The 288,358-nt window shown below is 40.7% G+C and overlaps 4 protein-coding genes across 5 annotated transcripts; all 4 read left to right on the top strand.

Annotated features, from left to right (window-relative positions):
- Nucleotides 1–86,476: 86,476 nt before the first annotated feature.
- LOC124289541 (A disintegrin and metalloproteinase with thrombospondin motifs 7-like) lies at nt 86,477–221,810 on the top strand. The gene is given in 27 exon segments (XM_046726123.1): nt 86,477–86,935; nt 108,678–109,051; nt 174,623–174,809; nt 187,714–187,913; nt 197,133–197,216; nt 198,624–198,748; nt 199,274–199,423; nt 199,838–199,981; nt 201,925–202,081; nt 203,347–203,439; nt 204,459–204,604; nt 205,357–205,420; nt 206,192–206,297; nt 207,012–207,030; nt 207,032–207,140; nt 207,608–207,728; nt 209,395–209,405; nt 209,408–209,635; nt 210,375–210,510; nt 211,269–211,395; nt 212,180–212,399; nt 213,198–213,350; nt 213,744–214,523; nt 215,316–215,486; nt 217,057–217,203; nt 217,819–217,969; nt 218,730–221,810. Coding segments are annotated over 27 exon segments (4,497 nt in total). The 5' UTR covers nt 86,477–86,814; the 3' UTR covers nt 218,903–221,810.
- Nucleotides 221,811–224,636: 2,826 nt separating this feature from the next.
- On the top strand, nt 224,637–250,945 carry LOC124289499 (epoxide hydrolase 4-like). 2 transcript variants are annotated; one of them, XM_046726121.1, is made up of 6 exons: nt 224,637–224,951; nt 245,883–246,007; nt 246,424–246,536; nt 247,640–247,808; nt 249,446–249,609; nt 250,216–250,945. In XM_046726121.1, exons 1-6 carry the CDS (start codon nt 224,763–224,765, stop codon nt 250,470–250,472), a joined length of 1,017 nt encoding a protein of 338 aa, XP_046582077.1. In that variant the 5' UTR covers nt 224,637–224,762; the 3' UTR covers nt 250,473–250,945. The 2 variants fall into 2 exon arrangements, with proteins under 2 accessions (XP_046582077.1, XP_046582076.1); XM_046726120.1 differs by lacking the exons at nt 245,883–246,007; nt 246,424–246,536; nt 247,640–247,808; nt 249,446–249,609; nt 250,216–250,945 and adding exons at nt 226,194–226,318; nt 226,914–227,026; nt 227,524–227,692; nt 231,481–231,644; nt 232,038–232,761 and having other exon boundaries at nt 224,676–224,951.
- Nucleotides 250,946–262,187: 11,242 nt separating this feature from the next.
- On the top strand, nt 262,188–268,767 carry LOC124289525 (epoxide hydrolase 4-like). Its single transcript, XM_046726122.1, has 6 exons — nt 262,188–262,467; nt 263,929–264,053; nt 264,320–264,432; nt 266,232–266,400; nt 266,885–267,047; nt 268,294–268,767. The coding sequence occupies exons 1-6, from the start codon at nt 262,279–262,281 to the stop codon at nt 268,363–268,365; spliced, it is 831 nt and encodes a 276-aa protein (XP_046582078.1). The 5' UTR covers nt 262,188–262,278; the 3' UTR covers nt 268,366–268,767.
- A 2,429-nt stretch (nt 268,768–271,196) lies between these two features.
- On the top strand, nt 271,197–281,201 carry LOC124289923 (epoxide hydrolase 4-like). Its single transcript, XM_046726596.1, has 6 exons — nt 271,197–271,331; nt 273,360–273,484; nt 274,700–274,812; nt 275,706–275,874; nt 277,665–277,828; nt 280,951–281,201. The coding sequence occupies exons 1-6, from the start codon at nt 271,197–271,199 to the stop codon at nt 281,199–281,201; spliced, it is 957 nt and encodes a 318-aa protein (XP_046582552.1).
- The last annotated feature ends 7,157 nt before the right edge of the window (nt 281,202–288,358 follow it).

The following is a 288,358-nucleotide window of genomic DNA, read 5'->3' as shown; positions in this document are numbered from 1 at the left end:
CCTATCTCAAGCAGCTACATATTGCATGGTATTCCTATTCTGAAGGAAAATGTTATCTACAGATTTTGATGGACAAATTCTGATCAAGATTCGAAAATTTCTGACAGAAGATTACATTTCGTGCCCGAAGGAACAAAGTGTCTTTAATTTCCTTTCATTTGCCAGTGACAAGAAGTGTATAAAGGACACCGTTAAATCACCAGGCGTTAGTGGGTTTGATAGTCTCAAGTCGGGCTCTAGTTAAATTCAATTACCATTTTTGTTCAACAAATTAGCATATTTATGGTTTCAGCAGCAGTGGATGTGTTGATTGCCCGCGGAAATGGTGTTGTCGATTTAATTTGCATGTTCAAGTACAACCTCAGATGCTACCAGGATAAGGGGCTGTGCTAAAAATGTCAGTTGTTTTTGTCACTGCCGCCGTTTAGTGAGCGTACATAAATGTCTTTCATGCTCGTCTCAAACGTCGGCCGTCAATCGTCTCTCGTAGACTAACGCTTAGTCTCTGAATATATATAATTTTGACTGTAACAAATATACCCATTTAGATTGAAAAGGAGCCCTACTGAGACCCGAGATTCCTGAGCCTGGAGAAATCAAGACTTGCTTCATTTAGGGCTTTAGCATTGCAGGGAGGGCAAGGCTGTAGGGAAAATAATATGGTTCAGGGACTGTGAGACAGACTACGTCTCTTGGCGGGCCTATCATACCGATTCCGGAATATATAGTACTGATGCGTTCCTAGTTATTGATTAAACCCTGACTGTTAATGTGGAGGAGATCATTAGGATGCGTTCCCCCATCCTTGTTCCCATTCGTAACTACTCGCCTCTTTCCGTGACCTACAAGAAGACTCGTACTCCTATCGTATGCCATTATTGCCAAGAATCGTGGCAAACCAATCAAATCGCGCGCCTATCGTATGCCATTATTGCCAAGAATCGTGGCAAACCAATCAAATCGCGCGTCGTAAAACGCATTTCGAAGCATGAAAATGGCGGCACCATCGAACTTTGAAACTTCGCTGAACTATGCAAATCACAATTTAAACATTAACTTTGAGCTAAAGGATCAGGAACTGTCAACAGTGAAACATTTACAAAGTGAATGACTGTATTACTGTTTTGCCCACGGGATATAGGATATTCAGAGAGCACCCATGTTTGGTTTAGAGTTATCTTTCCTTGGTAATAGTGCTAGTCTATTTTCATCTCCATGCCCGTTTGCACTAAGATAGGGGCCCAGTCGTAAACATGGCCACGAGAGGGGTACGAAATGCCATCCGGCTTGCCGGAATGACACGAGTAGTTACGAACGCCTTGTTCCCAGAGTACAAAGGGACGTAATTTTCCTTAAAAGTATGACACATTTGCAAATTAGTATATGGTCTTTTAACGCCGCTTCGAACTATATTTCAGTTATATCACAGCATGTCATGGTGTAAAGTCCGAATGAGTTTAGGATCTTTACCACTTTGTAGAACCAAAGAGTATGGGTATGATGCAGAGATAAAAACAGTTATAATTGGGTATCAGTTTTGTATTTGCAGATGCTGGCGTTGCAAGGGGACATAACTGAAAAGCTTAGGCCACCAATGTCTCTGTTAGCCTACGGAGTTGTCACTTACGTACTGTCAAACATCGTTGAGTCGAATTTCCATTAGTCGAATGTACCATTGTCTCACTGTAAAGGGGGCGGTGGGGTAGCCTAGTTGTTAAATTGTTAGCTCGCCACGCTGAAGACCCGGTTTCGATTCCCCACAACGGTACAATGTGTGAAACCATAGGCGTAGGAAAACCATGCCCCCACCCATCTTTTTGAAGTGGGGTGACATTGCCCCCAAACCCCCAAACCAAAACCAAAACAACAACCCAAACAAACCAAAACAACAACAAAAACAAAACAAAAACAAACATAAAACAAAAAAAAAGGGAAAAACCCCACCAAATTTAAAAAACCAAAAACCCACAAAAAATAAACACCCAAAATCAAATACACTTTGGAAGCACGATGAAATAATTTCCTGCATTTGCAAATGCAATGACATATAACTATTTTGCGAAGCAGGATGAAATAATTTCGTATGTCCTGCAATTTGACAAACGGTGTATATGAGACACAGATATTAGCTCAGTACATTATGGCGATACATCCTGTTGTGGCGTAAAGGGTTAAGTCGTAAAAGGTGGGTTCGGCAAAGTAAGAAAGACTGTTGATGTGGGGTGATGATGATGATTTTAACGGGGTCACCTATTTTGTTCTGGGGAGGTAGGGGGTCATCAACTTTGTACACATGTACTAGGGGATCATCCATTTTGTACATGAAAATATTTTTTAAAATATGCTTAGAAATTAATGGAAGGGGAAGGGCGGGGCTTATTGAATTTGTACATGACATGGGGGATGGGGTGTGTTGTCACATACTTTATACATAAATGTTAGGGGAAAGTCATTCACATTATACAAAAAAAAAAAGAAAATCACCACACCCCCTAGCCATAAATTATGAACGGTCCCTTATTTCCCTTCCGCCCAGCCCTTTCAGCAGTGCTAAAGTCTTATTGAAGCAAGTCTAGACTTCCTCAGGTTCTGAATCTCGTATCTCACTGGAGCTCATCTTCAATTAAAAAGGAATTATATGTTGATGCCAAAACTATGTATTTTCAGAGACTAAGCGTTAGTCTTGGGGTGACGAACCGAAAGCGTTGTTCTCAAAGCTACCCACTGCCCTAACAAACAGTGAAGTAATGTCTCACCTCAGCCGACACCTACAGGGATGTGAGGGCGATTCAGTGTAGGAGATTACTGCCGCCTCACAACACAGGTAACCGGCGTCTGTACCGTGATCTAATGACGCTTAATGTACCTTTACTTGGCTCTTCTCGTTACTGAAGGAAAACAATTGAAATTCCACACACTGAAAAACATTCAAGTCCGCATTTTACTTCCTGAAAGTCCCTCATTCAAAGGGGCGGTGGGGTAGCCTAGTGGTTAAAGCGTTCGCTCGTCACGCCGAATGCCCGGATTCGATTCCCCACATGGGTACAACTTGTGAAGCCCATTTCTGGAGTCCCCCGCCGTGATATTGCCGGAATATTGCTAAAAACGGCGCAAAACCATACTCAGTCAGTCAGCCCTCATTCAAAAACAAACCCCAAAGCAACACAATCGTTTACCGTATTTCCCGTATTCTGTAAAGGGAGATAACAATCACGGTGATCTTGTTTACCATGTCCACAGTCTAGTACAGCCTGTCTAAGCTTCAGTGAGTGAATGTAAACAACCTTAAACCACACAAGTTGTCTTGCTCATAAATACTGATGAGGTGAAGAAGAGAAAAATATAATGCCAAAGTGCCAAGCGTTAAAAGTAAAATATGGATTTTGTAATCACTAAAATGTCATAAGATGACATTGTTTTACTAGACTAGGTGTCAGTATAAGTCTTTGATGATGAACTTATAAGAGCTGTTAAATTTCAAAATGTGTTTTCGTTTGAAATAACCAGCGGATCTGGTTGACCATGCGGTTAATCCGTTTTTCTTAGTTGTGATGTATCACCCGAATGTACCTTGAATTGTTGCTCTCATTTCAGGTTTCAATCACGAATAGTTCGAATTAACCTTCACTATACAAATTGTGTTTAGGTATTAGGCAGATGCTAATGTTGAGCTAGACTAATCTCGGGATTATTTTCACATACGCCCAGCCTTTTCTGCAATGCTAAAGCCCTAAATGAAGCAAGTCAAGATTCCCCAGGTTCTGAATCTAACATCTCGCTGGGTCTCCTTTACAATTCAATAGAATGTATTTGTTTCTTCAACATTAAACACATTCATCGACTAAGCATCAGTCTAATGTTTAGTTTTAATCGTATTTACAACTGTGTTTAAATTCTAAACGGGATGGAGGGTTTGAGTTTCATATAAAGGCCTGTAGGTTGTAAACACATGGAAGACAACCGCGTCTCGCTACAAACAAAAGATCATAACTTAAACGATTTTAGTATTTAAACATGGTTACACAAAGTGACGTAACGTTGGCATTCACATACAGCAAGTCTAGGTCGTATAATCAGGACGTAAACTGTCGGGAGAAAGGAACGACATTCTTGGAAATGTTTATACCACTTAAATTCGACCGAAACATTACAAACGTTACTAGAATTCAAGCGGCGGAATTGTAACTACCTGAATTACTTTGTTATATTATCTAATGTTCACATTCCAGCCCACTTGTCATTTATCAACAGAATGGTATCTTGTGTTTTGTCCTCCTTCTCGGTTAAGCATGTACACATCATGTTTGTTGTGACAACCAAAGTGGAATTGTTGATACTTATGTAACATGGTCAAATCTCACCTATGTTGACAGTACTGTGACAGATGTTGCCGAGAGTGTCTTGACAGGTATGCTGGGAGATCCATGTGATAAGGTAGTATATGTAACATGCTTACTGGTTCAACAACTAAACCTGATCAAAGCCTGTTGTACATTACAAACAAGTGGAAGGAGGCACGTAGGGGTGGTGAAGGAGGCACGTCGGGGGTAGGGTGGTGGAATTAGTGGATGTAGGGGGTAGAGGTGGGGGTATGCAGGGGTGATGGAGGGAGAGGAGGAAGTTGACGTGGAGGTGGTAGCTGGAGGTGGTGGTCGTTACAGTGGAGGTAGTGGTGGGTGGATGTGGTGGAGGTACGAGAAGAAGTAGAAGGATTTTTGTGGTGGAGGTACGAGAAGAAGTAGAAGGATTTATGTCAGTGGTAATTGATTGTATGTATGGCTGGTGGGCAAGGTAAGGTTGGTGTTGGTAGATATGTTAAGGTGGTAGATGGGGTCGAGATAGTAAGGTGGTAAGGTGTGGGTGGAGGTTGAGATGGTAAGCACGGGGGAAGGGGTGAGCTGGTATGGAGGCGGTGGAAGTGGAACTGGTAGGAAGGTAAGGTGTGCATCGAGGCGGAGGTGTGTGTGTGTAGGGGGTGGGGGTGGGGGTCGGAGAGAGGTGCGGGTGCGGGAACGGGTGTAAGTCGCGTAGTCTAGGGACGGGAACCGTAAAAGTGGAATGATAAGTGTACGTTTGCTTCGAAATTCATGGGGGCGGTGGGGTAGCCTAGTGGTTAAAGCGTTCGCTCGTCACGCCGAAGACCTGGGTTCGATTCCCCACGTGGGTACAACTGTCTGGTGGTCCCCGCCGTGATATTATTGGAATATTGCTAAAACCTCACTCACTCGAAATTCATGATCAACATATCAGGATGATGTCGTTTAGCTAACAGCCGCATCACTTGAACCATCGATGTAAGGGTACAAGGAAGACAACTGACCCCGAGCAGAGGTTAAGTCGAAAATCCCCCCACAGAACAACGGGCGGTTGTTATCATTATATATACCTACAAGCAACTTGTCGCCGACAGTTACAACGGTTAGTCTTTATTGCGATGTAAGCTCATCTGGAGTAGAAGATGTATCTGTTGTCTAATACACAATCAAGTCATTGTTCACAGCGGGTATAACAGTGACCAACAGACTCCGGTCTGTCCAACGTGAACAAAATGTTCTTTTAGAAGGTACAAGTTATGCTACAGCTCTATACTACCAGGTATATCTAACACAGGCTCTATACACTACTACAGCTCTATACTACCAGGTATATCTAACACAGGCTCTATACTACTACAGCTCTATACTACCAGGTATATCTAACACAAGCTCTATACTACTACAGCTCTATACTACCAGGTATATCTAACACAAGCTCTATACTACTACAGCTCTATACTACCAGGTATATCTAACACAGGCTCTATACTACTACAGCTCTATACTACCAGGTATATCTAACACAGGCTCTATACTACTACAGCTCTATACTACCAGGTATATCTAACACAGACTCTATACTACTACAGCTCTATACTACCAGGTATATCTAACACAGGCTCTATACTACTACAGCTCTATACTACCAGGTATATCTAACACAAGCTCTATACTACTACAGCTCTATACTACCAGGTATATCTAACACAAGCTCTCTATACTACTACTGGCTCTATACTACCAGGTGTACCAGGTATATCTAACACAGGCTCTATACTACTACAGCTCTATACTACCAGGTATATCTAACACAGGCTCTATACTACTACAGCTCTATACTACCAGGTATATCTAACACAAGCTCTATACTATTACAGCTCTATACTACAAGGTATATCTAACACAGGATCTATACTACTACAGCTCTATACTACCAGGCATATCTAACACAGGCTCTATACTACTACGGCTCTATACTACCAGGTATATCTAACACAAGCTCTATACTACTACAGCTCTACTACTTCGGTCCCGGCAAAATCCTTCACAATTTATCATTGTTCAGCTCCTAATAACTGGACATAGGACAACAGGGCATTCTCCATACAGAGACTTTACATCATAATTTACTCCTCATAACTATGAAATACACAATTCTGTTTGTTTTAGAGACTAGTATCTGCGCATGATTTCTATTCAATTTATTTTACGGTTAGAATTGGTCTTCAGCAACCCATGCTTGTCGTAAGAGGCGACTAAGAGGATCGGGTGGTCAGGCTCGCTGACTTTGTTGACACATGTCATCGTATCCCAATTGCGTAGATCGGTGCTCATGCTGTTGATCACTGGATTGTCTGTTCCAGACTCGATTATTTAAGACCGCCGCTGGAATATTGCTGGATGTGGCGTAAAACTAAAACCCCATTACTCACTGTTTTACAGACTGATTACTGGGCGGGCAAATGGACCCTTGACCCGGTCCCACCAATGTCCGGTTGCCTCGAGTAATAGATTGTAAATGCTTCTCGATTTGACTTAACTACAAACAAAAGCCCAGTGTATTAATTCTGTAAAGGAGGCAGCTAAATTATATATGTGTATCGGAAGCCATTCGTATAATACTTTCTCTCTTAGATGTTGATATTATGGCTTGCAAGAATGGTGAATCAAGATTCCTAATTATACAACGATGAGAACCCATTAATGCACTTATAGAGACTCTTGATCTCAGAATAACTGTGTAGAAAAACAAAGACGATCCCACTGATTCGAGAGGAAAGGCCTCCAGACGCTTGCCAGGCCTAGACGTACAGGATAGCAGTGGAATCATAACTTGAGGCTCTCATTGGGTAATATTTCAGTTTGAAGTTGCTTTGAACGTTTTTATTTATTATGTACTCCCTGACAGGGCCCCTTCCGTCTTCGTCAGATCCGTTGGTTGACCTTGTTAATCTTGCCGCTAGTCGGATTAATTCCTCCTACAAACATGGGTAATGTCTAACTCTTGAAATCCCTTCCACATGGTGTTTATACAGTTCACACGACTCATGAACTTTCTGTAGACAATATATCATCAGCTATTAGCTGACCAACCTTCACATCAGGTCTCGTGAGGTCACGCACCTGCGCGAGATTAAGGCTTTGTTTTGACGCCATATTCCGACAAGGGTTGCGTCTGTTCACATGGTCAGTTTTAAGTGTCATATGTGAAAGATTCAACCGTCTGATTATTTTAAGATAAGCACGATAATCTCTTATATCAAGTGTTAAGCTTAACTTAAATTCCAGATTTTGTAAACGTGTCAGTAAGATATCATTGTATATTTATATTGTATGTCTCTAGTATGAGTTGGGTGCGCCAATCCATGATAATGGTGGGTTGGTCTGGCAAATTGTTATGCTAAATGTCAACAGGGCCTGAATATCACCCTTTCTATAATATGCATGACGGCAGTATTTGATACTGGATCTTTGGTGTTGGACCAACACATACACAATGTCACAATCATTCTAAAATATTTAAATATAAAATATTTTTTAAATATAATCCCCCCAAAACTAGATGTATACTTTTTTATGTACGTCAGTTTATATTTTATTACTTTGCTCTAGATTTTGTCATTGAATAGCATATATATATATATATATTGGAACATGGAACATGGAACATTTGTGCTTTGTCATGAAATGGCGTTCTCGCATTATTCCGAGCGGCAGCACCAGAAATGGGATTCGTTGCCTTCACATATTGAACCCATTTTGGTAATTGAACCCGTACCTCCTACTGTATGACGATAGTTCACAAGCCTACCCCATCACCCCCAAGAAATAATGGGCATGTTCAGAAATTAAATAAGGCATAAATTATAAGAATTACAATACCAATTCAATAAATCTTATTAAATGAATTAAAATATGCATCATGGCATTTTGTCCACAGAATCTCTAACCTTATCTGACCGCCAATCGTTGCCCGTTTTTCTTGGTAATGTTTTCAACTTAGCCTCAGTTGGCACGTCAGTCAAACATGTTGGTGAATGTCAAAATGTGGCCATCTGATAATCCACATGCTTGGATTTCCACGGGATCTTTTGTCAGGGGATTAAGAAGACCAAAAGTTCAACAGAAGCCATTGATCTGGTGTTTACCGAGTTATTGTGCTGTGTTTTGTATCGCCACTTTCTCAGTCCATGTAATTTGCTTGTGTCCAGCTACAGGGTTATAGTGTTACCAACTGCCACTGACTGACAAGCTATGCAGGGACGTATTGGCTGGCAGACAGGTCGGCCAGGTAGCATGGGACATCAACAAGGATCGTCCCCCACAGCCACACAACAAGACTAACGCTTAGTCCCTGAATATATATATGAGTGTGGGTGAGTGCGTGCGTGCGTGTGTGTGTGTGTGTAAGTTTGATAGTAACAAATGATCTCATTTAAATTGAAAAGGAGTCCCAGTGAGTTGAACCTGGGGAAATTTAGACTTGTTTCATTTTGGGCTTTAGCATTGCAGGGATGGCTAGGCAGTTGGGACAATAATGTGGTTCAGAGAGACAGACTACAACTGGTATCGTCCGCCACAGCCGTATAAATAATCCCTGGATGAAGTGTATTATGTTCCCTTCTGCAATGCTGAAGCATTAAATGGAGTCTGGGTTTCCTCAGGTTCTGAACTTCCTGTCTCACTTCGTCTCCTGTTCAGTTTAAATGGAATTATTTGTTTCTGTCAAAATATATTCAGAGACTAAGGATAAGTCCACCGTATAAACAACGGAAGGTCAGGGCAATTGTGGGTTCAGATCTTTTTTTCAAACGTGAGGGGAAGAGCGAGGGGTGGGAGTCGGGGAGGTGAGAGGGAGAAGGATTCATGTTGTGATTTGGTTTATCCTGCCCAATTTAACTACCGGACAAACGAAAGGATAAATATCACATTCTCGGGACAATGAACGCTTCCTGGGCCGCATATGCAAAATTTGGAAGACTAAAAGACAAATTCTTATGCGGCGCCTTGTACTATGTCCTTTCACTGACTGACAGGTGGCTTTTCAGTTCGAAACTTTATTACGATATTTTAGGACGGTTATAATGAGTAAACCTAAAGTGTGCCTCTTCGATAGATTATCACTTTTTGCTCCCCCGACTGTGCTTCAACAAAACAAAATACTTCCCTTGTTTTGATCATGTTTGTCCAAAACATCGCGAGTAAACAAGTCACGTGACGTAAGCAGGAAATGTCGGTCACTCAGTGCACAGATCGCGCGGGTAAGTCAATGACGTCACACAGCGATAAGATATCGGGATGATGCGTCTGCATATGTAGGGTCGAGCGTGGAAAACGCATCAGCAGATAAACCGTGTGAGTTGTGAGGTTGGTAGTATCTGTCGGAATGACGGGTACAGTTTCTTCCAAACTCTTACAGTGCAGATAACCCGCAAGTTAATGTCTGGGGCAGGGTTAGGCTCACACCTAGTCTCTGAATCTATATCATTTTGACAGAAACAAACTATTCCATTTAAATTGAAATTCAGACCAAACATGAATGGAGATTTCCTGAACTTGAGGGAAATCTAGAATTGCTTCATTTTTGGCTTTCGCATTGCAGAAAGGATAATGTCGAGGCGAAAATAATGTGGAGATGAGATGTGCCACAATCTATGTCAATGTGAGAACAACTGTATGTATTTAGTGTTGTCAGTGTCAGAATCAGAATAGTAACCATCCTAGCATTATTCTCAAGACGAGAATGTTTGATAGTAACTTGATATCTTTCTCAAGACGAGAATGTTTGATAGTAACTTGATATCTTTCTCAAGACGAGAATGTTTGATAGTAACCTGATATCTTTCTCAAGACCAGCATGTTTGATAGTAACTTGATATCTTTCTCAAGACGAGAATATTGAATAGTGACTTGATATCTTTCTCAAGAAGAGAATGTTTGATATTAACTTGATATCTTTCTCAAGACCAGCATGTTTGATAGTAACTTGATATCTTTCTCAAGACCAGCATGTTTGATAGTAACTTGATACCTTTCTCAAGACCAGCATGTTTGATATTAACTTGATACCTTTCTCAAGACCAGCATGTTTGATATTAACTTGATATCTTTCTCAAGAAGAGAATGTTTGATATTAACTTGATATCTTTCTCAAGACGAGAATATTGAATAGTAACTTGATATCTTTCTCAAGAAGGGAATGTTTGATATTAACTTGATATCTTTCTCAAGACGAGAATGTTTGATATTAACTTCATGTCTTTCTCAAGACGAGAATTTTGAATAGTAACTTGATATCTTTCTCAAGAAGAGAATGTTTGATATTAACTTGATATCTTTCTCAAGACGAGAATGTTTGATATTAACTTGATATCTTTCTCAAGACGAGAATATTGAATAGTAACTTGATATCTTTCTCGAGACCAGCATGTTTGATAGTAACTTGATATCTTTCTCAAGAAGAGAATATTGAATAGTAACTTGATATCTTTCTCAAGAAGAGAATGTTTGATATTAACTTGATATCTTTCTCAAGACGAGAATATTGAATAGTAACTTGATATCTTTCTCAAGACGAGAATATTGAATAGTGACTTGATATCTTTCTCAAGAAGAGAATGTTTGATATTAACTTGATATCTTTCTCAAGACCAGCATGTTTGATAGTAACTTGATATCTTTCTCAAGAAGAGAATGTTTGATATTAACTTGATATCTTTCTCAAGAAGAGAATGTTTGATATTAACCTGATATCTTTCTCAAGAGAGAATGTTTGATATTAACCTGATATCTTTCTCAAGACAAGAGAATGTTTGATATTAACTTGATATCTTTCTCAAGACGAGAATATTGAATAGTAACTTGATATCTTTCTCAAGAAGAGAATGTTTGATATTAACTTGATATCTTTCTCAAGAAGAGAATGTTTGATATTAACTTGATATCTTTCTCAAGACGAGAATATTGAATAGTAACTTGATATCTTTCTCAAGAAGAGAATGTTTGATATTAACTTGATATCTTTCTCAAGACGAGAATGTTTGATATTAACTTGATATCTTTCTCAAGAAGAGAAAGTTTGATATTAACTTGATATCTTTCTCAAGAAGAGAATGTTTGATAGTAACCTGATATCTTTCTCAAGAAGAGAATGTTTGATATTAACTTGATATCTTTCTCAAGACGAGAATATTGAATAGTAACTTGATATCTTTCTCAAGAAGAGAATGTTTGATATTAACTTGATATCTTTCTCAAGACGAGAATGTTTGATATTAACTTGATATCTTTCTCAAGAAGAGAAAGTTTGATATTAACTTGATATCTTTCTCAAGAAGAGAATGTTTGATAGTAACTTGATATCTTTCTCAAGACGAGAATGTTTGATATTAACTTGATATCTTTCTCAAGACGAGAATATTGAATAGTGACTTGATATCTTTCTCAAGAAGAGAATGTTTGATATTAACTTGATATCTTTCTCAAGAAGAGAATGTTTGATAGTAACCTGATATCTTTCTCAAGAAGAGAATGTTTGATATTAACTTGATATCTTTCTCAAGACGAGAATATTGAATAGTAACTTGATATCTTTCTCAAGAAGAGAATGTTTGATATTAACTTGATATCTTTCTCAAGACGAGAATATTGAATTATGACTTGATATCTTTCTCAAGAAGAGAATGTTTGATATTAACTTGATATCTTTCTCAAGAAGAGAATGTTTGATATTAACCTGATATCTTTCTCAAGACGAGAATGTTTGATAGTAACCTGATATCTTTCTCAAGAAGAGAATGTTTGATAGTAACCTGATATCTTTCTCAAGAAGAGAATGGCGGCAAGAAGAGAATGACTGATAGTAACTAGACATAGTTCTCAAGAGGAGAATGATTGATAGTGATTGGATATCGCTCGCAAGACGAAAGAAGAGAATGATTGAAAGTAACTAGACATTGTTCTCAACAAGAGAATGATTAGTAGTAACTAGACATCGTTCTCAAGATGAGGATGAGTGATAGTAATTTCACATCGTTCCCAAGACGGAAATCACTGATGGTAACGATGCATCATTGTCAGGTTAAGAAACTGCAGATCGGAAAGTTCCAGAAAGTATGTGAAGGATAACGAGTCTCTTCAGTAAGCGGAACAGCACATTCTAATTTCACACCCCGTGTCTACTAATAACGCCACCAGACGATCTCCTTGTTTTACAATTCTTACGCTAGACAAAATATTTCTTGGCATCATGCATGGCGGGCGGTGTAAGATGATTAATGTCTTCTACAGATAATATATATTGTTATATATACATGCTTAGTTCTTTTCCCACATATTTTAGAAGTCGTTCACACGCGTTTTGTCAAAACGACACACCATAGAGTGCTCTAGTGCTGGCATTCTGTTACTGGTATATTGAAGGGTACCTATTACACCCACTACACCTGTGTAGCCATAGTATCTCTTTACCTTGTGAGCAAATTATGACAACAATATATTCTCTCCAAAAAAAGAAACGCATCATGAAAATAGCAATTTCATGTAGCAATGAATTAAAACGTGATTCATTTTACAAAAGGTTTTGCTCTGTTTATGATTCCTATGATGTTTATGTTTTGAAACATCACAACAAAACGCACCATCCGTAAAATACCGTATTTAACAGCATGATTTTCAATTTCGGCGTGTAGTGTCAGAGAATACACAATTCACATACAATGCACGTGAAAGTTGGGGATCAGATAGTCTCAATGCTGGCTATAAAAGGTTGATCGCTGTCTGTCGATTATTCACTGTATTTGGAATATTGTTGACGAACGCAAAATGCCACGTCTAAGTGAAGCCAACCGTCATATCGCCATTGGTTTGCTTGAAGCTGGCCAGTCTCAACGTGCACTTGCCCGACGCATGAATGTTCACCAAAGCACCATTTCACGGCTCTGGGAGAGATATCGCCGGCAGAATGCGGTAGCAGATGCCCCTCGTAGTGGGCGACCTCGAGCGACCACTGCGGCGCAGGATCGCTACATCCGGGTACATCACCTGCGTCATCGAACAGCTACGGCGACCAGTACCGCTCGACAAATACCCGGAATGAGCAGGCTTTCTGCACAGACAGCCAGGAACAGGTTGAGAGAGGCTGGTTTACGTGCCAGAAGACCTTATTTTGGCCCTGTGCTTCGACAACAACATCGTCGACATCGAGTTCAATGGTGCACCAACGTTCAGGCCTGGAACCTACTGAATTGGCGTAGAATCTGGTTCAGTGATGAATCACGATTTCTATTGGAACGACGCGATGGAAGAATGCGGGTGTACAGACGTCGACGTGAACGTTTCGCCGACGCTTGCGTTCCCCAGGTGGACAGATTCGGTCGGGGCATTGTCATGATGTGGGGAGCTATCACCTGCCGTAGGGGAAGTGATTTGGTGATGATCCAGGGCAACCTGACACCTCAACGGTACTGTGACGAAATCCTACGCCTACACCTCCTTCCAATCATTGATCGCCAGAGGGAGTTGTTTCAACAGGACAATGCCAGGCCCCACACAGCACGTCACACTAGAGACTTCCTCCAGAACGACAACATCAATGTGCTCCCCTGGCCCTCAAGATCACCGGACTTAAACCCGATCAAACATCTGGGGGATGCCCTGGACAGACGGGTGCGACGCCGTAACGTTCAGCCCCAGACTCTTCAGCAACTCGCACAGGCACTACAGGCAGAGTGGGCTGCGATTGGGCAACACGAGATTCTGAGACTTATTCGTTCGATGCCGAGGCGATGCCGTGCAGTTCTGGATGCCCACGGTGGTCACACGAGGAATTGACTTCAGCGCCACCACACGTCTCCATGTGACACTCAAACTGACTTTCCTCGAGTTGGTGCCAAAGACAGATCAGTCTGCATTCCCAGTGTGCAATTTCGCTATATTTCATTACCTCAAAAAGCCTACAAGATGTTTCAAAATAAACATAAAAATACAGTTGAAATTCCTATATGCGTTTCTTTTTTGGAGAGTATATATTAAACGACAGCTGTAGATTACCAATGGCGATGTAGGTTGATAAACAGTCTTTAACATATAATTTTTGGTTCGAATAATACATTATTGCATCAAATACATTTGACATAGCATAGCCATGATTGTAATAATACTTATCCGCTTTCTATACAGACATGTGGCATACCTACATAATATTCTAGTCTTATCAGATATCCGTTAGATAAACAAACCACCAGCGTTATTTTTCATAGTCGGAAATGATTGAGCGTTGTTGGTTACTTAGTGTGGCAATAGGCGGGTAATAACATTTTTAACAAAGGGGCGGTGTGGTAGCCCAGTGGTTAAAGCGTTCGCTAGTCACGCCGGGGTCGATTCCCCACATGGGTACAATGTGTGAAGCCCATTTCTGGTGTCCCCTGCCGTGATATGCTGGAATATTGCTAAAGGCGGCGTAAAACTAAACTCACTCACTCACCTTTCAACTTAGTAATTGCTTACATTCTTCTGAATAGTTGGAAGGTATAAACCGTTGCCTTTCTTGAAGTGAACACGTTTGATCAAATTTGTAGTCCCAGAAAGTTTGATTCTCTTTATGATCAATTACATTCTTTCATGTGTGTCAATGTGATATTTAGTATTTAGCCATATTACATAAAGATAACGCCTCACAAGACATTATACACACGTGATACTCATTAAGTAGAGACTTAAGGTAAGGTGAGGTGAAAGCGGGTTTAACGTCGTGCTTTAGAATATTTTGCTCTTATGACGACGTGCATGCGTGTGTATGTGTATGTGCGGCTGCTTGTACTAGCCCAGACTTAAGCTGGTTTTATAGTGCTAGCCCACTGAGATACCATGCCGCAGTGAAGCAGGAATACCCCACTCAGACACATTATACTGACTCCGAGCCGACCAGTCCTTGTTGTACCCATTAATGCCGACCGCCAGGCAGGGACCAACAAGTACCATATTTTAACGTCTCTTGGTATGACGCGATCGGGGATCGAACCGCGACGTTTTGCTCTCTGGGCGGACGCTCTAACCACTACACCACGGACGCGGTCTATTTATAAGGACGGTGGGGTAGCCGTGTGGTTAGAGCGTTCGCTTGTCACGTCGAAGGTCTGTGTTCGATTTCCACATGGGTGTAATGTGTAAGCCGTCGTGTAAGCCTATTTCAGCTTCAGTGTTCTTCCATGATATTGTGGGGGTATTTCTAAAAGCAGCTTAAAACCTTTCCTACACCCTCACCCAGACTGAAATAGATACCTGAACTTGGGGCACCTCACAAATGGTAAAACCCTGTTCAAATGGTTATACTATAACCACAAAATGCACACCGAAATATCATGTTTACATAACATGGTACGATCAGAACATTCCCATATGAGTACGTTACTTGCTGAATTTATGTTTGAGTGACCTGTATTACATCTTCTGTACCAGAACTGCGATATATATGATCGAAATGTATAATCCTTTCATAATTATATAATTATGTATACAAGTGTTTCAGGACATTATTGTTCACCTCAGAGTCTCTGTTCACCTTCATTTGACTGGTGTGTAAAATCCGACTTACTCATTCGCATCTATAGTACTACGGGTAGTCTGTCTCACAGTCCCTGAACCACATTATTTTCCCAACTGCCAAGCTCTGTCTGCAGGGCTAAAGCCCTAAATTAAGCAAGTCTAGATTTCCTCAGGTTCTGAATCTCTGGTCTCCCTAGGGCTCCTTTTCAATTTAAATGGGCTTGTTTGTTACTATCAGAATTATATATATTCAGAGACTAAGCATTAGTCTATACTACTGGATAAATATATTACTACGCATTAAAGACAACCAATTTGTATTTCGAGGTCACTGGAAACGTTGATAGTGACAGTCCAGAACAGGTGCCCGTTGTGAGACCTGATACAGTGCCGCAACAGCATCCGTGTGTTCAGCATCCAGGGCGTTTAGGAATGAGTTAACCCTGAGGATGATAGCCTCAGAGGAGCGTTACTCAGTGATACACCTGTTCCGCGCCATGTTCCACTCGCAGCGATAACTAATTGCACCACGACCGTCGAGTCTTCCTCGGTCCACAGATAATTCTTGACCCCCGCCATTCCCCTTTAAACACACGTGGCAGGCGTAAACAGTGTTGTCTACCAGACACCTAGCATAAATATTATAGCACTTCTCTGTCAGTCGGAATTCCCAGTAATGGCCGTCTGCCCTTTGCGGCCATCTTGAAACACTGTTACTGTATCTACAAGGAGCGGGACGGCTGCACTTCAACTGACCAATGGACCAAGAGAATGGGATGTTTTAATCATTCTGGGACTGAACACACCTGTGTTACAGATACGGGATCCACTTGGGTGTCTTAACAATATACCCCGGAGTCTGTTAGCTCTTGACCAGGGCGGACCACACTGATGATTGTACTCTTTGACCTGGTATTGCTGTATTTCTACACACTGGTCAGGCTTCCACAGGGTCTGTAGCTCACCCTTTGACCTGACACGTTCTACATGCAGCTTGAAGATATTCATTTGTTTGTGTAATCATTTGTTGATGACTGTGTTTTTGTAGATGCTTGTTGTGTTTATTTTTACATGCCTGAATCCTTAAACACAAACAGGAAAGTGTAGGTCTGTGATGAAGTCTAAACATATAGTTTATGTTATAAATGCGGCGATCCCCATTGAGTAGTGCATCGAGCTAAGAGACCCTCTTTAACAATAAACTCCTGTCAGATGTCACAATATTACAGGTATATTCAGGTCTGTAAACAATCGAATCTTGGCCAGGCCCAAGTTAATTAAGCTTTCACCCACATCGACATGCAGCAATTAACGTCAAGAAAATTATCTGTTTTGTTTTCCGACCGAGGAATGAAGTCCGGAGATTGCTGTCCTGTGATCTCTTGTCTGGTCTAATTACTGGTCAAAGGATCGACAAGGTGTCGGTTTCATCACGGTTCTTGTTTCCAAGCGGAACATGGACACTAATAAGCATTCAGTTGATAACTGGTGACATAGGGCATATCTACATTTCTGTCCAAGAGGCGTGGGAATGATACGACTCCATAGATGTTCTCATGAACGCGATCACCAAATTGGCGTTGTCCATTTAATCAAAACGCAATACAGGAATTTATGTCTACAAGGGGTCGTAATCCCTAAGCAATTATTATCGTGAGTGGATTTAAGCCAGGCTCATCTCGAAGGTGGCAGGTTTACACAGGCTTCAACAAGCGCAAGGGGTTTCGTGGTATGTTTCAAGGGGCGTGTGACGTCATCGATATCTGTGTGTTACGTTACCCTATCTGATGAAGTGATTGTTCGTCTAGACGTCGAGACCCCTAGGGATTCGTCAGTCACGACTGGCTGTTGGGTTTCGTTGTGGTGGATTAGTTTACAATGGGGAGGGGGGACCCGGTCTGGTTGTTGTTGTTTTGCGTTTTGAAAATTAGCCGCTTTGAACAATATTTAACGATGTGTCACCTTTGTGTGGGATGGAGGACAGAACGTTGTGACGTATGGGGATGAAGCTGACACACAGGTTGTGACACACTACCGGTGCAAATGTATCGTATCCACGCAAGGTAAGGGAAATAACTCTGTACATGCTCCAACATCCAACTGGAATCGTGATACAGTTTGATTAAAACAATGCGTAATATTACTAACCCGTGAACATCCGGGTTACAATTGGTCTTCAGTAACTCATGGCCGTGCTTGAGGCGACTAACGAGATCGGGTGGTCAGGCTCGCTGACTTGGATGACACACGTCATTGTATCCCTATTGCGTAGATCAATGCTCATGCTGTTGATCAGTGGATTGTCTGGACCAGACTCGATTATTTTCAGACCACCGCCACATAGCTCAATTGACCAGCAGTACACTATGTGCAGTTTCGTCCCTTAACACAATTCCCACACAATACACACAAGCACAGACACACACGCATGCACACATGCACTCACTCGCCCACAGATGTTTGCCTTTAGAACAGATTGTCGTGCTCTCCTTAACACCTGGACATACGTAAACACACCATCGTCTATCAAACCCCGTCTTACATCAGCTAGTCAAGTTCCTTGTTGACAGAATACAGTTCACACTGCCATCACGCCCTAAACACCATAAGACTACAACCCTTTATGCAGACCGATAAACTGGTTCAATCTACTTTTCGATGACAATGTTTGCTTTAGGAAACAAGTGGCAAACATGGCGACAGTCTTCACGGTGCTATCTTCAAGATGTTAGCAATCAGAAACAATTGGTTGTTGGGCGCCTTGAACTCGACCGTCCCGCGGCGGTGAAGTGCACAGGCAGAGGTACATATCTCCGGTCTAGTATGAATGTCAATTGTAAAGCAACTGGAATTATGTGTGTGGGAATTTTGAATAAAGGTAACACTATTACCATATACCTTGGCAAAATTAAAAAAACCACACCCCAAAAAGCAAAACCGTACGACATTTTTAAATTAGTCTAAAAAGTGAGTGAGTATGGTTTTACGCCGCTTTTCGCAATATTCCAGCAATATCACGGCGGGGGACACCAGAAATGGGCTTCACACATAGGCGTAGGAACGACCTGGAGTCTGCGGGTGGGGGTGGGGAAATCAAACATTTCAATCCGTGAGGGGTGGGGGTCAAGGGTACACAAAAAGTAATGACATACATCTATACTTTGAATGCAGACAGGCTTAATGTCATATCCAGTGTCATTTCTTTGAGAGACATTTTAGAAGTTGTATAGATGAAGGAAAACCAAGTTTTATGGATAGTCAACTTCTTTGTTGCAATGAGCGCAACGTTTCGGTGTAGGTACTAACACCGTTATCAGGGGTGGATACAGCTTCTTGTGAAAGGGGTGGGGATGGGGGTGGGGGTGCACACGTCATTTTCACGGGTCATGTAACACGCTTTGAGGACAAAAGGGTGTGTGCGCACCCCCCTCTTGATCCGCCTATGAACATAATAAATGATCACGTTCTAAGTTATATGCAATGACCAAATGCATGTCGAAGAGCATGTTCAAATCCACTGATCGTGGCAATATTATTCCTTACATCATAGTTTTGTATCATATCAATATGATACCTTTTCATTCAGAATTTTCTTTTTAAAATGTTGTTCCAAAGGTTTTTTGTATCTTTATGTCAATGGTTTCAAACAAGTGTGTTCTACTGCATACACCTGGTTGCCATGCTTAAATGTGGCATAAGTAAAATATCGACATTTTGCAATCCGATCCAATCAAACTCACGAATAAATAGAGATTATTAACCGAGTATTAATTGTATTGTGCGAGCCTTTGGCGATGTGTGTTGATGTGTGTTGAAAAGACGTATGTTATTATATTGACACTGATACATTATACCATCATGCAGGATTGAAGGAGAATTTACCGCTTCAAAGTCACATCTTTTGTCTTGAAGGACTCCGCGCTTCCAGGCAGTGTTAAAAATCATAGCATTGGAAACAAACAAACTGGTGATGCATGTATTATTGATGATTCTCTTAATACATCCCTTTTTTCTGATATGTATAAAATTGCAAATGCAGGTAATTATTTCGTCGTGCTTCCAAAGTTTGGTGTGTGTGTGTGGGGGGGGGATGTATCCACTTCTAAAGATGGGGGTGGGGTGGGGTGCGGATGGTTTTCCTATGCCTATGGCTTCACATATTGTACAAATGTCGAGAATCGAACCCGGGTCTTCGGTGTGACGAAACGAACGCTTTAACCATTAGGCTACCCCACCGCCCCTCAATAAATTATTCCAAGTGCAATTCATTCAGCAACTGATAAATAATGACACACGATGTGGAAACTGATGTGGAAATGTCGTAAACGTTATGATTGGTTGACAAGCTGTCGTGTTCACTGTTTCATTTTATTAAGATTAGGTAGTGCTTGGTCAAAAACAAAAATATTTTCTTTGGTGTGAGGCAAAAGAAAACAATTCCATGTTTATTTCTCTTTAACACAATGGCTGGAACTATACATTCGTGCCGGGGATGGTGCAGTCTACCTTTGTTACCTTTGTTCCAAAACATTGTTTTACAGAATCTGGTCCCCAGATTGTCAGCTGTTTGGAGAATTCCAACCTCGCAAGGCACGAAAAGGTTACCAAAACTCGGAAATAACCAGACGTCTGTCTGCGTCTGATGTTTGACCCATAAACAACGCTTTACCTACATCAGTGTCCCTTTAACGACATGTGTTACGACTTACCGTAAAGTGACCTCACGGGAGCCGGGCAGCATAATGTTTCCTCACGACTAGTTTTTGGGTCACGATCAGACTGTCTACATGTACTTTGAAAGGCACGATTTGCAACAGGTTTACAATTCCGGTGCTATTTGACCTAGACGGTTGCGAATAAAGTCCCTCATTTTATGTTCTGTATTTAATTCTAATTTATCCTGTAATCTGACAAGGTTGTCGATGAATACAGAAAGTCAAAACATGGGTTACCAGATACCGAATTCCAATATGGATGGGTTTTCTATTGAAAGAGGAAAAGTAGCTCTTTATACATTTGGGGAAGAAAAGGCAAATTCCTTCAGCTGTGACATGGTCCAACTATTTGGAAGGCTTTTCTAAGAAGCGGATATATATATATTTTGTGTATCCTTATGCAAAGCGTCACCTTGTAGTATTTATAACTTACTGTCACATTTAAAACAACAAAGATTAAATACAGAATAAATACCACAAGAACCAACATATGCAGGTATTACTTTTAGTTACTGTCAGGAAGATAGTTTGGTTGGTTGGTCGTTAAACGCCACACTCAGCAATATTCCAGCTATATGGCGGTGGTCTGTAATTAATCGAAACTGGATCAGACAAGCCACTGATCACCAGCATGAGCATCGATCTACGCAATTGGGAACCGATGACATGTCTCAACCAAGTCAGCGAGCCTGACCACCCGATCTGGTTAGTCGCCTCTTACGACAAGCATGGGTTGCTGAAGACAAATTCTAACCAGTATGTTCACGGGTATTGACGAGTGGTTAGCAAAACTGGTTATAATGTAGTCGGAGAGCCCGTTCGAAAATACCCTGCAGCAGTCGTAAGGCAAATATGGTTAATCTGTGTTGATATTGTCATCACTGAAAACCGATGATCCATTCGTGTAGTTTTTACGGGTATTTTTCCTTTCCTGCCAAATGAAACCAGTTTCCACAGACTTAACATTCCCTGGCATCGACATTTTGAATATTATATTGATTTTAATTAATTTTAAATTACTAATCAGTATATTGAGTAATCAGTTATCACAGCCGTTTTGGTATTTTTGCAATTGCTATATGATACTATATGGTAATTTTACTGGCAAATCGTCTTCTAATTTCCTCCAGATAAACTGCACATTTCATACACCGACTCTAACTAGATGGCTAAGGAAATATTGACAGATATTGAGGTTGATATTTATTTTCTTTTTATAATTTTGTCTGCTGAAAAAATGTGGTTCACCTAATTAGCGATAGACTGTCGGTATTAGCTTAAAAACTGCAACTGCAACGACACATGTCCCCACTTCAGCTGCGACGTCGTCATCCGGGTCAGATGCTTATCTGTACAATGTACACTGGTGTTTCACACAGACGGATACATGAAACACAATCTGGTGTATAGTTCAGGCAGACCTCGAAACATACGTCGCTTTGAAATGTCTACCCACAACATTTCTTATAGGGCCACCGAACATGGGCAGTGGAGAAATATTATCTGGACGATAATGATTCCTGTACGAAATATTCCCCAACACCCTCCACTGCTACCGCTGCCAGGCCAAAACACCTACTGCCGCAAATACTACCTCTGCAACATCTACTACAATGACCACCACAACAACTACTTCTACTGCCACCGATACTACAACTACTACCAGTACCACAACAACTACTACCATCACCACTACCACTACCGTAACTACTACAAACTCCAACACTATTACAAGTATTCACAACACAACAGGACTGCTGCAACAACGACAACGAGAGAGCAACTCACCCTAATCTTTGGACTTTATGATTTATGTGCAAGCAGCAATCAAATACCCGGCGGTTTCATCCATCAGAACCTATTTCAGAATCACTGCCTCCGTCACCAACTTCCGTGGCCCTCCAGTAGATAACGAAGCTATTGGAGCTACAGAGCTGGAAAACTTTACATTACGATTCAGTCTACCCTGTGTCCTAATGATTACAACGTATCCGACATTATTCTCTCATAAAAGGTCAGGAAATAAGTGATGTTCGGAAAGTAAAGAGAAACGTCTCTTGTCAGTAACTGCAACTAGGGGATATTTTTGGCAGCCATGGATAATTGGGCAACGATGTGTGCTGTCACGATAAATTGTTATGGCTGGGGTTGATTGAGACAATGATCTCCCACTGTCCGCATGAGAGAAGTTGACAAGTCCGGTCTAGACGAACATGGCTTCCACCCTTCTTGGCTTGATTGTCGTCTGTTCGCGACGTCACGTGACCTACTGTCAGTTGATCTCGCCTGAGCATGTGCAGACGAAACCTATGGGTTCCTTGAAGTTCTGTGTCTTCGAAGCCAGTAGTTTCGCCACTTTCATAACATAATCATCCGAGGTATCCTTTACTGAACGTTGTCTATGATACTATCATATACAGTCTTAGTTCCCCGCAACAGTCAGTATCTCACAGATTTTCACTGCATACATCGAAGTTATCAAAAAGCAAAGGCTAAAACTCTCTTTGTACTGGCAGCCGAAGTACGATAGACATTGTAAGCGACATTTGATTTGTTTGTTTGGTTGGTTGTTGTTTAGCACTCGGTCTGCATACAATCGAGTCTGGACCAGACAATCCAGTGATCAACACCATGAGCATCGATCTATAAAATAGATACACGATGGCATGTGTCAACCAAGTCAGCGATTATGACAACCCAGTTCCGTTAGTCGCATCAATTAAACGACAAGCATGCGTTAGATCAAGTCTAACCCGGATCTACACGGGTAGTAAAGCATGAACAGAAAGGAATAGACACAAGCATATAGTAAATGTTTTAGCATGGTTAAGGTATGCAAAAAGGAATACAAACAATCAGGAAAACCTTTGGTTCACGGTCTTTTTTGTTAAAAACACATCACCATAAGATTTAGTTTCTTTTTAGCTTTCTATTTCTCATAATTTTCATACAAAGACGTACTTTGGAAGGTTATGTTATCAGTTCATGCTCAACAGATATACATTTTGTGGCATTTTGGAACATACAGAAATTTTAGCTGGTCGGAATAACGTACATTCCTACCACAAGATTTAGGCAATCAATACGATCTTTCACTCTGCAGCCATCTTATATGCTAAATAGTTTATAATTATAAACAATTATAGCTTAAGGATATGGTAAGAAATAGACTTATAGGTATATCGTGAAAATATTTTTTAGAAAAATTCAGGCAAGTTTAATATCCTTTCACCTTAGGGTGTTTTGTTCAGGCTAAACAACATTAGTTGTAAAACATGGATCATCAATGCCCGAATCAGTCGACGATCTCCGCTGTCATTCTGGACACGCTGTGGATAATATATCTGAAGGGTTACTGAAGGCGCATCCATAGTCAGTGACATTCTCACAACAGTATTAATCCTCACCACAACTGTCTGGGCTTTGTCTGGCGTGCTACACTGGCGGCGTTAAACCCTGGAGAGGGGGGTAGTTTGTGGACACTGTTGAATGAATTAATGAATGGATTATTCTCATGAAGATCACAATAGTGACATAGAGAAAAATACAAATGTACAAATTTGTTTATGGAGCATACGTAGATAGGTTTTCACATAGTTGCTTACATTTAACAGTAGTGCGTTGTGCATACAAGACATGAGGGATATAAATTTATCTAATGATGGATAATTACAAATTAATAATAATTTGGCAGAAATGAATTTCTTACTTTTCTTAGATATGGACAATATAACATGAAGTGAAGTTCATCTCCTATTGTATTCTTACACAATGTACATAATCTTTCTTCTTTAATAATATCATACCATCTGCCTGTTTCTATTGGGAGTTTATGGTTACAAGTTCTGATATAGGTAAGCCAAATGCGTACATTTAATGGAAGGTGTAATAGATAACTTTCAAGGTATGTAGATAACTTAAACATATTATAATAGTGCCCTTTAGTAGATGTTGATTTACATTCGTTCCAGTGTTGATAAAACCGGTTACATAATATAGACTTAAGGTTACTTTAAGCTAAATCTTACTTGTGCAAGTTTGAGATATCCATATATAGTTTAAGCCAGAACATTCCATAATTCTTTTAACTACATTGATAAGAGGTAAATATATGTTTGGGTCATTCGTTTTCATTGTAAACATGATCCTATATAAAATACTAGACAATGTGCCAGTTGATGACATTAGTTTGCACCAAAATGAAATGATTCTAACCTTTATAAGTATATCTGTTGGATATGTTCCCAATTCACCATATATCATATCATCTGGTGTTGATTGCTTAACCCTTGATATAATTTACAGAATTTTAAATGAACTCTTTCTAAGATAGTACTCTTCTCGAAGCCCCAGACTTCTGAGCCATATAACAATATAATAACATTGGCTGCACACGGTTATCGAAGAGTTTAAGTTGACATTCAATGGAAATGTCATACAAACGTAATTTTCTTAAAACAGCATACATTGCTCTTGAGGCTTGCTCGACGATTCTCTTTTGAACTTTACAAATTCTACCAGTGCGAGTAAATAAAATACCAAGGTATACATATTCTGAGACCAATTCAATATTTTGCTGTTGTAACTTGAACACATGGTGTATTTTATCAGGCCTCCTTCCACAAATTAGTATCTTTGTTTTAGAGATATTTACAGTTAATTTCCATATTTTGCAATACCCATCAAATAAATATAAAGATTTGCATAGATCAGTAGGGCTTTCTGCGAATAACACTATGTCATCTGCATAGAGTAACAAGAGAAGTTTTAAATAGATACCGAGATCATGATGAATGTTACTATTTAAATGTTCAAGGCCATTAAGATTATTAGTTAATAAATACTCTTCCAGATCATTAAGGTACAATGTAAAGAGAAATGGGCAGAGACCTTCGCCTTGTCTAACACCAGAACAACAATGAAAATAATCACTGGTATTACCATTGTATGAGACACATGACTTGATACTTTTGTACATGTTACGTATGACGAGAAAACATTTACCTGAAATATTAATTTAAAATAATATATGTATAACATGAAGCATTACACTACGTGGCTTGTTCTGGGCGGAGGCAGTGGCACTAAGATCGATGTATCGGGTCAACATACAGGCACTTATAAGTCCAGATCCTTTCATTCATTATTGTTACCCGAGAGGATCCAGGTTGGAATTGGTCTTCAGCAACTCATGCTTGTTGTAAGAGGCAACTAACAGGATCGCGTGGTCACACTCACTACCAGATGCCCATGTTATCAGTCACTGGATTGTCTGGTCCAGACTGATATCTGTAGACCACAGTCATGTGGCTGAAAAGTGCGGCGTTAAACAACAAGGTGGTTAAAATCAATTTGGGGTTAGGACGGTACAAGGGATATGGAAACTTAAAAAACATTTACAGTGGCAACGGGACAAAGAAACCTCACGCAGGTCTTAAAGTTAAGCAAAAGATCAGAAATTAAGGATTAAAGCTGACAGCTGAAGAAGGTCTGAACTAAAACCAATATTTCTGGAAGCGGAAACAGGATTCAAGGGCATCTTGAAGGTATTTTCTTCTGGATGAATTTGAGGCGTGGCGTGGCGTTGCGAGGTTGCACGTTTTACCTGAAGTCAATGATTTCATGAGTCGCGAAATAAAGAATTCTTGAATCTGAATTTGTGTTACATGGTGCGGTTTTGTGTGGCTGGATGAACATTGTCATTTGTTATATACGCTAGAAGTCACAATCAATGTACATAAATCAACGCTGATAAAGAGTCACGGACATTTAATGCATGACGTTAATGATTAACCACCTCCAGAGAATTATTAACGTGAAGATACACACGTAGTTGATAACAACAATATACACAATGATTTAGTGTTGATGCTGGTTGATAAACGCTGTTATTCATGGCGCGTGGAGGTTGTTGTGTCTGGCTGCAGACAGAACGCATCACAATGTGTCACTTTCCTGTCGGCTTCTTCATCTCCACAAGGATTGAGTGATGTGGACTTACCACCATCAAACAATCTAACACTCTACCTGATAAACTAATCACACATCAAAGGCGCCGACATGGGGGTTAGTATATGGTCAGTTGGGATTTAGATTGTGGGAGGTGGGTAGATAACGGTAAAGCCATGTGTTGACTTTGAACATACGAATATCAGGTGTTTAGTGATAGGCGGTCAGAGACTCTTCCAAAATTCTTTATATTTGTTGTTTATTCAGGCAAATATCTGTGTTTACAGAATTGGATATTTTAAAAAACCCAAAACTCTGTTGCAATCATAAAGAAAGTTTTGAACGTCTTGGCTCTTTACATGAACTGCCGAGCAAAACGAGTAGGAAACTTTTGAAATTCGGAGTTGACAAAAAATTACAAACGTTAACGTTAGAAGGCTGAAAACAGACGCCGTTGCACTTCAAAATTAAGGCCCAAACCCAGTTATGGCACTCTTATCCTATACATCACCATCGAATAACCATTTGTCTTTTGTTTCATTTAAGCCGCCATCAAAAATTTTGTGCATTTCATTGTCCCCGTCAGTTGAGAGAGCGCAACCATTCAACACCAGCAGCATGTGAAAGTGTATACCGGTTTGCTTCAGATTACACATTTGAAAAAAGTTTTTACAAATCGATGCAGAAAATTGTGATGACGGAAAGAAATGAATTTAAAATAAAGTAGCTTGTTGAGCAGTTCCATTGGTTTCAGTTGTGACCACGAGGAAGATAAAAATCTAAAGCTATCTTCCGCATGAGAGGAATTAGGAGTTATTGACTTTCTGCAAGATATTCATGAATTCTGGTCATTACATTCAGACGTGGAGAGATACACATCTCAAATAAAAGCTAGAGCATAATTTCCATAAACCTGAAAAAAGGTTATTCTGTGTAATGACACCATTAAAACTTTACGTATGTAAAGATACTAATTACTGGTCACGGTAAAACTGTGTCCGAGACTTTACGAGATTTGGGACTAATTTCTCACATCCGCGGTGAAGGAATCTGGGTTAAGAGTCTGACCAAGAGAAAGGTCACGTGACTGTGTCCTGCAGTATCAAGGGGTAGATAATAATATCCAATGACAAACAAACGGGCTGTGATCTTCAACCCTTACTATCCCGTGTGATGTGTTAATGACGTAGTCTCGCCCAACTCTCGTGACAGGAGAAGTGTTGAATGTTGACATATACTAGTAGGTATAAGCTCTTAGCTTAAGATCGGGATTTATTTAACAACAAATATATCAACTATGAGATCTTAGCAAATATGGTTTGATATTTGTAAAGGTCAAGGACGCCGTTTTAGGCTAGCTAGGTCACGGATATGGAACGTGGTGCTTGGTAACCCACAGACATCAGCGCCGCAGAGGAGGTTTTGTAAGTGGATGGCATACTGTCTAATGAAACGAGTAATATGTCCACAATGATCACGACTCAACGCAACATTATCGTGACTGAAATATTGCCAGTGCAATTTAGGTTCAGTAACGCCTGCTGCTCATGGTGGATATCACATCAGAGATTATTTTTAAATCTTAAGATAAATATGACTTAGAATTCAGATATATGCTCATGAAAATATTGGAGTACGTGTGTCTGCATACAGCTGTTCGAAAAGACTTTTCAAGCATATTGAAACATGCGTGGTAATGGCACAGAGTAAGAAGGTGAACACGTTTTACCCTTTTTATTCCAGTTATAATACCGTCATTGTATTATGTATATAGAGTAATGAGGGTTGAGGACGCTGGTCACACTCACAGTGGCGAAATACAACGAAAAAAACCCAACAGTTCCATATTAGTTATGAGTCATCTCTGCTAAAATCCGTTTCCACTGTACGATTTGTACTAAATTATATGCATTGTCCGATTTCTGCTGTATCATGTGCATTCTGAATAACATTGATGACACCAGGTGTTCGCAAAAGATGAGCGTATCCTGCTTAACCGGTGGTACCTGTCACAAACACATGCACAGGCAAGTCAGCTGTTCACCTGGAAGTGGTATTGGTAATCCAACCATCATACTTTAGCGAATCTTGGAGTGAGTGAGTATAGTTTTACGCCGCTTTTAGCAATATTCCAGCAATATCACGGCGGGGGACACCGGAAATGGGCTTCACACATACCCATATAGGGAATCGAACCCGGGTTTTTGGCGTGACGAGCGAACGCTTTAACCACTAGGCTAACCCACCGCCCCCGCGAATCTTGGAACCAACGATCAGGGAATCCTTTCAACAGATCTAACACTAGGCCAAACGCATGTCACTGAAGTGATGTTTGTATCTTCGGTGTTTAACGTTCACTCAGCAGTGTTCCAGCTATAAGATCGCCTCCGTGGTGTAGTGGTTAGAGCGTCCGCCCGGAGAGTGGAAGGCCGCGGGTTCAATCCCCGATCGCGTCATACCAAAAGACGTTAAAATATGGTACTTGTTGGTCCCTGCCTGGCGGTCGGCATTAATGGGTACAACAAGGACTGGTCGGCTCGGAGTCAGTATAATGTGTCTGAGTGGCGTATTCATGCTTCACTGCGGTATGGTATCTCAGTGAGCTAGCACTATAAAACCAGCTTAAGTCTGGGCTAGCACAAGCAGCCGCACATACACACGCATGCACGTCGTCATATGAGCGAAATATTATAAATTGCGACGTTAAACCCCATTTCGCCTGACATCACCTCACCCCCAGCTATAAGACGGTGGTTTGTAAATAAAGGAGCGTAAGTCAGACATTCCAGTGACTGACACCATGAACATCGACCTACGCAATTGATATATCACCACGAGCATGTACTGACCTCCCGGGTCGTCACTGGTAGCCTAGTTCGGTAACCTCTAACGACCAGAAAGGGTTACTAGGGACGTTATTCTAGCCCGGGCCCCCACGGATCTCCGAAAAGATGATGAAGACCTGTTCGTTTTAGGATGTCAAATATTTTCATCAGTAAATCATTAGATTCTTTTCATTCTTATCTATTTAATATATAAGGTATATAATCATGAGCATAATTCCTTCATTCAGACATGGCCGAAACAAGGGCCTTGAACAAACTCAACACATTTTCCTGCCATCAGTAAATATTAACAATAAAGCCATTATTCACCAAAATCCTCCATTGACTTTTAAAGCTACCTCTTCACAAGCCGTGACAATTATTTTAGCCTGTGACATTTTCTCTTGAAGTCCTCAAGCATTCTGTGAGGGGGGGGTTGGACTTGCACAGTCCTCCCCAGACCTATCGACTCCACCAGTACAATAGCTGGGGTCGAGACCCGGGTCTATAATCCGTGACCCCCACACTGAAAGGTTAAGTCGAGTCTATAAACAAGCAAGGCGTTTAGACTAGTCTGCGCAATGCTGAACAAGGGTGTATTCGAAATGACTGTAGGAGGAAATAGTACTGTCATTACTCACATACATACATGCATACTTACATATACATACATATACGTACGTACGTACGTGCACACACACACACACACACACACACACACACACACACACACACACACACACACACACACACACACACACACACACACATACATAAATACTGTGCAGTCATTGCAAAAAATCGCTTTAAAAAAATTTCATTTTAAATTAATTTAATTCATCATTGAATAATTTTTTATCCTCTTTGTTACATTTTAAAAAACTTTAATTCTTTTGTACGTCCATCCTTGTATTCCAGTATTATTTTCCTCCTTCTTTAGGGCGATAGGGTAGCCCAGTGGTGATAGCGTTCGCTCGACACGTCCAGCTCCGGGAAGACCATCCCCGCCATAGGTACATGGCAAGGTATTGTTGGAACATTACTAAAAGTGGAGTAAAACAATACTTCATCCTCATTTATTTTACAAAAAATATTTATTCGTACCTTCTATGTATACCTCGTGGTCTAACAGACCATGTTTCAACGACAAGACGTCATGTCTTCGTCATCTTAACTATGCTGAAGGAACAGGTGGTAAATCCTGCACAGAGGTTACCCCTTGACACGCGGTAACAAACAGTAATATACACCCTTCAAAGATCACGTTCGCAATATATGCAAGATTAATGTAGCTCAATACTCGCAATAACATACAAACAGCGAATAATGGCCCCTTTGTATGGCAAATAATGGAAACAAGAAACGGTAGAAAAAACGAAACGGGTGTTAAGTCTTTGAAATCAGGTCATGTTGAATAGGGCAACATTATATGCCATCAGAGGTATGTGGGTCATAAAAAGGTTACTCCGGTGACATCGTTCCCAGAACTTATGGTATCCAAATTTCATAACCAGTACAACAATTCATATCTTTCTTATTCATGTCTGACACCACTGACCCGCTAAGCCGACCGCCATATTGTTTCAAGACAGCGGATCAAAGGATTAATCCGCGGTTTGAAAATTAGGGACTACTTGCAGGGCTCGGGACGTGCGGAACGTGACATGGCGTTGTCCGTCGAGTTGTCTCTCCGTGTGAGTAGTCGCCGATGCTACAGCGGTGTTTGCTCTCCTCCACGGAGTCGTGTGGTAGGACGGCGAAGTCGGGGATGAGATTGGCGCTGTGTTGTTGCCACGATGTTTCGATCAAGGTTCAGAAGCCTGTGTCACTCTCTGGACTTGTTGGTGTCACGGTTTCTTGGTTTTAAGCACGATGCGGTTTGCAAGGTTCCAGTTTTCCTTTGACAGATGGCATTATCATGAAGATGTTGCTAAACATTGCAAACAAACAAGAAAGTTAAAAATGAAACCATGCCAAATGGTCTAGTTTTGAAACATTATGAAGCTTCAAAAGATACACGAGTATGTTTTCCCATAAGACGGCTCAACATTCGAGGTTATAGCGTCATAACGTGGCCGTGTGTTCACGCTGGGAATAGTTTGGGAGGTGATAGCTGTGCGATTTTTCCTCTCGTTTGATTGATATACAGACACATATCTGAGATGCCCGCTTTTTTAACTCGAGTCATTTGATAAAGGGATGTTTAAAAGATTTCTTTACAGATAGAGGGTACATGTACTAGCTTTTCTCTGACGTATACACAGATCTTCTGGCGTATCTGTATCCCGAAGATATACGTACCTGTACCCTGTCGTTTATGCAGACTGACGTATCTGTACCCTGATGTATATACACACTGACGTATCTGTGCCCTGTCGTTAATACACTGACGTATCTGTACCCTGTCTGTTATACACGCTGACGTATCTGTACTCTGTCGTTTATACACACTGACGTATCTGTACCCTGTCGTTAATACACTGACGTATCTGTACCCTGTCGTTTATACACACTGACGTATCTGTACCCTGTCTTTAATACACACTGACGTATCTGTACCCTGTCGTTAATACACTGACGTATCTGTACCCTGTCGTTTATACACACTGACGTATCTGTACCCTGTCGTTTATTCTCTCAGGCGTATCTGTACCCTGTCTTTTATACACACTGACGTATCTGTACCCTGTCTTTTATACACACTGACGTATCTGTACCCTGTCTTTTATACACACTGACATATCTGTACCCTGTCGTTTATACACTGTCGTATCTGTACCCTGTGGTTTATACACACTGACGTATCTGTACCCTGTGGTTTATACAAACTGACGTATCTGTACCCTGTGGTTTATACACACTGACGTATCTGTACCCTGTGGTTTACACACTGACGTATCTGTACACTGTCGTTTATACACTGACGTATCTGTACCCTGTCGTTTATACCTCTGACGTATCTGCACCCTGTCGTTTATAAACTGACGTATCTGTACCCTGTCGTTTATACACTGATGTATCTGCACCCTGTCGTTTATAAACTGACGTATCTGTACCCTGTCGTTTATACACACTAACGTATCTGTACCCTGTCGTTTATACACTGACGTATCTCTACCCTGTCGTTTATACCTCTGACGTATCTAAACCCTGACACTCCGACGTATCTAAACCCTGACGTATACATACTCAAGTGTATCTGTACATACCTGGACCTAGTCTGTGTCACAGTCCCTGAACCACATTAATTTCCCCTACTGCCAAGCCCTCTCTGCAGTGCTAAAGTCCTAAATAAAGCAAGTCTAGATTTCCTTAGGTTCAGGATCTCTGGTCTCCCTAGGGCTCCTTTTCAATATAAATGGGCTTGTTTGTTACTATCAAAATTATATATATTCAGAGACTAAGCCTTAGTCTAACCTGGACCCTGACGTCCTTCCAACTGGTGACAACTGCTTGGTCGTTCAACTCCACGTTTTAACTTTAGACACGAGAATGCCGTTTTCGTGGCAAAATGATCAGACTGTGCCTGTCCTAGTGGTGTACTATCGTATATATACGAAATCTACTGATACTAAACCAGACAGCTCCCATCTTAACGTTCACATAAGAACTACACATGCCTCAACCCCGTCGTTCTCTGTAGCCTCACACCCTTGAAGGTCCGGGTTAGAATGAACCTTCCGTAACCCATGTTTGTCGTAAGAGGCGACTAATAGGATCGGGTGGTCAGGCTCGCTGGCTTGGTTGACACATGTCCCCGGTTCCCAATTGCGCAGATCGATGCTCATGCTGTTGATCACTGGATGTCTGGTCCAGACTCGATTATTAACAGACAGCCGCCATATAGCTGTCATATTGCTGAGTGTGGCCTAAAACTAAACTCACTCACTCACTCTGTAGCCTCACTATTCCACCGATAAGCCTTTAACCTCACCTGGGTAACTAAAGTAGATAGTGGATGGGGTTATGTTTGTATTTATTACAAACGCTTCGCTCTACCCAATGTATAGTGTAATAAAGTACAGTTTGGTCCTGAACTCTTATAGTTAAAGCACAGGGAGGCTTAGAATTTTCATTCATTCATTTTGAAATTATGTCCATAATGTTTACGACAGTTTGGTTGCATTAATGTTTTTTACGTTAGAATCAACCATTGAACAAAGCAATGAGGTTTCTTGGTACCCGACTATATCCATGGGAAGTCTGGGAGGTCGTAAGGGACGATGGTTGGTGTGTTTGCTCGTCACGAGCAGGAGTTGGGTTTTGTTCCAACTTTGATAAAGTTTTATGCTGTTAGAACCGTTTCGATATTCTCTACTCACACATCATTTGGATACGTTCATATTGTTTCATTAACATGTTCTTGAGCACAATGTTTGGAGATTAGTGTTAGAACTGGTCTCCAGCAACCCATTTTTGTCGTAAGCGGCGCCTAACGGGATCGGATGGTCCGACTCGCTGACTTGGTTGTTGCCCAGTTGTGTAGATTTATAGTCATTATGTCAATCACTGGCTTGTCAGGTCCAGACTCAATCAGTTTGGCACTACCGTCATGCATCTGGTACATAGACCGTATGAGGAAACAAGGGCGGAATAGGTCACCGGAAGCTCACGAACGTTGTCAGAACGGATTAATGACGACTGGGTGATTTGACGTAATGAATCAAATGTGCCGATCGTGCGTTATCTGCTCATGCTATCAACCACTCGTTTGCATGGCTTAGTCTTACAAGACGCCGAGAAACAGGTCACATATTGCTGCCAGCGACGTAGAACAACGTTATATTCTCAGATATTTTGTGATTGCGTGCTACTTGAACTGTCATTTGTTGTAGCTTATCATAGTAATTACTAAGTTTCATTTCACAAAATGCAGGTCATTGAACCGCACTAAAATAAACGCCAGTCCAACTAGTAGCTTGGCTTTCAACTTTGTTCTTTAAGATCATATTTAGTTTCTAATTAAGCCACAAAGTCCTCAGGCTAATATTTTACCTCAGGTAGATGTCATCTCCACACAGGGCAGAAAACCGAATCCTCCAATCTTCGCTGCGCTGGTAATAAAAACAAGCCGAATCTCATCTGGGTAATGGACAAGATTGTGGCTTCATCTTTTGATGTTTTTCAGTAGGCAAAAAAGTTCCGTATGGGGGAAATAAACACCGCGCTGAGTATCACGCTCGCCTTCAACAACTTCCGGGGATTAAGAAGGCGACGTCAGGCAATGGGGGCGCAAAAACAGATTGGAGCGTTAACAGCTACAGACTTACGTCAGAGGTGATCACCATGTACACTGATGCCTCTTGGCCATAACGCTGGTACCTTGAGACGTTGTACACTGTCATCAGCTTCTGATGTGGGTGAGGTGGGGTAGCCTGGTGGTTAAAGCGTTAACTCGTCACGCCGAAGACCCGGGTTCGATTCCCCTCATGGGTACAATGTGTGAAGCCCATTTCTGGTGTCACCCGTCGTGATATTGCTGGAATATTGTTAAAGGCGGCGTAAAACTAAACTCACTCACTCACTCTTCTGATGTGTGTCTTCTATGATTGAAGGAACATGCATAGATATGGTATTTACAAAGTGAAGCTTGAAATTTACATAGGGTTTCTTTGTAAACCCTTTATTTAGGGACATGAGATGCAAAGATTAGGAGTCCAAATTTTATGCCTAAATATTATTTATAAATCTGAGACGATGTCCGATGTCTGGGCGTATTCAGAGATCTGCTGTCGTGACATTATTCTATGATATCAGACACTGAGATTGGGTGTCCTAACATTATTCTGTGATATCAGACACCGAGATTGGGTGCCCTAACGTTATTCTGTGATGTCAGACACTGATATTGGGTGTCCTAACGTTATTCTGTGATATCAGACACTGATATTGGGTGCCCTAACGTTATTCTGTGATGTCAGACACTGAGATTGGGTGTCCTAACATTATTCTGTGATATCAGACTAACGTAATTCTGTAATATCAGACAGATTGGGTGCCCTAACGTTATTCTGTGATGTCAGACACTGAGATTGGGTGTCCTAACATTATTCTGTGATATCAGACACTGAGATTGGGTGTCCTAACGTTATTCTGTGATATCAGACACTGAGATTGGGTGTCCTAACGTTATTCTGATATTGGGTGTCCTGATATCAGACACTGAGATTGGGTGTCCTAACGTTATTCTGTGATATCAGACACTGAGATTGGGTGTCCTAACGGTATTCTGTGATATCAGACACTGGGATTGGGTGTCCTAACGTTATTCTGTGATATCAGACACTGAGATTGGGTGTCCTAACGTTATTCTGTGATATCAGACACTGATGGACTGAGATTGGGTGTCCTAACGGTATTCTGTGATATCAGACACTGGGTTGTCAGACACTGATATTGGGTGTCCTAACGTTATTCTGTGATATCAGACACTGAGATTTGCTGAGTAAGATTATTCTGAGATATAAGATACTGAGATTGAGGGCCTAAACTTATTGAGCCGAAAAAGTCTGGTATTTTACCCAGAGTAACATCATTAACTGCGTCATGAAAGTCTCAGGTCGCCACGAAATATACGAGCACATTTAATTGTTTCAATACATTCCTTCAGTACTTTTTTCCTTACATAAAGTAGAGTATGTTTTGTTAAAAACACGCCATTTATATGGAATAAATAACACCCTTGGTGATTTGTCATGTGACGCTATTCGAGATGTAATTACATCTTTCATGGTGTATACACGCCAATCAAACATTAACACATGAATGTGAACATTTCAACTACTGGACCACCCAAGTAGTTATGTATTGGTCACGCTGGCACTTTTTTGAATGGGCATTTCCATGTTAAAATTTTCAGCTCAGTATCGAGGGGTCCTTTAACAACTATAACCTGTACATGTCATTTAAAGTTTAATTAGGTGAATGTACACGTGTATCTAACACCGACTGGTAAATCTTCGAGTTGACGTTTACTGTTATATTGTGTTCAACATGGCGTCATGGCGTCGGATGATGCTATGATTCACGGCGGTTAGAATAACAAGATGGTTAACTTTGGTACAAATTAAGCTTCCGACACGTGATTAAAGAATGATTGCTTACGATTATTGACTTATAATTCGAATTACTAAGCGTACTCAAATAAAACCTTTCACCAGTGTATGTAAACAAATCACTTGTCTTTGTGCATGTATGCCCCGCTCGCAGCGGTAAAGGTATAGAAGCTGTTCTTGTTGCCCGTTAATCACACAGGTAAAGGACGATATATATGTGTCCTATTCGCTAAATGTTTGTGGACTTATTGATGTATGCTTTTACGCTACAGTAATCATAATCACTGACTGGTCAATGTATGTCCGCGCAATTAGTTAAACCATAATAAGCGCGTTATTGCTGACAATAGGAGGCCATGCTGGTCATTCGAGGTCAGTGTAATGGTCAGCATAAAAATAATATGGGTATAACAATCAGAGCGCGCCTTGTTAGGTGAAGAATTGATTTCCCGGTAGCTGGAGAATCTTTAATAAACGATTTACAGTGGAAGATGTGAAACATTTGTGTAATAGCTGTGAAAACTCCGTCTGGAGCGATATATATGTGAAATATATGCTGATGTTTGGTCCTTCAAGGTGATACCGCTGACACCTTTCTGGCCCACAGATGAATAGGTATGTTCAGTCAGTGTCCGTTACCATTTCACATTTTAACATGTAACTATAACAAAACAGAGGGTCACCCATATACCAGAGGTTCTCTCAGAGGGTCGTTTACGGGTGGTTGAAAGATGGCGAGGCACTATGCGTTTGCGTTGGTGCGGCGTATAAGACGCCACGTGTTTGTGTAGGTGCGGCGTATAAGACGCCACGTGTTTGTGTAGGTGCCGCGTATAAGACGCCACGTGTTTGTGTAGGTGCCGCGTATAAGACGCCACGTGTTTGTGTAGGTGCCGCGTATAAGACGCCACGTGTTTGTGTAGGTGCCGCGTATAAGACGACGCCACGTGTTTGTGTAGGTGCCGCGTATAAGACGCCACGTGTTTGTGTAGGTGCCGCGTATAAGACGCCACGGGTTTGTGTAGGTGCCGCGTATAAGACGCCACGTGTTTGTGTAGGTGCCGCGTATAAGACGCCACGTGTTTGTGTAGGTGCCGCGTATAAGACGCCACGTGTTTGTGTAGGTGCCGCGTATAAGACGCCACGTGTTTGTGTAGGTGCCGCGTATAAGACGCCACGTGTTTGTGTAGGTGCCGCGTATAAGACGCCACGTGTTTGTGTAGGTGCCGCGTAGATGGTCTGTTTGTTGTTTATTGCCTCACTCAGCAATATTCCAGCTATTTGACAGCTGTCTGTAAATATTCGAGTCTGGACCAGACAATCCAGTGTTTAAAAGCATGAGTATCGATTTACGCAAGTGGGATACGATGACATATGTGTCAAACAAGTCAGCGAGGCTCTACCGCCCGATTCCGTTAGTAGCCTTTTACGACAAGCATGGGTTGCTGAAGGCCAATTCTAACACGATCATGCGATTACATGTTGACATTCGTGTTTGAAAACGCCATACATAAGACACTGTTTTGGAGATAATGCTTAAAGACTATGCAATGGACGTTTACATGTCGGACATGTACAGAATGACATATTATTGAAAATGACATTTTGCACAACGAACGCCCAGTGGCTCACAATAAAACAACAATAAAAAATGTTTTGTATAATACGTTTAATAGCAATTGGCAATGACCTCTCAAAGACCTTATTTAAAATAGCCTCAGTAATCACCATGAGACTGTGTTTATCGCCGTTATGTGTCCACCGATACACTGAAAACACTCTCACTTGACAAAGTCAGTTAGCGTCACAGATGCCAACTCGCCATATTCAGTGGCACTGCACAACCTGTACCGGTCCTGCCCTGACCTACTCGGTATGCTTCACAGACATTATGACATTGCCAGCAACGCATCCCGACTTCTCAGAGCTTGTTCTGCCGGAGAGTTCACGTAGGTCAATACTAATGAAGTTATATTAATGACTAATATCTGCTCAAGCAATTAATTTCAAGAGGAGCAGACACTACTGATATATATTTGTGAGTGCGAAACCATTGAACATTCCAGACATACATTGTTTCTTTTTGAACAATTCACTGAACAGTTTCTTTGTCGCCATATTTTGTATGACCATATACTAAACAGATTCCATTTTGAAGGAAAACCAAGTTCTATGGATAGTCAACTTCTTTATTGCAATGAATGCGACGTTTCGGTGGAGACACTATCACCGTTATCAAGCAAGTGATAAAATCATTTCGTTCTAAAAATGCTTCTTAAAGAAGATTCCATTTTCAAACTTATAGACAAGCGCGAAATGTCTTTTGAAAACCCACAACAATATTTGATGTAATTCACCTGCACATATGGACTTAATAAATGTATTCAATAAACAAATATGTCGATAGTGCCAACCATACCGTAAACACAGCATGATTCTCGTTCAGCGTTCGTCAGTTTTCAAAGGCATTTCACGTAAGAGTTATAACGCATATAGATCGTCTCCGGTATGCTAAACTTGTGCGTTTATCGGAAACATTAAAAATGATTAGATGCTAATTAGATTACATCCACGAAAGCAGACACATAAAATACTCAGGGCGAAGAATATATCTTGTAAGTGATGTTTCTATATAAAAGAAAAAGTTAGGTGTATTAAACGTCTACAGTGTCGACCCCCATGCTAGGACACTACGGGGATCCTTTGCCGGGTTGTTAATCGTAATTTTTTTCATAACCTTACCCGCTGTGTGCCTGTACAAAGCGATATTTCTGGACCTGAGGAGCGGATTATTCGGGCTGTATTGCTAAAAGTGAATCAGCGCAGTACATTATTGATGTACAATGTCTCGTCGGTTTCTTTTGAAAATACACAGGAAATGAGCTACCGGAAGACAGAATCTGCCATTTCAGGGAGAACTGTCAAAGAAGTTTTTAAATATCTTTTTTAAGATTGACAACTAACATTTTTCCTTGTATTGTTTTATTACATTTCATGACATTTTCGCTTATAACAACATCCTGCACAATTGTTTGGAGAAACTGCGTGAAAAAGGACATCTTTTCGAATTGTTTTAGAAAAGTTAACAATGAACAAATTCGGGATCCAGATTTTCAACAAATGTCTGCACTCTTTTCTGAACATGTTATGTCTGCGAGGAAATATGTCCGGTTCACGTTCATATCACAAAACCAGGAATATTCTGCCCACAGACATTGTGCATACATTTCAGCCATGCCATGCACTTACTGTTGTTTTAAGTGTAAAAAGCACATGCATTGAAAAACACCGTGTTATTTGTCATCCATATGTCATGCTCTGTTACGATGAGTAATTGGATGACAAAGTTTTCGTTCACTTTGGAATTTTGAAATATGAGTGGGCCAGAAAGGTCGTAGCTTTTCTTTTTCTGATAAATAGGCTTGAACTGTGCCGCGACAATACAAAATGGGAACTGAAACTGTGCCAATAGAACCGAAAATACTCAATAATATGTGATTTGCGAGTGAGTGGGTATGGTTTTACGCCACTTTTAGCACTAGTTCAGTAATATTATGGCGTGGGACACCAAAATGTACACATGTTGGGAAGCGAACCCTGGTCTTCAGTGTGACGAGCGGACGCATTAACTGTTAGGCTACCCCACTGCCCCTAATGAATGAGTAATACACACTAATGCAATAGATGGAAGTCTTGATGAATTACGTGGACATGTTTCTGTCAACATGTCATCAACTGATCTAAGACTTGTATTTGTTTCTAAGACAACCGTCTACACAATCTATTCTGATTCCAAACACATCTTGGCAACAGACATCTGTCTTGACCATTGTGCATCTTCTTTATTCTAGGTGATCACATGCAGCCTCTCGACAGCTGTAGGCGTCTCTGATAGCCGTGTACGACAATCGACTGAAGCCACACAGCATCCAGTAACAAGAGACGCACATAACTCTGATTTATGTAGAATTGGCCTGGGAACAACGACGTATTTATAGGCAGTCTTGATTTCATGGGTGAAGATCACAGCTTCAGGTGCTAATTGATTCCTCGGGGTTCTTATCACAAGTCCTGTGAAAGCAAGACTGAAATAAAGGAAGACTGGGTATCTCCTATACGGGCGCTGTTATCCATAGTCATGAAACTGATATTCTCTGATTTAAGTTGCCATGGAGATAAGTAGGATTTTATTAGTTGTAATCACGTTTTTGCAAATAGGTGTGATGGGCTTGTATCGTCTGTGATAGTACAGACATTACGCACACGTAGGGTCCACAGATCTGTGTTGCCGTTGCTATTTAATTGTTACAAAGAAAATATTAGACTTTTGACAAGGTCCTTGTGCTACGACAGTCATAGATATTTGTTCGAATGTTAGATTCACTGTGTCTTACAGTTATGTACCAAGATCTTGATATGATATTTATTATCCTACACATAACGGAGCACGCGCACTAACATAGTTGACAGGATGTGACTGCTAGCTACGAGACCAAGTCAGCACACAGTCTAAGTAAACTTAGGCTCAGTGTTATTCGTTACACTGCTATACTGAGTCTAACAAAACCTAGTAGAAGGTCGCGTCAGCTAACCTTTTGGACTGATCAATCAGAACACAGCTTACCAAATCGCGAAAGTTAACATTCGCACTTACCGTTTGAACCTTTATCTCAAAACTCGAACGATTCCGAATGCTTTTTCCCGCACGATCGCTTCCGAGTGATACACGCAATGAGTAAACAGTCGCTATAAAATAGCGTTTTTGTCAATAAGCAAATATTTTGTCAATTAGCAAATAGTAACCATGTCATTAGAAACCCATAAGCGTATATACTGCAGGTCAAATATCTGTTTTATGCGGATTTTCGTTTGTTGATAGATCAGTGTCAGCGACTAGGGAAGAGAAAATACAAAAACATCCTGATCCAAAAACCGTTTTGTAAGTCCCGCCGAACCCTAACAAGTAGTCGTTGTCTGATTGGTTAAATCCGTTCGGCCGTCTCGCGTTTGATTGGACGGTCATAGGTCGCTCAAAGGTTAGCTGACGCGACCTACTGCTAGGTTTTGTTAGACGCAGTGTAACGAATAATACTGAGCCTAAGTTTACTTACACTGAGTCTGCACACATAGTTTAAATGAGCTGGGTTTTTAAAAAAACAATTTTATTCATGGCATTATTATTTACAAACAGCAATAGTCATAGCACCAAGTGTAAGCACAAGCAACCCGTCATTCACATTACATACATAGTTACAATTTATGGTACAGATCAACTAAAATCAAGTCGTTAACAATGAGATGCCCGCTCACGCGGGAAAACAGATCTTTCAGAATTATCGCTTCATAATGTGAATCCCTTGCATTTGAAAAGTCCACACAGTTAAGCAGAATATGCTTGAAGGGGAACACTTCATCGCAGGAGATACACATAGGAGGTCCATCTCCATCCGTTTTCAGTAGACAGTCATGAGTAAACCGACCGTGGCCACTACGGCGATTTTAAGATTCTAACTCAAGCCTTGTCTAATGAAGGTTATAGCATTTCAGGCCCCAGCAAAGCTTTCAAAGCGGTATGGTAGACATGTGGAGAGTGGTTTTGGTATGTCTGTTAATGGTACTACTATTGCAGCCTTAGCCCATGCTGATGATCTTATTCTGCTTGCAAAATCATCAGAGGGCTTAAATAATTTGTTGTACATTTTAAACAACTGGTGTGTGGATAATGGTATATACATCAATAATGATTAATCTAAGATTGCTTACATTTTAGACATACCAGTGCGGTTTGTTCTGTTGGTAACTCGGTTTTAGAAATTGTTAATAGTTATAGCTATTTAGGCCTACTGCTCACAGAACATCTCTACTATAATGCTAAGGCAGCAGCAAAGTCTGCTAACAGAGCTTTAGGCCTTCTTATTTGTAAGTATAAGGCACTTTGAGGAATGGAATCCACAACTTATACAAAGTTATATGATACGACGGTGTGGTCAGTTTTAAGTTATGGGGCATCTATATGGGGACATCGGGACGTTTCCGCTGTAAATGCTGTCAACCATCGTGCTTTGAGATGTTTCTTGGGGGTGGGTAAATATGCTCCTAACGTTGCTGTGAATGGAGACATGGCATGGATCCCTCCCTCCAATTGTTAGACAATGGGTGTGTATTGTTAGACAATACTGTCGTTTTAGAAAAATGTCTTTTAGAATAAATAAATATGTATTTATGTGGTCAGAGAGTTGTGCGAGTGGACGTGTGAGAAATAGGAATTTCCGAGTAAAAGCAAGGTTAAATGAATGGGGCCTTAGTGTGGAAGCTGATGTTAGTGTTAAACGGGTATGTGAGAAGGTGCGAGATATTTGTATGTAGAAGTTTGTGAATGATTGGTATAAGTTATTACACAAGCCAAGCGGTAGAACGGGAGGTAACAAAGTACGAACGTATCGAATGTTTAAGGATGTGTATGGCTGTGAAAGTTATGTGAGTATGTGTATGCCCCGTTCTAACCGCTCTGCATTCTCCAAATTCAGATCAGGTACTGCTCCTCTGCATTTGGAAACCGGCAGATGTACAAATGTGAATGTGAATAAGAGGGTATGTTGTCAGTGCAGTGAGAGTGTTGAGGATGAAAGACACGTTCTGTTGTATTGCCCCGTGTATGATGATTTGCATGAACGTTTATATGAAAATGTCTGTTTTAGCTATCCCAACTTCTTAGATCTCTGTGATGATGATTAATTAGTTTTACTTTTTAAACACCATGTATATTTCAGTGCCAAAACCTGCTTTTATATCTTGCAAAGAAGAAAACATATTTTATATGGATAGATTTTATACTGTTTATAACTATACCATTATTTATTTTAGTGTTTATAATGCATTAACATATTAGTCTCCCATAACGTTTAAAGGGTGGCTCACTTATATGTTATATTTTATAAGTATATTTATATATGTATCTTATGTGAGGTGACACTGAAATAAAATATCTGTCTGTCTGTCTGTCTGTGGAGGACAATCTATATTGGACATACTAGTGACCAACGGATGTCCAATTCCTTTGTGTTTTGCTAAGTGATCAATTGACTTAGCTTTGCATGCGTCTGCGACAGGTAGCATCAATGGTGCAGGATACTCTTACTTTCTTTTGAACACCATGTATCACTACTTGATAGTAGTTCATAGATAAGAGCTTAAATACAGTCGGAACTATAAACTGATTTTAACTGAGATTTTGTTCTGTCCTTTTATATATTTCTGGAAAATATTGCAAACTATAAAGGGGCCATTTTTGTAGCACAAGTGACGCTGTCGGGCAGGAAGAAAGGCCAATGTAGATATACATAGATGAATACCCGAAATCACATGTCCCTACGGTCCTTATTCGACCAATGAGTGATTATTGATTTAAGCCGCTTTTTGCAATATTCCAGCACTATAGTGTACGGGCGTAGTCCGCAAACATAGTAATCTAGATGCCGATACTGTCTTCAGCTAAACAGCTGGTTCAGTAAATTTCCCATAAAATCAAAACGACTGGCTCAGCTATTTCATGTTATGGTTGGAATTTCATTAATCAGACGGCCCCGCTGACTTGTCTTGTCGAGTAAACTGCAGTGGTGCTTCTCTCAGGTGGTTATCTAGCGATACTAGGCGATACTACGTACATGAGAGAGGAGCAGACGATAACACAGGAGGAAGCAGACGAGAATTTCAGATACAAACCTCACCCATTTTTACGAGTCAGCGAAAATGTCACAAAAAATGTGAGCTTGTGCAAAAACTCCGACCACAAACGATGATTGTATTTGCAAGTGAATGATGTAGTGAATTATATATCTTCCACAGTCACGGTGGTGATTTAACCACAAGAGCAGCATGAACTAAAAAAATACTCCAACCTGGTATTGCAGGTAAAAAGCACAGCGTTGCTGCTGCTTCATCTACGAAAACATGTTTTGAGGAGAACAGCATCACAACACGCGGCCGATGACGGCATGTGTACGACATCTCTCAATGAGAAAAGTCCTGGGGGGCACCAGAAGAGAAAACCACCCTCGGATCAAGAACCTCCATACATACGAGTCCTACCCTAGGGATGATGGGTTATTTGGTTCGTGTTCCTCGCTCTTATTATGTATAGATGCTAGTGTTTTCCTTACGACTGTGGAACGTGTTTGATGGTATGTCTCAGTGCTTAACCACACTGGGTAGAAATCAGGAGAGACCTATGTTAACTGGTAATAAACAGGTGTAACGGGGAATATGTTCAGGGCGAGTGCGCTTGTGAGCTTGTGTGCAAGTGAGTGAGTTAGATGGTTCGCTGGTGAGCGAGAGAAATGGTCAACTATCATTATTATTACACTTGTATTGTAAGTTCGTTGGCCTGTAGGCCGTTAAACGATAGTTTGATAGTTAGAGCAGAAATCGACGTCGTCTTCGTACAAATATTAATCATGAGAGTATGCTATTTTACACCGCAATAAGAAGTATCAGGACAGCCTGATAAATTTCGTGTCTGTAATATGAATGAGATACGACAAGTCCTTGGCGTAGGATGGCACAGTGTGATATGGTGGAAACATTGTGGCTTCCAGATTATCATTGATGACCGCTCATCAAGGTAGGGGAGGATATGTAGCTTAGTATGGAATCTTTGCAGGGACATTGTCCCTTCTAGGATTCCATAGCTTAGTGATTAAGCGTCAAGTCACAACACAGGCTCGAAGCTTCGATTCCACACGTTTTCAACGTGATATTGAAGGGTGTCCCACGAATATTCCTAAAAATGGTTGCATGGGAGGCTTAGAAAATCTTCTAACCCATTGTTCATGCATTGTAAGCCCCTATCACAACAACCCGATTAAAATTGTTGTTAGGCCCAAATCTCGAGTAACTATATCGTATAGGTATATTCCTATTGGCATTACAATCGCTATATATTGATTACCCGTTGTCAGGTTGTGGTATTATTACTGGCAGCATATTACCAATGGTATTAACTGATCTAGGAGGTCTGCCTGTCAGTTACTCGTGGATTATGTCATCTCCGGCTCCTATCCCTCCACCATAACCTACAGGCTAGCGTTAGTGTAAGGGAGAAGTACACTACAGTATAGATGAGAGAGCAGTCTATTCTCTCACCACCTTCTCAACCATCCATCATAACCTACAGGCTAGCGTTAGTGTAAGGGAGAAGTACACTACAGTATAGATGAGAGAGCAGTCTATTCTCTCACCACCTTCTCAACTATCCACCATAACCTACAGGCTAGCGTTAGTGTAAGGGAGAAGTACACTACAGTATAGATGAGAGAGCAGTCTATTCTCTCTCACCACCTTCTCAACCATCCATCATAACCTACAGGCTAGCGTTAGTGTAAGGGAGAAGTACACTACAGTATAGATGAGAGAGCAGTCTATTCTCTCACCACCTTCTCAACCATCCATCATAACCTACAGGCTAGCGTTAGTGTAAGGGAGAAGTACACTACAGTATAGATGAGAGAGCAGTCTATTCTCTCACCACCTTCTCAACCATCCACCATAACCTACAGGCTAGCGTTAGTGTAAGGGAGAAGTACACTACAGTATAGATGAGAGAGCAGTCTATTCTCTCACCACCTTCTCAACCATCCATCATAACCTACAGGCTAGCGTTAGTGTAAGGGAGAAGTACACTACAGTATAGATGAGAGAGCAGTCTATTCTCTCACCACCTTCTCAACCATCCATCATAACCTATAGGCTACAGGCTAGCGTTAGTGTAAGGGAGAAGTACACTACAGTATAGATGAGAGAGCAGTCTATTCTCTCACCACCTTCTCAACCATCCATCATAACCTACAGGCTAGCGTTAGTGTAAGGGAGAAGTACACTACAGTATAGATGAGAGAGCAGTCTATTCTCTCTCACCACCTTCTCAACCATCCATCATAACCTACAGGCTAGCGTTAGTGTAAGGAGAAGTACACTACAGTATAGATGAGAGAGCAGTCTATTCTCTCACCACCTTCTCAACCATCCATCATAACCTACAGGCTAGCGTTAGTGTAAGGGAGAAGTACACTACAGTATAGATGAGAGAGCAGTCTATTCTCTCACCACCTTCTCAACCATCCATCATAACCTACAGGCTAGCGTTAGTGTAAGGGAGAAGTACACTACAGTATAGATGAGAGAGCAGTCTATTCTCTCACCACCTTCTCAACCATCCATCATAACCTACAGGCTAGCGTTAGTGTAAGGGAGAAGTACACTACAGTATAGATGAGAGAGCAGTCTATTCTCTTAACACCTTCTCAACCATCCATCATAAACTACAGGCTAGCGTTAGTGTAAGGGAGAAGTACACTACAGTATAGATGAGAGAGCAGTCTATTCTCTCACCACCTTCTCAACCATCCATCATAACCTACAGGCTAGCGTTAGTGTAAGGGAGAAGTACACTACAGTATAGATGAGAGAGCAGTCTATTCTCTCACCACCTTCTCAACCATCCATCATAACCTACAGGCTAGCGTTAGTGTAAGGGAGAAGTACACTACAGTATAGATGAGAGAGCAGTCTATTCTCTCACCACCTTCTCAACCATCCATCATAACCTACAGGCTAGCGTTAGTGTAAGGGAGAAGTACACTACAGTATAGATGAGAGAGCAGTCTATTCTCTCACCACCTTCTCAACCATCCATCATAACCTACAGGCTAGCGTTAGTGTAAGGGAGAAGTACACTACAGTATAGATGAGAGAGCAGTCTATTCTCTCACCACCTTCTCAACCATCCATCATAACCTACAGGCTAGCGTTAGTGTAAGGGAGAAGTACACTACAGTATAGATGAGAGAGCAGTCTATTCTCTCACCACCTTCTCAACCATCCATCATAACCTACAGGCTAGCGTTAGTGTAAGGGAGAAGTACACTACAGTATAGATGAGAGAGCAGTCTATTCTCTCACCACCTTCTCAACCATCCATCATAACCTACAGGCTAGCGTTAGTGTAAGGGAGAAGTACACTACAGTATAGATGAGAGAGCAGTCTATTCTCTCACCACCTTCTCAACCATCCATCATAACCTACAGGCTAGCGTTAGTGTAAGGGAGAAGTACACTACAGTATAGATGAGAGAGCAGTCTATTCTCTCACCACCTTCTCAACCATCCATCATAACCTACAGGCTAGCGTTAGTGTAAGGGAGAAGTACACTACAGTATAGATGAGAGAGCAGTCTATTCTCTCACCACCTTCTCAACTATCCACCATAACCTACAGGCTAGCGTTAGTGTAAGGGAGAAGTACACTACAGTATAGATGAGAGAGCAGTCTATTCTCTCACCACCTTCTCAACCATCCATCATAACCTACAGGCTAGCGTTAGTGTAAGGGAGAAGTACACTACAGTATAGATGAGAGAGCAGTCTATTCTCTCCCCACCTTCTTAACCATCCTCAATAACCTATAAGCTAGCATTAATGTACGGAAGCAGTGGGATGTGGTCTAGATAACTGTCCAGCCTCTTCTGTCACTACCCTTCTATAGCATCCCACTGTTACCCATATACGTCATCTGGACCAGCATTGTGATCTGGAGCCATATTGGAACAAGATCCACTCGTGAGACCAGCACGTGACATAACACAATCCAGCTCCGGTTGTGACCACACTGAATGTGTTTCTATTTGCCTTCCCATGTATGTCATAAAACCTGTTTTAACCACCCACCCTTAAATACATTCAAGTACTTTTTATATCGGGGTCTGGAGTTTACAGGTTATAGCGTAAGGACGTTGTGTAGTTCACCATTGCTGCTTGGGTGAGAAGTCCTGTGGATACCAGAGTAAGACGAGTGAATCCGATTGCTTGATGGAAGCCAAATCCTTAGAACAAACTTGGCTTATTGAAGCTGGATATATTGAAAATGTTGAGGTTGGAAAAAAGGATAAAAAAACCCATAACCATTATCCCAAATCTATCATGTATTACTACTGTGAAATTGACATATTTTTTCAGCTGACGTCATACGCAGATGAGTTCACATTATGTGAGCGATGTTGTTTCATATGTACAAAAAGTCAATGACGTCATTGCCCCCTGAAGTTATCTTGGCACTAATGTTGCAGAGCTCCATTTCGGTATCGGCACCACAGAAGACTATCAGGTACTGTTTGTCTACAGTGATGGGTCTGTAATCAGGCTGGAGATGACGTTTCATTTACGTTATCGCCAAAATACAAGTTTTCGAGATGAGAACGAAGGGTACGATTAACGACATACACTGCCTGATGATGATAATGATGATGATGATGATCCGTTTGTACTCTTACAGATTTACGACTGTGTTTACCGGTGAGCGTGCCCCTGTGTCGTAATGAGGGGGATATCGTTGTCTTCGTGATGATGTTTTGTGATGAGGGAACGTTAATGCAGGACCACTTTTACAGAGCAAGCAGAAAAACATACGAAAAATCAATAGAAATATTTGGCATACCTGAAGTACAAAAAGCTTCATAATTATTTTCGTGGTAGGGGAGAGGAATGTAATACTTAATGACTTCAAAACATACGTTATGTCTTCATTACGGGTTGTTACCATGATAGAGAGCAATTATCATTTTGGATGTGTAAGAAATCCACATTGTCTGAAGGGCGAAGTGGCGCAAGTTGACATGCTTCCAAAGTGGTAGGTACTAATCTCAGAGCATGTGTCTCTTCTGGGTAATGAATGTTGTCAGATTTTAAATTGTACATGTCTGAATGAGGATATACATGAATTTCATGTTCTTCGTCCTCGCTAGTCTTGCTCCAAGATTGTACTGGATGGATGTATAGTATCTAGATAGTCTAGATAAGTAGACAGTAGAGAGAGAGAGAGAGAGAGAGAGAGAGAGAGAGAGAGAGAGAGAGAGAGAGAGAGAGAGAGAGAGAGAGAGAGAGAGAGAGAGAGAGAGAGAGAGAGAGAGAGAGAGAGAGAGAGAGAGAGAGAGAGAGAGAGAGAGAGAGAGAGAGAGAGAGAGAGGGAGGGAGGGGGAGGGAGGGAGAGAGGAGAGAGAGATTTTCCTGGGGAGCATTTCACCCTAATCTTTGGACTTTATGATTTATGTGCACTTTATGATTTATGCGCTCCCCCTCCCTACCGCCCCTGCTACCGGCACAACACCACTGCTGCAACCTCAACCGCCAACACCACCGGTGATTCGATGTTTTAGGTAAAATAACAAGATGTCAAGGCAAATAGTTGCATGACGTCTGGGCAATGAACGTCAAAACTGACTCTCGACACCAATTCCTCCATCCGTCTCCGCCACCCCTACGATGTCGTGCAAGCAGCGTGGTCCGACAGTAGTGTCTGTCGTCCGCGAGACGTCCCTGTGGTGGGGCAAGGGGTTACAACAATACATGATTACTCGTCGTCGGGGCGGTAGTCCAGGTTGATATGCCTGATAGTATCGTGTCAGCGGGATAGCCAGTGGATGTCAGACACCGATAAACTCAGACCCAATGAGTCTGGAATCTTTGACAGATACTTTACATTCCATTACTTTACAGTGAGACATAGATGCGGTGTCCGTCACAAAATATTAGAGATATATATTTCGTTTAAGTAAATCGCATGATATATCGATCCGAAGTAAGGATAAATGGTTAGGTTGCAGATCACGTCGAACGGGAACATATATTTTATTGGAATATGTTTTACACTGACAAAGATATTGACGTTGCATACCATGATATGTAGGTTGTATTTGAACCATGACGTATGTCGTACTTTGTTTAACACTGTTGTTGTTTGATCACGTTAACAAAGGCGATGGGTAGCATTGTCAGTGAGTGAGTGAGTTTTATGTTTCGCAATAATCCGACAATATCGCGGCGTGGGAACCAGAAACAGGCTTCACACATTGTACCCATGTGTAGAATTGAACCCGGGTCTTCAGCGTGACGTGCGAACGCTTTAACCACTAGGCTACCCCACCGCCCCCGTGGTAGCAGTGTGGTTAAGGTTCTAGGTAGCTATAGTCACACCCAGCTTTCGAGGCCCAGTAGCACATCACTATAGTCACACCCAGCTTTCGAGGCCCAGTAGCACATCACTAAAGTCACACCCAGCTTTCGAGGCCCAGTAGCACATCACTATAGTCACACCCAGCTTTCGAGGCCCAGTAGCACATCACTTTAGTCACACCCAGCTTTCGAGGCCCAGTAGCACATCACTTTAGTCACACCCAGCTTTCGAGGCCCAGTAGCACATCACTATAGTCACACCCAGCTTTCGTGGCCCAGTAGCACATCACAGCTTTAGTCACACCCAGCTTTCGAGGAGGCCCAGTAGCACATCACTTTAGTCACACCCAGCTTTCGAGGCCCAGTAGCACATCACTATAGTCACTTTACCCAGCTTTCGAGGCCCAGTAGCACATCTCGGGGCCCAGTAGCACATCACTTTAGTCACACCCAGCTTTTGAGGCCCAGTAGCACATCACTTTAGTCACACCCAGCTTTCGAGGCCCAGTAGCACATCACTATAGTAGCTTTCCGAGCTGAGGCCCAGTAGCACATCCAGCTTTTCGAGGCCCAGTAGCACATCACTTTAGTCACACCCAGCTTTCGAGGCCCAGTAGCACATCACTATAGTTATACCCAGCTTTCGAGGCCCAGTAGCACATCACTATAGTCACACCCAGCTTTAGAGGTCCAGTAGCACATCACTTTAGTCACACCCAGCTTTCGAGGCCCAGTAGCACATCACTATAGTCAAACCCAGCTATCGAGGCCCAGTAGCACATCACTAAAGTCACACCCAGCGAGGGCCCTTTCGAGGCCCAGTAGCACATCACTATAGTCATACCCAGCTTTCGAGGCCCCGTAATTAAATGAAAATACAGCCTTCGACAAAGCCAGCCTGACCAACCGATCCCTTCAGGCACCTCTTACGACATGCAACGGTTGCTGAAGATCAATTCCAACCTGGATCTTCACGGTGAGTACGACACTGTGGCTGGAATATTACCGAGAGGGATGTCAACCCACGCACACTACCGCGTACACTAACAACGATATCCCACGTCCATGAATGTAGCTCTATTAGTACTATCAGACACAATCTTGGTGCCGCATATCGTTACAGGGCTGAGTTAGATATCAGTGATTTAGCATTCGTGTACGAACTCATCTGTATCAGCTGTTTCCAATACGGGTCAATGTCAAGGGCGACAGTCCGGCGAGATCGCTCGACCTAATCCATCTCTAAAGACGTTCTATCCGTGATTAATGACCCCGTCCCACGCAATATTACGGCCACTGAAAAGGTGGAGGGTCAAGTGGTTCTGGGCAAAGCACGCGACCTGTGTCATGTGTGATGTTCTACATACCACTGACTTACAACGTGGTGATGACCACCGGTCTGCCACTGGGTCAACTTACTGCTTTAAAATTTGGGTCAAACAGAAAAGAAACAAAAACAAGAAGACTAGATATTTAGATGAGAGGGGTTTTGTCTCATGATGTCTTTCATCATTCATATGTTGATAAGGATAGGGTCTCGCGAGGCTCTACTCCCGGTACAAAGCTGGTTCACGGCTCCCTTTGCGCGCTAACTTGTGATATGCGAGACAGGGCCCAGCTTACTTCCGGTACCACATTTCCGGTGACAAGCGTATGTTCAAGAACCAGTTCTGGTTCCAAATTGCGCGACCGCCAAATATGACTTTACTAGACCGGACCAAGTGTTTGTCACCAGGGCCTAGATTTTCGAAGCTCTCTTAGCGCTAAGATAGTCGTAAGTGCCATACATTAACATTAACACTATCTTAGCGCTGAGAGAGCTTCGAAAATCTAGGTCCAGGAGTACTAGGGTCTCGCGAAGTACCGTGACCTATTTATAGGCCCTATTGTTTTAGCTCGAAATGGAAAGGGACTGTGGGGTAGCCTTGTGGTTAAGGCGGGTTCGATTCCCCACATGGGTGCAATGTGTGAAGCCCATGTTTGTTTCCGGTATGGAATCCGTGTTCAAGGTTCCTTTGGGCTCTACATGTCATGAGCAAGTTGTTTCTGATAAGATTTTAGAAAGCATCGTATAACAACATTCAACACCTTAGTAAAGCTTTGATGTTGGACTCAGTCCACTTTGTAAGTTGTACCATGTGTTCACGTGTTTTCACCTGCTCATAGCAGGATTTGGTTTGAATATTTAAAAGGGTTTTGCCTTTTTTATGTATGGCCCCAGTAAGTAGTGACATTCTCCTAAAAAAGGAAGCTCTAAGTGGCAGACATCGCGATGGAAATACGGAAATTCTACAATAAAGGCTTGTGTCGTATAGAAATATTCATTACAACAGAAACGGTTGTAAAGCTTGAGAGTCGATCTGAAATAAAATGGCCATAGTGGTATATCGAGTACATTCATTACACGCCAAAGAGGAATATGAAAGTTTTCACCTGTATTTGTGTGGTAGAGACCACGTGTATGTGTGTGGTAGAGACTGCGTGCATGTGTGTACTTGAGACCATCTGTATGTGTGTGTACTTGAAGACCACCTGTATGTTGTGTAGTTGAGACCATCTGTATGTTGTGTAGTTGAGACCACGTGTATGTGTGTGGTAGAGACTGCGTGCATGTGTGTACTTGAGAACATCTGTATGTGTGTGTAGTTGAGACCATCTGTATGTTGTGTAGTTGAGACCATCTGTATGTTGTGTAGTTGAGACCACGTGTATGTGTGTGGTAGAGACTGCGTGCATGTGTGTACTTGAGAACATCTGTATGTGTGTATAGTTGAGACCATCTGTATGTTGTGTAGTTGAGACCATCTGTATGTGTGTGTAGTTGAGACCATCTGTATGTGTGTGTAGTTGAGACCACGTGTATGTGTGTGTAGTTGAGACCACGAGATGTGTGTCTGGTGGAGACCACGTGCATGTGTGTACTTGAGAACACGTGTATGTGTGTGTAGTTGAGACCACGTGCATGTGTGTACTTGAGACCATCTGTATGTTGTGTAAGTGAGACCATCTGTATGTGTGTGTAGTTGAGACCATCTGTATGTTGTGTAGTTGAGACCACGGATATGTGTGTGTGGTGGAGACCACGTGCATGTGTGTGTAGTTGAGACCACGTGTATGTTGTATAGTTGAGTCCACGTGTATGTGTGTGTAGCTGAGACCACGTGTATGTGTGTGGTAGAGACTGCGTGCATGTGTGTACTTGAGACCATATGTATGTGTGTGTAGTTGAGACCATCTGTATGTGTTTAGTTGAGACCATCTGTATGTGTGTGTACTTGAGACCATCTGTATGTTGTGTAGTTGAGACAACGTGTATGTGTGTGTAGTTGAGACCATCTGTATGTGTGTAGTTGAGACCACCTGTATGTGTGCGTAGTTGAGACCATCTGTATGCTTATGTAGTTGAGACCACGTATATGTGTGTGTGGTAGAGACCACGTGCATGTGTATGTAGTTGAGACCACGTGTATGTTGTGTAGTTGAGACCACGTGTATGTGTGTGTAGTTGAGACCACGTGTATGTGTGTGGTAGAGACCACGTGCATGTGTGTGTAGTTGAGACCACCTGTATGTTGTGTAGTTGAGACCACGTATATGTGTGTGTGGTAGAGACTACGTGCATGTGTGTGTGTAGTTGAGACCACGTGTATGTGTGTGGTAGAGACCACGTGCATGTGTGTGTGTAGTTGAGACCACCTGTCTGTTGTGTAGTTGAGACCCCGTGTATGTGTGTGTAGTTGAGACCACGTGTATGTATATGTGGTGGAGGCCACGTGTCCCTACACTTTTGTGTAGATGTATCCCACCACGTTTATGGAATCTTTACAGGTGTCATCCGAACTGGAACGCATCATCCCAGATGGGAGCATTTCCACCTGTGTAGCACTAATTCTGTCATGGCGGTGATTCGTAGCTTCCTCCACACACGAAGTTCCAAACACCTGCTAACATCACTGTCGCTGAGGTGATTTGTGGTATTTTATCAATTTGTCACTTAGGCTTTTGTTGGGTCCAGCTATATAGTTGGTAATTGACGTTAATGGCATCAGCGACACCCCATTAAACAAGAGCATTAACCCCAGCAGAGACACTAAACACTCACAATCTCAGTTGGTGTGTAAGGAAGATACTGTGAGTGAGGCACAATGCTCTCGAATGTCAGTTAGTATTTAAGGAAGACACTCTGAGAAAGGAAGTGAATGAGATACAAAACCTCAGTTGGTGTTTAATGAAGATACTCTGAGTGAGTAAGTGTGTGAGTGAGTGAGTGAGTGAGTGACTGAGTGAGTGCAGTAGGGGTATGCTCTGAAGTATTACCATAAACCATGTAGATCAGCTTTATCTGGCTCACTGCCGTTATAGTGTCGGCTCGTCAAAACGTAGACTTATCTTCGATTCCCAACATGGACACACTAGCACTGTAGGAATCCCAGTAATTGTGCCCTCTATGTAACGGAATACTAGTAAGGCAGGTTAATTAAAACCATATTCACTCAATCAACTCTTTGATCCAAAACATGATCGATTGGATTGGTAGGCTCTGAAATCGAAAAAAAAAATATCAGCTATAAAACCATTGATGATGACCAAAACATTCAAACAGCATTGAACTGACAACCTGTTCAGACTAAAACATACATCGATAACGAGAGTTGTACAGTGTTGCTAACAGAATCGACTAAAATGTCAAGTGAATGAAAATGACCATTTAATGGTTATACATCTAATCACAAGAAGAACGGTCCTTTCCACCTTGCGTCGTACAACGTGGTTGCACCAAGAAGCTCCGTACACCGCGAATCCCAAGGCGGCCGCTGAAGAGTGTGTAGAGACCTCCATTGACCACGTGACATTAATTTGTCGTCGTAGTCACGGAAGCGTGTACATACATTACAAAGTTAATGGTCTTTTAAACGATTAATCTATCTCTTTCTCATTTAATAGTCATCAAAAACTTCGACCGTATGAAACACGACAGCGAATGAGTCGTGGTTCCCATTATTACAATTGCTTATAAATACCAAGATGGTCGTTATAGATACACTGGCCATACGTAATCCTGTAAATGTTCTAGAAAGGTAATAAAACTGTGTGAATTTGTAGTCGGTTTGCTGGTATGTTCTCAGTGTGGTGAAAGGTTGAATGTCATACGATCGGCTATAGCTTACACACAGGATTGGAACACTGAGAGGCGCTTGGGTAGCCTTGTGGTCAAAGCGTTCACTCGTCAAGCCTAAGTCCCGGGTAATGATTAAGCTAAATTATGAAAGTAAGCTATATGAAATTGAAGAAATTATTAAACGATGGATGACGAGAACTATAACCCCTCTAGGTAAATTTGCTATTATCACGTCACTGCTCATTTCCAAATTAAATTTCATTTTCCTTACTCTGCCCAATCCACCTGGTGTTTTTCTTAAAAAGTTGAATAGTATGCTATTTGGTTTTCTCTGGGATAATAAACCTGACAAAATTTAACGAACAATACTTCGTAGACCAATTGTTGAAGGTGGGTAACATGGATTAGAAAACTACTACAACAAAACTATGATAGAAAGTGGAAACAACTACTGATAGAAACACTTCCACAATATTTAAACCTTACACTGTTTGGTGGCGACTTTCAACACAAGCTTTCAAAATCTATACAGAATATTTCCTGGAAAGATACTCTGAATGCTTTTGCCAATTATAGCTATAAAAATAAACCAAATACCTATGACGAATTTCTTAGGGAACCCCGTTTGTATAACAGAAACATAATTATAGATGGCAAATCTTTCTACAGAAAAACATTTCAAGAACATGACATTGACTGTTTACTGATTGATGAAGGTAACGCTTGTACGCTTGTACAGTTTTGTCATAAATTTTAATATATAAATTTTACTGAATTTTATGGAATTGTAAAAGCAGTCAGTAAGTACCTCAAAGCTACAGGGATTTAAAAACCCTGAAATGTGATGTTAGATAACCTTATAAACATAAATATGAACAATCTTTTTTCATGTAAAAAAGGATCAAAGAGCTATTATTTTAAAATCACTGAAGGTGAAGAAAATTTGAAGATCATCGAAAAATGGGAAGATGAAACATTGATTAATATCAACTGGAGCGATATCTATATACAACCCTTCTAGACAAGTCCTGATCCCAAATTATGATGGATGCAATAGGTTGCTTCATTGAATATTTCCAGTAAATACATACTTGATTAAAATGAATATTGTTGATACTAATCTTTGCACATTCTGTAAAGTGAGCCTGAATCTATACTTCACCTTTTCTGGAACTGTAGAATAAGTAAACATTCTTGGCAAAAGCTTTCTCAGTGGAGTGTTGAACAAAACTCCTCACACACAGGAATTATTAATTTCCAGGTTGATCTGATCCTTTTTGGTAGTTCATCCACTTTCCAAACTGATGATATCTTTCATCTCATTTTGCTACTTGCCAAGTATCATATATATAGATGCAAGCTGCAAAAGAAATCACCAACCCTCTCCCATTTCAAGAAAGAATTAAGATACTATTATTTGATAGAAAAAGCTAGACATTGTGAAAAAGCTATGCTTAATGACTTTGAAAGGAAATGGGCCATGTATCGAAACTTAATTAATGGAGAAATATGATCTATTCAGTAATTGGGTATGTATGCTTGGGTGTGAATGTGTGAATGAATGAAGTATTATTATTAAGTTAGTTACTCTCTTTTATTTATTTATTCATTACATATGTGTTTGTTTTTTAGTTTTTTATATTTATTTATTTATATATATATATTATTTTTTTCCATATACTTATTTATTAACTAAAAAAACCCATGTTACCATGGTTACCTTGCAATTGTCAGTGAACATAACAGGCTAAGTACATGGTCAATCACTTTGCCAACTGTGAAGAATGAAGACAGAAATTAAGACTGTCCAGTGTAATGCTAATCCATATTGTTGTATTTGTAGATGGAACCATTCATTTGAGCATTAGTTTCTTTTAAAAGTTGTGTTAAATACAGTTTCTGGGGTTTTAATGCGATGGTTATAAAGTTCTTAGGTTACACAATGCTGATCTGGAGTAAACTGTATTTAATTGATGAAGTGAATACAGGTTGTCGTGTACTGAATTTTATACTTTAAGCACCATGTTATTTCACATAGGTAGTTAAATCGTGTCCATTGAATGCCAGAAGAGCGTACCATGTGTTAGTAATGATGTGTTGCTTGGTAGATGTTTGTGTTGCAGGATGATCTTGCTATAAGACTATATACCACATTGTGCTCAAAGGGCAGAGGCTCCTATCACATTCAACAGGACATAGGAAGATTGCCTAAACAAGGCCTCTAAAGTAATGGGGACATTTTGCAAATATGATAGCTGGTAAATATTATCAATTTTACAGGACATTTGACTATCCTTGAAGGACCATTACCAATGCCATCTTTGCACAGTTAGTGTTCATTGAGGTGATCATGGGTATCTCGAATCCGCCACAGCTTGTGTGCCAAGATATCTTATACTGTTGTACAGTTTATAAGTTCATAAGTTCATGTAATCAACAGCAAATAAAGCAAATCTAAAAAAAAAGAAAAAAGTTCCGGGTTCGGTTTCCCACATGGGTACAATCTATGAAGCCCATTTCTGGTGTCCCCCGCAGTGATATTACTGGAATATTGCTAAAAGCGGCGTAAAACACAACTCACTCATTGGTACTGAACGAGGACAAATGAGACCTTATGTCTCAGGTATATCGACTAATTTACATGATGTCATAAATTATTTCCTTCCGATTCCTCCAAAGAGTTGTGAGTGATTAAGGTTGTACGCCGCATTGAGCAATATTCCAGCAATATTTATGACGAAGGACACCAGAAATGGCCTTCGCAGATTGTACTCATTGTACCCGGGTGTGGGGAATCGAACCCGGGTCTTGGGTGACGCGCGAACGCTTTAACCACTGGACTACGCCACCGTCCTTCCATAGATTATGAAACCGGAGCTAAATATTTATGGAGCATATAATACTATATTGTATAACCTTCGGGTTCTTCATATTTTTTGTCAAGCGAACATTTTTGATGTATTAGTACGGGTTAATACACTAAAACCTTGTTTTATCGAGCTGATTGGATTCAAATTCGAGACAAACGAAAAATAGCAACACTAGTCCACACCTTGGGACAATACCGGTAAATTATATTATTATCAATCATTACATACGCACGGGTGCTGCAAACGGGCGTTTCTCTGAAGTAACGAATCTTCGCATCAGTGAACCCTTGCACCCTGGTCTTGGGATGAGCCAAGTACATTGTCTGATTCACCCCAATGTCCTTTAAGATGGCGATAATTACCGCCGTCGAAGTGTCCTCAACAAAGACAACATGTGGAATTCGGTGGCAAACATGCCTGTCACATGTCCCCGTGCATCAAAGTCCTTGTGGTACCACCCTAACTCGGACCTTGGTCACAACACACGCGACTAATCCCGTCTTGACCATCTCCTGTTTGTTCTTGGTCAGCGAAGATGGCCTCAAATGAACTCTTTGTTGAGTCGATATGTCGGTCGGTCCGAGTAATCGAGAGAGGCAGTTAGTGGTAGGAGACAAGATAAAGACTGTCTTCCCTTTCTGTAATTGATTCGACAAATATACTTCCCAGACTCCAGCATCCCAGCTACAAATGGTATCGTTTTCTTGACGGAATATCTGGTTCTCAGTGTTGTCGAAACGTAATGGAACAAAATCCTGATGTGACAAACTGGCCATATCATAAGAAAGGGAGTGTCTCATGCACTGTATATCCCGCAGACCAGTATGGACATGGAGGTTTTTTTCTGTATGGCAAAGGAAAGTGTACACCCATGTATGATGAAGGACAAAATTATACAAACAAGAATAGAAGTGGTTATTGAGTGTCGGTGTACTTGATATAGTATCATGATCGTGTACTGGACCTTATGTAGACTGCCATACAGACCTTTAAACAAATATATCCAAGAAAGCCCATGCAAGTCTAGAATATGTGGGCAAAGCTAGATTTCCACAGTTTCTGAAATAGAGAAAGTCTCTGGGCTCCTTTTCATCATATTTTATGATTATTTTTTATAAACATTTTCTCGGAAAAATATGGTCATTTCAGAGACTAGATGTTAGTCTAGACCTTATGTTTTGGCAATGTTTCGGCGACATTCAGTCTACCAATGTTCTCAACACTTTCCTAACTTTTGGTCACATCCAAGTATTATACTTTCTTTTGGTCACATCCAAGTATTATACTTTCTTTTGGTCACATCCAAGTATTATACTTTCTTTTGGTCACATCCAAGTATTATACTTTCTTTTGGTCACATCCAAGTATTACACTTTCTTTTGGTCACATCCAAGTGTTATACTTTCTTTTGGTCACATCAAGTATTACACTTTCTTTTGGTCACATCCAAGTATTATACTTTCTTTTGGTCACATCCAAGTATTATACTTTCTTTTGGTCACATCCAAGTATTATACTTTCTTTTGGTCACATCCAAGTATTACACTTTCTTTTGGTCACATCCAAGTATTATACTTTCTTTTGGTCACATCCAAGTATTATACTTTCTTTTGGTCACATCCAAGTATTATACTTTCTTTTGGTCACATCCAAGTATTATACATTCTTTTGGTCACATCCAAGTATTATACTTTCTTTTGGTCACATCCAAGTATTATACTTTCTTTTGCATGGCAGTTTATTTCAATTCCTTACTATTCTTTGTAACTGTCAAATACTGTTAGTATTTTATTATTGTCTTCCCCTCTCATTACACGTATCTGTTCCACTAAGAAACCATCGATATGAGGCCTTCATCCAACACGAGGGGGCGTTAATGGAATGTCTCCACATTCACATAGCTATTTCTGACAACAAACATATCTAATCTATTTGCTTTAGGAATACCTTTACCGTCAGTATATTTGGGTGTTCCAATGACTATAGTGACTCCTACTTTGTCCAAGTCAACATATTTACGCGTGTAACTAAGATTATCGGTTAGTTCTCCTGTGTCCTCGTGTATGCATGCATAAGTATAAGTACATGTAGTTAAACTAGTTTAAAAGTTAAAGTTTGTGTCTGGTATTGTATGTATATGCATTTACATTTCAACAGTGCCTCAGTCAGTGTATGCATGCAACTATTGGAATATGTAAGTTCTATTTCGTCTGTACATGCATGAAACTATAAATGCATCGAAGTCCTACTTTAGTTCAGTCTGTGTATGCTTGTAACTATTGGAATATGTAAGTTCTACTTCGTCTGTATATACATGAAACTATAAATGCATTGAAGTCCTTCTTTAGTTCAGTCTGTGTATGCATGTAACTATTGGAATACGTAAACTCTACTTCGTCTGTATCTACATGAAACTATGAAAGCATGGAAGTTCTACTTTGTCTCAGTTTGTGTGTACACGAACCTATGGGAATATGTAAGTTCTACTGACTCAGTCAGTGTATACAATGGGAATATGGAAGTTTTACTTGTCTCAGTCATTGTATGCAGGTAACTATGAGAATATGTAAATTCCACTTTGTCTCAGTCTGTACATGCGTGTAACTATGGGAGCATGGGTATTTTACTTTGTCTCAGTCTGTACATGCGTGTAATTATGGGAGCATGGGTATTTTACTTTGTCTCAATCTGTATAATCATGATTATGTGAAAACACGGAAGTACTATTTTGTCTGACCCGTGAAGATCCGGGTTAGAAATAATCTTCAGTAACCCATGATTGTCGTAAGAGGCGACTAACGGGATCGGGTGGTCAGGCTTGCTGACTTGGTTGACACATGTCATCGGTTCCCAATTACGCAGATCGATGCTCATGCTGTTGATCACTGGATTGTCTGGTCCAGACTCGATAATTTACAGACCGCCGCCATATAGCTGTAATATTGCTGAGTGTGGCGTAAAACTTAACTTACTCACTTTTGTGTCTCAATCAGTGTATGCATATAACTAATAGTATGAAAACGTGAAATTTCTACTTCGTCTCAGTCGCGTATGTATGCAACCATGAGTGTGTGAGTTGTACGTCACTGTCTGTCTGCCTGTGTTTGTTGTAACTGAAAGCCAAGGCGACATTGTGTACTGGGTGACTGTTAGTACAGGTGTCCCTCGTCGACTGTGCGTCTCACTGTATATAACATGCATAAATGTCTTAATGTTTGACGTGAGTGTCAACGAAACTGTGACACGATTATAAAATATAAACTGTCACTGTAGCGAGAACGAGGTGATCTATATTCAGATATATGCTTATTGGCTGTTTCAGCTGCTGATTGGTCAGTGGCAACAGCATGACATCACGATATTGTTAATGACGTCACCAAATGTTAGCATTACCTCATCAGAGCAAGTCGATTTGGCGGGCTGATTGCACACACAAATACATTATCACGGGCTACTCAGGTTTACAACAAAGGTATAAAGGATTTATCTATGCTTAGGATCCAAACCAACAATACTAAACATATTTGCCTTCTACAATCAATTTATTAAACGCAGTACATATTCATATATGTGGAACAAAAAGTTCACAAATTAAAAAAAATTGTTTGTTGTGAGCACACAGTTTCATGAGAAAATATTTCCCCAAATATTCATAGTCCCTCACCGTGTTTATTTAGTACACGAGCCGTGAAGGTCCGGGGTAGAATATGTCTTCAGCAGCCCATGCTTGCCACAAAAGGCGACTATGCTTGTCGTAAGAGGCGACTAACGGGATCGGGTGGTCAGGCTCGCTGGCTTGGTTGACACATGTCATCGGTTCCCAATTGCGCAGATTGATGCCCATGCTGTTGTTCACTGGATTGTCTGGTCCAGACTAGATTATTTACAGACCGCCGCCATATAGCTGGGATATTGCTAAGTGTGGCGTAAAACTAAACTCACTCACTATTTAGTACACATTATTGTTCCAACCATGGTAATTTCGGGTAGCGTAAGCTCCCTGCATCGCACGGTTTGTTGTGATAGGAACAGATTTTGATGAGGAGTTGATGGATGATTGCAAGTGGTGACTTCATCGGATTGGATATCATCAACGGCCACCATGCCAGACTCCAGGAAGAAAATAGCTGGAACTTAAAGCTGTCATGAAGTCGGCGGTGTAATCAGCATTCATTGCTACATAAAGTCTTGTCTGGTAATGTCTGTAATAGAAATCACCCGAACATATACTTAAACTCCAATATTTACTGCGGCGTAAAGCAGCATTCAATCACTTAAGAAAGTCATGTCTTACAATTTTAGGTTAGAAATCACCGGAACATGAAACTGCAATAAATACTGCGCCATAAACCAGCATTCATTCTCTACATGAAATATTATGGTTGTTCACAGTGGAATATGTCCCAAACCCCCAAACAAACAGGAATGGTAACAAAGTCCACTTGAACAAATCCAATAAGCTGCACCAGATCACCGCCCCGGTGACCTCCAACTATGGTCAGCATGCGTCCTAGAGCCCACTTCATGTTCCAGCTATGTCGGACAATCTCACACCAATGTAACACCGCCGAATGTCAGAGAGAGGGCGTGGATAAACTTAACACGTCTTTGTAGTAGGAGAAAAGTCCACAAATATTTGCAGGCGTTATTTCGCTTTGAGGCCGAGAAGATCAGAAGTGGGCTGTGATTGTGAAAATGTTTGGAAGCATACCCCTATTAACCCCTGTCCTGCACATACCCCCGCCATACAAGGAACCCCCAGTAATTAGAAACACTGTCTCGGTGTAGACATATTCACCTTGCCTACGGCTATGGTCGGTTACTGAAGGTTCTGACAATTTCAGTGAATATATGGGCCAGGCTACCTATAAAAGAGCTATTACATTATCAAGAATGAAAGGACTATTCCAATAAATCACACTGCATTTTAGGAATGATTGTTTTATGGCACACTACTGTCTCTCGTCTCCCTCAAGCTAGGGTTTACTTCCTAGACAGAAACTGTGTAAAATTACCAGTACTTGTCTCAAATGCCGCGCATAAAAGCATATATTTGATCAGAATTTACAAAAGTTAACCAAACGGTACTTAGCTAATACAGGCGCCGAAACAGTGCAAGGTTAAAGTCCAAAACCCACTATGATATGTTACAGAATTCAACAACCATTTCTTCTTTGGTTCATGATCACTTCACTATCAGAAGTTCAAATGAATGTATACTTTCTTTTGACCCGCAGTGTATATACGAATATGACTCTGTTAACATCATCATGGGTGTGGATAAAGAATATAAAAAAGTATTTTTGGACATGATTGCACAAAGTAAATGTAATGATTAACTGTTGCTAAACATCCTCCATATGCGAGGGTATTGCCTTTTCCAGTGCCATAAGCAAAGATTTCGTTATCTATATATTATTCAGGTTGCTTCACCACCACCATCATCATGAGTACCACATTCTCATTTTGGCATGTCTTCTGCTATGAGATAACATATGAGGACTCATTCTCTTCCCACAGAGGTTACTCCTGTCATATCTTCCTACGTAACCTCTGTTCTAATACGGCCCTTTCATGGTGTGAGCGTTCAAGACTCGTGATTGGAGGCAATCAGATTTAGTTGTGCAATCAGCGACGTTGTTTCAAAAGTGATCATTCGCAAGGCCTCGGTAATTTCCGTATGCTTCGAGAAAACTAAACTTCTTCCCCTGCGCGATGCGCAAACGTTTCTTCTACACAGAACTCAGTCATGTTATGGCGGATCAGTGGCGTCTCCATCGCCCTCGTTGACAACGGACAAGCTAGCCATTAAACGTCTTGTGTGTAACATCAACACAAGTCCCCGGCAGATGGGGGGATATTTGTGACCCCACATTTGCTTGTGTTAGTCAAGTTGAATCTAAGTCGATGTAACACGTGTTCTGATTGGATAGAAAGAAGGGAGATAATTCGTGTTGCGATCTTTTGCCGCTAGGGGATTTTACGAGAACCGGGAAATATGGCCGTATTAGAACAGAGGTTCGTGGGAAGATATGACAAGTAACCTCTGTGGGAAGAGAATGATGAGGACTGGGTTCTTACTATATGTTACCTGACCCATCGTGCCCCCGTGGAAAGATGCTCAGTCTGTCAACCACTGGTTTAGCTGACGTAGATATGAATATTTACTTTCTACGGAGATGTAACTGGATATTGCCACTAACATTCACTTTTCTTGAAACGTTTTTAATGTCTTCGTGATGTATTACATGGAGGATTTAGAACCTCGGCGTTATGCTAGGCGACCGGTTCCAACCAATCTATAAAGACTAGAAGAAGTTGTGGTAACAAAGCACTTTAGAGGGAGTTGGAATTAACGGTTTTTTTAACGTATTCCAGTTACATCACAGTTTGCTTAACATGGGAAGAAACTCTGAAGTGACGAAGATCTTAGATGTTCACCACCAGTGAGTGAGCGAGTTTAACGCCGCTTTTAGCAATATTCCAGCAATATCCATGGCGGGAGACACCAGAAATAGGCTTCACACATTGCGCCGATTCGGTGGTTTCACATTAATCTTTGACTCGCTGTGCGCATGCACGAGGCACACTTCTCTGAAGCAGTAACCAAAATAGGACATCAATTATTGAAAACCATAGACAAATAGAAGTATGTACTCAGTTATGAACTGTTGTCTTTAGAGAGTGTTTCCATTATCGGTAAACATACGACCAAACCGGAACTAGGCCAGTGGATATTTTTACACGCTCTGCGCATGCACACAGCTGGTCAAAAGGTAATGTGATACTACCGAATGAGTGGAATCGAACCCGGGTCTTCGGGTACCCCACCGCCCCATTTGCGTAAGACCCACAAGTACCGGTGTGGATCGCTCGTTGACCACAAACCTAGAAACATAATGGGGACCGAACCGGGATTCGAATTCACGACCATAGGGTCCTTGCGTGCTCAAGGGACGCAACTCTGCACAGCGAATTGCAGCATGGAATGCACCTAGATTCTCTCGGCAATAAAATTAATTTTGTGGAGAACGTGTGTTGAGAAGTGTATCACCAATCTAACACCTGTCAAGATTGACACGTTATTAGCGATGCATACAACGTATTAACTAATACTTCAAACGTAAACATCATCACAACACGTCAGCCGAGTAATAATTTGAAGCGGATATGTGAGCTATAAGCAATGGTTACGTCAGTTTAATCATAACATAAATATACAGCATCAAAACTCCACGCACCGCTTTACCTTTACACCGAGCAACACTGGCTAATTAACACTCAACTGATTTCCTCAAAGGGTGACACCTTAGTAAGGAGCCTACGTGTTCACGAGGCCCAAGTCGTGCTAATATTCCTGTGGGTTTATAAAAAAACAGTAACGTAAAAAAGCTAACACGGAAACGAATTAAGAGTCTTGGCGTTTTCATTTGTCACAGATCCTGCTTGCCAATGTTTTTCGAGCACGTGCTTTCCAATTCTCTTTTACTAGTTTCTTTTCAAAATCTCAACAACAGATATGTATGTGCTATTTGTTTTCAAATGTCAAGTTAACCATAAAATATAAAAATGAAATAAATTCGAGGTTCTTTAGAGTGTAATGTCACAAAAGATTTATAACACGTAGATAAAATGGCAAAATTACTTTTTTATTGCATGAAGGAAGTTCTCCGATAACAATAATTAAACTTTCGGCTCACTAGTACAAGAAATATCAAAGACATTACCACGCCCACAGAATCGGGTTGAGAGGTAGGATTTCTGTTTGTTTCAAATTGTATCAACCTTTCCGCCTCTCAAACAACTTGTCATTAATTCACCTCAGCAAAGTTGGCTTATCTTCCAATTGTATAACGAACATGCTGCCAAGTTATTACCTTATTGCGCAAGACACCAATCTTAAGGACACTTACTGTATATTCAGAGAGGTGACTAAGTTTAGTATACGCCGCTTTTAGCAATAATCCAGCTATATCTCACGACCGGGGACACCAGAAGTTGGTTTCACACATTGTACCCATGTGGGGAATTGAGCCCGGGTCTTCGGCGTGACGAGTGGCTACCCCGCCGCCCCTGAGAGAGGCCTTTAGCTCTAGATTCAGCAAATAAATCTGTAGCGTTCAATACTCCATCCTCGATAATCTCCAGGGTATACGTTACGATCACTCTCCACTATACCCTGGATGCATCCACTGATTGGCCCGATAAATATATTACCTCCCTTTGCTGGCTACGCATTCTCACAGCAGCCAATCAGCTTAGCCGCCGTTACATCAGAGCTGGCCAGTGTCAACAAAGATAGCGGTCGCAGTCGCGAAGGTTTGTTCGCAGTGCCACTCAGATTTTTGAGGAAATAATACAGACACATTGACAGATCAAAAAATATATAAAAGAACTCCTTCTACCTCTTTCAGAGTACCTCTGCATCAATTGTGTTGCCAAGTTTAAACCGTTAGATAATTTAAGAAGCGAAAGTGAGTTGTGTGATTGGTTCGCTCAACTTCCCAGCGTAGACACCTGATTGGATAAAAATCAAGCCAAGGGAGGTAATATAATTATCGGGCCAAGCCGTGGATGCATCCAGTGGTATAGTGGAGAGTGATCGTAACGTATACCCTGGAGATTATCGAGGATGTCAATACTCTTGCTACTGTCTTGACATATCTATGATGGAACCAAACTAGCTTCATGAAGGATAACATGATTAAAATAAATGTCATTAAAACTTCACTTGGCTGAAATAACAAGCAAGTCCAATAACTAACATTTCGAACACAACCGTTGTAACAGCCTTGCGAGTCTCGCGCGGTTCAATCATTCAGCAAGACTAATATGGGTAACGCGACTCACCAAACCAATATTAGAAACACCACCTGTGAGGCTCCCTTATATTAGTCTAACTAATATGGCTAACACAATTTACCTGACTGACATTAACAGGACTTGTGAAACTCACTTGACTCACTAACCCAGCAAGACTAATATGGCTAACACAATTTACCTGACTGACATTAACAGGACTTGTGAAACTCACTTGACTCACTAACCCAGCAAGGCTAATATGGCTAACACAATTTACCTGACTGACATTAACAGGACTTGTGAAACTCACTTGACTCACTAACCCAGCAAGACTAATATGGCTAACACAATTTACCTGACTGACATTAACAGGACTTGTGAAACTCACTTGACTCACTAACCCAGCAAGGCTAATATGGCTAACACAATTTACCTGACTCACATTAACAGGACTTGTGAAACTCACTTGACTCACTAACCCAGCAAGACTAATATGGCTAACACAATTTACCTGACTGACATTAACAGGACTTGTGAAACTCACTTGACTCACTAACCCAGCAAGGCTAATATGGCTAACACAATTTACCTGACTGACATTAACAGGACTTGTGAAACTCACTTGACTCACTAACCCAGCAAGACTAATACGGCTAACACAGTTTACCTGACTGACATTATTAACACAACATTTGTGAAACTCACTTGACTCACTAACCCAGCAAGACTAATACGGCTAACACAGTTTACCTGACTGACATTATTAACACAACATTTGTGAAACTCACTTGACTCACTAACCCAGCAAGACTAATACGGCTAACACAGTTTACCTGACTGACATTATTAACACAACATTTGTGAAACTCACTTGACTCACTAACCCAGCAAGACTAATATGGTTAACACAATTTACCTGACTGACATTAACAGGACTTGTGAAACTCACTTGACTCACTAACCCAGCAAGACTAATATGGCTAACACAATTTACCTGACTGACATTAACAGGACTTTTGTGAAACTCACTTGACTCACTAACCCAGCAAGACTAATACGGCTAACACAGTTTACCTGACTGACATTATTAACACAACATTTGTGAAACTCACTTGACTCACTAACCCAGCAAGACTAATATGGCTAACACAATTTACCTGACTGACATTATTAACACGACTTTTGTGAAACTCACTTGACTCACTAACCCAGCAAGACTAATATGGCTAACACAATTTACCTGACTGACATTAACAGGACTTTTGTGAAACTCACTTGACTCACTAACCCAGCAAGGCTAATATGGCTAACACAATTTACCTGACTGACATTATTAACACGACTTTTGTGAAACTCACTTGACTCACTAACCCAGCAAGGCTAATATGGCTAACACAATTTACCTGACTGACATTATTAACACGACTTTTGTGAAACTCACTTGACTCACTAACCCAGCAAGACTAACACAATTTATGACTGACTAACACAGAAACTCACTTGACTCACTAACCCAGCAAGGCTAATATGGCTAACACACTTACCTGACTGACATTATTAACACGACTTTTGTGAAACTCACTAACCCAGCAAGACTAATATGGCTAACACAGTTTTCCTGCAGCTGACTGACATTATTAACATGACTTGTGAAACTCACTTGACTCACTAACCCAGCAAGACCAAATAATGTGGCTGACTTAATTTGCGAGTCTCAGGCGCCGTAATTCGCCGTTGAGTTGCATATCTTGGGCCCGCCAGTTTCTCCAACATTGTACCGACATTTACTGATGTAACAGGAACTCTGTGGCGTTAAACACAACTCACTCACTCACTCAAAGTCCATACTTTGCTGATTCAGATCATGTTGATAATCACCTGTATTTATGTAAGATCACACATTGTTGTAAATATGTTTTAAATGACATTTAGGTTTGTTAGTGTTGTTTAACTTCACATGCTGTATCGATTCTCAATGTGTTCTTGGTGTTGCCAGTGGTCAATGTGTTCAATGGTCAGCGTATGTGGGATTGGGTGGGTGAGTGAGTGTCTGACTGTTTGAGTGAGTGAGTCAAATCTGTTTTCCTGTTTCGGTTAGATCACATGATGCCTGGAAGAAATAATGCATGGAAGAAAGCCCGTGTGAATGTTGACGGACCTTTACCAAGTTAATTGAACCAATCACGATCGGGGCGAATCTGGGATTGTAATGTAGGATTTCAAGCAGTATCATATTTAGATACATTGAATTTCTACACCCCTCGCCTCTCCCATCATATAGAAAGTTAATAAGGGCATCATTTGTTGTATGTGTTTCACGTAGCCACCAAATTCTGAACACTGGTCGGTCGGTCGGTCGGAAAAAAAAGGAAGAAACAAACTTAACAAAGACAAAATTATCTGAATAATGTTCGTGATTCTCATTTACTGTAATTCTTATTACAATTTCTCGCATTCTTTGGACTTGTGGCAGCGACTGATTATGACGCCATATAGCTGGAATATTGCTGAGTGCGGCGTAAAACTAAACTCACTGATTATGAGATAAACATTTTATATGACGAGGCGGTACGTTTTAGGTTCGAGTCGGCGGAGTTGGAATGAAAAATACCACAGTTTGGGGGGAGGTCGGCAATAAAATTAGAATGGTCGGTCGAGCGATGAGAAACATAAAAAATAAAAATGCTGCCCTAAACACAGTCCGTGACCAGAACCGACAGGTCCAAGGAACAGCCACCAATAACATGTCACCGCCAGAATGGTACAGAAATGCGATTTTGAAACCAGTAAAAACTGCTATCCGACATGTGACATATATAGAACATGCTGTATTTTATGTGTCTAACCTCAAAGCCTGAAAGAGGTTTACGTTTTGCCCCGTGTGGCGATGCAAAAGAGACGAGCAGATGTCCAAAACAGCCAAACTGCGTTTCTGGAAAAGAAAGAGTGTAAACCCCAGAACCAAATGATATTTGGTATCAAGATACAGAATTTTTTTCTCTCTAAAAAACAACTGGTTCTGGATTCATTTCACGCGCTGATTTGGAACTTCGCCTACCGCCTGTATGTATTCGACGTGTGGATCAGCATAGACTGAGGGGGAGAAGAAAGTATACCGAGTTTGTTTTTATGTCATTAAAAGTTCTAAGAACTGTTGTTAAATTGATTATGTGTATTTAACGATCACTCATTCCTGCAGCAGTTTGATAAAAATAATTCTGTGGCTGGATAATGTTTTGTAAAAGTGTTCTGGTTCAGTGTAGACTGGGATATGTAATGAAGCTGCAGCACATAACCCCTACCATGTTCTAAATGTACATGTGTGCCGAAAAAAGCAAATTCGTTATTCTTCAAAGTTGACATGTCTAAGATTTCCATTAGCTAGGTTTTATATGTTTTATAATTTTTGAGAATTTAAATTAAGTTATTTAGACGCGTCCTTTCAATGCTGACTAAGAATCAGTACCGTATTGTTAAAGTTTATGATCGTTAACGTAAGTTATCTTAATATTAGGATATAGCAATTGAAAATAAGAAATATAATGTAATCAAGAAAACGGTGTGGTTGCTTTTGCTTCCCTGTATAATTTAGTCACCGTAACAGTCTGTAGTCACTTTATTTATAAGGTTAAATAAGACAATTCTGAAACCTTAAAAATAAAGGGACCCTTCGGCAGCATAGGCTTCTTCAGAGGAGGAAGGATGAAGATGGTATGGGTGGTGGCTGTTTATGATTCGCAAGAAGAAGCTGAGCGTCTTGAAATCCCCGGTATAATGAACCGAGCTTCAATCACACCGGCCACCATCTGAGACCCGACCTGGTTGACTCCAGAATATCAGTCACTGTCCGCCATAACCTGGTAGAGTTTATAAAAGTATTCATATTCAAGTTGTCTTACTCACACAACAAGACAATTGCTGAATGTTTTGGGGAAGTGTTATTGAATAGAAATGCAGACCGTGATAATGCCGCATCATAGTACGTGACACCACCGGCTCTGTACAGTTAACGTCATCCCTTTCATCTAAGTAAATGTTGAAAATGTGTGCTTGCATCGTTATTTAAATTCATGCCTAACACACATCAGCGCGTCTTATAGACCACGATGAAAAACTCCAGACAGCGGCCACGATAAGGTCAGATAATATTTTCACACATTACGCCGTGCGTGTGGAACGGTGTCTAAGGTTTCTCTTTTGCAAATTACAGCTGTATATGCTTTTCTAGACTAACTCTTAGTCCCTGAATATATATCACATTGATCGTAACAAATCAACCCATTTAAATTGAAAAGGAGTCTCAGTGAATTGGGAGATTCAGGGGAAATCTAGACTTGCTTCATTTAGGGCTTTAGCATTGCAGGGAGGGCTGGGCAGTAGGGGAAAATAATGTGGTTGAGGGACAGTGAGACAGACTAATGCTTTTCGTGTTTATTCATTTATGGTTACGTGAGTTGAAAAACAACTATGATGGGTATGATTGGACAAAGAAACATAAAGTGAGTGAGTGAGTGAGTGAGTATGGTTTTACGCAATATCACGGCTAGGGACACCAGAAATAGGCTTTACGTATTGCACCCGTGTTGGGAATCGAACTCGGATCTTCGGCGTGACGAGCGAACGCTTTAACCACTAGGCTACCAAACCGCCCCGAAACGTAAAGATATTTACAGTCTATCTATTGTTACTCAATGGGTGAAAAATGCTGTTCGATAAGATCTCTTTTAATGTCAGTTTTTTTAATTGTCTTACCCAACACCGTTCAGCGAGTTTCTTCATCTGAAAATCAGTTCTAGTTGATGAAATATAATTAAAACAATGCATAATGCAATATGTATGGGTAGTAAATGAAACATTTTGGTACCTAGTCCCGGTTCCACAAAGCTATCTCAGCTCTAAGACAACCGTAACTATCTGTCATCCCCTATATAATATACGTGTTACGAACGGGCCCCTGCAGATGAAGTCTTACAAGCATCGGAATACAGTTAAAATAATCTAGAGAAGATCTAGTCGGCGGGTTCGTTTCGAATCAGATTTGGGAAAATATTTCAGTTAAATCACGGCTGTTGGATTTTTTGGCAGAGAAAATCCGGAGTTAGATATGTCTCAGACATCAATACACGTGCTGGTGCAGAGAGGAAATATCCTTCCCATCAAACGTTTAGACTCACTAGTGTACATGTAGCCGCTTGCTTCAGTCAACTGTTCTAAACTCGATTTTGCAAAATATTCCATACTGTTTAAAGGTACTGTTTACACATGAACTGATGTATTTTAAAACAAATTCGTAATATTGAAAAGATTATTGTCATGAGTTCAATAAATGATGAAACTCGGTGAAAATTTAGAATTCTTAATAAAAGTTTTACACGAAAACGCAGCTGTTCACATGCACGATATTTGCACGTGCTTTTCAGCAAACTGATGCATGATCTTCATGCAATTCATCTGCATAATGTTTGCAGTTGGTTCCCCAAAGTTAGTGGAGAAATTCATCTTCGATGTAACCACACACACACACACACACACACACACACACACACATAGTGAGTGCTTTAAGTGAGTCTAAACTTTTGATGGGTTGTATATAATCATTAGTTATCTGGTATTCGATGCAAGAGACGCACCTTCGCACAATGAAATTCGACTCTCAACTCGAATGTGGCACCCATTACCCCCATACAAGGCAAAAGATGGACCAATGTTGTTTACCAGTAGTTCCGAAATCTGAACACAAACCTCTAAGCTGCAGCCATGACAAAACGTGACACAAAGAACTTAAAGTTCAATCATGGGTATTCAAATTTCGTTACTTCTTCCTCGGTGTTAAAGTCGGGTCTTACGAGTGATTTCCAAGCTAAACCACCAACAGTTTAGCGATAATAAAACTCACTTTTTGTGTGATACGTTTTACGTTTTTTGCCAATTTGCAACATCTTTTGTTACGAAATATGAAACAAAATCATTTCGCCTCCTGTAAATCTCATCAAGTCGGCCTTGTTGTGTCTGAATATCTCGTTCTGAACACTATACAAGAGCGTGGAGGTTTTCACACCACGTCCTTCAGGAACCGACATTTGCGTTGTACAGAAGCTTACATGACCCACTTGTTCTGCGTGCAAGGAGTGAAACAGACACGGACATATTTACCGTCACTAACACAACTCATTGTTAACAGATTCAAATGCATCTACCATGCTGTAAATCATCCATTTCCCACCTCCGGATCAGAAGAAGCTATTTGCCGTCACATTTTAAACATACTCGTAGCATGTGCGTGATGTGGGTTGAGCGAGTGAGCGACCGGATCTAAAAAGTTTTTTTAAAAAAAAAAAATACCCAAAGTACAAAATTCTCGATTAAAGTCCTCTTCATGTACATTCAGTGTCCTTTGATTGTGAAAATGAAAGGATACTTGTTTTTCGCCGTATGGAAATGCATTTGTAGTTAAAAGACTTTGTCAAGATGAATATCGTGTGGTTTTTTGGTACGTCAATCATTTCATGTTAATATGTTTTCAACTTGAGCGAAAGATATGTCTCGTTAGGAAAACATCATAAAACATTGAATCTTGTTCTCGAATGAACTTGATAATTCATCTGAAACACAACCACCGGCCCGAATTGAATGAAAGCAATCAAATCAGTTCCGTTGATTACGCATTTCAGACGGACTTCCATATTTTGTAATCACCCACTTGAACATCCGGTGGCCTCACTTTGACTGCATTCAAAGGAAGTGAACAATTAGAGGGACATTTATCCCCGGCACCAATAGAGGAAAATATTAACCTACAAGAAACGGAAATCTATACTTGCCCAAAACAGTCGTTACCTGATAGCCCCCACGAAACAAATCCCGTTGTCTGTATGAACTGTGGGAACTCTCGATCTAGTTGACTGGATATCAGATTGCGTCTACCTCTGACCATAGAATATCAGTGCTCGCTAACAATGCACTGATGTCCTTCAGTCGGTCTCACATGGCCCTTCGTCTGTCGGATATGTTATGACAAATTAAACACGCACGCACACGCACACACGCATTATAACCATCATACCGTCTTCGGTCGAAGGGGGGGCGGACATAATAAAATCCACGCGACCATCACGTATTTTAATCATTATTCCTCGTATACATCGTGAATAAAAAGTAAAATAAAAAGTACATTTAAATTTAATTTATAATTTAAAAAGATCACAACCTAAAGAAAGTCACTAATTCAGTTGGTGCTACAATCTACCAGAAAAATACCAAATTACAAGACGGTCCTCTCCCTTTCTCTAAAGCTATATCCGAGCTAAAACACACATTTGGCAACACATTAAAAGCTTGTGTGCATTATCTTCATCATCTTGTTTACTCAACCTAAGTATTATGTGCATGTATATATCCGTGTATGTAAAGTGATTACACTTAGATATACCTTTAATGGCGCCGATTAACATCAACAAAAACAAGGTACAAGGTAATCTGATTCACCGCAAACGTTGATCAGAGGGACGGTATCTATTGGCTCGTGTCATGTATTGGCAAGACAGACGTCACGTGTGGATGATGATGAAAGAGAGGTTCATTTCTCGCCATCCTCTCGCTCATACCGCGCATGCGTGTCATGACTATAGCAAGTGGATAAAAGCGTCGCCAATGGTTTGATGAGGTCTGGCTGAGCTGAGTAGATATCTAGGCTACAGATACACTGTTACACAAATACCACGCGGCAGAACACGAGCTTGTCTGAATGGTGTCGGAAACGGCTACCTGTGGAATGGCGGGAAAATCTGGCACAGACGGCTATTTATAAAGGAAAAAGTTTCGATTGCAATAAAGTATTACTTTTACCCGTCAAAAGTCTGTTTATAGCTTCAAACAACATGGTTTTGTTCTGTGTACACAATAAGAGAACAAGCTGTGTACACAATAACAGAACAAGCTACACAATTCAGCAGTTAGACAAGTCTATTTAGTCGACCTTGACAACCCTAATGTCTCCATAATGCCAGTCACATGTCATCGGTTCCCAATTGCGCAGATCGATGCTCATACTGTTGATCACTGGATTGTCTGGTCCAGACTCGATTATTTACAGACCGCCGCCATATAGCTGGAATATTGCTGAGTGCGGCGTAAAACTAAACTCACTCACTCACTATAATGTCAGTGCAGTTATCTGCTTGATGTTCACGGTGGGGAGGGTGGGGGGTGTTCAGTTTCAATATTCTTGAACGTGACGTCAAACCCCTTTTAAAATCACCTTCAAGGGAAGTGTGTTGTGTATTTGTTAGGAAAATGACTCCAATAAGAGAGGAAATGGTGCAGGGTTCAGTTGTTCCTCACGAACGGTACAGACAGAAAGTGATCGTGTTTCATACACACAAATGCAGTCGGTGTAATATGTAATATCAGCAAAAAATATCAGAAAAGAAAAAAATGCACACGCGCTGAGAACACCCACAGTTTCCATCGTCTGCAGTTGTCACGATCCATCACATCCGGGCATGTTTATGTCTGTTTCAACCGCTAGGTGTCACTGTCTGCATCTGCGCGTGATGACCTGTATTCAGAAGCACGCGGGAAATAATAACCTAAACAGACCTGACCCGCGTCTAATGGATCTGAACCTCCAAACAAGTGATGGGTAATTTAGTGTGGAAAGGTTTCGCTGACCAGATTCTAAACACGCCCGTCGTTAGCCAGATAATAGGTTTAACTGAGGCCCATTGTATGTGATCTCGTCACCAGAACATGGGTAGCAGAAGAGTCTATAGTGAGGACAGAGACACATGTTTGTAACCTTTTTTGCCAATCAGGTTTTCGTTATGACTTTTAAATAGGAAGGTTGGATGACAATTGCATACATGCTGAAGACACAGTCCAAATGTGATTATCCTTGATCGTGTTTTAAATAATCTTCCAACATAATCCCTACGTGCACCATGACCGACATGGTCGAAATATCGAAACATGAGCACATATCTAAATTCACGTGAACATATTAATGTACACTCAGTTCGATCATGCATTGGCGCATTCAGAGGGGGGTGCAGGGTGCCCCCTTCTCCTTCCTCTTCTCAAAAAGCCGTATCCGCCCCTGGCGTGACTGTTTAATAGGAACAACAAAAACATATCCTGAATTGTAAGAAATCCTCTGCTGAGAGCACAGTCAACTATTTCAGGAGCAGATAAGTATGGATCACAGTCAAGTAGTGGCGATACAAACTAACTGTTCGCGAACAAGTGACCGTTTCCATTTAACATTTTCACACCAGTGAAAGTTTTACCATAACTTAATCGTTCTGATGCATTGAATGTGGATTTTACAAGAAACCTTAAAGTTTGTTTCTAAAGGTCTACGCCAGAAAAAGATTCCTCTTTAACATCGGATTCCATAGGTCGTTTAGGCCGTAAAAGACAAAGCAGTGCTTTAAGGTTTATGAATGAATTAGCGAATCATCGGTAGCACCAGGTGCGGAATTGGTAAGCATGTCCCGCTCTACCGGTAGCGCCGGCAATTCATAACAATTTCCATTACAAATGTTAGTGCAGTGAGTGAGTAGGTGGGCAAACTCCTTGTAAATGCCATAGCATGGCCTATGCATCGCGCTTCATGTTAACAAGCAACACGCCATAGTAAATTCCTCTGAAAGTCCACCGTACAGTTTTGGGCCTGACATAAGCAGGCGATTGATGGCTAAAACGTGATCAAAAGCATTTAATTATTTTAAGACTAGCATTAAGCCTATGAAATTTCCCATTTTGCGAAAAAAATATTTCTTTCAAATGCTGATTTGTAGAATATTTCAGGCTAGATGTCTTTATCTTAATCTGATTGTGAGACCTTCAATCCATTAACTGCAGATATTCCACACTTGATGTTTGTGATAAAATTTGGGAATGTATTTTCTCCAGGACAGGAAATAATGCCCGCTTGTTAGATAGAACAGAAACGTATAAGATCACGAAGCAGGGGCCGCGCATATACAGAGCATCATCACCGACTGCATCGTTTGAGGCAGGTAACCCAAGACTTGAGGGATGCTGGGAAGAGGTTTAAATATCACGGCTCCGACACTACCCAATACAGAACGTATCCTTTCAACAAGAAACCATCGCAAAATAACATGCTATTTTAGAATTCGACGTTTAGATTTTGTTATTCAAGCTGTTTCAGGACATTGCTACCTTGTTCGCGTAGGGAACATATCTTAATACAAACTAGCATCGGTTTGACCGAAAATCATCTCACAAGCACCACTTGTTCACTCACTGCAAGGTACATACGGCCTTATCTACATTGTGGAGCAAGCCTGTTTACCTTACTGCAACATCTGCTAAATGGCCTTCTCTTTTCTGCAGGCGCACTGACATCTCTCGTTGGCGCTTACCCTGATTGAGTCCTGTTCCAGCCAAGCTCTCTCAATGAACCCATCGACTTGGATCTCAGAAAATGCTGGGTTGCGTCACCGCTGAGTAACCGTGTTTTGGTTTGCATGTTGGGATGAGGTTGCGTGGAAACAACATGTCGGTGATGTCTGGAGGGAGGTTGCTGACATGTTTACCGTCATGTCAGGGTGCTGGTGCGTTTCACGTCATTTTTATTTGAAATGACGTTTTTTCATGAGAATTCGAATTGATGTTGGTTGGCTTGGATGATGTTTATGACGAAGCGAATCGAGTAGTTATGGTTACCACGAGGTCATATATGTTCCGAAATACACCCTTTGGATATTATTGTGTATTTCACGTAGTGTTGGGAATTGGTTAAAATCTAATAATTGATGATTGGTCTATTACAACCGATCAATCATCGACAATAATTGGTTAGCGTCATTTATCAAATGTTCCTGTTATTTGTGTTAATGTACACAAATATAAGGAAAAAACATGTAGTAATTTGTTGTTTTTTGCAATTGCATAAAGTCCATTTGCAAATTTTGCATATTTAAATGATGATTAGTATGTTAGGAACACATATTTCCTGGATTCTTTAAGATAAATTCAATCATGACTTGGAACGAGCTTGTACATGTTGTGCTTATGAAATGTAAATTTAATGACACAGACAAAACCAGCCTTGTGAAAAATATTGTTAATGCAAACAAGTTTTCAAAGATTGGTCGTGTTCGATTATGAGAAAACATGTTCGATTGCTTGGTCGTTTAGTCACTGCGACCAATCTTCGATTATTTCAATTAATCGGACCACCACTAATTTCACGCGACCTGAATGACGTGGAATGATGCTGTTTGTGTCGTGCAGACCCAATTCTTTCTGTTTGTAGTTTCCTCAGAAACTGAATTGTGGAATGCTGTTTTCATATTTCAGTCAAAACGTTTGTAATATAGATATATTTATAACCATATACATGTCACATACGTAACACACAACTGAATGGTGTCTCTTTGGATGTATGGATAGAAACATAATTATGATCATATCAATATGTAAGTTAGGGCGTCTGGAACACAGAAGATCCGGACTAGAATTGATCTTCAGCAACCCATGCTTGCCGTAAGGAGGAACTAACGGGATCGGGTGGTCACCGTATACCAATTACGTAGATCGATTCTTATGAAGTCAGCCCGTGAAGATCCGGGTCAGAATTGGTCTTCAGTAACCCATGCTTGTCGTTAGAGGCGACTACTGGATCGGATGGTCAGGCTCGCTGACTTGGTTGACACATGTCATCGTATCCTAATTGCGCAGATCGATGTTCATGGTGTTGATCACTGGATTGTCTGGCCCTGACTCAATTATTTAGAGACCGCCGCCATATAGCTGGAATACTACTGAGTGTGGCGTTAAACAACACACATTAAATATCCAACAAGAGTTACACCCAGGAAAATAACAATGACAACCTCTGTTAGGATCGCTGTTTGTCTGAATGCGATATATATACACACAAAACTTAGTTAAGCACCATCTGACATATCTCACGATTGAGTGAGCCCCGATCTTAACCCTTTGGAGCATATCTGGGACATGATTGGTTGTCATGTGCAACAAAGGGACCCTCCTGTACAGGACCTGGCCCAATTGGAAGCTGCTTTACACGAGGAATGGCGTAACCCGCCCCTTCAGCGGATCAGGAGGCTGACAGGGGTATGAGGAGGAGATGTGCTGGCTGTCGTTCAGTCACATGGAGGTTACACTCGGTATTGACCTTGAATCGTGTCAGACACGCAAAATGACATGTTGAATGTTCACATTCACCAATAAATTCAACATTAAACATTCCAGGGCCATACTTGAACGGATATGATTTTGCATGAAAATCAGTGTGTGTTTTTAAAATGAGCAATTATCATCATAAAATCAACATGGATTCCAATCATTTTGTCGTTTTTTATAAGTCAAAGGATCATACGGGTCAGAAAATCTCAATCCACTGTGGTCACCAGTAGAAGTTTTATGTACGTGTTGAAAACATTGCAAAAATACAGGGGGTGCTTAATTAAGTTCTTTGTGTATACTTTTAACTGACTCACTTTTACATAATGAGCACAGCGGATTTGAATACAAGACATATCATTGTCGTCTATTTCGGAAAATAGGAAATCACGAAAAATTGTGTTTGATTCAGTACTGGTGAAGACTAAACCACGGAGAATCGTCTCGCAATTCCTATTTCTGTCGAGCCACAGACTGTAGTTTTGAGAGCTGTCAAAACGGTTTCAACAAACGCTCTATCGGCAGGTGCAGCCGTAAGTGATCAGCAAGTACTTGAAAATCAACACGAGAATAATAGCTGGTTAACTGTTTTCTGCCGCCATATGTTTGAGTGGAAGAAACGACATTCCAGTCTGTCTGTAAACATGACTGCCAGACGCAGACGCCACTACCCACAGACACGTTTTACACGTGGATAAACGCGCGCCTCATGAGTGAGTATGGTTTTACGCCGCTTTAAGCAATAGTCCAGCAATATTACGGCGGGGGACACCAGAAGTGGGCTTCACACATCGTACCCATGTGGGGATTCGAACCCGTGTCTTCGGCGTGACGAGCCATCGCTTTAACCGCTAGGCTACCCCACCGCCCCTCGCTACATGAGCTGAGCTGTTGTGATTTGGAGAGATACAGGTAAACAGCTCAAATCGTCAGGAAGGTACGTTGTGAGTGAGTGAGTTTAGTCTTACGCCGCTTTTAGCAGTATTCCAAAAATATCATTGCGGGGGACACCATAAGTAAGCTTCACACATTGTACCCATGTGGGGAATCGAACCCAGATCTTCTGAGTGACGAGCGAACGCTTTAGCCATATTTGTCTACCCTACCGCCTGTGGTGAATGGATCTTCACCAAGAACCTCCTCACGGTATCCAATCTTTATATGAGCCAGAAAAAAGTATAAGATCCCAGTTCCTATCTTGTTCCTCTGTCACGTTGAGATCCTGGAATTGGTCTTTAGTAATTTTGTCGAAGAGCTGACTAACGGGTCGGGTGACGAACTTTGTTGACACTTGTCATCACATCCCTATTGAGTAGATCGATGCTCATGCTGTCGATCACTTTATTTTCTGTTCCAGACTAGATTATTTACAGCCCGTGCCATATAGCTGGAATATTGCTGAGTGCGGCATAAAACAATCCAACCAATGAGACCCTGGACTTGATTCCAGTGCAGGCGTCATACGCCATGTAGGGATCTTGAGAGGGTTACAGAGTGAAACCCCGTTAATCCGGACGGCACCGTTCCAAGTGATATCGTCCGGAAAAAATATATTTCCGGATTAAATAGGTCACATGTACAACGTAATGGCCGTTTGATGTTATATTTGCTGTCCTTATCAATATTCACCCGCAGGTCGAGGAGTCCGGATAAACGGGGTCTGGCCCATGGGTCACTGTTGTATGAAGCCGATGTTCAGAGGATACCCGTGAAGGTCCGGGTTAGAATGAACCTTCAGTAACCCACGCTTGTCGTAAGAGGCGACTAACGGGATCGGGTGGTCAGGCTCGCTGACTTGGTTGACACCTGTCATCGGTTCCCAGTTGCGCAGATCGATGCTCATGCTGTTGATCACTGGATTGTCTGGTTCAGACTCGATTATTTACAGATCGCCGCCATATAGCTGGAATATTGTTGAGTGCGACGTAAAACTAACCTCACTCAATCACTCAGAGGATGATATTTATTACATGTAATGAAGTTGTCCTAAATTAAGTGTTCAGTGATTTCCATATGTGTCTGCCTCAACCATTAAACAGAAAAAGGCCAAATTGATTAACCACCATATTTTCCTAATCTTCTTTAGAATCGAACGAGAGCGTCTTCCTGTCAGGCGATCTAATAAATCACCAGGGCCGCCCACAGTACAGGAGACTTGGAGCAATATTAAAGCAATCACGGAACGCTGAAGAAATATAAGTTTCTGCCATAACAGTATCAGGTCTATTCCTGAAGATGATTTATGAAACGATATGTGAAGTCATTTGCCGTCGCATGATATGGCCATCTACAGGTTACGTTAGTGTAGCCTTAGATCCAGGATAAGGATAATCAAGGGTTATGTTAGTGTAGCTATGGGCCCATAGCAAGGGTACCTGAGGGTTATGTTAGTGTAGCTATGGGCCTATGGCAGGGGTACCTGAGGGTCATGTTAGTGTAGCTATGGGCCCGTGGCAGGGGTACCTGAGGGTTATGTTAGGGTAGCTTTGGGCCTATGGCAGGGGTACCTGAGGGTCATGTTAGTGTAGGTATGGGCCCATGGCAGGGGTACCTGAGGGTTATGTTAGTGTAGCTATGGGCCTATGGCAGGGGTACCTGAGGGTCATGTTAGTGTAGGTATGGGCCTATGGCAGGGGTACCTGAGGGTCATGTTAGTGTAGGTATGGGCCCATAGCAGGGGTACCTGATGGTCATGTTAGTGTAGCTATTGGCCCATTGCAGGGGTACCTGAGGGTTATGTTAGTGTAGCTATTGGCCTATGGCAGGGATACCTGAGGGTCATGTTAGTGTAGCTATGGGCCCATGGCAGGGGTACCTGAGGGTTATGTTAGTGTAGCTATGGGCCTATGGCAGGGGTACCTGATGGTCATGTTAGTGTAGCTATGGGCCTATGGCAGGGGTACCTGAGGGTCATGATAGTGTAGCTATGGGCCTATGGCAGGGGTACCTGAGGGTTAGGTTAGTGTAGCTATGGGCCTATGGCAGGGGTACCTGAGGGTTATGCTAGTGTAGCTATGGGCCTATGGCAGGGTAACCTGAGGGTTACGTTAGTGTAGCTATGGGCCTATGGCAGGGTACCTGAGGGTTATGTTAGTGTAGCTATGGGCCTATGGCAGGGTACCTGAGGGTTATGTTAGTGAAGCTATGGGCCCATAGCAGGGGTACCCAAGGGTTATAAGTGCAGTTAAGGGCCATGGCAGGAGTACCTAATGATTATGTTTGTTTGGCAATGGGAATATTATACGGACATTGAAGGTTATGTCAGGGTTGCTGCAGGTGAATGACAGCGGTAACTAAAGCGACATGTTAGGAGAGTTTTCCAATGATGGGGGTACCTTTAAAGCATGTTAGGGTAGCTATAGGTTTATTGCATGAATCGTGTGTATGCGTGCGTGCGTGCGTGCGTGCGTGCGTGCGTCTGTATGTCTATGGGTCTATGGAAGTGCTATCTGGTGGTAATGATCCCACTGGTAGAGAAGGCTTCCTCATGGTTATGTAAAACATCCCCAACAGAAGTAAGTAATGTCGTCATCTTGATTTGAATAATGCTTGCAAGACAGAGAATTTGGGTGGTGTGTCCTGCCAAAACAACATACTTTTAGTGAGTTTTGCACGACGTTTTTCAGTACAACCAGAAATTATTGAGAATTTAAAGATTGTAATTTTTTTATTATTTTTCACTCATTACTCACGTATTAAATGTGAATATTAGCAGAACATAACTCCAGATTCAAAGACAGGTGAACAGTTAGTATTTTGTCAAGTCACCATGGGCAGAAATGCAGGCTTCAATGCGGCGGGGCATACTACTGATCAAAGAAGTTAGAAAGTCGTGGTCCATGCTGTCCCAATATCGGACCACCTCTTCTTTCATTTTAGCAATATTTGTCAGATTTTTCTAATTGACACTTTCCTTCATAAGTCCCCAAACATTTTCTATTGGATTTAGGTCAGGGCTAAAGCTTGGCCAATCTAATAATGTCATTTTGGGTCCGAAACCAGTTCAACCTTCGCTCCTTTTGTTCAAGTTTCATGATCGGTGATGGAATTCCTCGACTTGTCTGCCAACCCATTGCATGCAGCTCAGTTCTAATTGTCTCCTTACAGATAGCCACAGTTCCTCTATCAATCATATCCAGCCTTTTTCTAAACTCCTTCGTTTGTTTTTAGAAACAAGAATACCAAGCCGCCTCCTGTCACCGACAGTCAATTTTCTGGGCCTACCTGCGCCTCCCTGGTGCTCAATGCCATATCCATTTGCAATGTTTTTCAAAACACGATAAACAGTGGACAAAGGGATGCCTGTTCTACTTGAAATCACTTTAGCTGATCTGATGTCCTTGTTATAATACTCTAAAATCAACGTCCTCTTCTCTAAATCATCCATACTGAGGATCACTGAAAATGTCGTCTGCTCGCAAGTAAACAAAGGGGGATAACTCTTCACAAACTAATGAAAAAGGATTAACGGAGTTGTCTCTCTTGAATGAAACCACGCACTTGATAGCTGGTCAAGGTTGTTTATACTAGAAATCCAATTAAACATATTCCTAAAATTCTCAATAATTTCTGGTCATACTATAGTATGATGTTGGCTATTGATGATCTGATCTTTCTGGAGGTAGTTTCCACAAATGTATTTCTTTCGTTGGAATCCATGACAGTGTCACTGTCCCCTGCTTCCAAGTCTGACAAGAAATGATTAACCTAGAGTGTCTTAAATCAGAAGTTAGAATCCTTAGAACTGCTGAAACCATTGCCATGTCAAGTTCATTCATGTAAAGTGCTGAACTCTCCCATGAGACACTGCTACTGGATTGGCTATGTGTGGTGGTCATTGAGTATCCATTATGATTATCATGACTTATATCGACATGTTCCTTAGTTGTGAGGGGCGGTGGGTAGCCTAGTGGTTAAAGCGTTGGCTCGTCACGCCGAAGACCCGGATTCGAATCCCCACATGGGTACAATGTGTGAAGCCCATTTCTGGTGTCCCCCGCCGTGATATTGCTGGAATATTGCTAAAAGCGGCGTAAAACCAAACTCAGTCAGTCAGTCAGTCCTTAGTTGTGGCAGTGGTCTTTCCACAGGCTATATATGCTAGTTCCTCTGCCTTGTCCTCGGGAACTATTTGCCCATTCTTACCAGTGACAAATGTTGGAACTTCATCTCCGAAATATGACACCAGTCGTGGATGACTGTTAGAGTACTCAAAGTTCCTGAATTCATTTCAAGAGTCTAAATGTTGGTACAGATCGTGCCCATGATTCGTCAATCAGGACAGTTCCACAGTCTCGTAATACGGACTTCCCATGTAGGACTGATGACCAGTTTCAGGAGTGGGGGACGGCGTGATTGGGGGGACATTAGTTGATGGGTAGGGAGGGTGATTGTGATGGGAGGGGTGATAGGGTGGGGGGCGGAGTGATTGGGTTGCGATGAGTAAGACGGGGTGATAGGGTGGGGACGGAGGGATTGGGTGGCGATGGGTAAGGGGAGGTGATAGGGTGGAGAGGAGTGGTTGGGTGGCGATGGGTAGGGTGGGGTCATGGGGTGGGAGGGGTGGTTGAGTTGGGATTCGTTGGTGGGATGATTGTGTAGGGATGGATGGGAACGGGATGATAGGATGGGGACGGGATGATAGGATGGGGTGGGGATTGGGTGGGGATTGGGTCATGGGGTGATAGTGGTGTGCAAACAGTGAGAGGGTTAAAATTGTCCCGTCAGCAGTATTACAGACCTTCTGTGACCGGGGACAGAAAGGACAGTTGGAAGTTTTACTCATGAAACATGGAGAAACATAGGAAGATGTGCCTCTTCTGACACATTACCTAGTCACAGCATTGTCAGTATGGTATTTCAGCGTACCCATGTAGCCCTATGTTGGCGGTTGAGTGGGTGGGAGAGATGATTTATCAAAGCTTGCACTTAAAATCTGACCTTCACCAAAGAAAAGATAATCCATCTTGTTCACCGTTTCACACTCGCACACGCGTACTTACACTCAGATTCGAAAGTAAACAGTTTTTTAATGTTTTTTTATACATGTTAAACATTTGCATTAAAATATGTTGTTACCTCCTAGATCCACACCAACGCGCAGACCACTCTCCCCAAAGTGTATGAAGTTATATCACCAATTATGTGACTATTAGGCCATCCGTGTTAATTTTATGTTTCTGATCTCGAATCTCAACCAGCAAGAGAGAGGGCGGGCGAAAAACAATTTCGTAAATTGTGTAACTTATTTTATGAAATTTTAAACTTTAGATTTTAAAATTGGTGATCGTCTTTAACATATATGATTGTGTAGATCGAATAACTTTACTTCGGAAACAATTTTTTAAATACATCTAGATACAAAAGATCTGACCTCTTTTTTATGTGTGTGCAGGGTAAAAGTATAAATTTTACCCCATAAGTGCTAACGCTTTCGAAGCGGAGGGGAAAATTGAGATATTAAAACCTTTTTATTGTTTCACGTCGAAATGAAAATTCAGGGCGGGTGGGAGACGAGAAAAACAACCAAACACGAACAGTCTTACGTAAAACAGTTACCCATACCAACACAGTCTGTCACATATTCGTTATCTTCCATGCATGTTTCTACAGCGACAGCAGAACGGCTGTTAAAGTACACTGGTATGAATGTACGTATATACCGTTGTTCTCGCGCCACTCTGTTCCTCACTTGTACACCATCGACTCTCGCCGTTATCATCCCTGCATGTGTAACTGAGATGAGTCGTCCTACATCTATCGACCTGATATCTGCACGACTAGCCTGTCCATAATTTCAAATCAAAAGCAGCTGGTAAATTTTCTCTGATTTTTACCCCCAGAATTCCAGCACTATCAACGAATCAGTTGAGAAACAATTGTTCAGGCGAGTTCGCTTCGTCCCAGCAGCAGCTAAGCTACGGAGTGTGTGCCTGCACCCCGTGCATTCAGATAGGTAATACTGTTATTTGAGAGCGTTCCCATTTCCCAGAGGGTGGAAAGTGCCTTATACACGCTTCACCGCCGTTATAGAATGACACAACCTTCCAAATCTACTGACAGAGCGTTAACTGGACAAGAAGCCTCTGTTATCTCGCCGACCCATTCTTACCGTGTCGGCCGAGGACACACAGCGTTCGCCTAGCCCAGCGAATAACCCCCCTTGATCAACCTCCCTCTTTCTCCACCGTGAATGGTGTCGTCCAAACAGAACCGCGAACTTTCATTGGGGCTCACATGCGATCGGAAGTGTCGGCTCTACGAGCAGACGACAGACTCCAAATCACAGAGGCAGTTAAAATGTTAACTCGTTGTATGGTCAGGCCGAAGACACAGGCTTTAACCCGGTGAAAATTGGAGAAATCAGCGAAATCTTGTGTGTGATTGTGTGCAAGCTTTTCAGCCTGGATTGTGGCTGTCGACAGGAGTACTGTGTGTCGTGATGAAGCCACAACAACTTGGAGTCTCTACATGTTCGCTGCTTCTTCAAACTCTAGCATTTATCGTCTTGCTGCAGATCAGTGTTGCACGTCAGTCGCCTGTGTTCTATGATAAACGCCAAGGTAGGTGCACGGAAATCGCTCGAGCGCGTCCACACCTTATCGTCTGCTTTCTAAGCCGCTGGTGAAAACCCACCAACCGGCGTTCCCTCAATAACCCCAAAATGTTTCTTCTGGGTTAAACAAGCCAGATTTAAAACTGCTGTGTAAACTCTTTCCCCTAGAGCTGTGAACTATCCCTCCCAGGACTGTTTTCTCATCTGTCCATATTTTCCCACTGATAAAATTTCAACCGCACATATTTTCTTAAGTTTTAAATTGGTTGAACACTGGCCACTTTTCGTCTCAAATTTATAGTCAACGGTGCCTCCTCTTGATGACATCGGAAATCTCAACTGAACCACGAAACGTGGCTAAAAAACAACAGGGTAATAAATAACCTGACAACAGCATTATCAGATGAAGGGAGTTTAAGTAAACTCTCATAAATATATAGGCCCCCTTCGATGAAAATCGTCATGCATTCGGGAATCTGTATTTACGATAAAAACATTTTGCAAAAGTCTACACTGAAAAAAGTTAGTACATTTGAAATTTGATATGTACATATATGAAAACAGTTATTTCGTGTTACATGTGTTGATATAGCATCACTTTTATAGGTTTTGCATATTGTTGACTTGTTTAAACTTCCATCTAAGTTAATAACAGTTCAACTCTCATTGCATACAGGTACCGATGTTTCGTGATGTCAAAATGAGCAACGGTATAATCGTTTAGAAGTGCTAATTTTTTGCAACTTTGTCTAAATATACATATGAAATGTTTGCTAAACACCTTGTCGAGATGGAACGGATAATGTTTGTATGTAGTTTGTGACTGTTACAACAAATCTTAGTTCCCTTGTACTAAAACATTGTTATGTTAGATGATATTATCAAGCTTCAATAACATGTGACTGTTACTACAAATCTTAGTTCTCTTGTACTAAAACATTGTTATGTTAGATGATATTATCAAACTTCAATAACTTGTGACTGTTACTACAAATCTTAGTTCTCTTGTACTAAAACATTGTTATGTTAGATGATATTATCAAACTTCAATAACATGTGATAAATGCTTACAAAGTTCTTACAAACCCCGGACGTCATGTGAAACAAGCATATGTGGTTTATGTATCGATATACTTTCATATTGTTTAATAATTCTCCGCGTTTCCGATTGTTTGTTTACATTGTGTCAAGTTTGGCTTTGTTGTCACAGACAAGCTAACCTCGCACGAGCCACGAGCTGCACGCGGCTCGCGCTGGGCCGTCTTCACAAGGTAGAGGCAGTCCGAGGTCGCTCAATATCTAGCATTGATAACAGCCCACGGCACAGCGTCGCGTTAATTGTTAACTAACGACGTCGACTGGAGTGGGCTAGGCAAATCTTACAAATCAAATTGCAGTTTACGAGTGTATGTTTGTTGAATGTGATCACCAAGCGTTTACATGAATATACACACACTTGATAAACCCAGTTTCCGGAAGACTGGCAATGGCATGGTGGTATTGAAGTCACACCGTGGTGCTCTAAGCATCGCAGGATTCTGTATGCTCGTGGAGAAATCCCTTTAACAGAAAATTGTTCTCATGCTTGGAATACTGCTATCTGTTTATTGCATCCATGAGCTTATAGTGCATTCATGTAGAAGGTGATGTACGGGCTGGTTAACACAAGTCAAATCGGTGTAATATTTAGGATTATTTAGTCGTAATCCAATTCATGTGCGGTTATTCGGGGACCCCGCCCGCCTCTGTGGGTCTAGTTGATAGAACGTCTGACGGAAGAGCGGAAGGTTCGTGGTTCGTGGTTCGATCTCCGGCAGCATCAGACCAAAAAAGATGAGGCTAAACGATGATGCGTGTTGTTACGGGGCGGCGGGGTTTCCTAGTTGTGAAGGCGTTCGGTCGTTACGCGCACCTGCTCGATTGACTAAGTGAGTGCCGTTGTCAAGCCTATTTTAGGCGTGTTATTGCTGGAATATTGCTGAAAGCGGTGTAAAATCATACTCACTTGCTCACCTCTTGTTATTACACTCTCCAGGTGTTCTGCATTAAGAGTCCTGGTGCGGTGGGGTAGCCTAGTGGTTAAAGCGTTCGCTCGTCACACCGAAGACCGGTTTCGATTCCCCACATGCGTACAGTGTGTGAAGCCCATTTATGGTGTCCCCCGCCGTGATATTGCTGAAATATTGCTAAAAGCGGCGTAAAACCCAACCCACTCACTCATTAAGAGTCCTAAACCAAGGCCTGGTCTTCCCGGTGTCAATATACTGTGTTTGAATTGAGTATCTACGTAGACCTGTGGCATTTACTACGCCAAAAGAGCTTAATCTAGTACAAGAAGACACACGCATACGCATGTTTACACACACGCAGGCGTATTCATGCACGTTGCCTTATAAGTGCAGTAAACCTGAACGCTGCGTTACACATTCTCTTCACGTTACCTTATATCTGACATGTATTTAGACACAGGTAACTACATTCTTCGTATCAAAACTATAAATATTTCCAACATCGAATTTGACTGCCCCTCCCCTCTCATCCATCAAGAAATGACCTCTTTAAATGCGTTCTTTGTGACGGAGGGGTTGATAGTTTTCGACTCTTTTCACGACGGATTTCGTGATTAATGTTGGTGCGGTGGGGTAGCCTAGTGGTTAAAGCGTTCGCTCGTCACACCGAAGACCGGTTTCGATTCCCCACATGGGTACAGTGTGTGAAGCCCATTTATGGTGTCCACCCGCCATGATATTGCTGGAATATTGCTAAAAGCGGCGTAAAACCCAACCCACTCACTCATTAAGAGTCCTAAACCAAGGCCTGGTCTTCCCGGTGTCAATATACTGTGTTTGAATGGGGTATCTACGTTGACCTGTGGCATTTACTACGCCAAAAGGGCTTAATCTAGTACAAGAAGACACACGCATACGCATGTTTTCACACACGCAGGCGTATTCATGCACGTTGCTTTATAAGTGCAGTAAACCTGAACGCTGCGTTACAGATTCTCTTCACGTTACCTTATATTTGACATGTATTTTAGACACAGGTAACTACATTCTTCGTATCAAAACTATAAATATTTCCAACATCGAATTTGACTGCCCCTCCCCTCTCATCCATCAAGAAATGACCTCTTTAAATGCGTTCTTTGTGACGGAGGGGTTGATAGTTTTCGACTCTTTTCACGACGGATTTCGTGATTAATGTTGGTACTGGTTGAACTATGGTACACCTTTGCGACGGACATATGATCCAGTGTGTACGGCGGTGGGGGTAGCCTAGTGGTTAACGCGTCGTGGCTAAGTCAGGGTTCGATTCCCTACTTGGTCGATATGTATGAAGTGCATTCCTGATGCCCCGGTCCTGATATTGCTGGAATATTGCTAAAAGCTGCGTAAAACGCAACTCCCTCCCACACTGTATATAGCAACTTGTACAAAGTCAGTGATGTTAAATAAATGAATTCTTTTTATCCCGATTTCTGATTCTTGTTTACTATATTACTGAAATGATGCCGATCGACTAACTCTTAAGTGCCATTTACAAGGTCAATTTGCTCCTGGAGTAAAATACTCTAGGAGAAAATATACTTTTACTTTACCTCTGGAGCAGGTGTAAATTTACTCCAGGAGTATAAAATACTTCCGTGAGTAAATTCGTTTTGTGACGTTTACATGGTCGATTTACTTACATAAGCAAATATACTCCTGAAAGTAAATTTGTGCATGTAAAAGCGGCTTTAGTCTCTAAATATTTTATAGTAACAAATAAACCCATGTAAATTGAAAAGGAACCCAGGTGAGATGGGAGGTTCAGAACCTGAGGAAATCTAGACTTGATTCATTTAGGGCTTTAGCACTGCACGGAGGGCTGGACAGTAGGGAAATAATGTGGTTCAGGGTGAGTGAGTATGATTTTACGCCGCATTTAGCAATATTCCAGCAATGTCACGGCGGGGGACACCAGAAATGGGCTTCGCACATTGTGTCTATGTGGGGAATCAAACCCAGGTCTCCGGCAAGACGAGCGAACGTTTTAACCACGACGCTACCCCACCGTCCCCTGTGGTTCAGGGAGTGTGAGACAGACTAATGCCGATGCGGTAAAGTTTTAATTACTTACTGACTGATAACATTAATGCATATTTTTATCCATGGCTGTTTACTTATAGTCGTAGACGGTATCATTAATGGGTATCTTTCGTAACTATCGGTTTCATTTCCCAGACTACGTCATTATATCACCAGAGGGGTACTCGTGGAGACGACCCGGTTCAATTATTGAAGTACTTCAGTTGTAAGGTCCAATACTGACTGACAATGCTTCTACGCTATTTTCGGCAATATTCCAGAAACATCGCTGCTTGGGACACCAGAAATCAAATTATCATATCATACCTAGCTACGAGGGGAATCGAACCTGGGTCTTCGGCGTAACGAGCCTACGCTTAAACAACCCACAAAGCTACTCACCCGCTCTGTAAGGTTAATAATAGCTGCTATGCATAGTAACGACATTTTGTAAATTCTGTTGGTGTATAGGTATATGTGTATGGTATTTGAGTAAGGGGGTGAATGTTGTTTTAAGCCGCAAACTGCGTTGCCCCTGGTATACCACTGCGGACTGTAAATTATCAAGCCAGGACCAGACAAACCAGACGTTGGTCTTGAAGACAACGGCCCTCGCTGCCCCTTGACTCCCAATCATGGAAGACACCGAGCCAAACTTAACCAAAGGATCCACTCTTGTCTTTTAATAGGGGCGGTTGGGTAGCCTAGTGGTTAAGGCGTTCGCTCGTCACGCTGAAAGACCCGGGTTCAATTCCCCACATGGGTACGATGTATAGCCCATTTCTGGTGTCCCCCGCCGCAATATTGCTGGAATATTGCTAAAAGCGGCTTAAAACCAAACTCACTCACTCACTTGTCTTTTACGACCAGCATTGGTTAACTGGGACCAGTCCTGTCCCAGGTCTTAACAGAATTAGTGATAGTGGGAGACTGATCGCATCCGTGGTGTTATTACTATGCCAATAACCTGTTAAACAATCTCACTTCTGTGTTAGGTCAGTAGGTAAGTCAACAAACATGTAGATTAAGTGCTGACGTGTTTCTTGTAATCAATCACCGACTCCACATTTAATCCATCACCATTTCGTCTACACGTCTATACACTCACTGTCGTCATAGAAATGATAACATATCGAAAATGGAAACAAAATTAAAATGCTCTTTTACGATACACGCGATATGTTAAGAGTTGGGTGGAGTCAGATATTATATAAAAATCCATACTCTCGTTTCTTTAAACGTGACACCCACACCCAAATACTGATATTTGAGTCCTGCGTGTAGAATACCCATTTATGAAATCTGTAGGCAATAAATATGACCCCGAACCACTTTGTTAAATTAAGATTTACGCCGAACTGAAACGTCTTTGAGGAAAGATTTCCCCGTGCCAGTAAGTATGCGCTATGAAAGCGAACGCCTGTTTAACCAAGGGCCAAATAAACTTACCTCGGGATTACATGACAGTGTACACATAATTACTGAACTGACCCAAACGATAAGATTATAAGAGTTAAAGTCAAATGACAGGCCGACAGCCTGGCTAAACAGGGCTGTTTATCAGCCCACGTTGCCGGTCGACAAGCTATGTGTGATCCACAGACACATTGAGAGCCTGTCATACACAAAATTGCTCGTTACATCCTGGCACACTCGTATCATCCTCTCCACTCACGCTAAATTCTCGCAATTCCGACGCACGTACTAAAACAGCGTAGGGACGATGAACTCTGTATGATATGACGGACAATTTCAGTGGGTGCATTCCAGTTACTTCGCGGAATAAGGTTCGAGAATTTCCCAAACTCCCAGGCAATGTTTGTTCTTTCAATACAGTTTCACGTCGCTTGCGTCGTGCTTCGCTTTGTCGGAGCATTCCAAACATTGGTGAACTTAATTGTTACTTTTTTACACGCTTAATTGTTGCTGCAAACCGGCAGACACGTTGGAACATTTTTAAAGAATGCATTTGTGTTAATGACAGCTTATAGGTACATCTGTTTCGGGCATTGGCATAGGTTTATCTCATTAATGTACTTTGAGGACACGACATGGGCAGTTAATGTCTACCTGAGCTTGTACGAAACATGCATAACTCGTTTTACATGTTGACAGCTTCAAGGTTTTGTACGAACACATTGTCTGACGAAACACACTCAAGAATAATGTATACAAAATTGCAAGATATGGAAAACTATAAATTAGACAAAAAACGTTTCAATATATAAATAGAATATTTTAATTCGAATGAATCACAGTTTATGGTAACTTGAATGACATTGTGTTCTTCAGCAGCTCTAAACTGTGCAGACTTTGTAGCTGAGCAATGCCTCGTTTGATATTGGATCTACCTTTGGCTACGTACGAGCTTAATATAATACTTGCATTGTTTGGCTTTGAACTTAAGCCACACCGCTCCACATCGCCATTGTTCTGTTTGTCATTATCTAATATTTTTGCACTGCTTGTGGATATTTACACAGGTAATATATGTTACTATACACCGACATAGTTGTATTGATAAACTACAGATTCAGTAAAATCTGGTTTTATTTTTTTCTTGATGATACTGTGTGGAAAATAATGTCCCAGTGTTCAAATGGAGACCAACATTAATGTGTTTTAACCAGAGCGATATACCGTAACTGCTTTTCAAAGGGACGTCTTCGGTAGAAATTAGTTATTTGAACTCAGTCACGGAGAGAATAATATAATGTAACGAAAGTCGTACGTTTGGACTTGATATTTGGAGCAGGTTATATTTGCGAAAATCATAGTTCGTCGTACTGTAATTCGCCGCCGTCACCACCAACTCCTTCCACAGATTGCACGGGGCGGTTGGGTAGCCTGGTGGTTAAAGCGTTCGCTCGTCACGCTGAAGACCCGGGTTCGATTCCCCACATGGGAACAATGAGTGAAGACCATTTCTGGTGTCCTCTGCCGTGATATTGCTGGAATAGTGCTAAAATCGGCGTAAAATCGTACTTACTCACTCACTGATTTCACCGTGAACGTGTAGGGTCTGCGCCACTTAGGACTTCCCATCTGCATACAACTGAGCGACGCTGGGACATACTGTTTGAAGCCACTGAGAAAACCAACGCATTCACTCTCCATGTCAAACAGGGACCCGTTTCACGAACCAACCTTCGTAACGTGTGTTAAGCCATTGGAATAGTCGTGGTGCTAAGATCACTTAAGGGCTATGTTGAATGTGTTATCAATCCAACAGTAAATGTCCATGTTGAGAACTGCTTGATTCTCGATCGGAAATGATACCGTTCAGTTTTGATAACACGTTTTAAATGCAATATTACAGCAGCCCATTCAAGGTGGGTGAAATCGACGTTGACGTTGGATTAAAGATTACTGCTCTTGTATTGCGATGTGCGCGTCCGTGTGGCTCTGCGCGTGGCTCCTAGTACGTGTCCTGACTAATGCTACTTTTCTAGTGCTATCCGACTGTGATACGATGCCGCAGTGTCAATATAGATACCTTATACAGACGCAGAGTACTGAGAGGAGACCAGTCTTTGTATTTTTCCCTAGGTAACAACAAGTACGATCTCTTAACCTTTGTTAGTATGGAACTGCAGGGAATCGAACGGCTAACCTTCAGCTCTACGGGCAGATGCTGCATCCACTGGACCACGGAACCTGTTGCCGTCTAAGCTACTTTACACATTGTACCCATGTGGGGAATCGAACCCGGGCCTTCGGCGTGACGAGCGAACGCTTGAACCACTAGGCTACCCCACCGCCCCCCTTTAGCATGAAGGCCATGAAGACGATTTTGTGAAGCAGTTAATACGCGGTTTGTAACCTATTCAGAAATGCACCTCTTGAAATATCGTATAAATCAAGGGATTTCAGGACGCTATGGCATCCCATATATCAGCCAGCCCACCTATCTAGTGACCACAACTACACTTGTATCTATAGTGTATGCTAATACGGTAGACACCGTGTGGCGTATCAATGAGATAAACTTATATGTGCTGTTCAATGAGAAGTACGAACTATCCCATTGATCAGCTCGACGGCTGTTTGTGAATGGTCTAGTCTGACATATGTTAAGGCTATGTTTTGTCTCGCTGAAGAACTTCACACGATCTGCTCAATTTTTCCGGCTTGAATTACATGGTATAAATTACATAATGCCCGTTATATTAATAAGATAACTGGGAAATATCACTGAGTCATGGAAACTCTCCCGTGGGGTATGTTTTCTTCTGTAACTGGTTACGTGTAGTGATAGGCAAGTGCGCTGTATGGGGCTAAGTCAACTTCAGATGACACGCGCTTACCCTCCCGTTGCACTGACATTACCGATCGACGATTGAATAGGTGAGGTGAGGTGAGGTGAGGTGAGGTGAAATTGTTTTAACGTCGTGCTTGAAAATATTTCGCTCATGACGACGTGCATGCGTGTGTATGTGTATGTGCGGCTGCTTGTACTAGCCCAGACTTAAGCTGGTTTTATAGTGCTAGCCCACTGAGATACCATGCCGCTGTGAAGCATGGATACCCCACTCAGACACATTATACTGACTCCGAGCCGACCAGTCCTTGTACCCATTAATGCCGAGCGCCAGGCAGGGACCAACAAGTACCATATTTTAACGTCTTTTGGTATGACGCGGTCGGGGATCGTACCCGCGACCTCCCGCTCTCCGGGACGATTGAATAGAATAGACTGGTGGGTAAGGGGAAGACAGGGTGGCGTGTGCGTGTGTGGTGGGTGCATGGTGGGTTGTGTTGTCTACCGTGACTACCCACACCCCTCCCCACCAGAGTGTCAACATGTCAGTCACAAACATGTTATCACCTACGTCAAAGGGGCACGGGTGACCGAGTTGTCAAAGGCGACGCGAAGAGTTGCCTCCCTTGGGCGCACCAGGTACATATGTTTGTGGTTTCGAACCCCGGTTTGCCCCGTTTATGTTTCTAGGTTTGTCAGCTCTATACATGTGATCGCGAGGTCTCACCAAAGTGGTTACGCACGTGACAGGTCAGTGAAAGGGATATTTCACACTCTATGTATATACATGCCCTAGGAACAGGAATGGAGGAGGGTCACTGTGAATTAGTATCGATATGTTAATGTGGTGCCTGTGTGGTGTCTTGTCTCAGTGTGTGCAGGTAAAGTATGTCAAGAAATGTTTAAAGATAACGATTTAAAAATTAACAACATGTGTCTATCATAAGATATTGACATACCAATGTAATAAATAGCTGAAACGTAAGGCGGTTATTTTTCGGTTGAAATAGATGTAGGAACATAGAACTACTGAGAAAGATGTACAAACTCATAAATATTCTGTTTTTAAACGCTTGTGAATAAACAGGCATTATTGAAAAAAAAAATCAAATATATGTCAACGAAACAAAGTTCATTTCTTATGAGAATCGATTTAGATTCGAGCAGTATCTTGTAAAACCCTGTCAATTAAATGCGTTAGACATGGCAGCGTGCTTTGGGCAAATAGCATGGAACTGATTACAGATACCTCATAATCACTACTTGTTGTATTTTAGTTGGTCAGTTTGCAGTATTTTAGTCAACACAGTCATGAATACCGTATATGCTGGTAGATGGTCAATGTGCAGTGTACTGCTCAACACAGTCATGAATACCGTATTTGTGATAGATCGTCAATGTGCCGTGTACTGATCAACACAGTCATGAATACCGTATATGCTGGTAGATGGTCAATGTGCCGTGTACTGATCAACACAGTCATGAATACCGTTGATGCTGGTAGATCGTCAATATGCATGGTTCTCGACACCGGGATATTGTTGATGCTGATATTATGCCACATATACCCAATTATCCCCAATGTCAGATTAACCAATCCCCGCCAAACAAAAAAAACCCCAACAATTACGTAGTAACTGTAATCATATCTCATATCCTTCGTAGATGCACTAAGGTGCAGTTAGCCTGATGGCGAACTTCCTGTAGAGTTCACCGCCATGGTAACACAGTGAGCAGCGGTAACACTATCCGATCCACCAAAACAAGAAGTGGTGAGGGTGGTAACCATTAACCCTCCCCTGAATCTGTACAAGTGTCCAGCTAATCTATCCCTTGTTCTGTACGTTATTTGCTATTTAGTATCGCGGTGATGACAGATTATTTTCATTATAAACACCGGGGAATGCTTTCTGACCTTCCTCCCAATGGAGGTACACGTACTGAGCGTGATGTCGAAGCCGGCTCTGTGAGGTAGACTAACGCTCGGTCTTTGAAAACATAATTTCGATATAAACAAAGAACTGCAGTAAGTTGAAAAGAAGCTTATGAGATTGGGGTTTCAGAACTTATATTTGCTTCATTCAGGTCTATGACAACCCTTTAGGGGCTGGACGGAGGGGAATATGATATGGTTTGGGGACTGTGAGACAGACTGCAGTTGGAATAGAAGAGTCGTTCTAATCCTTTCACGAATGGAAGGAATAACGGCGCCGCCTATCTGTTCTAGAAGGTGTTATATTAATGATAAAACCCCACTAGTCACATAACTATTTGAATATTTTCCGTCCCCTTTCTCAATTGTTAGTGGGGGCGGTGGGATAGCCTAGTGGTTAAAGCGTTCGCTCGTCACGCCGAAAACCCGGGTTCGATTCCCCACATGGGTACAATATATGAAGCCCATTTCTGGTGTCCCCCGCCGTGTTATTGCTGGAATATTGTTTAAGGCGGCATGAAACCATACTCCGTTGTTAGTTGGTGAATATGCCCCAAACAGGGTGTTTGTGAAGTGTTTTCATAGCGCCCCTTCATGCCAGGCGCCGGATGGCGGGATGGGTGAGGAAAAGGGTTTGAAGTCTTTTGGACCTGGGCGTGATACCTCAAACCAGTGATGTGTTGATGTTGTGGAAAGGAGGTGATGTCTTGACAACGATGCTGTTATTCAAGAGGCGCTTGGCGTGTATATAGGCAGTGAACTCACTTCATTATGCGTAACTCAGGTCTCTAGTTGGATCCCAGAGGAAGATGTACACTGACTGAGGAAGGATAAAAACCCGAGCATCTCCATCAGATTAAAGGGGAAAAAACGTAGTTTGGTTCTTCTTGTGAGGCCTCAGTGGCGTTTCAAGGAGGAAGGTTGTATTGACAGCGGATACGGCTAGATTTTAGGCCGGGTTACTTCTACAATTTCAAAGCGTGACTGTCAGAATCGCTTTAACTATTGCTGCAGTTGCAGATCTAGATTTAATGGAATTGTTTTTTTGTTAGGCTGCAAAAATCCAATTGCTGGATGTTCGATGTGCAGTTTCGAACCATAGTTGAAGGTATGGATTCAGAGGAAATTTTTGCTAAGACCCCCAAAAGAAGAAATATGTATGTATATATAATGTGCGATGTGTAATTTCGAACTATAGCTTTGAGACAATTTTAGAGACGCGTTTGGTAACGAACAGGTCTTGTGCATCTTTCTTGAACATAACGTGTATGGAGATCGTGGAGATACACTGGCCCTTTCTATCAATCATTCATGCTTTTGCGTGTGTATTATTTCTCCAATGTATTATGATAAACACGCTATACCAATTTGCCATCATAGATTTTTTTCGAAAGCAATGACACCATTCCATCTCTCCACCCTCGAGCACATAATATCTGTCGCCAATGAGAGCTGTTTGACTGGACGGCTAGTTGTAGCATCTCTTTAGTGGAATCGAATTCACAACTTATTTGGGGTGGCGTATGGTTCCAAGGTATTCATTACAGTAGAAAAGATAAGCTTGTAATACACGGTATACTCGAAAATGACCAACAAGACGCTGTTTTCATATTACACTGCTGCATTAAAATCAAGCTTAATTTTAAATTAAGAGTGTCGGTTTTGCAGTTTCTTGTTGAGCCAAATAGAGAATTTTCCTTAGTGCAAGCTAAAATACAAGTGAAGGGGTGGATATGGTTTTACGCCGCGTTTAACAGTATTCCAGCTATATCACGACGTAGGATTTCCGATAACGGCTTCAACGGTGAATCAACCACGGGTTTCGGCATTATGTGCAAACGCGTTAACCACCTGCCTGCCCCACCGTCCTTCTATAATTTAAAGTTACCTTGACTCAAATCAGATGAACACAAGAGAATCAATAGCAAACCAAATAAAACTTCATTTTCGGATACTCTGATGTTTCTGCTGTCTTTTCGTGTTAAACACAAATACACTGCTTGAGAACGGTTGGCTTTTGTTGTTCGCAGCATGCTCGGTTATCCACATAAAACTAGACTTAATACAAGTCTCCAAGTTTCAACAATAAATAACATGAAACCTTGACCCTCACCTGCAGCTACATCTACAGCTACACCATACTCACAGCTACAGCTACAGCCATACTCATACTCACATCTACACCATACTCACAGCTACATCTACAGCTACACCATACTCACAGCTACATCTACAGCTACACCATACTCACAGCTACATCTACAGCTACACCATACTCACAGCTACATCTACAGCTACACCATACTCACAGCTACATATACAGCTACACCATACTCACAGCTACATCTACAGCTACACCATACTCACAGCTACATCTACAGCTACACCATAGTCACAGCTACATCTACAGCTACACCATACTCACAGCTACATCTACAGCTACACCATACTCACAGCTACATCTACAGCTACACCATACTCACAGCTACATCTACAGCTAGCTACACCATACCTTGCAGCTACATCTACAGCTACACCATACTCACAGCTACATCTACAGCTACACCATACTCTGCAGCTACATCTACAGCTACACCATACTCTGCAGCTACATCTACAGCTACATCATACTCACAGCTACATCTACAGCTACACCATACTCTGCAGCTACATCTACAGCTACACCATACTCACAGCTACATCTACAGCTACATCATACCCCTGCAGCTACATCTACAGCTACATCATACTCTGCAGCTACATCTACAGCTACACCATACTCACACAGCTACATCTACAGCTACACTCATACCCTGCAGCTACATCTACAGCTACATCATACCTCCACAGCTACATCTACAGCTACACCATACTCTGCAGCTACATCTACAGCTACACCATACTCACAGCTACATATACAGCTACACCATACTCTGTAGCTACATCTACAGCTACACATACTCCTGCAGCTACATCTACAGCTACACCATACTCACAGCTACATCTACAGCTACACCATACTCACAGCTACATCTACAGCTACACCATACTCACAGCTACATCTACAGCTACACCATACTCACAGCTACATCTACAGCTACACCATACTCACAGCTACATCTACAGCTACACCATACTCTGCAGCTACATCTACAGCTACACCATACTCACAGCTACATCTACAGCTACACCATACTCTGCAGCTACATCTACAGCTACACCATACCCACAGCTACATCTACAGCTACACCATACTCACAGCTACATCTACAGCTACACCATACTCTGCAGCTACATCTACAGCTACACCATACTCACATCTACATCTACAGCTACACTCATACTCCTGCAGCTATATCTACAGCTACACCATACTCACAGCTACATCTACAGCTACACCATACTCTGCAGCTACATCTACAGCTAAACCATACCCTGCAGCTACATCTACAGCTACACCATACTCACAGCTACATCTACAGCTACACCATACCCTGCAGCTACATCTACAGCTACACCATACTCACAGCTACATCTACAGCTACACCATACCCTGCAGCTACATCTACAGCTACATCATACCTCACAGCTACATCTACAGCTACATCATACTCACAGCTACATCTACAGCTACACCATACCCTGCAGCTACATCTACAGCTACACCATACTCACAGCTACATCTACAGCTACACCATACTCACAGCTACAGCTACACCATAGTCACAGCTACATCTACAGCTACACCATACTCACAGCTACAGCTACACCATACCCTACAGCTACATCTACAGCTACACCATACTCACAGCTACATCTACAGCTACACCATACTCACAGCTACATCTACAGCTACACCATACTCACAGCTACATCTACAGCTACACCATACTCTGCAGCTACATCTACAGCTAAACCATACCCTGCAGCTACATCTACAGCTACATCATACTCTGCAGCTGCATCTACAGCTACACCATACTCACAGCTACATCTACAGCTACACCATACTCACAGCTACATCTACAGCTACACCATACTCACAGCTACATCTACAGCTACACCATACTCACAGCTACATCTACAGCTACACCATACTCACAGCTACATCTACAGCTACACCATACTCACAGCTACATCTACAGCTAAACCATACCCTGCAGCTACATCTACAGCTACACCATACTCACAGCTACATCTACAGCTACACCATACTCTGCAGCTACATCTACAGCTACACCATACTCACAGCTACATCTACAGCTACACCATACCCTGCAGCTACATCTACAGCTACACCATACTCACAGCTACATCTACAGCTACACCATACTCACAGCTACATCTACAGCTACACCATACTCACAGCTACATCTACAGCTACACCATACCCTGCAGCTACATCTACAGCTACACCATACTCTGCAGCTACATCTACAGCTACACCATACTCACAGCTACATCTACAGCTACACCATACCCTGCAGCTACATCTACAGCTACATCATACTCACAGCTACATCTACAGCTACACCATACTCTGCAGCTACATCTACAGCTACACCATACTCACAGCTACATCTACAGCTAAACCATACCCTGCAGCTACATCTACAGCTACACCATACTCTGCAGCTGCATCTACAGCTACACCATACTCTGCAGCTACATCTACAGCTACACCATACTCTGCAGCTACATCTACAGCTACACCATACTCTGCAGCTACATCTACAGCTACAGCTAACCATACTCTGCAGCTACATCTACAGCTACACCATACTCTGCAGCTACATCTACAGCTACACCATACTCACAGCTACATCTACAGCTACACCATACTCTGCAGCTACATCTACAGCTACACCATACTCACAGCTACATCTACAGCTACACCATACCGCAGCTACATCTACAGCTACACCATACTCTGCAGCTATATCTACAGCTACACCATACTCTGCAGCTACATCTACAGCTACACCATACTCACAGCTACATCTACAGCTACACCATACTCTGTATCTACATTTCTCCCTAAGATACGCCTACGTTTGAACCTGTACATACCCATGTACACACACGTGCATACAGACACTCGGACATGCACACACTCGCGCGTATGCAGAGACACTCACATGTACACATACACATATGAACACACGTGCACACGCAAATAGGACACAGGTGCGTAAATGCACAATCATGGACAGAAACATTCAGAGTGAGTGAGTGAGTGAGTATGGTTTGACGCCGCTTTTAGCAATATTCCAGGAATATCACGGCGGGCATCACCAGAAACTGGCTTCACACATTGTACCCATGTGGGAATTGAACCCGGGTCTTCAGCGTGACGAGCGAACGCTTTAACCACTAGGCTACCCCACCGCCCCTTGAATTCAGAAACACCTACACAGAAACACTTTCACCCACATACCACTCTGCACATACACCTACACACGTCCAAACAGATATACATTCCCGAACTTCAAGGCTTTGACAGTGCCAATTCAATGTCCAACTATTTGGAAACACCCGCGGAAGAATCCCTGTTAATTTCTTTTAGTACAAACTTGTCACGGTTTGCCGTGTGATTAGCAGCTGAAGAACGAAATGGACTAAAGAAATGTGTACATTTAATGGTGTGATGTCATGGCGTGGAAATCTTCGCGTGGTGTTACTTCAAGAGCTGTCATCGTGGCCGCGTGGTTATGTAACTCTACCTTGCCCAATTAGTCATAAGCAAACGTAAGAAAAGGAGTTGTCACCCAAGGAGGTTAGTCACCCTTCTGTTTGTTTTGAATGGTTTGTTGTAAATACACCATCTGCGACCCTGGTAGGTGTGCATCTTCCAATTAAAGTCCTACAGTAGTTACCGTAATAGACGTGCTGCTTGCGATAAAAGCCCTTCTGCAGTTACAGTGATAGACGTTTTACTTCCAATAAACGCCCTTCTGCAGTTATAGTAATATGCGTTTTACTTCCAATAAACGCTCTACTGCAGTTGTAGTAATAGACGTTTTACTTCCAATAAACGCCGTCTACTGCAGTTACAGTAATAGGCGTTTTACTTCCAATAAACGCCCGTCTGCAGTTATAGTAATATGCGTTTTACTTCCAATAAACGCTCTACTGCAGTTACAGTAATAGACGTATTACTTCCAATAAACGCTCTACTGCAGTTATAGTAATATGCGTATTACTTCCAATAAACGCCCTACTGCAGTTACAGTAATAGACGTATTACTTCCAATAAACGCCCCCCATCAGTTACAGTAATAGGCGTATTACTTCCAATAAATGTTCCTTCCATCAGTTACAGTAATAGGCGTATTACTTCCAATAAATGCCATCCACAGTAATAGGCGCAGTTACAGTAATAATAGACGTATAATACTTCCAATAAATGCCATCTACTCAGTTACAGTAATAGGCGTATTACTTCCAATAATTCCAATAAATGTTCCCATCAGTTACAGTAATAGACGTATTACTTCCAATAAATGTTCCCCATCAGTTACAGTAATAATTACCCAATAAATCCATCAGTTACAGTAATAGACGTATTACTTCCAATAAACGTATTCCCAATAATGTCCCCCATCAGTTACAGTAATAGGCGTATTACTCCAATAAATGCCATCCATCAGTTACAGTAATAATAAATGCCATCCATCAGTTACAGTAATAGGCGTATTACTTCCAATAAATGCCATCCCATAGGCGTATTACTTCCAATCAGTTACAGTAATAGGCGTATTACTTCCAATAAATGCCCCATCAGTTACAGTAATAGGCGTATTACTTCCAATAAATGCCATCCATCAGTTACAGTAATAGGCGTATTACTTCCAATAAATGCCATCCATCAGTTACAGTAATAGGCGTATTACTTCCAATAAATACTTCCAATAAATGCCATCCATCAGTTACAGTAATAGGCGTATTACTTCCAATAAATGCCATCCATCAGTTACAGTAATAGGCGTATTACTTCCAATAAATGCCATCAATCAGTTACAGTAATAGGCGTATTACTTCCAATAAATGTTCCCCATCAGTTACAGTAATAGGCGTATTACTTCCAATAAATGTTCCCCATCAGTTACAGTAATAGGCGTATTACTTCCAATAAATGTTCCCCATCAGTTACAGTAATAGGCGTATTACTTCCAATAAATGCCATCAATCAGTTACAGTAATAGGCGTATTACTTCCAATAAATGTTCCCCATCAGTGACAGTAATAGGCGTATTACTTCCGATAAATGTTCCCCATCAGTTACAGTAATAGGCGTATTACTTCCAATAAATGCCATCAATCAGTTACAGTAATATGTGACAGGGAAATGTTACACTTGGATAACAACAGTTACAACTCATGGAGTACTCACCTGATGTAATCTTAAGCTTGAAATTCTAGTTTCGTTTCTATTTTATAGTAAAGAAACGGTTTTAATGATCTCTCATGCACTTTCTTTGGAAGGGGTGTCAGTGTTCGTAGCATCAATTACTAGCAAATAGCAGTATTGATAGTAATTTGTTTGGTTTCCGTTGCATCCTTCACGTGGAGCAGCAGCTTTCTTTGTTACCAAGTCACATGCTCTCCATTCACTCGAATTAACTGAATTAATCGGTAGTCTTCGAGTCACCAGGAGCTTCTTTCCGAAAGGGCTATAGTGGTTAAATCCCCGGTTCGACACCCCACATGGGTGCAATGTTTGAAGCTCATTTCTGGCGTCCCCCGCCGTGGTATTGCTGGAATATTGCTAGAAGCGGCGTAAAACTGGAAATGAATGTGGGTTGCAGCTTCGTGGGTGTACGAACCCGGGTTATCTACGTGACAGGGGAATACTTTAACCAATAGACAGCCCCTCCCCCGTTGCTGCCTGTTGAATGCAGTGGTATGTGGATCCCCTCACGAGCTGCAGATTACAGCCTATGGAACCCGTTAGCTTGTAATCTATATTATAGTACTACGTTGTGGGGTTTTAGAAACTCACTGCGAAGATCCTAGTTATAAAGTTTGACAAGGCGCACGTGTGTGTGTGCGTGCGTGCGTGCGTGCGTGCGTGTGCGTGTATTATCGCACTCATAGGATGTGCATAGGTGCTCATGCAGTCACCCACTGGACAGCCTTGTCCAGATTTGGTTAATGGCACACAAGAGCTTAATTAGTACTGACCGACATTTAGAACAACATTCTCTTGCTCATATATGAACAAACAGGACTAGTTTTAGGCCGCTATTAGCAATGTTCCTGCATTGTACAGCCCAAATTGGGCTTCACACATTTTGCCCTTGTGTGGAATCGAACTCGTGCCGTTGGCTTGAGGAGCGAACGCTTTAACAACTAACTTACCTTACAGTCCTCCCCAATGTGACAGTAGTAATGACACGGTCTGAAACGATATGAAAAATTATTACTTGTAAACTACTATGGCTAATACAATTTGGTTTGCGGATACGAACGAATACCTCATGCTTTACGGCTGTGTTGTGTTTTGACGTTACTGTCGATAAAGATAGGCGTTTCTGTTGATTGATACGAATGAACAGCTCATAACACTGACTTGAAAAGCGTCACTGAGTTGCGTCGTCGACGGCTTTAGTGTATTGTATGTTGGCAGCTACTTCAATATCTACGTGTTGGATGCTTCTAGCGGCTACTGTTAGAATTATTGCCCGTAAATTGATTGAAGGAACTTGTATAAGCTGTACGGTATGTTGGCAGCTACTTCAATATCTACGTGTTGGATGCTTCAAGCGGCTACTGTTAGAATTATTGCCCGTAAATTGATTGAAGGAACTTGTATAAGCTGTACGGTAATGATGGGCGTTGATACTTCAATATCTACGTGTAAGATGCTTCAAGCGGCTACTGTTAGAATTATTGCCCGTAAATTGATTGAAGGAACTTGTATAAGCTGTACGGTAATGATGGGCGTTGATACTTCAATATCTACGTGTTGGATGCTTCAAGCGGCTACTGTTAGAATTATTGCCCGTAAATTGATTGAAGGAACTTGTATAAGCTGTACGGTAATGATGGGCGTTGATACTTCAATATCTACGTGTTGGATGCTCAAGCGGCTACTGTTAAATTATTGCCCGTAAATTGATTGAAGGCTACTGTTAGAATTATTGCCCGTAAATTGATTGAAGGAACTTATTATAAGCTTGTATAAGCTGTACGGTAATGATGGGCGTTGATACTTCAATATCTACGTGTAAGATGCTTCAAGCGGCTACTGTTAGAATTATTGCCCGTAAATTGATTGAAGGAACTTGTATAAGCTGTACGGTAATGATGGGCGTTGATACTTCAATATCTACGTGTAAGATGCTTCAAGCGGCTACTGTTAGAATTATTGCCCGTAAATTGATTGAAGGAACTTGTATAAGCTGTACGGTAATGATGGGCGTTGATACTTCAATATCTACGTGTTATAAGATGCTTCAAGCGGCTACTGTTAGAATTATTGCCCGTAAATTGATTGAAGGAACTTGTATAAGCTGTACGGTAATGATGGGCGTTGATACTTCAATATCTACGTGTAAGATGCTTCAAGCGGCTACTGTTAGAATTATTGCCCGTAAATTGATTGAAGGAACTTGTATAAGCTGTACGGTAATGATGGGCGTTGATACTTCAATATCTACGTGTAAGATGCTTCAAGCGGCTACTGTTAGAATTATTGCCCGTAAATTGATTGAAGGAACTTGTATAAGCTGTACGGTAATGATGGGCGTTGATACTTCAATATTCTACGTGTGAAGGAACTTGTATGCTGTACGGTAATGATGGGCGGCTACTTCAATATCTACGTTAGAATTATTGCCTACTGTTAGAATTATTGCCCGTAAATTGATTGAAGGAACTTGTATAAGCTGTACGGTAATGATGGGCGTTGATACTTCAATATCTACGTGTTGGATGCTTCAAGCGGCTACTGTTAGAATTATTGCCCGTAAATTGATTGAAGGAACTTGTATAAGCTGTACGGTAATGATGGGCGTTGATACTTCAATATCTACGTGTTGATGCTTCAAGCGGCTACTGTTAGAATTATTGCCCGTAAATTGATTGAAGGAACTTGTATAAGCTGTACAGTAATGATGGGCGTTGATACTTCAATATCTACGTGTTGGATGCTTCAAGCGGCTACTGTTAGAATTATTGCCCGTAAATTGATTGAAGGAACTTGTATAAGCTGTACAGTAATGATGGGCGTTGATACTTCAATATCTACGTGTTGGATGCTTCAAGCGGCTACTGTTAGAATTATTGCCCGTAAATTGATTGAAGGAACTTGTATAAGCTGTACGGTATGTTGGGCGTTGATTGCCCGTAAATTGAAGAGAACTAGCTGTACGGCAACGTTATGACAAGAGAACTAGGAATACGGCAACTATGACCCAGGAATCCCGTTTCACAGAACAGACAGGATACGAAACGATTTTGCGAGATTAGGGAATGGTTCTAATTATCCCTTTAACGAAACACGAAATATGTCCCAGGCAATTATGAAAAGATGCGTCTGGAGTGGGGTTTTGTAATACCAGCCTCATATTTATCCTGACATTTGAATGTCATGTTACAAACATTAAGTACAATACTACACGTATCTCGGGGATGATGAAAACCGAACGTCCCACGAAGCGACGGGGACGGCATAGATCACCTATCAGTTGGGATATTTCGGTACTCAACAAACAGGAATATGTGCATCGCGTAGTTGAAATACGCTTATTAAACACGATATTAATTGATACGGCATTGATGTACATACGTCTCATGACAGAAGAGAGAATGAGGTTTTTACGCCGCTTTTAGCAATATTCCAGCAATATCACGGCGGGGGACACCAGAAATGGGCTTCAAACATTGTGCCCATGTGGGGAATCGAACCCGGGTTTTCAGCGTGACGGGCGAACACTTTAACCATTAGGCTACCCCACCGCCTCTCATGACTGAAGAATAGATACTTTGTTCGATACTTTCACATAGGGAAACGATTGGCATCTGTGCAGTGATCACTCAGGCGTACCAGAAATATATTACAGTAGGTTCGAATCCCAGATTCGCCCCACTATGTGTTTTGGTTTGTCCGAATCATACCAATATTAGTGGTAAACGTATATTGCCTGCATTACGCCTGGCTTTCCTCCTACTGTGAGTCTTTTTTCAACTGATACTGTTCAGAACGACGTTAAACCCATCTCGCTCACTTTTCACCAATGTACCAGCATGATATTACGCATATTTAAATATATTGTAATATTGGATACCATAAAATGCAGCTTTGAGTTGATTGTAAAACTTAATAACAAAAGCGGATTTCCAATGCGCTTATAAAGATTCTGTCTGTCCTGTACTGTTTATTCGTCTCAAAAGTATTTCGAGTTAGCGAGGTCCCACTGTCAGTTATTCATGTGCAATCATTCCAAATAATCTGCCATTTTCTAATGCATTTTTTTTCCAGAAAACTTTGCTCAGAACCTGGATGATTACGAAGTGGTAATTCCAAGCCGTGTTAGTTCAGATGGAGAATTTTTAACACACACATTACACGCACATCATAAGATATGGAAGAGAAGTGTAGATGAAGAAGCAGGTGCGTCTTCTGATGACGTCATCCATTACCAGATTCCATTATCAGATAGGACGTTACAAGTCAAGTTGCAGGTCAACAGTAAGTTGCTCACGCCGACGACGGTCGTGGAAACGAGAACAGGAAGATATAAGAACGTGTCGGATTCTATGTTCAAAACACTTGATCACCGAGGATGTCATTTTACTGGTCACGTGACAGGGGAAGACAACTCTAGAGCAGCGATATCTGCGTGTGGGGGACTGGTAAGTACATTTGTTAATTGTCTTTATCTATTTTTATGATATTATGTCTATGATGTCGTTTTCAGATAAAACGACGTTGTGGACGTTCCTGACAAGCTGTCAAAAGACCGAGTACATTTAGGCAAACTCGTTGTAAATTTGGGCCAAAATTTCATAGAAATATTAATCTTGGCTATGCAACCCCACTTTCAAAGAGGGACGTTGCCTTGTGTGAATTATTGTGACGTTTATTTGGCATATTTGGCCGTTCTAAGCCTTGTTAATATATTTCAGGGTATGGCGATTTTATTGCATGCATGATATACTTTGTTGCATAACACTAACATATACTTTACTAAAGTAACACCATCTCTATATAATCTTCAAAGATTCACATTGTCCTATTTTCTGGCATTCACATATTATTCGCGTATGACCCTGACCCTGTTGTGATGGGTTGATGCCAGTAAATGATCCTACGCGTGATACAGAACGGCTATGGATCTTGACACCTTCACTTGACATTTGAGAATAGAATTCAAAATGTCCCACCACTTGAAGTTCAACTCACTTTTAAACGAGTTCATTCAAGTGATCCCTGTCCTATTTATGAACGATAAGATTGAACGTCAAAACTTGTTCACAATCAGATATCATGTGCCTTCACAGATTATGCAAACACGGGCCACATAACACTGTTTTTGTCCATCTATCGACATCCAGACGGTTCATCCTTTCTGTGCTAACACCAGACGTCGCTGAAACCTCATGTCGCGTCTTGCACTGTGTTGCTAGATTTGCCAGTGTGCTGTCAAAGATGACCACAATTAAAACAGTTATCTCCCCTGATAGACCTAACGTTCGGGCAAACGCTGAGTGAATTTACTCTCCTTGCACATTCAATACTTCCCGCCAGTTCTCGTTCTGTCACGAAATTGTCGTCTGCTCCCTCGTATTCTATTTGTGGTGCATGATAAATATTTGGATTTTAGAAACTGTATAAAAACACATGTCTGGCCCATTATTTCTAACGTTTTATAAACAGTGAAATCCTGGGGCCATGATGTCATCCGAGAAAACCTTCAAGATTGGTCACGATTGCTTCTTGACTCTTGCAAGGCTTTTGCACCCTTAGACTATCAGTTACTCTTTGTGATACCGCCAAAGGCAATGTGGCAATGATCAGCCAGATAAACAGTAATTCTAATATTTCATCCCTGCGTAGAATATTTGCATTGATTACACTTTGCAAAGAAGGAAGGGTGGACATTTATATGTACAAGATCCGTTCATGGATTCATGAATTATGTCTGTAAGTTCTCATACAGTAGATATACTTACCATGCTAATTACGGGTCCATATCAATGGCCACATTGATACTCAACCATGACTAGATATGAAAACGTCTGTGTTATGTCAAACAACGAGTATTAATTTCCCCAAGTATGATTTGCACTTGTTAATTTGTTAAAGTAGAGGATGTGTGTTCACAGAGGTAGGATGTGCCGCGAGTTGCCAAGGGCACAGACGTTTGAAGAGTGCGAGATTTTGTCCCGTTCAAGCCATGGAGGCTTCCCTCCAGGGCATCCCTCGAGGTCATCCCTCGAGTTCATTATTTGTATTTTCAGACGTATAACCCCTCACCACAGACTGACAGTTATCACTTGTATAATTGATCTTGTGTTGATGTCACTCTACAGTGTGAGCTACTGATCTTTCTCTTCGCATGGACATAATAAGGAAGTGGAAATCTGTATGTCAGCAGTATTTTCAAATGCCTCTTAAGATACCTTTACTTCATCACTTTCAACGGAAATGTTCTCACCAAATGGAAAGAAAATACCGACAAAGGCCCCATGATCACGACGTTAAAAACCGTATTAAAAAATCAAACAAAAACATTGAAGAATTTGAACAAATCGTCCCGATGATTGGCATATCGTGACAAAACTTGCTATGTCCAAAAAAATTGTATGGCCATGAGACATTTTGTTTTGAAAGCGTATAGTGCATCGTCTAATGTTCCAGCTGGTTTGGGGGGCGGTGGGGTAGCCTAATGCTTAAAGCGTTGGCTCGTCACGCCGAAGACCCGGGTTCGAATCCCCACATGGGCACAATGTGTGAAGCCCATTTCTGGTGTCCCCCGCCGTGATGTTGCTGGAATATTGCTAAAAGCGGCGTAAAACCAAACTCAGTCAGTCAGTCAGTCAGTCCAGCTGCTTTGTAACATCACAAGCTGTTCCTATACAGACCTCTGTGGACAGTATCCTGAAGTGTGCGGGCTCACAGAGCATATGGTGAAACCGCAATATTTTACCTTCCTCCTAGCCCTGTCTGAAATGCAAATCCATAAACTAAGCTAGTCCAGATTTTCCTCAGGTTCTGAGGGGCTCCTTTTTAGTTCAAGTGGTGTTGTTTAGTTCCATCACAGTATTTACCTTAAGTGACTAAGCGTTAGTCTAGTACTGAACTCGATGTGTTAAAATATGGCTGACGTTGACTGAGTGTCATGTACCGGTCCCCTAGTTGTGTAGTTGCCAGCCATACTTTCTTGTGACTAGGGAATACATGTAATAGCTCCTCGTTGACTAAAGAACCTAGCGTTAAATCTAGAGTTGCGTCATTTAGGGCTTTAGTATTGCAAGCTCCGGACAGAAGGGTGAGTGAGTGAGTATGGTTTTACGCCGCGTTTAACGATATTCCAGTGATATCACGACCAGGGACACCAGAAATGGGTTTCACACATGGACAGTCGAACCCGGGTCTTCAGCGTGACGAGCGGACGCTGTAACCACTAGGCTACCCCACCGCCCAAGGGCAGAAGGGACAGTAAGGTGGTTCAGGGGCGGTGAGACTACGTCGAACTTCTATAATATGAGCAACCGCCGTCAGAAGGTAACGGAGACTTCTTCGCCAGCCGACTAACGCGATCGGGTGGTCAGGCTCGCTGACTTGGTTGACACATGTCATCGGTTCCCAGTTGCGCAGATCGATGCTCATGCTGTTGAACACTGGATTGTCTGGTCCAGACTATTTACAGACCGCCGCCATATAGCTGGAATATTGGACTAAACTCATTCACTCACTTACTCACTCTTCGCCAGCCAACAAAAGAGCTGTTATCTGAATCTTTTTGAGTATATCTTTTTCAACAATGTCAATCTCTTTGTCAATGTCTGTATCTACATCACGAACTTGAAAACATGGCTTTGTCAACTCATATCTGCTTGGGAATACTTGATACATCAATGGTACGTTGTGAGGCAACTGCGTGTGTTTGGGGGCTACCTGCGGATTTTATATTCCTTTTTTTAATTTCTGTCAGTTTCTGTGTCTGCAGCAATACGTTTAGCCCTTGAAGAACATGTCTCGCGAGTTTGAAAATACATCTCCAATAATATCGTGACCTTACTTATTTGTGAGTGTGCATGCTGTTTAACATTAAGACAAATCTCTTTTTTGTTGTCTTATTGTCATTCGTGCCAGATCCACCGCACTCCAAGCATGCTGATGTGAGTAATGTCAAAACCTTTTATACTCAGGTCTTCTTTTAGGAAGGACATTTTTAATATCTTATTTGCTTTCATTTTTGTTGGCAAGGTTGCGTAATCGAGGGAGTGTAGACTCATCTTAAAATAACAGTTTGAAATGGTAGCGTTAAGTGTGCAGGTCAGAATCCCGATTCTGAATTAGGAACATACATGTATACTGAAACTGTTTTCACATTTCAATCGCTGCGTGCTTTAGCTGTTGTTTTAGTGTTGACTCGCCAGGAGTAAATGTTAGCGACATAGAGATTGCCGATGGGATAGCGTTAACACGGTGGCTAACACAAAGATGCCTGAGTTATCTCCGCTATCTCACGCCTGGATCACACCAGGGGGCGCTATGTTTCTACAACCTCTTCACTAATCGTGATTCCGGAGTGGGAATTTGTATTTTGGCATGCTGAAATTATAGATTTATAGTGTGGACGTTTTTTTCTCTGTACCTGATTCAGTTTGACAAGCTGCAATTGTGGATTGTTAAATCCAAGAAAAAGCAGTTTCTCCCTGTTCTGTTTCTGTTTGTCTTGAAGGGGCAAGAAGTATCCTTGAACTGCCGAGACAAACAATTAAGAAATAGTTATCTACAAAAAGTGCAATGTCCTTCTGTGCAATCCATTTTTAAATGCCTGGTAAAGATTCGGCGCCTAATTTTTTCATCTCCTAAACAATCCATACTGGATTAATTGAAGGAATAGAGCTGGGGATCTGTCTCTGTCATATCAAAGCAGGCAATAAAACGGCTCCCATTCCCCGTATGCTCAATGCCGATCCTAGACTAACAACTAGTCTCTGAAATGAATATATTTTACAGATTAAACAATTGATAAATTATAACCATGAAACATAATGACATGGAGCCTAGAGACGTTCTTAAACTGTGGAAATCTAGACTTGCATGGGCTCTCTTGGATGTATTTGTTTCAGGGTCTCTATGACAGATTATTCCGAACCCTATTGTGCTATTCTGGACGCCATACTGCAGTACGTTGGATGCCATTAAATTTTACTTCCTATGTTTATTATTTCTATGTTTAAATTTATTTTTCGTGACAAATCAATAAGATCCTTGGACATAAGTCCTAAAAGGCGTGTTTGTGCATTATATGTGAATTCCCTCTCTAATTTACTTGAACCAGCTGGGTATAATTTTATGACTCGAGATTTCTTACATTGGATGTCAAGACAAATTAAGATACATGCTGGATGCCGGGGAAGGAATGGGGGAGGAGAATGTTGGCACACTCATTAAACTGAAGTGATACTGTTTCTGTGAATGATACGGTATGCCAACTACCTACTGTCCCCTACAGCAGTGTGTGCACATTTTATATAATACGTCGTTACAGGAAGATTTAAATGTAAACGCGTATAGGGTTCATTCTGTGAGAGACACAATAGTGGGAGTGAGACAGGGGGAGATATGTGACCGATATTTTTCAATACTTGACGGGATGGACGACTATGATCGCCGAGCGTCTGCGACCCTGTGTGACCTCCTACCTGTGATACCTCTAGAAACCCGACAGGCGGACGACACGTGAGTGACGTTATAGACGTGACCTCTCACCTCACCTTGCAATCAGCTGTTTTCCAACACGTTGGTTTAAATGTTTGTGCCAACCCTTTCCATTATACGTGACTGTGCATCAGGTGGTCTTAATGCGGGGCGAACGAGGGGCTGAGAGTGGAATGCGGACAGTGCAAGGGAGATAGTGATAGGGAATGAACCCCATTCTAGACGTTCGCGTGATTTACCTGAATGCGGAGTGATCGGGACGCTAATCGGCGTCGGGCCACTGTGTCAGTGAAGAATGAGATGAGAGCGACAGGTGTGTTGACCTGTGTCAGTAGTATTGAGGTTATAGCCGTGTTTATATTGAAACATTAATGATAAGGAAAGAATGAATGAAGAAGAGTTTAATCAAACTAATATATGAACTTTCAAACTGTTACTTGTACCATGTACGTATGAAGTGACAGGGTAAGAAAATGCAATGTATTTTTTAAGAAATATGTCTTTTTATCTTTAAAAATCCGTAATAATTGTTTTTAGAACAATCAAAATATTTGTGTGACATCCTGCACCTTTGCGATATGACTAACAGATTGAACCACGTCTACTGCTAGGCGTTTAGCTTGTTAAGGCATATTGTACCTGTCCGTCAGGCATTGATGTATCGGGTTGAGCCTATATTAGTGAGAGGATGTGTGAGATACAGCAGGTGCTTGCTGGCAGGTCAGCCGCTAACAGGAGTCAAGGAGGCCTCATCATTTGCGCCTGTATCGTAGCTTTAATGAGCATGCTATGGGGAGGTGATATTTTTCCTTCTCTACCTGTAAGTCAGTATGGCTAGTCTTGAGGAAGGGTACCGTGTTGTAGTTTATTCCACAAGGGTGCACTTGCATCACGTTTTGTTTGCTACCTGTAAAACTCCGCTTGATGCAAAGGTAATTGACATGTGTTTCAGGTAAGATGGAAACAGCTATTAAAGAGACCTGTGCGCTTCACAACCTAGCTTGTGCCCATTTCCATTCAAAGTGTAAACATTGCATTTAATAGAGCGGCGAACACCGGGTTCAGCACTGATTTATAATTTCCATCACTATTTTGTCTTTTACAACATGATAGAGACTTGTTAAACTCTGGCATTGGCGGTTTAAATGCATTATCCTCTACATGTGTAATTAAGCATGTCATCCAGATTGATACAGATTGTAAAATCTTAGGTAAAAAGGTATGCTAGTTTCAAGGAAATCTGACTCAAGCGTACTGGGACTGCCAAAAGGGCAAAGGCTATTCCGTTTGAGTTCATTATCTATACATATTAGAAAAGTAATATATGAAAATATTTTGGAGTTTGTGTAGGGAAAGATGATACTGTCGGCGTGTATCCATCCTGCGTTATCTGTCCCTATTACTTACGTTGTAAGGTTCTCGATTGCAAAGATAACATACGTTAGACATAACGCCGTGGAACAGTTACCTGTCCATCAGTCCTGGGCTTCTGAACGTATTAACTATATAGCAGGTGTTTGATTGTAGCGATAAGCCTAATAGGTCAATCTGGAGAAGATATCTGTGTTGTGACGGTGTAACATCTATCTAGCTTCACTGACGTTTTGAAGATTTCCAAGATCAGTGACATAAAATTCCATGGACCTGAAACTGACAATAAAAATAACATATACATATGTTATTAAAGTCAACTTTTGTAAGAATTGTAACATGATATTGGTACGAAGTTAGGTGAAATAAGGTGTCGATCTTGGCGGTCAGATAACGTTGAGTAATGGATCTGTTTTTACAAGAGAAGAGCGTAATAGAACACCGAGCTGCTCCACTCTTCTATGCTTTATGGTAATGCTCTTCATATTAGATAGATCAGATACATAAATATATATTAACTAAGGTCTATGAAAACAGATGTCGGCATAAAATGCTTAAACGTTTTTCAGAGTATAAAATTCATTGTAACTCAGTGTAACGTACACGTTTTCGTTAAGTTGATGGCTGTGTAAATGTGGGGCGGTGGGGGTAGCGGTTAAAGCGTTCGCTCGTCAGGCCTAAGACCTGGGTTCGATTCCCCACATGGGTACAATATGTGAAGCCCATTTCCGGTGTCCCCCGTCGTGATATTGCTGGAATATTGCTAAAAGAGGCGTACAACCATACTCACTCACTGTGTAAATGTAAAATTAGAAATATTGTAAACGTTTTTTTTCTAACTTGCTACTCGATAGGTGAGACATGCAACGAATCCTGCGTCATCAGCACTCTCGTATAGCATGTGACTGACATAAGAGCCATCTTCTAGCTATTGTATCCGATGGACCAACTGAGGTAATGGAATTACGGTTCCAATGTTCCTTCGCCCCAAGCACTATGAAATGTGGCTATGGGTAGAGCGTTAGAGCGCTTACTACCAAAGTATGTTCCACCACGAACAGTTGGTATGTGTGTGGTATATATATTGTATTCACCTGGCCGTCCATGATATACTCATACCCACTTGCCCCGCTAAGAATTGTCTGGATTGTTTCTTGCATGCTCGGTATTTATTGGCGGATATTAGAGGAAGGAAAACAAATGTATGCCCCACTTCTTACACCAAATGTTGGTAGCAGACTCCTTGGATGTAGACGGTGGATAGTGGGTTTCAGGAACAATGTCGTACTTTGTTGGAGAATGAGAGACTTGTTGGGTTAAGGAGATTTTGATTTCAGTCATAAATTGAGTTATGACGTAGAATGAGTGAGTGAGTTTAGTTTTACGCCGCACTCAGCAATATTCCAGCTATATGGCGGCGGTCTGTAAATAATCGAGTCTGGACCAGACAATCCAATGATCAACAGGATGAGCATCGATCTGCGTTATGACGTAGAATTGACTGCAGGAAGAATATGATGCACATAAGGCATACCACGAATATACTCGCTAATAACGACAGTGATAGTAGGAGCGAGAGAGTAAGTGAATATGATTTGTCGCCGCTTTCTGTGATTATACAACAATATTACAGCGGGACACATGAAATGGCCTCTACACATTGTATTTTCTAGTTCAGTAGTGCTTGTTCTTTTGGCGTATGGACCGAATATGTTAACCACAGCATATTATATTTATTATAATTATGCTATTTGATTTGGAATGCTTCAGTGAACAAGGGATATTCATACTTATATGTATGATATTTTAGAGTCGAATAAAAGGACGTTTCAATAAAAATGAGAACAGCACTTTAAAATTGCTTTTGGAAAACGGATGGATGTTGCCGACTCTATGTACCCATGTCGTGCCGTTCAACAGTTAGGATCCGATATGAAAAAGTACAATACGCCACTTCAACATCTGGAGAATACCACGTGTGGATATACGACTTTGAATCCATACGGGGGTGAGTGATACATTCTGGGTTCATTTAGGTTTCAACGAAATGCTCTTCCACACTGCTACACCCTTGCCAACGGTGTTGGATGGATCTTACCCCTTCTAGGTTCCGAAGGAGTTTCAAAACACAACAGGGATCGAAATACAAGGTAATGACTGATTTGTGCACTGGCGCATTTGTCTTAATGGAATAGCACATCTTTTCCAAGCTGCCATCCCAGACCTGCCTCGAAAGCGCTGCATAATATGCATTGTTTATTTTCTGGCCTTTCCGAAAACAGTCAAAACGATGACACCCTCTCATCTGATCTCAGACCAATGACCCATTCCTGTGGAAAGTTTATACTCCATCGTGCACATTATAAACATTACATGTGCGCGCAGTTGCAATATACGTTACATTATTTTGACAAATTGCATGCCATTTGGCTAGATCTTTTTCTCCTTGATAAGATATCCCTGCGTGTGTAAAATGGTTCGTCTGACAAGTATGAATTTATACTTATATGTACATTTCACACATGTGTAGATCAGGGTAGGTAATGTTCCAACTTTATCTTTGAGATTATGCCAGGGAGCGAATGTAGATCTCAAAACCCTTTTCTGTACTGGGCCTGATTGTTGAATCCGAAACCAACTTTGACCTAGCTTTTTTTCAGTCAGTGGGTGTAATACATTTCACGATGTTTAAACGTCGGTTCAGGTTTCAAAGACATATTCTAAATGCTTTCCGGGGATGATAAACCGCACGTGATTAAAGCTGGATGGAGAGGCCCAGAACGCAACGTTCGCCATGTGGCAACGATGGTGATATCGACGTCAAGTATGCAGTCGGTCATGGCGGCGTCATGGACGGCGTGTAAAGAGAACAATGTTTTAGTTGCAACAGCCGCCAAGACAACATGCTCAACACATGTAGATACCTTTCACAAGACTGACAGACGTTGCCAAAGGCTGCATCTGTTCCTGGCTTTGAAACAGTCGTTATACAACTTATAAGGTGTTCTTTTTTATAGGCTATGCGTAGGTTTACATAGAATATTCTAACTGGTGCATGCTAAGCTTTTTAGTGTTCAGGTATGTGAGATATTTCGGTGGAACCAGACCCAGATAGGTGGGGAAATATTCACGCCCAGAAGCTCCTAGGAGTGGTAATGAATGGAGCTTAGTGACAAGGGAGGTAACTCTCTGTGATGATAAAGACGTGTCTACAGTCTTCGTGGTTGCATCCTATCCCTTGATGGATGGTTCGTGTTTCACTGATGTCTTGAAGGTAAACGAAGGAAGCATGAATGAAATACTTCGGATGGGAGGTTGTATGTCTTGCAACATGAGTTATCTGCCCTTGTTCATGGCTATGACCTTGGCGCGTGTCTATGCTCACGATTCCCGGTTTGATGTATATGCTAATTTGAGTTTGTTGCTAATTTGATTGACGATTTAAATACAAGGCAAATCTAGAAATGCGTTGAACTCAACGTGTGTTTAATATTATATGTGATAGAAATGCAGATCTTGGTTCAGTACACACTTTTCATATCACCTGGTTTCTTCGCGAAAGTTTGGAATCGCAGGAAAAGACAAAGCTGTTGGCCGTGTATGACATTCTAAGGCAGCACTGGACTTTTTTTATTTCTAGAAATATTATTGGTTAAGCTCAACCTTGCCTTGAAGTTAGTTTTCGACGTTTGCTTAAAACTACGATTCATGTAGAACCTGTATGGTGGTTACATAAATGGATAATCATTGTCCAAGACAAGATCTTGGTTGAGTGAGTGCAGCAAAGCTGGCAAATGTTTTTGACACAGATTTATGACCTCAACATAATATAACTGGGTTATCGTAACACAACCCGGTACCGTAAACATAAGTAGTTCAAATCAGCGCCGCTTCGTACTTTGTGAATGACGGCAGGATATGTTATATAATTGTATGGACTGATATATATCAAACTCGTACACTGGAAATCCTCTATTTAAAATAAGAAAAAAACCCGGAAAATACTTTTCGGTATTTTTTAATAAAATAAACTTGTAAGCATGGTTTTGTAATATAAGGAGAGTGCTGTGTATTCTAGGTCATTGGCGAATATATAGCACGTGGTAAAACAAGCAGAAACATTTGTCTCCGACACCTCCATTGAAATATAATGATGAATCCCTTGCAGCACGCGAGAACGATGCATTGGGTGAGGCGCTGTGTTCTTATTCATCTGTTCCACTCACGGGGTCGTGAGCCAGGAACAATTGGCGCATGAAACAGCCTTGAACTGAAATATCACAACCGATTATCCATCACATTTGTTGAATGGAGCATGACATGCCCCGGTGAGCTTTGTCTACCCCATGATGGTTTCATTGTAGATATACCTGGATGATGAAACATAACACTGATCTGAAGCATAAACCTTATGTGTTGTAAGTATCAGTTTTCTTGGTATGTTCCGTGTTGCACCCTAGTAGCGGGCTTGCTACAGTACACACGGGAAGACCAAGTCAGATATGTTGAAATACTGTTGAATACAGGGCACGGAATAGTTCATGTGGTTTAACGCCTTAGTAAGCAATGTTCCAACTACAACGGTAAATAATCGAGCCTTGACGAACCAGCGATTGCAAGCTTGAGAAACGATGCTCGCCATGTCACCGAGCATGAGCACCGCCACCTTTGAAGCGGCACAAAGTCATGGGATACTCGGAACTTGATTCCGTCCTGACGCACGTACGTTCTTGGGAATGTGTACACTCGGTGCGTAGTTACTACTTGGTACGGAAAATGTAAAATTATATACGTCAACGCTCGAAACATGAGTACAAGGCAAATCGGTAATATAACGTTAAAGGATGGGTAAATGAAAACCAGTAAAAAGGCGTCATGTATTCGCAAGGATAGTTACCATGTCTACCTAGCTCTACCTGTGGCTACTCAGGTAGTTTGCATAAACAGTGACGCCCAAACAAATTCAACATGTCTATTATCTGTCTGTATGATCCCCAGGGAGTTGAAAAAGTATCGGAAAGTACGATAGTGTCCTATGACCGGGGATAGTAATGTACGTAGCGCCGTGAGCAGGCAATGTGCCTGGATATAAGCGCCATATAAGCGGACTATAACTATTACTATTAATCCTTTGCTGACTGTCTGTGTGTAAAATTATCATTTGAGATCATTACATATTCATGTTTACATTTGTGTCGGATGTTTCATACAGATGAACGAATGAGCAAGTGAATGTTGTCTCAGGCCACACCAGGTCTATTCGTGGTACAATTACCTGTAAATACCAACTCTACTGTTGAGTAGGTTCACAAGCAATAATCCAGGGATCCCATCCGCAGAGCGTTCGTAGCGCTAAGGTATTCGTAAGTCTATGATAAAGTGTATAGTTACGATATCTCGTACGAATAATTTGTGGATCGGACCCCAAGTCATTGTTGTCAACCGATCTGACTTTCAGTCTGGTTCAGCACTGAACATGGGACCCTGCGCACCTACGGCCGGTGGAGGCAAGAACTAAATGCACTCAGTGGCCCAGATAAGCTGCGTATCCGGGTAAATTACGCATTGAAAAATAATTGTTGCGTACCAATTACGCATTTAAAATGTTAGATACGCAAAAAGTTTAAAACAAACGCGTATGGAATATATTTATAAAAATCGCTTGCGTAATGAAAAAGACATCGATTGCTATCATGTTGTACTGTCAGTATAGGATGAGTGATTTTTTATGAAATCATTTCCATTATATTTAAGTTGGTTTTGATTAGGTATGACATAAAGCAGAACATACCTGCTTAGTAAACTTACTCAATGACATAATACTTATAATTAGGTGTGTAAAATGACTGAAATACTCACATATTTCAAAGCAGTGGGTAACAGAAAATGAAATACCCACTCAACATTCATAATACCCACTCCAAACAATACAGTAGGTACAGTACCCACATGAGCTAAATCTGATCTGGAGCTCTGTGCACGTTTTAAGGAGTAAGCGTTCCAAGCTAAGCACCAACCCGTTGTGTTGTCTTGACACAGATTTCAACATACCACGGACAAGATAAAACAGTACTTACATACAAATGGGAACTAATTAAACGAAACACTAAGGGACATAAAACTGAAAGGTACATTAACTGTTAACCCAAGGATAAATCAGTCGAATATAGAAACTCGACTACTTCTGCAATAAACCAAGACAAACACGTACAATGAACAAGCACGTGTTCCGTCTCTGTCATTTGACCAGTGTAGCTCTCTGATAGGATGACGTATCTCCCGTGGCTGGCCGTGCGGCGATTGTCGGAAGGGTTAGTGTGGTACATCTGTCTCTGTCTTGTCTTACATGTGTTGTGGGCAGCAACATTAGTAGGAGTGAGTGATATGGTTTTACGCCGCTCTTAGCAACGCTCCAGCAATGTCATCCCGTTGGACTCCGTAAATGAATTTCATTGTATGTACATATGTGAAAAATGATACTGCATAAAGTTTATCTGAAAGAATCATGATTATTTTTACTCGTCTAACAATCTGTCGGGAGCAACTAATGTTTGACTGCACTTTCTGCAAAGTTCGAGCAATATTGGCGATGGACCCAAGAATGACTGGAGCCACTTGGCTATCGGGGCTAGGAGGTCATCGAAACAATCAAATCTTTAGAAATAAGTCACATATACTGACTGTTTGATGAGCTTGCAACCTCACATCTTAACTCTTTAAATTCTTGAATTCGTTTGCTCGTCACGCCGAAGACCTTGGTTCGATTCCCCACATGGGCACAATGTGTGAAGCCCATTTCTGGCGTCTCCCCGCCCTGATATTGATGGAATATTGCTAAAAGCGGCGTATAAATAAACTCACTCACTCACAATCAGAGCAGCTTCAGATTCGTGACGCTTTACGTCGTTCCTGTAAGTGACTCAATACGGAAACGAAGTAACTTAAAGATCGTATGATAATGCTGTTTCTGGCAAGGGGTGGCACAGTGGGACAGCAGTTACGGGTCGTGGTTCTGATCCTTGGTTTGTCGGCACCATACCTATGTTCGTTGGCTATACTAAACTGGTGAAGGTCTTAGGCCTGCATCGCTGCTCTCCAGTGCCCCGTTCCTCATAGCGATCGTAGCGCTAAGATGATCGTAACTCCCATACTTTAACATAGACTTACGACTGTCGTAGCGCTACGATCGCTTTGAGGAACGGGGCCCTGGGCCCCAACGTTTTAATCTGCCACTACAATAAGACTTTAAGACGACCTCACTGACGCACCGTCAGTAAACCTCATTGCTGAGTTAGACCACTAACTTCGTATTTCAGTTTGTCAGGCGAAAGCACAGGCTATCCCGAGGCTTCAACTAAAGAACCATTAGAAAAGGGATTCACAGTAGCCTGTCTCTTTATATGACAAGATGGCGTACTCTGTCTCGGCTTGGGTGTAAACGAAATGTTCAAATTACAACATCGTGGCGGAGAGCAGGTGATTCCTGGTTATCCTTTGAGATGACTTAGCGACTGTTACGATGGAATTAGGCGACATCAAAGGCCGAGTTAGTGCTCGAAACACATAACACGTGTGGTAGGACTGGAGGCATTTTACAAGGTAATTCCTCTACTGTTACTCTGAGAATTAACTTGATGGAGATCGTTGACCGCGAAAGGGGAATCTGTTTTATGTGGAAACTCGGGCTGTTTAACATAAAGATGTCACCGAACAACAAAAGGTTCTTTTGAGATGTGTACGTATATACTTCAGGGGACCACATAAAGGGCGATGGACAACAGATCTGACTCTGTAAGGGAGGATTTGATTACCCACCCAATTTGCAAGGAATGTACGTTGGTAGTATATAATCAGGGAACTAAAACCGCATTAATGTAAATGTTGATAAACTTTCGGCTCTTAAATTAATATACATTTAACTTCTATTTAAAGGGCGCTCGAAATAACGTTATATCTTACTCCAGACTTTACTCCACAAAATATTTACACTTCACGTCACAACACGGACAAGGAGGTAATGTTTTTTGACGATTATTTTATCAGATTTTTGAATTTTCATCATCAACGTTAAAAATATATGATGTTGTTTCTTGCAGTAACTATCATCCCTTGTATGAGTGACGGCCATGAACAGTTCGGTACAGTTCCACTAAACTTACCACACCTATTTACCTGACACGTGTTTTCCTGCTTCACACACTTATTTTCACCGACATCTCAGTTTTCCCAGACTTCTCGCTTTTAGAGGTACATGCAGTGGAGAGCTGCCACGGAGGGAACAGCGTTGAGTTCATGGCGACCTCGGCTGTAGTTCCAGACCAGGAATTCTTGTAACTAGCTCTCAGTTACGACACACCTCCTCTCTCTGCTGCCGCCGGTTTAATCTCCTCCCAGTACCTGTACATTATACACCTGTAGTGTTAATCAGCTGAGCAGCAAGACAGATGTAACGTTGCTGTTGATGCCTATGACGGAGAAATAACATCTAGGGTGGCGCGGCTGCATACAATATGTGTGGTCACACATACGAATTCATGATACAATGGTTTATTTTTGCACTAATACGCAGTGTCATTTAGAATCCCGGATGAGACTCAAACCAAATACTTACTAGTATCAGTGAGTGAGTGAGTTTAGTTTTACGCCGCACTCAGCAATATTCCAGCTATATGGCGGCGGTCTGTAAATAATTGAGTCTGGACCAGACAATCCAGTGATTAACAGCATGAGCATCGATCTGCGCAATTGGGAACCGATGACATGTGTCAACCAAGTCAGCGAGCCTGACCACCCGATCCCGTTAGTCGCCTCTTACGACAAGCATAGTCGCCTTTTGTGGCAAGCATGGGTTGCTGAAGACCTATTCTACCCCGGATCTTCACGGGTCTACTAGTATCAGTACTTTAATGAGAAAGTATAATCCTAAATGTTTTTTGTTTGTTTTTTAACGCCACACTCAGCAATATTTCAGCTATATGGCTGAGGTCTGTAAATAATCGAGTCTGGACCAGACAAACCAGTTATCAACAGCATGAGCATCGGTCTACATACTTAGGATATGATGACATGTGACAATCAGGCCAGCCAGCCTGACTACCCGATCCCGTTAGTCGCCTCTTATGAAAAGCATGGGTTGCTGAAGACCAATTCTAACCGGGATCTTCACGGGTATAATCCCGAATGAAACATGTTGCGTTATATTGTACACATCTGTTTGATATTGTTTAACGCCGCTCGCAGCGATATTCCAGCTCTATGATAGTACCCAGGAAACTAGTCTGGAGCAAAACAAGTGATATTATGATCAATTACGGCTCGTAAATATGGTCACCGAGGTCCCATCAGTAGCAAGCTGAAGTTGCTGTCGAGCTGTTCTAACTTACTGGAATCCGCACACAAGTGTAGCTTCTTTGATAATATAACCATGCAAGAATTAATAAAATTTTGTATTTTTGCTGAGTAAGTAATAATACATCTAGTGCACCTAAATATGAATTCCAGTATGACCTTTTGGCTATCTATACATGTATGACATTATGACACCATCGGTATAGATGTGTGCTATACATGTATTACATATGCGATATTACGTTTATAATAATATGATAATATGATATACCTCTGTATATAATATTACCTGCAGAATACTCTGAGACCATTTACAGTTATTATATCTTTATTATATGACAACGTAAATGTATAACGTTAACACACAACTATAGCAAATGACGAGTAAATGGATCCATTAGACAACCGTACACTGTACATCGTCCCACAGTAAACCAACGATATGTGGATACACGAAGCACAAGGCCCACACATGGGGCAGCCTAGTGTGGCTACTGTATCCCATCAATCGTTGCCTGTCTCACTGGCCACGTAACATCTCTCTACACACGAGTGAAGAATGATCTTCTTGCCTAAACATGTAGGGGAAAATACACCCGTGATAATTCACGTAACTCGGATGTAGGCGTTTGATGAATGAGAGCTGCAGAGTGAATTTTATTGAGACAGGCAGTTTTTCTTGGAGATTATTCTGAAATTCCTCTTACCTCTTTTGATCATTCTGCTAACACTAACTTGCCAGGTTTCTTGGTTTTTGACTAAACTGCTGGCAAGATATTTCGACAAATTTGTGTGGACGTTTTCACACTCAACACATACGTTCTGGAGCTAGACAACACTGACAAAGAACAACGGGGGTGAGAAGACGGCTTGTGTGCAGTAACGCTGCACTCAGCACGTTTCCATCAATATGACGGCGATCTGGAAATAATCCTGTGTTAATCAGCCTATACAGGAACGTCGATCAACGCTGGAACGATGGTACACGCTGTCAACCGAGTCTTTCGACCATCATAGGTTGCTGTAGATCTTAAATCTAACCCAGAATCCCAAGCTGGTACGAATAGACAAAACACAACACTTGTCTCTAGGTGACTTAACATGTACGCTCATGAATAAAAGTAGCTTGTTAATTTGAAATAAAAGAAACATGAATGAAATATACTACTGTTACATGCTGTGAATTCTACTTCGACGAGCCTTCTTTTAAAGATACTGAAGATTCCAGATCAAGATTCGTTTAAGTAACTCTGAAAATACTTCAGATTTCAACTTTTTGAAGGAACCAATACATTATACTTGATGTAGAAGTCTGGCATGTGGTAGCCATACTGTAACACGTGAAGTGCCCTTTACGCCGCCTTACAAGGAGACCACTTCACACTATCGCCCATGCTTTTGTATAAGGTGAATGGGGCAAAATCATAGACCCTCTAATGTATATACAGTATTCGACCTCGTGGGGAATACGCTCTCTACTGATATATTCGACTCCGTGGACGCATATAGTGGGAAATTAGACCCAATGACGATCTATCTCTCCACAGGGAGCCCCTACAAAGATGTAATTGATAATGCTAGCCACGTCTGAACTATGACACGGGTATACTGATATGATATATATCATTACATGTACTTTCAACGTAACATAACAACACACTCAAACCCTTGGATAGCTCGTATAATGAGGAATATGATCTAACGTTACTGCTCTATGACATCCGGTCTTTGGATGACTCTAAAGTAAGCAATGTAATGTTTTCTGCACTCATTGCCAGTAACACAATCGTGTTGTTCGACATGACATCGTACAGTTGGGTACCATCAACCAGATTCAGCACCGTCATTATTGAAGAACATTCAGCTTTTACAGGGACGGAGGGATAAACTCTTGTCAAAGCCCACAGTCGTCACTAGTTTCAGAGACCATCAACCGCTTTATTTCCCCTTCCGCCCAGCCCTTCTTGCAATGCTAAAGCCCTCAATGAAGCAAGTCTAGATTTGCTCAGGTTCAGGAAACTCCCATGTCGCTGGGGCTCCTTTTCAATTTAAAAGAAATCATTTGCTTCTGTCAATATTAGGTATATTCAAAGACTATGCGGTATTCTAACTCGTTCGCTATCTCACTGGCACCATCTGTGACGCCCATATTTTGTGTGCCCACCGCCGTGGTATTGCCGGGATGTTACAAACCAACTCACTCACTCATGCTTTAGGCTGTAGCTGATGTGAGGACATACATGTACTTTAGTGAGTGAGTGAGTGACTTTGGTTTTACGCTGCTTTTAGCAATATTCCAGCAATATAACGGCGGGGGACACCAGAAAAGGGCTTCACTCATTGTACCCATGTGAGGAATCGAACCCAGGTATTCGGCGTAACGAGCGAACGCTTTAACCACTAGGCTACCCCCCGCCCCTGTACTTTAGTTAACTACTATGTAGAACAGTCATATCGTAGTCACCTAAGTATTTTGCTTGCTAAAGGAGGCGACGATGTTATTGTCTCGCTGAATTGTATGATGGCTGAACCAGGGGTTCCTCTTGACATGGTGTGTGTGTGTGTGTGTGTGTGTGTGTGTGTGTGTGTGTGAGCCCAGCGGGTAAAGCGTTCGCTCGTCAAGTCGAAGACCCAGGTTCGATTCCCCACATGGGTACAATGTGTGAAGCCCATTTCTGGTGTCCCCCGCCGTGATATTGCTGGAATATTGCCAAAAGCAGCGTGAAACCAAGCTCACTCACTCACTCACTCACTCTCCAGCCATGACTCGATCGCTACCAGGCCACGTTTATATAGCTTCATTACAGCCTATTGTGGCACAAACAGAGAAACAAAGCAAAACCAACTTAATTAGCCATCTTAGGGAGTGAAGAGGTAGCCCATCAGTTAAGCGTCATGCCATATAGACATTCGTTTGATTTTTTAATCCAATACAATTCGCAAATCCCTTAAAATGTGCATTTCATTGTTTAACTGTTGGATGAGTAATAACACCGAATCCCTCTAGTATTAACCGACATTAATATATTTCGATACAATATCTTCAAAATACTTTAGGGTTTTATTCACTGTAAGCGTCACTTGTGAACGGTGTATGTGTGTTCAATTTAGAACGTGTAGTGTTTCGGCTCTTTCACGTTGGAAGATCGCTACCTTCAAAATAAGTATTTGTATGATTATAATCGACAGCAGTGAGCACATATAACAAGCACCTGCCAAGACAAGACATAATTTTCAACACAATTAATGTTATGTGTCGTCAGCTATAGATTCGGGTAGATGAATCACGTGTAACAGTGTACAGTGTTGACTACCCCCAACCGGGTGTCCACATTGTTAGGTGTACTGGAGCTGTGTATGGTTTCAAGAGGTACCTCTTACCCCCGTCTTCATACCCAGTACCCCATTGTGTCCCCAGCTGGGAGCACGAGTGGTGTCACTGTCCTTTGACCTTCAGTGACCTCAAGACTGAGCTGCCAACGTACTCCAGTAGATTAAAACTTTAACTTGAAACCTAAATCTTTAACGACAGAGTATACAAAATTCCTCAAACTTTATACCAAGCTACGAGAGACTCCACTTATTACTGATTATGCGGCAAGGGTAGGGATCACGACCCGGTTTCAGACACCAGATTTCTGCCGTGGGTAGGGTTTTTAAAAAGGGACGTATCGTGCTGGGAGTACAATTTAAGGTCTATTGATGTTGGAAAGGGTGGATGTGATGTATTTTGTATACACCTACCACACGCACTCGAGCCGAGTCGTAATAGCGGATACTTGCACGGGCTCTCCGGTCTTAAGACCCGTAACGCTGGTACAGCTTAACAGACCTGAGAGGCACATAGTGTGTGGCCTGTAGGATCGTAGCATGTAAGAAGGACGTATTGTGTGTATAATTTGATATTAGCGGATTGAGACGGCGGCTCCTGACTCAGACACTGGCTCTAGGATACAGATTGGGTGATTAAACAGAGAATGGCTATAACAGGATCTCATGAGAACAGGATCTCTTCATCTTTAGCGGAGACTCGGATGTCACCAGCCTACATATTCAACACAGAGTTCATTATTTTCCAACTGTTAGAGGAGAGTTAGTTTAGTTATCAGCAGATAAAGGTATATGTTTACAGCTTTGTATCTAATGGTTGTCATATAAAGTGTCTCAATAAAACAAACATCAACTCCATTTTATCCCTCTTCGACATAGTGCTGATCACCGATGGCGTTGTTCCCGCCTGGTATCGTTCATAAGTAAGATTCTGCAATCAGTCAAGATTTGGCACCACTTCACCTCTGGATACTGTCATCAATGTGGCATCTAACGATCTTATAGGCGTGTGATGTCCATGCGAAGGAACCACCAACAAATGTGGTAAAATATTTTACACTAAACAGGTCGGTAGAGGAGCATGATTCCATTTCTCTTTTTATGGAACACCTGAAACAGATGAAGGAAATATTAATGACAGGTGGACGTCTGAAAATAAAGTCAGATTCGATTTATGTCCCTTACCCTGACTTTTGGTCAGCCAGTGTGTCGACGTTTATCAGAATATATTAAAGGAACAGATTATATTCAGCAGGTAGCCAATAGCGTCTTCACCTATCGACCCATCACCTCGTACCTAATGGTTTAAAGGTTAAGGCTGGGTTCTTAGATCTGGTTCCAGACCAACCCAAAATAGGGTTGGAAGTTGCTAGTCAAATGATGCAAGATGAGGATGCGATGGTACAACCTCATCAGACCCTGCCACCGAACTAATCCCCGAGTCCTTCTGCCTTATTAAGCTGTTCATCACTCGCCGAGCAAAACAGATTTCATTTTTGTGTTAGCCTCTGCCAGAATGCTCAATGTGTTCTCAGTAATGGGAGCATGAAAAGGACATTTAAATCTGCCGACGCCAAGTAGAGTCTCAAAGTGGCCGTCTTTTATGGACAGTTCCCTAGTTACTTTAATATGCTCCGGCTCGTGCAGCGATGCTGCTGGTTATTTGACGAAACATTACAAGTTCTTCCAGCACTAAACGGAGTGCTCAAGTGAGTCAGGGAAGCTTAGTCTAAGCTTTGTGCCTGAAAACGAGAAGGGCACTGTTGAGTTCGTTTGAAAACTTTCCAAATCAGATAAAATATCTGCGGCAAGTACATATGTAAACGTAGAGCACAATTTTGCTATTTTGGAAGCTTTACAACTCGGGTGATTTTGGCTTTGAAGTTGAGTAATAGGTGTCAGGCCTTGAACCATAGAACGACCTTAGCGCCAGGACTGGCCCACACACTTTATACATCGCTAAAATAACGTATTTCTTACAGATTATTTGAATTTTCTTGCATGAAACAAAATTAAACCACAGATGATAACATGCCATTCTGTTCTGACTAATGCAAGAAGGATCGCCAAATCATGAATTGTTTACTCTTGATATATTTTTCTTCCGGGAACCGGGTCCGAGCTGCACATTCCTTCTGACTCTCAAACAGTGCTTCATGTGCTCAAAGGCATGGTATCTGCGTGTGCGTGCGTGTCCCTTCTTGCACTATTTCATACTAATGCCCATAGCATGGTCATAGCTAGCTGTACTGACTGCAAAGTCCATGGATGTATAGTAATTCCATCCTTTAAAGAGGCAAGTCTAGATAAGCGGACACTACAAGGACGCCAGTCTGTTATATATTTTTTAAAGAAATTTTCATTCAAACTATTAACTATTACCTTAGACATTTGTGCAAGTCTAAGTCATAGCTCACAGATATTCTGTCACATTGTAACCAGGATACGTCATTTAGACAGTATATACTCCAAGTCGACAGGTCCTACTTGCATTATCCCCTTCCTAGCCAGAGTAACAACAACTGCCATCTGTTTAACGTCGAACCACCAGCCTTCCACTCTTCGGATATATTCTGTATTCACCAGACCACGGAGGAGGTTGGTAATAAAATTAAAACGAAATCATCTTTGATAACACCCTTTAAGGATATATAGCAATATAAACACATCTTTTCACGGATGTATTTGTTTCTTAACCGATCCTACCGACGTTAATACTACAGGGCCCTTAATACAATATCGCCCCACAATGCAAGCCGTGATATTCAATTCCTGACGCAAGGGAAGATTTACAAAGTCTATTAAACTGGGGAAAAGCATCACGAAGCGATAAATCTTTTAATGGCCCAATTCTTTCGTACCGACAGACATGTCCTTCGTAAGTAATGATGGCACGTTGCACAATACACAGGTTTTCAGTTGGTAACAATCTTCTCTCTAGGGAGAGGACTAAATAGGATATATAACATCCCCTGTGGTTTAAAAGCACACATTAAGCTGAAGGGATAAAGGGATTTAATTTGGCTCCTAGTCGAAACCCTAGAAGTGTTGAAAATTGTTCTACGTTTGTATTAGGCATTATTTGGAGCAGCGCGCGTCTGGGACAAGAGGCAGTGGGGGTTTTGTTATAAGGTGTCTCACTGGAAGACCTAACTGCCATGTGATTAGCACGGCTGTAGGTTTCTTCGGGTGAATCCCGACAAGTACCTCTATATCCCGAGGCAGGCATCCTGGAGAATGTAGTCAATACGGTGTCCCGTGTCTCTGGTTCCGCCAATACCAGGCTCTAGAACCCCAGATAGGCCCTCAAGAAACTCGATCAATCCCTGGCTCATTTCTAACCAATGTCTCACTGAAATTGTTTATAGAAAGCCCTGGTTGAGTCGTTGATGAAATTGTCAGTATTAGGCACATAGATATGTCTTTCTCGAGATCACATGTATGTCTGAGAGGAAATCCCTAAGCTGAAAAAAACTGTTACAGAGAGGAATTAGATGATTTTGAGGACATTCGTTTCTTATAGTTCTTTTAAGTGAGAGATTCCTATCACCTTTTACAAAGTAATTCACGTTGAAGCAGAGTTTGATACGTAAATATAGTGCAAGACCAGAATACCTCGCTCGATAAGGATAAATATATGTCGGAGTTATTAATCTATAGTATTTATTATTGAAAATACACGTATAGCAAACCTATACTGAATATATGCTGTCTACATTCAGATTTTAGGCGTGCGGTAACAGAATAGGCACTGGAGTGAAAGGACTGTTCTTTCAAATTATCATGTGCCAACATACCTCAATCATTAATATAGGTCAGAGTAATGAATCTACGTGAAAATACCTGTATAACTTTGCCTATATTAAATAAATGTTGTCCAGATTCATGTTGGGTGGTCATGCCCCAGCAGAAAAGGCACTGGAGAGAAAGCACACCTCGTTCAAATTAGAATCTCTCAAAGCCCCAACGCCACCCAATGGCTCCGATGCCTCATGTGCTTTATCTTCAACACTGGGTCTTATGTTGGTGTTACTTTCATTCATATTTGCTGTATTTACATTAGCTATCTCTCGGTTTCACACCTACTGCAGCGATCTGTATGAATAACTCTACGAACTCTGAGATTGGGAAAGATAGTATAGGAAAATAATCTGAACAGACTGTAATAGGATAGCCAAGATTGTCAGATACGTTGCTTGATGAATGAACACTGGGCACATTATTTTAAATCTTTCATCACTGAATAATCCTCAAATAAAAATGGTTTGTTAAGAAATTGTAATAATGTTGAAGCACCCTTTACGGAAGATTTGGCCCCACAAGTTGCCCAGCACTTCTGATTCAATGACCTAGAAGTCTTTGTTCTTGGTCTTTGCCTAGGAATATAACAAGTGACATTGCGATTAAAGTGAATGTCTTTAAGGGATTCAGTTCATTATGTCTTTGTATCGCCCTGCCACCCAGGGCATAGCGCAAAACTGAAGTATAAGGGTGTCTTTGTCAGTTAGGACAGCAGGGACCTGAGATTGAGGCTTTATTGGGTGATGAGAAGACAGGTAGTAAAACCAACCTACCTTAGGGGAACAAGGCGAGAGTCGCATATCAAATTTCATCTTAATCCGTTGAGACATAGGCAGTACAAGGATGTCCGTTTAGGTGTGCTTCCTTTCATTGTCCACTTTGCCGACAGGTAGAACGTAAGTAATAAGCTTACGAGGCGTGCAGCAAAACGTTCGTGCTAGTATTTCATACGCTTCAGAAACATTGGTTCAGCTGATACAATATATATCTATACTGAGGGGTCATTCTGTGTAAACCCGGCCTAACTGGGGTCAGAGTTTTTACTGTCAGGGATAATATCATTTTGACAACAAAGGCGTATATTCGCTACTATAATCCTCCACAGTGTAATGAGATAGGTATGAGAAGGTGTAAGGGTATTATCTGCAATTCGGAAGTACATTGGACGTTCACTGTCGCCTTTGAAGTAAACTTGCTGCTCCGATAATATGACGAGGTATGATACAACAATCCCAAGACATTTACGCAAACCTTGTATCCCTGGGCTTTGGTGGCCCAGCATTAGACATCCCTTAACATTCGAGAAGCCCGTCATCATGGGTTCAAATCTCACATTCTTACTGGTTATGTCCCTTATGACAATGTTATGCTGCTTAACCAGAATCATAATCAGGGTGAATCTCGGATTCAATGTCCAGCGGATCCTGACTCCATGGTAGAAGCTCAACACCGCGAATGTCAGCGTTATCCCATTCGGCCCTTGAGCCTGGCAGGGACGTTTAGTCCATGCAGCCATGTCCATGTTTGAACTGAAGTGAACAATACGACATACGGCTTACAAGAATATATTTGGCTCTGCCAGATCTAGCGTTGTATACTTAATTGTATATATAAATGTAACAGTTTACTTTATTCTTGGATTAGGTCGTACTGATTTTAGTAACCCCCTGCATGAACTTGACGACATGTATGTGACACTACAAACCTGGACAACTGGTCCGTGAAATCAGCCACCTCCCACCGGTGGTACAGAATACGTTAGAGTGATATACGGCCAGTCGCTACAGGTAGGGTTCACGTTCTGAATTTACATAATCGGGGAGGATATTTTTCCAAGTGACCAACTCCAACGGTGTACACGGTGTATTATTTGTAACATTGGTCATTTTGCTTGTTCGGTATTAACACTGACAAGTAAGTCAATGTTATATTATACCCAGTCTTTTTTAGTTCGGGGTATATAGTTATACCAAGGAATATCGTCCGTCCGTCGGTTTGAAGACATACTGTTCAAACCTATGTTTGGAATGTTTGGGGACCTCCTCCTTTGTGTAAAGGAGGGGTGCAATGCAAATTTTGATTATGATGTTTTAAGTTTTTAAAGAATTAAAAAATACTTGAGCTTTAAAACATTTGTTCAACAAATAGCTTGAAAAGTATTGGTTGGATTGTTTTCATATTTGGACAACAGCTTCTTTGTCGGAAGGAGAGGTGCGGTGCAAACTGTGATACAGATGTTGTATTTTTGTCAAGAATAATCGTTACCATTTCGTGTGCTTGTGCGTGTATGTTGGAAGATCCGCCAAAGGTTGCTTAGATCGTAGATACTTTCATCACTGTCTGAAAACAAAAAGGTAGCGGGGATGGTGCTTTCAGACCACGGACTTAATACGGGGCAAATCTTATTTGAACCGTCACAGAAGATGCAGCAGGCTGGGAGAAATCTGCTCAACGGATTTAAGCAACTGGACCACGCTGTCTCCTGCCACGCCGTTAGATTCACTGACCGCGGTTTCAATGCCATTCATAAATATACGTTCAGTGTGTAATCCAGTCGAAGAGGATGAGTGTCTGTGTCATGCTGTAGTGTGAGCATTTACCTAGTTTACCAACAGTAACACCCTATGTTAATTTCAGCTGACCTACTGAACAGGATGCTTCCTCAGTAATAAATGTATATTATATTCTGTATGGTCACTGAACCAATAACAAGCAACCTACCTTGTTTCGTGGGTCAAAAGAGGGGACAATAGGACATTCATAACCTACGATCTAGTCTGCCAACCACACAAAGAAAAACCCTAAGATATTACAGTGGCTGATAAAAGGAGATTTGGAGATAAACCCAACTATTGTAGTGGAGGAAAAAAGTTTCCCGTACAAATATTACAATGACTGGAGTTATACATCAAAGAGTCATATTTATCAAGGGTAATTTTTGTTGCCTGTTTATTCTATGAATAGAGTAGATTTGTTATCTTCAGTGACGTAGTGAGTGACTCATTGGTCTAAGAGGTCATAATGATCAGTGAAGAGATGAGTTTCCTAGCGAGCAGGATCCTCTATTCCTGAGTTCGACTTCTTGTTATCCCCCGCAACGCGTTTTGCGGGGGTATTAAAATGGACTCCGTCCGTCCATCCGTCTGTCCGTCCGTCCGTCCGTGCACATTTGTCTTTTCCGGAGCAGAACTCTAAAACCGTTCAATATTTCTTCACCAAACTTGGCACATACATGGATCTGGTGGTGTACTGGTGCCTTTTGGTAGTTTTGGAATTCTGAATTAAATATTTTTGGCGTTTCCATGGCAAAAAGGTCGACTTTGACTGAAATTGGTGGTAGTGCTCTTTTCCGGAGCAGAACTCTAAAACCGTTCACTATTTCATCACCAAACTTGGCACATAGATAGATCTGGTGGTGTACTTGTGCCTTTTGATAGTTTTGGAATTCTGAATAAAATATTTTTGGCGTTTCCATGGCAACAATTTTCACTTAGCCTGAAATTGTGGTTGTGCTCTTTTCCGGAGCTGAACTCTAAAACTGTTCACTATTTCTTCACCAAACTTGGCCCAAGATGGATCTGGTGGTGTACTGGTGCCTTTTGGTAGTTTTGGAATTCTGAATAAAATATTTTTGGCGTTTCCATGGCAACAAGTTTGACTTAGACTGAAATTGGTGACAGTGCTCCTTTCTGGAGCAGAACTTTCAAAACCTTTCAATACTCTCCTTCCACTTTTCTATATACACACATAAATATTTGACATAATCATAACTCGTAGACATAATCATGAAGAGTATTTTGCCATTGCGGGGGATATTGATGACTTTGTCTTCTTGTTTTGCCACTTATGATTACGTTTCGTGATTATGATTCTTTGTCTAAACCATGCCCCAAACCACAGGGTTTGGCGAAATGGGTACACGCTCATATGTTACTGTCCTCCCACACTATATTGAAAGGCGCTGATATGATTGGAATACTTAACGCCCCCACCCAACCCATACGTCTTTGCTTCGTCTCGAGGTAACTATAACTACTTGACTTTGTTTAAATAGAAGGGCTATGTCCTTTACGTTCCGATTAATAGTCTGTATTTATGACATGTCAATGAACATGGTAAGTACAGGATATGTTGATAACATTTGAATGTCAGTATGTAAAGAGAGTGTAGATGTGTATGTCAATATAGGCGGTGGGTCTTGCGCATATTTATACAACACCGTGTTTTGATAAGGATAGCCTTACCACCAGAAGTGTATTCTCGGCTCCATGACAGAAGCTACAGCTATATTCCTAACCTGGTGATAGGTTGGGATTCGAGCTATTTACCAAAATACATGCCATGGTTGAGACTACATGACTGACTAGAGCTGTTCTTTCAACTAGCCGTGACTGAGGCCTAGGCTTTACTCCAGCCAGATGGCAGGGTTGAGACTAGAGCTGTTCTCCCAACTAGCCGTGACTGAGACCTGGGCTTTACTCCAGCCAGATGGCAGGGTTGAGACTAGAGCTGTTCTCCCAACTAGCCGTGACTGAGACCTGGGCTTTACTCCAGCCAGATGTCAGGGTTGAGACTAGAGCTGTTCTTCCAACCAGACGACGTGACTGAGACCTGAGCTGGACTCCAACCAGATGTCAGGGTTGAGACTAGAGCTGTTCTTCCAACCAGACGACGTGACTGAGACATGAGCTGGACTCCAACCAGATGTCAGGGTTGAGACTAGAGCTGTTCTCCCAACTAGACGTGACTGAGACCTGAGCTGGACTCCAACAAGATGTCAGGGTTGAGACTAGAGCTGTTCTTCCAACCAGACGACGTGACTGAGACCTGAGCTGGACTCCAGTCAGATGTGAGGGTTGAGCCCAGAGCTGTTCTCCCAAAAAGACGTGACTGAGACCTGGGCTTTACTCCAGCCAGATGTCAGGGTTGAGACTAGAGCTGTTCTCCCAACTAGATGAAAGGGTTGTTACTTCAGATGTAAGCCCACCTAGAATGAGTGTGTGAATGAGCTGACTTTACGTCACTTCTGGCAGTAAAATGGGAAATGGTTTTCATACATTGTGCTCTTGTGGGCCAAATCAGATGTCAAAAACTCAAAATAGATGACGTGGTTGAGACGAGACCAACTTGACCGCATGCCTAATGGTCCACACCAGATGATTAACGACAAAACTTCAGCAAGATAAGTTTTTAGATAACCCATTGTGGCCATCCGATACTCATTTTAGTCGGGTGTGTACAAGGGGGTCCATCCTTGGCATCCCCGTTAACAGGATCAGTGACATTGGAGAGCATTTTACCAGGAACGTGAACATACCTTTTTTTCGCTACGTTATTTCTTGACAGCAGAATACAAGTCTAGCTGCATGCATTATCGTGTTTACGGAAAACACTTCAAAGAATGTCTAAAATTCTGCAATAAAAATAAACGTCCCGAGTAATATCTGTACAGAGTCTACAATCTACAGCGAGGCATTGTTGTCTCTGGTGTGTTGCTGAGGTAACGTTATTTTAATGTCCCATTATTCCATTTAACAAAAGGGGGTAATTAGCATTCGTTTCACCTAGGACCATAGAATGCGTGATGTCTCCAAGACAAGCCTTTAATGTGCCATGCTGCAGTCGGATATTTCAGCCTTAGGTAATGAAAGAAGAGGGCAGAGTTGGCATCTGGAGTGTTTTCGCTTGTCAGTTACATTCTCATCATTGCGCATTTCCCATGAACCAGCAGTAGAGCATGCTAAAAACGGTTTATTTACACAGTGTTTTTCTGCGTAACGTTTGACTGTTTTAAGTGTCATTGTGTGCTTTTACTGCAAATGTGCACTGAAAGGCTCAAGTGACACCTTTGGTGAAAGAGTGAGTATAGGTGTGGTGCTAACAAGCCATGGATCAGTATAAGAGGGAATCTTGAATTCGAACCACGATCAGCGGATCCGCGCTCGGAGGGGGCGCAACTCTGCAGCGCTTCAATCTGTATGATCAAAACCTGTATGATCAAGCTACAAAAACGAAATAAAACACCATTTGCAGCAGACTCCATTTCAGACTGACTCTGGGTAGTGACAGAACACGTATTTCGCACTCTGTATACCAATGATTAAAAGATACAGAAAGGCTTATGACAAACCTAATAACGTTAATTCTTAAACAAACTTCAAATCTCAATGAAACTCCGCCAGTACCAAGGCTTTAAAAAGGTGCTGGACTTGTTTTTTTCGAAAAGTAGGTTTACGATTGGAAGTTATTCCTGTAATAACATTCCTTAACCGAATTCCAATTAATACTCTGCTATTCAGTTGCATTAACAATTAGGATATAAATCACCATTAAAACCTGCAAATGGATCCGCAAATCCCTAAATCACCATTTGTAATAGTGGGCGATGACTGAATGTTGAGTAACGCCATCACTGTTGGCTTAAACTCAGCTGTACCAGCAGACCAGCCCTCAGCCGACCACATAATCTGAACAGGGCTGTACACATTAGTCAACAATCGTGCCAATCAGAAACAAGAGAGGTTGAATTACCTATTACAGGATCGCAAGACGGGCAACTCGGTGTGTAATCTCCAGCAGAGATGCAATCTTAACTAGCTATTCCGGGTGTCTACGTGCATCATGTACAAATAAACGTAGATGACTTTTATACAGGGGCCTCATCTTTTAATCACAGAGCACAGTACCGGGAGCGGTATCTCCACTCTTCTTTGAGCGATGAAGAAGAAGTGCGCGGTTAGATAATACTCATTCTTTAGACAAGGGTGTCGTTTTACTTTCAAGTCGGACATCAAAGTAGTATTTTCTCCATGACATATGTTGAGTCGGGCATTGTGAATGATACTCTTTGTAAAAAGTATCTCTGGGCTGTTGTTCTGTCTTTGCATGAATATGTTAGGGACTTTAAGGCGATGTTTTTCAACACTTGAAGGTTAGATTTTAATCCAGTGCAGAATGTTTGAGTTCACTCGGTATGTATGGTTTAGGACAGATACAAGTTAAAGCTTTTAGAAGAGGCACGACTAAATGTTTTAGAAAGGAAACACCTCAAATTCGGTAATTGGAATATATATGTTAGATCCATAATTCTTGAAACTATTTCCACATGGTAATTCATTTTTATGGTAATTCATTCATGTTTTCCAACCCAACAAAACGATATCATATTTAAGTAAGTGAACCACAAATGTCTCTTCGTTATATGCCTTTCAGCTGAAATGTGAGGCAAGGGAATGGAGAAAACGTACAGTTCTATATATCCGTTCAGTTCGATATAATACCCTTGAAGATGCGGGTTGGAATTGGTCTTCAGTAACTAGCGCTGGGACGGGTCCAAATTTTCTACCCGGGTACCCCACCCCCTATTACCCTACCCTACCTGGATACCCGTTATGTTAATTCCTGACATCAAATTTGCAAGAAATGGCAAATTATTCTTCAGCTCGAGGACTAAAATTTCGGGTTTTTCAATATCTTAACCATGTATTATATTCAAATGAAGTGACTGTAAATTATGTCTAAATCGTCAAAGACAATGCAACCTTTTAATCATGAAAGAATAACATATTACATTGTTTAATCTATTAGTCACATGATAATGACGGGTCCGGGTATTGAGACGGGTACCCGGGTCCAACTTATGAACCCACCCGTCTGGTATCCGGGTAACCCGTCCTTGCCCTATCAGTAACCCATGCTTGTCGTAAGAGGCGACTATTGGGATCGGGTGGTCAGGCTCGCTGAATATGATACAAATATAGCCGAGCTTTTCTGTATCAGTAGTGTGGCAAATCAGAAACTACCATTTCACTGTGGCATGCTTCATTGTCACATGATTCTTTGTAGGTAAATGCCGAAATTAACTTTCTTTGATTGTTTAGATTTTGATCAGCATGTCAACACGTTGGGAAGAATCCAATACCTTATGTCCTGGTTACCACGTCAGTACCTGTAGTACTGAAACTTTGTGGATCATGATTGGGACGTCGAACCCAAGGTCAGCGTACCGAACTGACCGCACCCCAGACAACCGCAACTAACAGTACCCATATATCTACTGACATTATACACTAGAAACGTAACACTAACAAATGTGAACGGTTGACGTATTGCCTCCCAACACAGTATCCCTTTCGTGGAATGTATACTGGTGAAAAAAGTAACTGTGCATAACATCAAATAATGCACAGTTACTTTATTCCGGTAGTATATATGCCACTTACGTATACTCATGCCAATAATGGTTGTCAAAAAACCCCAAACCCAAACCCCCCCACACCTCACAACCCCACCCCCTCTCCAATTAAAAAAATTGAAGGGGGTGACAACCATTATTGGCATGAGTATACTATCAATGCCTTGGACTACTGAAACGCATGACCAGGCGCATACTTGACCATCTTACATAGTTTGCGGAAAGCCAACCCCTTAGTGGTTAAATGGTTAACAGGAAACAAAACCATTTGAGTTGTTCTAGTGTTATATCAACAAAGGGAATTGTAAGGAGTCTATATATATTTGTCAGTTAATGTAATATAGACTGTATTCTTCCCATCCGCTCAGGAGGTATACTTCAATTTCATATCTGGGTTAATTATACATCATAAATTTGGTTCCCTTTGATGCATCGAGTGAAAAGCCCTTTTTGTTGGAAACATAAAACAACATTGTCAACATGATTTGGGTTCTGAAGGATTCTGTCTAATGCTTCATCCAAGTAAACTCGGGAACGTAATGTCGTAAAACTTAATACGATAACGGTTAAAGTGGCCTATGCTACGACCGACCAGTTTGATGTCAGGGTCTCGTCCTGAGAAACGCTACGACTGCGTCAACGGTGGGAAGATCTGACGTTGGTAACATTGCTTTGTGGAATCATGCGTTGTACGTTAACATAACTCTGTGGAACAAGTCATTGAAACATAACGTAAGTTTGTGGAAACACTGATTGTACCTTAAGATTGGTTTGTTGAACCATGTGTTGTAGGTTAACATATAACTTTGTGGAAACACTGATTGTACCTTAAGATTGTTTTGTTAAACCGCGTGTTGTAGGTTAACATAACTTTGTGGAAACACTGATTGTACCTTAACATTGTTTTGTTGAACCATGTGTTGTAGGTTAACATATAACTTTGTGGAAACACTGATTGTACCTTAATATTGTTTTGTTAAACCGCGTGTTGTAGGTTAACATAACTTTGTGGAAACACTGATTGTACCTTAACATTGTTTTGTTGAACCATGTGTTGTAGGTTAACATATAACTTTGTGGAAACACTGATTGTACCTTAAGATTGTTTTGTTAAACCGCGTGTTGTAGGTTAACACAATTTTGTGGAACCACTGATTGTACGTTAACATTGTTTCGTTGAAGCACTCATTGTACATTCATATTACCTTGAGGAACAAATGTGCGTCACCCAATATATTATGGAACCATGCACTGTACGCTAATGACGTTCTGTGAAACCAGACAGTGCAAATAAGACGCATATAAGCGGTTACAATCTGTCTAATACGTACGTCCCTTCAGATGTAATGCGATAGTTTTGGGTTTTCGAGCAAGAGGGGTGTCAAGTGGCTTAGTAGTAACAGCGCTCGTCACGCTGAAGACCAGGGGTTGATTCCCCACAGGTACAGTGTATACATCTCAATTCGGTTGACCTCTTCCATGATATTGTTAGAATATTGCTAAAGCCGCATTAAAACCCTTAAAACCTCACTCATTCCCGAGTTTAAAAGTACAATTTTGATTTCACCCGTGAGCTACAAGTCTATTAATGAACCTCGCCATATTCTCGTAGTGTTAAGGGATTTTGTCCGAGTTCATACACAGTGTTTTAAATGTGTCTCCATACATTGCATGTGAAACACATTAAAACTTTCTTCAACATCATGACAAGTTTATATCTAACATCTACTTTTGGTTTCATGGTAGGGAGCAAGTGTTTAACCACTGTATAATATACACCACAGTGAAACTCATACATTTTCAAGTATCTGTCTACCTTTCAACGACAAGGCGAGGACCCATTCACGTCCAAACTGGGTCAGATCTCACAATGCGCTCATTCATAAGTTTCGTGTGCCAAGCGACACGGATTATCGAAGAGCCCTTCAATCGGAAAAAAGAATACCGTAAATAATCTCTTCAAATGCCGACAAATAAACGTATATTGCAGTGACTCACAGTGTTTGGTTTGCAAGAAAAGTTAATCCAATGATTTTTTTTCCGATGACAAGAACATTATCATGTTAAATGAATCCATTCAGCATGTTGATATGTGTGACTTATCATGGCGAAAGATTTTAATCGATATGATCTCCTGTGACATATGCGACTGAACACGTAGATATGACTCACCGTATTGGAACATCTGCCAAATCTTATAAGCAAACACGAGTAAAGTCATTTGTAAAATCATTTCCACGACGTTGTCTATTTCATATCAGAGTTTATCGACATCAAACATTTAACCTGAGTCAACAAGGTGCGACACGGGTCTGCAAACACCAGATGTGTGAGGCAAGAATTAAATACCCATGTCCCTCTGTCGCTAAAACAAATCTTTAAATTTATTCGTGTTGGAACATGGCGCCACTACTTTAACAAGTTTAATAAATATTAGTTCAAGCAAATTCCCATTAGTTTGCATGTGGTCCGAGAGATGATCGCGTGTGAGTTGCTGAAACTCTAGAAGGGATGAAAGTGCGGACCATAACCTCGACACAACAACATTGGAAGAGACAGAAAACATCTCTGATGGTTAAATATTGATAGATACACCCCCCATGAAGGGAACGTGATTTAACCAAATACAATTAAACGACAAATGGATTTTTTCAACCAGAATTTGCATATTCGTGCTGATAAACGTTAAGAAAATAAGAATAAAGTGTTTGATGGTTGATTTGTGCGTTTTGCGGTTAAATTTTGTTTTTCTTAAAAACACTCACCACGAAAAAAACCCCGTTTCCCGCAATGTCCCTGAAAGGCTACTTCGTGCATTGGTAATTCAATCTTTCGTCATGTCAGAAATGTTAGAAAAAAGGTTTGTGAAAGTGATGACGGTGATTTGGAAGTCCTATATTGCAGTTGTTGCACTATGTCTTCAGAATCCCATGTTCCACCCTCCTCGTGCATACCTTGCCATGCTTTTGTCCAATCTCTACATAGCTGTGATATTCATCTTAATGGGGTTTACACTCATTTTCACGAATCAGATATTCCACCGACTGTATTCAGAGGGGAACGCGTGAAGAAACTACCTTAAAACCCAAGCAACGAATCATTTTATACTCATTTTTTAGCTTAGCTAAACGCGGAGTTCATTGTATGAATATATTGTACATGTTAGTTTGTGTTTATGAATCATTATGGATGTGACCATGTCAGCTGATCACCTGATAAAAGGGGCGATGGGGTAGCCTAATGGTTAAAGCGTTGGCTCGTCACGCCGAAGACCCGGGTTCGAATCCCCACATGGGCACAATGTGTGAAGCCCATTTCTGGTGTCCCCCGCCGTGATGTTGCTGGAATATTGCTAAAAGCGGCGTAAAACCAAATTCAGTCAGTCAGTCAGTCACCTGAAAAAAAATGTGAGATCGACGAATTTCCCCCAACAGAGGAACGTCACTTAGGCACGTCAGGCCTTACAGGTATCGGCAATATGGAGTGAGTGAGTGAATGCGTTTAGTTTTACACCGCACTCAGCAATATTCCAGCTATATGGCAGCGGTCTGTAAATAATCGAGTCTGGACCAGACAATCCAGTGATCAGCAGCATGAGCATCAATCTGCGCAAGTGGGAACCGATGACATGTGTCAACCAAGTCAGAGAGTCTGATCACCCGATCCCGTTAGATCAATATTCTAACCCGGACCTTCACGGGTGGCAATTTGGAAATATGAGCCACAATGTTAAGAAAATGCATTATAACTTGAAAGTAGTGATTACACCAGTTTTCTTGAGACATCGTTACAAATAAATTGGAAGCATTCAATTTTGAACGTTTCACGATATCTGCGTAATCTCGATGTCCGACGGGGATATGCATGGCCGCACCTGCCTTAGCTTTGTGGAACTGAGAACCGGGACTACTCCTTAAGTGTCCGCGTAATGGTCAAGTGGACAGCGCATCTGTCCAGACAGAGAAAGATCTGGGGTTGATTCAGGGTCGAGTCATACCAACATACTTTAGAAAATTGTATTTATTGTTACCTTGCCTGAGGCTAGGCATTAATTAAGGGGCTATATCAAAGATTGGATGCCCGGAGTTTGTATCCATGGCACTTATACTCTCGTGCGTACGCCTCTCTGTGTATGTGCAATAATCTAAACCCAGCTCACCTTCAGGTACGCTGATAAATTAATTCTCCGACCCACCTTTAAGCAGGTGAGGTGACACCAGTCTGCACCTGTGCTGAGAGTTTGTTACAGGTAAGGGGGAGACTTGTTACCATTAGAAGGATATGCTCCGCTCATGTTCCAGCGCTTTGATGTGTAATGACTATCGCCCTGTGCACGGTGTGAAGCCTCTTGTCAAACCCCTCCGTGTATACCATTGAACAGAGGTCACACAATGACAGCCTTCTTCAATACAGAATCATTTACCTCTGGTACTCTCAACTCGGTTTTCAATCACAGTGTTAAAATGAGATTATGTTTGACAGACACCAATCAAACGGGACATTGAACAATTTCAAGTTATGAATGAAATGACACATATAGAGTTAAGAAGCTTGATGTATGCTATGCCAATATTTGATTTAACAAACTGCTACAGAAAGAGTATTCACTGATCCAACAATGTACCCGTATAATAAATACACTTCCCAGGTTATTAAATGTCAGTTTTGATCGTTCAATAGCTTTAGAAGTGCGTTTATGATACAATGTGGTATGATACACCATGGATCTTATCCTTTGTGCTGCAGATCAGTGTCATAGTTATCGTTTCGTCTCCGCTGCTGCAGGTGTACTGAATGGCACCGCAGTGGTTTATATAACCTTTTGTGTTATCTTTATCTACACTTAGTGTGTCAAGGAGAACCTTTATACTTTTAAATACGAACGTTGTTGATTGTACAATTTCCATTTACCCTTGCAAACAGCAAGGGCTACTCAGGAGCACACAAGGTTGGGGACCGCCTCCGTGGTGTAGTGGTTATAGCGTCCGCCTGGACGTCGTCATATGAGCGAGATATTCTCAAGCACGACGTTAAACCCAATTCAACCACCACCACCGCCACAAGGTTGGGATAGTAAGGATGTTGGTAATCTCTTGCAGATTGAAATTAAACCAATTCAGCCTTCTGATAGCGGTGTTTTCCAAACATTTATTCTCTGTTTTCGCACCATGGTTCTGGAACACGAAGAGTGTTAAGTACAGAAAAATGTTCCACAAACTTTCTGGCTGTCCCAGTGTAAGTCTCAGTTATACTGATAGGCACGGATATCCCAATGTAAGGTGCTTCAATTCGCGGTAGAGTTGGGACTTATCTCAAACCTATGATAATGGGTCGAACTGTAACGTATCCCAAAGCTATGATAATGGGTTCGAATCTTATATTGGTAGGCACGGATATCCCAATGTAAGGTGCTTCAATTCGCGGTAGAGTTGGGTCACTTACACGTATCTGTGAAACCTATGATCGTCGGCAGAAGTTTATCATTTCACTTAAATTATTTATAACTGATTCTTTGTTTGACAGCGCTGTAACCCATGGTGGTACTCAAACCTATGATAATGGGGAATCTGGAGACGGAGGTGCTTCAATCGCTTCAAACCTGGATTTCCGTCCATCAAATTAAGTATGGAGACGTGATATAACTGAAATATACGCCATACCGGCGTCAAGTCACACTCACTCACAGTCATAGTTTCTAACACTACTCAAATTTTGCTAGAGATGTATTGTTTTTTCTGATATTTTCAATTCATCTATAAACACACTGCTTTAGAATAAGTGGTGGTGGTGGAATTGTTTAACGTCGTGCTTGAGAATATTTTCATATGACGACGTGCTGATATGTATGTGCAGCTGCTTGTTAGCCCGGATGAAGCTACTGAGATACCATGCTGCAGTGAAGCATGAATAGACACATTATACTGACTCCGAGCCGACCAGTCCTTGTTGTATCAATTTGCCGAGCGCCAGGCAGGGACCAACAAGAATAACGTCGTACCATACCCCAATCCGGGCGGACGTAGGCGGTCCTTTAGAATAAGTACCATACCAATGTACATATAGATGTATTTGAAATATCTAGGTATCCCTATTCAAGGTTGAGTAGTATATAATCTCTGTAGGGCTTCTTGCTTCAGTGCTGTCACAATCAAGTCACGGTATAAGCTCAATTCATCACATCGTCCATTCATGGTGTACGTACAAATTGAGGAAAGTGTTCATAGTTCAACCACGAGTGATGTCTCTCTATTTAGTGTATTCAGCAGTCCTTTCGTAACTACCCAACCAATCTTAGACAATGAATAAATAACCTCAATCCTCCATCGTCACTTTAACAGGCCCGTACCATTAAACAAGGACGCTGCATATGTAATTCATTCAAATTATCTCGTACAATACACGTGAATATATTCAGTAATGTCCCGCAGCATTTTGAAATTGAATGTATGCTAGAGCATTGTTCCGTCTTTTACCATTAATGCTGACCCATCAATTCTCTGGCTCGATTTTCATTACTTGTGTCATCAATGGAAACTTCGCCATGCATGTCTAGTCATTTTCAATCTAGTATATCTGAATTGTAAATGTTTGAAGTAATTCCGCTGGTTACATATTCTATTATCCTTGACTGCATGCCGGGTGCACACGGTGTAGTAATCGCTTGAGGCTTTTAGACCTTCTCCAGCTAACAAAGAGTGGATTGTTTAGCGTCTACGTCTTAAAGGTGTATCATCAAGTCGGAGGGTTTATAGGTAGCGGCCAGATAGTCTAGAAAAGTAAAACATTGTAAAGTGTATCATTATTATTATATGATATTTATATAGCGCACATATCCTGGCAACTAGTGCTTGCTCAAGGCGCTGGTATTTTTTCCCTCGATCATTGGATGTCAGTCTCAACGGCACATCGTGTTATCAATCTCAACTCCCTGGGGATCATACAACTCTTGCAGCCACTAGGCGCACCGAGTTATTGTGGCCTTCTCATCCTAACGAGGTACCCATTCACAGCTGGGTGGACTGGGACACATAGTCACAGTACTTTGTCCAAGTTCACTGCACGTTGCTGTACCCGCAACTTGGTGTTTGCACGTATTCATGTGGCCACCATCTGGTCATATACCAACGGATTCATGGGTTCTTTTAAGTGCCCAGGGATGTGTACTGTACACTAGGGGTTGTGACAACACTGAAAGAGTCTGCACACAAAGTTGACTCCGAGGTTTTTACACCCGGTCACAGGTGGGCTCGATCCCGACACCTCAAGCTCGCTGGATCACTAGCCTGGCACCTTAGCCAGCTCGCACACCGCGCCCCATATTGACTGACTGACTGACTGAATTTGGTTTTACGCCGCTTTTAGCAATATTCCAGCAACATCACGGCGGGGGACACCAGAAATGGGCTTCACAAATTGTACCCATGTGGGGATTCGAACCCGGGTCTTCGGCGTGACGAGCCAACGCTTTAACCACTAGGCTACCCCACCGCCCCGTAAAGTGTATTGAAGTATAGTTAAGTATAGTAAAGTGTAGTAAAGTATATAGTATCAAAGTATAGTACGGTGTGGCATTAAGGGGATAAATCAAAGAGCGTCTGTCCAATAAAGCGAAAGATCGGGGGTTGATCCCGGGTCGCGTCATACCAAAATATATTGGAAAATTGTATTTGTTTTTACCTTGCCTGACGCTAGGCATAAAGAGGACAACTCAAATATTGGAAGGCTTGGGGTATACATGTAGTATAGGTTTCCAGGGTCCCCATCCACAAGGTGTTCGTACCACTACGATATTCGTAATCCTATGACAAATTATGAGTGAGTGAGTGTGAAGCCAATATCCCAGCAATATCACGGCGGTGGACACCAGAAATTGGCTTCACACATTGTACCCATGTGGGGAATCGAACCCAAGTCTTCGGCGTGACGAGTGAACGTCTTAACCACAAGGCTACCCCGACAAACTATGAAGTTTGCAATAACTCTTAACATCACGAACGCTTTATGGGTTGTCACCCAAGGTCTGTTCTTAGAGGCAAGAACAATACGCATAAAGGCAGACTAACATTTAATCACAGAAATAAGTTGTCTTAGTTTAAAATACATCATACATAAATATATAAATAACATCCAAATGAACCCAGAACCATAGACTTGAGTTGGTTCTTTTTCATAAATATACTTCTTCTCAGGGGTCTTTGAAACGGCTAGCATAAAGGTTGCTGGAACAATACCATTGCTTTGTTGAGGGAGCCACTGTTTGATCGTTTCAGGTGTTACGGTATAGCGGCTAACGCTTAAATACAGCGACACATGTATCGGTCCTCGTTCGTCACACTTACAACGAACCAAAGTGCTGTGTGTTCACCTTTCCTGTGAGGAGGTCATGCTCTGACAGCTCAACTTGACTATGCAGATGACGCGATACCCACAGCACTCATTAAAGTGTCATCTTCCGTGACTGATAAACACTACACGGGCCCCTTAGATAGAATTCAAATTTATAGTGCAGTATCGCGGGTAGTGTATATCTTTTATAAATTATAACACCCAGACCTACGGTGTTTTTTTCTTCAACCTGAATACCTGTAGGCCTGCCGAAACAGAGGTCCACACACACACAGCCATGCTTGCCGAGCTGTAGACTAACGCTTAGTCCCTGAATATATGATATTGATAGTGACAAATAAACCCATTGAATTAATAAGATGCCCCAGTGAGTTGGGACCAGGGAAATCTAGACTTGCTTCATTGAGGGCTAGTCTGAAAATGAAGAAAATCTCAGGGCTCCTTTTCATTATATTTGTTTGCTATGAACTTTTTTTCTGTAAAATATGTTCATTTCAGAGACTAGTTGTTAGTCTACATTGAGGGCTTTAGCACTGCAGGGAGGGCTAAGCAGTAGGGAAAATAATGTGTTTCAGGGACTGTGAGACAGACTAGCCGAGCTAGCATTCAGTTGTCGTATCCTCTTGTGATGTTACAGAAATCCTTGATTATCGTATGGTTACCTGAGATCAGGTATAGGCCTATGCGTTATATAACTTGAACCCACATCCACAAATACCATCGGAGTGATGCATATATGTATATAGCTGCCTGGAGTGTCAATCTGGAACTATGAATCAAAATCTAACCCATGGCTGTATTCGCAGTTTTCGTGATGTCTGAAGCCTAACAATTTTATGCCAGTCGAAAAGTCTCACATATTTTCTTTCCTGAGACACTAAACACTGTCTATCCCTTGGATCTTTGCAAAGAGCCTGTGACCACAGAGTGCACACACAAAGGAAGGATTTGGCAAATTAACCAGGATTGCTTTAATACAATGTTCAGCTTGTGAATGGCGGCTTGTGGTGTAGACTGTGAATGGCCAGAGTAAAGCCTGAATGAATTGAGCAAACACGGTCGTTATTTAGCCACGAGCTGTTTACTCCCGGCTCAGAGCGGCACGTGATCCGACTCCCTGGGGAGACGATACGCTGAAACCTGTGTGAGGACGATGTAGCGGCTCTCTACAGCATCTTTCACTGTGGACAAGTCTGTGTTGCCTTAATGGGAGAGTCGTCAGTCATACGGTGAATTGTTGTTTTGATTCAGCATAATGCAAGAATACATATATAGTCCTGAATATATGGTTAGATGGGTCTTATAAGTCATTGGGTTGAAACATCACAAATACAAATTCTCTCATCAGCATTCAGACCGCCTCCGTGGTGTAGTGCATAGAGCGTCCGCCCGGAGAGCGGAAGGTCGCAGGTTCGATCCCCGGCCGCGTCATACCAAAAGACGTTAAAATATGGTGCTTGTTGATCGCTGCCTGGCGCTCGGCATTAATGGGTACAACAAGGACTGGTCGGCTCGGAATCAATAAAATGTGTCTGAGTGGGGTATTCATGCTTAACTGTGGCATGGTATCTCATCATGGGCCAGCACTATAAATCCAGCTTAAGTCTGGGCTAGTGCCAACAGCCACACATACACACGCATGAGCGAAATATTCTCAAGTGCGACGTTAAAACCCATTTCACCTCACCTCACCTCATCAGTTTTATAAGCCACATGTTAGTAACGTCCCCATTCACCACACATATCGCCACTAGGTTCCTCGTGGGTACCGGAGGTCCTGTGGATAGAAGCGCAGCAATTCCCGGCAGAGTTGTTGCAAGGCGTCGTGAAAAAGATAGGCTATCGTTGGTTTGAATTCCAGGGTGCCGTTGTACAAAGCGATCTCAGCGCTAAGGTGACCGTAACTCCCATACCTTAACATAGACTTAAGGTAGTCTTAGCGCTAAGATTGTTTTGTACAACGGCACCCTGGTTTTGTAATCGAGGTAAAAGTCTATGACGTATACTGCGCCAGCATTAAGCTGTTAGCCGTGATACTAGTGAAACACTCACTCACTCACTCACCCACTCACTCACTCACTCCTGTTACTATATAGCGTCCACAGAAGACTCAGTTCCATACTCTCCTCTTTCCTATTTTATGGCTCATATCATGTCGCAAAGCCAAGTAGACATAGCATTCGCTTGTCACTCCGCAGACCCTATTCGATCCCTTAAACTGGTAAATGTCCTCTGAAGTGTCACTGATGCAATATTGTTCAACAAGCTAACTTCACATTTTCATTCACTGTACTCTGTTAAACAAAATCCAGGACCAGCCTTCATCTCTCAATAAAAAGAGGGACGGTGAGGTAGCCTAGTGGTCAAAGCGTTCGCTCGTCACGCCGAAGACCCGGGTTCGATTCCCCACATGGGTACAATGTGTGAAGCTCATTTCTGGTGTCCCCCGCCGCGATATTGCTGGAATATTGCTAAAAGCGGCGTAAAACCATACTCACTCACTTAATAAGAGAGCAGGGTTTCCAAGTCGCCTAAGGCGGTGCAGTTCGTACAAAGCGCTCCATAGGTGCAACATAAACCTTTGATCGTTGGGTTCGAATCCACCTTATGCCATTACCAACATGGGAAACGTCAAAGACCTGAATAACTGTTCTCCAGCATTAACTTTACTCGTCAATATGAAACTGAAATTCTCTTCACAGTAAACCCAACTCACTCGCTAATTCACTCCATAAAAATCAGCGACCTCCTGAGAACCCCCGACTCCAACAATATGCATGGGGGTCACGAGTGTTACCGTTCGTTAACCGTATTACCCCCACGGTGCAATGTGAAGATTAGCATCCTACCAGCACAGCTCTATGACATGGACGTGTGAGGCTAGGAATACGACCAGTCTAGCACAGTTATAAATACCACCAGTAGGTGTTCAGGATCCCCATGTGCTGCACACTCCGGTGTTGGCACTGGCAAGCAGCAGTCCCAGACTGGTGGGTGGACCCCCTGTACATCATCGATCTTCAGCAGTGCTTGGGATGAAGGAGGAATTAAATACTTAATGTGCATAGTACCTTACGGAACCACGTTACATATTATTACATAGCGTCTGCCGGTTTGGTGATGGTAGTTTTGGCAAGCACTACACCCTCTTACTTAGATAGGTAGAATGTGTGATTAATGAATTGTCTACTCTCTTTTAATACAGTATTTCTGTAAGTTTGCTCTTTTGAATGAAAGCCAATGCATTTGTTTACAATAAGTATTACTTGTGTGTGATAAGTGTATCAAGGGGCGGTGGGGTAGCCTGTGATAAGTATATCAAGGATCGCATAGTTGTGAAGGACTATGCCATGATTATATAATATTCGAAACAAATATACAGTGTTCCCTTTTTCTAAGCTCTATAGTGCCTTAGATACAAATATTAATACCCTTCGCCTTTGGCATTCCTAATTTGGTAAAACGCTTTGTATAAATTGTAAAGACGTATTGACAAATAATGAAAACAGAAAAACTATTGATCCAAGGTCGGAGTTCTGTCTTCCTGTTTTGTCCGAGGCTGTATGACTGTTTTTGTAACATCGCGAACGAGAAGGATGTCTGCTATAATACCCCTTTGTAAGCCTGCACGTCAGAGAAGGTATAAAGGCTATTTATTACGTAGCTATCCCGTCCCATCCCAGATCACAATGTAAGTATTCCACATGTCACGGTAAACTGTGACACCTTGTTTGAAACCTGAAACAGTAGTATTCTTTCCCCTTTTTCCATGAATAAACCTGTTCTGGGATTTTGTTGAAAAGAAGCGCGATTTCTACTTCGGAATAGTTTTTTGTTTACACGGAATAGTTTTTTGTTTACAGATTCTTGGAAAGAATAATCGCCTGTTGTCGTATTGTTTTCAAACATTACTAGTACTTGTACAGAGAAATATGTCGGTATGTGTCAAGTGATGCGGACTGTGATACGAACGGTTGTTGCTTGTTGCCGTACTCAGTTATAGGTGTTCTAGGTCGGTATGTCAATATTTGATTCAACGTCAGACAAACCAGTGATGTTATGGGCAACATGGCCGTCGTCGAGGTAGCATGACTCGCAATCAATCACGTTACCGAGCTGGGTCCCGTTCCTCAAAGCGATCGTACAGCTACGACTGTCGTAAGTCCATGTTAAAGTATGGGAGTTACGATCATCTTAGCGCTACGATCGCTTTAAGGAACGGGGCCCTGACCATCCGACCCTTACATCTCACCGTACGACCAGCATAGGTTGATAGGCCCTATTGTAACCCGAAATCCACATGTGGTGGTAAGTGAGTCGTGGCATAACATATACCAGTATAGACCAGCATTAGCATAAACCAACATAGGACCAACATGGACCAAAGACCAGCATGTATTTGACCAGTATAAACCAGCACAGACCAACATAGACCAGCGTAGACCAACATAAGACAGCGCAGATGAACATAGACCAACATAAGTTGATACGACGAATGGTCACCTGAAATCCACACTTAGTGTTATGTATTGGAACTGGAAATGATGAACTATGGTTAGAAAACAGCACCCTGTACTCGTCCAGATTATGAGCCATTGTTTGTCAAGACAATATCCCTGCTTCTGGTATGTCTACCTCACTTTGGCAAGCTGACTCGTTCATGTCGTTAGTTCGAAACGGAGTAAGAGAGGGACGTTGGGTTTTACATGTTCCTTTAGCCTTATCGAGCAGGGGACACTTAAAATGGGCTCTAAGCACTGTGGACACGTGGGGACTCGAAAACGGGTTTTCACGTGAAGAACAAGGGCTGTAATCATTAAACTAACCACATCCCCTGAAATGGCGTGGAGCTCATCTCGGTGATTCATGACCATTCGTAGCCTTGTGAAAGTACATGGCGGCTTACACGCCCATTTTACTGCAACATGTTACTTTCGTTTAATACCATGAAATATTACTTCGTGTGTGTATGCTAGTATTACTGAATGAATGTGTAAAATTGATTTCAGTGTATATTCAAGAAAATATTAGTTTGCGAATTAAAGAAATCTTCACGTATTCTCTCTTTCCGATCCGTACGGGAAGTAAAGGTCGTAGAAAATGTGTTAGTAATACAACCGTTTCTATTTGCACACTCAGCTGTGCACCATCGCCTGAAGGCGGGGAACGACGCCTTGCTAGAACTGTTATCTTTGGAGAGGATCTTGTTGTTGGACATACTGACACTCAATGTTTTGTAATCTCATTAACCAAAGCACAACCGAATGTCTCTGGTGGGTAAATAGGCTGTATACTAACATCGCGTTTTGTATCATAGGAGTACATGACTTGGTAACCTAACATACAGTAATATCACTTTCATGTTGGCTTGCAGAACCTTCGCACCCACATGGGCGTGTTGAAGAGTGGGTAAAGAGTGATCATATAGTGTATATTGAGTTAAGAACCATACGTTATGCTTGTATATCGCCTTGATTTCAGAGGTGGATCGGACCATTATCTAGTCTCTCCTTTTCGTGATTATCAAGCCAGCTATGAGTACTTTGCTTCTTAAGCAGAAAGCGATTAATTTGTAATGTTGGAACGTTGCCGGAGAGACTAAAGAAATTGCTTACTTTACCATCCTGAAATAATAGTCGAAAAGCAGAAATGGATTCTTGAACGTCAGACAAGTTAACGCTTAAAGGAACATGTTCGTTGGTGTGACAACCTTAGAATAGGGTTTTAACAATAAGATCTTGATAACGTTGCCGGTGTTTTTCCAAAAGAACATGTAAGGTCATTTTGACCTAACCTATATAGATGCGCATACTGCATGCATATATAACAGATCGAGCCTACTGCCCTCCATCGTCTTTCCGAGATACTGATGCCGACATGCCACTATGACTAGACATGCAGGTGCTGAATGTTAATGTGTTGTCAGGTCTTTACATTGCATGTACAAGAAACGTCTATTGTAGAAACTGGATCCAGTAGACTTTGACGTTGTGTAGGTGTCTTGCGAGTTCGTAATCAGTCTTACGTTACTGAAGGAACGGTGGCAGTTGGCAGTCGGATAACCTCGAGATTGTCCGTCACTTTGCGAGAAAATCTATAACATTGCCTTTATGTGCATTGATGAAAAGCAGGGGCGTAGGTGTTGACTCCCTTTTGCGGTTTGAAGGCGGTTTTGCTATTAAATCTGAAAACTTGTAGACAGCGCAAAGAACACGGGATGAATTGTACATTCACGTGATTATTATTTGATTGTGACGAGCGTGCGTGTGTATGTACATGCACGCGTGTGGGCCTCCGTTTGTTGAGTGTGTTTTGAAGAAAGAAAAATATACAATCAATTAATGCTGATGTACACGATTCTGCAACTACATGTACAGCGGCTGACTGTTAACGGTAAGGGCTGTCTGGTAGATACATCACGGTGTGTCACGAAGACCCTGCATGGTGCCTTTACTTTATTACCATGCGGGATTCAGGTTAACGTAAGTCCTAAGTGATCCTATGTTTGTCGTAAGAACTTTAATCTGGGCGCTGTTTCACAAAGCTCTCGTAAGCCTAAGATTTCGTAACTTTCCTCGTAGCATTCGAAGTTCCTGTGTTATAGTATGGGAAGTACTAATGCTATGAGAAAAGTTACGAGATTTTAGGCTTACGAGAGCTTTGTGAAACGGGACCCTGGACTGCTCGACGGTCTGTACGCCTTGTTCCTCAAAGCTACGGTTGTCGTACGTAAATGGTAAAGTATGGGAAGCTACGATATGGTTTGTGTGTTGTTTTACGCTGCACTCAGCAATATTACAGCTACATGTATATGGTCTATAAACAATCGAGTCTGGACCGATCCGGTGATCAACAGCATGAGCATCACATCTACGCAATAGGGATACGATGACATGTGTCATCCAAGTCAGCGAGCCTGACCACCTGATCCCGTTAGTCGCCTCTTACGACAAGCATGGGTTACCGAATACCAATTCTAACCCGGATCTTCACGGATGGGAAGCTACGGTCATCTGAAAACAAAGATCTGTGGAACGAACTTCTGGATAGGAGACTTAGGTTATTGCGCTGCTTAGAGTAAATCCTAAGTGATCCAATGTTTGTTCGTAAGAACTTTAATCTGGATGGATGGTCTGGGGCCTCATTGAACGTCATCTTACCTCCATGACGTGAAACAGCGCTCGTTAAAGCAATCACTGGCTTGTAAGGTCGGACTTGTTTATTTACAGGTCAACGGATATAGATGTTGCCGACTCCGGTCTTATTCGTTATCCTCAATATATGCTTATCAGATCCTTAATTCTAGCACAGGAGCAGTAATGGAAACCATCTTAAATTCGGGACCGATTGACTGAATGTAAATCAGATATTGAGGTCAAAGTTTATAGTGCTTGCTTAAAGGCGCCAGTGTTTGATATTGTGTCGCAGTCTCCAGTTTTACGCCGCTTCTTGTGTCCAATGTAAAGTAGTGATAATGGAAATAGATGACCTTTGTAAGAAGCTGCCCCGGCCTACGGGACGGACATAGACATTCAACACATTATAAACCTCAAACTAATGACGTCCGTCGTTCTGTTTTTATGTTTGGGATGACATTGAGATGCCAACAAGATGTATTGAAAGCTAAGATTGTATTTTTTAAGGCTTATATGTTAGTAATATTTCAGCAATATCAGGGCGGGGCTCACGCGCGAAATCGTTGGTTGGTTTTGTGCGAAATTAACGCCTGGTTTTCGATAAGCAAAATAACGAGCAGCGTATGAAGAAAGCTGATATACGAGTCGTACACTCACACACTGTATTGATGAAATAACCTTCCGCAGATGCATTATGCCTCTTTTGTGTGACGAAAGCAAATGTATAAACAGGAAATATGTGTGAAAACACCTTTAATACGTCATAGTCCTTTTAACATTCAAATTCTTTCTGGAATGAAAAATTAAATGCATATTGGCGTATTGTACCGTAACGTTAAACTGAATGGAACCATTGACGTAAAGGATGGATAGGCGTCTAATCTGTCAGTACATACGCATCCGGTTGAAATATTTATTCATTAATTTACACTTCCGTAAATGATTGTAGGATATTTACTTAACTGAAGACTGCTTATATTGTTCTCGAGAAACAATGGTATTTAGACTGTTTAGTTTTAAACATATTTACAGCTGTAATGCGAAACAAGGCAAGTGTGTTCTTCTCTGATGGTAACAATTATCAAGGGTTGGATGTGATGTTGATGTTTAGGAGATAGGCGTTGCAATGGCTTGTAAAATAAGAGGTAACCTAACATAGCATCTCTTGACTGAAAGCGGAGGACTTTCCTTTCTCCCAAAAATGGCCTCAGCTTTAACGTGACTGCTCATTTCAGTATTGTTTTGGTTTGAAAACTGCGACTGCTGTGATACCAGAGTCATCCAACGAAAAAGATGAAGTCTTGGGAAGACGTTGCATCTTTCAGTTGGACTACTCTCGTGCCTCTTGCAGCAGGTGCCGTCTGCATGCCGGTGTAGCAGGTGCCCATCTACAAGCCGGTGACGCAGGACGATAGAGCCCAGCCGACATTCGACCCTCCTGCAAAATACTCCCCTCTTGGCACGAATTAGAATACTACTTGTTTACAGTATTCTGCTTTCTTGTTCAGTTTTGGCAGATAGGTTGGAAGATAAATATTTACACACAAACAAATAAGTACCTATTATTGACCATAGACATTGGCCCACAGAGGGTGGAGTTCTCAGAGTCGGGGATGAAATCGCTCTCGAGGGTTGAGTTTGGCCTTCCAGAACTGGCGATGGTGGTATCAGAGAAACATGGCTGATTATTTGTTTGATATCAGGTGTAGAAGTTGGTGTAAACCGAAGTATGAATAGAGCAACATAAAAACAGGAATTCCACCAACGTAAAAGGGAGAGAAGGTTTTCCTCTGATAATTCTGGAACATCCTTCAGAAAGGGAGTTGTTTCTTTCCTCTTCGTGTTTTCGTTATATTCCTTTGATATCTCTACCAATTACCTTGGCAACCAGAAAAACTGAGGTCCATAACGTTCTTGAGGTTCTTGCACAATAACACTATTACCGTATAAGCACGAATCGGAACGATGAAACAGAATACAGAACACTCCGAGCCTTTATTGCACACCTTTCGCATATTTAGTCATGGAAATGGGAAGCCAGTATGAGATAATAGATATGCTTATAACATGTGCATCTAGGTTATAGAAGAATGTTAAATGTTAGAAGGATGTACTTATTCATATCCACTTCTGTATCCTTTGGGGCACGGGCCTTGCGTCCCTTTTGCACGCCAGAAACATGTGACCGTGGTTCGAATCCCGGTACACGATGGAGCCTGGAAAACTAACTCCTTGCATTCCTGTGCTAAATAACTTTGCCATCAGATACCGTACAAACGGATAGAACACCTTTCATCGCCTCGTGACGAAGCGTGTGGTACTTATGCATAATTAGTATCGGGGGAAAGGTCTGGAAGGCACTGAGGAAAATGTATGGTATCTTCCTGAAGAATATGTCGCACAAGTATTTACAAATAATATAGTTTATAGTCATTATGTGTGTGTAAATTCCACCATGGTCACGTACGTCAGTTGGTGGTATATCATCAGTAAGGAGAGAGGGACAATACCATGGCTCCTCTGTTGCGTCGATCGGACTAAAGCATGGCACGGTGAATGTTACGGTGTCTGTATCAGAGGCTCCATGGCTTCCTAATTTGCCCCTAGCGACTCTCTGAAAACAGACATGAAGGTGGTTGATGAACTCAAGCAAACAGTTTCATTTACAACCCTTTAACTGCCTCTTTCATGATTAACCCCAAGACCTATCATCCAGGGACACCATCCCCCATTATGTCTCCAAGTCGCTTAACCTTCACCCTTGCCAGATTCAATTTCGACACCTTCCCAAGGATATTTTCTATGATTAATCCAGGAGCTAAACAGACAAAGTAGTCGCCCCTCCTCACCTCGTCCTAGAGACTTCCATTCCTTTAACACATGCTGTTCCAAACGCACAAGTAGTGTTTTTTGCAACAATGAGACTTGTGTTCCATAACCTAGCTTTTACAATTGCCTTGCACCTCCCATAATATTTATTCAGATTGACATGAAGGAAATTATTTGTTTGCGTTGAGTTAGCTCTTGGCTGTCGAAGTTGAGGTCAAGTATGGAACGTTGTTGCTCATGAAAAATACCCAAAGACACGGGAGGCTTGAACAGAGAACTAAGGATCTGGGGAAGCTAACTGAAAAAATGTCGACAATCATAAAGATTGAGAGGGATTCGGGGAGAGGTTTAATTATCATAAAACATTAATAGAATCGAATTTCATTGTTCCTGTATTTCAGTATAAGTATTGGACTGGACAAATGGTTTATCTCTGTGGCGTCAGCGGCGTAATTATTTTAAGGTGTGTAAATGTGTAGGAAGTGACATTAGCCATGAACGTAGAAAATGACACCCACTCATATTTGTATAACTGACCATTTAACTCCTACAAGAAACAAAGGTAAACACATATAATATGCCGAGAGCAAATGCCGGCCTATTACCATGTCACAAAGAACAGAACGATGGAGTTATGGAACGAACACGCAGGCCCTTTGCCCCGACTTTCGACATTTCTACTTTGAATTTCACAATTGAAACACTTACATGTTAAATGGGCATTAGATATTGTGATCAGCTTGTAATATCTGATGAACCGTGGCAGTATCTGGTCACATTTAAAACTTGCCCTTTCATTTCAGAGCTTTATATAACACTTGGCGTCAATTACATAGGGCTGGCGACATTCTCAAATTAGATTTATACATTTTTTCTGTGTGAGGTTAGTGACATTTAAATTTTTCTAAATGTTTTCAACGTAGAAAGCTGGCAACAAGATGCACATATGTGTTGTGGCAATCACTCAGTCACCCACTGTTATGGTTTACCAGAAATAATACTGAAGGTCTTGTATTTACCAGTGTATATTTGTTTATTGCTTCACATTTCCTATGGCTTTCATCATCTCAGGGAATTGATTTCAAGTCTGTTTCAACGGTTTTAGTTTATGTCATTGCACGTAAGCTCAATGGATGTGTTTGCAATAAGGAGACGGTCATGACAGATCAATGTTAATAACCTTTCGATTCCTCTAACAGTTTCATAGTTCCCACGCAATAAATGTGTAATTTAAAAAGATCTGCACCAAAATCCTTTCAAGCCCCGTTCAAAACTTCCTATTGCGGAAACACTTTAACCTAAATCAAATATAAGATAAATGTAAAAATTCACCGTTATCGTTGACAACGCCACATACATCTGTTTCTCACCTCGATCTGAATGTTATTTGAACACGTTAACACAGAACAGCAAGTGTAAGGCCTTGAATAGGAATTAAATCGGACATTAGACTGACGTGAGCATTTAGGGCTGGAGGGGGTTTACACTTACCAAGTAATGATAGTCTGATTTATTCAGCGTGATATCGTTATTAATGAAAGTCGGAAGATTCGTGAAAGGAAGTGGTGATAAAACCCGACCTGAAGAGATTAGGGAGTCTAGACCTCGGTTGAAAGGAACTTCTTAACTTTAGAAGTTTGGTTACTAACATGGAAATAAAGATGGCGCTTTGGAGGTCCGGTATTCACGTTGGACAGTATACTGAAAGGTTCAGTGCCGTTCGAGGACATTGCGAGTCTGTTACAACGATTATCATCCTTACCGGTTTCCAGATATGGAGACTATTCTGTGGAGACGCCCTTCAGCGTGTTTGTGGCGATCCATTTAGATCAATCCACCGTTCCTATACCAGTGAGTGAGTTTAGTTTTACGCCGCTTTTAGCAATATTCCAGCAATATCACGGCGGTGGACACCCGAAATGGGCTTCACGCATTGTACCCTAGACTGACGCATAATCCCTGAATATATCTATTTTTGATAGTAACAAATGAGAAACATCCAGGTCAGTCAGTAGGAACAAATATGTAAGAATGCTCTTGGCATATTGTAGCTAATGTTAACCCGACCTGCGAGATGTATAAAGGCACCCATTGGTATCCCTAGCCGTTATATTGCATCACTGCTGCTGAAATCGGCACAAACAGTACTCACTGACAACGAACAACAGAAGAAGGGTCGTGAATAATGGGGAAAGCGTTTAGTGAGGTCCACCTAACCATATGGCATCCAGTGGGAGAGTTTGATGTATCTACTACACTCATGGATAAAATATTTCCGCTGCCCTTGAAATCAGACATTTATGTGTTAACGTGATAGATAGGCGTTACGTGATATACCTTCTTAAGGACAAGTTACGGCTGATGTGTCGAGTAAAACCCTTGCAATCTTGAAGAATATAAAATATATGTGTTGAGGAATTATTTCTGTTTTCACTAGACTGTTTATTTCCACCGGCGTGTTGTTGGCGCTGCGGTCGAGTCAGTCCATCCTGACACAAGTCGGCTGATGTGGGCCGATACTGGCAACACCTTGCATGACATACCGCGTGGTACTGGAGGGAGCAGAATGTAAGCACTTATTTATAGTCCGGTGCCATGTTCCACTAAACTTAGCGCTATGATTATCCTATAGGTCCCTAAACAAAGGCGGGGCGGTGGAGTAGCCTTGTGGATAAAGCGTTCGTTCGTCGACCCGAAGACCCGGGTTCAATTCCCCACATGGGTTCTAAGTGTGAAGCCCATTTCTGGTGTCCCCCGCCGTGATAGCGATGGAATATTGCTGAAAACGTTATAAAACCATCCTCACTCACTGGACAGGACGTGCTTAGCCTTTGTCAACACCTGGGGTCATTAGAAATATTCAGTGTTCCACTCTTAACATTTTGACCCTGGGGTCACTTTTGGGCGTAAAAGCGGCGTAAAACTAAACTCACTCACTCACTCACTTCAACATAGGACTGCGACAATCGATTGCCTTGTGGAGCGGAGCCCTGGGCGAACCTTTGCACAACAACCTTAGTGTAACGACTGTCGTAAGTCTATGTTAAGGTATGGGAGTTACGATCACCTTAAGTGTAACGACTGTCGTAAGTCTGTGTTAAGGTATGGGAGTTACGATCACCTTAGTGTTACGACTGTCGTAAGTCTATGTTAAGGTATGGGAGTTACGATCACCTTAGTGAAACGACTGTCGTAAGTCTGTGTTAAGGTATGGGAGTTACGATCAACTTAGTGTTACGACTGTCGTAAGTCTATGTTAAAGTATGGGAGTTACGATCACCTTAGTGTTACGACTGTCGTAAGTCTATGTTAAGGTATGGGAGTTACGATCACCTTAGTGATACGACTGTCGTAAGTCTATGTTAAGGTATGGGAGTTACGATCACCTTAGTGTTACGACTGTCGTAAGTCTATGTTAAGGTATGGGAGTTACGATCAACTTAGTGTTACGACTGTCGTAAGTCTATGTTAAGGTATGGGAGTTACGATCAACTTAGTGTTACGACTGTCGTAAGTCTATGTTAAGGTATGGGAGTTACGATCACCTTAGTGACTGTCGTAAGTCTATGTTAAGGTATGGGAGTTACGATCACCTTAGTGTTACGACTGTCGTAAGTCTATGTTAAGGTATGGGAGTTACGATCACTTTAGTGTTACGACTGTCGTAAGTCTATGTTAAGGTATGGGATTTGCGATGTCCATAGCGTTAGAATCCCTTTGAACAACGGCACCAAGGTCCCACCTTGATATTTAAGGAAGTTGCTGATGACAGCTATTTACACGTCCAGTTCCTGTTATGTAGATCGCTGAATGGTTGTGGGTAATGAGTGTCAAACATATGCTGAATATATTACATGTAACGTTGGTTAATGGTATTCTGGTTTGTGAAACTATGGCTATATCAGTTTCAGAAGGTGCATATCCTCTCTTAATTTACTGCGTTCGCGGTGGAAAACATAATTAGGTGTAAGTGGCGTCGTAGAATCTCTTCATTAGCAGGTCAGTTCTCTTATACTTTGAAAGGTACACATAAACTTACTCGAAGGCTGTGTTGAATGAGAAGGGGTAAGCGCAGTAGTTGGAACAGTGAAACAAATGCACGTGCGGTACGTGATGAGCGTTGACTTAGACCATCCCTGCTTGTTCTCGGTGTTTCATTTGATGTGCATACCCCCCTTGTAATAAAAACTAATGATAGCGATGTAAAACTATGATCGTTTGTTAAACAACTTTTACCCTAAGTTGAATAAAATTCTGAGATTTAAATGTTCAATTAGCAAGGTAAAATTATGAAGATTCGCAGTCTTAATTTCACTTTATTCGATTTACTTTTTGGTTTAAAGTGACATTCATCGGTACGTTTTCTCTGCAAACAGACTATAGTGCGCATTTTTCAGTCTGTCATGACGTCATCGACCCTATGATGAAAAACACTGAAAAATGATTACGTCACGTGTATTGCCGTATAAGCAGGGCACTGATTTCAAGTGTTCCATTCACAGACCGCTGAAGAAGCAGTACTGGGTGTTTTTCCCATAAACAACATATCCCAAGCTACGCAGTATAAACTGACGTACAAAAGAAAGTACACACCTGGTGCTTTTGGTTTACTTTCCAAAGAGCGACGTAAATGTTTTGAAAAGTTTTTACAGTGATATATGTCACAGACTTTCCTAATATGTTGCCAAACCACCACAGATATCGTGCCCAATTGCGAAGTTGCCAGTCAAACTCACAACTCTTTTCAAATAATCCCAAAACACCAGGTGTGTACTTTCTTTTGTACGTCAGTATAGAATGAGTCATACATGCATATTTTGGTTTTGGGGATTCGTTTGCAATAAATTCCAAAATAATTCAACTGAAATCACTTCCATTATAATTGGTTGTACTTGTTTTGAATAACAGGTAAATACTGATGCATATATAGTAGATTTGACACTCACTCGCTGAAATTATTTTCAATCCGAAATTTTGTAACAAAAACACAAAAATATATGTGTGTATTGATCATCAAACAAGGCAAGTGGTCATCCTTTTGGGTCTCTTTAATCGCTTATGTCGCACTCTACCAGCATGTGATGAAAGATATTATATGTCATGAAGTTTTTGCTTTATTCATTCTTTTTAACATGTAATTTGAAAGAATTTTTCCGGAGATATTTTCTTACGGTAAATGCATGTAGGCTATTGTCATTTAATACCGCCAATTCCCGCCGTGCTTGTTAACCCCTGTATTATTCATGTGATATCTGTGTTAAACTCATCTAGCACGACAAAAGCTGTCTGACTGGTGTGTCAGCGAGATCAGATTGGTGTTTGCAGGTAGTTAGTCTGTGTTTGCATCACAGGTGATCGGGTGTTAGGTGTACTTCCACCTGGGCCGCCGGGAGGTACCGTATGGTTTATGTCAAAGGCTCCGGCATACTGAGCTGCTCCTAACGTCCACCTGGGCGCCGTTCTCAAAGCTGTCGTAGCGATACGACTGTCGTAAGTCTATGTATACTGTCGAAAAAAGGGAACGCATATGCGTTTTGTATTTTTAAAATCTATTAATTACCTTTTGTGTTCAAACAATCGTCAAAATATGTAACAAAAGTGTCGATAACATGATTTTACACAATTGGACAAATCGACTTTACTTGAAAATGTTGATTTTGATGAGATTTCTTGCAAGGATTGAAAACGCATCGCCACAAGGCAACCGAAATCACCTTCCAGTTGAAATTGTGCAGCAAAGAGCATGCACTGTCTGGCTATAAAAATCCAGATTACTTTCGGAAATCGGCATTCGTTTTGAAGGAGTTTCAAGGTCAAATCACTACGCTACGTCTTGACTCTGCAACACGGAACATCACCATTGAAAGTATGCACGCTGGAGATTACCAATCTTCTGTTGCCAGGCGTCTGAATGTTAGTCTGAGCACGATATCACGGCTTGCAGCTCGTTACAACCAAACAGGTATAACAAATGACCGTCCTCGTACGGGCAGAGCTCGAGTCACCACTGCAGCCCAAGATCGGTACATCGGGTACTACATTTGCGTGATCGTACTGCCACGGGTGAGAGTACAGCAGCCAGGGTGCCTGAACTTCGGAGGATATCCGGTCAAACTGTACGGAACAGGTTGAGAGAGATTGGACTGAGAGCCAGGAGACCCGACGTCGGGACCGTGCTACGTCGTCACCATGTCGCTCAACGTCTCCGTTACCTAAAATGATCCTCTTGGTTGTATTAACATTTCCCGCTTCTATACCGATGTATAAATTCATGTACTTAAGTTTATTTGTGGACGAGTTATACATGTTTGAAAATACAGCATTTTCGCAACAGATTTCTGGCCTATGCGTTTCTTTTTTTGGATAGTATATATGAGGCACGACAGTCGTAGCGCTACGATAGATTTGTGAAACGGGGCCCATGGTTGTACGGAGGTACGTTTCAGGTCTCGGACAAGCTTCTGAACGAAATTTCTGAACACCTATTTTGATTATGTGACTATTTGAGCCATTGGGAACTTCGGGGACGTTCCGTGTGTAGAGGATGGGATTGTAGAACAAAGGTTGTGATTAACTCATGTTTTCTATATTAGATAACACCAATGCAGCTGTGCAGGAACAGAGCAAATACACAAAATTAAAACACAAAACAGTAATTAATAATCGAAGCAGTGACACCAGGTGTTCTCGAAACGAATTCGCAAGTGTGTCTATACCTGTCGTAAAGTGTTGCCTTACAGTACTTTTGTGTTAAGAAACATCCTGCTGCTGTATAAGTGAGTGAGTGAGTATGGTTTTACGCCGCTTTTAGTAATATTCCAGCAATATCACGGCGAGGTACACCAGAAATGGGCTTCACAACCACTTTATAAATCAGAGGACGAGGTGGTGCACGTATTGGGTTTCCTCCTATATTCCTTTAGCTATTTTAAGAGTTTTTCAGACATAAAATCGGACGTCACTGTTTAATGTGCCCTGCAGCGAGACATCAATTACATTCTGACAGATATTCAGGATCTCAACGAAGGTTGGGCATGGCGTGGCACAACTGGCAAATGATACATGTACATCTTAATTTCATCCATCTGGGGATCTACCAAAATGGAAACAGTAATGTATTGTGTCGACGTACATGTCGAATAAAGAGCTTGCATCCCGGTGCGCGATGTATAATGTTCCAGAATGAGCACGGCACTTCTGTGATGGAATACGCTGTTCTGATGTGTATACAATACCATGCAACAGTGATTCAATGTTCACTGTTATATCCAAGGCTGCTGTTATAACGGCACGTGGAGAGAGTAGACAGCAGGTGCTTTCTTCATGAAACACGGTATCTGCCGCTGCAACTCGAGATTGATTGAGTCACCAGAATTCGCCATCTCACAGACAGTTTCGTACAACACGGTTCACTGACACGGAGCAACTATACAAACACAAAATAAAAACTCCCACTTACATTTATTATTCCTATTTAAACTGTACTTTTTGATGGCATATCAACTTTCGCATGGTGTAGAATAATTCGATTCACTAATACGTGAGTTCGATATTTGTATTGAAGATTATATTTTAGAGGGGTATGAACACAAAGGCAATCAGTGCTTTATGCATATATTCATGTGTATTGTGCACATAGTAGTTGGGGTGAATGCGTGTATATTTACCTCTGTATGTACCTATGGTAGGAATACCAATTGCTATTCTCACTAAACCATCATGTTCGTAAATATTGCGATGTTTTCAATGATTATGTGAAAGAAAAACCTAACGAATCACGACAAAGACACCCGTGAAGATCCGGGTTAGAATTCACCTTCAGTAAAGCGACTAACGGGATCGGTTGGTCAGACTCGCTAACTTGGTTGAAACGTGTCATCGTATCTCGTAATTGTATAACTCGATACTCATGCATGCTGTTGATCACTGGATTGTCTGGTCCGGACTTGATTATTTACAAACCTCCGCCATATAGAAGGTTTTGCCATAAACAAATCGTTGATAGCGTGTGCTTGGGGATTCGGGTTTGAATAGGCTCAGTGTGACCTATGCTTGACTTCAAGAGGCGACTACGTTGTCAAACTTATCAAACTTGGTGGGTCATTGTAATCACAGGTTTGCCTTGTTCAGACGGGCCGCTGGATTACCAGGTATGTGACTTGTAGACAGCAAACCAACTAATCACATCACAGTGGGTACATTTAGACGGTACACATGTGTTCAGTCAACCTGTCCCCGTCTTCAACAAATACGTTTCGTCGTCATTCTTACCTACTCGTGTTGCTTGTGACAACAGATGGACTGTATTCTGTCCTTGGCACATTATGGGGATGGGCATGTAATAAATGAGACATTGTATGCGACTCACCTGTCTTTGTCCGCGTATTTGCATTGTTCATCTAGAAATTCATGTCTCAATTGAATTCCTCGTATAAGTAATATAATAAACGTAAAAGATAACAGTTTTAATATGTTCAATAAATATGCCTTGTATTTGTATATCTGTTTGAATATGAGTAGACATTGATACAGTATGAACTATTTCTAGGGAGACAGGCCAGATTGCTCTGATGACCCTAAACAAAGATATACAATAGAACTAACGAACAAAGGCTTGATGGGTGCATGATTGGATGAAAGGAGTCTTACTTCAACGATATGCCCAAGAATATTTATTACTTTACGTTTGCCACAAGTTAGACTCACGTCTAGTCTCTGTGATGAACATATTTTAATGGTTGTCACCCCTTCAAGGGTGTGAGTGTGGGGTTGGGGTGGGAGAGAAAACACTGTTCATGTAAATTTACAGAAAAACATCATGAAATACAATCATAAAATATGAAAAGGAGCCCAGAGACTTTCTTCATTTTGTGAAACTGTGGAAATCTAGACTTGCCACATATTCTAGACTTGCCACATATTCTAGATTTACATGGGGATTCTAGGATATATTTGTTTCAGGGTCTGTATGACAGACTAGCCACAAGTTTGCTTCCCGCCTGTTTTGGACCTACGTTAAATCGTCTTAAGTTATCAGAAAGTTTTAAAAAAATAAATGAATAAAACAAACAAAAAATAGAAAAGAATGAAAAGATGACAGAAGGCTATCCCAATGTTAGGTGACGCGGGAACATGGGTCACGTCTTGTTCGTTCACGCCTTTTGCTGTGAAGTTCATGTTTCGCCATGGTGTTGGTTGTTTGAAACATTAATTTCACTGTCTACTATCAGCTCCAATTAGAGTAGCTGTCTCATGCTAACATAACTCCACCGACAGGTTGTTCATAATGTGTCCTAACAGCCCGGAGTCACCTACAAATGGGTACAGATGTTGTATGAAAAGTGACTTCCCTCCTGCAAGTGTTGGTAACACTGAGGTATGAGGTATTCCAGAGCTGCCTTTGAAGTGTATATGCTCCTTAGCGTTATACACATTATAGTTGAGAACAGTAGACGGTTTCGTGCTTGTGCGGAGCGCGTTACAGTGACCGAAACGGACAAATGACGTACACACATACTTATAGTATTTCGTATGTTGTTGGTTGCCGTGGATAAAGAGAAATTCAACCTGAAGTGATCCAATTATACCCTAGAAATATCACTATAGTATTGTACATATATCCGCAACGCGCCTGTATTATAATTATGTTATAATTAAGTTTAAATACCATATATTGTATTTTAATTATATTAAGTTTAAATACCATACATTGTATCTGTGAAAATTGACAGGGAGTTGAAGTGGCAGAATTCCTTTTCCATTTTAGGACCGAAAACGGATTCTGAAGATTTAAATCAATGTTTTCTTGAACTTGTTGAGAGCATACTGTTTATGCCCATCTAAAGATGGTGTGGTTGGGTTCCAGTATGAAAGTGTTTAATGGACATTAATGGGGAACAGTATCAATACTAAACGGTATAAAAGAGCCCCTTGTCTGATATTCTACCCTCTGTGTATTTTGTCTGGTATTGAATTGTGCACAGACATGTATACTGTATGTGTGTGTTTCCAAATGGTGGTGGTGCTCACTTGGGTGGTCGCCTGTATCCAACAATTATCACCATATATTAAATGCCATGTTCTGTGTGGGCTGTGCACTCCAGTAATCTCCTTCACGTAATTATTACTATTTTGACAATGGGATTGATGAGGTTTGCTGTCTTTGATAAACGTCACTGGCGTCACAGCGGATCACTGTGTGTGCTTTCAGGAATAACATTATGTCTCTGAACAACAGTAGATTGTTTCCTGAAGCAAGACATGGCAACTGCTTTTAACATTTGATACGAAGCATAAAATACACGAATAGAGCTGTACATGTAGGCAAACCAATCAATTAAAGCACGCATGTTCGTGATGGCTGTATCACGTTCAGGAAGAGCAAACATCAACAGAGAGTATGACATTCTTGGCTTGGGTTATTGGAATCGCATTTCCAGTATTCCTTTTAACATCCATAAACCCTTTAGACTTTAGCTCTTACAGAACTATTGACACTGTCATTATGATAAGGAATACGTGTACTCTTTGTAAAAGCACTGTGTGGTTGTTTCTGATCGATCTTAAAGTACACATTTCAGTTTCAGAGTTAAACAAAACTATAACTCTCTCAGACACAACATTTGTAAGATTAGGCATGGATACGTAGCTGTCCTCCATTTCTGTGTGTTGAGCTTCATTGAAGAATAATGTCATTAGCAAGACCAGATTCTTTCTCATTCATTCCCTTTACCCAACTAGTGTTCCCTTAACCCAACTAGTGTTCCCTTTACCCTAGTGTTCCTTTACCCAACTAGTGTTCCCTTAACCCAACTAGTGTTCCCTTAACCCAACTAGTGTTCCCTTTACCCAACTAGTGTTCCCTTAACCCAACTAGTGTCCCCTTAACCCAACTAGTGTTCCCTTTACCCAACTAGTGTTCCCTTAACCCAACTAGTGTTCCCTTAACCCAACTAGTGTTCCCTTAACCCAACTAGTGTTCCCTTAACCCAACTAGTGTTCCCAACTAGTGTTCCCTTTACCCAACTAGTGTTCCCTTAACCCAACTAGTGTTCCCTTAACCCAACTAGTGTTCCCGTTACCCAACTAGTGTTCCCTTAACCCAACTAGTGTTCCCTTTACCCAACTAGTGTTCCCTTAACCCAACTAGTGTTCCCCTTAACCCAACTAGTGTTCCCGTTATCCAACTAGTGTTCCTTAACCCAACTAGTGTTCCCAACTAGTGTTCCCTTTACCCAACTAGTGTTCCCTTAACCCAACTAGTGTTCCCGTTACCCAACTAGTGTTCCCGTTACCCAACTAGTGTTCCCTTAACCCAACTAGTGTTCCCAACTAGTGTTCCCTTTACCCAACTAGTGTTCCCTTAACCCAACTAGTGTTCCCTTAACCCAACTAGTGTTCCCTTTACCCAACTAGTGTTCCCTTAACCCAACTAGTGTTCCCAACTAGTGTTCCCTTTACCCAACTAGTGTTCCCTTAACCCAACTAGTGTTCCCTTAACCCAACTAGTGTTCCCTTTACCCAACTAGTGTTCCCTTAACCCAACTAGTGTTCCCTTAACCCAACTAGTGTTCCCTTTACCCAACTAGTGTTCCCTTTACCCAACTAGTGTTCCCTTAACCTTCTTCAGACGCAAGACATTGTTTGTAAGGGCAGTACATGTAAAACACTGGTACTGATAGTGAGAGCCTTCCGTTGTCTGTACTACCATGTACTTACAACGTACTCAGTATCTCTTTTACACAAGTCACCTTCCCATTCACTTTGTTTCGAGATACAGCATCTGATATAACCCTTTGTGCCTAACGGTATATACTTCGTACCCTCTTAGTGAGATGTATGGAAACCTTTCTTTGCCAATTACCAGATGCTCTGCCTTGCATCAACATTTAAACTACTGAAAAGACAATCGTGTGTAGCAATATTTAATGCTAGATATGGTGTTAAAACTTTATGTTACTGAAGAACTTTTCTCTTGTTAGTTGACTTATTTTCATAAACTATTTAGTCTCAAGTATGTGGTCACAAGAGCCAAGTCTACCCCGAAGTTCCCTCTGATTGTGTAAGATTCTCAATAATGTACAGTTTGATTATTCTTCCGATTGATAAATAGGTATAAATGTTCGATTTGAAATCAGTGGATAGAAACGACACTACCTGTCTGTCTGATATGTGCATAGAAGAACTCAGACTTGAGAAGCCGATGTGTATCATGTCGTGAGTTACCTGTTTGGGGACATTACAATATGTCCATTAATGCCCTTGTTCTGCTTCAAGTCAGCAATAGACAGAGGGAGAAGTGTCCTATGGACCTTGTAATAGAAACGCTTGTCGATCCCAGCAGGCATTCATTGGCCATGTACTGCAAGACACATGTCTCTCAAGTACCTGCAATGACAGACAGATATGTCCTTGTGGTCGTCATTTCTGCAAGCGACATTGATGCATAATGTAGATCTGTTCCTCCATACATGTAGTAGGTGACAGTCTGTCATGGAGGGAATTTCCTTTCCCAACTCAATGAATTGGGCAATGACCTGGCTGCTTTAAGGTTTTGATGAAAGTTGTCTTGCTGCTACTGCTGCAACAGTGTAGTTTTGTTTTTGAAACCAAGAGATGTTTTGACATCCTTTGGAAATGGTTTCATGAGTATCCCCTTTGAAAACAGGACTTTTTGAAAACGGAACTTTTTTGTGGATTGTCATTACTTTAGTTCTGAGTCAAGGTCAAGCAGTAGTTTGTAGGTCAATAAAACACAGGTCATGCACAGTTTGAGGTCAATGTTATACTAATTGTTCAAGTAGAATTCTGTCAGTTATATATTATGCCATTGTGTTTGTGGTTATTGACATAACTAGAACTAAAAGGACAAATTTAGGTCATACTAAAAGAATGTTCACATACCAATTTCAAGAAGTGTCAACTGTTGGTGAATGAGGCATGCACTAGTTGTCCTTATAGGGGCTAGAATTTTCTCGACCTCTGGACCTCATTCTCGACCTTTTTAAGCGACCTTTTTCTTGTAGGTTGTAAAAGACAAATTACAATCAACAAAAAGCAAAAAGAATTGCATGGAATTCTTTTCACAATTGAAAAATAATTATATGATGACATAATACAGATCTTTTTATTAAAAATATGGAAACTTGGAGAATGAAAATTTATTGAAAATAGTTTTGATTGAATCTGATTAAGTTGTTGATTCAATGTATGAAATATGCTCTTGGATTTTTTAATCTCATACTGCAATGTGTAGCTAATACATTTAGATAAGGTTGCTCTAGTAAATCTAATGATTGAATGTCTCATATAGATATATATGCAGTTGTTTATCAAAGATCTGGTTGAATGTATCACAGATTATATTATGCATGTTATGTATTCAACATAATCCAGTTGTAACATACAGGTAATACATCAAGAATCAATATCTGAAAGAATGAATGTTCAAAAGAAATTGGGTTATGATTTAATAAAGACCTTGTTTACCTCATACAATTCCTGCTATAGTGTTTCCAGAGCCCTGAGAAATGAGTTAACTGCCAGAGTCACGCCTCTTTCACCCATTAACTTTGATTTATGCTGATCTGGCAAGCTTGTTTCCCAATTTACACCTTCCAGTTACACAAGAAGGAATTTGCTACCTGATTTAAATCAGATTAATCATGAGAATATCGACTTTATCTCATAGCTCCCCAGAGTGTGATAGAAACACCATGATTAAGAATCTGTGGCGAGTCAATATAACATACATATCCTATCTTCAAAGGCTGATGTAGGGTGGCAGGGAAAGGAATCTGATAACAAGGAACATTTGGAACTCTCTGTGTCAGCAGTTATATTTATTACTGTAGAAAGTTGTTTTTGGGGAGAAATGTGAAATTTCTAAAGTCTCCGAATGTCATTTTGTGATGTAATCAGGGTTGTACTGTATAACCTGACTAGACCATAGCCTGGGTTGTTTTCTTCCTTTGCTGTCTGGTTGGCTGATGTTTATGGTGAAGTGAGAGACAGAATCCCTATAAACATACATTAGGGGCGTGTTTTTGAAATTTGTAGTTGACACGAAATGTTAGCTGGGGTAAAATAATGATTCTTTCAACAAATTGAAATGTACACTATGCATTGTGGTTTGCTTCTAAGCATCTTGCATTGTGTTTGACATTTCGAACATTTGCCTTCTTAAAAAGTGACCTGTTTTCAAAGGAATGAAGATTATTGTTTTAACAGGAACAGATGAAGAGTAAACTATTTCAGATTTCCATGATATATCTGTTTGGGGTTGTCAGTTTCATACTTAAAGTGGGTGTGACAAGTTACAAAATGTTATTTGTGGATAAGTAAATATTTAATGGGAATGGCAGAGAATAAACAGTCCACAAAACAGACTTTGTTGGGCCAAAAAGTGAAACAGAGGTGAAAATGTTATGAGTGGATGACTGAAAATTACCGATGACACCAAAAAGAGTAAGCATGCCCTGCCCTTCATCAATACTGGTAGCGAGTGAGTGAGTGGTGAGTGAGTGAGTGAGTGAGCAAGGATTTATGCTGTTTTTGCAATATTCTAGCAATATCATGATGAGAGACATCAGGAATGTGCTTCACACATTGTAACCATGTAGGGAAATGAACCCAGGTCTTCCAAGTGACATGAGCAAATGCTTTAACCACTAAGCTACCCACTGCCCCATATCAATACTCAAGTTGCTGATGACCAACCATAAGCATAGTCATTTATCATTGTATTTATATATGAATTACTGTTTCTTAGAATTGTCAATAAGTAGTCTCACAGGAGACATAAAGATGTAATTGACATGTTTCCATGGCCGGAGGTGTCTATTCCCTGCAGTATTATTGTGCAATCAAGTAAAAAGTCTTAGTGATGGAAACAGAAAATGTTTAAAAAGACCTTATCTTAATGTAACATACAAGAGATGATTGATGAAGCAACCATTACTTGTCAGTAATGTTTAACTAATATCAAAGTCCGGCAGGACTTGTGTCTATGACAACCTCTGTGTAAATACACTGTCACAATATCTGCAGCTGATGTATTTGCTGGTTTCCGCTCATTCAGACCAGAAAAAGACAAACTCAACACTGGAGTTTCTGACATACCGAATCAACACATCATATCAGACTGATGAATGTGGCGAGTAGCATATGTCAAACTAGTTGTACAGAAAATAGTTTATTTATTGTGGTAAGAAAGTAGTATCTCTTTGTTAGTTGAAGTATATATGATTAGAGTGTGGGGGTTATGTTTGTGGGGTGTCTGGGTGTCAGATAGGCACACAAGTCATGTGTGTTTAGTATTGTGGTTACCACCGGTGTGTTACCTTGTCAGAGTCAGGAACAACTACACAATGGTTTGTGTGTCTACTGCTGACAGGGTCCATGTACATGGAGATACAAGTGTGCACCATACAGCAGGTTATATATCACAGTGTTGACATGTTGCTGATAATTACAGGGATAGAAATGTACAGTTTCCTCAAGTGTGCCAACTAAGAGAAAGGTTTCAATCTATCATTTATAAAGGGTTAATAAAAAGCTGTTGTAAATTGGAAAGTTGCCCTGAGTTTCTTTGAGATTGATAATATACATTTTCATTTTTGAGTGGGGTTTTTGGGTAGACTAGTGGTTAAAGTGCTGCCCGTCGCACTGAAGACCCTGGTTCGATTCCCCACATGCGTACAATGTGTGAAGCCCATTTCTGGTGTCCCCTGTCGTGGTATTGCTGAAATGTTGCTGAAAGCAGCGTAAAACCATTCACACTCACTCTCATTTTTGAGTACACAAATGTATTGTGTAAATCATTCTATTCATTAATGCATGTCCTCATGTTAATCACTGCCCATGGGCAGCAGGTTTTTATGTGCAGAGGTCTCTGACTTTTATAATAAATGTTGTCACAAGGTTGTGTTAAAATATGATTTTGAAGTGTGTCCTTCAGGCAGCAAGATCATGTGATTATGCCTGCAGAATACCTTAATGTTTTTAAGACCAGGTGTCAAATGTAATGGCCATGTATTTCTGAGGGATTTGTTGGTTTGGTCAAGTGGTGAAGCCTTGGAGGCCCCATGTCACAGGATAATGACTGACACACCTTGGAAAGTTTGAGTATATCGCTTACATATCCCTCACTCACTCTCATGCTCTTGTTTCAGATGGGATTTGTTCACAGCAATGGAGAGGAGTATTTCATTGAGCCTGTGAAGGGCCACAACAGTAGCCACAGCCCGGAGCATCCACACATTATTTACAAGAGATCAGCATTGCCTGCTAGTCTGGATATTGCCAAGGCTCACCTTGAGGACAAGGAGCATCAGTCAGAACAATCTTGTGGAGTTTCAGGTAGGAGCAGGTATTTGATTCTTCTGTTCTGATACTGTGTGCCAGCTGGTGGCGCTGGTGGGAGTGTGCCATGATGAACATGTCAAGCACTGAATTGTACACCTTGTGTATACCATAGCCAGATATGTAGACACTGAGTGCAAAGGCCTCAGGTTTTGCTCCAAAGTGGCGAACTGGACTGAACGAAGGGGCAAGCTGGACTGAACCAAGAGATGAACTGTAGATGAAGGAACACATTCAACATGGCATTACATCATCCTGAAAACAGAAAACTACATGGGTATTTTTAGTCCCAGTTCTGACTTGGTCCTTGGTCTCTCAGCGTGAATCACATGCCCAGCAACTGGGTACAACCTGAATCATCCTTGACTCTCCTCCATTAGACAGACAAGTCATGACATCATTTAAATATTATGAAAAGTTGTTCTATATGTACTCCATCAATAAGACTAAATTCTGTAAAGTGAGTGAGTGAGTTAATATTTAATGTCACATCGGCAATATCTCAGCCATATCGTGACAAAGTCTGTAAAGACTGAACTCAGTTCTCTCATCAATAAGTAAATGGTATTTTTAACGACCTTTTCATTTTCATCAGGTATATTTCATGATAAAGGTAATTTGCTATGTATTGCCATGATTACAAGTTTCGTTGTGTTATAAAACTGAATAAGGAACCATGGACTCAAACATGAAAGAAGATTCAAAAGAGATACTTTTTCCCAAATATAACTACCGGTAGTTCTGAATTGTTTTCCGAACTTTATCATATAAAATGAATTCCAAACTTTGACTGTATGAATGAAAGTGTATTTCTTGATTAATCAGGTACTAGGTGTAGCATGCACTGTGTGAAACTCTTACCAGGATGTGTAAGCAAGTTTTAGCATTAATCTTGTAACAGTTTTGTACCTGTTGATCTGCAAATTAAGCCATTGGGATTGTTAATCTAGATTATATTTTCATCAAATCATCATCAAACTTAGCAAAAAAGGCAGTCATGATGAGCATGTTGATTGGAACTCAATAAAGTGAAACAGGGCAGGACTGATCATATTGATGACAAAACTGTCTGTAACAGTTCTGATAACATTTAAAGTGTACTGGAGTCATTGTTGGGGTGTTTTTGCAAATATTTTATATACTATGTTATATCTTTTATGTAGACATGGTGCATGATAAAATGAATATACTTCTGTGACCTTAATATATATTCATTTAATATCCATCAGTTGTTATCAGAAAGTAATCCTGTGTTTTCTCTAGGGGTGTAAAGATTTGGGTTTCCTAACTTTTATGCTCACTTAAACATAAATTAAGTACTTAGGGAAATTTATATGCTACAACACATAGTGCAAATGTTATGATATTTCTTCTTGAAGTAAAGTTGTAGTTGAAATTATGGTTGCGGTTTAATGATCTTTGATTAGATCTTATTCCTCATGGAACAAGTGGATTGTATTTTCACAAGTTATGGGTCAATGTTGCAAGATGGTAAAAATAACTTCGGCACCGAGATGTGGTTAGGCTTTCTCAAAGTGTATAAATTATGTAGCATAGACCTACCTGGCAAACACTTTGAGAAGCCTAGGTCAAGGTTAAGACCAAGGACAAAGGTCAATGTCATTATACTGGGTTTTTAAAAAAAATATGATCATATCATTGTAATCATTTGTGTCTGAGACTTCTAACAACATACATTTGTATATCAATGTTTTTTATGTCAAAGGTCAAGGACATCTGTCAGGTCATTGTGAAAAGGGGTCTATTATTCATTCCCGTTATCCTAGCACCAGACAATTGTTGCATCTTGTCCAAGTAGAAAGGCATGGCATGTCTATATCAGTAGGGTATTGAGTTTCAGGTAAAGTCAAATTTAGACCACCAAGTAGACTAACACCTAGTCTCTGAAATGAACATATTTTACAAAAAAAAACCCAACAACTGTTCATAAAAAAATCATAAAATATAATGAAAAGGAGCCCAGAGACTTTCTTCATTTTTCAGACTTGCCACATATTCTAGAATTGCGTGGCCTTTCTTGGATATATTTCTTTTGGTGTCTGTATGACAGACTAACTGCCCAGTTGATTTCATCGTTGGTACTTCATGAGTGAGTGAGTGAGTGAGTGAGTAAGCCGCTAGCAATATTCCAGCAATATCACGGCTGGGGACACCAGAAATGGGCTTCACACATTTTACCCATGTGGGGATTCGAACCCGGGTCTTCGGCGTGACGAGCGAACGCTTTAACCACTAGGCTACTCCACCGCCCCTGGTACTTCATGAAATACATTGCATGTTTTTCATTCTCAGTAACAAAATTCTTTCCCTGTTGGGATTCCAGGTTAGAATTATTACCCAAAAATCTTTGCTCATAATGAGAAACAGGGGTGAGGCTCAGTGAGTTGGTTCATTGCAAGTCATCGTAAAAACGAATGGCGTTTCGTTGTTCATAATATCAATTACTGAATTATCTGGTCGAAACATATTTATTTACATGTCAATGTCATATAACTGGAATATAGCCGAGTGGGGCATTAAACCCCAAACCGATGCACCTAGTAAGCCCTTCGTTACCACCAGTCATTAACGACTCTTCATCCAGGATGGAGTGGCGCTACGATAAGTTCTGACACCATGGGCGTTGATATGATAGGAGATTTCTGGGTACCTTTTCTGTACTTGGTAACAGTTGATATTACAAACATTCCTAAGCTAGCTGGCGAAATTGAATATGGTTGATCACATGAAAATTGGAATCATGTTTTGTATTTTATTTTACTGAGGCTGACAACTGCACTGACACCATTCTCATACTCAGTTAAAAATGTGTTTTTTCACGATCTTTGAAATATTTACAAAGTGCAAGTAAAATATTGACAGGTGTTTGGTGATAAACTGTTAGATGTGGTTGAAGGGGAAATGTGCACCGATTGTTGTTGTAAGAAATAAACATGTCATGCACTACAATCTCACTTGCTTGAAACTGATATAAACACTGCTGTCTGCTAGAGTAAACCATGTCTTTCATCACTGATAAACTATAATTTGAAATGTACACATTAGAACATGATCCCAAATCTAATTACAAGCATCTAAATTTCAAATATAGTGAATTTGACCAGTATTAGTTGAAATGAGGAGCATTTCAGAGGTGTAGATCAGTTATGGAGATTATTTTTAAAGTGTTGGACCTTTGCTTGAGATGTTTATCGAGGAACATGACCAACTGAATTGCCGCTCTGCAGTTGCCACTCATATCATGGAACGTGTTAAACAGCTGTTATTACACCTTGAGTGAAATATGAGATGATACATGATCCTTAATGCTTTGATCATGCATGAACGTGTTTATGTTATGTAAGATATCCCTGAAAATACACTCTCTATAATTGGTAGGGGAGAGAACTAATAACCTGTCTCAATTTCAGTTTATATTTATTTAATGTTCTCTGATGACTTTCTGGCATCGAATCCTGGTATTACTACTGATGAGTAGTGGCATCATTCCCAAGTGCTGCTTACTGTATCTTGAAAATCTAGTTTAACAATTTTTAAGATGTGGAATCAACCCTTTTGAAAGTGACATATGTCCTGTGGGACTCACAAGACATGGGCTTGGTGGGACCAGCACTTACAAATTTCAAGGGTCCTTAGAGGAAAGAAAAGATAAGATAAGATAAGATAAGTTAAGATATTTTATTGTGCAAACGTTCCATGCAGTAACAGTGACACTATTTTATAAACTACATAAGGCCAGACCAATTATATTTCTTGTTTTACGGATTTTTGATCTAAAAAAACCTAAAGGCATAAGTCAAAATAAAAAAAAATAAAAATCACCAGTCAAAGTGATATTCCTTTTAAATACTAAAACTATTTTACTTTTGGCAATTTATGAAGTGTATATGAGTCAAAAAGCAGTCTAGAAAGAATGTCTTGTAAGTTTACATTTTTGACCAATAAAAACATTAAGATTTTATATTTTGGAAAATTCATTTGTATTTTTTTTCTTATTCTTGAAAAAATACGACCGGCGGATCCTGAAAACAAAAAAATAAAATTGGTCTGGCCTAAACAAGGTATATAATGAATCTTATATATATATGATGAGTAACAAAACATATAATAGTACAAATGTGTATAATAATTGCCTCGGACAATCTGGAGATCTTCTATATTTCTTTAAAGTGGTACATGTGGTAGCAAATTATTTCTATACTATTTGGATCATTATTTCTAAAAAGGAGGTTAAATTTTTCTGTGGTAGTAAGGCTGAGAAAGTTATTAATTTTAGAGGAAAGGGAGTTAAATAAGGAGTTTCTTGCGTCTGAATATTTAGTACAACACATAAAATGGTGTTCTTCATCCTCAAGGACAGAGCATTGATCACAGAGACGGTCCTCCAAAGGTGTAGGTGGTCTTGTTCTTCTACCCAGTTCAATTTTTAGCCTGAAATATATGATGGTCCAGTAAAGTATTGAAATGGTGTGATGTACTAAACCATTAGATGAACCCATTATTTCGATTGCAACAAACTTTATATTATTTGTCAAGAATTTGGAACAGTCTGGGGTATGGGCCAGGGTGCATATTTTTTTCTGCATCCATTCCATACATTTGTACATGCACATCATTTCTGCATCACTTAAAACTCTTCCCTGCATTTATATGTTCTGTGAATGTGTTAAGTAAACATATTTCAGTTTATTATTTGCAATGGAGAATCTGAAGTATTGGATCATTTGAATATATGTATCATGGTAGAGGAATCATCTAGGAAAACCAACTTCTATGGATAGTCAACTTCGAATTCTTTATTGCAATGAGTGAGACTTTTCGGTGTAGGTACTAACACCGTTATCAAGCAAGTGATATCACATCACTTCTCTCAAAGAAGGTATCGTCTAGCTTGTGACGTATGGTAGTCTGTAAAACAATTGGACTCTCTGGCTTAGTGGGTAAAGCGTTTGCTCATCACACTGAATGTCCAGATTCATTCCTGATTTTGGTATGATATGTGAAGACCATTTCTCGCGTCTGATGGTATTGCTAGAATATTGCTAAAAGAATAAGAAATCACATGATGAGATAAGTAGATTCTAAAGTGTTTGTCAGAGAATGATGTATTATATTTGGAATGATATTTGGGAAGTAATCCAAGTATCTTCAGATCCTCAAACCAGATACATATGTTACAGTAAATAAGTAGGGGAATAGTAAACAAGTCATCTTTTTGTTAATAGTGTGAAAATTACTTCACATATATCTAAATAGATCACATTCTTTCTTTTAATAGTTTATGTAACATAGTATTTACCATTTGGATCACAAACTTGCCTGAATGATAGCCATAGTGTTAGATTTAGTCCAGTGCTGATATGTAAAATGAATAATTTGCTGCCAAATTTATGTGATGCAATTGTTTTGATGATTTACATGCCTTTGTGTGTGTTAGCTTATGCTCCCCTTAGCCAACATGTGGTATTTACATCATTTTTAATTAGCAATTAATAAACACATGCATATGATATAGACAATATCATACAAAGGATTCTGAATCAATAGGGGTTTCTCATGATTATGGAAAATGTGTTTTTTATTTGAGAATTAACTCAAGTATTTTGCAACTGATTAAATTTCCTTTAAAAAAATACATGGAGGAAAGGGTCAATTAGCCTGCATATTTGTTAAGGTTTCAAAATGACAATCATTTTGACAGCAAATGTACAGGTAAAGCTGTGAGATTTGAAGAATTCTAACAATGTGTCAAGTTAAATGATGAGCCCACTACCACCCACCCCTCTACATGCTTGTCCTACAGTCTGGCTACAATGTGCCTACAGTCACATACAGAGTGTTTTACCCTCAGCTATGGTATTTTGTTCAAAGGCAGTTTTTCAAGCGGATGAAAGAGGTATGAGAGTGGGTTTAGACATACAGGCATCATTTATTTCATTAGATGGCTGGGTTGTCCCATAATGTGTTGCTTTTTATCGGAACTAACTAGGATGAATAACTGTATAACAGCAGCGACTGCCCTGGTCCTAATTCATGACAGTTTAAAAGTTTTTCAGTCGGGCATGGTTAGCTGTCGGTGGGTCTCCCTTTGTTGGGGCTGTCAAGTTGATGGATGGTACAGGTGTTTTTTGTTGACATGTGTCCGTTTAAAACATTTGATTCAGGGTACCTTGTTTTTAAAAGAATTTAATGGACACTTACAGAAGATGGAATGTTTGGATACTTGCAGCTTGCCTTTCTTTTCATTTATTTGTCAATTAAGGTGATAAAAAGGTTCCCATGCATGTTGGGTAGCCCAAATTCAAGGCCTGTATTGTAGATAACATAAGATACCTACTTTTAGATATCATCATGGAATTTGCTCATGTCATGAACTGTCATCATCAGCTGATTAACATCCACAAATACCACTTCAGGCTGTAAGACTCTTTTTGATCATGTCTTAGTTAATGAGTTTTATAATCATGCTAATTAAGTTTATGTACATTTTCAAGTACATAGTTGTGTGGTTTTAATTTGAAAATGTATTCATTCAGAGAAGAGTTTTCTTAGAAATGTTAAAAATATTTCTATATATTTTCAAATTGGAAATGATGGTACATGAAAATGTGCTTGGATTTAGATTAAGTATAATGCTCAACCACCGAATTTGTTATACTGTATAAACTCTCTGTAATCCCTTGTTTAAGTTTAAGCTATGTTGGGTTACATTTAAGAACATTGGAGAGTCATCATGACTAACTGTGTGAGTCATGAACACAACTCTGAGAGTCATGCAGGGTTTCAACTTTTCGTCCAAGAGATTAAACTAACTAAACGTTTCTGTCATCCCTGGTTTACATTTAGACTAGAAATATTGGGGTTTGGTTTGGTGGTTGTTTAACATCACATGTACACTCAGCAATATGTCAGCTATATGACTGCTGTCTGTAAATAATCAAGTCTGGACCAGACAATCCAGTGATCAACAGCATGAGCATCAATCTACACATTGGGATACAATGACATATGTCAACCAAGTCAGCAAGCCTGTCACAACCCGATCCTGTTGGTCACCTCTTATGACAAGCATGGGTTGCTGAAGACCAATTCTAACCTGGATCTATAAATACTGGGATGCATCATGACTTATAGCATGAGTTGTGAGCACTATTTCAAGTCATTCATGAACCTTTTTAAATAAGGTATGAAACATGTCCATACAAGGTGCATTCACCAAAAAATCTGATTTCACAAAATTAAATCCAATAATGATGAAACATTAGATATTGTGATTATTAGTTACATTGCATTAAAAAACTAATTTAAAACTAGTAACAAAAATGGTAAATAAATTCAAATATATGTAAAATATATTATGAAAAACATGTCCATTTCATTTGTGAATCCCATTACAAGGTAGTGGCACATGTTCACATATGGTTGACCTGACAACATTTAAGGTTGGGGTTAGGTGGGGGTAATGTGTACATGATACTGGCAATTATACAGATAATGTGCACTTGATGGTTCTTAGTCAACAGATGTAATAATGTCATTTACAGATCTCACTTGGGAAATTGAAGGCAGTTAAAGGATTAGGAAATAATATCCTAGATGGCTGTCATGTTAAATGGTCTGTGAGAATTACTCATTGACACATGTCTATGATGGTGTCCTCGGGTTGCTGGATCGTAATGGAAGGTGATATTGCTGATTGAAGACTGTCAACTGGTACTTACTACTGGCCCTGTCAGATCCGGGTCAGAATCGGTGTTCAGCAACCAATGCTTGTTGCATGGTGATTTATAGAGGGTGATCGAATTTGCTGACTTGTTTGATGCAATTGTTTAATGCGATGATGTTGTGGGGGCCTAGGACAATTTCCACCGATGACAATTGCCAAAATTACATAAAAATTCTGGGTGGCAAGTGCCAAAATTACATAAAATAACTGGATGGCACTTGTCCTTGGTGGCAATTTTCCGTATGTATTGGCATAGTAAATTGTAACTGGATGTGGCAATTGTGGCACTTGTCAGGTGGTGGCAATTGTCCAGTGGCAGTTGTATGGGTGGCAATTGTCCGTGGTGGCATTGTATAGGTGGCAGTTGTATGGGTGGCAGTTGTAAATGTATGGGTGGCACTTGTCAGGTGGCAGTTGTATGGGTGGCACTTGTCAGGTGGCAGATGTATGGGTGGCAATTGTCCGGTGGCAGTTGTATAGGTGGCAATTGTCCGGTGGCAGTTGTATGGGTGGTAATTGTCCGGTGGCAGTTGTATGGGTGGCACTTGTCAGGTGGCAGATGTATGGGTGGCAATTGTTTGGTGGCAGTTGTATAGGTGGCAATTGTCCGGGTGGTAATTGTCCTACTCCCCTACTTCCATAGATCGGTGCTCATGATGTCAGTCACTGTATTGTCTAGTGTGACAATTATTTACAGACTGCCATTACATAGACGGAACATTGCTGAGTGCGACATTAAGCCACAAACAAATAATGCAAATAACCTGCCTCTGGCATTGAGACTGAGAAACAGAAGTGAGCTGTTGTAATCAGTTTTTTCCTGAAAGTAAACTTACATTATATATTTACTGTAAGGAATGAGGTGACAAAAATACTTGCTGGCTTGCCAAAAATATTGAACTGAATATTCTTATGTATTTAACACTATCCAAATTCAGTATGTTGAAATATAATTAAAATAGTCATTATAAATAGTGATGATCCTCTTTGCAGTGTGTGTGTGTGTGTGTGTGTGTGTGTGTGTGTGTGTGTGTGTGTGTGTGCCCACTGCCCACGCTTTTCACCAAGTCCACAAATGTCACTCACTCACTTGATTGTAGTGTACTGTAGTGATGTAACATTGCATTGAACTATCAAAGGATTGCAATTGTTGCGTCTTTCACAGCAGTTAAATGATGGTGGAAATGAAAAACTATTGATAGTATGTGTGACTGTCGATAGTATTGACTTCCATTGATAAATGTGCAGCGCAATATACAGGAAGTTCGTTTTGATTTAGAGTTATCTACCCCTGTTACCTCTTAAACTAACATGGCGGCAAACACAGCATGCAACTCTGAGTTTGAAATTGTGAATAACAATAAGTTTATGTTTACTTGATCTGCGTTTCAAGTTTCTTGTTAGTTATTAAAAGAGACTGAAACTACTTCAACTTGTTTTTATTTCATATAAACTATACATTCATTTGGGAAATGACTTTCTATAAACTATACAGGGGAAAAAACTGAGACATTGCAGTAGTAGTATTGAATAGTTGGTCTAATAGACTCTCGCTATCGCAATAATATGTCCCCATAGACTATCCCTATCACAATAGTTGCTTCCCCCTCAATAGTCACCAACAGTGTACAGTGTTAGTGGAATTCTGCCTATAAATTTGAAACATGATATTATAAAAGAAATCTAAGAAACTGAGTGTTTGACCAAACATCTGCAGATACTTAGCCTGATACATAGAGAATCTCACCCAAGTGTCTTCTGATATCAATTATATCAACATGAGTTGATAAAGTTACAAATATCCGAGGCTTGCCGAGGATATTTTTACTTTATCAACGAGTGTGAGATTCTATTTATCATCCAAAATCACTCTTCATTAATTTTCAATGAAAATTGTACATCTCTGAACATGGTACTGCCATTAGACTTGCAGTGCAGCGGTGTCATAGCATTGTGACGTCATCAAGTACATGACGTCATAGCATTGTCAGGGCATTGTACAAAATCTACTGTCAAAACGATATCTCCTAGGAGATATCGTTTGATCTCACACAAGCGATATCTCCTGTGGAACACAGTTTTGGATGATAAATATAAGCTACAAGGGAATTGATTGCTGAGTGGGTCATTAACCACCACTTACAAGGAACTGTGTGTGCAGGTCACCAAAGATGTTCATTGTGTAGAACTTCAGGCAAATAGTTTCTGCAACAGCCAAATATGAGCTGCACATTTTAATCCTGTAATATCCCATGTCTCCCTAATGCGACCCAGATATTACCCAACTCCTCACACAGGTGTGCCATACAGGTGTGATGTACAGGTGTGATGTACAGGTGTTGTATACAGGTGTCTCATACTCAATCTCAGTTTCTGGGAATGAAGAATAAAGACTGTGTTGACTGATATGTTGACTGGAAATATCTTTTCCACCCGGTGTAATCATTCTGGTGATGGAGAGGGTTAACAATATCTTTTACAGTTTCAGTGGGATAGCTGTTTTTTTCTGTGACAAACGGACAAACACAGTTCTGAACAGAGTTCTGAATCGTTAGGGGCGGTGGGGTAGCCTAGTGGTTAAAGCGTTGGCTCGTCACGCCGAAGACCCGGGTTCGAATCCCCACATGGGCACAATGTGTGAAACCCATTTCTGGTGTCCCCACCGTGATGTTGCTGGAATATTGCTAAAAGCGGCGTAAAACCAAACTCAGTCAGTCAGTCAGTCTGAATCTTTAGCCTGGTGTGTGCATATTGTCATGTTTCAATCAGTAAAATGGGCAATAAACTGAAGAGAAGAGGGGATTTGTAGATTGTGTGTCCAGCAATTATACTTTTGATGAATTCATCTTGACCTTGACATATGTTTATAGCTATCCAACTCCATGTGTATTCCAAAAGGGGCGGTGGGGTAGCCTTGTGGTTAAAGTGTTTGCTTGTCACACAGAGATCCAGGTTCGATTCCCCACATGGGTGTAATGCGTGTCAAGCCCATTTTGGGTGTCCCCTGCCATGATGTTGCTGAAATATTGCTAAAAACAGCAAACTTAACTCACTCACCCTATATTCCAAACTGTGAAGTGGACTTGACACTTACCGGGAGTAGACATACTGACAGGCAGGAGAATGAATATACTTGAAAATTGGATTTGACAAGAAACATACTTATGTTATGAAAATGTTACTTGACTGAAAACAGTTACAAGCTCTGCAAATGCAAGTTTCAGAACACAACTATAATTCCCGAATCAAATACATGATCACCGAATATCCATTTCCAGCTTGCTCGCCACATTCAAACATGGATGTTCTTTCACCTGGCAGTTAATTTTAACTTCCTGGCCGAATTACTTCTGATGATGTAACATGCAAACTTCTACTGGAATGCAGGAGTCTGCAACATAAGTCCATTCAGATTCTACATCCATGTTATTTCAGCATACTAGCAGAGAACCAGACTGACTGACAACCAAAATAAACTCACTTCAGCGAAAAACTACTTCCTCAATTAGGGGAAATGTCATCAAGACATTAGTTAGTTAAGTCTCTTCTTACTGATGTTGATTATAAATGTCATACATGAGTGGTGGTATTTTCTGAATTATACCGTAAAACAACATGTGCTTGCACTCTCATTCACTCACTCCCTTGAGCGAATGCTTTAACCACAAGACTAATCCACCACCCCTCACTCAGTGGAGACACTGTTTTATTTTTTACTGAATTCCTACATAAAACAGCATCCACTCACTCATCACTCCTCACATCACTCACTCAACTCACTCACTCACTCACACTCACTCCACTCCTCACTCACTCACTCACTCACTCACTCACTCACTCACCCACCCACCCAGCAGTGTCTCACTGGAAGCAGTGTCTGCCTGTAAATGATGAGTGCGTGTCTACAGTCAACAAGGTACCTGACCAGCAAGGTGATACCTGATACTGTTATGGTTTACCAGAAATAATACTGAAGGTCTTGTATTTACCAGTGTATATTTGTTCCTTGCTTCACATTTCCCATAGCTTTCATCAACTCATCATCTCAGGGAATTGATTTCAAGTCTGCTATCAACAGCGTTTCAGTTATATCATTACTTGTGAGCTTTGTGGTGGGGAAAAACCATCATAATGCAGGTGCAATATGTTTGTATTTATGATATGATGGTGACAGATCAAGGTTAATTATCTTGAATTCCTACCAATTTTTGATGGCCTTGGACCACTTGGCTACATGTAGGCTGATGTGTGGAGCTCGGTGCTGGTTTTCCCCAGTGATATTGATGTGATATTTGCTGTGATCTGAGTTACTCACTCATGCTACAGGGATGTTATTTGATGATAATAATAGTGTTCCAAAACAAATCATTACCATATGTTAGTGAGAGACTTTACCCAAAGAAAATATAATTACTGTTTATGTTGGAATAATGGATGTGATATGAAGGTAAGAGCAGCTTGAACCTTAGGCTTGCACAAGTCTCTAAGTTAAAAATAATAGTTAAAAGATAATTTCTAAAAAAATAATAAATAACAGACTGGGGGTACTGTCCGCTTGTTTAGACTTGCCTCTTTGAAGGATAGAATTACTGTACATCTGTTGGCTCAGCATTCAGTACAGCCTTGGAGCAAGGCTACTTCAACCTGTGAGAGGTGTTATCATCATTTGTTGATACTGTGCATGTATGAGTAAGTGAGTGTGTGAGTGAGTGAGCTGGGTTTGTTTCCACTTTGAACTGTATTCCATTTGTTTAACTGTGTCAGCTGAATGTGGGAAGACAGGGATGCAGGTCTCCGACCACTTCTGTGGTGACAGACCTGGAACTGTAACCAGGGAAACCAGGATTGAACCCATGAACCATAGGTTTCTGGAGTGTCCACTGATTCAACTCTGCACAGAAAACTGAGGTGTCACAAATGATGGGGATATCTGTGCCTCTAATGGTTCAGTCAATTTTAGATGTTTCAAGCCACTGTTTAGCAGTATCTTGTGCCACATGGGCACACTATTAGGGATTGAACCAGATTATTTATCATTGTGGTGCACATATGGTTTTACACTGACATATCTAAAAATGGTACAATTGTTTGGAATCTCAATTTTCAGCTTAACTGCTTCTTTAATAATATATTTGATGTCTTCCTGTGTTACAGAAAATTTGGACAAGCCATTCAAACAGAGAGCAAGATGGGAGAAACACAACCAGCATGTGGAGAAGAAGAGGAAGCACCGAAAGAAGAGGTCAATATCTGTGGAGAAACATGTAGAAACCATGGTGGTTGTGGACCCCCAGATGGTTAAGCACTACGAGGACGAGGACATCAACAACTACGTCCTTACTGTCATAAACATGGTGAGTATCACATTCAGGTATATCACATGCGTTTAGCCATTAGATACAGTTCCGTACCTTTGCATCATCAAGGCCTGTCCATGTTAATTGATTCTTTATTATCAGAACTGGTGGGAGTGAGTGTGGTTTTACACAGTTTTTAGCTGATTTCTTGCAATATCACAGTGGGGAAAACCAGAAATAGGTTCCACACATTGTAACCATGTGGGGAATCTAAGCCAGACCTTTTGGTGCGACTAGTTATTGCTTAAGCCACTAGGCTACCCCACAGTCTCTTATATGAACTAGAAATAAAGACATATAACCTGCAGGCACCATGCTGTGGGTTACCCGACATTATGTGGTAATTCAACAAAGATGCTTATATTATGCTTCGGTTCATACAGAGATAAAACATCACTGTTATGTGTGTGAAGCCATTAATCTAATGCTGAAGCTATCGCTAATGGCTGTAACATTTAAGGATTATGAGCAGACAGCTATCCATTGTCAAAACCCTTTGTTGTCATGGAGGGATAATTGTTCTTATGTGGGGCAAACATGGATGTTATAGGGTAAAAGTCTGGATGTCATGACCCGTAAGGTGCAAGTTAAATTGTTATGGTCTTTTATTGTGAAAATGGGGATATTATGATCTCTAAGGTTACAAATGTGGATGACATGACATCTGTGGTGCCAGTGTGGATGACATGACATCTGTGGTGCCAGTGTGGATGACATGACATCTGTGGTGCCAGTGTGGATGACATGACATCTGTGGTGCCAGTGTGGATGACATGACATCTGAGGTGCCAGTGTGGATGACATGACATCTGTGGTGCCAGTGTGGATGACATGACAACTGTGGTGCCAGTGTGTATGACATGACATCTGAGGTGCCAGTGTGGATGACATGACATCTGTGGTGCCATTATGGATGACATGACATCTGAGGTGCCAGTGTGGATGACATGACATCTGTGGTGCCAGTGTGGATGACATGACATCTGTGGTGCCAGTGTGGATGACATGACATCTGTGGTGCCAGTGTGGATGACATCTGAGGTGCCAGTGTGGATGACATGACATCTGAGGTGCCAGTGTGGATGACATGACATCTGTGGTGCCGGTGTGGATGACATGACATCCGTGGTGCCAGTGTGGATGGCATGACATCTGTGGTGCAAATGTGGATGACATGACATCTGTGTGGTGCCAGTATGGATGACATGACATCTGTGGTGCCAGTGTGGATGACATGACATCTGAGGTGCCAGTGTGGATGACATGACATCTGAGGTGCCAGTGTGGATGACATGACATCTGAGGTGCCCATGTGGATGTCATAATTGTATAGTATGCAATTGCAGATGTCATGAAAATGTTACATGTAAACTGTTTTCTCCATGATTTAACACTCATGTGAAAGGAAGCTTTCCCAAAAAGATGACTTCCTTTATGACATCAGTAAACCATGACTTCTTATCACGAACATAAACGTTTATCCTGCAGAACACATCTATGTCAATTTGTCATGACTGCTCGGTGCAAATATTCCCAGCATGAATATTTGTAGTCTGACAATGTTGTTTCCGCAGCATGGCTGAAAGTCAAACAGCCTTATATCCTGATCATACACACATTCCAGTGATGAATGAAGGGTGTCAAACAATGCTATTGTAAATATGAAAATTCAACATGTATTTGACTGTCAAACTGTTCTTGAAACAAACAAGTAATTTACAATTACTCTGCCTGCTCTAGGAGGAAAGTTTGGTTTTAAATGTCACAATTAAGTTGTGTGCCAGCAGTTGATTGACAGCTGTTTGTTCCTGCTTCAGGTCTGTGTACCTGATGGTAAAGCCATTAGACACACAAGCTGCCCAGTAAGGGGGATGTTTGGCTTCTGTGGCACCCATAAGCCACCTATGTAAATAATACACATATTCAAGGGCCAACAATAACATAATCTAGAACTCTGCATAACATAGCTCTTCTACAAAGATTTGAAAATCTTAATTGAGCAAAAATAAAAATGGGTGTTTCTGATCGACTTGGCAACACATCAAACAACCCTGAAATTTGTCTGACTTGTGTGGCTAGTTGACAAGGAAACTCATCAAGGCTAGTATTAAAGTAGTGTTTTATCTACCGATTGACCCATATCCTGAGGGATCATCTTGCTTAAGTATTTCGCTGACGTGCCTTGGGTAGACGGACAGAGTGATAAAGCATGGGTACAGATATCTGACAAAAGAGGGGTCTGTCTTGTGATGTAAAAATTTCAGTATATATAATTTGTTTTGTTATATGTTTACTTATATTTCACCCTGTCATTACAAATTTCCAGAATGTATATGCATCCATGGTGTTTTCAACTGTTAGAGGTGCCATCCCTGCAACCCCCTCCAAACTCTCAGTGTGTGTATGGCGAATATTAGTGTGTTAGATTCATGTTATCATCTATTCCAAGAGGCTGGGAAAACAGAACATGCTTGAGGATGAACTAGTCTTATTTCTCCTGATGATCAGTATTGAGATAAGGCAACTCTGCAATGTGTTACAAGGTTAAAAATGCACCAGGAAACCTCATGGATGATTACAACTATGACTTGTTTCATTCAGTCTTATCTTCATGAAAAAAACAATTCTGTTTTTCTATGATATTCTGTTGTTGTTAAACTTGATGAACCAACAGTGACAAGTTATGAATCCTTTTCTTGACTTGTTATATTCTTGGTAGTCTGCCCAACATTTTCTGCAGTGCTGAAGCCCCAAATGAAGAAGTCCAGATTTCGTCAGGTTCAAATTCATGAGAGGGTGTTCATTTGTCTGGGGATCTGTGAGAGGGTGTCCATTTGTATGGAGATCTGTGAGAGGGTGTTGATTTGTGTGGGAATCTGTGAAAGGGTGTCCATTTGTCTGGGGATTTGTGAAAGGGCATCCGTTTGTCTGGGGATCTGTGAAAGTGTGTCCGTTTGTCTTGGGATCTGTGATATGGTGTCCATTTTTCTAAGGATCTGTGATGGGTGTCCATTAGTTTAGGGATCTGTGAAAGGGTGGCCATTTGTCTGGGGATCTATGAGAGGATGTCCATTTGTCTGGGGATTGTGAAAGAGTGTCTGTTTGTCTGGGGATCTGTGATAGGGTGTTCATTTGTCTAGGGATCTGTGAGAGGGTGTCCATTTGCCTGGATATCTGTGAGAGGGTGTCCATTTGTCTGGGGATCTGTGAAAGAGCGTCTGTTTGTCTGGGGATCTGTGATAGGGTGTCCATTTGTCTGGAGATCTGTGATAGGGTGTCCATTTGTCTGGGGATCTGTGATAGGGTGTCCATTTGTCTGGGGATCTGTGATAGGGTGTCCATTTGTCTAGGGATCTGTGAGAGGGTGTCCATTTGTCTGGGGATCTGTGAAAGAGTGTCTGTTTGTCTGGGGATCTGTGATAGGGTGTTCATTTGTCTAGGGATCTGTGAGAGGGTGTCCATTTGTCTGGAGATGTGTGAGAGGGTGTCCATTTTTCTGGGGATCTGTGAAAGGTTGTCCATTTGTGTGGGGATCTGTGAGAGGGTGTCCATTTGTCTGGGGATCTGTGAAAGAGTGTCCATTTGTCTGGTTATCTGTGAGAGGGTGTCCATTTGTCTGGGGATCTGTGAGAGGGTGTCCGTTTGTCTGGGGATCCTAGAGAGGGTGTCCGTTTGTCTGGGGATCTGTGAAAGTGTCCGTTTGTCTGGGGATCTGTGATAGGGTGTCCATTTGTCTGTGGATTTGTGAGAGGGTGTCCGTTTGTCTGTGGATCTGTGAGAGGGTGTTCATTTGTCTGTGGATCTGTGAGAGGGTGTTCATTTGTCTGTGGATCTGTGAGAGGGTATTCATTTGTCTGGGGATCTGTGAGAGGGTGTCTATTTGTTTGGGGATCTGTTAGAGGGTGTCCGTTTGTCTGGGGATCTGTGATAGGGTGTTTATTTGTCTGGGGATCTGTGAGAGGGTGTTCATTTGTTGTGAGATCTGTGAGAGGGTGTCCATTTGTCTGCGGATCTGTGAGAGGGTGTCCGTTTGTCTGGGGATCTGTGAGAGGGTGTCCATTGTGTTGTCAAATGTCAAGTTGACATACCACGATGTAATACTATGTTTACAGTGGTTTTATGCAATGCAAAAATGTATGTTCAGTACGTACAAATATGTGGATGGATGCAGAGGAAATATGTATTGCATCCCAAGGGATGCACAATAATATTTATTGTACCAAATTCCTTACAAGGAATATGAAGTTCCTGTTAATATATAATTAGTTAATCTTATGGTTTAGTACACTACACCATTTCAATACTTTATCAGACCCTCATATTTACTGCAAAGGGGCAGTAGGGTAGCCTGGTGGTTAAAGCATGTCATGTCAAAGACCTGGGTTCAGTTCTCCACTTGGTTACAATGTGTGGAGCCCGTCTCTGGTGCCCCCCACCATGATATTGTTGAAATATTGCTGAAAGCAGCATAAAACTAAACTTACTCACTCTTTCTATTTCCTGTAAAGACCCATGCAGTAAGAATATGTAGGTCCTCCCGACCGGAAGTTTTGTAGTCAAGGTAAATAATGATAGTGATAATGATAATAAGTTCATTTATAATGTGCTAAACGCCATTTACTAGTTGAATGCTCATAGGGCTAACAATCACAGCACAGCTCATTATTACCCCAGATAACCCAACCTGCGTGTGATGTGCTACAAGGTTAATAGTCACATGACTTATCCCACCGGGTACCCATTTTGTGCTAGGTGAACAGAGGCAATTTTGAACAAACTCACTTGCCTTAGACAGACCACATGTATCACATATGCAAGTTAAAGCCATGCAGTGGTATTAAATCAAACTCACTAAATCGAAACAAGTATTCTCAAACCGTCATCTCATACATGGTGCTCAATTCTGAATATAGACCCATACACTTGGCCTCGATCAGTGGACAGGAAGTACAGATTGACCTTCAGATGCTGCTGCAACAAGACCTGGAGCATGTGTTGGTGCTGGCATGCACATTGTATGTCAGATGTCAGTGCAGGATATGCACGGTAATATGCAACATATGGGATGAGATCCGTGCCATTCTTGCATGCCAGAGTTTACCGATTGACAGACGCTGCCTCTTTAACAGGGATGACCCAGTGCCAAGAATTCATACACAGAAATCTTTATATCTCAAAAAATGTCAGGAGAGTCGGTGTGTTGAATATTTTGAAGATGTGTTGTACGATATGTGCTGTTGACATTTTGAGATGTGTTGTCTACATACGTCATGTTGTGTATCTAGATTCATCACTGAGTAGAAACAGGGAGGTGGACTTTCAGTACCCAAGTACTTGAACTGTTTGTATATCTGTATGTACATGTACAATTGCATTTGTTATAGATTGGAAGAATACATAGGTTCAAATTATGTAAATGTTAGTGCTGTAGAGGTATACTACATACACAAAGTATTGTGTGTGAATGCTATATTTTTATTTACAGAAGAAGGTTACTGTTTTGTGAGTGTATTGGGCAGGTTTCATCACTTTAAGAAAGCAATATACATATTTTTATTTTTTATTTCAACGGAAACAATCTTAACACATGAGACCTGAGCACCAAACAGTGGTGGAATATGATGTAGTCTGTCTCACAGTCCCTGATCCATATTATTTTCCCTACAACCTTGTCTTCCCTGCAATGCTAAAGCTCTAAATGAAACAAGTCTAGATTAACCCAGGTTCTGAATCTCTGGTCTCCTTGGGGTTCCTTTTCAATTTATATGGGTTTACTTGTTACAATTAAAATTATATATATTCAGAGACTAAGCTTTAGTGTAGAATATCATGTAACAAAGTCGTGTATAAGCCATTATCGTGTTGCCTTGGATGGTTTCATTTGATGTAGTTAATGCCGAGCTCAGCACTTCTATAATGATTCTGTGTCAGAACTGGTCCCCAGACATCCAGTTGTTGGTCAGATTGTACATGCGTACACAGAAAACTATCAAATCTTAGCTTGCGACCAGTGGATAGATAAAAGCAACTGAGGTATATTTAGAAGTTCTATTTCCTCGCACATGAACACTCACCTAGCAGTCTTTCATATCGTTTCGTATTATTACAGATCAAATATAAATAACAAACACTAACATTTAAACTTTATTATATTTTAACATTTAATGGGAAAAGGCAAAATACCCAATTGATTTTGAGTGAGGTGAGTACAATTTGTTTGGTTACTCAAAGGAAAATTAGGATACCCAATTGAGATGTTGTGAGACTGTAGCTCTGTGTTGTGAGACTCCGATATACTGGTCAGGGATTCATCTATGACTGATCCCAGGTTCAAACTTAGCCCACAGTTGGCTGCAAATTGCAGTAAAAAAATCCAAAATGGAATTAAAAACTTGCCACTGATGTAAAAGTAGTTATAATTGATGTGGCTTGGAGGGGGTGTTTTCACTGATTACCTGAACTCTCAGGAAGAATGAGTGAGTGAGTTATTTTTACGCCACTTTCAGCAATATTCCAGCAATATAACAGTAGGGGACACCAGAAATGGTAGCCATGTGGGGAATTGAACCCGGGTCTTCGACGTGATGAGCCAACACTTTAACCACAAGGCTACCCCACCACTCCTCTCAAGAAGACTAAGACTATAACCTTATAGTCTTAGGGCATCAAATAAGTTACATTGTATTTCTTTTGCAGATTTCAAATTTCTGTATTTTCTTGTGTTGGCAAATCAAAACAGTAAACTATGTTGCTATAATGAACTGACTTTCTTCACATATTAGTCGACCCCTGAAGGTCCGGGTTAGAATATTGATCTTCAGTAACCCATCTTTGTCGTAAGAGGCGACTAACGGGGGTCGAGTGGTTGGGCTCGCTGACTTGGTTGACACATGTCATCGGTTCCCAATTGCGCAGATCGATGCTCATGCTGTTGATCACTGGATTTTCTGGTCCAGACTTGATTATTTACAGACCACCGCCATATAGCCGGAATATTGCTGAGTGCGGCGTAAAACTAAACTCACTCACTCACTCACTGTATGGCCTGTCACTAATTTGCTGAAAACTGCATATATGTCGTGAGGAAGAACAATTTCAAATGGTACCTACCATCAACATGCTATGTCATAATCAGGTCTGTCTGTGGTCTAAGGTGAAGAAATTAACTGTACAGAGTTGTGTTCACATGATGCTGTACCATGGCTTGAGTCCAAAATCCTTTTGAATTTGGTCCTGGTTGTCTCAAACGTATAATACATGTGGTGATATGAAAGTGGTATGCATTTACAATCTGCATCCATTTGGGATTTCTTCCATATTAAGCTGTCTGAATATGACTGGAAAACTGTTTAAAATAGCATTACACCCAGACAACCACTTACTCACACATTCAGGACCGATATTATCTGTGGAACAAGGTAATATTATTCCTCCAGTTGTGGAGGAAATTGTTAGCTATGTTTTGTTCAAGCGATCAATTCCGTGCGACATATGACATATAATCCTGTTATGAATGTGCGGCGAATATCTAAAAACTGATCAGACAATATTTTTAAATTTGTGGCATATTTATTATGATAGTTGTCTCGTTCATTCATATCTGATTCCAAAAAAGCGATACATATCTATCAAGTCTGTAATAATGTAGCATATCGAACATGATGCATAATCATAACTTTTTGACAGAAGAGCTAGTCCACAGCCACTGTACATCAAGGTTTGCCGCAGCCGTAAACAGATTAGTTTCCAGAGAAAACATAGAGGGATCTAACAGCCTAATCACATTGTAGGGTATGGCAATAGGCCAGGGCTGCCAATATGGAGAACAGCTCGGTCGGAAAATAGAGGTGAAAATTACTGTTTGAATGCATACAAGTAGTCACGCCCAAATACTTGTCGTCATTACACATTTTGAGATTTAGTGTATGCGAGTGTTCTATAATTGGCAAAAATGCAGAAGCGATCTTGCATTCCACTGATGGTTGTGATTGGTTGTTTGCCATCTTTTATATTAAGGGCCTGTCACATATTGTATAGGGAGGAATAAGGGGCTGGAGAGAATTTGGAGGGGAACCCAAAAATGGAGAGCTCAGTAAGAGATTTTTGGGTGGGACATGAAATTACCGAACACTTGCGGTGAAAATGATTATTGTTTGTTTAATTTCCTGATTAACCTAATTAGATAATTATCCATTCATGGGAGGGTGAAAATTAACACAGTGGGTGGGTGAAGACAACATAACATGCATGTGTGGAGGGTTATCTTTTTTTGCACATGCATGGTTACAATGTCTGGTTGATACCCCCTATAGCACATGACATGTGTGTTAAGTGCTTCCTCAAGACATAACGTGGGTGTCTGTCTGCCTCGGGTAATGGAATATCATGCACTCCATTAGAGGACTATAGAACTGTAGATGGTTCTTATGTAGTTGTCTTTGATGGTTAAATTGGTACCTGTAATCACAGTTTTACATTGGTGGATAAATATCTAAATAAATAGCTAGATAATATCTGAGCAACATCACTAGAAATGGTATTACATGTTGCACCCATGTGGAAACTTGAACCCAGACGTTCAGCAAAATGAGTGAACGCTTTAACTCCCAGCTACTTCCTACTTCCACAAACGTTTTTAGAAAAGTAATGTTTAAACATCAAATATTATGACATATAGACAAAGTGGAAGTCTCCCATACACCATGAATGCATGTAAGATCATAGGAAAATATTCAACATGGTTGTAAGAGTTGTTTCCCTTTCTTCTTGGCACAACGAGACTTACAGTTGGCCACATGATATTCTTCATTGTGATTCCAGCTTCTTGAAAGTAAGGGATTGTCCAAACTGCACCATACAGTTAAGAACTGACCGTGTTTCTTCTATCACTGAGTAATGAGTTGTAACAACGGGTAGAACTCTATGAAAGAGGGGTATGTTCCACTGTGTCCACAGCACTCAAATGACTTGGTTATACTCAGGATGTACTTCTGTGGTTACTCTGCCATTTTGTCAACCTGTATTTCTCCCAGTATAATCACAGAGTATGCTGGATACATATACAACCACTAGTGTGTAGTTAGAAATAGTTGTTTTTTGTCCAAAGATCTATTTTTTTTTAAGGTAAACCACATATCCAGTATGAGTTGAAGTCTAGTTGATGTGACTTGTGGAGTCTCCCCCTGGTATATTCACAGAGATGTTTCATATTTGCAGGTTGCAACAATGTTCCATGATGCTACCATCGGCAACGCCATCAATATTGTGATTGTCAGGATCATCCTGCTGGAGGAGCCCCAGGTAGGTGGCACCATGACACTCAGTCTGTACTGGACAGTCGTGGTGTACCATGGATTGGTCACCCTGCATGGTTCATTGTAAGTACATGTATCAGACAGACAGACAAACAGACGGATGGACGGACAGACAGACAGACAGGCAAACAGACAGGCAAAAAGATAGACAGATGGACGGACGGATGGACGGATGGGACAGACAGACAGTAGCATGTAGAGCATTTTCCCCATAGTCTGTGAAGTAAGTAAAGCAAATTCCCCACTAGGGTGTGAAGTATGTGATACATCTTGGTAAAGCTTCTAATCATCTATACAGAGAGACTATTATTAAACAGTTAAACACTGTTGTGAGAAACTTTGGTTTGTCCAAGTTACAGTTTTCTCGTGGTAAGAGTTTAGTCCTGCATATTCCTTCCTAATTCATCATTTTTCAGTTGTACTTTACTTGTGTTCTGAGACAGGATGAATGTACTTGAGGAGATTTGGGGAGAACATTGTTGCTTGTGAAAGTGCACTTGGTTTGGAGTTGTGACAAGTTTGAAGACATTACAGTGTCTGTGTTTCCCAGTAGACAGAAGATAACATGTACAGACACTAAGATAACAAGTAGTCACTCTCAGATAACAAGTCAGAACACTTGTGTTACAAGTACCAGCTCACAGATAACAGCACATGTTGGTTCATTGGTCCAGTTTTTATCAATTCTTGAGACACTAAGATTCCACTGGTATTCCTTGCCATGCTGGAGCTGAAGAAAATACAACAATAAACCAACAACTTGAGGTTTAGGTGAATCAGGCTTGCCTTTTCGCTATATATTTTCTTTCATTTTTGTTACATCAGTTATCAGCATTATGAATTAACTCATTTAAAGCAATGTTATGTCTGAAAAGTATAGCACCATCCTAAGTTTTCCACCCGTGAAGATCCGGGTTAGATTTGATCTTCAGTAACCCATGTTTGTCGTAACAGGCAACTAATGGGATCGGGTGGACAGGCTCTCTGACCTGGTTGACACATGTCATCGTATCCCAATTGCGTAGATCAATGCTCATACTGTTGATCACAGGATTGTCTGGTCGAGACTTGATTACTTAAAGTCTGCTGCCATATAGCTGGAATATTGCTGTATGTGGCATAAAACTAAACTCACTCCTCAAGTTTTCTGAAAGTATTACAAACTTGTTTGGGACTATGTTATTCTGTTAAAAAGGATCAATACAATGACAAGACGCTCCCTATCATCAACATGATGATCAGTGTTGACCAAGTCTAAATGACGTCAAAGATGCCCCAGTCTATAGAATGTCCAGAGATTACCTGGAAAGAGATGATGTACAGACAGTCTTAATCTTTATGACGAGGGGGGGGCCTTGTCTTCATAACAATGTAAATGATTTGTTTGCTACAGGAGGACTTAACCATCATGCATCATGCTGACAAGACCCTCCGTAGTTTCTGTCAGTGGCAGAAGAAGATGAACTTCCGTGACGATGACCATCCCAACCATCATGATGTTGCCATTCTTCTCACCAGGTAAACTTTTGTGTATCTTGATAATAAACAGAACAGCCCCATCTACTAAGCCACTTGCATCTTGAACAAAATCTAAGTTCTGAAACCAAAGGTTAATCTTTTTCCTGTTTTATAAGTATGGTTATATTTAGCTTTTTGTTTGCAGAAGAGTCCAAAAAGTCTTATTCTTCTGCATCCTTCTGTAATGGTTGTAAGTGCTGACCAAATCAAATGGTTGTTCAGACTCATGATGTTGTTGATTGTGCGCCATCCTTCTGCCACATGTGGGTCGTTGCTCGCAGCATCAGTGACAGGACTCTTTGGTCAAGAATCAAATATTTTAGAGGTTGTCGTTATAAAGCTGAAATATTTCTGACTGTCTCATTGAACCAACACAAGAGTCATTTCTTCCTTGTCAGTATCTATAGCTAAAGCTTCAGGGGATCCCTGCATTCAAATACTGTAGCAGAGAAACTCAAGTTCATCCTGTTACCAGTTTTCTAACAGTTCATGCAAGTCTACAGGTAGTAAAATGTGATATTTCAGACACAACATCTGTTCCCGAATGAACGAGCCATGCAGTACACTTGGTCTGGCCCAGGTTGCAGGCATGTGTCAACCTCATCGCACCTGCAGTGTCAACGAAGATACCGGACTGGCTCTCGCCTTCACCATCGCACACGAGCTTGGCCATAAGTAAACAGCATATCATACTTCAGTTTGATTAAGGCGATAAGGCCATCACAAAAATGTTGTTGTTTTGGCAACAGTTACCAGTATATGGATTTGGAAGGATAGGGATAAAATGGATGGATAGGAATTTTTGTAGTTAGACCAGTAATTGATCCTTGGTGGATACTCATATATTGAGATAGGAAAATATCGTATGTGTGGTTTGATTTTGGGGTGTATCAGATTGAAACTGACAATTAACTAAATCTACATGATCACTCAGGTTTCAAGCCTTTTCATATTGTGGCCAAATCATCCAATCTGTGGCTATAGCAGAAAAACATAATTCAGTCAATTTAGTCAAGCATTTTCAGCTATTCTACTTTTAATGAAGAAATTTATTTACCAAAGATTTTAAGCATACATTTATTGTTCCAGTTTTGGCATGAAGCATGATGGTATTCACAACAAGTGTGAAGCACCCAAGGGAAAACAGTTTGTGATGGCGCCGCATCTCATAGCCGATTCCACCCCCATGAGCTGGTCCAACTGTAGCCGCCAGTCCATCACACAGTTCCTGGAGTGAGTCATGTAGATAGCAAATAGTCGGGGTAGTTTCCCAGGTGTCTAGCATGGTGCAACTGTAAACGGACGATACCTTTAAGGATGACTGCTTCTTTGTTCTGTTATGGATCCTTTTACCGTTGTCCCCTATGGTCCAGTTGATACCCTCAGTAATCCATGGGTGTGAACTCCTGGACCAGTACAGGGATGAGAGTTTCCCATGGATCTGCGGATTTGATCGCGCTGGGTCATTCTTATGAATCATCCACCTTGGATCTAACCCCAGGCTTTTTTTCCTGTTTTTTCACTCATACCCATTCTCATCAATGGGAGTACATATGGCCTTGACCTTTGACTTTCGATATGGGATATTTACATCAGTGATTATTATCAACTATGGTAGGGTGTTGCTGCTTGTATTGATTCAGCTGATTTCCATTGATCTGTTGAAGGAGTCGATCAGAATAATTTCATTCTTCCAGATGCATTTCCTTTCAATATTTAAGTCATAATACATACCCACATTTTCCAACATATGATTACTCTTCTGGTAACACTTTACTAATATTGATCACATTCTTTTCAAAGCCCTTTTCAGGCAAATTTGTTTTGAATAATCCACACATTCCACTACATCAGGAAAAATAACTCAAAGAGGAAGTAATGTCTAATGACTTAACATATTGTGGAAATAGTTTGTTTTAATGTGGTGCTGCGACCAATTATGACAGTGGAACATATCACGTTTTACTTCAGTCAGCAGTGTATATGTATTGTTACTGTGTGAGTAGAAGCCTTGTCAGGTTTAGAAGCCAACTCCCATTTAGGAAATGAACAAAGATTACACCCATCCCCTTCTAACATCCACATGTGTGAGAAAAGCATGTGTTCTGTTTCTCACAAGCAGCCGTCTAAGTTACAGTAGTTCTATTTTCTTCATCCCAGTTCTGTTTATGAGTGAGTGAGTAATTATATAAGTTTGTATTTCACTGTTCCAACATCAGGACCCATGAAGATCCGGGTTAGAATTGATCTTCAGCAATCCATGCTTGTCGTAAGAGGCAGCTAATGGGATCGGATCGTCAGGATTGTTGACTTGGTTGACACATGTCATCGTATCCCAGTTGCGTACTGGTAGATTGATTCTCATGCTGTTGATCACTGGATTGTCTGGTCTAGACTCGATTATTTACAGACCACCACCATATAGCTGGAATATTGCTGAGTGCGGCGTTAAACAATGTCCAATCATCAATCCAACTCCAGACATCCACTTCACACACTGTACCCTGTAGGGGGTAAGTGATGCTGGATCTAATACCGGTAGATCTCCACCTGTACACTTCCCATCATACTAACGCTTAGTCTCTGAATATATATGATTTTGATAGTAACAAAAAATCCCATTTAAATTGAAAAGGATCCCCAGTGATATGTGTGATTCCTGAACCTGAGGAAATGTAGACTTGCTTCATTCAGGGCTCAAGGGAGGGAAAATAATGTGGTTCAGGGACTGTGACAGACTGACTACTCATTGATATTGTGGCATCATACTCTGAACACATGGATTTTCGCTCAGACTGTCAGTCACTGGACTGTCTGGTCCATAATGGCGGAGTGGGCGATTAAACAACAACTACAAAACAGTTTGGAATACAGATGAATGTACCCCCTGACAACAAGGAAACCAATCAAAGCTGGAGTCACTTGAGTTTTTGCCCATCAATCACTTGATTGTCTGGTTGGATAGCAGGTCATCCTTGCATGGCAGAACTAGATTTGTATGACTTCGGGCATTAGATTAGCCTGGGGATAATCTAGACTGGTTATTTTCTGGCATTGATGTTTAATACTCCTCTGTTTGTCAGTTGTCAGTGGGTTTACTGCCTGGACGATCAGTCTGGGGATAACCAAGACTGTTATTTTCTGGCATTGATGTTTAATACTCCTCTGTTTGTCAGCCGTCAGTGGGGTTACTGCCTGGACGATGAGCCTGGACATCACCCTGATTTCAAGTTCCCGTTGCAGCCAGCAGGCATCATGTACGACACTGACCATCAGTGCCGACTGCAGTATGGAAGCCATGCTGCACTGTGTGAAGGGATTGAGGTCATCGAGGTAGGTAACCTTTCTGTTCTCCCTGAACTGTTGTACTCTTTACCATCTTGTGTGATACTGATAAGTCATATGTAATAAGGTCGAGTTGGATGTGTTGAAGTCTGGATAAGAGGAAATAAGAGAACTATATTCTTGGGTGTGGTTGTACAAAGTGATGTAAGTGCCAAGGTGATCGTAGCTCATGTTCCTAAACCTAAACCAATGAGAGTCATAGCACAAGATTGTTCTGTACAGTACAACCAGAAATTATTGAGAATTTAAAGATTGTAATTTTAAAAAAAAAATTCACTCATTACTCACGTATTAAATGTGAATATTAGCAGAACATAACTCCAGATTCAAAGACAGGTGAACAGTTAGCATTTTGTCAAGTCACCATGGGCAGCAATGCAAGCTTCAATGGGGCGGGGCATACTACTGATCAAAGAAGTTAGAAAGTCGTGGTCCATGCTGTCCCAATATCGGACCACCTCTTCTTTCATTTCAGCAATTTTTGTCAGATTTTTCTTATTGACACTTTCCTTCATAAGTCCCCAAACATTTTCTATTGGATTTAGGTCAGGGCTATAGCTTGGCCAATCTAATAATGTCATATTTTGGGTCCGAAACCAGGCCTTTGTTTGTTTTTAGAAACAAGAATACCAAGCCGCCTCCTGTCACCAACAGTCAATTTTCTGGGCCTACCTGCGCCTCCCTGGTGCTCAATGCCATATCCATTTGCAATATTTTTCAAAAAACGATAAACAGTGGACAAAGGGATGCCTGTTCTAAGTGAAATCACTTTAGCTGATCTGATGTCCTTGTTATAATACTCTAAAATCAACTTCCTCTTCTCTAAATCATCCATACTGAGGATCACTGAAAATGTCGTCTGCTAGCAAGTAAACAAAGGGGGATAACTCTTCACAAACTAATGAAAAAGGATTAACGGAGTTGTCTCTCTTGAATGAAACCAAGCACTTGATAGCTGGTCAAGGTTGTTTATACTAGAAATCCAATTAAACATATTCTTAAAATTCTCAATAATGTCTGGTTATACTATACAACTACATCCTTATCCCCAAAAATTTGCATCAGCAGTGTTAGACTGTATGCTGCAGATGAAATGACAAAATTAAGTTTAGAATGTTTCAATCAAGCATTAATTTAAGTTCTTTTTCAATAATGATGTTAATTATGACAATTTATTTGTAAAGTTAGATGAGAAAGTGACTCAGTTTTCTGTGTATGTATTGCGTTAATGTAACCATGTTTGATGTTTCCAGAATGTGTGCAACACCCTGTGGTGCCGAGTTGACAACAAGTGCTCCACCAAACTGCAGGCAGCCGCAGAGGGCACCTTATGTGGGAAAGACATGGTGAGACACAGAGGATTGTTGAGATACCTACCTGGACTGACATGTAGTCCCAGAAATAAACTTTATCTTTTTTTGATTCTGATAGAAATAGATTGATCTACAAAGCAAATCCAAATGGAGCACAGGATAAGCCATATTTTTAGAATTGCCAAATCATTCTAGACTTGAGTAGGACTCCTATTTAGTTTATTAACTAGGTTTTAGGTTCCGACAAATACCTACCACCAAATAACATGCCTTCTTCAATAAGATCGGTCAAACAGATTCACAAAGTGAATAAACTCCTGCTTTGTGTAACCAATGGGTCTAAAATTGGGTTGAAATTTCTTGAGAGACATGTAAATGAACTATGAAACATTAATCTCCAAATTTCGATATTCATTTAGGTACTCAATAACATGATCTTGTATTCTCTAGCCCAGAATCAGGAGAATAGATTTGGTAATGTAAATAGGTTAATGTATGTTAATTTATGACAGTAAACCATTTTTCTTACACACAGGAAGGGAAGGTTTATATGCAGATGAACCATGCATTCAGAAGAAAATATGGTTAAATTGTTTTTACGAACTGCAGTTGTGACTTTTGATAAAAACATCACCTGAAAAATGCTGTTATAATGAGCAAAGACAAATGTGAGAAGATATAAGCAGAAATATAATACAATACATTATGTTTTGTAATGTTGTTGGTGTGTTGTTTAACGCCGCACTCAGCAATATTCCAGCCATACGGTGGCAGTCTGTAAGTAATGGAGTCTGAACCAGACATTCCAGTGATCAACAGCATGACCATCAATCTACACAACTGGGATACAATAACATGTGTCAACCAAGTCAGCGAGTCTGACCATCCAATCCCATTAGTCGCCTCTTACAACAAGCATGGGTTGCTGAAGACCAATTCTAACCCGGACCTTGATGAGTTGTAATGTATAAGGAAACAGCATTACTTTTCTTGGTAAAATTAAATTTATTGGAAATGATATGAAATGTGACATTACTTCTGTTTGCTTTCAGTGGTGTTACGGTGGCCAGTGTGTGGAGATTGGTGAACGACCCCAGGCCATCAATGGGGAGTGGGGTCAGTGGGCTGGATGGACGGAATGCACCCGGTCCTGTGGGGCAGGCATCTCCTACTCTCAGCGGCACTGTGATAACCCACCGTAGGTCCTACCTTATGCACAGTCAGATCATCTGGTTGTACACCCATTTTAACTGCATTCATATTTTATCTGTTAGTCTTGCAAATTTAACATGAATATCTATCAAGATGGGTATTGGTAGCGGAGGAGTAACCAAGTGGTTAAAGCTGTGGCTTATCACAAAATGTCAGTGTTTGATTCCTCACTTTTTCATCAATGTGTAAAATTGCTGAAACTGGCATAAAACCAAACTCACTGACTCCTGTTAAGGGTATTCAAGTGTATTCATTGGCTGAAAAATTATGCTGAGATCATTATATGATTGTGTATACAAGTCTGAAATCCAGGGATGTATACATCACAAAGTGTTAGGGTGGAACACCAAATGTAGTGTTTGGGTGAATCATTTAAGCCTCTTATCTTGAATAAAATGCTTCACATCTCATTCAAATTTAAGTAATATGAAACAATCTAAAATCTGAAAACTCAAGTAACCAACCACTCTGTAATAAAGAACACCAGCAGGATCAAGTTTGTTGAGTGCCTCAAGTCAGCATGACATTTACCATTCAACAACACCTTTTTAATAGCCCTCAATGTTGTGTTTCACAATAGAAGGGTTACCAAGTGCTCAAATATTTAAGAAGGTTCATTACCTTATTCTATACTTTGCTCTTAGCACATTTACTGGGAAATATCTTAACATCTGACCTTCAATAACATCTTCCTTTGTTACTGGAGCTAAGATTAATTTATGTTTGTCTAATTTCAAGGCCTTCCCATGGTGGGAGATACTGTATTGGAGAGAGGAAACGTTATCGTATTTGCAAGACTGATGTAAGTATTAAGAACACATTGGCTTGTTTATTCCTTACAACAGGTTATTTCAGAATAATTATTCTTATAATCTCTAATCATATACTGAGACAAACAAATAAAGGATCACAGGAAAATTCAAGCGTTCCTTTATTATTTTCCAGTTTTCATCACCACAGCGCTATTCAAAGCTGGTGATGAAAGCTGGAAAATATTTAATGAATGCTTAAGAGGGTATCTATACTCTTAGATACCCACCATCATTTCAAAATCCGGGTATTCATTTCAAATAAGCATATGAGGTGCAACATTTTTTTATTCAAAAATTAAATTAGACAAAATCCTTCTAACAATGCTAAATTATAGCTAATAGAGCTTTATCTACTTGTGCTGTAAGAAATACAATGTGCCTTAGTCTACATTCGTTTTGGTGGAAAACACGATACCAAGATGGCTATTAGTGAACGCTTATCAGTGAAGGGTTAACAAACCATGATTGGTATTCTGTCTGTGTTGCATATTTTAATTGCATTTAGAATTATACAAAATTCTTTTAGTTGCGAATATTTAGAGATGGAAAAACTTTAAGTTTGATTGGCTTGAATTGATACAATACGCAACATGATGTTGATGTATTGCGTAAATACGTTTTGTTATTTTGACATAGCGTAAACATAATTGTTTAGTGTTTTTTCACACACTTATATTTGTCTTGTGTATTTAATCTTTTCTATAGCGTATTATACGCAAATACGCAGCTTGTCTACAGCTCTGTATGTCTGTCTGTAACAGCCCTGCCCGGATGATACTCCCAGTTTCCGACATGTACAGTGTTCAGAGTTCAACCGCATCCCCTACAAGGAAGGCCTGCATGAATGGGAGCCAGTACTGACACCACGTATGTACCTGTAGATTATCCCCAGATTATGTACCACCCACTCTTTCCCTTTCAAGAACATCTTGGTGCTGCCTCAGCACTGGTGTGAAACTTTATGGGATATTGAAAGAAGCTGCCATAAAATATCATTTAAAGTTTGTAATTGGGCTCTGACAGTTGTGTGGGTCAGACTAAAGATTGAAATTAAAGAAACCAAAACACCAATGTGTTTAATATTTTATGCCAATGGAAGAAGGTTATTAAATTCAATGGTATTTTAACAGTTTGTGACTGATGGGTAAAAAAATAAATAGAAACAGATTGCAGTCACCTTATGTTAAAGATCCTTGTTCAGCACTATTCCAATGCACAGGCCCCCACTGCGGGTCAGTAGGGGGTGTTGATACTAAACTGGGGCCTAGTTTATCGATTTTCTGACCAAAATAGTAGCGGGTGTTGATACTAAACCGGGGCCTAGTTTATCGATTTTCTGACCAAAATAGTAGGGGGTGTTGATACTAAACCGGGGCCTAGTTTATCGTTTTTCTGACCCGCAGTGGGGGCCTGTGTTCCAATGCTTGTAGATTTTACCATGCTGATCTATTTTGAATGCTGTTCAAAACATTTAGGGGATAATGTTTACAGTAACAGTTTTCTGAAGGTTTTTGTTACTTCTTGTTCCTAAAGTTTTTAACTAAGAAGTATATTTTAAACAGAGGTAATATATTGTTTCAGACACTCCCCTGCCAACTGCATTGTAAACCTGTAGACAAGTTCTTCTCGGTCATGCTGAAGGACATGCTTACTGATGGCACTCCCTGCATCCCTGGTGGTCGGAACATGTGTATCAGTGGGCGTTGTCGGGTAGGTGTCATCCGATGACACAGCATAGGGATTCCAGGACAGATACTCAGTTCCCAATATTTGTTTTCTTGTAAAATTTCCAACAAAGGTTAGATCTCTAGTACCCTACATTTGCTCCTTGTAGGAATCCAAAAACAAATTGATACTCAGTTCCCAGTATTTGTTTTCTTGTAGCATTTCCAAGACAGGTTAGATCCCTAGTACCCTAAATTTGCTTCCTTGTAAGAAACCCAGGACAAATTAGATACCCAGTACCCATTATTGTACCAATAACAATGCAATAACTTCAATGCTTAATAATACTGAACCAGTTGTTTCATGTACAGTTTCCTAGGCTGTGTTTTAGTTTAAACTCACATCAGAGGTGAAGTGAATATATAAATATAAAGAATGGTCAAAGTAGCCCAATGGAAATGTATTCAGTTGGTAATAGTTTGACTACATATGATGATGTGTTGGTCCTTCAGCATGTAGGCTGTGATTGGATCATTGACTCCAGCGCTGTGGAGGACCGATGTGGGGTCTGCTATGGTGATGGATCCACCTGCAAGACTGTCAAGAAACAGTTCAATGAAACAGATAAATTAGGTAAATATGTAGCAGAAATATCAGCAAAAAATGTTTGGCTGTGCTGTTATGTCTTTTTTGTTTGAATTCCACATATCTAGTTAAATCATAGAAGTGAGATTCTCAATAATCAAACACATTACTACATTGTGTTCAGTCATTTACATGAGCAGAACATTTCTGCATATCATGATTCAAAGATGAATTAGCAAAACATTAACACAGTCTAAGTAAACTTAGACTCAGTATTATTCGTTACACAGCTATACTGAGTCTAACAAAACCTTGTGGAAGGTCGCGTCAGGTAACCTTTGAGCGACCTATGACCGTCCAATCAAATGCGAGACGGACGAACTGATTTAGCAAATCAGACTACAGCTACTATTTAGGTTTGGGCAGGACTTACAAAATGGGTTTTCCCTTCCTCGTTTGCCAACACTGATCTCCCAACAAATGAACATTGCATAAAACACAGCTATTTGACCTGCGGTATATACGCTTTGGGGTTTCTGTTGACATGGCTGTCATTAGCTAATATTTCAGCAAGCTGACATGCTTGAATACTGACAAAATGCTATTTTTTTGCGACTGCTTACTCACTGCTGTGGCGTGCCTCACAAGGAACCGACCGTACGGAAAATAGCAGTAGTATACACAATGGGGCTTCTATAGCATTTGGAATAGTTCGGTACAAACTTTTTGGGAGGTAAAAGTTCAAAAGGTATGTGCGAATGTCAACTTTTGCGATTTGGTAAGCTGTGTTCTGATTGGTCAGTTGAAAAGGTTATCTGATGCGACCTTCCACAAGGTTTTGTTAGACTCAGTATAGCAGTGTAACGAATAATACTGAGCCTAAGTTTACTTAGACTGAACATTAAAATATAGCTGATTCCATATTTAGCCAAATCTACTAGTGACAATTAGGGGTGGGTATTGCGGAGATTTTTCATATTCCGATATATTGCAATGCGAAAGCATATATTGCGATATGTATTGCAATATATTGCAAGAAGGTTTTTTTAACTAAAAACTAATTATCATCGAGTAAATGCTTGATTTATAAAGCAAAAAGACGTCAAAATCACTGTGCTTGAATAAGCTTTAAAAATAAAACCTTTAACATTTGGCAAAATAAAACCTAAATAACATTTGGCACAAATGAAACAAGGAAATATCAGAAGATTTCCGAGTGTTACGAAGTTTCTGAATGCATGTCAAAATACTGGTTCTTGATCAGCTTATTGCAGTACGTATCGTTTTCATGTCTGAACCGGTAAATACCGGTAAACCGGTTATATTGCGCAGCCCTAGTGACAATACAGCTGATGTTTGATTCTATGTGGGGATCTGAACCCAGACATTCCACATGATGGCAAACATGTTTAATGACAGGTTTTAGTGTTATCAAGTTGAGCTATACATGTATAGGTATATATAAGTTTAATATGAAAAATGGAATCCTCATTCTGATGGTATGTACATTAAGTCTTACTAAACTTTTATTAATTGACTCAAATCTGGTAAAAGATTTGGGCAGCCCTTGATGATGCAATTCATTGCACTTATTGATGGAACACGTTTCCTTAACATGGCAAATATTGGATCCTTAATATCAAGACATGTATTATGTTCCTGAAGAAGTGCACCATTGCAGCACATGATGTGATGTTTTATTAATTAACTCCAGGCTACGTGGAAGCACGGTGATTCCAGTCGGTGCCCGTAACATCCGAGTGGAGGAAGTAGCTGCCGCCAACAACTTCTTGGCCCTGAAGGACCAGCAGGGGAAGTACTTCCTCAACGGACACTGGTTCATCCAGTGGAGCGGGGACTACGAGGCCGCTGGCACCATCATCCAGTACCGCAGGAAGGGAAACAAGGAACACTTCAAGGCAGCGGGGCCACTCAAGGAACCACTACACATAATGGTAGGCATGGACACTCAGGAAGGGGAACTGGTTTCTGGGAACATTTTTACATTGTGTGATGTCCATTTTGAAACTGACTCTTCCTGAAATTTGTATTTCACAATATGTCAGGTGAAATTCCGTGTGGGTTTTCCTTTCTGAATGCATTCTGAATGTGATTCTTTTTATGAGGACATTATACTTTTTTAACGTCATTAAGATCTTACTGTACTTTTTGTGAAACAATTGGAAAATTTGTACGATGTTAGGTTACTGCATACATGCACATTTTCTTTTTTAAGATCACTAATCATCTGTGAACATGGATTTTATATTATGTTCGTAGGTAATCAGGAGTACATAAAATACATGTTTAACAACACTATGGGTCAGTTGGTGGAAATGCACACCTCCTTTTCACAAGACCCGTGAAGGCCTGGGTTAGAATGAACCTTCAGTAAACCATGCTTGTCGTAAGAGGCGACTAACGGGATCGGGTGGCCATGCTTGTCGTAAGAGGCGACTAACGGGATCGGGTGGTCAGGCTCGCTGACTTGGATGACACATGTCATTGGTTCCCAATGGCGCAGATCGATGCTCATGTTGTTGATCACTGGATTGCCTGGTCCAGACTCGATTATTTACAGACCTCTGCCATATTGCTGGAATATTGCTGAGTGCGGCGTAAAACTAAACTCACTCCTTTTCACAAAGATATATCTATGTTTGCCATGGTAATAGTTTTCTGTTTACCCCCCAGCTTCTGCTACAGACGACAAACCCAGGTGTGGTCTATGAGTACACAGTGCCCAAGGAGAACGCTACAGATACTCGCTCACCAGAGTTCCGCTGGGAGTTCTCTGATTGGTCGCATTGCACTGTGTCTTGTGGTGGAGGTAGGGACCAATCACATCACATCACACATCAGATGCCATTTTGAGATGCCTGGACCATTTAGTGCTTAGGAGGATTCATGTCTGTGAAACCATTACAAACATCATCATATATCTGATTTAAAGAGAGTGAATGAGTGAGTGATTGAGTGAGTGAGATTCATGTTGCTTGAGACTATATTCCAGTTTTATCACAGCATGTCAGGTTGATGTAGGATGACAGATGAAGGGTGTTGTGGTGATAAACCGACATCATTGTTGAGCTGAATCTTCATTCAAACCAAACCGTGAAGGTCCGGGGTTAGAATATTGATCTTCAGTAACCCATGCTTGTCGTAAGAGGCGACTAATGGGATTGGGGGGTCAGGCTCGCTGACTTGGTTTACACATGTCATCGGTTTCACTCACTCATTCAAACCCATCATCATAGTTTTCTGCTGTACCTAAGGGACAATCCCCATTGAATGATAGCTTGGTTGAATGATGGCCACACTTTCCATGATATTCATTGGTCAGTTTAAATGTCAATAATATGTAACGTACAAAATGTTATATAATTTTACAGTAACATATTTCACACAATAGTTTGATTAATTTGAAAAATTTACTTAAATTTACTCGAATTAGGTATTTTCATTGTTAGTATTTTTCAAATTTTCATTTGTCAGACAAAAAAAAATCACATTAATTTATAGTGACTTTTGGATCTAGTTGGTTGAATCTGATACAGAAAATGAATGTTTCCACTATGTTGTTTGCAGGTACCAAGCGTTCCATGGTGGTGTGTGTAGAGAAGGAGGCAGGTGTTGTTGACGAGATGTACTGTAATGCCTCGTCTAAGCCAGATGACAAGCTCCGCAGCTGTAACGGTCACCTGTGTCCAGCCAGGTAAGTGAGTGAGGGAGTGAATGTTGTTTGATGCTGATACCAGCACTGTAACAGCCATATCACAACACCTGGTGAGGTTGAATCTGGACCAGACAAACCAGTGATTCAAAGCATAGCAACAATCTGTGTATCCAGCCTAGTCATTCAGTTCAACAGTCTGATTCTTCTTAGGTGGCTGTTTTAACCAGCATGTAATGTTGGTCATGTGTATCCTCAACAGGTAAGGGACCGTTCATAATTTATGGCTAGGGGGCTGATGATGATTTTAAGGGGGTGTCACCCATTTTGTTCTTGGGAGGTAGGGGGATATTTAACTTTGTACACATGTACTAGGGGGTGTCAGCAATTTTGTACACAAAAATAAAAAAAAATTATGCTTAAAAAATATGGGAAGGGGGAGTGGGGTCATTGATTTTGTACATGACATGCAGGGGGGTCACTGACTTTGTACATAGATTTTAGGGGGTGTCAGTCACATTGTACATGCTTCTCCATAAAAATCATTATCACCCCCCTTGCCATAATGAAAGGTCCCTAACCGAGTAAGAGGCGTATCTGAGGTGGGAGAATGAAACACTGAGTATTATATAGTATCTCATCACACAACAGGTAATGAGGTTATAACTGAATTGTGAATATTTGGGTGTAACTTTCTTCTGCCAGGCAGATGGATCATAAACATTTTAAAACCACCTGGATTCAATTATAAGATTCAAATAACATGAGCTGCTCTTGTACCTGAGCATACCTATTGTATACTTCAATGTTCAATTCTTTTTTCAAGATGGTGGACAGGTCCTTGGCAGCACTGTTCTGTGACATGTGGAAAGAATGGCATCCATCGTCGTACTGTGATTTGTGTGCGGAGTCTGGGCCCTGATGAGCAGATTGCTCTGGAGGATGAGCCGTGTAAAGGGTTGAACAAACCAACAGAGGTTGAGCCCTGCCGACACAAGGAGCCTTGCCCAGGCGATGTGGACTGGCTGCATTCAGAGTGGTCCAAGGTGAGTGAGGGAAGAATTTCAATGAAATGAAATTGATCTCAGTGAAAGTGAGTTTAGTGAGTGAGTGAGTTTAGTTTTACGCCACACTCAGCAATATTACAGCTATATGGCGGCGGTCTGTAAATAATCGAGTCTGGACCAGACAATCCAGTGATCAACAGCATGTGCATCGATCTGGGAACCGATGACATGTCAGCGACCCTGACCACCCGATCCTGTTAGTCGCCTTTTACGACAAGCATGGGTTACTGAAGATCAACATTCTAACCCGTACCTTCACAGGATCCCAGTGAAATACCTAAAAGCATAAGTTGACAGTGACTGCAGATTTGATTTTTGAGATTCAGTTCTCGCATTTCATCCCATGTGAAATAATGATCTTGAACAAAACCGTTTTGGTTTTATGACTCCCAGGCTTGATACACTAAGTCCTTGTTGAATAAAAATCTGCCACAGATAGTATGTATTGTGATCCTGCATTAGTGTTGTTTTTGTCTGAATTTCATCACTTTCAGTACTATCTGACTCACCAGAGATTGTAGCTATCAACAAGTTCATGACTGTTCAATTTCAGCTTTCAGCTTCAACTTTTAGTAGTGTGAAATAAGACATAGAAATAAGTTTCATGACCGTCAATAAGGTGAAGCTACCTGAGTAGTTGTTACATTAATGTAAGTCCTCATCAAAAATTTGAAAATAGATCCAGAATTAACCTGTGAGCCTGTATCCAATGCTTTGATACAAAGATATATAGGTACCATCAGCAGTGCTAACCGTGATAATACCTGTGTGTTACAGTGTACCAGCAACCCATGTGCCCTGCAGACCAGGCGGGTGTGGTGTAGTGCTGGGGACGGGGAGATCAAGTGTGACCCGGACTCCAAACCACAGTCACAGAGACCATGCAGCAATTTTACATGTGGCAAGTGGGAGGTGGAGAAATGGTCAGATGTGAGTTCATTCAAATTAATCTCATCTACTGCAATTTGCTAGAATATGATAAATATATAACCTGTGCTTTTTTGGTCAGTGGAGTTTTGGATATCACAAACAGTTGACAAGTATGCTAGGGCTTGGAATTGTTACATAGGTACTTGTGTCCGCTGGATCCTGAAAGTTTTAGACTTTCATTGTGTGATTAAATGGGTATTGTTTGCTGTCGGGGGTTGGATAAAATCCTTTATCATTCATCACATAGGATTAGTTGACAGCAAATGTGTTTTTAGAGGCGAAGTGCTATTATTCAGTACGTATTTTCAAGAAGAGTCTTTAAGACTCTTATTGAGTAAATTGGAGATGTTCTCTTATGCTAAAAAATAATCACTTTTGAATTCTATTTTTCAGTGTAGCCAGACTTGTGGTGATGGTGTTAAGTACCGTAATGTCAAGTGTGAAGGTGGCGATAAATGTGACCCTGACCTTGAACCTATATCAGAGAAGATTTGTCTGGTCCAGGAATGTCCATTGCCTGAAACAACAACACAGGAACCAGATATAGAAACAACATTTGACAACAGCATTGCCACCATTGATATGAACACAGATGAAACAACGTCAGATGTTAATACTGTTGCCCCAACTACTGATCATAATTTCAAATCTACAATACTAGATTCTCAACCAACGGTATCCAGTAGCAACCAGTCGTCACAAGTAACCAACTTGAAGATGTCAACCAATACAATATCTATAGGAAGCACTAATACTGCTATAGGTGGAGAAATTAAAACAAAATCAAATGAAATAAAACTGGGAGAGTCTAGTATTGATTTAAATGGGGAAGATAATACTATTTTGATTCCTGAAAGCAACGTGGATGTACCTCATAAACATCGCCATAATCATAATCATCGGAAGCATCATAAAAATAAAAATATTGTCATAAATAACAAGCAGTCTGAGAATGACGTGTTAGTTGGAAAGACTAGCAAGTTTAATACTCTCTCACCGACTCATAAAACTCTCACAAAATCAACAAGCAACACTCCAATTAATTTTGAAATGAGCACAATAGGGGAAGATAACTCTGTAACAGCAACTCCCAGTGACAAGCCAGAGGAGCAGGGAACAAAACAGAAGGAGAAGACTGTGATGTATTGGTGGCAGACCAGAGAGTGGAGCAAGGTGAGTCAGTGGGTGGAGCAAGGTGAGTCAGTGGGTGGGGCAAGGCGAGTCAGTATGTGGGGCAAGGTGAGTGAGTGGAGCAAGGCGAGTCAGTATGTGGGGCAAGGTGAGTCAGTGGGTGAGTGGAGCAAGGCGAGTCAGTATGTGGGGCAAGGCAAGTCAGTTGGTGGGGCAAGATTAGTCAGTTGGTGGGGTAAGGTGAGTCAGTGGGTGGAGCAAGGTGAGTTTGTAGGTGGAGCAAGGTAAGTCAGAGGGTGGAGCAAGGTGAGTGAGTGGGTCGGTGGAACAAGGTGAGTGAGTGGGTGGAGCAAGGTGAGCCAGTGGGTGGAGCAAGGTGAGCCAGTGGGTGGAGCAAGGTGAGTCAGTGGGTGAGTGAGTGTCACAAGGCAAGTCAGAGTGACTGGAGCAAGATGTTGTAGATGTCAGTAGGCAAATGGAGTAAGGCAACACAGGTGTGTCAGTATATTAGCAGTCTAAATTAAATACCCTGCTTTCCCGGAATATGTATGACTCTCACCTTGTTGACTGTAAGGGGCACAAGGTAATTGACAGAGTTGCCTCCCTTTACCCATGTTTATAGGTCCAATCTGAAACTGGACATGTTGTGTCTGGGTTTGTCAGCACCATGGGTTTCACCAAAGTGATAATGTCGAAGACTCTTTTCCATCTAAGGCTTTCCTTCCACATGAAGCTAATAAGTACACATACCACTAGAATACTGTTGAAAGTTGCACAGGACACAGTCCACTCACATGTCTGCTGTGTTTAGACAAGATCTAACTTGTGTTGCAGTGTTCCCGTCACTGTGGAGGTGGCACCAAGATGAGGAAAGTGTACTGCGTGGAGGTTAGAACAGGCAGAGAAATACCAGCAGCGTATTGCGATAAGACCATGAAACCTACAGATATCGAGGACTGTCACCGTATGCCATGTCTCAAGTGGCAGACCACACAGTGGAATCAGGTGGGAAGTGACAGTGTTTATCACATGCCACAACAAGTTTTCTTCAATTTATAAAATACATGTGCTATGGCATTCTTTATTATCAGTCAGTGATTAAAAACAATAGAGAGTTTCCTATATATTTATTGTTAAATATGATGCTATTGATTGGCATCAGAGACCATATAATATCTATTATATGGTCTCTGTTGGCATTCAGTAAAGCTGTTGACACAACAATCCAATGTCAAGACAGACCAGGACAAATGATGACTGAATATGGTTGTCATTGGCAACCATATTGTATTGTCTCTGAACAACTGCAATAAACAATATGGTATACTGGGGGGTGATGTGTTTGACAGTGAGTAACACCAACTGTACATGTAAATACTATTTTCTACACAATTGGGCCCTTAAAATATATTATAGCATTCTGATAGGTTTGATAGTAAGGGATTCTTTCTTCCATTTTTATACAATTTTTAGTATGTAACATATTCTGTTTTGTGAAAGGGGATTGAGAATGAAAGTAGATGTCCAATTAATCTATAGGGAGATATCACAAAGCCTGTTACACTTCTCTGACAAATATAACCATTCTCAGAAAAAATATAGCAGTATCTAACATTTAAAAAGTGTACTGCTGTGTACCGTTGTACTGGTATCACTGTCCAGTTCTACATATACTATTGAAGGCTTATTAAACCTGTGTATAATGTATATAAAGTGCTTGGCAGAATCTAAATTTTTACATGTTTTGTTCACAAACATATGTAATTAAAACCCCAAATCTTGAAAAGATAGGGCCCTTCTTTTGCTCAGTTATTGACCAGTCCACTGTAAATCTTGAGAGAATAAGAAAAAGGTATTTAAGGTGATGTGAGGTGAAATTGGGTTTAATGTCGTGCTTGAGAATATTTCACTCATATGACGACGTGCATGTGTGTGTATGTGTAGGTGCAGCTGCTTGTACTAGCCCAGACTTAAGCTGGTTTTATAGGGCTAGCCCACTGAGATACCATCTGCAGTGAAACATGAATACCCCACTCAGACACATTATACTGACTCCGAGCCGACCAGTCCTTGCTGTACCCATTAATGCCAAGCGCCAGGCAGGGACCAACAAGTACCATATTTTAACGTCTTTTGAAAGGTATTTAAAATATGTGCTTAGACAATATCATTGATCAAGGTTTGTGATAGGAAAAAAAGCTTTGCGTTTCTAAAATGCACAGCCCAAAGAAGTTTGCGTGTTAATTCTCCTTCTATTTTAGAGCATGTTGTCATCATTCGCAAGTCAAATTAGCTCAGAGAAACTTTATTTTATTTTGTTGTTTCCTTGGGCAAAATACATTTTTCGGTTACTTGTTCCCAGAACACAAAATGCTTTACATGCAGAACACGTAGGTAGAAAATATTGCGCGTGAAATGTAGATTTATTTGCATGAAACATGCAGGTTTTTGAATTAACGCAAACATTGGTGAATCAGTTACTTTTGTTTTTGAGCATTGTTGAGTACTGATGTTACTTTTATAACACAAATTATAAACAATTGCTTAATGTCAACATACTTTTATTTTCTGACAGTGTTCAGCGACCTGTGGCTATGCCATCCAGAGCCGTCATGTGTATTGTAACACACCCAACAAGTGTGATCCCCGAGAGAAGCCCCCCAAAACTCGCGAGTGTAAACTTCAGGCTTGTATTTCCTGGGTCAATGGAGACTGGAGTGTGGTAAGTGATGCAATGTGCTGTTTGTAAGTCATTTAGTACATTCTTACCCTAAAGCAGGTGATTTGAAGGTATTTTGTTTATCCAGTCCTTAATTGTTAGAAAGAATATAACTATTATTATGCAGAAGAATGAGGGTATAATCATGAATGATTTACAGTTAAACTTGTTATAAGAATATTACACAATATAGTCTTTGTTATCAGTAATGACACTGGTGCATCATGGGATATTAAACCGGAACTGAATAAGACTTGGGTTAGAGTCGGGTCAAAGTATTGACTGATCTGTTATTGTGAGAGGTAATGAAGCGTGGGTTGGTAAGATTTTGGTGACTTTGAAATCTAATTAAATGCAGTGTTTGACACCAAACATCAAAGCCAAGGGGTTCTGTCATTGCAGTAATTCAGAAAATTAAAGAGTTGGTTTTCCCTTTATTTAAATTCTGCAGGAGAAAGGACCTTTAATTCTCGACATTGGCAGACATCACAGCTCAATGACTAGACATTTCAGGATTAATTCTCAGGACCACCAATAGAACTTGTTATGGAAGTGTTGTGACCATCCTGATCTGTTGTTACTAAGCACAGGTTGAAGTTAGGTGTACTTGTATTGCAGTGTTCACAGACGTGTGGTGGAGGACAGCAGGTGCGCCTGGTACAGTGCGTCAACCTCACATCCCAGCAGTCTGCACATGGATGCCATGCTAGTCTAAAACCTAAACAACAGGAATCCTGCAACACAGACTCCTGCCCGGTGCAGAATGCTGGTAGGAAAGCAGCTAGAATTTTACTTCAGGAAATGTTTAGAGAGTGGGCCTCCAATCATCCCCCTACCCATTCTGTCATCTCACACCCTTCACTTCTTCTCCTTCTCTTCTCTCCACTTCTCCTCATCTCTCACCCTCCACTTCTTCTAATTATCTTCTCTCCACTTCTCATTATCGTCTCTCCACTTCTTATCTTCTCTCCACTTCTCATTATCGTCTCTCCACTTCTCCTCATCTCTCACCCTCCACTTCTAATTATCTTCTCTCCACTTCTCATTATCGTCTCTCCACTTATCTTCTCTCCACTTCTCATTATCGTCTCTCCACTTCTCCTCATCTCTCACCCTCCACTTCTTCCAATTATCTTCTCTCCACTTCTTCTCCTTATCTTCCCTCCACTCCCTCACCTTCACTTCTCAACTCTTGCCTTACTCACCATCTACTTCTCCCCATCTTTAACTCTCTACCTTTCCCTCATTTCCAACTCTCACTATCCGCCCCTCCTGAGATATGAGCAAACTGGGCCTGTAGTAAGAGGCAGCTTCATGGATGTAGGTCTGGCTCGGTTCTTCAATGATAGTGTTTCATCATATGAACATTTACAGGCAGCCATCAATTAGCTGAAATATTGCTGAGTGTGGTATTAAAGAAACAAAACTACCAATGACATGTGGAAATATAGAAATGATTAAACAGATATGTAACATGACAGGAAACTGTTATTAAAGATTCTATACAGCATTTCTTTATTTTGTTTCAGCCTATTCAATTACCTGTGAATCCAATGAAATGAGCTATCGAGTGTGCAAAATGTTGAAGAAGCTAAAGCACTGTGACAAGGCATATGTACGCGCCAAGTGTTGTCGTACGTGTGGAAAGCATCGCAGAGACAAGTCTCAGAAACCCACAATAAGAAGAATCAGCCGAAGATAACGTTCAGTGTTGACATCTGATGTTTGAAACATGTGAGAAGTGCTCAATGGGCGGGGCTTGTCCTGCTCTGTTCTGATTGGTCAATCAGTATGGTGACACGATTTGCTTGACAGCTGTCAGATACCATGATAGACAAGTTGGACAATTGTTGCATATTGTAGATAATTGTGATTCCCATTTCACCATTGTCACAGTCAGTTCTACATCTACACAAAATAGATTGTCTTTTGTTATGTTTGATATTTTGAATGACAAGACTAGCCCACTGTGGAGAAGTGACTGACGTTTGGATGTTGTTGATTTCATTACATTGAGGTCATAATACTCTGTGATCAGCGGGTATTTAGTGGAGAAACTGATATTGCAGTGTTATCATTCTCTAACCTTTCTCCAGACACTTTCATTGGATAGTGAAATCCAAATCTGATTGGCTGATGAAACAATGGCCGTGATTGGATAAAGTGTGTTCAGTGACAGGATGTGTTGCATATTATGAGTATGTGCAATGGTAATCCCAATGTGTGTTCCCTGTTGAACAGAGAAAGGTCAACACAAGGAGCTTGTGTGTGTTGACCAGTGAGACGATAGTGCTGCAGTGGCTGCTGCAGTGTGGTAGACACTTTCAACGATGTACGCCCTGGATCCAGTGACCCGACATGGCGCTATAGTCTATGACTCCATAGGCTGAGCACCACTCATTGTTCAACTAATTTCATTGGGTTCTGCCATAATCAATCCTTCTTGAATAAAAGGATCTTTGATCTGAAAGCAGCAGAATATTTAACTGAAGCTTGAATATGTTTTAAAATAGACTTTCTTTCAAATGTTTTTGTTTTTAGTTTGTCTGTTTAATTTTGAATTGGATAGTGAATACACTGAAATATAGTTATTCATGAGTCTACCTGTATGGAAACTTATCCTTTTGGGTGATTACATGGAGAGGATGATGATATTTCTTCGTTCTGATGATTTAGTTAATTCAGAAATTTTTAATGTGGATAATTTTACTGGAGAGAGTACCACCCAGATTTATGGGGTTTCACAGCATAGCCAAAGACTGACCTCTGTAAGCTGGTAAGTGTAAACAGTGCTATCAATGAATTTTATATAAATTTTAATGGATGTTGTTTTTATGTTGTATAGTTTTGTTTAGTTTCAGATGTCCTGTTAATTGTTTTCCCTACTTTGGACAGGAACAGAACCCATGGAATTTGAATGAGATCCTTGTTAATAGACTTACACCATTCCGTGAGTTTGTCAAAGGTCTTGCAGTCATGCTGGGCACTGTCCAAACTGGGCTACTATCATAAATAGACTAGGTACATCAAAGTCCAGCTTTATATGTTTAGAACTTTACCACATGGCATCACATGGCAAGTTTGCTTTTCAAGACCACTTCATGTAACTTTGATCAATTTTTAATCTATGGCTTGTCCAACCTTTGAAAGTTTGTCTTATGTAAAGTAAAATAAGTTCGGTGCACTGTAATAATACACTTCAATATATGCTTATGTGATAATTTTATTTTGTAACAGATTTGTTGGTAATACCTAAGCAACTTTCTGTTCTAATTTAATTTTTTGTTTGTCTTGTTATATGTTTGTTTTGAAAGCCTGAGCAGTAGCTATTGGTGATTGCTTATTTCAAATGTATCCTTGCAGAATACAGATTTTTACATTTGTTGGTGCTATCCGGTAGATCACAAAGAGTCTGAATCAACTCAAATACTTCATTAAACTTGAATAGGATTTGTAGGCCTAGATAATTCCTTAGCACTGATGTATATAATTAATGCCAACGATTTTAAGGTTTGTATTGAATTAAAGAAACATCAAAGTACCAATAAATGCTTTTTTTGGTTTTTAGGGTTTGTACTTTTTATTAGCTTTGTGTTTCACTACATTCTGTCTTCGTTTGTTAAGACCAACTCTGAAATGGCCAACATGATTCTTTTGTTATCTGTGATAAGCCAACACTGTCAGTTATACTGAGGGAAAGGTCCAGCATCATCAACACAATGCTATTGATAAACATAACGGTTTATATTACAATGGATGTGTTGTACAAGAGCCAACAAGCCTCTTTTGGCACCATTTGCCAGATCAGCAAATTTTGAAGTTAATGTGTCTTCAACAATTGCACATTTTGGAATGCAGAAAAATGCCAGGTGTCTAGACTCCTATTTTAGGTGTTTTTCAGGATTTTTATGTTATGTTTTTACATAATATGCACATGAGCAAGTCTTTACCCCAGATATTGGTACCAAAATGAGATGAAACAACCATTTTTTCCCCAGAAGAATGTAAAACTCTGTCCCTTTAGCCATGTGCTTGATCACATCCGTAACTGGACCAGTAAAAGACTATTTCTCAGTTGTCTGTAGACATGTTCTTTAATTTATTTTAAATTTTCGGGATCTGAGAATTTGTCACCTCTCCAGTTTGCCTTTGACCTTTAATTCGCATCATAATTATTATGACAGCATGAAAATAACTACTGGAAGAAATTCAAGACATGTAATAAAATTCTGCGTTAAGATATTGCGATGCCCCTTATTCATTGAATATACAAATTGATTCAATGTTCAATATTGAGTTTGAAGCCAGACATTTTTAAAAGGGACCTTATTGAATTTTAGTTATGAATATTTCAGTGCAGTGACCCAAGGTGATAATGGTGGTGCATGGTAAGGTCAGTTGTAAAGTTCTTGGGATGTAGGTCAGTAATTCTTCACATATTGTTGTCACTGGTGTGTATGTTGTTCTACATCGTCTACAGTTGTACCATTGTGTCTACAGCTGTTCAGCTAGGCTTCTTGAGTGGTCCTACAAGACAACTAATGATTGTACAAGTAACATAATATTGTTTTGTTGCATTGAAGAAAAATAAAAATCAAACATGCTGAAAACTGTGTGTGTTATTTATGAATGTGTACTAGGGTAGTGGATCAAGCACATGCACTCAGTCCTAGGTTTGCATCCTTGGTGCCTGGGAACAATGTCTGAAGACATTACTTATATCCTCCAGCCTGAGAAAGTTTCAGTTTTTCTAAAAGTATGTAAAAATATACTACTTATGGAAGATTTAAATACTGCTAAAAAAACTTAATAACCACCAGAGAAACTGATGCACCGTGTGATACACACTTAAGCACTTAGCGGTAAGTTGTGCTGGGGAGGTGGGGACCTTGATCAGTTGTAGTCACAACAGCCAACATACAGATTGCTGGGGCCTCCATTCTTATTGGACCTGTCAGTGAAAGAATGGTTACTTCAGGGCTTGTGATATGTATTGATATGTGGGTAGGAATATTTAGACAACCTTGATAAAATTATGTATTACATGTCAACAATTTGTGGGGATTTTTGGTTAGAACAGATCCCCACCAACTAATTCTCGTCCTTTGTCACAGCTCATTGGATCGTGTCGTCAAACTTGTAGATTGCATGCTATTGTACAGCCTTAACATTATGTGAAATTGCTAAGATAATATCAGTCACTGATCTATCAGATCCAGATCCCAGATTCTATCATACAGCTCTTAACTTTCATTATGACTGGTTTGTTAGATCCAGACCCCATTCTATCATACAGCTCTTAACATTATGACTGGTTTGTTAGATCCATTCCCATTCTATCAAACAGCTCTTAAGATTGTGACTATTTGTCTGATTTAGACAAACCCATTCTAACATTCAACTCTTAACATTATGACTGGTTTGTAGATCCAGATCCAGACCCATTCTATCATACAGCTCTTAACATTATGACTGGTTTGTCTAGGCCAGACCCCATTCTGTCATACAGCTCTTAACGTTAAGACTGTATTTTTTATTTTAGAGATCCACCCCATTCTGTCATACAGCTCTTAACATTATGACTGTATTTTTTATTTATTAGATCCACACCCCATTCTGTCATACAGCTCTTAACATTATGACTGTATTTTTTATTTATTAGATCCACACCCCATTCTGTCATACAGCTCTTAACCTTAAGACTGTATTTATTTATTTTAGATCATACAGCTCCCATTTCTATCAGACAGCTCTTAACATTATGACTGGTTTGATTAGATCAGATTTAGACCCCCCATTCTATCATGACAGCTCTGTCATACAGCATTATGACTGGTTTGTTAGATCCAGATTCTGTCATGCAGCCATTCTATTTATTTTTTCATTCATACAGCTCTTAACATTATGACTGGTTTTGTCAGATCAGACTCCATTCTATCACAGCTCTTAACAGCTCTTTAGATCCATGACATCAGACCCCATTTTCATACAGCTCTTAAGATTATGACCATTCTGTAGATCCAGCTCTTAACATTATGACTATACAGCTCTTATCTGGGCCAGACTCCATTCTATCATACAGCTCTTAACATTATGATCCAGACTTGCTGGAATATTAACATTATGAAATGGTTTGTTAGATCCAGACCCCATTCTATCAGACCCCATTCAGCTCTTAACATTATGACTGGTTTATCTGGGCCAGACCCCAGACCCCAGCTCTATCATACTGGCTCTAGATCCAGACTCCATTCTTATTCAGCTTATCATTGGTTTATCTGGGTTAGATCCAAACCCCATTCTATCATACAGCTCTTAACCTTATGACTGGTTTGTTAGATCCAGACCCCATTCTATCATACAGCTCTTAACCTTATGACTGGTTTGTAAGATCCAGACCCCATTCTGTCATACAGCTCTTAACATTATGACTGGTTTATCTGGGCCAGACTCCATTCTGTCATACAGCTCTTAACATTATGACTGGTTTATCTGGGCCAGACCCCATTCTATCATACAGCTCTTAACCTTATGACTGGTTTTTATCAGACCCCAGGCCCATACATTCTGCCATACAGCTCTGCCATACAGCTTAAGACTGGTTTATCTGGGCCAGACCCCATTCTGTCATACAGCTCTTAACCTTAAGACTGGTTTATCTGGACCAGACACCATTCTGTCATACAGCTCTTAACCTTAAGACTGGTTTATCTGGACCAGACACCATTCTGTCATACAGCTCTTAACCTTAAGACTGGTTTATCTGGGCCAGACCCCATTCTGTCATACAGCTCTTAACCTTAAGACTGGTTTATCTGGGCCAGACCCCATTCTGTCATACAGCTCTTAACCTTAAGACTGGTTTATCTGGGCCAGACCCCATTCTGTCATACAGCTCTTAACCTTAAGACTGGTTTATCTGGGCCAGACCCCATTCTGTCATACAGCTCTTAACCTTAAGACTGGTTTATCTGGGCCAGACCCCATTCTATCATACAGGTCTTATCATTATGATTGTTTTTTTAGATCCAGACCCCATTCTATCATACAGCTCTTAACATTATGACTGGTTTGTTATATCCAGACCCCATTCTATCATACAGCTCTTAACAATATGACTTCTTTGTCAGATCCAACATTGTAGCAGTCTGTTGGTCACTCTCACCAAATGTATGAAATCTCATTATTCTGCTCGGCACACGAAAATTGTATCTTGAGTCCAAAATAACATGGTTCGAAAGAAACATCTGTTTCCTGTTCAGAAACGATTAATAGAACTACACACGTATCAATCCGGGCATATACAGATATTAAACAGATATTAAACCCGCCTAATTGACAAGGTTGGTCACATTGTTCTATCGGGAGAAGAGCATGTACTATCTCATTGTTTCACCTTTGAGCATTAGTCCAGCTGACAAGTGAATGGCCAGCACATGCCTGATAACGGTGATCCCTGAGCGATATCTCACGATGTAATCCTATTTCGGCGTGAAATCCGGTTCAGGTTACAGTAACATTCATCGAGGAAGAGGGGTCAGAGTCAATGATAGAGGGAAAACATGGGCGCGAAGGAGTGCATCAGAACTGCCATCGCCTTTTCGATTGGATGCTTCCTGTCAATTTTCGTGTTGATACGGATGGTTATAGTCATCCTGAAATCTCGGGGGAGGGTATCATGGAAAAGACATGACATGCCGGACTGCCTGCGTGACCCAGCTTTGGGGACTCACAACTACGCACATCTCGAGGTGAGTGCATGCTTCAGTTGCGGGTTGTCGTAACAATGAGCCGGCCCGGTGTGTTTACGACAGACTTGTTCGGTTATAAAGAACCGCAGGGGATTATTCGAAAATCGCAGCACCCGTCGTCTGTTGTGGTCTATACCCACGCCCAATTTTAAGCAAGTTCAAACTTGACATTTTGCAGCCTTCCTTTTATCAGAGACCATATTTATATATTCCCTAGTATAATAAGCGAAGACTAAAATGTAGGTGTATTGGCGTCTAAAGATATCTACTAAGTAAAGATACCAAAGACTTGATGGAACATACGGACACATGGCTAACTAGTATTGAATGACTTCCGATTCTGAACATACACAAATATTTAACAAAAAAAGATTGACTTTAGTCAGTTTCGGACCAAACACTTTTCATTGGATAGAAACATTCCACAGTGACATAGAATAGAGGGTGTTTGGCAATGGATTTGCCTCATGATCTTTGATAACAGGACAAGGATGCCGTCAAGGTGACCTCATAGCTCCTTACATGTTTTTACTTTGTGTAAATTTTTTAGATATAATGATGCTGAAAAATACAAAAAGCGAATTGATTAGGGAAATTAGCATTTTCATTAACCCAATTCGCCAATGACATAACGCTTACACTAGACCAGGGCTCCAGACAATTTTTCAACATCATGGGTACGTACTCCACATTTTTTCACTACAGGAGTACTGGAAAACCTTAAGAGTACATTATTGTTTCGTTTCATATATGCACCACAGCATTGATAGTCTTGTGTAAGCAGGTCAATAAACAATAAACCAATAGTTTTCTTCAGATAAATACGTCTGTAAATGATTCTAAGACCGTACACTATTGCTGTGGTGCGTACCTGCTACGTTTTCTAAATTATTTGCTACCGTATTGTGCATACTTTTTATCGGTACTAACGCCGATACGGCCCTTATCTGGGGCCCTGCTAGGCAGAACTGTATAATGGTTTAGTTGGTTTCCGATTAAGGGTAAATGTGGACTAAGCAAAATTATTCTATAAAGAGAACAAGATATAAGATGTGCAAAGAAGGAAATTTTGATTTGTCAACAAATAGAAAATACACTTCAGGGGTTGTGTTTTGATATTGATCGAGGCTCTGTGAAAGACGAACGAAAGTCAAAAATTGTAAAATGGGTGGATACGTGGTCTGGCCGAAACTCATTGGGCTGGACAAATTTCGAACTACTACTAGTTATCTCCCCTAACAGCACGTCCGCCTCCACTATGTTGCTGCCGGGGATGAGGACAAGCCGTTGATGTTGATGATACACGGATTTCCCGAATTCTGGTTTTCGTGGCGTTATCAGATAAAAGAATTCAAGAAATACTACAGGTTGGTTCCACAAAACAGAACAGAAACTAACCAAAGAATTTTTATATCGATGCAATCACCGGATTCAAACAGACATTCTTAAAACCAAATCATCTTTCATCTCAACTCATCTCACGCACAATGTTATGCTTTTTTACTTACCATATTTATATAAAAAAATGCTTATGGTTATTTTGTACGCTGCTAGCATGAAACCTCTTTAGTTTTGATATCTTATTACTAGCACTGGCTCTCAACATTCTACAATGAATGTAGACTAACAACTAGTCTCTGAAATGAACATATTTTACTGTTGTTCATAGTAAAAAAAAAATATAATGAAAAACACTTTCTTCCTAGACTTGCGTGCTTTCTTTTACTTCAGGGTATGTACGAGAGACTACAATGAATGCTGTTGTTTGGTTAAATTCCTTTGTTTACTTTTCTTGAAACGTCTCTGAATGTTGCACGCAACATTGTTTCACCACTCGTCTACGCCACTCGCCGATTCTTTAAGTAGCATCGCGATGGTAGCAAGTCACTGCCTAACTGAAATATTAGCTATGTTTGCGATATTTTCTCTCTCGCTAAAATATTTTAACTATTTCCTACCTAGAGTGGTTGCCATCGACCAACGTGGGTATTCGGAGTCGGATGCGCCCTCTGGTGTCAACAGCTACAACGTTGGTGAATTGGCTAATGACATCAAACAGCTCGTACCAGCTCTAGGTAGGTAAAAGGTTGTATCTAGGCCATTGCTGTAAATGGTAGAATTGAAGGACATTGGTGTCCCAATCATTATAGGTGCCACATTTTACTTAAAGAATCGCGTCCTTTGCTTAAGAAGCCTATATCATCGTGGATATCAGACAACACAGTAAATTGATACCCCTGATATGAATGAAGTACTTTTAAAAGCGTGTTATACCCAACTCCTCTTTGACACTTGACTTTACTTGTCTGGCCTACGATCAAGTTTGCATTTGCTTCTTTGGGAATAGCAACTACACTGCATATCTGTCCAATTTCTTCACTGGAAATGAAGGATACTAGTACATACAGAGCCTGGGAAGTATTGACGAAGACCTATTTCTTGGGTCATCGTGTGCTATTGTTATGTCCCTTCGATACTTGCGTGAAATAGACCAAGCGGACTATCTACTTCATTGACTTCTGAAAGTCCGTAACTGGTCACCAGGATCTTGTATTTTGATTTGTAACTGCAGGCTACAAGTCGTGTGTGTTGGTGGGCCATGACTGGGGTGGAGCTGCAGCGTGGACTGTGGCCGGACTCTACCCTGAGCTGGTGGAAAAGCTGATCATCATGAACTGCCCGCACCCACTGTCCTTCAGGAAATACGTCGCCACACACATGGCCCAGTTCAAGAAGTCTTGGTACGTTTTGCGTGTGGTATGCGTTAACTTGCTGCGCGTTAACCTGCTGCATGCACTGATATGCCTAACAAGAATATTCTTACAGTTTGGGTCACTATGTTGGTTGTAAAGATGTTTCTATTTCTCCCAGAAATGTCAAAGAGCTTGTGTCCGTTTTTTTCTATTCCGGTTAGTGCTCGTTCTTCCTCCTGTACATACTTCTTCCCGTGGGTATACATTCTTCTACTGTACACGAAGGTACGCTGTCTTCTTCCCGTACATGGGGCGGTGGGGTAGCCTAGTGGTTAAAGCGTTCGCTGTACACGCCGAAGACCTGGGTTTGATTCCCCTCATTTTTCTAGAGTTTTATTTTATTTACGTTTTTAGGCCACAGGCCCACAGTACAAAACATTTCAATATTGTGATTACAAATGGAGTGATTCATACAATTTCAAAGCAAAATATATGTATTTAGACAAATTCACAGAAGTAAGTTGATGATTTGAGGACATAAGTCGAACAAATGTTTCAAATGAGGGGTTACTGTAGTATTTGTACTCAATATACTGCTTTCTTAAGTCGGTGAAGGCACAGCAGACAAGGATAAAATGGTACTCGTTTTCGACAAGCTGGATGTTATATCGAAGGCAGTATCTACATAAACGGTTCTCGATGTCTATGCCCAAACGTCTCCCCATTTCGATCATTAGCTGGTGGCAGCCACATCTGAATCTAGTTAACGCTTGCTTCAATGGCGGGGAACTGATTTGTGAGAGATAGGATTCCGCATGCAGAACTGTTTTGTAAGATGAATAAGCTGTCAACTTGGAGTTAGATGCTATTGAAGCCTGCCATCGTTGAATGTTGTAGTCAGACACTCTTTGTTTGAACTCAGACATGAAAATATCAATATGTCCAATATCTTGCATAACCCAAGCGTACCCGAATCCAAACTGGAATAGAATATGTTTGATTTTTGTGGCCCAAGAAGATCTGTTGACGTTGTCTAATCCATATAGCATAAGATAGGTTTGCTTCGGTAATCTGTCGTTATTCATGTTGATTATTTTTGCCCAATATTTAACACATTTATTTACATAAGAAACATATAATAGAGGTCGTCCACTTATTTCGCCGAGCACCGCATCATTGCAGGTTGTCAAGGGCAGATGTAAATTCGTTTAATGAACCTTTGTCTGTACCCTCTCAATTTGTTCTACCACCTCATATCCCCAGAGCTCGGCGCCGTATGTAAGTATTGGAATGACCATACTGTCGAAAATCCTCATTGCAGTGGTGATCTGTAATTCGCCACACATATAGTGAAGTCTGTATATGTGTAGACATACTTTCTCCGCCTGCTGTGCTAACACCTGTCTCGATCTTGTGTCCACACTAGTTTGGGTGTAAAATGAAGTCCGAGATACTTATAATACGAGACAGTTTCTATTTGGGATCCTATGTAGTACCATTTTTCATATGAACGTAAATATCCACCTTTTTCGGAATACAACGATTTTGGATTTCTGCATATTCAACGTCAATCCCCATTTTGTACAAAAATTACTGACACAATTGATTTGGTCCTGTAGTTTTCCGGCAGAGTCCGCGGCGTTAGCAACACATCATCGGCGTAGAGCAATGAACATACATTAGGGAATTCCTCTGATATAAATATTCCTTTACAGTTAGACGTTGACATCTCAGTGACTAGTTCGTTGATGTATAAAATGAACAACAGTGGACTGACCATGCAACCTTGGCGTGTACCAATACAGCACTGAAAAAATCCGTAAGCCCTTTATCTGTACGGACACGACTGAAGCTTAGAGTACATATTCCTTAAAACTTTCAAGATGTTCCCATGTATTCCATATTTGATAAGCCGATGCCACAGTAATGTATGATTGACGCTATCGAAAGCCTTAGAGAAGTCAATAAAGAAGACGTACATTCTCCCTCCAGTTGATTTAGACAAGTATTTCGCGATCATACCGTAGAGAGAGAACATGTTGTCAACTGTACTATACCCTTTCCTAAAACCTGACTGATTCTCATGAATGATGTTGTTTTCTGTGATCCATTGTTGAAGTCGTTGATTTAATATTTTAGTGAAAATCTTTCCAATTACCGGCAGGAGCGAGATTCCTCTGTAATTATTTGGATCGGATAAGGAACCATTCTTGTGTAGTGGACAGATAATAGCTTTGCACCATGTCATTGGGAAATTGCCAGTTGCCAATATTTCATTAAAAAGGTATGTCAGACTAGCTGAAATGTAATTGACAGAATGTTTCAATAACTCTGATGAAAGACCATCCCAGCCTGGCGCTTTTCGGCATTTAAGATTCCGTATAGTATCTGTGACTTCACGCAGTGTTATTTCGTCGTTGAGTTGATAAAGAAATAGTTGGTTACAATCATTACAATGTGAGTCATGATCTGATAGGTCGTTTGTTATGCCATCAATAATGGTTGAATCCGTTGTTACAGAGTTTAGCAAGTGTTCGAAATAGGTAAAACCACTCGGTGCCACTGATTTTGTTGGTAGACGAAGAAGTAGCTTTAATTGATTTAATAGCTTTCCACAATTCCTCAGGGTTGTCACGAATGTTATGGAACTTCTCTTTAATATGTAACTGATGAGAGGATTTCTTAAGTCTGCATGTTGATTTAAAGACACGTTTCATTTGTTGGTATTTTCGAAAATCCATTGAAGCGTCTGTCAATCTGAACTTGTCGAGAGCCCGGTACTTGTCCCGCTTCGCTGACTCACACTGCTTGTCCCACCAGGCAGGCTGACGCTCGGTCGAGTCACGTGACCCGTGTCGTCTGCTCATCCCATCTGCAGCCCGCGCATAGAGACTCGAGATCATATCGACAGCACTATCAATATCAACACACAACAAATTGTTAATATCCTCTATCATTGACTTAGAAACATCATCAGCAATAAGTTTTTCAAAATTCTCCCGAAAGATATCATTCCACACAAACTTTGTATAAGGTTGAATTGGTATCTCATTTGTTGAGTCACTGCATTTAGTGTTTATGTTTAATTCACACATGATAGGAAAGTGATCAGATTCGTCCAGTGTTAGAACCTCAAAGTCAATTATCTGATCGAACAGCTGTGAAGTCGCCAACATGTAGTCAACTGTGCTACGTCCATTATTTGCTGTACATGTAATATTACCTTCCCTATCTCCTGGGAATCTGCCATTGAGCAAATGAACACAGTGTAAGCTACAAATCTCAAGCAATCTTCTTCCAAAATTGTTGACTTCTTTATCTTTGTTTCTACGAGGTATACAGAATACATCACTGTCATACCATTCACTCACAGGTAAGAAGTCAGCACTGTCATCACTAATGAAATCTTCCTCCATCCCTCTTCTGCAATTAAAATCTCCCATCAGTAATATGTCTGCATCATATTTGTTGTTCAACTCACATAGTGTTTCTTCGAGAATATCAATGCTATCTTTGTCTTTTCCTTCATAATATGTCGAGTTCTCTGGCGAAACATAGATAAATCCTAGAATTATATCCCTTTGTAGCTTGAAGTAGGTTGACTCCAGAAGAATGTATACAGCTGAATACTTGGCATAATTCTGTTGATTCCATCACATATAGACTGCTGGATAAACACTCCAATTCCCCATGTTTACCCTTACTTGGGTACAATGTGTAAAGCCCATTTCTGGTGTCCCCGCCGTGATATTGCTGGAATATTGCTAAAAGCGGCGTAAAACTAAACACACTCACTCACTCTTCCCGTATATGCTGAGTCTTCTTCCCTCCCGTAGGTACATGTTCTTCTTCTATGTCCCCCTGTTGCCGGAGCTGTACTTCTGTATGCGGGACCGGAAGATGTTGGAAGTCGCTCTCACCAGCAGCGTCATGGGAGTTCACTGTACGAAGTTATCGCCGGATGAAATCAAGGCTTATAAGTTTGCCTTTCCGACGTTAGGTGAGAGGCAGTTGTTACAATCCAAGATAATAAACACACCAACTTTTCATTTAGGTCAGATCTTTACTCCGATAGGATCCTTTCTGAAACCTTCTTGGAAGGTCGCGTTAGGCCAGTCCAGAACAAAGTTTTACCGCACCATTGCACGAGTCGTTGATCCAAATTTCACACCTAACATTAAAGTTTCTTTCATCGTGCTCTCTTTAGGTTGTAGATGATATGTCACTTACAAACATTAGTTGGTTGATGCATGTGAGATTGTGTAGATCGATGCTCATGATGTCAATCACTGGGTTGTCTGGTCCAGATTCGATAATTTAGAGACGTCATATAGCAACAAACAAACCTTATATTATGATTCATTATGAACGCATTGACGTTTATCACTTTCAGGCAGCTTTACCGGTCCCATCAACTACATCCGGGCGATCACACGCACTATGCCACCACGCCAGAAGAAGATATCTGCCCCTACCCTTCTGATCTGGGGGTGCAAGGACGGGGCGTTAGAGAGAGGTCTTGCCCCACTGGCAGAGAAGTACACGGACTCTCTGACCATCAAGTATGTGGAGGACGCCAGTCACTGGGTGCAGATGGATTGTCCAGATGTCGTCAACGCCCATATGAGGGACTTCTTAAACATTGCTTCGTAAACATACGGGGTGAAACGAACCTGGTATATAATAATCTTTCATTGAGGGATGTCTGAGTTACACCCAATTGGCAGCGCAATCTAGTGTGAACCGGTTTCGAACAGAACTGTGTTCGAATGTATGATGAACACGATGTAAATTTAGCCATTGATTAATATATCAATTGTACAGAGAATTCACGTATAACGAGGAACGGGGCCCAGGACTTCAGAAGCCATGGTTTGTTTAGTACCACAACAAGTACTTATAAGTACTAACGCGAGGAACTAATATTAATGCAGTATTGTTGATCAGGTTTGTTTATCATTACAATTGATCATGACATAATAGGTAATACCATTTATACTTTCTGACTATTGTATCTTTACATTAATTTATTTCAGTTGAGTGGTTCCCATACTTTGATGTAATCATCTTTATTACAGTTCCAAACATATATTTTTATAAAAAGTATTATTGACTTCTGTATGTGTTTTATATTATTAATAAAGCTTATATCGCTTCATGCTGTTTGTTTACATGCATATAGAGAGTGAGTGAGTGAGTTGAGTTTTACGCCGCACTCAGCAATATTGCTACATGCATATAGCAGAACACAAATAGCAGTAATATATTTTTGTCTGACTGCTGCGATAGAGGGACCCCCAAGTGAATTGTTAGTTCTCTATTCATGTATGACTAGTTTCTGATCCACTCCATGACGTGTCCAGCGCAGTTAAATGAGGGCTAGCAGAGAGGGTTCGATTCCCCACATGGGTACACTGTGTACAGCCCGTTCCTGGTGTCCCCCGCCGTGATATTGCTGGAACATTGCTAAAGCGGCGTAAAACCATACTCACATATTCTTCATCTAGATGCTCGTTGTTCCACTGTTGCCATGAGGAGCCCACAGCTAAGGCATGTATATGCTAAGGATCAAATCATAGATTCAACAGAAAACTATTATGTGGGGGTCAAATTTGGTTTAAATACCTAAGCTTATTGTAAGCATGGGTCCTATGTTTCAGTATGTCACAGCACCTTGTGGATCTCATACCTGCTATTGACATGTATTGTCTATTTGTCAATGACTCGTTCCATGATCTGCAAAATGGTTGTTTGGTGCCATGAAAAACATTTTTATGGTTACTCATGTATTAAGTGCATAAGGTTAGATTAAAGTTGATGTTTGCCTAAAGAGGGGTTACGATATTATTATTTATCCAGTTTAAAATGGATACAATTACAAATTATTAATCTACGTTTAAGTAAAGTTGTGAATTTGTGTGATCCTTAGCAAAGTGTGAGTAGTATATTTCACCATGTCTTGGAACATCTTACACAAGTACTGACTGCATAGTCACTGATTCAAGTGCACATCTATTCAACAGTGTCTCGAATAAATCAAATTACATTCTTTCAGGACCGCCTCCGTGGTGTAGTGGTTAGCGCGTCCGCCCGGAGAGCGGAAGGTCGCGGGTTCGATCCCCGACCGCGTCATACCAAAATACGTTAAAATATGGTACTTGTTGGTCCCTGCCTGGCGCTCGGCATTAATGGGTACAACAAGGACTGGTCGGCTCGGAGTCAGTATAATGTGTCTGAGTGGGATATTCATGCTTCACTGCGACATGGTATCTCAGTTGGCTAGCTCTATAAAACCAGCCTAAGTCTGGGCTAGTGCAAGCAGCCGCACATACACATACACACGCACGCACGTCGTCATATGAGCGTAATATTCTCAAGCACGACGTTAAACCCAATTTCACCTCACCTCACATTCTTTCAGCATCAAGGTTCAGTTTGTGTTTCAGACGCTGTAACCGATGCCCACTAAGGATACTATACATGTTATTGCCAAGAGTAATGTCCTTGGTCCAGGTATCTGACAACAGCATAGATATAGTCGACAAACCAGACACACTACATACATGACAGCATGGGTAGTGGCATGCTACGTCCGGATACCATGTCACGTAATCATTTCCGTTCTTGAGTTCACATGTCAGATTTTCACCTTATGCAGTGTACAGACGTTCACCCATGAAGCTTCCTTTACAAATATATCGTTGTAGAACACGAAAGACTTAAGTTATATTGAATTTTCATTTTTTCTTGTGCTCGAACTTGAAGCCAGTGATATCAGTAATTGGTTCTGGTCAGGACTGGATTATTGACGTAGGCAGCTGTGAGCTGTAAAAAATTGCTGACTGTGCAGTTTAACAGTACTTTTCACTTTGAACCTTCTCATGGATAGGAACCTAGTTCAAATGAATCCAGCCAGTAGCAAAGAACATGTCCAATAAATATAAAGCAGACGCATTCACTAAATGCAGCGTTTTCGTTATCGGAATCAAATTATATTCAATCTTTAGGCTTTATATGCTCATTGGTGGTGAGAATAGACGACCAGGGAGAGGGGAGGTGAATGGCCTGGCACATGACGACTGATTGTAATCACCTGTACTCGGAGGGGGGGCTAACGCAGGTGACATGTGAGCATATTAAGTAACATCCATGAAAATATTGATCAAATGAATAATGCAATGTTACTGATTCGATTTTAGTTACACACAACGCAGTGGATGAGGTGAGGTGAAATTGGGTTTTACGTCGTGCTTGAGAATATTTCGCTCATATGACGAAGTGCATGCATGTGTATGTGTATGTGCGGCTGCTTGTACTAGCCCAGACTTAAGCTGGTTTTATAGTGCTAGCCCACTGAGATACCATGCCGCAGTGAAGCATGAATACCCCACTCAGACACATTATACTGACTCAGAGCTGACCAGTCCTTGTTGTACCCATTAATGCCGAGCGCCAGGCAGGGACCAACAAGTACCATATTTTAACGTCTTTTTGGTATGACGCGGTCGGGGATCGAACCCGCGACCTTCCGCTCTCCCACAACGCAGTAACCAGGATTCAGAGCAATATTGGGTGTGATTGCCTGCTTGGTGTTTGTAGGAATCAATGGATCCACGGATGAATGTTTGTTGTATGACACTATTGTTCTTTTCACCAAACTGTACCTTTCTACACAGTTACCGGATTGTACAAAGAAAACAGTTCTAGAAAGGTATTAAAGAAAGCTTAAATTTAATATATGACATGGGAATATTAATTGTATTGGAAATTGATTACCTGGCCAGGTCTTGAATCAGCTTGTTTGGGGCATCTAAATGTATGTCGAATTTCATATTTGCATAAACAAAGTGCCTATTTCCTCACTAACATGATGCACTGTTTCCGTAGCTACACTCCTGACAGTAGTCAAATTTGTCAAAATCGCGTATGCCACAGATCAGCGGTGTCTGGACATAATCCTTCGAAAGACAAAGAAAAATATTAGGGACAGTATCCACTAGGAACATCAGATGCATCGATTCTTGACAAAGATTACTCTTGATTCTACGATGGAGGTTAGCCCATCAATGCATGCATTCATTGATACATGACAAAATTACCCCTGATTATACCACAGAGGATGGCCCACCAATGCATCCATTGATACATGAAAGAATTATCCCTGATTATACCATAGAGGATAGCCCACCAATGCATCCATTAATACATGAAAGAATTACCCCTGATTATACCATAGAGGATGGCCCACCAATGCATCGATTGATACATGATGGAAGAATTATCCCTGATTATACCATAGATGATAGCCCACCGATGCATCCATTGATACATGAAATAATTATCCCTGATTATACCGTAGAGGATAGCCCACCAATGCATCCATTGATACATGAAATAATTATCCCTGATTATACCATAGAGGATAGCCCACCAATGCATTCATTGATACATGGAAGAATTACCCCTGATTATTCCATAGATGATAGCCCACCAATGCATCCATTGATACATGAAAGAATTATCCCTGATTATACCGTAGAGGATAGCCCACAAATGCATGCATTCATTGATACATGACAAAATTACCCCTGATTATACCACAGAGGATGGCCCACCAATGCATCCATTGATGCATGAAAGAATTATCCCTGATTATACCATAGAGGATAGCCCACCAATGCATCCATTGATACATGAAAGAATTACCCCTGATTATACCATAGATGATAGCCCACCAATGCATCCATTGATACATGAAAGAATTATCCCTGATTATACCATAGAGGATAGCCCACCAATGCATTCATTGATACATGGAAGAATTACCCCTGATTATACCATAGATGATAGCCCACCAATGCATCCATTGATACATGAAAGAATTATCCCTGATTATACCGTAGAGGATAGCCCACAAATGCATGCATTCATTGATACATGAAATAATTATCCCTGATTATACCATAGAGGATAGCCTACCAATGCATCCATTGATACATGAAAGAATTACCCCTGATTATATCATAGAGTTGAGTTGAGTTGAGTTGGGCTTTACGTCACATCGGCATTGTTCCAGCCATATAGTGACGAGAACAAGTCTGCATTAATAATCATTGTAGGTACAGAGTCAAAATGAGTTTTATTTCCAAAACATATATTCATTACATTGTCATTTAAAGACAGAAAAAGGCATAGCACTAACTTTAAAGGCAAGCAATTTGTTAGTGACATTACACAGTTACAATTTATTATACAGATCAACTTCCCTCAGGTAGTTCACTATCACTCAAGCGGGAGAACAGATCTTTCAGATTTGTTGCATCATAGTGTGAGTCCCTTGCAGACGATAAGTCCACACAGTCAAGCAGAATATGCTTGATGGTGAAAACCTCATCGCAAGAGACACACATGGGGCACCATCCCCATATACCATAGATGATAGCCCACCAATGCATCCATTGTTACATGAAAGCATTACCCCTGATTATACCATGAAAGAATGATTCCCGATACATGAATTACCCTGATTATACCATAGAGGATAGCCCACCAATGCATCCATTCATCGATACATGAAGGAATTACCCCTGATTAAACCATAGAGGATAGCCCACCAATGCATCCATTCATCGATACATGAAGGAATTACCCCTGATTATACCACAGAGGATAGTCCACCAATGCATCCATTCATCGATACATGAAGGAATTACCCCTGATTAAACCATAGAGGATAGTCCACCAATGCATCCATTCATCGATACATATAAGAATTACCCCTGATTATACCATAGAGGATAGCCTACCAATGCATCCATTCATCGATACATGAAGGAATTACCCCTGATTATACCATAGAGGATAGTCCACCAATGCATCCATTCATCGATACATGAAGGAATAACCCCTGATTATACCACAGAGGATAGTCCACCAATGCATCCATTCACCGATACATGAAGGAATTACCCCTGATTATACCACAGAGGATAGTCCACCAATGCATCCATTCATCGATACATGACAGAATTACCCCTGATTAAACCATAGAGGATAGTCCACCAATGTATCCATTGATACATGGAAGAATTACCCCTGATTATACCATAGAGGATAGTCCACCAATGTATCCATTGATACATGGAAGAATTACCCCTGATTATACCATAGAGGATAGTCCACCAATGCATCCATTGATACATGAAAGAATTACCCCTGATTATACCATAGAGGATAGCCCACCAATGCATCCATTGATACATGAAAGAATTACCCCTGATTATACCATAGAGGATAGTCCACCAATGTATCCATTGATACATGAAAGAATTACCCCTGATTATACCATAGAGGATAGTCCACCAATGCATCCATTGATACATGGAAGAATTACCCCTGATTATACCACAGAGGATAGTCCACCAATGCATCCATTGATACATGGAAGAATTACCCCTGATTATACCACAGAGGATAGTCCACCAATGTATCCATTCATCGATACATGAAGGAATTACCCCTGATTATACCATAGAGATGACAAAACTTTGTGACTGCACCAGTATCTATAATTGCTCATAGCCCTTGTGATGATTCACTGTTAGAATTGTTTCCCAGCAACTACTAGAGGAGATCCAGGGGATCAGGTGGTCAAACTCGGTTACCACGTAGACTTCATATACTTTTACTTCAACCTTTGTCTTTGCTAACATAATACCCATCACTGGTTTGTATGGTCCAGACACTTTATCATTTCCAGACTTCTGTCATACAACTCCTAATTGTATCATTAATATTTTTTTTTTTATAATTGATAATTTTTATTTCCTGCTTCCCATGTTACAGAAAAGGCCGTAGAGCCAAGGAACTCTAAGGTCCTTTGCAAGAAGGTTCATTGATCACAGGAAAAACAGGATTTGTTTTCTAACGAAGCACAAAACGAGAACACCAGACACCACAACACATTCACTCACCAATCACACTTACAAGCTTCAAATATTTACAGTAAGTTTAAGTTTAAGTCCATTCAGCCTATATTTTTCATTAGGGAACAAGAAGAAATAATTCAGAAAATCATTTAACATTTGCAAAATCATGATATAACATCCACTTTTTATAAAACCTATCTCGTTCACTTTTACTGAAGGATATATTCTTTTCAATAAAATACCTATCTTGTAAATAATGTCTAAAATGTTTAAAACTAAGAGTAGTTTTTAATACCTTACATTTATATATGAAGAATTTAGCTAACAACAATATTAAATCAAACACATCATCAGTATATTTGTTCTCATTCCAAACACAGTAAGTTGCAGGTCCAGTTTCATGTTGTGAACATGTTGACATTTATCATTCAATAATTCTAGAAAACATTTCCCATGAGCTTGCACATGTTCACAATACCAAAACAAGTCATTAACATTAATATCATTAATATCCTAAGAGTAGCTGAGACATTGTCTAAATCTGTATGACTCGTTGCGTTTGTTTGTAAAACACACAGAAGTGTTAAATGACTTGATCAAACTTAAAGGACTGTTGCGTTCAAATATGTGTTTCTTGCTTATTACCATTTATCATACCCCTTTTGCGATCAATTTGTTGGCTATAGTTATTTCTGAGTGATTTTTTTCTCCATGTTTTAATAGCCAGACCTGTTACCATCTGACTAATGTCCCATATACCATCATCAGAAGTATGGTTCCATGTTATGCTGATACATGTATGAACAGCGTCTTCACATGTTTGAACAACGTCTTCAAATGTTTGAACAACGTCTTCACATGTTTGAACAGCGTCTTCACATGTTTGAACAACGTCTTCACATGTTTGAACATATTGTTTGGAAGAAGCGTGTATATAATCTCGTTCTTAACCCTTGCTCATAAGTGAGGCAATCAGAAGTCATGCTGGGCTGGGCGTGCAGATAATACTAAACTTAATTGCTGAATCGTATAAGGGTACGTGCATAGTTTGTTCAATTTATTTCTGAAGGACACTCCGGAAGTATATTGTTGCTTAAGGAATTGAGTAGGATTCAAGAATATCCAATATAGTTTGGGATATTCTATTTTGTGGCGATAATATTTGGGACCCAAGATTGTGTCAGGATTATGAACACGATTATTCCATTCACAACCTGTTATGAATTTCGTGCAAACACGTGGACGTCCAGGTAAAAATCGAAATTTACAGTGAAACATGCCAGTGTGTTGCTGTATATTGATACCAGTGACAAAACCGGACTGAAATGTGTTCCGATATCGTTTAAAGTTAACTGAACGTTGTTTACATGCGGCTTCTGTCAGGAATGGCTACGTGACAATTGACATGTTGAAAGTTGGAACAAGACAGAGCACTGCGGCAAGAGCTCTCAAAGTTTCACAGTCATTAATTAGCAGATTACATCGATAAATAATCGCCATCGACACATAACGTTAATTGCATAGGTCGATCTGGTCGATCACGCACGACAACTGGCGCCGGCCATAGACATATGTAGGAAATGTCCAAATTAATAGATAACAAAAATGATGCAATTCCCTATTTTGACTTTTGCCATCTGTTCCTGAATTATTTCAGGTGAACAACTGACCAGACTTAGCTTATGTTTATGACGGATGCCACCGATGGGACAGGGTACGCTCACCATTTCGCGAACACCTGGTATCATCACTATTTCATAGTGATTCATAAATACATGCTCTGTCATCGTATTGCATGGTGACAATCACTGGATTGTCTGGTCCAGACTCGATTTGTTTACGAACAACATCGTACAGCTGTAATACTGCTGAAACAAATATATACTCATGATATAGTCACAATTGTACCATCGACTCTGCTTTTACCAGAGATTTCTTCTGGATGTGGAAAGGGTTTTGTCGCTTCCATTTACCAAACTACTCAACTTGGAGATGAGCCATAAAGCTACAGGTGATAGAGTGAGTAGACAGACTATTCGTAATCGATTACACAGAAGGAGCCCGCACGCTCAATGTCCACATGTTCTATGACTGACGGGCCGACACACTACACGCATTGTTACTAAGTACCTCCAACAGGAGAACATAACCGCCTTACCACGACCGGCACTCATCGAACACGTCTTGGACAACGTCCTTGCAAACGTCACCGTCAACAACCACCGACCACTCTCAACAAACTTCCCTGCAGGAAGAATGGGATCATAGAATGATCATAGAATGAACGAAGTTTGATTAGGAGTATGCCTCGTCTATTCCTGGATGGGCTTGAGAATAGAGGCTGATTCACGTGATATAAATGAGTTTGACGTTTGATGGAACAGTAAGGCGCTTTGGCCAATCACCGAAAACCTATGCTCTTCTGACGTTCAATGGTGAGGTGAGGTGAGGTGAAATGGTGTTTAACGTCGCTCTTAAGAATATTTCGCTCATATGACGACGTGCATGCGTGTGTATGTGTATGTGTGGCTGCTTGTACTAGCCCAGTCTTAAGCTGGTTTTATAGTGCTAGCCCACTGAGATACCATGCCGCAGTTAAGCATGAATACCCCACTCAGACACATTATACTGACTCCGAGCCGACCAGTCCTTGTTGTACCCATTAATGCCGAGCGCCAGACAGGGACCAACAAGTACCATATTTTAACGTCTTTTGGTATGACGCAACCGGGGATCGAACCCGCGACCTTCCGCTCTCCGGGCGGACACTCTACCCACTACACCACGACTAATGCAACTCTCAGTCAGAGGTCCCTGATATTTCGTGAAAGATATAACATATCAATAGTCGTGACACCTTTTTATTTAATATCCTCTACTTATTTTAAAGACCATAGATAAACCCTTCACTTTTTGTACAGTGCTTCATCATCTCTCGGAGTGGTATTTTAGAAGTTAGAAAGTAAAATATCGACAAACTGTATGGATACAACTTATTTCATTTCGTGAGTGGGACGTTTAGGAACGGATTCTCGACAACGGCACAAGAATGTGTGTCGAAAGAAAGTATCTAAAAATGTGAGAAGTTTTTATCCAGTTTGTCGATATAGTGAATCATCAGCCCCACGCTTCACAGAAGCGCCAGCTCAGCATACCCAGGGAACCAGGCTGAAACAATAACTCAGCAAAACGTCGCCTTGCAACAACGGCATCAACGGCAACAGCATCGAAAACCTAACCTCGACCAAAGCAATAAACATGTTACAAAATGCTATGCAACTATTACGAGTCAAAAACAGTAAGTTGTTGTGCACGTTTGTGCATTGTCATCGTTCATTCATGTCGTGTTGGCGCGTGTTGTAATATGGAGGTATGGTGGACGATAACAGAATAGGTAGCCAATAATAACATGAGTTCCCCTTTTCAAACCCACCCGGTGCAAACATGGGGTCGTCCCATACAACATGCAGTATAAAACAGCTCCGTGCAGCGACACCAGACAACGTAGCCTACGCGATTGCGGCGTGAACAGTTGGTTATCAGGGTGTCAGAGTCTATCACAGTACGGCATGGGGCTGAAGGAGTATGTCCAGACTGCCGTTACCCTATCGATAGGATTCGTCCTGTCAATCTTCCAGGTAATACGTATGATTTATGTTATTGTGAAATCTGGGTTGAGGATATCATGGAAGAAGTACGACACTCGTACAGACCCTGAAGCAAATATATCCAAGAAAGCCCACACAAGTCTAGAAAATGTGGCAAGTCTAGATTTCCTCAGCTTCAGGGTCTGTACCAATCTGCTGAATTCACAAGCCAGAATATGGCTTGTAATTATCAGTTGATCTCTAGCTGTCACTAGTGTTTAATATTAACTCATGGGGAGCCTCCCCCACCTCTCCCCAAGACCCCACACTGAGCCAAGACCTCCTGCTTCTGCCTGTCCTCTCACCCCAGACAAACAACATGTGTGATTACACTAGAGACCTGATGACTTATAAAATCTGAGTATTTTCTTTAACTGTTTCATTTTACACTGGCGAGGAGAGGGGATCATTTCGAAAAGTTTTCCATCTCAGGGTAAAAATGAATTGGAACTTTGATGAGGATGAAAGCAAATATACACAGCATTCGTCCAAATCAGAATACAATGATTGAAAAGTACTTAAGTGGTGAAGATGTGTTGTTTTGTTCTCCATCCAGGACATTCGAAATTCTCCCAATTCAGACAAGTCAGTAGAAAATACAAGCCATGCTACTGTTGTTTTTGTGTCATCCTTGATTTGCATGATGAAGAGACAAACAGAGAAATATAAATCATTAGGCTCAAAGCAGTGTACCTCAACAATGTAGGCATTTGTGACTTTATCCATAAACTTTAAAAAGACATTGTCATGGGGATCTGATGGCATATTGTTATCCTCCGCAACAACGAATTTGCGGGAATATAGAAACGAGTTCCGTCCGTCCGTGCGTCCGTCACGTTTTGTCCGAAGCATATCTCCTAAACTATTCGTGATAGCTTAACCAAACTTGGTACACATGTCAACCATGATCCCTACATGTGCCTTTTGGGTTTGACCCAAATATGAATGTTATTTTTTTGTTGTTTCCATGGAAACATGACTTAGGCTGTGACTATGAGAATGTCATCTTGTCCGAAGCAAAGCTCCTAAATTATACATGCTAGCTTCATCAAACTTGGTACACATATCAAGCACGATCCATAAATGTGCCATGTGATGGTAAGACCCAGATATGAATTTTATTTTTTGTGGTTTCCATGGAAACGTGACTTAGGCTGTTGTGACCATGAGGATGTCATCTTGTCCGGGGGGGCAGTAGGGTAGCCTAATGGTTAAAGCGTTGGCTCGTCACGCCGAAGACCCGGGTTCGAATCCCCACATGGGTACAATGTGTGAAGCCCATTTCGGGTGTCCCCCCGCCGTGATGTTGCTGGAATATTGCTAAAAGCGGCGTAAAACCAACTCAGTCAGTCATCTTGTCCGGAGCAGATCTTCCAAACTATACATGCAAGCTTCATCAAACTTGGAACATATGTCAAGTATGATCCATAGATGTGCCTTTTGGGGTTTAGACCAAGATATGAATTTTATTTTTCCGGTTTCCGTGGAAACGTAACTTTTCATGGAGGCTGTGGCTATGAGGATGCTGCGGGGGATATTGATGACACTTTCTGCTTGTTACATTATATATATGCGACATCAATTAAATTTCCACATATAGTGCAGTCACAACCTTTGGATTTTGGAGAATATAAATAACTTTGGATTATTTTTTTTTGAGATCCAGTTGTCCAGCCATAGGAATATCAAGAGATGCTACCCTTAGCTGGTATCCCTGCCTGCTCTCAAAATAGATTTGGCGACACTTGATACTCATTACCCCAAATCGGCCCACACAACTGGCAGTAGGACCTGGAGGTGGTGGGGGCAGTAAATATTCCTGTCACACACAATTAAAGCAGTAATGGGTGATAAGAATCTTTGCATGTGTTGTGAAATTCCAAGAAATTATCCCTCTGCAGATTTGTTTAGTCTCTGAAAATGAAGAAAGTCTCAGGGCTCCTTTTCATTATATTTTATTTTTTTTACTATGAACTTTTTTCAGTAAAATATGTTCATTTCAGAGACTAGTTGTTAGTCTACTGGTGATTTAGAGGGCTATGGCAAGACATTGACGTTGGAATTCTGCAGAAAGTTCATTGTTGCACGTGCAGTATGAGGCCGGGCGTTGTCTGGTTGAAAAATCTGTGTCTGTTGGTCAATAATCGGGAGAAGGTGAGGCTGTAATACGTGGTTGATGTAACGTTGGGCTGTCAGGTTCCCTTCAACGATCACCAAGTCTGATTTCTGGTTGTATGAGATGGATCCCCAAACCATAACGCTTTCTCCGCCAAATCTGTCCCCCTGTCGGACGCAGGGGCGTAGCTGTTGGATGTAGGGGGCGTAGTACAGGTCCAACAACTGGTCTACAGGCACGTAAACCCGCTTCTTTCAGACGGTTCCTAATCGTTTGAGCTGACACTCTCCTCAAACCTGGTATTTGTGTGGCAGTCACGGTTGGTAGGGCATGCCGATTACGCAGGTGATGGACCCGGATGTACCGATCTTGAAGGGGGGTCGTGATTCTTGGCCTTCCACTTCTCGGGCGATCGTTGGTCAAATTGAAGTTGTTGTAGCGGCTCCAAAGTCGGGATATCGTTGTTTTGTGAACATTTAGGTGCCGTGCAACAGTTCCAAAACTTTCTCCGGCTTGAACACGACCAATGGCGATATTTCGGTCGGCAGCACTCAATCGTGTCATTTTAACACAGCTTTTCGGCGACAAATGAATGAATATAATACGAAAGCACATGGGCTTTATACACCCCTACATTAACTGCCATTTTCATGATTTGCATGTGTTTTTGTGCGAAGTCACCATGAGGGTCATTTCATGCGTTGTGACGGAATAAGCAATAAAATACACTTATGCGTACAAATGCAGTTCTTTGGATGGTAATCTTCATTAATTACGTGTATAATTTCAATACATTCGAATAAAATTTAGTTTGGAAGCAATAACTTCATTCAAACGAATTTTTCATATCTGAGGACAGGGGTTGCGTTTCTTTTTTGACAGAGTTTATTAATGAAACTGACTTCAATTCATTTTTCCAACCTGTGCTCATTTATGTTTTGCAATTAATGCAAAAATAACGAACGGTATCCTCGTATTCTGTATTAGAAAAGTTATTTTCCAATAACGCGACCTTGATCCAGTGCAGTGTATTCTGTAACTGTACAATCAATTAGACAGCTCCATGTATACTTCTCAACAGAACTAAAGAACACCCATCTTTCATCTTACAACAATAGGCCAGCTCATTATAGACTTGAAATAATTTCCAACATGTGTTGAATAAAGTTTGTTTTTGTTTTTTTTTTTTTTAAAATAGGCAAAATAGCCAATCGTTTCATTGTATTCTTTGAACATTTGTGTGTCAGAAAAATACAGCATAGGTTTTCCTGTAATACAAGGCATTTTGTATGAGCGTTCTTGCTGTAGGGTATAAAACATCACTATTTATCTAGTAGCCGGTAAAACAGTTTTAAAACCGACAGTATTTTCAATGGTACAGAACAAGTCTAGATTCCATAATAGCCATTCTCCATGATGTGATGACAGAACACCAACTTATTTATGTTACCACTTGGAGCCGGATAAATGTTTCACCCACAGTCGATGATTTGTTACATTTGAATGCACCTGACAATATAATCTCTGAGAGTTATCTCCCCTAACAGCACGTCCGCCTCCACTATGTTGCTGCCGGGGACGAGGACAAGCCGTTGATGTTGATGATACACGGCCTCCCTGAATTCTGGTTTTCATGGCGTTGTCAGATAAGAGAATTTAAGAAATACTACAGGTAGGTGTCCCAGAAAACGACAGAAACACACGCAGCCTAATCCTTGTTATTATCGATACAAACACCGACGTAATCCAAATCAACTTGAATTCCAACCCAACTCGGGGCGGTGGGGTAGCCTAGTGGTAAAAGCGTTCGCTCGTCACGCCGAAAGCCGGGGTTCGATTCCCCACATGGATACAATGTGTTTAGCCCATTTCTGATGTTCCCCGCCTAGATATTGCTGGAATATTGCTAAAAGCGGCGTAAAACCATACTCACTCACTCCAACCCAACTCAACGCAGAAAGTAATGTTTGTAGAAGTTACGGTATGATAAATGTATGGGTATCTTGTACTGTCAGCTACATTAGGCTGAACACGGCAAGTCACGGCCGAACATTAACATATCCCAAAAGAACTGTATTTTCTGTCCAGAGTTGTTGCCATCGATCTCCGTGGATATGGGGAGTCTGACAAGCCCTCTGGGATCAGCAACTACGGTCTTGGTGAATTAGCCAAGGACATCAAACAGCTTGTACCAGCTCTAGGTAGGTTCGAAGGTTGTATCATGGCCGTTATAAGACAAATAAGACACACGGGATAGTTGTGCATGATCATAATCCCTGACTGACTGACTGAGTTTGGTTTTACGCCGCTTTTAGCAATATTCCAGCAATATCACGGCGGGGGACACCAGAAATGGGCTTAACACATTGTGCCCATGAGGGGAGTCGAACCCGGGTCTTCGGCGTGACGAGCCAACGCTTTAACCACTAGGATACCCCACCGCCCCTCATAATGCCTGATGTTTTGGTAGTCTTAACCACATAGTAACAGAGTAACAGCTTCTTTGTTTTATTGATGTTTAAAGGCACAATGTCACATATTTTCGATAATGTTTTGGCCTATATATATTGGGGCATATGCACTCACTTTAGCTTCCTATTGATGCACCAAAAGGCGTATTATCACTTGCGACTTGTATTGCCTGAAATCGATAATTGAAGCTTCGAGGCGAACAGTTTCCAAACAGAGAACACTTGCCATATTTGAAATGTAAACAATTGCTCCGTACATCGAAAACTGTCGCGCGTGGTGTTGGTGGTGTTTTCGAACTGGTTTCAAGCTGAAATGATTTATAGGATATTCATAAAGAGCGCTCCAAGGGACATAACTCTATGTGGTTCGCTTGAATAATGTTCGGCCGGTAGAGGGTGAGTCGATTTAATGCAACGTTGCATTAATTCATTTACACTTTTTATTTAATATTGTTATCTAAATACGTAGTTTATTTTGGAATAAGTTATGTGGTAGAAATGTATCTAATTATGTATTTTATTTATAAGTGTGGTGTTATATAGTGCCTTAAACAACGCACACAGCAATATTTTGCGTGTAAATGGTCGAATATGACAAGGCATTCCAGTGATTGACATCGTTAAATCGAGCTACGCATTTTGATACAATGAAATGCATCAGCGAGTCTGCTTGTTGCGAACCAGTTTGGAACATGAAGTTTTATGTGTTGGTTAACCATGGGTTTCAGTGCTGCGTATTATTATAGGCTTCTTATCCTGTGTGTTGTGGGCCACGACGTTGTGTATTTATGCACTGTTAGGCCATGATGGTATACATATATGTGTAACTACAGGTTACGAGTCCTGCGTACTGGTGGGTCATGATTGGGGCGGTGCTGTATCGTGGACAGTGGCTGGAATGTACCCTGAGGTGGTGGACAAGCTGATCGTCATGAACTGCCCTCACCCATTGTCCTTCATGGGATACGTCGTCACACACTGGGCCCAGTTCAAGAAGTCTTGGTAACTTTTGCATGGAGCATGAATATTAACCCGGATTTATGCAGTTACATATATTAAAATATGATTTGATATTACAGTCGCTGCTTTAGAGATATAGATACCTACATTTCCCCCAAATGTCAAAGATAATGTTAACACAGACGCTTACGATTCCCGGCCCTTCTGAATGTAGGTTTTCTTCATCCCATTTAATATCCCTTCTGTAGGTCCTGGTATTGGCTTCCTATGCCAACATATGATTTCATATTGCACTCACTACTACAGATACCTAAATTACCCCAATTGTCAATATTATCTGTCTGTAAACATAGACGTTAGCGATCAGTGTCCCTCTGAATGTAGTTTTTTCCCTTCCTTTCCGTTTAAGATCCCTTCTGTAGGCACATTTTTATGGCTATTGGCTTCCTATGCTTCAAATGTCTGCATATACTTCCTCCAATACACGTTCCTTTTAAGTCTTTCTCCTTCTCCTGCATGTGGACGTTCTGCCTCCTGTGCATACTTCCTCCAATACACTTCTTCCTCCTGTACATGTTGAAGATTCCTTCTACATGTTGAAGATTCCTTCTTCCTCCTGTACATGTTGAAGATTCCTTCTTCCTCCTGTACATGTTGAAGATTCCTTCTTCCTCCTGTACATGTTGAAGATTCCTTCTTCCTCCTGTACATGTTGAAGATTCCTTCTTCCTCCGTACATGTTGAAGTTTCCTTCTTCCTCCCGTACATGTTGAAGTTTCCTTCTTTCCTTCTTCCTTCTTGTACATGTTGAAGATTCCTTCTTCCTCCTGTACATGTTGAAGATTCCTTCTTCCTCCTGTACATGTTGAAGATTCCTTCTTCCTCCTGTACATGTTGAAGATTACATGTTGAAGATTCCTTCTTTCCGCCTGTACCTTCCTCCGTACATGTTGAAGATTCCTTCTTCCTCCTGTACATGTTGAAGATTCCTTCTTCCTCCCGTACATGTTGAAGATTCCTTCTTCCTCCTGTACATGTTGAAGATTCCTTCTTCCTGTACATGTTGAAGATTCCTTCTTCCTCCTGTACATGTTGAAGATTCCTTCTTCCTCCTGTACATGTTGAAGATTCCTTCTTCCCTCCTTCTTCCTCCTGCATGTTGAAGATTCCTTCTTCCTCCTGTACATGTTGAAGATTCCTTCTTCCTCCGTACATGTTGAAGATTCCTTCTTCGTCCTGTACATGTTGAAGTTTCCTTCTTCCTCCTGTACATGTTGAAGATTCCTTCTTCCTCCTGTACATGTTGAAGATTCCTTCTTCCTCCGTACATGTTGAAGATTCCTTCTTCCTCCTGTACATGTTGAAGATTCCTTCTTCCTCCGTACATGTTGAAGATTCCTTCTTCCTCCTGTACATGTTGAAGAGATTCCTTCATCCTCCGTACATGTTGAAGATTCCTTCTTCCTCCTGTACATGTTGAAGATTCCTTCTTCCTCCTGTACATGTTGAAGATTCCTTCTTCCTCCGTACATGTTGAAGATTCCTTCTTCGTCCTGTTTCTTGCGGTAGGGTGGCCTAGTTGTTAAAGCATCACACTAAAGATACGGGTTCGATTTATTGGTGCTCTTTTTTCCTCCTCCTGACAGCACATGTTGCAGATACTTTCGTCCCTGTTGCAGGTTCCAATTTTTCTTCTCCGTCCCTTTCTTGCCTGAGCTGTACTTCTGTATCCGGGACAGGAGGATGTTGGAAGTCATTTTTAACGGCAGAGTTTGGGGGACTCGATGTAAGAAGTTCTCACGGGAAGAAGTAGAGGCTTATAAGTATGCCTTCCCAACATTAGGTAAGAGGCATTTTATGCCATTCCAAGATAAGATAAGATTTTAAGCTCATTTACATGTAAGCCATGTCTTTGCCCTGGTATGTTTCCTGTCTGAGACCGCGTCAGGTGAACCACAACCTTGATCACACAACATGTTTTGTTCACAAACTCTTTTGGACATCCAAAGGGTAGACAAGTTTTGGACATCCAAAGGGTAGACAAGTTTTGGACATTCAAAGGGTAGACAAGTTTTGGACATCCAAAGAGTAGACAAGTTTTGCTATTTTGCTTTGATCTTACTCCCGTTTGTGTGCGTGTTAAAAACGACAGGGTGTACGGAAATGAAGATAAGCTGGTCCGAATACCTCACCCACTCGTACCGACAATGTGAGTGTGCCAACGCTAACTGCCTTTTTAGAAGTATCACCGACGACAGCTCCTTCGGGAGTGTCCTCAGATGTTTAAAATGGGTGGTATCGTATCAGAGTTAAAGATGTGATTTTAATGCGAGGTCTTGACTGACTTGACCATACCATACATTCACCATGTTGATAAACATAGTTTCCTTCTTCCGATTATTCATAGGTCAATTAAGATTGTTTATACATACGCGCCTCTCCCTTCCAGGCAGCTTTACCGGTCCCCTTAACTACATCCGGGCAATGCCACGCACTGTGCCACCACCCCAGAAGAAGATACCTGCCCCTACCCTTCTGATCTGGGGGTGCAAGGACGGGGCGATAGAGAGAGGTCTTGCCCCACTGGCAGAGAAGTACACGGGCTCTCTGACCATCAAGTATGTGGAGGACGCCAGTCACTGGGTGCAGATGGATTGTCCAGATGTCGTCAACACCCACATGAGAGAATTTCTACGTGTTTCGTAAACATACCTTTCTTGACGAAGCGTCTGAGTAAAACCCAAACCTTTTATGCATATTCACACGTTCATACGAAGTGATCGTTTGCCTTAATTACACACAGAACGTCTCACTTCGTCAGTTACAAGGTTCACACTTGGATGCTTAGGGTTATTGTCCATCTTTAAAATCACAATTTTAAGCATTTAATGTAAATTTGCTGTTATTGCTTTATGAACATATTCGAAGTAATGGCTAATGTCGGGGCATGTGATTGGATCGTGTGCGCAGGTAACATGTCAGGTGTCTGGAAGAACAAGGGTAGTTACTCAATCCATGCACCTCGACCCCACACCCCCTACATAAAAATGTTAATGCGTTTTGCATTTGAAACCGTTTTCAAAATCATTAATCTACAATCATGACCTGTTAATACCCGTATACTCAAGATTGTTCACTGATATATATATTCAAAATGAGAAAATAAACAGTGTCACGTATGTAGTCTATTTTTTTTTCATATGATACTTTCAGTGTAATATTTTCACATGCTACTTTTACCATCCGCAATGGAACGTATGGAACAAGTCCGCATGACGGAATTGCCTCAGACGTCCTTTTGTTACTGATGCATCAGAATGTGATATGTCCTCCATATGTCTACCCTAACACCGTTTGAAAGCTTTGCTGAGGCCTCGAACGGTAAATTTGATAAAACAACATCTGAAGAGTCTCAAGACGCTCTCTAAGACTTGCTAATACGGGCATGCTTGATTCTAATACAAACGTTATGCAGAAGTTGTGAAATGTAAACACAAAAGGCTGGAACCGTTGGAATTTTGCCCGGTCAGAAGGAAAAAATGACGACTGGAAATTTGAAATGATCCCTTTTGTCATACAGCCTTGTGCAGATTTTTCAAGTAATTTTCTCATAACCTCAGTCTCCATGCTTCCGAGTATGCTGGAGTGTGTGTGATTGCGTGCTCGCACGCGCGCGCGCGTGTGTGTGTGTGTGTGTGTGTGTTATCTGCTATTGCTTGTAAATAGTGCTTCAGAAGGGTCGACGTGGATATTTGGCGTTCCAGATACAGACATTGCATGCAAAACATTTGAAACGAAGGAGACTTCATATCAGCGTACTGTGGCTCTAGTTGGCTCAGATGTTCAACTGTATCCGTTCTATCTAAAATCGTGTGTCTTCTTGTGTGAAGTTTGATAATCAATTTTCTAATAGCTTTGAGAGTAAACTTGGCGTCCGTCAGGGCTGCAGTTTAAGTATAACTTATTTATCAATGATTTGGCTAAGGATATTGAGCTAGGATGTTTCCCAGGGGTTCAGTTCCACCTCGAATATATTCAGTTGTTCCTCCTGCTATTTGCTGACGATGATACTCTTTTTGCGGAGACGGTTTTTGGCCTTCAAAAGAGGATTAATTTTCTGTATGATTTTTGTCAGAGATCTTCACTTCCTGTAAATCTGAGAAAACTATGGTCGCTGTTTTTAAAAAATGGTGGCATTTTATCAAGGTATGAAAAGTGGTATTATGGTCATAAGTTGATTAAGTGTGTCCCTTCATATAAGTTGATCGAGTGTGTCCCTTCATATAAGTTTATTGAGTGTGTCGCTTCATATAAGTTGATTGAGTGTGTCCCTTCATATAAGTTGATTGAGTGTGTCCCTTGATATAAGTTGATTGAGTGTGTTCCTTCATATAGGTTGATTGAGTGTTCCTTCATATAAGTTGATTGAGTGTGTCCTTCATATAAGTTGATTGAGTGTGTTCCTTCATATAAGTTGATTGAGTGTGTCCCTTGATATCAGTTGATTGAGTTGATATAAGTTGATTGAGTGTGTCCCTTGATATAAGTTGATTGAGTGTGTCCCTTGATATAAGTTGATTGAGTGTGTCCCTTCATATAAGTTGATTGAGTGTGTCCCTTCATATAAGTTGATTGAGTGTGTCCCTTCATATAAGTTGATTGAGTGTGTTCCTTCATATAAGTTGATTGAGTGTGTCCCTTCATATAGTTGATTGAGTGATATGAGTTGATTGTCCCTTGATATAAGTTGATTGAGTGTGTTCCTTCATATAAGTTGATTGAGTGTGTTCCTTCATATAAGTTGATTGAGTGTGTCCCTTCATATAAGTTGATTGAGTGTGTCCCTTCATATAAGTTGATTGAGTGTGTTCCTTCATATAAGTTGATTGAGTGTGTCCCTTGATATAAGTTGATTGAGTGTGTCCTTCATATACGTTGATTGAGTGTGTCCCTTCATATAAGTTGATTGAGTGTGTCCCTTGATATAAGTTGATTGAGTGTGTCCCTTGATATAAGTTGATTGAGTGTGTCCCTTGATATAAGTTGATTGAGTGTGTCCCTTCATATAAGTTGATTGAGTGTGATTGAGTGTGTCCCTTCATATAAGTTGATTGAGTGTGTCCCTTCATATAAGTTGATTGAGTGTGTCCTTCATATAAGTTGATCGAGTGTGTCCCTTCATATAAGTTGATTGAGTGTGTCCCTTCATATAAGTTGATTGAGTGTGTCCTTCATATAAGTTGATTGAGTGTGTCCCTTGATATAAGTTGATTGAGTGTGTCCCTTGATATAAGTTGATTGAGTGTGTCCCTTCATATAAGTTGATTGAGTGTGTCCTTCATATAAGTTGATTGAGTGTGTCCCTTCATATAAGTTGATTGAGTGTGTCCCTTCATATAAGTTGATTGAGTGTGTCCTTCATATAAGTTGATTGAGTGTGTCCCTTGATATAAGTTGATTGAGTGTGTCCCTTCATATAAGTTGATTGAGTGTTCCTTCATATAAGTTGATTGAGTGTGTTCCTTCATATAAGTTGATTGAGTGTGTTCCTTGATATAAGTTGATTGAGTGTGTCCCTTCATATAAGTTGATTAAGTGTGTCCCTTCATATAAGTTGATTGAGTGTGTCCCTTGATATAAGTTGATTGAGTGTGTCCTTCATATAAGTTGATTGAGTGTGTTCCTTGATATAAGTTGATTGAGTGTGTCCCTTGATATAAGTTGATTGAGTGTGTGATATAAGTTGATTGAGTGTGTCCCTTCATATAAGTTGATTGAGTGTGTCCTTGATATAAGTTGATTGAGTGTGTCCTTCATATAAGTTGATTGAGTGTGTTCCTTGATATAAGTTGATTGAGTGTGTCCCTTGATATAAGTTGATTGAGAGTGTCCCTTCATATAAGTTGATTGAGTGTGTCCCTTGATATAAGTTGATTGAGTGTGTCCTTCATATAAGTTGATTGAGTGTGTCCCTTCATATAAGTTGATTGAGTGTGTCCCTTGATATAAGTTGATTGAGTGTGTCCTTGATATAAGTTGATTGAGTGTGTCCCTTGATATAAGTTGATTGAGTGTGTCCCTTGATATAAGTTGATTGAGTGTGTCCCTTGATATAAGTTGATTGAGTGTGTCCCTTGATATAAGTTGATTGAGTGTGTCCCTTGATATAAGTTGATTGAGTGTGTCCCTTGATATAAGTTGATTAAGTGTGTCCTTCATATTAAGTTCCTTCATATGATTGAGAGTGTCCCTTCATATAAGTTGATTGAGTGTGTCCCTTCATATAAGTTGATTGAGTGTGTCCTTCATATAAGTTGATTCCTTCATATAAGTTGTGTCCCTTCATATAAGTTGATTGAGTGTGTCCCTTCATATAAGTTGATTGAGTGTGTCCTAAGTTGATAAGTTGATTGAGTGTGTCCCTTCATATAAGTTGATTGAGTGTGTCCCTTGATATAAGTTGTGTGTCCCTTCATATAGAGTGTGTCCCTTCATATAAGTTGATTGAGTGTGTTCCTTCATATAAGTTGATTGAGTGTGTCCCTTCATATAAGTTGATTGAGTGTGTCCCTTCATATAAGTTGATTGAGTGTGTCCCTTCATATAAGTTGATTGAGTGTGTTCCTTCATATAAGTTGATTGAGTGTGTCCCTTGATATAAGTTGATTGAGTGTGTCCCTTGATATAAGTTGATTGAGTGTGTTCCTTCATATAAGTTGATTGAGTGTGTCCTTCATATAAGTTGATTGAGTGTGTCCTTCATATAAGTTGATTGAGTGTGTCCCTTCATATAAGTTGATTGAGTGTGTCCCTTCATATAAGTTGATTGAGTGTGTCCCTTCATATAAGTTGATTGAGTGTGTCGCTTCATATAAGTTGATTGAGTGTGTCCCTTGATATAAGTTGATTAGTGATCATATGTTGATTAGTGTGTCCCTTCATATAAGTTGATTAGTGTGTCCTTCATATAAGTTGATTGAGTGTGTCCGCTTCATATAAGTTGATTGAGTGTGTCCTTCATATATAAGTTGATCTAAGTTGATCCTGAGTTGTATATCTTTACATGTCACATCTGCGAGGTTTTAGTTGACTTTTTACAGGGGTAAAACACGGAAATAGTAATTCATTTTAACTGGTATTTATACTTTAAATACGAGGTGATATTTATTAAGTTTTTATTATTTTCTCTCATTACTATCCTTAAGGTGTAAAGGCTGTGCTGTACAGACGAATCATGGAAGTATTTGATAAATTTAAAATCCCATTTCAGTGAACGATTCCTCTTTTCCTCGCGGTCATAGCCGAAACGACACCACTGGGATTTCCAGGGTATGTTGACATGACTTCCTAGCCCCAGCACAACATACCCGGGAACCAGGTAGAAACGATCAGCAAAGACCCTTGCCCAAAGCAAAGAAGATATAAAGCTCCAAAGCGGATACTACGATGCGGAAAAGACAACTTCTTGTTTACGTTTGGGCATAGTCATTGTTCATGTGTGCATGTAATATGGAGGTTTGGTCGACGATAACGGAATAGAGTCTGTCACAGTATTCTTTTTAAATGATTTAGTATGTATAAGAAATACGTATGTTTTATTGTTTAAGTATTGTTTTGTTAACCTATTGAATTTTTACAACAGCTTACTGAATTAAAAATACAAAATGTATTTGTGCAGCTATATGTTCTATATTCTGTTTGACACGAAGTTATATATTTCGGTGGATCTGATGTTGGTTCTTATGTGCAGGTTGTTGAATATTTCATACGACAAACAAAAATATTATCCTCTATCTTTAGAGAGCAGTCGATTCATTGTCAGGGTTTAGAGGGTAGGGAGAACCTTTAAGAGCAGCATTCTATTTTGATGGAAGCCACTTTAATTAGTTTTTAATTACGTGCTCAATTACTTTTTTAATGGTCAAAGTAACAAAGTGTATCACTGTATCACTGTAATACACAATAGGTATTTTTATAATGAGATGCATTTCGTATGAGCGTTCTTAGTTCTTAGGGTATGAAACAACACTGTTTATCTGGCAACCGCTGGTCTTTATTTGTGTCACGAGATAACACCGTGGCCATGAGTTGTGAAGGTATTCGAGAATGTGCACTTACTGTGCAGCCTTCAACTCCTATCTTGTCTCGACACCGCAGTCTGTTATCAAAAGTAGACAAAAAAGTCGGGGACACCATTACTTGCTCAGCGTGACTTGCGACTAAAAAATCCATTACACTGTGTTGTGCAATTGTACAATCAATAGCACAACTACTACTAAAATAAATGAAATAATACTGAACATTAATTTTACTATGATAAAACAACTTTTTGTATACTGCTCAAAAGAAGTTAAGGAACACTTGATACATAATACTACAATCTGTTATAAACAGTTCAAATGATATTAACACCAAATTCTTTCATCTAACCACAAGAATATACTACTGTTATATACTACTTTAAAAAATGTAAAGAACACCGATACTTTCATATGGCTATACCCCTGAAATGACAAATTAACTATCCCATAAAATACTCGGATTTCTGTTGAACAGTATACTTAAATTAAGTAGTTTAATTTCGCATGTTACTCCCGGGATCCATATTTGCCTGGTTTTCTGTATATGTTGCGCTGGTGCTTCAGTGAGAGCGCTACGCTAACATAGGCAATGACTGCACACTGGCTGCCTCCATTTGGCAAACATGAAGTATTACCAGCAATATGGACAATTAATCAATCGAAAAGCTGTTACTAATCGCTACATGTACCTACAAAAACAGTGATGCAACTTACGGCATTTAGGCTGACAGGCAATTACCTCCAAATGCACCAATGTACAATCATGCAATTACCAAAACCCCACTGTCCTCTGACAAACGTGAACAGTGACCGATCAGTCCCGTAACTATAACGGTTAATACAACTTAACAAATCAAAGCCCACGTTATTGTAAGGTGCTGACTATATGGTAAACATTCATAAATTGCTATAAGATAAATATAGCAGTGGTAAAACAGTGTGCAAGGTTAATTTGTTAAAATGTAATAAGTATAATTACATCCATTCACCTAACAATACATTCTAATGACATCTAGTGTTATTTTCTTAAAGGGAACTCAACTAGACGTATCCCTCTGCAAAAACCGAACGGCGGGCTAGCGTGTGGTTCAAACGTTCGTTCTTCAGGCCAAAGAGGAGAGTTTTGACTTCTTACATGGATACGGGGTGTCAAGCCAATTTCTGATATCCCTGCCTCGAAGCTGCTAAAACTGACCTAAACACACTCTTAGTGTACGGAACCTTCTATAAAGTGAAAGCAAAACAAATGCTGTCTTTTCAACTTCAGTTTACATGTCTAACATGAAATACGTGCAGAATAACTTGTTTATGCCACAGTAGTTTCATGTCCTTATAAAAGACGAAATATATTTATATCGTATTGTCACTATTGATAAATGTAATAATATTTCATAGCCGAAATAAATCACTAGCCCTAATGAAACATTATCAGTATTAGAATGACAAGTTACTTAATTACGGTGTGACTTTGTATTTTACAGCTATTGTTTAGCATAGGTACAAAACAAAATCCAAATACTGGGATTGGTGAAACCAGCACAAATTGTTTTGTTTTTTCGAGATGACTAAGGAAGTTCTCGGAGCTGATATCTGAACAAACTGATCATGTACATTATTGCCAAGTGCTGACAAAGATGACTTGTGATTTGTACAAATTCCTTTGCTGCTGTCGTGTTCCATTGCCACATGGAATGTAGAACTGCTGATAATACATTTATTGATCCCCGGAAATAACTTCTACATGGTCTGATATGTGTAAGCTATCACCGTGACATATGAACTTTTATGTCCACTTAGATTTCATGTTCGCATTATAGTCACATATAAATCTCTTCATGAGACATCTGTGAGGTTTCACTGATCTTTAACAAAGTCAATACAAAGAAAAAATGTTTCGACTTTAAATACGAAGTGACATTATGAAGCAGCGGTTTCTCACGGTACTATCTTTAAGATATAAAAGCTTTCCTGGTCGACGTAAATTTATATGACGATATTTGGTAGTATTTGATCAATTTATATCCTATTTTATGGGGTTAGAGCGTCCGCCCGGAGAGCGGAAGGTCGCGGGTTCGATCCCCGACCGCGTCATACCAAAAGACGTTAAAATATGGTACTTGTTGGTCCCTGCCTGGCGCTCGGCAGTAATGGGTACAACAAGGACTGGTCGGCTCGGAGTCAGTATAATGTGTCTGAGTGGGGTATTCATGCTTCACTGCGGCATGGTATCTACAGTGGGCTAGCACTATAAAACTCGCGTAAGTCTGGGCTATTACAAGCAGCCGCACATACACATAGACACGCATGCACGTCGTCATATGAGCGAAATATTCTCAAGCACGACGTTAAACCCAATTTCACCTCACCTCACCTATTTTATGGAACGAAGTGCTGACATAGATGACCTGTGATTTGTACAAATTGCGTTGCAACAGTCATGTTCCTTTGCAACATGGAAATGTTGGACTGCTGACGTTACATTTATTGACCCCCGGAAATAACTACTACATACTACTACTACTACTACTACTACTACTACTACTACTACTACTACTACTACTTTGATATGTGTAAGCTATCCTCGTGACATAAAAGCTTTGATGTCCACTTAGATTCGATGTTCGCATTATAATCACATATATATCTCTACATGAGACATATGTAAAGTCTTAGTTTATTTTAACAGGGGCAAAACACAGACAATGTAATTCACTTTGACTAGTGTTTCTACTCTAAATACGAGGTGACATTATAAGGTAGTATTTTCTCACTGTACTGTTCTAAAGACCGACACTTTGCTGGACCGACGTAAATATATATTTGGAAGTATTTGATCAATTTATATCCTATTTAATGGGACGATTTTTATCCATCTAAGTTATATGTGGCCATATGGCCTGTTTGCTAATCCTATTTCCATTTTGTTATGTCGTGTATTATGAAAAATGTAAACATTAATGGAAATAAAATACTGTTTAAATCATATGTGGAACGGCACCAGCCTAGGTCCCTGGGTTTGCTGTGCTGACGCTTCGAATTCACTATCAAGATAGCCAGGACGACATACCCAGGTAACCATGTAGAAACGACACCTCAGCGAAACATGCACCTTGTGAAAATCGATTGGCAAAAACGTAATCTTGTCCTAAGTAAATATTACAAGGCGGAAAAGGCAATTTGTTGTGGAAGTTTGGGCATTGTCATTGTTCATTCATGTTATGTGTGCTGGTAATATCGACGATAGCGGAGTAGAAGCTGTCCTGTGTATTTATTTGTAGCATTCTTTTTAAATGGTTTTGTAAATGTAAGAAACATTGATGTTTTATTTTGTAAGGAAGTTTGTTTTTTCAATAGTTTGGGCATATTGAATTAAAAAATACAAAATGTATTTGTGCAGCTCAATATTGGCCCTATTCTGTTACACATGAAGTACTTCATGTCGGTGGATCTTATATGTGCTACGGACCCATTTGTGCAGGATGTAAAAGATAAAATACGATATTGTCCTATATATAGAGAGCAGCCAGTTGATTGTAAGGGTTTAGAGGGTAGGGAGAACTTGCTTTAAGAGCAGTAGTCTGTTTTGGTGGAAGTCACTTAAATTATTTTTTCAATATGTGCTCAATTAATTTTTTTAAATGGCCAACAATAACAAACTGTATCACTATATTCTGCCATTTGACAGTAAGAAAAGTACACAATAGGTTCTCGTATAATACAAGGCATATTTTATGAGCGTTCTTACTATAGAGTATAAAACAACACTGTGTGTATGTGACAGCCGCTGGTCTTTATTTGTGTCGTGAATAAACACAACCACCATGAGTTGTGAAGGTATATGAGAATGTGCACTTACTGTGCTGCCTTCAACTCTTATCATTCTTCGACATCGTTGTCTGTTATCAAAGTAGACCGATGTCGGGGACTAAATAACTTGCTCAGCGTGACTTGCAACTACAGATTATTTACACTGTGTGGTGCAATTGTGCTGTCAATAACACAGCTCGATATATACTACTAAACTATATTGAAGAACACTTAATTCTTTCATTTTACTATTATAAGACAGCGTGTTGTATACTGCTCAAAAGACGTTAAAGAACACACTTTTTTTTCACTTTTATAAGACAACTGTATAGGAATGACAAGCCTTTATGGATGATCAACTTCTTTTTTGAAGTGAGTGAGTGAGTTTAGTTTTACGCCGCACTCAGCAATATTCCAGCTATATGGTCTGTAAATAGTCGAGTCTGGACCAGACAATCCAGTGATCAACAGCATGAGCATCGATCTGCGCAATTGGGAACCGATGACATGTGTCAACCAAGTCAGCGAGCCTGACCACCCGATCCCGTTAGTCGCCTCTTACGACAAGCATGGGTTCCTGAAAATCAGTATTCTAACCCGGACCCGGTATCTTTATTGAACATAGCGACGTTTCGGTTTTGAAACTTATACCGTTTTCAAGCATGAAGTGGTGAATGGATACAGCAGGATATATACAGGGTACGTGAGGGCAAACACAGTTCAACTTGCTGTATACTGCTCAAAAGAATTTAAAGAACACTTGATGCATACATCTTATCCTATAATACGACAGCCTGTTATATACAGTTCAAAGGATGTCAACGCCCAATTCTTTCATCTAACCATAATATGATACTGCTGTTATATACTACTTTCAAGAATGTAAAGAACATGGCTATGACTGATTAACTATCATGACATAAAAATACACAATAAGTTGTAGTGTAATGCGATGCATTTCGTATGAGCGTTCTCACTATAGGGTATACAGCCAGAGGTCTATATTTGTGTCATGAGAGAAGACCACGACCATGGGTTGTGAAGGTATTTGAGAATGTGCACTTACTGTGTGAAAAAAAAAGATGACTTCAATTTCCAGGTAGTAAACTTCCGCTTGATGTCAAGCAATATTCCTGCATCTTCTTCCCTTGCTGCTCCATTTAGCAATTTTGGATGTACAGCCTTCATGTCTCTTTCTATGACGATTTCAAGGAGCGTAATGCGACCCTTGCTGAATATTGCAATTGCGTTTTGTCACTGTTGATAAAAGAAATCAGATTTCATAACCGAAAAAAATCACTAGCCACTACGAAACACGATCCGTATTAGAAGACAGTTACAGAATTACAGCGTGACGGGATATACTGTAGTGATAATTTAAGAGTCTGTATGTATACAAAAGATGAATAATCCCTGATTGCTAAACCATGGTACAATGTTATGTAGGAACAAAACAATAATGACGTTGTTACATATTGGCGAAATACCACAAGTATAACACTAGTGGACATATAACTATAAACAAATTTGGAATGGTTGATGACAGATTTTCGTGGAAATATACAATAAACGGGCTTAAATTTAATGGAACAGTTTAAGCAGTGGAGCAGCACATGTACGGTGTACAGTGACAGCATGAGGTGGCTTATATAAATACTACTGGTGTTTTCTTTAACAAATTGTAACTGTTGCACTATAAAGTAAAATATAGGTAGTTTTAATACCAGTCTATAAATATTAGCAGATTTTCGGATACATCTGTGAAGGACAATGTAGGTACAAGCCGGATTAAGTCCGACCCAATATTTGAGATATAGACTCTGAGATCATGGAAAATAGTTCACTTTTTTCAGTGTGTATGCTTTAAAAATCGCAATCTGTGACATTCTGTGAAGTTGTATTAATACCCATCTTAATGTCTGTACAATTTGCATTGTACATCAGAGAGGTGTTTATCGATTTTAACCCCCAGCACCAAACACCCCTGATATGGAGACAAAGCGCTTCACTTCAATGATGTCTACTTTAAATACGACATGATATTAAAAGTAGTATTTCTTCACAGTATTGTCCGAAAGATGTAAAGGCCAAGAAGGCAAAGTGTAAATCCATATAACGCTACATGTATTTAGAAGTATTCGATTTGTTTCAAACGATTACTCTTATTGCAGCTTAAATCACAGGGGCGTGTCACGCTTAGAAACAGCGTTAGAAAGACATATAGGTATATAGAACCTACCCTAGTATATAATAACGCTGTTTCTAAGCGTGACACGCCCCTGTGGCTTTAACGACACTTCAACAAAACCTCTCGAAGTGTCGAAAAAAAAGTGTCGAAAATGTAACCTCGCCCAAAATATTATCAGCTACCATTACGAGGCGAAAACGGCAGCGTATGCACTTTTTGCTTTCTTTATTCATGTCACGTGTGAATGTTGCATAGCGAATCGTAACGTTGGCTTTTTTACATACAACACCCGGTTCAACAATGGGTAGTCCCTTACGACCTGCAGTATAAAAAGGCTCCCTGAAGCGATAGTGCACACAGTGTAACTCTATTGCGGCGTGAACGGTGATAACTGTTTAGCTGGTTACTGGGTAGCAGAGTCTATCAGAAGTAAGACATGGGGCTGAACGAGTTCCTCAAATCTGCCTTTGCCCTTACGATAGGATTATTAATGTCACCTTTCATGGTACTACATATGATTTATATGTTCGTGCAATCTCGGGGCAAGGTATCATGGAAGAAGTACGACATGCCGGACTGCCTGCGTGACCCCGCTTACGGGACCCACCACTTCGTGCATCTTGAGGTGAGTGCTATCATCGTGGCTTGTATGATACAGAAACCAGATTTTACGATGGAAATCTGTCTCATCAGTCTATTGATTTATTTGTAACTGTACAACACTTGAATTCATATTTTTTAAAAGTGTTTTTGTATCAGTCTATGAAATGTTTGAAATAGCAGGGGTAGTTCGGATTAAAAATAAAAATTAATTTGTGCAGCCGTATCTTCTTTCTTTTTCCGTATGACTGACTGAGTTTAGTTTTACGCCGCTTTTAGCAATATTCCAGCAATATACATGAGGGGAATCGGATCCAGACTCTCAGTATGACGAGCGGACGCTTTTATCATTAGGCTATCCCACTGCTCCTGGGGCAGTTTACTACAGGTGAAACAACACTGCCGAATCAAGTAGCCTTCTGTCCTTATTTCTGGCCATGGCTAGGTGAATGATTTGTGAATGTGCACGTAGTGTACAGCGCTCATATCTTATCATGTTGAGACATTGCAGTCCGTTATCAACATAGACCATGTCGGGACGCACTACCCTGTACATCAATACATACAACAGTGGATCCTGTCCATTGTAATGCACAGTAATACGATCAATAAAACAGCTCGTCATATACCTCTCAAAGGAACTTAAAAACATCCAATATTCCAAGTTAAAAAACATCCAATATTCCAAGTTAAAAAACTGCCAATATTCCAAATTAAAAAACACCCAGTATTGCAAGTTAAAAACACCCAATATTCCAAGGTAAAAAACATCCAATATTCCAAGTTAAAAACACCCAATGTTCCAAGTTAAAAACACCCAATATTTCAAGTTAGAAACACCCAATATTCCAAGTTAGAAAACCCAATATTCCAAATTGCTACAGTGTATCAACAATAGGCGCTGTATTATTTCACAATGCGGCACAAAACGTTTACTCACTGATACAAGTACAGCTATATTTGCAAGTTAAATTACAGGACAGGTTTACATTTTATAATAGTGAGTGATTGAGTTTGGTTTCACACTGCTTTTAGCAATATTCCAGCAATATCGCGGCTGGGGACACCAGAAATGGGCTTCACACATTATACCCATGTTTGGAATCGAAATTGTATCTTTGGCGTGACAAGCCAACGCTTTAACCACTAAGCTACCCCACCGCCCCACATTTTATAGTAACCCATTGATGACAGAACACCATCTCACTAACGTTCCCACGTTGGGCTGAATAAACATACAAGCCATAGTCTGTGACTCTTTATATTAGAACATGATGTACCTGACGTGTAAATTGACGAGCTTTAAAAGTTATCAACAAATCGAAAGTACACTTCAGGGATTGTGTTTTGATACTGATCGAGAGTCTGTAAAAGACGAACGAAAGACTGGCAAAAATGGTGAAATGGATGGATACGTGGTGTTGCCGAAACGCATTGGGTTGTACAAATTTCGAACATACAGTCAAAGAGTTATCTTTCCTTACAGGACGTTCGCCTCCACTATGTCGCTGCCGGAGACGAGGATAAGCCGTTGATGTTGTTGGTGCACGGCCTTCCCGAATTCTGGTTTTCGTGGCGTTATCAGATAAAAGAATTCAAGAAATACTACAGGTTGGTTCCACAAAACAGAACATGAACTAACCAAAAGAATTTTATATCGATACAATGACCGGATTTAAACAGACATTCTTAAAACCAACTCATCTTTTATCTCAAGTGTTATGCTTTCTTACTTACCATACCGATAAAACAGGTGCTTATGGATAATTTGTACCCTGCTAGCATGTCACAGCCCCACAAAATAATTAATCTATAAAAATATCATCTTCGTGATTTTTCTCTTGCTAAGCTAAAGTATAGCTGTTATTTCTGTCCAGAGTTGTTGCCATAGACCAACGTGGGTATTCAGAGTCGGGCGCACCCTCTGGTGTCAGCAGCTACAACCTTCGTGAATTGGCCAAAGACATCAAACAGCTCGTACCAGCTCTTGGTAGGTTTGAAACTAATATCTAGGCTATAGTTAAAATGGTAGAAGAGCGGCGTTGTCGGACCCTTGAAACTAGTGGATCGAATACAGAAATACTTTGTTTCAAAGCATGTTAAACCCAACTCATTTGCTCATCCAATGCTGGTTTCCAGAGGAGATATCGCTTGGTGAAGATGGCGCACGTTTTGAGCTAATTCCTGATTGGACAATATTTTCGGACTACTTTCATCAAGTTTCTTCTTTGATATCAAAAGAGATATTTTTGGCCATGATATGTTCTAACGACACAAAATGCCACCAGGAAATGGTGAAACTTATGCATTATAGAATTTAAAGCAATAAATGTTGACACTACTTTTTTATGTGCTTGTTTTTTATGACGTAATGGTGTCACTCGTTCCCTCTTCCATCACTCTTGTTCACTTGGATGTCGTCAAATGAACTTGTTACAAGTGACATTTCGCTTTGAATTTCTCTTGAACGACAAATTAAGTATGTTATTGGATGATGAATAGATATTAAATATACTGATGAGCAAAATAAACTTTCTCTTGCAAAATTTTTCATAATATTAACATAAGAAAATATAATCAAATGCAAATTGCCCCATAGTTATTGCCAACAACAAGGGTTCGATTCTGACCAACATCAGCGCTCAAACGCACCTCTTCACAACTGTGCATCGTGGTTTGCAAGTAGGGGTAATATGCACGTGCATGCATGGTATAAAATCACCTCACAGCACAGAACAGATCGTACTTCAGCAGAAAACCACTTTACAACGCCGAGGTTAACTTCAGCAGAGCGAGAGAGGACCATCGGAATGCTGCAAATGGACGCTACAACGGGTCACGTTGCAAGAACCTTCCATTACTCCGTCGTGACCGTCAGGAAACTTCGTCGGCGCTACCAACAAACTGGTCAGACCTCAGACAGGCCCCTAGACAGGCAGACCCCGGGTGACAACTGCGCAGGAAGACCGCCACCTGAGGACGTTACACCTTAGAAACCGCTTCCTGATGGTAACGTCATCAGCGTCAACAGTACTCGGTCACCCAGTGAGTGGAAGGATAGTGTCAAGGAGACTACGGGCCTATGGTATCAGGGCCTACCGACCGTACCGAGGAACGCTGCTGACAGACAGACATGGTCGCTCGAGTTGTCCAGAACTTCTTTCACGCCAACAACGTCAACGTCCTGCCATGGCCTGCACGCTCTCCTGACATGTCGCCAATCGAGCACGTATGGGACCACCTTGATAGAGTTATTCAACGGAGACAGAATCCACCAGTTACAGTACAGCAAATGACTCAAGCCCTTGTCGAAGAATGGAGGCGAATCCCAGCTGACGTCATCAGACGCCTCCCAACTTCAGTCAGAAGAAGTGGGTTTGCATGTATTCTATCCAGAGGTGGATAAACTCGCTATTACAGACTTCTGTTCACGCTTTGCTGTGTTTCCCGAATGGACCCACCGATCGTGAATTCTCTAGTTTGACCCCATGTCCACCATAACCTGTTCAATAAGTTATCAGCCTTGTTAAAAATCGAACGTTTGTACTTAGCACGTGCCTACGTCATTGCATCACAAATTATAAATTGCAAACTTCGATTTGTTGTTGTTGTTTTTAAGTGAGATCAAATTGTACGAGGAGAAAGTTTCTTTTGTCCGTCAGTATATATCACCATTCGTTGATAGAAGTGAGAAAACTCCGAGGCTTCTCACTTTTATCAGCCCGTGGTGATATACATGTATGTGATATCAAGAGACACCCGCGTGAGATTCTCTATGTGTAACTGCAGGCTACAAGTCGTGTGTGTTGGTGGGCCATGACTGGGGTGGCGCTGTGGCTTGGACAGTGGCTGGACTGCACCCCGAGGTGGTGGACAAGCTGATCATCATGAACTGCCCGCCACCACAGGCCTATGTAAGATATCTGGTCACACACTTGTCCCAGATCGCGATGTGTTGGTAAGTGCTGCTTGTGACGTGAACATGTTTGGACTTCAAACGTCCAATCGAGAGACATTAAAACATCCTGTATGTAAACATGCAAGTTCGCGATCACCATCACCTCCTGGATGTGGGGATTCTTCATTCCATCTATTCATACACGTTTTACATCCTTTTTGCGGGACGGAATGACTAATGGTTAAGCGTCCGCTCGTCACGCTGAAGACCTGGGTTCGAGTCCCCACATGGGTACAGTGTGTGAAGCCCATTGGTGTCCTCCGAGTTGATATTGCTGGAATATTGCTAAAAGCGTCGTAAAAGAACACTCACTCACTGCATTTTTTCCTGCTGTTGGTTGATGTTCTTCCCATGTTCACCCACCCTTCCTCCTATCGACCCACCTGCTCTTTCTTCTCTAGTTGGTGCTCTTTCTTACCCCTGAATATGCTAGTTCCTCTCCAAAAACCACATGTCATGTAAACGTTCTTTTTTCCTCTCACAGGTTCCAATTCTTCTTCACGGTACCCGTGTTGCCAGAGCTGTACTGCTGTTTCAAGGACAGGTGGTTTTGGAAAACAGTTTCACCGGCGAACCATTTGGCGTTCGCTGTACGAAGGTATCGCCGAAAGAACTGGAAGCTTACAAGTTTGCCTTCCCAACATTCGGTAAAATACAATTTTTATTCTAAGATATAACCCCCACGACAGCCTAATGCTGTCCCTGTTGTAGCATAAAATATGTTTTAGCGATGTTTTCTCCTGATTTCAATTAATTTCTCTTTACTTCGAGCATTTTCTTTTGGCTTCAAGTTTCAAAAACTTGAAATTTTGAGTATTTACTCGTATGTTCTCGTTAAGTCAATTATGTTGTTGATCTCGCTGTTTTTTCTCGTTGCTTTGATTATTTTGAAGTAACGAGAAATAAATGGAACCATGTGAAATTAATTGAAGCAACGAGAAATAAAACGGGTTTTAAAGAAAGTTGAAGTAACGAGAAACGAATAGAAGAAAATACTCCCAACACCGACAAAGTAATCGAAGCAACGAGAAATTTGGCTGAAAAAAATATTTTATGTTACAAAATTGGCAGCATTATATGTAGTTGGACACAAAACCTGTCAGTGGATACTTGGTAGGAAGGTAAACCAAGAGGACTTCTGACTGAGTTTGGTTTTGGTAGGAAGGTGAACCAGAAATGGGCTTCACTCATTGTACCCATGTGGGATTCGAGGACTTCAGAATGAAGTATCAAGTAATCTGAATGGAAACACACTATTTCGTTCGATTATTATCCCTTTGGGGTGTGGGTGTCTGAATGCTTTGCTCACTGGTACCGACAATTTAGCTTCACCAACGTCGGTGATTTGCAGATGAGGAAGTGTCCTCATATCTTAACAAAGAGGGGTATCATATCGAATTGGAATCAGATGGATACCATATACTTTGATATATACTGACAGAACCACTCGAGACATTCACCATGTTGGTGAATTACATTCACCTCTGCATACATTGTGGATGTGTGTGGGCCTGTGTGTAGAGCTCAGGTCACAAATCAGTTGACGTTAGGCAACGTTGGGCGCGGAGAGTTCTTGGATGGGTGACCGTGTTTGGCAGTTGGAGTCCTGAGAGTTTCGAGGACTTCAGTCCTGCCCCACAACGAAGCACATGTGATACATGTGGTCTCACCTTAGGCATGTGAGTTTGTTTAAAATTGCCTCTGTTCCTCCAGCAAAAAATGGGTACCCGGTGAAATAAGTCGAGAGACTATTAACCTTCTAGCGCCTCACAGGCAGCTTGGGTTATCCGGGGTAATAATGATCAGATTGTGCGCTTTGAGCAGGATATCTAACCTGGAAAGGTGCGTTATAAATATTCTCATTATTTTATTGCTTATAATTGTCACTTTCAGGCAGCTTCACTGGCCCCATCAACTACATCCGGGCAATGTCACGCACCGCACAGCCACCTGAGAAGAAGGTAACTACCCCTACCCTTCTGATCTGGGGGTGCAAGGACGCTGCGTTGGGGATGGGACTCGTCCCACTGGTACAGAAGGTCGCCACCTCCCTGACCATTAAGTATGTGGAGGACGCCAGTCATTGGGTACAGATGGACTGTCCAGATCTTGTCAACACCCATATGAGGGAGTTTTTAAGTATCTCATCGTAAACATACTTCTTAGGGGTAAAAATAATTCGGTTTACATGAATATGTCTTTACGCGTTTTGAAAATAGTTTGACGCAATTGGCATGGAGCTGGTTTGAGCCAGTTTTGAACACTACTATATATGCTTATTCGAATGCATTATATACACGATATCAGTATTGCAGTTGAAGATTACGGTATTAGCAAATTTGCTGGACATTGTCTCAGTCCAACAATCGGGAGTCCCTGTTGTGACAAGGCTGCAACAAACTCTCTTCATTTGTTTATGTCTTGTGCGAGGGCTTGTGTCTCCCATACTCGTCTAACTCGGAAGTTACTGTCCTTCGCCATGTTGTTCTTGGCCTTCTTCGTTTCCTCTTCCCTGGTGGTGTCCACTTGAGCGCGTTCTGGGCCGTTCTGGGAATATACCCAAGCCATCTGAACTTTCATTCTGATGGCGTACCCAAGACATGACTTGTGTACGCTGTTAACGTGTCAGACTTAATCATAATGTCAGAAAGAATTTTAATGTATTTGGTTATGGATAGAATTCAGGTATTATTAATTAACGGCAATGACATATTATAGCTTTGTATTCAATATTGCTTTGAGCAGAGAGTTTTTATGAATGTGGAAATGTTTTTGTCGCTTCTATCATGTATGTATATTAAAGTCGATGAAATGTATAACGTGATGTCAAACTATTATTTTGTCATATATAAATTTCAGTATATATTTTACATGATTTGATTAACAGTACACCCTAAACCTCTGCATGATTAGCAGCAATATGAAAAGATATGTCTGGCGGCTATGATGAAGGCACCAAAACATAAAGCACCATTTTGAATAATAGATACGTTTATGAATAGTCAGCATTTTACATCACCAATCGTTCTGTGTAGTTAAATAAAAGCGCAGGGTATCCTGTGGTTACAGGACCGAGGGTCCGAGTTGGATTCCCTACAGACGTACAATGAATGTAGACCACGACTGGCGTACACTGTCGTGATATTACCCTCTTGTTGAAAAAGGCGTCAGACACTTGCAACCACTCTCACACTGGCCTATCGACAAAGGATGGAAGTTTTACTACGCAATATCCCCGCAATATCACGGTACTATCGAAACAACGCATTTTAACCAGGCAAACCATGTTGTTGAATGCATCGACAGCGATCTACGCCGTTGATTAAGTGGACGATCTTTAGAACAGTTTACACACACAGACCATGTATCCCTGTTTTCACTGCGACAACTGACCCTCAGAAAGAATTCACTGCTGTTAGATTTCATGGCCACATTTCCGGACTGTAGATCGAAACAATATTTTTGATGTAGTGTGTGTGAGTTGGATTTTACGCCGCTTTTAGCAATATTCCAGCAATATCACGGCGGGGACACCAGAAATGGGCATCACCCATTGTACTCATGTAGGGAATCAACCCGGGCCTTCGGCGTGACGAGCGAAAGCTTTTGCCACCAGGCTACCCATCGCCCTTTTAGATGTAGACGCTCTTTACGAACTGTATACTTTCGAAGCGCTTCCGCGTCATGTAGATGATACAATAGAACGTCTAAAATTGAAGTCTCAATGAAATTTCGTCTAGTATCATTTATGTCAGTGAATTGTTTGTCTGCTCAGAGGTCGATTATTAAGTCTCACAATCGTGAGGTGGAATTTGCTGATTGTGCCGAATAACAGTACTCACTCACTATGAACCGGCCTTAATTTGATCCACACAGCAGCTCTGTAAAGAAAGACAGACGCCAGGAAGACGTCAGCCAATATTCCAGCTGGAGCAACGAGATACAAGGTTGTTTCAGTCAGTGCTCAATTAATATCAATCAGAAAGCTTTATCGTTCGTGTACACATTATCGGTGTGAATAGACGACCAGTGCTTGGGGCCGGGAGCTGATTCTAATCACCGGTATACGGAGGGGGTTGTCACAGGTGACATGTATATTAAGAGACATATGTGACCATCAATGGAAATATGTCATGAAATCTGACGGATTTCAAAGAACGTCACATTAATAGTAGAGTAAACGTCACGTCCTGCTGAAATATGCTATCAAAGCCTCACTTCGAATGATTAGCTGATGTCCAAACTTAAACAAATATTTTCGTGAAAGTGGATCATCCGTTTTGAGTGGAACATCATCATAGCTGAACTCTTTCAGGAACTGATCTGTGCTTTGACCAAGGCCCCTTACAAACATTACACATGTATCAACCCTAATATATAATTGTAAATTAACAATCAAAACCATGAGTGAATAACCAGAATATGACACATATAGCTTTTGCACATATAAAACATATACCTATTAAGCTGTAGCCTCCACTCTACGGACACCCGGTGAGCCACACAATATGTATCTGATGCATGTACCAAATCACGGCGTTACCAATCACCTGCAACATAGGGGGTGTAGACAGTGGCCTGTAACACGTAACAAGCGAATATGTTTCATTTCATATGTTATCAATATTTGACAGCTGATGACAGGTCAAAGTTCGCACATTACTAGATATATAAGGGTCAAACTAACATTTCTATTCATTCCCGTAAGTATTTGTGATATTTCCAACCAGTGATTATGGGAGTAAAAGGAATTTTGCTGCGTTGGTTTTCCTACGCATTGGGCTGTTTTTTATTCAATGTTGGTTTTGTTCAATATAGCTGTCGGTTTTGTGAAACATCCCATTGCATATTGTTCATACAAGAAGCGATATGTGATACCGTCAGTTCTGAACGACCCGGAGTTGGGGACGCACGGCTATGTTCAGTTGGAGGTAAGTCACGAACAAATACAGCTTTGCTCAAGGCGGGAGAGTTATTGATTCTTTATGAATTATTTGAGCTCATATTTCTGATTATACAGGCGCTCCAGGTTTGTTTATACACCTTTAAATACAATATAGATTTTACTGGATTAAATTGTAGAAATGCAGTGACTGCAAGTGTGGGTTACTCCCCTATCGCTAGCTTGGATACCGTTATATTGCTGAATGTGGACCATTGCAGGATCAGTAAGTGTCGTTTGTGCTGTGTCACTTGGAAACGAATTCTACATGCTTTATACCCGTAGGTGTGGTAACTAGTATAATAGCCAATGTCAATTTATATATTGATAATCTATTTAATATTAAAATATACGAACGTGATCATGATTTTCGTGATTATAATTTCTATATATACAACTTGATTTACGTTTCAACTCAACAATATTGCAACTTTATGACAGAAACCTAAATATCTGTGTCTTGAAAACATAAATTGAATTTCGACAAAAGAAATGAGTGAGTTTAGTTTTACGCCGCTTTAAGCAATATTTCAGCAACATAACGGCGGGGGACACGAGAAATGGACTTCACACATTTTGCTCATGTGGGAATCGAATCCGGGTCTTCGGTGTTACGAGCGAACGCCTTAACCACTATGGCTACCCCACCGCCCCTCGACAAAACAAGAAACAGAGTCGTTTAATATAATTTCTGCATATCATCATTCGATATTAGTTTTGTATTGATATAACGTGATTACGTCACTTGTTACCTTGTTTAGATGGGCACGCAATGATGCAAAGTATCACAACACACCTTGTCTTCATATATCAATATGGATCAACCATGGCAAAGGAAACTACCCAAATCTCAATTTAACGTACTATATGGATACATTGACCCTCAGGGAATAAGGAAATGGCAAATCTAAACGTAGAAAGAACGAACAACTGGAGTTTATTCACAAAAGCAAACATAGCCACATATGACTCATTTTGTAGTGCTGATTGCTATGGCGTTAACTACACTCCCATTGCCCGACGCCCGAGTCCAGTGTTTTAGTGCTGACAAGCTGTTGTCACACTGTACCGGTGTCCAGTTGATATTCAATGTTAGTTATGTGGTCATTTTAAACATCCTGGAATACAATCCTCACCCCTGAAGAATGCACATACATATCCATAACGGAGCAGAGTGTCAATATCTGGTGTAAGCTCAGACAACACCCCTAACCCTTAATCTCCTCATTGACTGTATCCGACGTTGAATTCGGAGCTTCAATACATCAATATTTTGTACCTGAGGATCTCTCTTGCGTATTCTGCGACCCATAATGTCCTAAACATGCTCTATGTGACTGGGATCTGGACTCGCGGGCCAAGGCAGAGTTGCTATCAACGTTTGACGAAATAACATCACTAACGGCACGTTAACGATGTGGCCTAGCATTGTCGTCCATAAAGACCGGCCTTTTGTTCAGAGGATGGTTATCGAAATGTGGTACAACAACCCTGTCCAGGATGTCAACGATGTACCGTCAACCATTCAGATTGTGTCTGATTGTCATAAGGTCATGTTTACAGTCATGATGCTGATCATAAAGACCTTATATGTAAGGAGAAAGGGTACTGATGCAAATCTTATGTTTCATTGTATCTATCGTATACAGCGACATACTTCGTTAATAAGTGTTGAAAGGGTGACGAAACAGTCAATGTTTCTTCGCCTTTTGTCTTCCCCTATCCATCATGTGTTACCCTACTCTGTCGTGTATAATTCCGTCTGCTTATAGCATGCACATAAACTGTTTCATTAAAATGACAAGAAGTATGAAGGAGCTAACAATGAAAACTATTTTAGTCATCATGTTAATCAAGTAAATTCTGTTTATGAATGGCATGTAACACGTTATTTGGTCTTTGTTAGAACATCTAGACGTTCGTACATGTATCCATAAAAGGTCTCATACTGTTTCGAATTAAATGCATTCTGCTACAAAAAGGCTCTATCATGTTTACAATTTTTTTCTTACTTCAGGAGGTAAAGATCCATTATGTTGCCCATGGTGACGAAAGCAAGCCGTTGATGCTGTTTGTGCATGGGTTTCCAGAGTTCTGGTACTCATGGCGATACCAGCTGCGCGAGTTCAAAAAAGATTACAGGTGGTCATTACTGGGGCTTTTCTTTACAAGAAGATTATTTTTTCTGAAGTAAACTTGATATACTGAATTATTTTTTTATCAGTAGATAGGGCTATCGCCCCATTAGCATTATGATCATATATACTGGCCACATAAAGAAACTGTGCACACAGAAAATACAAAAAGATAGGCAGACAGCGTCTTTATGCATAAATAAAGGTTTGTACATAGCAAGTATTGGAGACAATCAAACGCTCATGCAGGTGCCAGGCGACGTGACGTCATTGATGGTGGCCTATGGACTTGCAATGTGTTACTGCACGTGCAGCCTGTGCAGCTGCACACAACATGTGAAATTCAGAAATTGCTGTCACTGTCGAAAGCTTGATCTTTGGTCATTCAAACGTTCACAAATTCACATGAGAAGTCATATGCACATCATGCCAACATGTGCTCAACGTCATGAAGCCATTGGAATGGTTCGAGCAGGCATGAGCCAACAACAGGTGGAAGCACATTTCCAATGACATTGTAACACGATATCTGCATTGGTCAGGCGTTATGGAAACAGTAATGACGTCGCCGACCACCCACGTTCTGGGCGTCCCCGAGTAACGACGCCAAGACAGGACAAGTGGATTCGGGTGCCTCATATCAGACACAGGTTCCAGACGGCAGTGACCACGTCCCAAACCATTCCCCAGGCCTTCATTTGGAAAATTTGGTAGCCTCTATGCGTCGTCGATGCACCGCTGTGCTTCACGCGCATGATGGTCATTCCCGTTATTGACATTGTGACTTCGACGTGTGACCCCGACTCAATTTTGAACTTCTGACGTCATCGTTACGGATATTGTTCATGTTCTTTTGACATGTTGTTGAGGCCCGATACTTCATCTTATAAAGTGTCTACATCATTTCGTCTTTTCTGTGTTGTATTCCAATTCTGAAAGAATTTTCTGTGTGCACAGTTTCTTTATGTTGCTAGTATAGTTAATGTTGTCTTATATTTACCACTCTGACCATAAGGATGAAGTGTTCGCCTGTTGAGGGGGCAAGAAGTAGCCCAGAAACGTCGTGTTGCAAGCAATAAAGAAGTTGTAAATCCATACAATACGTTGTTCTGTTACCTTCACAAAGATGAAAACTGGAATCAATCCCTCTCTGATGCTCCATGTGTGCACTTTCCTTTTCTTCCATTTTGATCATGTTTAAAGACCTGCTAATTTCTCCCAGGGTTGTGGCCATTGATACGAGAGGCTATGGTGACTCCGACAAGCCTTCCGGTGTTGCCAATTACCAGGTGTCCAAGGTGGTGGAGGATCTGAAACAACTCATCCCTGCTCTAGGTGACAGAAACGCATTGGAATATTTCTGAATTCATCTAGTTTCATATTTTTATTTGCACAAAAAACAAACATTAGTCCAAAACCTTGTGTAAAAATGCACGTTTTCCCTTGTACCAGTGTAGTTGATACAAGTTAACATATACTTTATGTGTTTATTGCTGCTTTGGACCCGTGAAGGTCCGGGTTAGAATGAACGACATCTTTGCTCTGTGGGTTTTGATTCAGAATTAGAGTTAGATTGTGCACTTGAGGAAAAACGAAACTTATTTGATAAAATAAACTCACTTACTAAAGAAAGCACACCCCTGTTTGGGGGAATTATTTTTAAAAAAAGAAGTAAATATTTTGAAAGTGTTATGATTGTCACTCACAAGTGACAAACATTACGTACATGTTGTCAAAACACTACATATGTATTTTACAACGTAGTGTATGGAAAATCCTGGCTTTGTTGAATCGCACATGCATGTTACGCGGTCAACAGTAATGAGACAATGCTTGTGGTTGACATGGCAACTTGATAGGGTATCTATTGTGCTTTGATAATATGCATGTACACAATTCTTTTTTACTGTTAAGTCACAATGAAAATATTTACGACGGAAGGTTGTTTTTTAATAATGACCCCAACGGACCAAGTGTGTACTTTCTATTCAGTTATTTTGTCGTTGAAATCATGGCTCTACATTATGATAGAATGATTAGAACATTGTTCCTGAGAAATCATCCATCAGCCTAAAAACACACCATGCAATTCTTTATATATGCCTACATGCCAATTAAAAATACAGATATGATCAATATGATATATGTGATCAATATGATATATAATCACATACACATATGTATGTTTCTGCTTGTCGTGTGTTATCTTCCACTTGCTTCTGTTCCAGGCTACAGATCCTGTGTGCTGGTAGCCCATGACTTTGGAGGCGCCATTGCCTGGGCATTGACTGCCTTACACCCAGACCTGGTCGACAAACTCATCGTAATGAACTGTCCGCATCCAGGTATATTTCGTAGCTACATGGAGAAGAGTTTGGCGCAGTTAAAGAAGTCTTGGTAACTATTTAATATGTTTAGTCTACAAACATAGTCTCATGAACCAATTCAGACAATGACCTACTTTTCAGCAGATCCGAATTTTTTCTCGTGTGAAAGTGAAAAGAGACACTACAAACACCTATGGTTACACGAATTTCCAATTTCTTGTTTCATAAGAAAATGATATTTACAAATGAATTTTAATTTTAAACTTTAAAAAAATCGTATTTCTATATTTTATGACGTTAACTAAGTCGTCAGAGACTGACCCTGTTTTATGTGGTCGTAAAATGATTCACAATTCATCTGGCTCACTAGTTACACCTGTTATGTGTTCTTTGCGCTTATTAACTGTATTTTTGTATCGTACAATGTGATTGGATATAATATCAAAGCCGTACAAGACCTCCAAACTGTTCTAGCAGCCGAGCCTCGTTGTGAGATTTCCACGATTTCCATTTGTCAGAGCACGCTGCACGACGTGTTTGCAAGGATTAGAAGGATCGTAGTGTTGCAATATCCAAGTGATTAGATGTATCAAATATTACTGATTTATATTTATATATCCAACTGAATGAGTTGGTCTCAAAATTCTGGTTTGTTATTGTATAAAGTTGCGTAATAGGACGGAACCCAGTCAGCAGGAAACGAGACTGTTGTGTAATCAATGTTTTGACTTAGTCGGCATTGGCTGGTCATCGTAACTGGTACATGATACACATATATACATATTTTTCAGCTACCTTGGGCATTCATGGTAACAGTTTCATACCATGCTTAGAAGTATGGACCGGTAACAGTTGGACTGTTTCATTTCTTCACTAAGTGAACGTCTCCTGTGGTGGTGTGTGGCCCTGAAGTGCGATCATTACGAAAGTGTGTGTTTTGGGCTCTCCATAGCCAAAATATGCTTGTCTTAGAAATCGACCCACGGGAACGGATTGTTACAATCATTTACTGATCGGTGATGCATGTAATCGTATCCCAGATGCGCTGCTTATAATAATCACTAGACCCGATTATTTACAGCTCGTCACAATTTAGCTTGATTATTACCCCCGCCGCGCGTTTAGCACGAAGCGGGGGATATAGTATTAGGCTCCGTCCGTACGTTCGTACGAATTAGAATATCTTAAGAACCGTTGACTAGATTCTTTTCACATTTGGTACCTAGGTTCATCACAGTGTGAAAACGGTCCCAGTCAGATTTGGTGACCTTCATTTCAAGGTCCCAAGGGGACTTTAATGTTTTACCCTTGTCAGCGAGATATCTCAAGGCCCATTCACTGGAGTTTCTTCATATTCGAAACAAAGCTTCATCTAGGGAAGACGCAGGGCCCAGTCGATGACCTCTGGTGACCTTCACATAATTGTCAAGGTCACAGCGACACTTTAAAGATTTCAGCATGTTAACCTGCATGTTAAGCTTGTCAGCGAGATATCTCACAAACGATTCACTGTATTTTCTTCATATATGACACAAAGCATCATCTTGGGAAGGTGCAGGTTGACTGGTCGTGCTTTTGTTGACATTTAACTTCATCTTAAACTACAACCTTCACTTTCATTACTTTTTAAGATTGATTTGATTGTGACAATCCTTTTGCTATTGTTGTGGTAAACAGTAAATACATAATTCATATGTTGATGTTTTCCTTACCGTTGTGTAATCTTTTTGGTGAAATAATCATGCTTCATGAGAGCGACACTTGCTTAGTTCTGTTCACAAGATTGGATTTGTTTGTTGTATTTAGTGCACCATACAATCACGGTACTCCTACACATATAAAGGGTGGTGTTTGTTTCAGGTACATTTTCTTCTTCCAAATTCCATTTGTCCCCGAGCTGATGATGCGAGTGAACGACATGAAAGCTCTGGAAAAAATGTTCACGGGGCGTCAGGGTGGTCTTACCTCAGACAACTGTAGCGCTGACGATATTGAAGCATACAAATATGTTTTCTCTAAACCAGGTAATTACTCTTTTATGGTTAATAATGTGTGAAAGTATAGTGATTATACAACCACTGGAATTGTGTCCTGGCGGTTAGAGGAGTGTTTAATCATTGGATTATATTGGATGATGTCATGGCTCTCACGTCGTAGATTCATTAGTTTCATTAGATCATGTCCCAATACACGTCTTATGTAGCAGATTCATTAGATCATGTCCCAATACACGTCTTATGTAGTAGATTTATTAGATCATGTCCCAATACACGTCTTATGTAGCAGATTCATTAGATCATGTCCCAATACACGTCTTATGTAGCAGATTCATTAGATCATGTCCCAATACACGTCACATGTAGTAGATTCATTAGATCATGTCCCAATACACATCACATGTAGCAGATTCATTAGATCATGTCCCAATACACGTCTTATGTAGCAGATTCATTAGATCATGTACTAATACACATCACATGTAGTAGATTCATTAGATCATGTCCCAATACACGTCTTATATAGTAGATTCATTAGATCATGTCCTAATACACATCACATGTAGCAGATTCATTAGATCATGTCCCAATACACGTCTGATGTAGCAGATTCATTAGATCATGTACTAATACACATCACATGTAGCAGATTCATTAGATCATGTACTAATACACATCACATGTAGCAGATTCATTAGATCATGTCCCAATACACATCACATGTAGCAGATTCATTAGATCATGTCCCAATACACATCACATGTAGCAGATTCATTAGATCATGTCCCAATACACGTCTTATGTAGCAGATTCATTAGATCATGTACTAATACACATCACATGTAGCAGATTCATTAGATCATGTCCCAATACACATCACATGTAGCAGATTCATTAGATCATGTCCCAATACACATCACATGTAGCAGATTCATTAGATCATGTCCCAATACACATCACATGTAGCAGATTCATTAGATCATGTCCCAATACACATCACATGTAGCAGATTCATTAGATCATGTCCCAATACGTCACATGTAGCAGATTCATTAGATCATGATTCATTAGATTCATTAGATCATGTAATAATACACATCACATGTAGCAGATTCATTAGATCATGTCCCAATACACATCACATGTAGCAGATTCATTAGATCATGTACTAATACACATCACATGTAGCAGATTCATTAGATCATGTCCCAATGTAGCAGATTCATTAGATCATGTCCCAATCACGTCAGATTCATGTAGCAGATTCATTAGATCATGTACTAATACACATCACATGTAGCAGATTCATTAGATCATGTCCCAATACACATCACATGTAGCAGATTCATTAGATCATGTCCCAATACACATCACATGTAGCAGATTCATTAGATCATGTCCCAATACACGTCTTATGTAGCAGATTCATTAGATCATGTCCCAATACACGTCTTATGTAGCAGATTCATTAGATCATGTCCCAATACACGTCTTATGTAGTAGATTCATTAGATCATGTCCCAATACACGTCTTATGTAGTAGATTCATTAGATCATGTCCCAATACACGTCTTATGTAGCAGATTCATTAGATCATGTACTAATACACATCACATGTAGCAGATTCATTAGATCATGTCCCAATACACATCACATGTAGCAGATTCATTAGATCATGTCCCAATACACATCACATGTAGCAGATTCATTAGATCATGTCCCAATACACGTCTTATGTAGTAGATTTATTAGATCATGTACTAATACACATCACATGTAGCAGATTCATTAGATCATGTCCCAATACACGTCTTATGTAGCAGATTCATTAGATCATGTACCAATACACATCACATGTAGCAGATTCATTAGATCAGGTCCGAATACACGTCTTATGCAGCAGATTCATTAGATCATGTCCCAATACACGTCTTATGTAGTAGATTTATTAGATCATGTACTAATACACATCACATGTAGCAAATTCATTAGATCATGTCCCAATACACGTCTTATGCAGTAGATTTATTAGATCATGTATTAATACACATCACATGTAGCAGATTCATTAGATCATGTCCCAATACACGTCTTATGTAGTAGATTCATTAGATCATGTACTAATACACATCACATATGCCAGATTCATTATATCATGTACCAATACACGTCTTATGTAGCAGATTTATTAGATCATCTCCCAATACACGTCTTATGTAGCAGATTCATTAGATCATCTCCCAATACACGTCTTATGTAGTAGATTCATTAGATCATGTACTAATACACATCACATGTAGCAGATTCATTAGATCATGTCTCAATACACGTCTTATGTAGTAGATTCATTAGATCATGTACTAATACACGTCTTATGTAGTTGATTCATTAGATCATGTACTAATACACATCACATGTAGCAGATTCATTAGATCATCTACCAATACACGTCTTATGTAGCAGATTCATTAGATCATGTCTCAATACACGTCTTATGTAGCAGATTCATTAGATCATGTCTCAATACACGTCTTATGTAGTAGATTCATAACATCATGCAGTAGATTCATTACATTATGTATTATGAATATTAACACTTGGAAACATGATTGATTGAGGCGACTATTATTTGTATGTTATTTATGGTATGCCAAGTTGAATTGTTAATATTGAAGTCACCAATATAAGAAAATAACGTTTCATTGATATATATGAACATTGTATACATGTACATTTGTGTCAGTCTGGGATCAAACTAATGGATCAAATAGTCAATTATCCGTGAATATTATTGACCAGGTAACAGCAATATTGGATCCATACTCATCAGATATGAACCAGTTACCTTGCATGCTTCCGTTTGCTACACTCAACCATGGGGTAGCCCAGTGGCCAAAGCGTTCTCTTGTCACACCGAACACTCGGGTTCGATTCCCCACATTGATACGATATGTGAAGCCCATGTCTGGTGTTCCCCACCGTGGTATTGCTAGAATATTGCTAAAAGCGGCGTAAAGCCATCTCACTCACTGATCATCTTGACCACATGGAGATGACACTTAGAGTTTCGTCTTGTGGTACTGTGATTCAAGCAGTTTGTATGTATTTCACTCTGTTTGTTCGATGCTTCCCCCTTTTCCTACCAACAGGTGCTGCAACATGTGCCATCAATTACTATCGAGCTACAACACGGTACCCTGCAAAAAAGATCCCGAGGATCTCCTGCCCGGTGCTGACCATCTGGGGCTGCAAGGACGTGGCCTTGGAGTCCTCCCTTGCAGCTGCTGCTAATGCTTTTGTAGACAACCATACAGTCAAATACATAGACGAGGCTAGTCACTGGGTCATGATAGACACCCCGGAAGAGGTTAATAAACACATAACAGATTTTCTGAAATAAATAATGATAATGATAATATAGTTTATTATAGTGTCATGTTTTACAAGGTATAAAACATTTAGTACATATATAAAATACAAACAGGCCTCGGAAGGCCGAAATGGCACCTTAAAATATTACAAGTATATAAAATGCAATTAACTATAGGCAGGGTGGATGCACATCTTACATACATAAGTACACTAAGATGTTCATTCATATATACCAGAACCCAACATATCATTCATATATACATATTTTAGTTCTCATACATACAGTGGCACACACACACACGAACACGGACGCACGCACACAAACAAACACACACGCCAATTCAAGTTGGATGCATTCAGTGTTTATCATCGACTTATGTTTATCCAACACAGATAAGTCACAGAAATTGCTGAAATGAGTATTAATAAATCAAACAAACATTTTCTTAAATCATTATAAAATTCACGAACCACAACAAAATGTGCTTCATCCTCTATCAACTGTTCATTACATAGTAGATAGAGTCTATCTTCCAGAGGGGTCAGAGGCTTGGTATACCTGCCACTTTCTATACCCAGGGGAAGGTTTCCACAGTGTATAGAGGCTATAAACTTTTTGTTGTCTAGGGAGAGACATCTTCGCAGAGTGAGAAGTTTGGATATCTTGCGTATATGTCCTATATGTTCGTATATGTTTCTGTTTAAGTTACCTTTGTCGTTGAACATATCAGAGTACCATTTTTGTCTGTCTGTCTCTTGTGTCCAACACTTCAAGGCATGTATTGAGAAACTCAGCACGGTTAGTCTGGACACAATAACCTAAAGTTCTTTATTTCGATGAATGCCTAATCTATTTACAAATTCACAATCCTTTAAATCCCATGAAGATTTGCTTTTATCTGACGACTTATACTCCTCACCAAAAATTAAGCAACAAGTATTTTCAGTGTAATATCTTTATCAATCTCGATAGCGATTTTTGCTGACATGTTACTGAAAGGAAAATATTTAAAGAATACATAACCTTTAGTGACTGTCAAATTGATTTATCTGATAACATTGACAACATCACACGAACACAACCACCCTCAGAAACAACATGCAAAATGTGTGGCATGAATGTCCTCCACTCTTCACACATGCACCCTTATCGGTGTAAACCTACCTGTAATCATTCCTCTGGTACAGCAAGCGGGTCCTAACTTCATTTTTATGGATAATAATGCCCGTCCATGGATGATAATGCCCGAGAAAGAGTTGTTAACGATGTTGTTTAGATCAACAACATCACACATATGCATATGGACTGGCCTGCAAGGCCACTTGATCTTAATCCCATTGAACATTGGAAGTCGTGTTTACGATCTCCATGTTCACCCCTAGACTCTGGATGACCTTGGACCTTGGCAGAACATTCCACAACAGCAACTTTAAAGGTTCATTTGGTCAATGCAAAGACGTGTAGAAGCTTGCATTTGTGCTCATGGTGGTCACACGCGTTACTGAACACTGCTTCACTGTCCAAAACTGACTTGAACCTTAATGTTAACATTTTGCTCCATCAATGCAGCACATTTTGCACGACTGTTTCACGGGTACATGCTTTTGATGATTTGTAAGTCTATTATTGCTCAATACCATTTCATTTCATTTTGTTAATCGTGTGTACATATGTTTCACCTTTCTATTGCATCAGATGTCTCACTAAAGGTAATGATTTTATGGAAACTTCGAGGAACTTCAGTTTTAATCTTGGTGTCCCGTCTTCTCCATCCATTTCTCCTCTAGCAGCCACATTGGAGGCTTTTTTCTCACTCCAAAGAAAAATCTGGACGCTTTATTCTGGATGTAACTTATTTCTTTATACATATTGCAATATAATCTAAATAAATGTAGTAAAAGTATTAAAAACATCATGTAAACTTTGTCAATCATAAGTGTCACCTATTTTCGTTATATCACGATCTATCTGCAAATGTCCATCCATATTTTTAACATTAAAGTAAATAATTACCTAACAACATCAAAGACAGTTACCTGGTTCTGAAGTTCACAGATCTGAGTCATCTTTAAGGGGGCATATTCACCGTTGGTAGCTATGTTTTATCAAACACTGAACGTTCGCGGTAGCAGCACTTGTCAGACATGACCTAATTACCACTGTGTGTCACTACGTTATTTACACCCATGAAGGATTCTACTACTGATGTCATTGTGTACTATTATTGTACAGACTTATGTATTTCATGTCTCCAAATGATATATTTATTCACTGTCTTGAATCATTGTGTATTTTGAGTGATAACACCGATGTTTGTCAGGGACTATTTCTTGTGTACACTCCAGCTTCGTGGCTATTTATAGAAAGTAAGTGTGACTTTTGACCCAGAAAAACAATGACTTATTACACTTGTTAATGACGATTTTCTGATAACTTTCTTGCTCAGAAATGTTTTAAAGTGTATTCCATGAAGGAAACTAATGAAAATTACACTTGATTACAATGTATAACGAATTTGATCTGTTTGACATTTCTCAGGTTACGGTGACCTGTCAACAACATTTACGTTAGGCTGAGTGACTAATTATAAATTGGATGTCCGTTTTTATATCAATACAACATATTCATTATCTGGTATTTCCTGCATTCTATGGTAGAAATTCATTGTTTTAAGACATAGAGGACAATATATAACCTGCTGTATTTCCTACATTTGTACCTGCAATATGACAGTAATTCCGTGTTTTGACATTTGTTGCCGACAATCATTCCCAGGCACTAATTGACAGTCTGCTGTCCGTTTTCTCTGTTTGCATTTACCAAATATTTTATCAATCTTATTAGTGTCCGAATTATTAAAGGACACATAGGACAACATCAATTCCAGGATACAGGGCATATTGGTGCTACACTGGGCCAAAGTTGTTAATGGTCATAGCATACATTTGACGTCTGTCAAAATGTCGTCCCGTCCCTTGGCCTGAATATAACGTTGTCCGTATTCTTATTATATCACATGTTAGCACCAATCTCATTTGTCCATCATGTTCGATCTTTTCGGACACTTTATATCACATAAGGACAATACCATATGATAAAGGAAACCGATGCTTTTGTAAATTTCACTTGTCATAGAGCCGCCACTGACGCTACGTTGACGGAAAGTTATTGTCCGTTTAATTATAACAAATTGTCTCGATGTCCTGATTATTTCTACTGTGTCCTAATTGTATTCGGACAAAAAGGACAACATAAGGACAATTAGTAATCACTAACTTGTTTTAGAAATGACACTGCCTATGCAGTGTTTCTTGTATGAAAGCCATCAAACCTGTGTTCTGATTGGTTGAGAAAGGTCACATGACCTCCTGATGATGCCTATAAATACGATCACTGGTCAAGGCCTAGGATTCGCATTCGGATTCGGATTCGATTCATTCGATTCACTCGGGTCACTCGAGTTAGATACAATAAGACATTCAGTCCGATTAAAGGGTCCTGCTCTTATTTTTACCTGGCACCTCTACTGACTTAGATTTATCATCATAACTGCTTCTAGGTATTTATTTTAAGTCAAATTACAATCAATTCGATAACTATATTACATACTCAGTATCATTTCTGCAAGATATTCGAGTTAACAAATTAACTATTTCCTTGGAGACTGAGCCTTGTCATTATAATAATAATATAATAATAAATGTGAACTTATAATGCGCCTTTTCCATGCACAAGGCCCATGCTCAAAGCGCTAACAAAGTGAGTGGATAATAATACATATATACAATAAGGGACTAGTTGCTAGTCATAATGCAGTGAAAACAGATGAGTCTTGAGAAGTCGTTTGAAGGAATAAAAGTCAACTGCTGATTTAATGGTGATAGGGAGAGAGTTCCAGAGTAGAGGGGGCAGAGCAGACAAAGGATTTCCTTCCAAAAAGTTTGCAGTTTGAACCGAGGCACAGAGAGTAGGTTCAGATTCTGAGAACGGAGCTGTCTTTCTGGAGTGTACGGGGTAAGGAGTTCCTTCAGGTATTCTGGGCCTATGCCATTGAGGCATTTGTAGACAAAACACAATATTTTAAAGTCAATTCTTGATTTAACAGGCAGCCAGTGGAGGTTTTTCATCACAGGTGTTATGTGTGAGCGCTTTGAAGTTCTGCTTATGATTCGGGAGGCTGTATTTTGGACATTTTGCAATTTTGATAGCAGCTTCTGAGAAATACCAAAAAGGAGGCTATTGCAGTAATCAATTCTTGATATAACAAGTCCCTGGACCAGACCGTGTGCTGCATCACGACTGATGAGATGGCGTATTCTGCCAATGGCTCGTAGATGAAAGAAGCATATTCTGCAGAGTTGATTTACATGAGTGTCCATCGCCAGGTGTGAGTCAAGTGTAACTCCAAGGTCTTTAACAGAGTCGACAGCTTGTATCTCTGCATCTGCTACCAGAACAGTTTTGGTGGTAATTTGTTTTTGCATTTGCCTGGATCCAATAACCATCACCTCAGTTTTGTCATCATTTAACTTTAGCAAGTTGTTTGTCATCCATGACTTAACATCTTTAGTACAGTCTGTTATTTTATGAAGACCAGTGTGAAAGTCCTTGGGAGTTGAGTTTTCTGAAGTTGAGTGTCATCTGCAAACGAATCATGGGAAATGCCATGTTTGTCAATTACGTCTGCAACATCGGTCGTGTATGCTATGAAAAGAAGCGGACCGAGTACCGATCCCTGGGGTACACCACAGTGGACCAAGGAGGTTTGTGATTTGATATTGTCTAACAGGACAGTCTGACTTCTGCTTTCGAGATAAGATTGTAACCAGATGAGGGGTACCCCATGGATTCCAAATTGGCCCTTGAGTCTTTCCAGAAGGAGTTGGTGGTCGATTGTATCGAAGGCAGCAGAGAGGTCAAGCAAGATAAGAGTAGCTAGTTTGCCTTCATCAACAGCTGTAAGTAAGTCGTTGGAGACTCTGAGGAGGGCTGACTCGGTGCTATGATTTGATCTGTAAGCGGACTGGAATTTATCCAAAAGTGAAAAGGCAGAGAAATGATCCCTGAGTCGAATATTGATATATATATATATATAGGCCGAGTAGTGTTTGATATTTATTGGCATCATTCATTCTGTTGCATCGCTAACAGAGTCCCATGTACATTCTTGTCATTAAACAAAATTAAACATAAAGTTTGCATACATCACGGCAAACTTTGCTTCTCTACTTCATCATCTTCTTGTGTCGTTTGTTTTCCTACGTGCACCCCAAGGGTGTTACAATATTATTACGGTTTAGAAATTGCCGTGATAAAAGGTTTGTGAGTCCCCTTTAAACAAATAAGACAGAGCCCAGTCTATAACATTCAATTGCATATTGAAACAACAAGGTTGCAATGAATGACAGTACAGATTTCTAATACAATATTCTTGGATCACAGATCTAATATATTGGGTTAAAGATCTTGAAACGTCGATGTTAGTTCATATACACTTCAACAACCACCCCTTATATCCCTATTATACAGTTCTGGATTTTTCTAGCAAAACACATGCCACACAAGGACCATCTAGAAACTACTTACAGCTTACAGCATCGTATCGAAAGCAGAAGCAAAACAAAGGGATGGTAACTCCTGAGCCCACTCTAAAGAGATGAAAATACACAGCCTAAGTTCAATGTGTAAGTTCAAATCCTCAGGACTTAAACTTATTGTGATCCATAATACCTAAAAGTTAATTAATGTGACATAATTAACAAAAACACATCCTCATAACAACATTAATACCCCACACTCTTGCACTATAGGAACTGGCTGCACATAACTATCAAACATCTTTGTACACACTGTATAGCTTAAAACTCCCAGAGTTCTCTGTTTACTGCCTTACATATTTCTTTAACTGTTTTCTTGTAGTCACAATGTTCATTAATCTACATTCCACGACATTTATAACAGTCAATATCAACATTTCCACATTTGACTTGAATATCACATCTAGGTGTTGATGCTGTTCTGTAGTGCATAATGTCGGTTTTGTTTCTGTACAATGTTAACTTCCTCTTGTTAGACCACTTATATAGAAAAATCCCAAGAAAATGAATCAAAAGCCAAATGTGCCAGTGTGGTCATACGTTTTAAGCTCACCAATTGCCTCTGAAAATGCATTACTGCAGAAGTATTTAGCAGAATATTTTTCCCTCAGACATAAATGGCAGAATAAATATGTACCCGATGCATATACCTATTCAGGGCGTGCAATAACTGATCACCTGCGCGTTGGGGAGTAAAGACTATGTATGTTATCAGTAATGCACTTTCAATGACAAGGAATAAAGGTTGCGCACGTATACATGTACATCCAGGGCTAATCTAATTTTGTCTCTGTTCTGTTCCGTCAGCACTTTTGATTTCCCCTACGAGAAGGTATGGGAATTAAAGCAATTTGCTCATGTGTGTTTCCATATGCCAGGCCTCTTTCCGTTCAACATTTTCTTCAGTCTCGCTGTGTGGTTTGTGTCGAAAGTAACGATATTGTTGTATAAAATTAAAACCCCAGAAAAATGAAAATCTGACGACATACATTCAAATGTCATATAAGGAAATATTGACATTCAATCATGATGAGCAGTCATCATCTCATTTTGTCTGACTGGACATTGTCAGCTATACAAAGTATCTGAGTGTCCGTGACCTCACTACGGCAACATACATACGCCTAGAATGTACAGTGGTTTCAATAATTTCTTAGCCTGTGGACGTTGGTGAATAAGTGTTATTTAACGCGACCCCAAACCTAACTTCACTTCACTTATACGGGTGACGGGGGCAACCGGTGGGCAGGATAAGCTCCCCTTTTCGTGAACACCTGTTATCATCACCAAATGGCGACAATGCTACAACGCGACAATTTTCAAGGTCGCATTGTCGCCCTTTGCAGGAATAGAAAAATATTATTCAAAACGCGACATCCGACATCGCGACAATGCGACAAATGGCCGAAATGTCGCGTTGTCGCATTGTTGCGCTTTGGTTAATTTTGCCTCATTTTGCCTGTTTTTGAGAGGGCGACAACGCGACAATATTTAATGCGACAACGCGACAATGTGCCTTCCAGGATTCCATAGTTTTACACCTTTAACGCTGGTTCAGACACAATGAGATTGAACTGTACAGACTAG

This window comes from Haliotis rubra, unplaced genomic scaffold (genome assembly GCF_003918875.1).
Source record: "Haliotis rubra isolate DU_JTF1 unplaced genomic scaffold, ASM391887v1 Scf112, whole genome shotgun sequence".
In the NCBI taxonomy this organism is placed as follows: domain Eukaryota; kingdom Metazoa; phylum Mollusca; class Gastropoda; order Lepetellida; family Haliotidae; genus Haliotis; species Haliotis rubra.
This window is presented reverse-complemented; position numbering and strand designations above follow the sequence as displayed.

What these genes read in the sequence shown, in the direction of transcription:
- LOC124289499 (XM_046726120.1), top strand. Translation starts at nt 224,763, where the DNA reads ATGGGCGCGAAGGAGTGCATCAGAACTGCCATCGCCTTTTCGATTGGA. An exon ending in ACAACTACGCACATCTCGAG is followed by an intron (nt 224,952 to 226,193) that starts GTGAGTGCATGC and finishes CTCCCCTAACAG; the next exon opens with CACGTCCGCCTCCACTATGT. An exon ending in GCCCAGTTCAAGAAGTCTTG is followed by an intron (nt 227,693 to 231,480) that starts GTACGTTTTGCG and finishes TCCCTCCCGTAG; the next exon opens with GTACATGTTCTTCTTCTATG.
- LOC124289525 (XM_046726122.1), top strand. Translation starts at nt 262,279, where the DNA reads ATGGGGCTGAACGAGTTCCTCAAATCTGCCTTTGCCCTTACGATAGGA. An exon ending in GAATTCAAGAAATACTACAG is followed by an intron (nt 264,054 to 264,319) that starts GTTGGTTCCACA and finishes ATTTCTGTCCAG; the next exon opens with AGTTGTTGCCATAGACCAAC. An exon ending in ACAGCTCGTACCAGCTCTTG is followed by an intron (nt 264,433 to 266,231) that starts GTAGGTTTGAAA and finishes GTGTAACTGCAG; the next exon opens with GCTACAAGTCGTGTGTGTTG.
- LOC124289923 (XM_046726596.1), top strand. Translation starts at nt 271,197, where the DNA reads ATGTTGGTTTTGTTCAATATAGCTGTCGGTTTTGTGAAACATCCCATT. An exon ending in ACGGCTATGTTCAGTTGGAG is followed by an intron (nt 271,332 to 273,359) that starts GTAAGTCACGAA and finishes TTCTTACTTCAG; the next exon opens with GAGGTAAAGATCCATTATGT. An exon ending in GAGTTCAAAAAAGATTACAG is followed by an intron (nt 273,485 to 274,699) that starts GTGGTCATTACT and finishes AATTTCTCCCAG; the next exon opens with GGTTGTGGCCATTGATACGA.